At 52.4% G+C, this 215,142-nt stretch overlaps 76 protein-coding genes and 2 non-coding genes across 78 annotated transcripts; 37 read left to right on the top strand and 41 right to left on the bottom strand.

The window, feature by feature from the left end:
* Positions 1-7,173: 7,173 nt before the first annotated feature.
* BO70DRAFT_307080 (uncharacterized protein) lies at positions 7,174-9,577 on the bottom strand. The gene is made up of 3 exons (XM_025540062.1): positions 8,408-9,577; positions 7,920-8,356; positions 7,174-7,863 (listed from the first exon to the last, which is right to left on the bottom strand). The coding sequence occupies exons 1-3, from the start codon at positions 9,465-9,467 to the stop codon at positions 7,435-7,437; spliced, it is 1,926 nt and encodes a 641-aa protein (XP_025403253.1). The 5' UTR covers positions 9,468-9,577; the 3' UTR covers positions 7,174-7,434.
* A 591-nt stretch (positions 9,578-10,168) lies between these two features.
* On the bottom strand, positions 10,169-12,713 carry BO70DRAFT_358265 (Metallo-dependent phosphatase). Its single transcript, XM_025542254.1, has 5 exons — positions 12,409-12,713; positions 12,009-12,340; positions 11,695-11,952; positions 10,728-11,638; positions 10,169-10,675 (listed from the first exon to the last, which is right to left on the bottom strand). The coding sequence occupies exons 1-5, from the start codon at positions 12,524-12,526 to the stop codon at positions 10,612-10,614; spliced, it is 1,683 nt and encodes a 560-aa protein (XP_025403252.1). The 5' UTR covers positions 12,527-12,713; the 3' UTR covers positions 10,169-10,611.
* A 430-nt stretch (positions 12,714-13,143) lies between these two features.
* On the top strand, positions 13,144-14,295 carry BO70DRAFT_307074 (uncharacterized protein). The gene is made up of 2 exons (XM_025540061.1): positions 13,144-13,328; positions 13,385-14,295. The coding sequence occupies exons 1-2, from the start codon at positions 13,313-13,315 to the stop codon at positions 13,909-13,911; spliced, it is 543 nt and encodes a 180-aa protein (XP_025403251.1). The 5' UTR covers positions 13,144-13,312; the 3' UTR covers positions 13,912-14,295.
* Positions 14,296-14,299: 4 nt separating this feature from the next.
* On the top strand, positions 14,300-15,642 carry BO70DRAFT_307071 (Voldacs domain-containing protein; the record flags this gene model as incomplete). The annotated part of the gene is made up of 2 exons (XM_025540060.1): positions 14,300-14,812; positions 14,952-15,642. Exons 1-2 carry the CDS (start codon positions 14,532-14,534, stop codon positions 15,640-15,642), a joined length of 972 nt encoding a protein of 323 aa, XP_025403250.1. The 5' UTR covers positions 14,300-14,531.
* A 161-nt stretch (positions 15,643-15,803) lies between these two features.
* Positions 15,804-18,658, bottom strand: BO70DRAFT_376647 (uncharacterized protein). Its single transcript, XM_025545144.1, has one exon. The coding sequence runs from the start codon at positions 18,441-18,443 to the stop codon at positions 15,894-15,896; it is 2,550 nt and encodes an 849-aa protein (XP_025403249.1). The 5' UTR covers positions 18,444-18,658; the 3' UTR covers positions 15,804-15,893.
* A 960-nt stretch (positions 18,659-19,618) lies between these two features.
* BO70DRAFT_410234 (putative carbonyl reductase) lies at positions 19,619-20,967 on the top strand (the record flags this gene model as incomplete). The annotated part of the gene is made up of 3 exons (XM_025547249.1): positions 19,619-20,233; positions 20,287-20,670; positions 20,720-20,967. Exons 1-3 carry the CDS (start codon positions 19,984-19,986, stop codon positions 20,965-20,967), a joined length of 882 nt encoding a protein of 293 aa, XP_025403248.1. The 5' UTR covers positions 19,619-19,983.
* Positions 20,968-21,369: 402 nt separating this feature from the next.
* Positions 21,370-21,758, bottom strand: BO70DRAFT_349367 (uncharacterized protein; the record flags this gene model as incomplete). The annotated part of the gene is made up of 2 exons (XM_025541651.1): positions 21,370-21,571; positions 21,634-21,758. The coding sequence occupies 2 exons, from the start codon at positions 21,756-21,758 to the stop codon at positions 21,370-21,372; spliced, it is 327 nt and encodes a 108-aa protein (XP_025403247.1).
* A 2,682-nt stretch (positions 21,759-24,440) lies between these two features.
* Positions 24,441-25,923, top strand: BO70DRAFT_349366 (uncharacterized protein; the record flags this gene model as incomplete). Its single annotated transcript, XM_025541650.1, has 3 exons — positions 24,441-24,473; positions 24,707-24,878; positions 24,950-25,923. The coding sequence occupies 3 exons, from the start codon at positions 24,441-24,443 to the stop codon at positions 25,921-25,923; spliced, it is 1,179 nt and encodes a 392-aa protein (XP_025403246.1).
* Positions 25,924-26,451: 528 nt separating this feature from the next.
* Positions 26,452-27,849, bottom strand: BO70DRAFT_283103 (putative clock controled protein (Ccg-8); the record flags this gene model as incomplete). The annotated part of the gene is made up of 2 exons (XM_025539073.1): positions 26,452-27,650; positions 27,738-27,849. The coding sequence occupies 2 exons, from the start codon at positions 27,847-27,849 to the stop codon at positions 26,452-26,454; spliced, it is 1,311 nt and encodes a 436-aa protein (XP_025403245.1).
* Positions 27,850-28,705: 856 nt separating this feature from the next.
* BO70DRAFT_78746 (RNA dependent RNA polymerase) lies at positions 28,706-33,278 on the bottom strand. The gene has a single exon (XM_025548723.1). It carries the CDS (start codon positions 32,986-32,988, stop codon positions 29,032-29,034), a length of 3,957 nt encoding a protein of 1,318 aa, XP_025403244.1. The 5' UTR covers positions 32,989-33,278; the 3' UTR covers positions 28,706-29,031.
* Positions 33,279-33,740: 462 nt separating this feature from the next.
* Positions 33,741-35,193, bottom strand: BO70DRAFT_283162 (putative amino acid permease; the record flags this gene model as incomplete). The annotated part of the gene is made up of 2 exons (XM_025539076.1): positions 33,741-35,070; positions 35,135-35,193. 2 exons carry the CDS (start codon positions 35,191-35,193, stop codon positions 33,741-33,743), a joined length of 1,389 nt encoding a protein of 462 aa, XP_025403243.1.
* BO70DRAFT_358257 (uncharacterized protein) lies at positions 35,179-35,878 on the bottom strand. The gene has a single exon (XM_025542253.1). It carries the CDS (start codon positions 35,667-35,669, stop codon positions 35,433-35,435), a length of 237 nt encoding a protein of 78 aa, XP_025403242.1. The 5' UTR covers positions 35,670-35,878; the 3' UTR covers positions 35,179-35,432.
* A 345-nt stretch (positions 35,879-36,223) lies between these two features.
* BO70DRAFT_392475 (aromatic alcohol reductase) lies at positions 36,224-37,491 on the bottom strand (the record flags this gene model as incomplete). Its single annotated transcript, XM_025546289.1, has 4 exons — positions 36,224-36,601; positions 36,664-36,990; positions 37,049-37,333; positions 37,405-37,491. The coding sequence occupies 4 exons, from the start codon at positions 37,489-37,491 to the stop codon at positions 36,224-36,226; spliced, it is 1,077 nt and encodes a 358-aa protein (XP_025403241.1).
* Positions 37,492-42,374: 4,883 nt separating this feature from the next.
* BO70DRAFT_425738 (putative MFS allantoate transporter) lies at positions 42,375-44,253 on the top strand. Its single transcript, XM_025547711.1, has 9 exons — positions 42,375-42,798; positions 42,883-42,996; positions 43,043-43,076; positions 43,123-43,217; positions 43,273-43,320; positions 43,411-43,469; positions 43,516-43,745; positions 43,801-43,889; positions 43,933-44,253. The coding sequence occupies exons 1-9, from the start codon at positions 42,571-42,573 to the stop codon at positions 44,023-44,025; spliced, it is 990 nt and encodes a 329-aa protein (XP_025403240.1). The 5' UTR covers positions 42,375-42,570; the 3' UTR covers positions 44,026-44,253.
* Positions 44,254-44,570: 317 nt separating this feature from the next.
* On the bottom strand, positions 44,571-45,628 carry BO70DRAFT_384419 (mitochondrial 54S ribosomal protein bL19m). Its single transcript, XM_025545659.1, has 3 exons — positions 45,375-45,628; positions 44,915-45,299; positions 44,571-44,837 (listed from the first exon to the last, which is right to left on the bottom strand). The coding sequence occupies exons 1-3, from the start codon at positions 45,574-45,576 to the stop codon at positions 44,729-44,731; spliced, it is 696 nt and encodes a 231-aa protein (XP_025403239.1). The 5' UTR covers positions 45,577-45,628; the 3' UTR covers positions 44,571-44,728.
* Positions 45,629-45,736: 108 nt separating this feature from the next.
* BO70DRAFT_425736 (uncharacterized protein) lies at positions 45,737-47,128 on the top strand. The gene is made up of 2 exons (XM_025547710.1): positions 45,737-45,972; positions 46,043-47,128. The coding sequence occupies exons 1-2, from the start codon at positions 45,867-45,869 to the stop codon at positions 47,026-47,028; spliced, it is 1,092 nt and encodes a 363-aa protein (XP_025403238.1). The 5' UTR covers positions 45,737-45,866; the 3' UTR covers positions 47,029-47,128.
* BO70DRAFT_307047 (uncharacterized protein) lies at positions 47,098-49,251 on the bottom strand. The gene is made up of 4 exons (XM_025540059.1): positions 48,590-49,251; positions 48,151-48,539; positions 47,430-48,098; positions 47,098-47,378 (listed from the first exon to the last, which is right to left on the bottom strand). Exons 1-4 carry the CDS (start codon positions 49,128-49,130, stop codon positions 47,283-47,285), a joined length of 1,695 nt encoding a protein of 564 aa, XP_025403237.1. The 5' UTR covers positions 49,131-49,251; the 3' UTR covers positions 47,098-47,282.
* Positions 49,252-49,400: 149 nt separating this feature from the next.
* On the top strand, positions 49,401-50,776 carry BO70DRAFT_358248 (NPCC-domain-containing protein). The gene is made up of 3 exons (XM_025542252.1): positions 49,401-49,603; positions 49,680-49,941; positions 50,001-50,776. The coding sequence occupies exons 2-3, from the start codon at positions 49,721-49,723 to the stop codon at positions 50,731-50,733; spliced, it is 954 nt and encodes a 317-aa protein (XP_025403236.1). The 5' UTR covers positions 49,401-49,603; positions 49,680-49,720; the 3' UTR covers positions 50,734-50,776.
* Positions 50,777-51,076: 300 nt separating this feature from the next.
* On the top strand, positions 51,077-54,378 carry BO70DRAFT_358247 (Hid1 family protein). Its single transcript, XM_025542251.1, has 8 exons — positions 51,077-51,287; positions 51,366-51,981; positions 52,027-52,124; positions 52,173-52,415; positions 52,468-52,821; positions 52,871-53,114; positions 53,160-53,665; positions 53,716-54,378. The coding sequence occupies exons 1-8, from the start codon at positions 51,192-51,194 to the stop codon at positions 54,226-54,228; spliced, it is 2,670 nt and encodes an 889-aa protein (XP_025403235.1). The 5' UTR covers positions 51,077-51,191; the 3' UTR covers positions 54,229-54,378.
* Positions 54,379-54,581: 203 nt separating this feature from the next.
* Positions 54,582-56,041, top strand: BO70DRAFT_307038 (uncharacterized protein). The gene is made up of 6 exons (XM_025540058.1): positions 54,582-54,862; positions 54,938-54,957; positions 55,017-55,048; positions 55,105-55,166; positions 55,215-55,339; positions 55,392-56,041. Exons 1-6 carry the CDS (start codon positions 54,704-54,706, stop codon positions 55,927-55,929), a joined length of 936 nt encoding a protein of 311 aa, XP_025403234.1. The 5' UTR covers positions 54,582-54,703; the 3' UTR covers positions 55,930-56,041.
* A 250-nt stretch (positions 56,042-56,291) lies between these two features.
* BO70DRAFT_358245 (H3 histone acetyltransferase RTT109) lies at positions 56,292-58,272 on the top strand. The gene has a single exon (XM_025542250.1). It carries the CDS (start codon positions 56,370-56,372, stop codon positions 58,056-58,058), a length of 1,689 nt encoding a protein of 562 aa, XP_025403233.1. The 5' UTR covers positions 56,292-56,369; the 3' UTR covers positions 58,059-58,272.
* Positions 58,273-58,370: 98 nt separating this feature from the next.
* BO70DRAFT_384412 (putative ceramide glucosyltransferase) lies at positions 58,371-60,972 on the top strand (the record flags this gene model as incomplete). Its single annotated transcript, XM_025545658.1, has 3 exons — positions 58,371-58,766; positions 58,844-60,295; positions 60,690-60,972. Exons 1-3 carry the CDS (start codon positions 58,621-58,623, stop codon positions 60,970-60,972), a joined length of 1,881 nt encoding a protein of 626 aa, XP_025403232.1. The 5' UTR covers positions 58,371-58,620.
* Positions 60,973-62,123: 1,151 nt separating this feature from the next.
* Positions 62,124-63,574, bottom strand: BO70DRAFT_376634 (WW domain-containing protein; the record flags this gene model as incomplete). Its single annotated transcript, XM_025545143.1, has 3 exons — positions 62,578-63,574; positions 62,284-62,361; positions 62,124-62,239 (listed from the first exon to the last, which is right to left on the bottom strand). Exons 1-3 carry the CDS (start codon positions 63,413-63,415, stop codon positions 62,124-62,126), a joined length of 1,032 nt encoding a protein of 343 aa, XP_025403231.1. The 5' UTR covers positions 63,416-63,574.
* Positions 63,575-66,215: 2,641 nt separating this feature from the next.
* Positions 66,216-66,599, bottom strand: BO70DRAFT_392462 (uncharacterized protein; the record flags this gene model as incomplete). Its single annotated transcript, XM_025546288.1, has 1 exon — positions 66,216-66,599. One exon carries the CDS (start codon positions 66,597-66,599, stop codon positions 66,216-66,218), a length of 384 nt encoding a protein of 127 aa, XP_025403230.1.
* Positions 66,600-66,680: 81 nt separating this feature from the next.
* Positions 66,681-67,391, top strand: BO70DRAFT_384409 (hydrophobin family protein; the record flags this gene model as incomplete). The annotated part of the gene is made up of 3 exons (XM_025545657.1): positions 66,681-67,143; positions 67,193-67,281; positions 67,335-67,391. The coding sequence occupies exons 1-3, from the start codon at positions 66,825-66,827 to the stop codon at positions 67,389-67,391; spliced, it is 465 nt and encodes a 154-aa protein (XP_025403229.1). The 5' UTR covers positions 66,681-66,824.
* A 1,589-nt stretch (positions 67,392-68,980) lies between these two features.
* On the bottom strand, positions 68,981-70,408 carry BO70DRAFT_284044 (uncharacterized protein; the record flags this gene model as incomplete). Its single annotated transcript, XM_025539112.1, has 2 exons — positions 68,981-69,634; positions 69,692-70,408. The coding sequence occupies 2 exons, from the start codon at positions 70,406-70,408 to the stop codon at positions 68,981-68,983; spliced, it is 1,371 nt and encodes a 456-aa protein (XP_025403228.1).
* A 24-nt stretch (positions 70,409-70,432) lies between these two features.
* BO70DRAFT_392459 (uncharacterized protein) lies at positions 70,433-71,066 on the bottom strand (the record flags this gene model as incomplete). The annotated part of the gene is made up of 3 exons (XM_025546287.1): positions 70,433-70,697; positions 70,757-70,860; positions 70,884-71,066. The coding sequence occupies 3 exons, from the start codon at positions 71,064-71,066 to the stop codon at positions 70,433-70,435; spliced, it is 552 nt and encodes a 183-aa protein (XP_025403227.1).
* Positions 71,067-71,275: 209 nt separating this feature from the next.
* BO70DRAFT_284017 (NAD(P)H-dependent flavin oxidoreductase) lies at positions 71,276-72,419 on the bottom strand (the record flags this gene model as incomplete). The annotated part of the gene is made up of 4 exons (XM_025539109.1): positions 71,276-71,419; positions 71,468-72,196; positions 72,246-72,328; positions 72,377-72,419. The coding sequence occupies 4 exons, from the start codon at positions 72,417-72,419 to the stop codon at positions 71,276-71,278; spliced, it is 999 nt and encodes a 332-aa protein (XP_025403226.1).
* Positions 72,420-73,019: 600 nt separating this feature from the next.
* On the bottom strand, positions 73,020-74,134 carry BO70DRAFT_410194 (uncharacterized protein). Its single transcript, XM_025547248.1, has one exon. The coding sequence runs from the start codon at positions 73,980-73,982 to the stop codon at positions 73,476-73,478; it is 507 nt and encodes a 168-aa protein (XP_025403225.1). The 5' UTR covers positions 73,983-74,134; the 3' UTR covers positions 73,020-73,475.
* Positions 74,135-76,106: 1,972 nt separating this feature from the next.
* trm61 (tRNA 1-methyladenosine methyltransferase subunit GCD14) lies at positions 76,107-77,785 on the top strand. Its single transcript, XM_025540751.1, has one exon. The coding sequence runs from the start codon at positions 76,165-76,167 to the stop codon at positions 77,641-77,643; it is 1,479 nt and encodes a 492-aa protein (XP_025403224.1). The 5' UTR covers positions 76,107-76,164; the 3' UTR covers positions 77,644-77,785.
* A 189-nt stretch (positions 77,786-77,974) lies between these two features.
* Positions 77,975-81,403, bottom strand: BO70DRAFT_358241 (UBA/TS-N domain protein; the record flags this gene model as incomplete). Its single annotated transcript, XM_025542249.1, has 2 exons — positions 77,975-78,494; positions 78,559-81,403. Coding segments are annotated over 2 exons (2,691 nt in total), but the record flags the coding sequence as incomplete, so codon positions are not given.
* A 1,428-nt stretch (positions 81,404-82,831) lies between these two features.
* On the top strand, positions 82,832-83,247 carry BO70DRAFT_78107 (uncharacterized protein). Its single transcript, XM_025548720.1, has one exon. It carries the CDS (start codon positions 82,888-82,890, stop codon positions 83,137-83,139), a length of 252 nt encoding a protein of 83 aa, XP_025403222.1. The 5' UTR covers positions 82,832-82,887; the 3' UTR covers positions 83,140-83,247.
* A 59-nt stretch (positions 83,248-83,306) lies between these two features.
* BO70DRAFT_78100 (uncharacterized protein) lies at positions 83,307-83,904 on the top strand. The gene is made up of 3 exons (XM_025548719.1): positions 83,307-83,441; positions 83,523-83,748; positions 83,828-83,904. Exons 1-2 carry the CDS (start codon positions 83,388-83,390, stop codon positions 83,727-83,729), a joined length of 261 nt encoding a protein of 86 aa, XP_025403221.1. The 5' UTR covers positions 83,307-83,387; the 3' UTR covers positions 83,730-83,748; positions 83,828-83,904.
* A 3,818-nt stretch (positions 83,905-87,722) lies between these two features.
* BO70DRAFT_358234 (URC4/urg3 family protein) lies at positions 87,723-89,852 on the top strand. The gene is made up of 4 exons (XM_025542248.1): positions 87,723-88,082; positions 88,164-88,653; positions 88,700-89,292; positions 89,346-89,852. The coding sequence occupies exons 1-4, from the start codon at positions 87,744-87,746 to the stop codon at positions 89,427-89,429; spliced, it is 1,506 nt and encodes a 501-aa protein (XP_025403220.1). The 5' UTR covers positions 87,723-87,743; the 3' UTR covers positions 89,430-89,852.
* A 284-nt stretch (positions 89,853-90,136) lies between these two features.
* On the top strand, positions 90,137-91,550 carry BO70DRAFT_78023 (Rag GTPase GTR1). Its single transcript, XM_025548717.1, has 2 exons — positions 90,137-90,516; positions 90,576-91,550. The coding sequence occupies exons 1-2, from the start codon at positions 90,323-90,325 to the stop codon at positions 91,396-91,398; spliced, it is 1,017 nt and encodes a 338-aa protein (XP_025403219.1). The 5' UTR covers positions 90,137-90,322; the 3' UTR covers positions 91,399-91,550.
* Positions 91,551-92,401: 851 nt separating this feature from the next.
* On the bottom strand, positions 92,402-94,556 carry BO70DRAFT_78030 (AP-1 complex subunit mu). The gene is made up of 7 exons (XM_025548718.1): positions 94,506-94,556; positions 94,220-94,423; positions 94,012-94,140; positions 93,631-93,860; positions 93,083-93,572; positions 92,638-93,009; positions 92,402-92,504 (listed from the first exon to the last, which is right to left on the bottom strand). The coding sequence occupies exons 2-7, from the start codon at positions 94,256-94,258 to the stop codon at positions 92,424-92,426; spliced, it is 1,341 nt and encodes a 446-aa protein (XP_025403218.1). The 5' UTR covers positions 94,259-94,423; positions 94,506-94,556; the 3' UTR covers positions 92,402-92,423.
* Positions 94,557-95,141: 585 nt separating this feature from the next.
* On the bottom strand, positions 95,142-96,225 carry BO70DRAFT_358231 (mitochondrial 54S ribosomal protein mL57). Its single transcript, XM_025542247.1, has 3 exons — positions 95,887-96,225; positions 95,564-95,793; positions 95,142-95,480 (listed from the first exon to the last, which is right to left on the bottom strand). Exons 1-3 carry the CDS (start codon positions 96,164-96,166, stop codon positions 95,325-95,327), a joined length of 666 nt encoding a protein of 221 aa, XP_025403217.1. The 5' UTR covers positions 96,167-96,225; the 3' UTR covers positions 95,142-95,324.
* A 1,114-nt stretch (positions 96,226-97,339) lies between these two features.
* BO70DRAFT_78001 (uncharacterized protein) lies at positions 97,340-98,159 on the bottom strand. The gene has a single exon (XM_025548716.1). It carries the CDS (start codon positions 98,013-98,015, stop codon positions 97,566-97,568), a length of 450 nt encoding a protein of 149 aa, XP_025403216.1. The 5' UTR covers positions 98,016-98,159; the 3' UTR covers positions 97,340-97,565.
* Positions 98,160-99,416: 1,257 nt separating this feature from the next.
* BO70DRAFT_358226 (succinate dehydrogenase cytochrome b560 subunit) lies at positions 99,417-100,267 on the bottom strand. The gene is made up of 3 exons (XM_025542246.1): positions 100,219-100,267; positions 100,075-100,165; positions 99,417-99,947 (listed from the first exon to the last, which is right to left on the bottom strand). The coding sequence occupies exons 1-3, from the start codon at positions 100,256-100,258 to the stop codon at positions 99,512-99,514; spliced, it is 567 nt and encodes a 188-aa protein (XP_025403215.1). The 5' UTR covers positions 100,259-100,267; the 3' UTR covers positions 99,417-99,511.
* Positions 100,268-100,578: 311 nt separating this feature from the next.
* On the bottom strand, positions 100,579-102,299 carry BO70DRAFT_384399 (uncharacterized protein). Its single transcript, XM_025545656.1, has 4 exons — positions 101,988-102,299; positions 101,517-101,941; positions 101,351-101,465; positions 100,579-101,308 (listed from the first exon to the last, which is right to left on the bottom strand). Exons 1-4 carry the CDS (start codon positions 102,147-102,149, stop codon positions 100,970-100,972), a joined length of 1,041 nt encoding a protein of 346 aa, XP_025403214.1. The 5' UTR covers positions 102,150-102,299; the 3' UTR covers positions 100,579-100,969.
* A 226-nt stretch (positions 102,300-102,525) lies between these two features.
* Positions 102,526-103,505, top strand: BO70DRAFT_384398 (uncharacterized protein; the record flags this gene model as incomplete). The annotated part of the gene is made up of 3 exons (XM_025545655.1): positions 102,526-102,851; positions 102,908-103,145; positions 103,195-103,505. 3 exons carry the CDS (start codon positions 102,526-102,528, stop codon positions 103,375-103,377), a joined length of 747 nt encoding a protein of 248 aa, XP_025403213.1. The 3' UTR covers positions 103,378-103,505.
* Positions 103,506-103,952: 447 nt separating this feature from the next.
* BO70DRAFT_358224 (transaldolase family protein) lies at positions 103,953-105,747 on the top strand. Its single transcript, XM_025542245.1, has 7 exons — positions 103,953-104,068; positions 104,123-104,166; positions 104,233-104,361; positions 104,458-104,566; positions 104,638-104,869; positions 104,980-105,322; positions 105,401-105,747. Exons 1-7 carry the CDS (start codon positions 103,996-103,998, stop codon positions 105,488-105,490), a joined length of 1,020 nt encoding a protein of 339 aa, XP_025403212.1. The 5' UTR covers positions 103,953-103,995; the 3' UTR covers positions 105,491-105,747.
* On the bottom strand, positions 105,678-109,861 carry BO70DRAFT_358223 (Ran GTPase-binding protein LOS1). The gene is made up of 4 exons (XM_025542244.1): positions 109,771-109,861; positions 109,489-109,679; positions 106,706-109,304; positions 105,678-106,655 (listed from the first exon to the last, which is right to left on the bottom strand). The coding sequence occupies exons 2-4, from the start codon at positions 109,498-109,500 to the stop codon at positions 106,135-106,137; spliced, it is 3,132 nt and encodes a 1,043-aa protein (XP_025403211.1). The 5' UTR covers positions 109,501-109,679; positions 109,771-109,861; the 3' UTR covers positions 105,678-106,134.
* On the top strand, positions 109,669-110,426 carry BO70DRAFT_77922 (uncharacterized protein). Its single transcript, XM_025548715.1, has one exon. The coding sequence runs from the start codon at positions 109,788-109,790 to the stop codon at positions 110,319-110,321; it is 534 nt and encodes a 177-aa protein (XP_025403210.1). The 5' UTR covers positions 109,669-109,787; the 3' UTR covers positions 110,322-110,426.
* A 558-nt stretch (positions 110,427-110,984) lies between these two features.
* BO70DRAFT_t40 lies at positions 110,985-111,058 on the top strand. Its single transcript has one exon. It is a non-coding gene; the product is annotated as a tRNA-Ile (tRNA).
* Positions 111,059-114,242: 3,184 nt separating this feature from the next.
* Positions 114,243-117,906, bottom strand: BO70DRAFT_358220 (putative translation elongation factor eEF-3). The gene is made up of 4 exons (XM_025542243.1): positions 117,464-117,906; positions 114,510-117,402; positions 114,349-114,422; positions 114,243-114,289 (listed from the first exon to the last, which is right to left on the bottom strand). The coding sequence occupies exons 1-4, from the start codon at positions 117,649-117,651 to the stop codon at positions 114,250-114,252; spliced, it is 3,195 nt and encodes a 1,064-aa protein (XP_025403209.1). The 5' UTR covers positions 117,652-117,906; the 3' UTR covers positions 114,243-114,249.
* A 2,741-nt stretch (positions 117,907-120,647) lies between these two features.
* BO70DRAFT_t41 lies at positions 120,648-120,718 on the top strand. The gene has a single exon. It is a non-coding gene; the product is annotated as a tRNA-Gly (tRNA).
* Positions 120,719-121,124: 406 nt separating this feature from the next.
* Positions 121,125-121,984, bottom strand: BO70DRAFT_410169 (putative glutamine-serine rich protein MS8; the record flags this gene model as incomplete). The annotated part of the gene is made up of 3 exons (XM_025547247.1): positions 121,125-121,257; positions 121,324-121,721; positions 121,820-121,984. The coding sequence occupies 3 exons, from the start codon at positions 121,982-121,984 to the stop codon at positions 121,125-121,127; spliced, it is 696 nt and encodes a 231-aa protein (XP_025403208.1).
* A 2,783-nt stretch (positions 121,985-124,767) lies between these two features.
* Positions 124,768-126,612, top strand: BO70DRAFT_358216 (sugar transporter family protein). Its single transcript, XM_025542242.1, has 3 exons — positions 124,768-125,049; positions 125,110-125,784; positions 125,870-126,612. The coding sequence occupies exons 1-3, from the start codon at positions 124,846-124,848 to the stop codon at positions 126,515-126,517; spliced, it is 1,527 nt and encodes a 508-aa protein (XP_025403207.1). The 5' UTR covers positions 124,768-124,845; the 3' UTR covers positions 126,518-126,612.
* A 1,510-nt stretch (positions 126,613-128,122) lies between these two features.
* BO70DRAFT_328693 (GPI inositol-deacylase) lies at positions 128,123-132,068 on the top strand (the record flags this gene model as incomplete). The annotated part of the gene is made up of 6 exons (XM_025540750.1): positions 128,123-128,966; positions 129,040-129,889; positions 129,940-131,302; positions 131,348-131,513; positions 131,560-131,786; positions 131,834-132,068. The coding sequence occupies exons 1-6, from the start codon at positions 128,385-128,387 to the stop codon at positions 132,066-132,068; spliced, it is 3,423 nt and encodes a 1,140-aa protein (XP_025403206.1). The 5' UTR covers positions 128,123-128,384.
* Positions 132,069-133,021: 953 nt separating this feature from the next.
* BO70DRAFT_77593 (uncharacterized protein) lies at positions 133,022-133,871 on the bottom strand. The gene is made up of 2 exons (XM_025548712.1): positions 133,164-133,871; positions 133,022-133,113 (listed from the first exon to the last, which is right to left on the bottom strand). The coding sequence occupies exon 1, from the start codon at positions 133,785-133,787 to the stop codon at positions 133,425-133,427; it is 363 nt and encodes a 120-aa protein (XP_025403205.1). The 5' UTR covers positions 133,788-133,871; the 3' UTR covers positions 133,022-133,113; positions 133,164-133,424.
* A 2,638-nt stretch (positions 133,872-136,509) lies between these two features.
* Positions 136,510-139,772, top strand: BO70DRAFT_306976 (putative sister chromatid cohesion factor (Chl12)). The gene is made up of 2 exons (XM_025540057.1): positions 136,510-139,162; positions 139,237-139,772. The coding sequence occupies exons 1-2, from the start codon at positions 136,740-136,742 to the stop codon at positions 139,658-139,660; spliced, it is 2,847 nt and encodes a 948-aa protein (XP_025403204.1). The 5' UTR covers positions 136,510-136,739; the 3' UTR covers positions 139,661-139,772.
* A 170-nt stretch (positions 139,773-139,942) lies between these two features.
* Positions 139,943-141,493, bottom strand: BO70DRAFT_358210 (electron transfer flavoprotein subunit alpha/FixB family protein). The gene is made up of 3 exons (XM_025542241.1): positions 141,153-141,493; positions 140,846-141,014; positions 139,943-140,669 (listed from the first exon to the last, which is right to left on the bottom strand). Exons 1-3 carry the CDS (start codon positions 141,456-141,458, stop codon positions 140,092-140,094), a joined length of 1,053 nt encoding a protein of 350 aa, XP_025403203.1. The 5' UTR covers positions 141,459-141,493; the 3' UTR covers positions 139,943-140,091.
* A 2,862-nt stretch (positions 141,494-144,355) lies between these two features.
* On the bottom strand, positions 144,356-145,866 carry BO70DRAFT_376615 (uncharacterized protein). Its single transcript, XM_025545142.1, has 2 exons — positions 145,761-145,866; positions 144,356-145,688 (listed from the first exon to the last, which is right to left on the bottom strand). The coding sequence occupies exons 1-2, from the start codon at positions 145,827-145,829 to the stop codon at positions 144,546-144,548; spliced, it is 1,212 nt and encodes a 403-aa protein (XP_025403202.1). The 5' UTR covers positions 145,830-145,866; the 3' UTR covers positions 144,356-144,545.
* An 830-nt stretch (positions 145,867-146,696) lies between these two features.
* Positions 146,697-147,440, top strand: BO70DRAFT_77546 (uncharacterized protein). The gene has a single exon (XM_025548711.1). It carries the CDS (start codon positions 146,786-146,788, stop codon positions 147,284-147,286), a length of 501 nt encoding a protein of 166 aa, XP_025403201.1. The 5' UTR covers positions 146,697-146,785; the 3' UTR covers positions 147,287-147,440.
* Positions 147,441-147,594: 154 nt separating this feature from the next.
* On the bottom strand, positions 147,595-148,722 carry BO70DRAFT_392440 (uncharacterized protein; the record flags this gene model as incomplete). Its single annotated transcript, XM_025546286.1, has 3 exons — positions 147,595-147,963; positions 148,434-148,567; positions 148,614-148,722. 3 exons carry the CDS (start codon positions 148,720-148,722, stop codon positions 147,595-147,597), a joined length of 612 nt encoding a protein of 203 aa, XP_025403200.1.
* Positions 148,723-148,897: 175 nt separating this feature from the next.
* Positions 148,898-149,415, bottom strand: BO70DRAFT_77542 (uncharacterized protein). The gene has a single exon (XM_025548710.1). The coding sequence runs from the start codon at positions 149,267-149,269 to the stop codon at positions 149,006-149,008; it is 264 nt and encodes an 87-aa protein (XP_025403199.1). The 5' UTR covers positions 149,270-149,415; the 3' UTR covers positions 148,898-149,005.
* BO70DRAFT_77541 (uncharacterized protein) lies at positions 149,416-149,988 on the bottom strand. The gene has a single exon (XM_025548709.1). The coding sequence runs from the start codon at positions 149,884-149,886 to the stop codon at positions 149,563-149,565; it is 324 nt and encodes a 107-aa protein (XP_025403198.1). The 5' UTR covers positions 149,887-149,988; the 3' UTR covers positions 149,416-149,562.
* A 1,792-nt stretch (positions 149,989-151,780) lies between these two features.
* sun1 (SUN family protein UTH1) lies at positions 151,781-153,738 on the top strand. Its single transcript, XM_025548708.1, has 3 exons — positions 151,781-153,030; positions 153,081-153,460; positions 153,528-153,738. Exons 1-3 carry the CDS (start codon positions 152,172-152,174, stop codon positions 153,567-153,569), a joined length of 1,281 nt encoding a protein of 426 aa, XP_025403197.1. The 5' UTR covers positions 151,781-152,171; the 3' UTR covers positions 153,570-153,738.
* Positions 153,739-155,681: 1,943 nt separating this feature from the next.
* fhdA (putative transcription factor Tos4) lies at positions 155,682-157,816 on the top strand. The gene is made up of 2 exons (XM_025542240.1): positions 155,682-157,272; positions 157,321-157,816. Exons 1-2 carry the CDS (start codon positions 155,752-155,754, stop codon positions 157,345-157,347), a joined length of 1,548 nt encoding a protein of 515 aa, XP_025403196.1. The 5' UTR covers positions 155,682-155,751; the 3' UTR covers positions 157,348-157,816.
* A 174-nt stretch (positions 157,817-157,990) lies between these two features.
* Positions 157,991-159,242, top strand: BO70DRAFT_358204 (uncharacterized protein). Its single transcript, XM_025542239.1, has one exon. It carries the CDS (start codon positions 158,426-158,428, stop codon positions 158,777-158,779), a length of 354 nt encoding a protein of 117 aa, XP_025403195.1. The 5' UTR covers positions 157,991-158,425; the 3' UTR covers positions 158,780-159,242.
* A 388-nt stretch (positions 159,243-159,630) lies between these two features.
* On the top strand, positions 159,631-163,602 carry BO70DRAFT_283151 (ARM repeat-containing protein; the record flags this gene model as incomplete). Its single annotated transcript, XM_025539075.1, has 8 exons — positions 159,631-159,649; positions 159,882-162,001; positions 162,050-162,341; positions 162,388-162,545; positions 162,596-162,880; positions 162,929-163,237; positions 163,291-163,435; positions 163,496-163,602. 8 exons carry the CDS (start codon positions 159,631-159,633, stop codon positions 163,600-163,602), a joined length of 3,435 nt encoding a protein of 1,144 aa, XP_025403194.1.
* Positions 163,603-165,516: 1,914 nt separating this feature from the next.
* On the bottom strand, positions 165,517-166,817 carry BO70DRAFT_77451 (coiled-coil-helix-coiled-coil-helix domain-containing protein). The gene is made up of 3 exons (XM_025548706.1): positions 166,546-166,817; positions 166,062-166,419; positions 165,517-165,998 (listed from the first exon to the last, which is right to left on the bottom strand). The coding sequence occupies exons 1-3, from the start codon at positions 166,742-166,744 to the stop codon at positions 165,719-165,721; spliced, it is 837 nt and encodes a 278-aa protein (XP_025403193.1). The 5' UTR covers positions 166,745-166,817; the 3' UTR covers positions 165,517-165,718.
* Positions 166,818-167,338: 521 nt separating this feature from the next.
* BO70DRAFT_392434 (uncharacterized protein) lies at positions 167,339-167,945 on the top strand (the record flags this gene model as incomplete). The annotated part of the gene is made up of 2 exons (XM_025546285.1): positions 167,339-167,436; positions 167,558-167,945. The coding sequence occupies 2 exons, from the start codon at positions 167,339-167,341 to the stop codon at positions 167,943-167,945; spliced, it is 486 nt and encodes a 161-aa protein (XP_025403192.1).
* A 464-nt stretch (positions 167,946-168,409) lies between these two features.
* Positions 168,410-169,321, top strand: BO70DRAFT_283958 (uncharacterized protein; the record flags this gene model as incomplete). The annotated part of the gene is made up of 3 exons (XM_025539106.1): positions 168,410-168,617; positions 168,664-168,796; positions 168,844-169,321. The coding sequence occupies 3 exons, from the start codon at positions 168,410-168,412 to the stop codon at positions 169,319-169,321; spliced, it is 819 nt and encodes a 272-aa protein (XP_025403191.1).
* Positions 169,322-169,373: 52 nt separating this feature from the next.
* BO70DRAFT_392432 (Zn(II)2Cys6 transcription factor) lies at positions 169,374-170,867 on the bottom strand (the record flags this gene model as incomplete). Its single annotated transcript, XM_025546284.1, has 3 exons — positions 169,374-170,162; positions 170,214-170,753; positions 170,805-170,867. 3 exons carry the CDS (start codon positions 170,865-170,867, stop codon positions 169,374-169,376), a joined length of 1,392 nt encoding a protein of 463 aa, XP_025403190.1.
* Positions 170,868-171,367: 500 nt separating this feature from the next.
* On the top strand, positions 171,368-172,584 carry BO70DRAFT_358200 (thiamine diphosphokinase). Its single transcript, XM_025542238.1, has 2 exons — positions 171,368-171,641; positions 171,700-172,584. The coding sequence occupies exons 1-2, from the start codon at positions 171,441-171,443 to the stop codon at positions 172,486-172,488; spliced, it is 990 nt and encodes a 329-aa protein (XP_025403189.1). The 5' UTR covers positions 171,368-171,440; the 3' UTR covers positions 172,489-172,584.
* A 178-nt stretch (positions 172,585-172,762) lies between these two features.
* Positions 172,763-174,690, bottom strand: BO70DRAFT_328665 (uncharacterized protein). Its single transcript, XM_025540749.1, has 3 exons — positions 174,396-174,690; positions 174,031-174,321; positions 172,763-173,894 (listed from the first exon to the last, which is right to left on the bottom strand). The coding sequence occupies exons 1-3, from the start codon at positions 174,473-174,475 to the stop codon at positions 173,180-173,182; spliced, it is 1,086 nt and encodes a 361-aa protein (XP_025403188.1). The 5' UTR covers positions 174,476-174,690; the 3' UTR covers positions 172,763-173,179.
* Positions 174,691-174,934: 244 nt separating this feature from the next.
* BO70DRAFT_358199 (putative mitochondrial carrier protein) lies at positions 174,935-176,903 on the bottom strand. The gene is made up of 3 exons (XM_025542237.1): positions 176,518-176,903; positions 176,117-176,414; positions 174,935-176,051 (listed from the first exon to the last, which is right to left on the bottom strand). Exons 1-3 carry the CDS (start codon positions 176,695-176,697, stop codon positions 175,288-175,290), a joined length of 1,242 nt encoding a protein of 413 aa, XP_025403187.1. The 5' UTR covers positions 176,698-176,903; the 3' UTR covers positions 174,935-175,287.
* Positions 176,904-177,223: 320 nt separating this feature from the next.
* Positions 177,224-179,126, bottom strand: BO70DRAFT_358198 (uncharacterized protein). Its single transcript, XM_025542236.1, has 4 exons — positions 178,738-179,126; positions 178,658-178,675; positions 178,243-178,466; positions 177,224-178,182 (listed from the first exon to the last, which is right to left on the bottom strand). Exons 1-4 carry the CDS (start codon positions 178,803-178,805, stop codon positions 177,623-177,625), a joined length of 870 nt encoding a protein of 289 aa, XP_025403186.1. The 5' UTR covers positions 178,806-179,126; the 3' UTR covers positions 177,224-177,622.
* Positions 179,127-180,291: 1,165 nt separating this feature from the next.
* aspB (septin AspB) lies at positions 180,292-182,003 on the bottom strand (the record flags this gene model as incomplete). The annotated part of the gene is made up of 3 exons (XM_025539081.1): positions 180,292-180,927; positions 180,986-181,452; positions 181,526-182,003. The coding sequence occupies 3 exons, from the start codon at positions 182,001-182,003 to the stop codon at positions 180,292-180,294; spliced, it is 1,581 nt and encodes a 526-aa protein (XP_025403185.1).
* Positions 182,004-185,462: 3,459 nt separating this feature from the next.
* On the bottom strand, positions 185,463-188,507 carry BO70DRAFT_392426 (FACT complex subunit POB3; the record flags this gene model as incomplete). The annotated part of the gene is made up of 9 exons (XM_025546283.1): positions 185,463-185,759; positions 185,814-185,886; positions 185,935-186,168; positions 186,228-186,359; positions 186,460-186,660; positions 186,711-187,234; positions 187,316-187,538; positions 187,600-187,612; positions 188,483-188,507. The coding sequence occupies 9 exons, from the start codon at positions 188,505-188,507 to the stop codon at positions 185,463-185,465; spliced, it is 1,722 nt and encodes a 573-aa protein (XP_025403184.1).
* A 1,930-nt stretch (positions 188,508-190,437) lies between these two features.
* On the top strand, positions 190,438-194,711 carry BO70DRAFT_77000 (putative cellular morphogenesis protein (Rax2)). The gene is made up of 3 exons (XM_025548705.1): positions 190,438-191,768; positions 191,824-194,076; positions 194,135-194,711. The coding sequence occupies exons 1-3, from the start codon at positions 190,616-190,618 to the stop codon at positions 194,368-194,370; spliced, it is 3,642 nt and encodes a 1,213-aa protein (XP_025403183.1). The 5' UTR covers positions 190,438-190,615; the 3' UTR covers positions 194,371-194,711.
* Positions 194,712-195,425: 714 nt separating this feature from the next.
* On the top strand, positions 195,426-196,152 carry BO70DRAFT_328645 (uncharacterized protein; the record flags this gene model as incomplete). Its single annotated transcript, XM_025540748.1, has 2 exons — positions 195,426-195,816; positions 195,970-196,152. A coding segment is annotated over one exon (245 nt), but the record flags the coding sequence as incomplete, so codon positions are not given.
* On the top strand, positions 195,797-198,493 carry BO70DRAFT_367982 (uncharacterized protein; the record flags this gene model as incomplete). The annotated part of the gene is made up of 6 exons (XM_025544599.1): positions 195,797-195,816; positions 195,970-195,998; positions 196,076-196,285; positions 196,360-196,933; positions 196,988-197,616; positions 197,676-198,493. The coding sequence occupies 6 exons, from the start codon at positions 195,797-195,799 to the stop codon at positions 198,491-198,493; spliced, it is 2,280 nt and encodes a 759-aa protein (XP_025403181.1).
* A 2,915-nt stretch (positions 198,494-201,408) lies between these two features.
* On the bottom strand, positions 201,409-202,869 carry BO70DRAFT_306931 (8-oxoguanine glycosylase OGG1; the record flags this gene model as incomplete). Its single annotated transcript, XM_025540056.1, has 3 exons — positions 201,409-201,883; positions 201,935-202,701; positions 202,775-202,869. The coding sequence occupies 3 exons, from the start codon at positions 202,867-202,869 to the stop codon at positions 201,471-201,473; spliced, it is 1,275 nt and encodes a 424-aa protein (XP_025403180.1). The 3' UTR covers positions 201,409-201,470.
* A 244-nt stretch (positions 202,870-203,113) lies between these two features.
* On the top strand, positions 203,114-205,636 carry BO70DRAFT_358188 (splicing factor u2af large subunit). The gene is made up of 6 exons (XM_025542235.1): positions 203,114-203,325; positions 203,386-203,983; positions 204,042-204,655; positions 204,702-204,963; positions 205,018-205,229; positions 205,287-205,636. The coding sequence occupies exons 1-6, from the start codon at positions 203,218-203,220 to the stop codon at positions 205,311-205,313; spliced, it is 1,821 nt and encodes a 606-aa protein (XP_025403179.1). The 5' UTR covers positions 203,114-203,217; the 3' UTR covers positions 205,314-205,636.
* A 2,299-nt stretch (positions 205,637-207,935) lies between these two features.
* gprM lies at positions 207,936-209,642 on the bottom strand (the record flags this gene model as incomplete). The annotated part of the gene is made up of 5 exons (XM_025544598.1): positions 207,936-208,966; positions 209,013-209,151; positions 209,202-209,356; positions 209,412-209,507; positions 209,567-209,642. 5 exons carry the CDS (start codon positions 209,640-209,642, stop codon positions 207,936-207,938), a joined length of 1,497 nt encoding a protein of 498 aa, XP_025403178.1.
* Positions 209,643-215,142: the final 5,500 nt, after the last annotated feature.

The following is a 215,142-nucleotide window of genomic DNA, read 5'->3' as shown; positions in this document are numbered from 1 at the left end:
TATAATATTAATATTTTTTATTTATATATATTATTCTTTACTCTATTATATAAAATCTATTAATAATATATAATATTTCAGATATCTCTATTATTATATATAATATTTATATTAATATTTTTATAATATTTATTAATTATATAATTTTAGATATATTAATATATAATTAATTCTATACTTTCCCGCGGAGTTTTTTAATATCTTATTATTATAATTTTTTATAAATCTTGATTATTACTCTATTTTAAGAATATAATATTTATTTATTATATATATTTATATATATATTACTAATTTATTTCTTAGTTTTAATTTCTTTATCTTTTATTTCTTATTTTTCTTATTATTCTTTTTTTTTATTTTTATTTTAATATAGCTATTTCTAATATTATTTATTATAAGATCTTAGTTTTTCTACTGCTTAATAATATATCTGAAGATATTTATTATATTAAAATAATCTATTTTATTATCTATATTAATATACTTATTTATAAATCTCTAAGTAGACTTATTATATCAGAAGAGTTAATCTATTTTATTATCTATATTAATATACTTATTTATAAATCTCTAAGTAGACTTATTATATTAGAAGAGTTAATCTATTTTATTTAATTTTATAATTAAATAAATATATAATATATATCTGAAGCAGTAGTTTTTTTTAATAATTCTTTTATTATATTAAAAATATCTAATAGATTATTATAATTATATATTTAGATTAATTAGATTATTCTATATATTTTAATATCTATTTATATATTATTATTAATATACTAATTAATCTACTTCTCTTTAGTATATCTATAAAATTTTTAGATAAGAACTTTCTTAAGAAGATTTTCTCTAGCTATAATCCAAAGATCTATATAATTAATATTATTATAGATTATTATATTAATAAGAACAATAAGTATATATTTTAAATTAAAATAATTAATTATTATAAAAAAAATTTAAATAATATTTTAATTTATAAAATATATACTATTAGATATATTTTTCTAAAAAATTTAAAATTTATTAAATAAAGATTATTCTATATTAAAAAATAAGTATAAATAAAATTCTTTTTATAATTTATATACTTAGATTAATAATATTCTATAAATATTTAGATATTTTATTAATTTCTATTAATATAAAAAATATTAAGTTATATATATATCTATTATAAATATATCTAATATTTTAAAGTTTTTAGATAATATATAGAATAATATACTATTAATATTAAATAATTATTAAAAACTTTATTTTTTAAGAAATTTATTTATAAAATATATTTATATATTTAAAATTATTAAAGAAGATAAGATCTCTAGCTTATAAAATAATAATAATATTAATTTATTAATATATAATTAGCTTAGTTAGATATTATCTTTCTTAATTAATATAATAATATTTATTAAATATTAAATATTAGATTAAGATTTAATAAGATACTTCTATTATTTATAATTTATTATTTATTTAGATATTATCTTTTATTTATATATAGTCTAAATTTTTATATATTATTATTAAATATATTTAATATTATATTACTGCTAAATATACTTCTTTAATTTTAAATATTACTAATAAATAATAATATAATTTATATAATAATAATATACAGAGAAGAAGAAAGAAAAGATTATTAAAGATTAATTATACTTAGATTAGAATTATTTTTTAATAGTTATATATATAAATAAAAAAAGAAAATTATAAATAAAATATTTAGTACTGTCTATTTTTACTAAATTAAAATAATAAAAAATAATTTTAAAAAGCTTTAATATTTATTTATATTAATTTAAGAAAAATATATAGTTACTATTCTACTATTCTTTTAATATATTAATAACAACTAATCAGATACTCTGGACTGGATATCTGATTATTAAGTATTTATTGCAGCAGCGCCAAAGGCGCTGCGGAATACTTGTAAATTATATATAGATAAAATATTTAGAAGTCTTTATATTTTTAAGAACTCTATTTTATTAATTATAAATTTAATTTTATTAATTTATTAAATTATTTTAAAGTCTATATTTTATAAAATTTATATTAGCTTAATATTTAATATAGATTATTTAATCTTTTTTATCTATATATTTAATTTTTAAATTAATTCTGCAAATATTATTAATTAGTATATGTTTAATAAATAATCTTAAATTATTAAAATATCTTTATTATAGATTCAGAAGTAAAAATAATAAAATTAATTCTAAATCTTAATATCAGAAAAAGAAGTTTAAAATTAATATATTAATTAAGAAAAATACTTATTATTAATTTTATTTAATAATATTATAATTAAAGATATAATTTATATAATAAATTATTAAAAAATATAATAAAACTCTCAGAGAAATCTAAAAGAATTTTATTAATATTATAATTAAATAATATAAAATTAATATAAAAATAAGAATAATAATATAAATAGAACTAAATTAGAAAAGAACTTTATTAATTAAGAATTTTAAATATATAAAAAAATAATAAAAATATTTATAAAAAAGTTATTTAAAATTATCTAAAATTCTAAAATTATAATAACTGATATAGCTAGTTAATTAAAAGAAAAATCTTAATTATACTAAGATAAAAATATTCTTAAAAATAAAAAGTTCTTATTAATAACTAGTAAATATCTATAAAAAAAATAATAAAGATTAATAATCTAATAATTATATAATATCTAAATAGTCTATCTAAAAAATATATTAATTTTAGAAATATATTAATAAATTTAAATATACTTTTAATTTTAAAATATCTTATAAATTATATAAATAATTATAAGAATCTGATAAAATCTATAAATAAAAAAAAAATCCAGAGTAATAAAATCTAATAAGAAAAAGAATATAATTTATTTTTATTATAAAAAAAAAGATTATATAATAAGAGACTGCTATTAAAAAAAAAATTAAAAATCTTAAGACTTAAATAATAAAGCTAAAAAAAAAAATTTTATATAAGAAGTAGTTCTTTAAACAGAAAAAAAAATTTATTAAATATTAATTTAATAATAAATTAAATTAGAATAATTAAGAAACAGCTAGTAGAATAATTTAAGAAAAAAATTATTATTTTAAATAAGTATATTATTATATTAAATAAATCTATATTATTTCTAATAATATTAATATCAGAATAAGATTTACAGAGAATATTAATATAAAGTTTAATAATTAAATTATTATTAATTAATAATATTTAGATAGTAAAGCTATCTGTTATATAATTAATTAAAAAGATTTCTTTAATTTTTTAAACTTTTTATAAAAAGAAATATTCACAGTAATTAATAATAATAAAATATTAATAAAAAATTATAAAATAATTAGAATAAAGCTGCTTAATAATTCTAAAATAAAATTAAAAGATATTATATATATTTCTAGCTTAATAAGTAATTTTCTCTCTTTAGAAGTATTTTATATAAATAAATATAAATTATAAGAATTTAAGCAAGATTATTAGTTTTATAAAAATAATAAAATAATTATTAAAAATAAGAGAATAAAAAGAATAATCTATCTTAATATAATAAGATATTTTATAATCTTAATAATTAATTTATAAAAAATTAGATATTATATATATTTAATAATATCTTTAGATATTATTAAATCAGAGAAATAATATTTAATATATTAATATCTTAAATATTCTGATAAATATTTATTTAATAAATATTTAATTTATTTAAATATAAAAGTTCTATAGCTTAAAAAGAGAGATTGATTATTTAAAAATAAATATAAAATTTATATATATATTAAGCAGATTAAGAATTAGAGTTATATTTTTATTTTATATATTATCTAATTATTTAAGCAAGTTTATATAGACTTTTAAAATTCTAATTAAGAAAAAACTAAAGATAAGAAATATTATTTATCTTTAATTAATAATTATAACTAATACTTCTGAATATATAGTATAGAAATCTAAAAATCTAAAAATATTTAAGAATAATTAAAAATATAGCTTTATTATATAAAATATTAAGTAGAAAAGATGGTTATAATAATTTATATAGATAATATAAAGAAATTTATTATTTTAATTCTTTAAGATTAATCTAAAGATATTAAATTTAAATTTATAAAAATAAAGATATTAGTCTAAAATAAAATAGCTGAATAATATAATTAAGTTATTTTAAAAATTAAATATACTCTATTAATAAAGTTAAAAATTAGTTAAATATATTAAAAATAGATAATAAATATAGCTAATTATTTAAGAAATTAGATTATTATTATAAAAGATTTAAAAAAAATTTATAAAAAATTAAAGATATTATTTAAACTCTAATTTAAATATTTATTTAATATAAAATACTTTTAGATATAGAATTACAGAGTTTTATATTATTATAAAAATATAAATAAACTTAGAAGTCAAGTATCTGAAAAGATATTTCTAAGATATAAAAAGAATAATAAATAATATATAATTATATAAAAGAATAATAATATAATAAAATTAATTATAAATCCTAAATTTTATAAAAAAAGTTAGAATATTATTTTAATACTAGTTAGATATTTTATAATTTATCTAAAGATTAATAATTATTCTATACTTAATTAAATAATCTTATTTTTTAAAATAATCTCTAATTTATAAATATAAACTTAAAATTCATTATAAATTCTTTATTAATTATTATAGACTTATATAAAAGCTAATTAAAAAAAATAATTAAATTAATTAAAAAAAAAAATCTTTAATAATATTTTCTAAATATTTAGATTAATTAAATATTATAACTAATAAAAATAGCTTTATTATATTTAAAATATTTTTTACTTAGTAAAAGAATAAGATTAAGAATAAAAAAAAAATAATTCTTATAAATAAATTCTTTAAGAAATAATTTAAAGAATCAGAGATTATATTATTTTAATCTAGATAAAATAAATATCTAAGATAATTATTCTAGAGACTTTTAAAGAGTTAGAAATCTAATATAATAAAATAAAAAGATATAAAATATTTTATTATAAAAAGAAAAGATATAGATAATTATTTAGTATAATATATTAAGATTTTTCTTATATTTATATCAGAATTTTAAAAGAAAAATTATAAATATAAAATAATTAAAAAAATTATAATAAAATTAGATATATAAATATCTAGATTATATAATAAAATAATCAGTAATAAAATCTATAAATCTAAATAAATTAAAGCTATTCAGAAAAAACTTATAGTATTAATAAGCTTTAAAACTTAAAAAAAAAATTATTTAAAGAAAAAAAATTAAAAAAATTATATTCTTTATATACTAAGTTTTTAATATAAAGATAAATATTAATAAAAAAATTAATTAATTTAAAATAAGATTAATAATCAGAGAAAATAAATAATCAGAAAATAATTTTAATAAGATATTTATTTTAATATTTTATCTAAATAGTTTTAGAATTCTTATAATAATATTAATAAAGCTAGAATATAAAGTTTATTTTCTAAATATATTAAATATATTTATTAACTTAAAGCTAGATAAATCTAATTATATAAAAATATTTAAAAATTTTTAAGAATTTAATTTTAAAATAATTAAAAATATAATTCTTAAATTAAGAAAATCTTTATATAAATTTAGATAATTAATTAATCTATAAAATTATAAGATAATAAATTTTTTTAAAAAGATTAGATTTAAATTAATTATTATTAATCTTAGTATTTTTATTAATATTTAAAAAATAATTATTATTTTATATATTAATAATATTCTTATTCTTAATTATAAAAAAACAGAAATTTATAATATTAAGAAGAAATTAAAGAACTTTTATTTAATAATAGATTCTAGCTTAATCTAAAAGCTTCTAAAAATTAGATTTATTTAAAAAAAATAAATTAATTAAAATAGATTAAGAAGACTATATTAAACAGATTTTAAAAAAATTTAGAATAATAGATTATAAATTAACTAATATATTAATAAGATTAAATATTTAACTAGATATTAATAGCTTAAGATTAGATAGAAAAAATTATAAAATATTTAAAATAATAATTAATAAATTAATATTCTTAATATATAGAATAAGAGTAAATATTATATTTTTAATTAATTAATTATTTTAATATTTAATTAATTTATATCAGATTTATCTATCTACTATAAAATATATTTTAAGATATTTTAAATTTATAAAAAATTATAAGATAATATTTTTAATTAAAAAAAATAAGAAAAAAATCTTTAATATATATATTAATTTTATATATATTAATATAAGATTAAAAAGATTAATTATTAAATTTATAATAATAATTAATAATTTATCTATTTACTAGATTAGTAAGAAATAAATAATTATTATTTAAAATTTTATTAAAATAAAGTATATTATTATTATTAAAATAATTAAATAAATAATTTAATATAAATATTTTCTATATATTATTAAAAGAAATATTATATATTAAAATATTTTTATTATTTTATATAAAAATAATCAGAGAATTATTAAGATTATAAAAAACTTAGTAAATTATTAATAAATAAAAAGATTTAGATTATCTATTTATTTACAGAGAATATAATAATAAATAAATTAATTAAAATAATTATATAAATTAATTAGATATATTTAATTAATAATTTAAGACTTATCTAGATAAGCAGAAGAATTAGTTTTAATATATTAATATATTTAAATTTTTTAAATATTTAATATATTTGTAAGTTATTCTTATTTTTTTATTTTATTAATTATTTTAATTTAAAGAATTAATTATATATTAAATAAAAAAGAATAATATAATATAATTAGCTATTATAATTTATTAAAAATAAAATATAATTATTTTATCTTTAGCTGAGTAAGTATATATTCTGATAATTATTAAAAGAATCTGCTGAATAATTACTAGCTAGAAGAGATTAAGTACTTAATTTATTAATATAATAACTCTAAGAAGTATTATATCTACTGTTTACTAGTATTCTATTTCTGTGTCATAGGCTGTATACAGGTGAAGCGTCCGGAAGCCCCTACACCCCTGAGAACTCCACTTCATATATGCTTCCTCAGCCGGAGATGGAATAATCATGTTCCATCCTTAGTAAGCCGTAGTAGCCAATTGCATCATATCATGGATCTATCCCGTAACAAAATTATTTTTATTAATTTTTTTTTTATTCTAAGATATTCAGATCCCGCCCTCAGCAGAACACAAGAAAACAACTGAATAATAGTTGAGTAACAGAACAGAAAACATAAGAGCATCAGAAGAGCACGAAAAGAAAAAAAAAGACCAATTTAAACTTTTTTCAGCTAACGGCGCTGCATCAAGCAAGGACAGTCAGAGCCTCGATCATTCGTTTCTCCCTGCCTTTTTCCTCGTACTGCGTAGAGGTCGTAGGGTTTGTCAAGAGTGATAACATCAGTAGCTTCCACCTAGGAGTCGGATTTCCCTGATTCCCGTCTGGTTCTTTATGTCTTCAATGAGGTCGGAGATCTCCGTGAAATAGCCGGTGTCCTCATATGCGTTGCCCCCCCAGGCCATCCCAACCACAGCTCCGCTGTGGTCGAACACAAACGATCCCGAGTCACCGTGTTCAATGACGCTCCTCTTTCCTTTTGTGACCGACGGGTAAATGGAGTGTTCATGGGTGACCATGGGGGTCTCCTTTCCATCAACAATCCTAGTGGCGATCATTGCAGTGAGCAACTTGTTGTAGAAACCTGCGGTGGCCCCGCTTGCATGCCCGACTTTCATGAGCACACTGTTGGCTTTGATATCCCCCCCGTGTTTGAACCCAGTCAGCTTATCGAAGACGACCTGAAATTTCTGCTTCGCGTCGGGTGGTATCTAGAGCATCTGTTAGGTGCCTTAGGGTTCAGATGAAGCCTGGGAATATTACATACCGTGTTCTCACCGGGATGACGGTTTTCTCTCACCCGAACGAGGGCCCAGTCAAGAGTTGATGGAGAGGCCTTTGGGTCCATTCGCAGAACGCTGGCAAGGGGTCTCTCCACCAAACCCGATGCCGCCATAACGCTCCCCAACAGATACCCCTGCTTCTGGAAGAACAGCTTGACACCATCGCGTTTGGGTTTCAGGATATCCAGGACTCTCCTGTTGCTTTCCCACTGGGCCTGGTCGCGAGGGATCACAAAGTCCTCTTTCTCGTGGGCAGCCTGCACCCGTTTGTAAAGCGGATCATCCTCCAAGCTCTGTATCTGTCCCTTCCACGCGTCAAGGAGTGTCGTGATTTCGTCCCTGCTCGGGCTGTCAACGGTGAGCATTTTGCCCGCCGTTGAGTCACCGAACGGCACTCCTTGTTTCTCCCAAGTGTGAAGAACTACTTTCAAGTCAGCACCACTCCCATCAAGCAGACGGCTTAGAGACTCACCCTTCTCTTCTTCCACGGACTTGTGTCGACCCACGGGGAGCACACAGTGTGTGCATGTCAGAGCGAAAGGGATCCACTGGCCGGATCTAGGGTTCTGGAGCTCAACCCAGCCCCCCAAGGTTCCACGTGAGGCCTGCATCCTTCCTGGGGCCAGGCTAAATCCCATATTAGCCGGGGCACCCTCCAAGAAGTTTTCCATGGCTGGGCCCTCATATGACTCGACACTACGGGTGATGGAGTCCTTGCGGATAAGGACTCCAACACCGGTTAGTGCGTGCTTATCCAGGATCGTAACAACCCTCTCACGGGTTACTTTCCACTCCTGGATCTTTGGATTGACTCCCAATAGAACCGTGACCGGGCAATCATCGATATTTTCTGAACATCCAGCCCTACAACAGCTGATGTATCGGATATCTTTGAGCCGGATTGCGTGGATTATCTCATCGCGTACGACACTCCACTTGGAGTAAATGTCATCTTTGGGAGTGCATGGGCTCAGCTGGAGGGGCCGAAGAAGCGCGCGATCAATGATCTCGACATTGATATTCTCTATGCCCTTTTGGTGCAGCAGGCCTCGAACTGCACGTGCAGCCTTGATCCATTCTCCCGCCGAGTGGGGTTTCCTGCGGGTCAACAGAAGAACGGTCAAGTTCGGGATCTTCGTTGGCATGAAAGTGCAGCGACGACCACAGAAATCAACCTCCAGGATATCCAGGTCGTACTGTCGGCAAATCTTCAAGATATCCTCGCACAGACGCACGCGAGCTGAACCTGTCAAGCGTTCGTATTGAGAGTGAGTGTCGGGGATCGGTAGCTTTTCACAAGGAAGATCCGGTAGGTCTGGTCCCCCAGCACGGAGGTCTTCTTCAAGAAACCCGTCCCAACTTCGGACTGGGGCTTCGTCGCTGGATGATCTGTTCGATCTCCTCGAACGGGTTTCGCTTCCAGTTCCATGTCCAGTCTGAAATCCCGGGCTCTGCAGTTGGACCTGTCCAGACACATAACTGATTTCACCTGAGGTGATCGGAAACACCAATGGGTTTGCTACCAGCGCCATGTTATTAAGACAACTCTTGGTAACAGACAGCAGCAGTAAAGAGAGCAGGGTACGAATAGTTGGAAGTGAGAAAGGTAGAGGAGCAGAGTAACTTCAGAAGTAGAGAGAGTAGGCAGGGGGAGGCTGTAGTATTTAGAGTGGCCGAGGGGTATGGATGAATGCAAGAGGTGATTTTTTCTTCATTCTAGGAAGGAGCCTGCTGAGTCAACTCACTTGTCATAGTAACTGGATGTATTATTCCGCTGAATGAATTCAATATCTCGTCATATTACATCATTCTGATGAAGCAATTAAATAGGTTGCCCGCTAAGATGACTTCAATGTATTGTAATACCTATTAGCGATGAATATTATTATATATAAGGGTTAGTCATCATTCTTGACTTACAGTGAGTATTTCTATACATTCAAGTGCCAAGGACTTGTATTAGGAGTTCTGTTCCCAGAAAGGTGAGCACTTGGGTTTACTTTCTCAACCCATAATTATGCAATCACCGGGCAAGGTCACATGACTGCCTAATTAAAGTCAGTCGGACATATTCGACTATCCTACTAGGATATATGGAAATGCAGGTTGAATGGGCCACGCGCAGGCAGGTTGTCAGCGGGGATGCTGCCTGAGGTTACCGCCTGCAGTGACTGCCTCCGCAACCGGAAATATCCTGCATACCTTACTACTGCACATACGATCGTAGTTACAAATAACCATAGAGCTTGGGAACAATCCCCATTCCCAATCCATAATACGTCTCGTCTGTGGAAAAATAATATTTTTAAGAGGGGGAGAATCAAAAACCCAAACAAACAGACAAGGACGACAACGAGCAGAATTCATGGTGTATCGATTCATCAACTCATGGGCGAGACGTCACGGACGCCTCGCAAATGCTGCAGTGGGAAGGAATCACATCACATGACATGACAGCCTCCTGGTCCACGTTCTCTCCATTATGCAATACAGTAAGTAATCTCTTCCCTGGAGACAAGAATCATGATGAGACAAGTGGTCTAGGACCCCGGAGTTTGATTCGCTCTATACAGACAGAGTCGGGTGGCGGTCTGCTGCAGGGAAAACGTCTGCCAAATGCCGCTTCGAAGGAAATGCTGAATCGAGATGGAGCACCTCGCGTCACCGCCGGATGGATCATGCTTCTCGGGAATCCCGGTTGGCATCCCGTTGTCGTCGGGTCTTTCCCGATCCCGCCGACCTGGACGAGTTAGTGCGTGTTCTCCTGAGAAGGGCCGCTAGAAAGAACTTACATGCTGATCCGCCGAGCCACAGTCGCCAGACCCGCGTCGTTTTCGGCCTCGTGGTGAGCGCGCTCCATGGCAATCCGTCTGTCCTCTTCACTCCGCCGGATGACCTCCTCCTGGGACGGAGGCAGATGCTCGTTCTGCAAATCGACCTTGCGGGCATCCTCGAAGTTGGTGATAGCCTGCTTAATTCCCTCCGCGCCCAGCATCAGAGTACCCGCCGGCAGACGACCGCCAGCCGCGGTCTTGAGTTCGGTGACTCTCTCGGACTCTTCACGCAGCACCTGGAACACACGCGACAGACGACCAATGGCCAGAATTTTGTTCTTGATAGCCCGGCGCTTGAACTCGCTGCTCTCGACATCCATGGCCACAGGGGGAGAAGTGGGGGCGGTGGGCGAGACCGACGACGTCGGGGTGTCGTCTTCGAGCTCCTCTTTGGAGCAGGTGTTGAGAATGGCAATGAGCATGTCCGTGATTTTCTCACCAACGAAGGGAAGGGACCAGGTGAACACGTCCATGAAGTTCGGCAGCCAGTAGGGGTGAGGTGTGCAGTTGAATTGGCGGATGTTCATCACGTTGTTTTCGTATTTTAGGACGGCCGCTTTGTTGTTGTAGACGTCCAAGTAGTTGGGTGCGCTGAAGATCGTCATCACACTGGGGAAGCCTGTCGTCCGAGTCTTGCGGTACATGCGGTAGCCGGCGTCCTGGGCCTCGTGCGCCCGAATGATGGAGAGGAGGTTGTTCTTTTCGAGGAAAGCGCACGCCGCGGGGTATGAGAAGAAATACGAGCATCCACGAACGCTGTTGTGGATGAAGTAATCCCCTGTCTTCTCCTGTCCAAACTCCTCCAGGGGATCGGCCCAAAGGATGTCGCACATCAAGCCGTGAGTCGGGGGCTCCCGAAAGCGATCGATCTGTCGCACGTCAGCCTCTTGCCCGGCCTCAAAAACAGGCCCAACCAGCAACCTACCGCCTTGATATCTTCCAACGTGTGCAGTTCCGGGCTCAGACCGCCGTGGATACAGAGGAACTGCTTGTTCATGACCGCCGCCAGTGGCAGCGAGCAGAAGGACTCGATGCAAGCCTCGTAAATGCGCTCGCTGTATTTGTGTTTGCACTCGAGCTTGAAGGTGAAGTAATCCGTCAAGTGGCGACATTCGTGGTTGCCCCGCAGCAGCCACAGCGTGTTTGGATACCAGATCTTGAGAGCCCAGAGATACAGGACGCACTAGGGGTCGGGTTAGTGGCGAGAATTAGACTCGTGCAGCGCGCGACATCACGAACCTCAATACTGAAGTAACCTCTATCCACATAGTCACCGAGGAACAGGTACCGCGTCTCGGAGGGATCGCCGCCGACTTCGAAAAGCTTCATCAGATCGTAATATTGGCCGTGGACGTCACCGCACACGGTGATGGGCGCATCCATCTCCAGCAGGTTGGGCTCGGCCCGGAGCAGCTGCGTGCCGGCCTGTATGATCCATAGCGCCTGGTCCTCAGTGAGACGGCCTTCGCGGTAGAAGTGTTGCTTGAGGTACTGAAGATTGGGTTTGGACGGGTCTTCACGAGACCAGAACATGTCGTCGGGCGGGGTGTTCAACGCCGGCGCTTGCACCTCTGGAGAGTCGCCGGGGTGTCAGAAGAAGAGCTTCCAGTCTTGAAGACTGTCACAGGCGGATGATTACCTTTGATTACACGCTCCGTGGTGGACACCTGGGTGCCATCTTCCATCACATGTAGCGTGAAGTCGATCTCCGGGACCGGCTTTTTCTCCGTCACCGCACGCGCGATGGCCCGATCCATGGTGGCTCGAGATATCCTGGATCTGGGGGAATCGCAAGAAGGTCGTGCCCCGGGGGATGCGAGAGGGGGAGGAAAAGGGGAAGAGCGACGGTGCGGAGGCCGACGTTGGTGGGGGTTTAGCGGCGGCGGGATTGGATTTCACACACGGTCTGGAGGCTTGCCGACTGGAAAGAGAAGCACGATGGAGGGGTTGCCTGCGAGGTGGCGAGGGGAGGGGGGGGAGAGGGGGGAAGGAGAGAGGGTGATCGGGGGGCACAGTCAGGCGATAAGGGGACGCGAGGAGGGCTGGAAAAACGAGAAGCAAGACAAGCGTGGGTCAAGTCGAGGGGAGAAGAGGAGAAGAGGAGAGATGGAAGATGGGGAGATGGAGACTGGAGAGGCTAACTGGGCAGTGCAGCCCGAATAGGAGAGACTAGCTGCTATCGGGGATGGAGGAGGCTGAACGCCCTCGTGCTGGGCCCAGATGCTGCAGACACTCTGCGGGGGACGCGATGAGACGCCAACAATTGCCCGGGTATTTAACAATCCCCAGAAAATGACTCCAGCCTTCAAAAGCCGGCTTGTATCACCGATTCTTTGATTGCGACGTCAGAGCAACAACTCTCAAGGCCGTAATTGTGCTGCCACGGCCGATTACCGGGCGGTTACAGTCCCTGTAATCTAATACGCCCAATACGCCCGCGGGGGTTCAGGACAATCAATCAATCAATCAATCAATCATCCGTGATTACATCTCTCTTCAGACATCTCTCTCTCTCTCTCCTCTCATTTAACGCAACCACCACCATGTACGAGTCCTACCGTAAGTTCTATCCACTACCCCAAACGAAATACTCCTCCTCACCTTCCTCTCTGCAGGCCCGCCGCACCCCCTCCTCGCCCAGGTCCCCCTGACCGTCTCCCCCTTCATCAACCTCCCCGCCTCCGTCACTCTCCCCTACACCTACAAGTCCGTCCCCTCGACCATCCCCCCCTCCGTCACCGTCGACCCCAGTAACCCCGACGCCATCCCCCGCTATGTTGTCTCGGCCAGCGGCGAGCACGCCGCCTCCCCGGAGGAGATCCTCGCCTCCTGCAACTCGCTCGAGCAACACCTGAATAAGGCCCGCAGCGACGCCGAGAAGGCGATCCGCGACTGGGAGGGCTCTATCACCCAGCGCGAACTGGCAGAGAAGCGCCGGGTCGCACCGGGATGGCTCGATCGCGACGAGAAACTACTTCAGCCGAGCAATGCGGCATTGGGGTTTCAGGCATATGGCCAGGCGCAACCGAGTCTCCTGGACAGCGCATCTGCCGACCCTAGTGCGGCCGTTTTACCGTCGATGGTGCCGCGCGATGAGGGCGAGGAGCTAGATCGAGCGTTTGGAGGGCTGGACGTGAAATGAATGGCTTAAAACCCCGGAAATACCATCACCTCTTTACTCAGCTCTTCTCTATGAGTGCTCCGGATCGTGCCATAGCTGCTATCGCAGCGGATAGACACGAATTCCTTACAGTGGCTGGGCAAGCGGGCACTCAACATCCCAACACCGGCGTCACCGCAATCAAGTCCAACTGTCCGAAGTTGCGCGCACTGCATCTGCACCAGATCGCGGTGCAGGATGATTTGCATCCCGCGGTCCCCGCCAGCAGGTACCTCAATCCCTCGGCGGCCGCCGGCCGCAGTAGCGTCATCCCACCGGACGGGGCACCTACCACCTCGACCACATCTAAAGCCTCAAATTATCCTAACCAGATAGAAGCCATCAGAATACCACTCTCCAATTTCCACCTCTCCTTCCTAGTTCTCATTCCCAGTCCCAGCGGATATCGTACACGACGTAACGTAACCACTGCGCCCATTAAAACATACCCGCGCCCGCGTCCCGCAGCGCAACCGCGGAATCAAACACCCGCTAGCTCTCCGCCCGCCCAAGCTCTATCTTCTTCCCTCCGACCTCCCCTCTTCCCTCTTTCCACCTCAACCCTCACCTTCACCCTAACAGCCACACACCCAACCCCCAAAATGGAACCCCTCACCACCGCCCCCGACACGACGACGTTTGTCCCCATCGCCGAGCACCAATCCCGCACCCCGAGCTCCTTCTACTCCGGCCCCGCCGTCCTGCACTACCACCAGCAAAACTGCTCTCTGGTCGTGCTGGAGCGCGATCTCGCCGCCGTGCCAGCCCTGGCTGCTCTGCGCGACACCGCGACCACTCCCGCGACCGCGAACGGGCACACCACCGACGATGCAGAGGAAACGGAGGTCGTGATTCCCGGCGTTAGTGTCTGGGTTACTTCGGAGTGAGTTTTCCATTACATGCGCAACACAGCCATCCCAACATCACAACCCTAAAGAGGACCATGAACGCCCTCCATACACTATCCCATCCACCCCCCCTCCCCCAGAAAAGAAAGTCAACTAACCCCCAACCCAACCCAGCAAATTCCTCCTCTACAACCCGACTACCCCATCCCCAAGCGGCCTCTCAATCCCCTACCCGTCCATCTCCCTGCACGCCATCCAGCGGCTACACCTCCCCAACACGGAATCCCAAGTCCAAGGCCTCTACATGCAAATCGCCACCCCCACCCCCAACCCGGCCTCCATAATGTCCGACGACGAAGAAGAAAGCCTCACCCTCACCCTCGTCCCACCCCCGGCCTCCTCCCCCTCCCCCTCCAACTCCGCAACCTCCTCCGACCTCGACTCATCCACCCCCGCCGAACTACGCGAAACACCCACGCAAACCCTCTACGCCGCAGTCTCCGCATGCTCGAACCTGCACCCCGATCCCGTCGAGGATGGTGATGACGACGAGGAAGGAGATAATCTATTCCAGTCCGGGCTGGTGACTATGGGTGATGGAGCGGGTGGTCTGCCGCCGCCGGTGGAGGGCAGTGGAGGGTGGATTACGGCGGAGAATATGCATGAGTTTTTTGATGAGGAGGGGAATTGGATTGGTGGGGGAGAGGAGCCGAGTTTGGGGTTGAACTTGGGGCTTGGGCCGGGCGCGGGGACGGTGAGGGCGAGGGAGGATGAGGATGAGAATGAGATGGATGTGGAGGGAGGGGAGGAGGGGGTTGATGGGCAAGGGGAAGGGGGGGAGACGAAGTGGCGGAGGACGGATTAGGTTTATTGTGCGGTTGGTTACAGTAAGTTGTGGCTGGTGTAATAATAGATCGGTCAGACGAAAAAAAGGAATGAAAAGTTGAGTTGTTCATAAATGAATGTTGCTAGATGAGCAGACGAGAAAATTAGATGTATTTTGATTTCAAGCCTACCTACGCCTATCTTTACAGTGGATATCGGACACGCCCGCATGCTAACCAAGCTAAGGAACTGAAAGTAACAAATAAAAACGCCCTCACCAAACCCTTTAGTCTACTCTTTCAGAAATCCATCTCCATCATACAGACTGGCCGGGGTGGCCGCCCCGATTCCCAACCCTACTGTCTTCTTCGTCGGCGTCCGGAATTCCTGTCTGGCCCGGTGGCTCGATTTTGGCGGCGACCTCTGGCTCTTGGCCCGTTCCGTTCGGGTGGGGGATGAGTCGCCCTGGAGCTCGGCGGGTTCGCTGCCGACGGACGTCGATCGAGTTGGTGCCTTGCGGTCCATGGCCTTGTCTTCCCAGATGGGAACAATTATCCCGCTGTTTGCGTGAGGCGGTTTCGGGACACCGGCCGACGATGGTCGTTGCTGCTGTGGGCCCTTGCGGCTCGGCCGTCTGTTGGGGTGTGCGGCTGCCACTTCTTTGTCGTTCTTCGCTCGGAGCGGATCGGACGTTTTGCGTGTTGGCTCTCTCCTGGTGCTCTGAGGGCGCGAGAAACGAACGGGTGGACTGGAGGGCGACTTGGCGCTGTCCTCGAGCGGGTTCATGGAACGGTAGCTGCTGCGTGCTGCGGACTTTGCCGGTGGGTGGCGCGGTCCCTTGACTGCTGAGCGGCGTGGGCTGCCAGGGCTAGAAGCATTCTCGTGCGTGGTCGGCGAGCTGTTGTAATTGGGAATCATCCATACCGGGCTGTTCTGTTCGGAGGACGGGGTGCTCGACAGGCTCGTATCAATCTTGGGGGGCAGTAGCGTCGTCACGACCTCTGGCAACATCTTCTCAATGCTCAGAGTGCTGTCTTTGGAATCAGCAGGCGCGTGCCTTCGTTTCCTTGGTGGCGCTGTGTAAGAGTTGCGTGGCTCATCACTAGGAATCTCGGTGATTCGTGGTCGGTCTTTCAGCTGGTTCTGGTAGCTATTTCTACCCATAGAAAGATTGGATACGGTGGAGTCCAGTGACACATGAGGCGTCAACAATCCAGAACCCTGTGATCGACGCCGATCATTCTCTTCGAGTTCTGGCTCTTCAGCCGTAGGAGAAAAGACAGAGCCCCCGAACGTGATTGGCGGATGGATGGAGATCCGCACGCAGTTCTGCCGCCTGTGGCCCTTGCGAGAGCCACTGCCTCCCTTCAATGCAGACGGTAGAGGCGGCTTGGGATGGACGGTCGAGATCTGCATGGAAGTGTCCTGGATCAAGGCACTCGTGGCCCTCTTTCGCGGCTGACCATTGGGCGTAGTGAAATTGCCCGCGCCGCTGTAGAAAGGATCATGGTCTCTTCGCTGGTCGCCGTGCATTGTGTGCCGCTGCATCTGACTGAAATGCGGCAGCAAGCCTACATTGCGACCTACTGCACTAAGCGGAGGCGCGCGGTTCAGATCCAGGGGTTTCACCCATAGGGACGAATCCCGCTTGGTCCTGTTTTCGGACAAAGACTCGCTTCTCCGAGGAGGCGGGCTGATGCGTTCCATTGAATGAGTCGGGCTGCGTGCTGTGAGACTGCGGCGAGGAGATGTGCGGTCTGGAGAAGATTCTATTTTCTGTCCTTCCCACACAGCACAAGACGACGCAGGAAAGATGAAAGGGGCTGGTACGACTGAACTGGGTGTCACAAAGCTCCTGCGGTCATACTCCATCCGCCCAACATCGTTGGCATCAAACGGCGCGAACGTCGGACAAGGGGGCAGTGCTGGCGAGGTGAAGTCACTATCGATGTTGGTCGAGGTCCTTCTACTGTCGTCCAGGATGGAGCTGTCGGCGGTTTCGAGGCTGAGCGACGAGAGACAGATCGAGTCATTCTTCGAGAGACGGAAGCGGTTGGGCGGATACGCACACGGGGGCGGTGGTACTGGTTGCTCGGGTGCGCTTCCGGATGTCTGAGCAGTTATGCTCCCTCCTCGCACCCTGGTGTAAGGTGGGTGGAAGCCTTCCTGGTAATCTTCCATGAGCGGGTACAAGCTCCCGGAGCGCTCTCTGTGATGCATCAAGGGCCACCCTCCCGAAACGGGCCGAATGGAGAGTTCTGCCCTCGCCTGGTCCTCCTCTCGGTCTGGTGTATGTCTAGGCGTAGTCTCCGTTGGCAGCTCAAAGGCCCCCTCGACTGCGGAGCTCACCACGCCCTCATCGATTCCCGAGACGGTGGGTGAACCAGAGTATCGCTTCTCCGATCTCTCCGTCAGTGGGGACAGCGAACTGAGACGTTGAGGCCCCAGAAAGTTCCTTGAATGTCGCCCAGATCGGGCGGAAAGGGAGCGAGAGAGCGAGCGGCGGAGATCACGGGCCTTTTCGATCAAAGGAGAAGACATTTCCGAGTCCACTGGGGATTGTGCCAGACTCTCGCGAGAGGAGAGGACTCCCCATTCGGACGGCTTGCCATACGGGAGCTGTCCATACTGTCGTAGCGCGGTGCCCTCTTCCCGTGAAAGTTCGGTCAGCGTCTCTGCATGGTACTGCAAGGCTAAGCGGCCGTTCTTCGCGGATGCCACTGCCAGCGACAGGCGATCTCGACGGACTCTGATCCAGATGACGGTGGCCACTATGGCAGAGACGATGAAGATGACTGCGCAGCTGACAGCTATCGCAATAACCGTGGTCAGGGGCGGCATGGTCGTTCCCTGATGCGTATCGTGCGAGACCGACCAACCTGTTTGCTGAGATTAGAAGACGCGTTGACCCATCCACCGGGGTCGTTCCTATTCTTGCTTGATGAGTATCCAGCTTATGCCAGGTCCCCGGACACTCTGGACAACATCCAAGATGGTTGAAATCAGGCAAACAAGGAACCAGAAGCCACGAAACCACCAGCACAGGAGGGATGGAGCAAAGACAAGCGAGGCCATGAGGGAGATGCACCCGTGAGGTAGGTAACATTGCGTTTGTTGTGGCCAACCGAGGCAACGGAATGTGGTAGCATTACAGTCGGCTACGCGAGGAATGCTGCGACGACGGATGCCCCCCTTAGAGAGCAGTATCTCTCGAATGAGGATGCTCATTGGCATGGCTCTGGCCTGACGCCGGTGCCGTGACACTGTCGTGCTCATTCAGTGGATGATGGAGAAGGACGAGGCTGGTCGATCAGCAATATTGGAGACCTGATAGCTGGAGGAATGTTAGTTGAGAGATAGAGCACGCCAGTTGTTTTACCGGACACCGAGGAGCATGACACCCGCAGCTCCTGCACGGACTAGATTCTTAGAATATGGTCATGGTTGATGCGATGGAAATATACAGGCCGCTATCTTTGGGTCTGGGAAGTGAAGGTTAGCAATGCATCGTGTTGAATCTCAGAATCTGCCGGATGAGTTCTCGTGGATGCAGCAATTAACAGGCTAGGTCTTTCTTCCGCATTAAAACCGGATAGATTTGGATAGTCTAAATACTGTGGATACTGGTGGGATCCTCACTGTTTTCCGACAACGAAGAGAAGGACGAAGATGGCGTGGGGGTGCCTGGGGATGCGGCACTTTCCCATTCGGGAAGACGGGCAGCGGCCGGAAAATCAATAATACCCGCCAGCGTCGGAAATACCGCGGGGCCGATGCCGCCCGCTCCGGGGGGTTATGTGAGTAGGGTCGAGGTCTTTCCGTTGCAGTCCTTGTTGCAATCATCGTTTCATTTCTTGTATCCCTCCAGGTTGCATCACTGCAACTAGAGCAGACAGGAGGCAACTCGATGATGACAGTGATCGAGACGCCCCGATAAGAAGAGCGCAGAACAGGACCATGGCATGCATGTTGTCAACCAGCCGGGTACCCCAGTGCCTTCCGCGGGATTCTGGGGCGGCATAGCGTCATGAACCCACCCGCATCCACCACTGCCGACGCCGACAGCGAGAGGAGGCCCAGCCAGTGCAGCCACTCGAGGCAGCTAGCAGCAGGGATACAGTGTCAGCCAAACCCCGAGCATCGAATGCGAAAATGAAAGTCCAAAACGGTCAATGGATCCGCAACCCCTCAGCGGCATCTCCCAAGCGGGCTAGCTGCCTCTATGTTGCGTCGCCGATAGTGGTGTATATCTAGGCTCAGGCCCAGCATATAAAGACTGCCTGCCGGATACGAATCCCCTCCATCGTCCCTCACATCCATACACATCCTCTCTTCCCCTGAGCTCCGTCTATTGCTCTGATACATCCGCTGAATTCTCACAATGGCTGCCAATCCCGTTCACAACGGACTCTTCGTCCACGATAATACCGCCCCCCCTGCCCACCCCAGCTTGCTGAGCATGTTCTCCTTGAAGGGCAAGACCGCCATTGTCACGGGCTCTGCCGCGGGCATTGGTCTCGCTGTGGCCGCCGGACTGGCTGAAGCCGGTGCCAACGTTGCCTTTTGGTGGGGTTCGAACTCCAAGTGCCCCGAACGGGCCGCGGAGGTGGCCTCCAAGTACGGCGTTCAGAGTCAGTCACTCGGACCCCACCACACCAGAATATACTTTACTGACCTCCTGCAGCCAAGGCTTACCAGGTCGATGTCACCAATCCCGAAGCTGTACAGGCAGCCGTTGACCAGGTTGTGAAAGACTTCAATGGCCGACTGGATATCTTCATCGCCAATGCCGGTATTCCATGGACCAAAGGCCCCATGGTGGACGGCCCGCTGGACCACTACACGAGCGTGGTCGACATCGACCTGAACGGAACCTTCTACTGCGCTAGGGCCGCGGCCACCCACTGGAGGAGACAGAAAGAAGAGGGCACCGACATCAACGGGAACAGGCTGGAGAACTTCACGTACGGTAGCTTCGTGGCTACTGCGTCGATGAGTGGTCACATCGTGAACGTCCCCCAAATGCAGAGTGCTTACAACGCTGCCAAGGCAGCTGTCATCCACCTGAGTAAGTTTCTCTAGAATGCACCCGTGCACCGTTCTAACGCAGTCTCCAGGCAAGTCGCTGGCTGTCGAGTGGGTCAAGTTCGCCCGTTCCAACACCGTCTCCCCTGGATATATCGCGACGGAGATCTCCAACTTCGTATCACCGGAGGTCAAGGGCATCTGGAAGGACAAGATCCCGATGGGCCGCGAGGGCCGTCCGGAGGAGCTGAAGGGCGCATACCTGTACCTGGCGTCGGATGCGTCCAGCTACACGACGGGCGCTGACCTGGTCGTCGACGGCGGCTACTGCGCTCCATAAATTAAGATTTTGTTTGACGATATATATATATAATGACGCACACACCTGATTACACTTTGGAGGGTATCTACAAGAGCCATAATGAACGATAGACGAATTCCACGATTGCTTGAAACCTTCAAACCTCGCGATCCTAGCCCGGCTGGTCCAAACGCCTGGGAATCGGTGGCGCCCGCCCCCGGGCCTGCCACGAAGCCATGCAGACGTGGCTTGCAGGCCGCAGGGCTTAAAATCCGAGATTAGGCCGCAATCGCGTGAGGGGTATACCACTGGCCGGTATAGGTTGATTCGTCCCGCCTTCACACCGCTCATCAGACAACCCCTCCATCCATATTTCCGAGTGTAGACCCCTCCATAAAGCACCCACATATGTCATATGTAGCAGGAGGATGGATAGTGATATCAATGCACCCGGACAATAACCCATCCAACCACCCGATCCACCGCCCGATCCACCCATCCCTCTTCCTCGATATCCTCTTCCCAGAGAGGGAGACACGGAGACGGCGGTTCCAGGATATGGCTGCGTAGTAGGTCGGTAGTCGGATCGAAGTACTTTGCGAGCGGGGACGTGGGGTTTGATGGCTCGGAGGGGAATTCCTCGCTGCGGCATTGGTTGTTAGCACTTACAGCCAGCATTCAGCAGGGGTGCATGCACGTAATTACCTGTGGTGATCCAGACGGGTGTAGGGTGCGTGCTGCGGGGCAAAGTAGGATCGGATGGCGCGGTGGTGCAGACACGCGAGGAAGATGAGGGAGAGGAGCAGGCAGATTGTAGGGAAGATGGGCATTGGGGATATCTTCATGTCTGATGATCGGAGCATTTTTGGTGTTGGTTGGTGAAAAAAGTCGAGGATCGAGGAATAGAGGTGTCAAGGTAGGAGGGAGTGTAGAGGTAGATTGTTAGGATACTACCTGTGCAGACTCAGACCTCTCGACTGAATACTCAGAAAGAGCAGTATAGGACACATGAATATATCTTATCTAGGCCGAATAATCATAAGCTCTATTTACTGGTATCATACCCCACCGGGAAGAACACCGACGGTGTTGTGTTACTATAATTATAGATCCTTTATATGCATTGTTTGAAGGAACGCCTTTGCTGATATTCCATGGATTGCGGGGATATTGTTCTCTTCCTTTTGTTCTCCCATTCAGCCCTACTCCAATTGCGCAAAACCGGGCGTGTGTTAAGCGGTAGTGTCGATTATAGTAAATATACTAGTACCACACCTCGCATTTGACTCTCGGCTTGTTAACTACAACCGAGTCCCTTAGTCTGGCAAGGCCGATCTTCAACAAATATGGCTCGGCGGTGGACGCAGGGCAGACGGGGGTGGGGAGAAGAAGAAAGCGGGGAGATGGGTGACGATGGGCGAAACGGAGGGGGGGGGGTTTATACTCGCGATAAGCCCCTAAATTAGGAAGGAGGCAGCTGCGCCGCCAGATCGATCGCTCGACGGCGAAGCGCAATGCAAGCAGGCGATTAGTGTGAGATTCACTGCGCAAGACGCAGCCCAACCTCAGACAACTCTAGGTCCTTCTCATGTTTATCTCTTTAGCGAACATTAAAGTCTACCACGGAACTGTCTCGGACTCCATCATCGGATTGGATCCCTTCCGGAATGCTACAAAGTCTAATGCTGCACAGGCAGATATGCAGTCAACCCAACAAAGAATCCCGACCGGCCATCTCATACACACGCACCCTGCAGCACAGCCAGTCCTAAAGTAATCCCCCCTTACGCACCAGGAGGCTGACACTCAATCTCCCCATCACCTCCACCACCTCCCTGGCAATCCACCTCGTCCGCTGATCCAAAGCTATCACCCCAACAGTCTAGGCAAGCCTCTCCTTCCAGAACGCCCACCGATCCCTTGACCAGCACAGCCGTCCCATCCACTCTCGCCCCACGGTCCCCTCCTCATACATTTCTCGCTCTCGCCCACAATACGTGTACCACCCATTTAGAATCCTGATATCGATTTCCTCCATCAACTTATCCCGCTGTTTATTATACACCTCTTCATTCTCATCATTCTCTATAAAATCAAGATGATCCTCGATGTCCTTGTGGTGAAAGATCTCCCACAGCGCGATTTCGGGCGTCTTTCTCAGCACCCTGTTGCCGTGGGGGGGGGGGGGGGGGGATCTCTTTCCCGCTGATGGTGGGATAGATTCCCCGGGCGTATAGTCTGGCGGTGAAGATGTTGACGATAAGCCAGCTTTGATGCTGGGTGTCGCGCACGAGAGGGCTGAAGGGGTGGTCGCCGTCTGTCGTTCATCGGTTGGAACCGTCACCTATCACATACTAATCGATATCCATGATAGACATATATACAATCGACAACTTAATAACCTCCGTCAGATGCTGTCCTAGTCCGTCGAGCTTATGAAACGCCCCGTCGCAGTCGGCTAGCGCTTGCAAAAGTGAATACAAAATCGAACAGTCGGTCGTTTTGTTCGATCGCCGCGAAGAGCAGCGACAAGTCTAGATACCTGACGGAAAAGGGTAAGATTTAGCATTCCATAATGAGCTCTTATTATGACGAACTGCAACCCAGTAACGGTTTCTGTACAGAGTAAAAAACAATCAACCTCTACTAAAGATAATCCAAAAATGGACTGCTCATATGGTAAACAAAGAACCCGCGGTAGTCAAAAGGCTGGCTGGCAACTCCACAGTAAAGCATCATAGGGCTGATGCGATCGCGATCTATACCCGACAGACAACCAAAACATGTTCAAAAATCTAAAAGAAACAATATACACAATCTGATGGTTCAGAGCCAGCTTTAATCCCACCACCTGGAATAGCCAATCTATATCTGTAGTATCTACCCTATCTCCATACCTCGATGCATCCCATCCCAAACCATGACCTCATCGCGATCTACATGCCCCCATCCATCCCACCCTGACCCTCCCCCCTCATCTGACATCCCCTCCAACCAACCCACACCATCACTTGACACCACTCCCTCCCACCACCTTTCACATGAACCCATCATCTCCCAGCCCTACTTCCCCCGTTATCTCACCCATGACTTCCTGTCATGTCAGGCGCAGTATACGGGTGTGGTCACCACCACCGTCATTGTTATCATTCCTTCCCGAGCCCACCAAAGAAATATGTATACACAAAGAGTTCAAAGTTCCAACCAGAAACAAGAAAGCATTCACGCACGCCCTTATCATTCACTCGTGTAGGAAGTGAACCTTGTATTCTAGCACAAAGGGACAATGAGGGATGATGAGTAGAGTGGAGGGGGGGGGATATATATTTAGAACTTAATTCTCTCTGGGTTTGATTCTCTGATCTTGAACTAATCGCTCTCTGGTTTTATTTTTTCAATAGATGGTTGCTTGATGAGTGTATATCACTCTCCCCTCTCCTCTATGCTCCACTCTACGCCTCATACTGTGTAGTACTATACTATATCCACCCATACAGCCCTAAGCAGTCAATATGCCGCCGACACACCCGGAAGATATAGAGTTGGTACGTGCATGCATAGTTACACTTCCTGCACTGCAGCTTATAGTAATCTCTGCAATTACCCTAAATTCCCCTGTGTCAACATCTCTTACACTCAACCCCCTTACTTCCTCCCTACACCATCCCCCTATTCTACAGCCATAACTATAATCCCAACACTCACCACCCCCCCTTTCCCCCATCCATCCCCCACCCTACAACACTCTGTATACTAACCACAAAAAAAAAAAAAAAAGAACAACGCCCTCCACGCGGCCCTAACCTGCACAACATGCTCAATCACCCACATCCCCAAATTCATCTTCCACCTCGACTTAAAACGAGGAATCTACAATGCTTCCCGCAACCCTCCGTTCCGTATAGCCCGGCCTGAACCGGATGTCGCCCCGGATGAGATCCTACAGTCTAGTGATTCCCAATCCCTGCAATCACCACCACTATCGCCGACGTCGCTATCACCATCACCATCGGCTTTCCAGTCACCATTACCCTCACAGCCACCATCTCCGTCTTCGTATATAGCAGCATTCACAGGGACATCGATATCCACATTGACACTCACGCACCCCTCAACATCATCTACACCTGCAACTTCACCACCAACATCGCCATCACCACCAACACCAACACCACCCTCTCCCCATCCAAGAAACCCAACATTCCAATCCTTTCCCCCCCTTACAAAACACACCACCAGCGCCAGCGCCAGCGCCAGTACCACCACACCCCCCAAAACCCGCCTCTACCCCCTCACCCCTCCCAATCCACCGCCTACACCTCCCAAATAACCACTTACCTATCCCTCGACCCATCCCACGACGAGCCCTTCGCACAATACCTCGTGGACTATCACATCCACGTACACTACATGTTGCAGCGGGGGGTGCTGGGACTATGTCGCGACGTGAAGGACGTGTATGAGGTGAAGGGGTGGAGGGGAAGGGTTCACGAGATAGATTTGCGGGACAGGGAGCGGAATGAGAAGCATAACGGGAATGGAAATGGGGATGGGGATGGGGGTGGGAATTTGGCACCAGGAGGTGGGACTCTCTGCCCGGAAGGCCAGGAACAAGGACAAGGACCACGATCAGAATCAGAACAAGTGCAAGTGCAAGCGCAAGCGCAGTATAAATCCGTGGGAGCACGAACACGAAGCGGCTGGACCGACGACCCGAATCTGCAGATGGTATACCAGATGGCGCTATGGCGGAAACAAGGGACAGCGCGACAGCGGCGAATCGACGAGGTGAGGGTGCGATGGGCGGGGATTATGGAGGAGCGGCGACGGCAGCGCGAACGAGAGCTGCAGCTCCAAATGCAGAAGCAAATGCAGATGCACCGGCGCAAGGGCAATGTCAAGGTGCGGGTGTATTGCAAGCAGGCGGCGGGGGGGCGGAGTCTCTTACGGGAGGTGGAGCTGGATGAGGTGTCGTTTGGCGAGTTGATCAGATGAGATCGATCATGAGATCATGACACAGACACAGAAACAGGCAGAGACAGAAGCAGAATAGAAGACCTATGAATGAATGATGCAGAACTTTTCATAATCGCTAGTACAAACTAGAGTGAGCGCGAGGGTTCAGACATGACTTGCCAATTGCAATTGCCAAAGAAGCAGAAGCAGAAGCAGAACTCAAACCAAGTGGGAAATATGTACCAGTGGAATGAGAAAGAATCGAATCAAATCATCGAGGGAGGTATTCAGGCCCAGATCCAATTAGAACGCCATTTCAGACAAATAAAGTCAAGGTAAAGGCAGGGCAGGGCGGTAGCTGCAAGTAGTTAAATGCAATAGGTCGGGAACAAAGGGAAGTAAGGAATGAAGATCCGGGATCAGTCAGGGATTGGGTCTTGGTGATTGATCGGTATGTGTCCTAGGCATTGCTGTGCGTAGGAAACAGGGAAGGACAGTGTGGAGGCCATCACGAGCTCTCCAGTAATGGATGGTCTGCGCGAGGAAGATAAGCTACATGTCAGTTATTCATACCTTCTCCATTCCCGACATTGAGACATCCCCGGGGGACGGGGCGTGGATAGGCTCCTTGATATCCGCCGGATACGGCTCGTTGCGCTGCGCGGGTTGATCGGCCGTGTTCTTTCCATCCGAACGCTTGCGACCCAGCCGCTCACACCAGAGCTCCGCGCTGACCAGCGTATCGTTGACCACCCGGTTGACCTGCGACATCATATCCAGGCCCTCTTCAGCCAGGACAAGGATCCGATGGGCGCCGACCGTCGCATCAGAGGATGCGGCAGTAGAATCCGGCGGGGGGTTGGAGGTCGACGCGATCTGGAACCGATGCGGCAGCGACGTGAGATGCCGTCGGACCAGGTTCCGCGCATTCTCCGGCAGCGCGCCGCCGGCGTACTTGGACACGATATCCACGACCCGCTTCAACGTCGTCAGGACATCTTCTTTGACAGCCTGAATGCGCCGCGTGAGGAGGGTGGTGTTGGAGGCGTCGTGCGCAGCAGCCGAGTCCCCATTCTGCTGCGAGCTGTCCCATTCTTTCAGGGCTGACTTTAGCGTATCGATGGCCTTGTCCAGCCGTCCGTTGGCCCAGCGCAGCCAGGTCAAACAGTACTGCAGGCTGTGAAGCGACTCCTCGCTCATCGCGACACCAAGCCCCGACGTGGAGATCATCAATCGACTCTGCCACGTCGGCGGGGTCTTGCGGGAGGGGCTGTCGCGTCTGATTTCATCGTAGTTGGGGGATTTCTGGTCGTCGTAGGGCGGGAGACCCTCCGCCGGCGACAGGTCCGAGGAGCTGCGCCCCCGTGGATCATCCATTGTACCGTCGTCCGCGCCTCTCTCCACGTCAACGTCCGAGGGGTGGTGATCCCCGCTCACTTTGCGACGCTTCGAGCGGCCAGAATTGGCGGACGAGGAAGCTCGGCGCTGGAGGGCCCAGCGGAGACCGCTTTCCACGCCGGTCTTGCGGCCTACGGTGCCGACGGTGCTGGCGACGGGCGAGCCGATGTTGCGCTCGATGAACTCAACGCCGGACTTGAAGCGGGGGGAGTAGGACTTGGAGTTGGCGTATGCCGAGACGGAACCGTTGATGGCGGACTCCAGCAGCGGATGACGGGAGGTGAGGAGGGACAGGAGGGGTTCCGCTGATGGCTTCTCGGAGGAGTTCAGCGAGCTTGCTTGCGCTGTTCGAGGGGATTGACCGTATTCTAGAGAGGGTATGGTTATCATTATCGCCCGTCACAACCCAGGAGAGCTCTCATCGGGACGCCGAGACCGGCGGAAGCTGCATTTACCAGTGCGAAGACCCTCGAGCGCTTGGGCGGCTTCAATATCATCCATGGACAGCACGCTGGTGGCTCGGCGAGAACGGTCATCAGCGACGGAACCGTTATCAAGTTCCATCATGGGCGGGGGGACATGGTGGAACGGGGGATACGCGGTGGGAGGCGCCGAGTAGGGCGCGGGAGCGGTGGTGGTGGTGGTGGTGGTGATGGCAGTGGTAGCGGAGGGAGCGGTGGTAGAGGGAGTCGCGATGGAGGATGGCGTGGAAGAAGTATGGCGAGGGTGAGAGTGAGGGTGAGGGAGAGTGGCGTCACGGACAGCAGAGAGAGAGGCCTTCGGGACGGAAACGCCGTTCGGACGAGGGTCCATGGCTGCCCGGAGGCCAAAATAGGCGGAAAATTGGCTTTGGCGAGAGTTGGAGAGAAGGTTGGATGAGCTGGATGGGGTTAGATGGGGTGGGTTGGGGGATGTTGGAGTCGAGGAAGATCGGATTCGAGGTGGGCAGACCGACAGAGGCAGACTTTCACGTGAAGAACAAACGAGGAAGAAAAGAAACGAAACGAACGAAGCCACCCAGCGCGGGCCAACGAAGAGCCGGGCGCCGTCAGCAGTCACTCACTTCCACTCTCAACTCACTGAGCGACTGGCTGTAACTTGTCTCCAACACAATATGTCTGAGGCCCGTTTCATCGCCTCCTGTCTACAATCTACAGCCTACAGCCTAGATACAGCCTACAATAATCTACTACGAACAATCCCAAGTCTGGTCTGGCACATGCGGGCGCATCAGAAGCCCGGTACAAACTCTCGTCGCTTCCTTCACATGCGCCGACTCGGGGCCGGCCGGCCGTTCCATCTACCGGACAGGCCAGGAATCATGCAGTGCCGTCCAGTCTCTTCCAGGGCCGAGCAGTCCCATCCAGTGGCCTCCAGTCTCACCTCCAGTCTCACCATCGTGGAGGCTTCCGCATCCATCATCCACCATCCACCATCCATCGTGTCAATCCTGCCGAGCATGTGATGCCGCGTCATGATTCTGCGCCGCCCCACCGCCTGCTTCATAGGGGCCGTGCCACATGATCGCCGTTCCGGGCGTGGCTATTACTAAGCCCTCGTGACGAGGCCTGATTCGGTAACCACCTGGCCAATCAACGAGTAAGGTAAGAAAGTGTGCAGTATCCAACCCAGTTAAGGCATCTGCATGTCTCATCCCAATCATATACAGCACAAATGCTTCAATAGTTCCATCCGATAACATGTACCAATGTAGATCCCAAACCCAAACCCAATATCAATCCCAGTCCTTTATTCCACTGACATCCCATCATCCGGATCAAAGTATCCTGCGGACGGCCGCAGCCCAAACAGCATCGCTTCAATGGCCTCATGTCCCTCGTACTCATCCTCGCCATTCGTATCATCTTCCTCTTCGGCGTCCCGCGCTGTCAACTGCTTAATGACCTTCTGGTTGACGCGATAGCACGCCAGGATCTCGTTCGTCACCGACCGCGCCGGCCGGGTACTCGTCTTGATCTGGCACAGCGTCTCACCGAAAGCATGAATCACGAAACTGGAGTGGGGATGTTGCTGATATGTATACGACGCCAGCACGCGGAGCCACTCGTCGCGACAGTGCTGCCATGCGTGGATCAGGGGATGATCGCCCTCTGGGGGAGGGATGGCGCGGGCCTCCTCGGCGGCTTCCAGCGCCAACGGCGAGAAGGAAGCCTGTCCTCCTCCGATGGCGTTGGACCATTGGTCGTAAAATCTCTTGATCGCCGCCGCCATGCCTCGGAGGGCGACATATAACTGCCTGCTCTCCTGCTTGTCGGATTTGGCCTGATCTCGGGCATCTTTCCACGGCTGGACCAGATCCTCGTCGCGGCTGCGAGAGGTCTCTGCCTCAGGAAAGGCTTCTTCCATCTGTCGCAATGCCCTGTGTCTCTCCTCGCGCGCTACATCGAATCGGAGATAATCGATGATGTTGGTGCGCTTATGCTTGCGCTCGGGGTTCTTGTACGCGGGCAGTTCGCGAACCCGCGGGCTGATCCGCTTGCGGTATTGCTGCCATGCCTTCTCCGAGAGATGGACGCCCCCTTTGCGCCCATCTACCAAGTGGCTCAGGAGACAGGCGAGCTCCTTGGCCTTCTTGCAGTCGATCGACTCATCGTAGGCAATCTTCTCGTGCTCGACCGTGCAGCGTCCCAGATTGGACAGCGTCAGGTTGAACGTGAACGCGCTCTGGAGGAACTCATCCTTCGACTGGATGTCGCGCATGGGAACAGAATGCTTCGTGAGACCAAAGTGCTCCGGGGGAAACTCCACGCCCGGGAGATCCGTGTTGTAGAAGTTGCGGACTATATTCTGGTCCCAGCAGATCCAGGGAGTATCGCCGTCGTAATCGCCACCCGAGAGCATATGTGCCAACGGAACCTTGCCCACACTGGGGAACACGATAACGTCCTTGAAATGTCGAAGCTCGGGTTTCCACACGGCCCGTCGGCGTTGGATGTCGGACGGAAGATGTGCCGGAAGACGTCCAACAAGCACATCGATGCCATCTAGCAGATTATCTTCAAATTGACCCTCCCCATCACGCCAGTTGTTCGAAAAGCCAAAATGCACCTCATCCTCTTTCAGCACATGGTATGGATCCGCGATGCAGAAAGCGTAGGTCGAAAGGGGCACTTCAATATGCAATTCATCCACATACCGCTCCAGTAGATCTCGGAGACACCTCCCCAGTCGTTTGCGCAGGGGATAGAAGCTCCGGGGACTAAAGCCGGCTTCGGTGAGTCGAATTACGCATTCCGCGTCATTTGCCGTCCACTGTTCAAAGCGCCGGGCTTTCTGGGACATCAAGCCAAAGCCATCGTCTGCCGATGGCCGGATCTTCTGGATCAGACTGCGACAAAGCACCGGACTGTCCGACCTGAGGACCTCCTCAAAGTCTCGATAGACCCCTTGGATCCCCAATCGGGTTAGGTCTGCAATATGCTCTTTGACATGCCCACCGTGGTCCAGGATTGCCAACAGCTGGGTATTCAAATCTACGGGATGCAACGGTTTGGACCACTTGACAACCTCGAATGTGAGCTGCTCATCATCCACCAGGCCCCGCCACTCGTGCGGGTGCGGCTTGATCTTCAACTGCGAGTCGGATATCTGAATCCATATGTTATCCCCGCCAGCGGAGATGTGGGACTGATGTCGGTCGACCATCCACAACCCCTTGGCTCCCGCAATGCGGCCCTGGAAGGAGCTCGGGGTATTTCCCGTCAGCCCCAAAGAGTCGCAGATCTGGTTGGCCATGGCTCTGGACATCAGGGCGCACCCATCGTTCATAACCGGGGAGTCAGGATCATCGGGTAGCGGGAAGACTTGCCGTGGTTTCAACACCACCGTAGCAAAGGTCTTCGAAAGCCCCAAGGAGAAACGCTGGAACAATTTGCAGTTGGATTGGCCCCGGTTTGCCTCAGAAGGCATGTGCCAGTCAATAAGCGCGTCGAGGCTCATTGGCGTGTGATTTCCACTTTCCTGCCCATGAGGAGCGATAGGAGGCACCGGACGTACACCATGATCGAAATCAATCCCATCAATGGCGAAGAAGTCGACCCGGAATTTCGGCTCCGACTTGATCTTGCGCTTGGACTTGACCTCCTCCACAAAGAATGGCTTCCACATCCTTCCCAGGCACCGGTGCACATTCTGTGTCAGCCACAGAGCCAGACTCTCGCGCAGAAGGGTCGGCTGGGAAGTGAGTCGAAGATGCGGTGGCGGCCGCGCCGGGGCGGGTATAGTCAGGCTAAGAAAGCGATCGGATCCAAACCGACGGTGGAAGCGACAGGTGCGCTCGGTCTTCAGAGGGTTCAGCTTCATTTTCAAGATTCCCGGTTCGGACTCAGCGCACCACTCCAGCTCCCCCGTGAGAACCACCGCCTCGGAATGGTTGCTAGTCTTGAAGTTGCCAATAGCTGCGTCCCAGGCCTTGCGACTCGGCTTCTCGGGGAGTCGTTTCCCATCCCGTTGATTGTGGCCCGCGATCCACTGCCAGAAGTCATCGAGCGCCTTGAAGGAGATGGTGGTCCCGCGAAGTATGCGGTCCAAGGGGATATCCCAGGTCCGGGCCACCCTCTCCATCTCGTACCGGTACCGAAGAGGGACCGAGCTGGGGAATTCCTGGTCCAAGGTGAACGGTCCGTTGTGGAGAAGCTCGCCCATGATCTCTCCCTCGAGAGAGTAACGCGGCTCTTGTATGTACGACGGCAATGTCTGTTGATCGAAGGTCGTTCTCATCTCATCGCTCATCATATGTCCCACCACAGACTCCCCATACATCGACTCATTATCCATGATTGGATCGGTGACCGTCGAAGTAAAAGAGGTATTATATGGCCCATTTCGCGAACTGAGAAACCCAGAGGAGAAGGCAGGCACCGTGGTTGAGAAGCTGAAATTCGCACTGTCCTGAGCGGGCTGCACCGCGTCGAAAAGCCGGACATTATCCGGGGCAGTCAGTCGCTCCACGAACCTCGACGGCTTCTGCGCCGTGTCCGGCTTCTTGGGACTCTTGAAGATATGCACAGACGCCGCTGTAGTCGGCTGAAGATCCACCATGCCTCCATTAGGGCCCCTGATGCCCAGATCGTAGAACTGCTCCGGGCCTATCGCAATCGCAACGTTGTCGGGTCTATCCGGATCCTTGACTGGGGAATTTGGAGCGGTGTGGAATTCCTCCTCCTCTACCGAGAGTCGTCTCTTCAAAGACCTAGTTGTTGTAGCTGACGGCACCTCTGGATGTTCATCTTGAAGTTCATGTTCATCTTCTTCCCTGAAAGCCGTAAAAGAGCCCTTGTTTAGGAGATACACCTCGTCCTCGATCAATCGGACGAGATATCTCAGACGCTCCTCCTTCTCATACAACGACAAGATCGTATGTCCACGTTCATTTCTCCCCGACAAGCTTGCGAACGACCCGGGTACATGTCCCCAGTGATTGATGCCATGGCCCCGGGTTGTGGAATGGGACAATACCCACTCCTCGAGGTTGTTCAGGATTTGGTTCAGATCCACATTGCGATCGAAGTAGAGGCGCTGGATTCCGCGGTAACTGCGCCACGCGAGCGACTTGTCGTTCCGTCCGACCGAAGGCGAGTAGAGACGCGGATTGGGAATATCGAGGCCGAACTCGTCGTTGATGGAATCAATCAGCTGACTCAATTCCGGGCCGCTCCTGACGGGCGTCCGGGGGACGGCGACCATTGGCCCGATGTGGGTGTCCAGGAATGCTGGTGCCCCTGATGGCACGATGTAGGGCAAGGGATCGGTTTGTGTGCTGCGGTCGATCAATGAAATCGGTGATGCAGGCTAGTCTCGGAGGAGGCGCGGGGATGGCTCGACGACTCTGGATGGGATTGGAGGGCTGTGAACAAACAAGAGGTTTGCCGGACAACAACCCGAGTCTTGCCCCGAATACTGTTCAGATGACCACTTGGTGCAGCCGGGAGAGGACGCCCGAGGCCATGAAGAAAGGAACGGAGGCTGGAAGCAAACATGAGCGGTGGAGGAGGGGCGTCAAGTGATGGAGGGGATGCACTAACACGGCCATGACAGCTCCTCCCCACCCCGCCGAATCACGGCGACGATCTGGTCGAAGCACCACCCTCCCTCACCCATCTTCCTCACGTCCGCCTACAAGACTGCCCATCTGGTCAGCCAGGCCCCAGATAGTTGGTCCCTCTGTCGCATGTCTCGGTGCCAGAAGGTGACGGTTCCTTTCGATGGCTCACCTTGGCTTAGTTACGGCTCGCGGTTGCTGTGTAAACAAATCCGGGTTGCGCCGCTGGTGGTCCCCACCCCTTGCCAGCACAAAGACACAAGAAAAGAAAAGAAGCCAGTACGTTTGTTCTATGAAGGAGAGCATTTGGTATGTAACAATATGGACAACATCCTTTGAATCCTCCACGCTGCTGTGTCGGAGGACGCCAGGTCGCCAGGTCTGACCAACAGTGACATCACAGAAACCAAGCAAAGAGTCTTTGGCCGCTCCAGGCTGGTTTCTCTGGGATCGGGTTGCGCTCTTCCGGTCCCATGGAGATGGCATCGGCCCCGTTTGGCTCGACCGTGGGAGTCAACGATCCCATGTCGACGTCCTGCGGCTGCACGTGTTTGCTTTTGGTGCCGATTTTGTATCCAATGACCAAGGTGATGTAGAGCGGAATGCCGATATACGAGGTCACGAAGGCCGTGCGATCCACACCATTGGGGTAGGATGCGCGGTCAACCAGGTCAAACCCTCGGATGACAACGACCAGGACACACGCGATCAACGCGAGCCACGACCCGAACAACCCGAGCGGAGCCTTGAATGTTAGGAGCTCATCCGTGATTTTTTGGGCTCTCCGGGCACGGATGAAGGAGAAGTGGATGATAATGATTGAGACCCAGGTAAGAATGCTGAACATGGAGACGAGGTTGACCGAGTGCTCGAAGAGCTTCTTGGAACCACTAGAGATATTCAGGTACGCCAAGCATGCCAGGGCAGAGCATACGCCCACAGCATTAATCGGCACCCCCCTGCGGTTGGTCCGGGAGAGAAAGGAGGGAGCGTTTCTGTCCAGGGAGATACCGTAGAGCGTCCTGCTCGCCATGAGGAGCGCATGGTTCGCCGCCGATAGGACGAACAGAACAAGGCAGGCGTTGAGAAGGTGTGGTATAAAGGCGGGACCGGCGGACTGAGCGACTGCCACAAAGGCCGAAGCGGTGCGATGCTTGTCGGCCTGCTGGGATACCTGCCGATTAAATGCCAAGATGTGTGTGTCGTAGGGGACGAGCATACCCAAGAGTGTGAGATTGACAAGGTTGAAGACCAAAATCCGATAGAAGGTCACTTTGATCGCCCGGCCTGCAGCTTTGCGGGGATTCTGGGTCCGCAGGATCGTCATCCCCATGAGTTCGCTTCCAACGTAGGCGAGCGTCGCAGAGGGGACGGTTCTACAGATGGCGCGGAGGGTGCCAGCCACGGCACTTCCCGAGCCATTGGCAAAGGCCCCGGGGTCTCTCCAGTAGCGGAATCCCTTGATGTCGCGATCTGGCCCGCCCCCGAATGCTAGAACCACGCATAGACCCATCAGCCCGGACATCACCAGCACCTTGAAGAACGACAGGACGACATCCAACTTTCCCAGGTATCGACTACACAAGGAGTTCGCGGTGATGATCGCTCCCAAGAACGTGGTGATCCAAAAGACCGAATATTTCGCTTCGTCGTCCTGCCAATATGCGATCAACAACTCCCCAGCTGCCAGCTGATTCGGGATGATCAGCATGAATTTGATCCAGTATCTGCCATTACCCAGTCAATCCATCGCCCCGCTGTAAAGCATCACCGGGCAGGGAGGGAGCTTACATCCAGCCCAACGTGAAACCAAGCGCCGGATCACATAGTCGTGCAGCATGGTCTGTCATCGACGGCTCAGGAGACCACGACGCCACCTCGCCCAAGGCACAGAGAACCAGATACACAACGACCCCCACGCATGTATACGATATCAAGATGGATGCAGGCTAACGGCGTTGTTAAAGAGGAAGGTAACCCGCCAGTCTGGGACACTTACCCCGGCCCTGTTCCAACGGTTAACTCCAGCGGCCAACATCAGAAGATCATGCATGCTCTTACTTAGACAGTGCATTCCCCGCACAGATCGTCAAGCCCGTATTGATCGCTCCACCAATGGCTCGGGAGGAGTCAGTACCACCTCCTCCTCGACAGGGAGATCAACGGGAGACGAACCAACCATGGTCATCTGGCGTGGCTTCAACGCCCCGTAGGAAGTCACGGATTTGGAATCCTGACTGGGCGATTGAGTTGACCGGGCGTCATGATCGTTCGCCGTGGTGACGCCGCCCGAATCCGGCGGTGTCGGACGGCCTGCTTCAGGCATCTTCATTCGCAGGACACGATCCGGGATAGATAAGTCGCCATGGGTTCGGATTACTAGGTGATACTGGCATGGTTGTGTTGGGAGCATCACAACGGGAGACTTACCCACCGGATGCAAAGCACGGGGAAGGAGCGTGGGTGCTGGCAGGACGGCAGGGTACTTGCCTGTTCGAGACCGTGGGTTTACAGTACAGATGCAGCAGACAAATCATGGAGAACGGTTGATCTATTTGAAAGATATAGGTCTAGTCTCGCAGATATGAGCGTTGTCAAACGAAGGCCAAAAGGCTTTTGGATACACTGGTATAGTAAGAAAGGTGGAGTGGGGAGGGATGTTTCCCACTCAGACAAGCCATAAGCCATCAACAGGTACAGAACGCCGGTCTAGAGCCCCCAGGGAATGAAAAACCAAGTCCAAATGAAGGCAGAGAAAAAGAAGGGAACCATCGTTGCGTAGCGTGGTCCCCACAGGAGTCATATACACATCACGCGGAGATCCAGGAGGCACGTCTAGCGTCGCCTCAAATTCCCTTTTTAAAAATGCAAAGTCTATAATTACCGAGCGTAGAGTGAGTCGCTCGACTCGGTCCTCGGGAATATGCGGGTGTAGAGGGAGTCGCTCGACTCGGACCGGGGGAAGAATCGTTGCTGGGCCTTGGAGATGTACCGGTCTGTGTAGACGCCCTTGGCGGTGCCCCGGACCACGGTCTCCAGATATTCCTTGAAGTCGTGGGGACGGAAGTCGGGGTACAGGTCCTTGGAGGTCAGGTAACCCAGGTACTTGGCGTAGTCGGGGTGGTTATCGCCGCGGATACCCCATGACAGTTGGTTCTCGGCCAGGTATCGGGGAATGAATTTGACGGGATCGAAGGGGTACGTCTCGCTGGATTGCCGGGCTGCAAGCACTCTGGTGTAGATGCCTTCTTCGGGGATCTGGAGCGAAATGGTATCAGCCTATGTCCGGAGGTCACGGCAAAGCACTTGGCGGAACTTACGTAGTTTCTCTGGACCTTCTCCTCACTGATCTCCTCCAAGAGATCGTAAATCTCATTCTGCGACAGCACGGTGTTGTACGCGAAAACCATCTTGTTCAGCGTCCGGTCATCGACAATGATCTTGGCAACATAGCGACCGATGTCCCTCAAATCCGTCAATGCAACAGGTGTGTTGCCATCGCCGACAATCTCGTTGTTCGCTGTGGTCATCGCATAGTCGGTACGTCCGGATCCGAGACGAGGGTAGGAGAGTTGGTACCACCAGCCGACATCGATGATGGTGTAGGGGAGTCGGAGCTGCTTGATGTGGTTGTAGACAGTCTCTTTCTGCCGAGGGAGTAAGCCGATGATTCGGTCATGAGGCGTTCCCATCGCATTAACGTACCTCATCTCTCAACCACATGATCCCACCGGGTGGTGCCACAGTGATGAAGCCACAGGGAACAAACCGCTGAACTCCGGCACTCTTCGCGGCCTTCGCGAGGGGGATCTGATCCTGCTGCTCAGCAGGCCCGACGCAGCTAATGACGACATCGATTCCCGTCAACACATCAATAAGGGATTCCTCGGGACCCTTGAGATCACCCTTGCGAATCTGGACCCCACGATCTTGCAGGGCTGTGATAGCGGGCTTTTGGACCGACCGGGGGCGAACGAGAGCGTGCACTTCCTGCAATGCCAAGAAGATGTGCGGTTAGAACGGTGATCCAAGGAAGAGTAAGGATGGTAGGGGTCTCTTACAAAGTTGGGGTTCTCGAGGAGTCCGTTCGCAATAGAGCCGCCGGTCTCACCCGCGGCTCCGACCAACATAACTCTAGTTCGCGACATGATAGTGGCGAAAGGTGGCGATGGATGGAGAGGAATGCGAGGAAGGGATCGAAGAGGTGGTAGGCGTGGTTGGCGTGGTTGGAGGTGGTTTGGAGAGAGGGGGGAGGGAAAGGAATATATCAGGACGGACCAGGCAGGGGAAAGAAAATCAAGATCCTTGCCCTGAGGTGGGGTGTGTGTGTTGTGTACCTGTGTATGGAGTATCAAGGCGATGTATTTTTGACGTTGACGTTCGAGGCGTGGGAAGGGAGGGCGACAGGACGTTATAAAGGGCGGCGGCGTACCGGGCGGACCAGGCAGGACCAGGACCAGCGCAGGCTGTACCCGTGGAGGAGGGATGGCACTACCCACTTTTCTCTTATCCAGAAGTGGCCAGCGGTGGGTCGCGGTGGATGTTTGGCTCCCTCAGAAACAACGCCCCCCCTTAAAGCTGCGTGAGTCTGGTGGACGGTGGACAGCAGTGCTCCGGAGGGAGAACCCATCCTGCGTCATCGTATCATGGGGTTGCTACTTCGATCTCTCTGGTAGCCTTCTAGACCGCGACCGAGTGGGCAGCTCAATCATTTGATTCTGCCTTCTCTTGCAAAGTACTAGACCCTGTACCGTCCGTCCTACATGGCAGGGGGGATTCCGAACCAAGCCCTCTTTCCCTCTCGAGTCTTTCGTACCGGTGCTGGTAGCCTGGTACAAGTACTGTAAGCGTGACCGTCCGCAGTGCTGCGGCCCGGTGGCTCGGGAGTCAAAAACTCAGTGCCAAATTACGTCACTTGACTGGCCTTTGCGGCTTTCCGGGCAGGGGAATAGAATGAACTGACTGCAGAATCCCTCTGTATCTTCTCCTGCCACTTTGGCAAGTGACGAGACCATACGGCCCAAGGTCGACCACCGTCCGCGTTCCATGATCATTCCAATTCAATTCCTTGCCCCCCTGGTGGCCGTGTCTCAGCCCACACATCTCCTTTCCTTCAGCTTCCATCATCGTACCACTCGCCCACTTGCCCCCCTCCCCCCCGGTCATTTGGGTATCTTCTCAGGCTGCCGGAGCCTGGCTGATTCGGCATCGCCCATTCTCCTCTTCTGCGCCCTTTTTAGTTCTTGTTAGTTCCATTGCATAAAATGCGGGGTGGAGGGGAGATGACCCCCCTCAAATCCCGGCTGAGAGGGACGCAGAGGACAGCGTCCGGCGCATTGCTTCTCCCTCCCTCCCTCCCCCCCACGTCAGTGATCTTCGGATCGGCGTGGCGGGCTTCATATTCATGGCCATCTGCAACCCTGGGAGCATGACGACATGCCCAATGTTGGCATCGCGTCCTATGAAACATTCCTGCTATTGGTGGAACCGTCTTCGGGTTCCATGGTTGCATGCACTCGTCCCTTCAGAATAACTGGGTGAGAAGAACTTTCGCCCAGCGCTCTGGGAAAAGGTGCGTGGATCAGGTCTTGTTTGCAATTTGATCCAGCCTAGTCTTCTCATGCACATCCGGGTGAGCAACGACTCAACAGCGGTGGTTTCATGCCACCGATCAAGCCTCGAGCTGGCCTTCTCCGCAATATGCAAGCTTCCTCCTGGCGACTGATCAGGTGGTCAGTGTCACCGGAGAGATCGAAAGATCGGATGCGCATTTGCCTGCTTTCCATCTAATTACAAAGTACAAGCCCATCTTCGTAGACGGTTGGAGACTGATGTCTCTGGCCTTTTGCCCTGTATCTGTCATACCAGTGGAGCTGATAATAGCCATGCTGTACACAGTACTCTGTATTCGCGGAAGAAATTCTTGACTCGAGAATTGGCAACTTCTATACTCCTGACGGTCGGAGGCAATGCAACTACACTCATTTCTTTAGCATCTATCCCTCCTTAGGGAATGCGGGGTTATGAATCGGCCTTCACTGCTGTTCCTGGCCTCGGGTCGGATAGCACTTAGACTTTGTACTGTGAGCACCGGTTTGATCCTTTGCTGAGTTTATCTCCAGCTCAAAGCCAATGGCCTCTGGACGCCAGGAGGCTCGCGTCTGGCGTATCGGAAACTCAAATCCCATCTCGGTGATCGAGATGCATCTCTCATGTCCAGGCTTGGGGTGGTGGAACCAAACATCCCAAATCATCTGCATGTTCGACTTCCGGGCACTAAAGAAAGTACCGTACGGAGTACTCCGTATTCTCCATACCAAATGTGATTTAGGCCCAAGGCAAGTTCTCCGAAGTGAGGAAGCCGGCACCAGCATAATAATACCAACATCCTACGGGGTATCCATCTATCTAGATACTACTATAAGAAGTGCAGCCCGGTCGTCTACCTATTGGGCCGACCATACCTGTCTAGCCTTCGCGCTACTGCAGCCATCCAACGGCAACCAGCCAATGGCTTGAAACGAGGCGAACTGGATTGACAACTAGAAAGCAAACCGCGCTGGCAGGATCGCGACTATTTATTGGGGAGTGGTTTCTGGGGAATTCCAAGCGGCTGCCGGGGCATGTGAGAATTTCGACCTTCATCCGGTGCTCGATCTGCAGCTCCATCACGGCCGCCTCCGCCAATTGCACCCCGAGTCAGTCGCCCCCCGATGCAGGCTGCAGCCGAGACGTGGATAGTGTCATCCAACGCTGGGGGGGAAGAGGGGAAGTCGGTGTGCGAGCTGGAAAGGGAGTGTCCAGTGCACTCGCGATCCCCTTGGGGATTGGAGGGCGCGGGCAGGAGCGCTCCGAAGGCATGCAGCTAAACGGGAACGGCTTAGGGGCGCCGCCCTAGTCCCCTCTAGTGCCCTTTTCTCCAAAGTCCAAACGGTGGGGTTCGAACAATAATGCGGGCGGAAACGAAAAGAATGGGGGAACGCGGCACGGCAGGCGATCCTTCCATCAATCCCAATAATAATGACCAATGTAACCACCCCGTTCGACCTGACAGCCGCAAACCCCAACCCGGCAGGTTTCATTGATCCTCTGATACCGAACGGCTACTGCTGGGGCGAAGCGTCGGGTTGTCCTGATTTGGCTATATACATACCGATCTAGCTGGCAGTATGGCAATCAGCAAGTCAACGACATCCCGCTTATCCTGATGGCTCAAGCACATCTTATTTTTCTCCATGATTGGGCCCTGATCGGTGATATATCCATATCTGCAGATACGTGGAAAGGGTCTAGCGCTCTGACTATTCGGAAAAGGCATCCCGTGATCGCTTGGCATCATCGGGATACCCCATGCGATATAGCGTCCTGTCAAAGCGCTATGGCGATGATAAGCCTGATGAATCAGGGTGGCTGATGAGGTTGGTGCTTTGTTTAGGAACAGGATGGCCATGTGGCCGAAGATCCTTCAACAACCTCGCCTTCTGACTCTCCTTGTCTGTCCTTTCTCCTGGTCTTGCTATTATAGCCGAAGCATTACACCAAGGCCCTTCTAGGACTTTCTGCGCTTTGGCCTTGCAAATGGTATGACTAGTAGAGATACAGTGGTGTGGGATCATTCAAGACCAGATGGTGCTTTAGATACCATGAGACCTCGTGGATCACTTTGTGGTCGGCATTGACAGCTACGAGAGTTTAGCAATACCTGCGTGGCTCCTACATTCAACGCTGTCATTTGATGGGCTCTGAATGCCGGAACCTCAAATCATGTGTGATTGGCTTGCTTGAGGAAGGGGTATTTTTCCGCCATACGCCATCTTCTTCCGGTCAGCGTCCACTAGATATTGATTTGATTGTCAGCTTTAGCTGCTTTGTCTCATGCAAAATGGAGGAAGACTATACCACTACCTAAATCCAAGAAGGCTGTGAGATGCTTACATAGATGCCTCAGGCTCCGCATGAAGTCTATCAGACTTGCTATAAGCCATGCTTGAGGCTCTAGATAACGTCTTTTAGGGTTTGGGCTATCATGTTACCCAGGTCAGGTTTATTCTACCTGCCCTACGTGGGCCTTTTTTGCTTTACAGCGATTTTTGCCAATAAATCTGTGTAACCGTTGTGCTGCAGTGGTAGTGTGCGATCAACGTACTAAAAGCAATGCGAACTGATAAGATGGATTGCAGATGCTTGCTCCTTTATTTGCTTATGAATTAATGACAGGGTCATTCTTAATGAGATCGTGTCTGTTTGACTATATTTGCTAGTAAATGTTCGTTGGAGGATCCTTGTATCTTATCCCCCTCGCCTGAGGATGTTTTCTTTCTGGAAACGGCACATCCGCGCTACCCTTATTCAGGATTCTAATTCAACTCGAATACTCGTGGATACTCCCAACAGCGTCCTCGATCCTGCAAGACTCCAATACCTGTCTACGTCCTTCGCCTATCAAAGAGAACCGCTACTATGTATAGAATGGGAGCGTTAGATAAACATCTTGCTGAGATACTTGCAGATATCTATAATGGGCATGACCAGGACCCTCTGCCTTTCTTTGATGATTACAATGATTAAAATCTATAATACAGCAACCCGCGCAGCCTCCGGCGTGAAGATCTTTTGTATGCTCGCTCTACTTTAAGGATAATGTACTCGATGATATGATTGAAGGGAATACCTTATTATTGATGAATGGATAGTCAGTGACAGAAAGGGCTATCACTGTAAGCCTATTCGCCCTCAAGAATAAGTGGAAGGACGATGGTCGAGGCCCTTCACTAGGGCCTACCCTAGGGCCTACCCCGGACTGCACCCCCACGCGGGGTCCCCAGGCCCGCTCCCGCTCCACTTCGGCGCCTCTTTGTTCGAGTTGCTGCTTGAAGACACCCCAGTCCTTCCGCCTACCACGCTCAAAGCAGATCATGAAACATCCTCCCCTCGATCGGCATTTCTCCGAGACCTGCGATGTGATCTTGTGTCGTGCAATGAAGTTGTCCAGATATCAGTCCTGGTTTGGGCCACCAATGACTGATAGTCAACACGCCACTAGCCACCAGGCTGAACATGACAGATGCCCGCCGGGTTAAATGATAGCCTGAGGAAAGGTGCCGAATGGACTGCTATTATTGATAGACTTCCGCATCCTGGATTTGGAGCTGTCAAGCCTGGTAGTCACTTGACATATGAAGGTTAATATCTAGTTGCGTCCATTCATCATCCCTAACTTCATCAGAATGATGGGAATATACCAATCCAAAACCAACTCCATGCATCAGGAAAACATAGCTGACCTCTCTGCATACATTCACAATGAGAACACTCCAGTTGGGTTGGAATGGGATGGCAAGCAGCCAGCCGATGGCGATACTGCCATGGCTCTTTTTCCCCACAAAGAAGTCGACCCGGAAGGAGCCAGAAAGCTGCTCTGGAAGATTGACCTAATGACCTTGCCCTATCTCGCCGTTTGTTATGCATCTTTCTATATTGACAAGGAATGCTATACCTAGCTTTCGTTAGATGTTCCTCATAGCTGACTGCGGGCATAGACTACACTTGGCTATGCGGCTATCTTCGGTATAGAAGACGACATTCATCTGCATGGTACACAATATAGCTGGCTGTCAAGTGTATTTTATTTCGGATTTCTCGCTTGGGCTTTTGTAAGTTTAAGATGCTTAAGAGCTCTTCGCTTGGCTAATGGGATAGCCCACCAACTTTCTTCTTCAACGCTTGCCTATCGGTATGTCATGATCCTCGTGTCTGAGTTATAGACTAATCATCTTCAGGCAAGTATCTGCGAGCGGAAATGAAGCTTCATGTGGTTTGTGAGGCTCTACCGAAAACCTATAACATTACTGAATCTATAAGGGGAGTGTTCCTCGTAATTCAGGCAGCGTGTCATAATTTCGCCACTCTTGCTGCTATGCGAGCCCTAGGGGGTGCCGCAGAAGCTTGTTCAGACCCTGCTTTTACGCTCATCACCAGTATGTGGTACACAAGGCGTGAGCGGCCCGTACGCATCGGTCTGTGGTACACTGCCAATGGCCTAGGCATTGCACTTGGTGGCCTCCTAGGTTATGGGATTGGACAGATCCGAGGAGCACTTCCCTCGTGAATACGAATTCATTGTCATGTAGGGACCTTTGTCTTTATATCCTGTATACACTAATGGCTGTTAGCGGCTGTCTATGCGCTACATGGGGTATTGTCATGTTCATTTTTCTGCCCGACTCCCCGGTTACGGCACCTTTTCTCAGCCAAAGGGAGCGTCGAATTGCTGTCGAAAGAGTTAGAGAGAACCAGACCGGCATCGAGAATAAGCAGCATATCAAGCCGCATCAGATTGCGGAGGCATTCATGGATTATAAGCTCTATTTCTTCTTCTTCTTCTTCTTCCTGGGCTTAGTCTGTAATCTACCTGCATTGTCCAGCCAGAGTTAAGCTGACACTACATTTGAAAACAGGCAACATTCCAAACGGAGGAATCCCCAGCTTTGGAACCCTGATCATAAAAGGCTTTGGCTTCTCAACCCTAGTAATCACACTTATGCAGGTGCGTGCTGAATCCCAGTAGACGAATATCGCTGACTGAATAGATCCCCTACGGAGTTATCGTTGCGCTCTCCATTCTTATTTGCGTATGCCTCAACGACCGCTTTGAGAACTGGCATTGCACATGTTCGTCCTGATCTTTCTCCTCCCAAACATATCACTGCACATAACAGTATTTTGCAACTAATCCCCTTCATCATGCCATCTTAATCTAGCCCGTCAACTCAATCAGGAATTGCTACGGAGTACTAACTTGGTCATTAGCACTGAACCATCCCAATAGCCTGGCAACAAATCCAAATACTACCCTAGTCGTGTATCCGGGCTCCGTCCTTCAGAATTGATCCCATATGCACTACTACCACCTGATCCACCTATCAGCCCCCAATCTGCTCTACTATCTACATCCCAAACCTAAACCGACCCTGGAACGTATATAGACCCCACGTAAGCATTCATCCCAAGCACAGATGTAGATGGAAATAATAAGTTGGGCCCGCCGTATTCAATTTAAATTGGGGGTTTGAGAGGAGAGTTGGTTACTAGGGAGCTAAAGTCTGGGAGTTTGACGGTGTGTAGACTTGAGATAGAAGGTGGCAAAGATGGCGGGATAGATGTTGGGTGAGGTTAAGTTGATCTTCAGCGTGTGTTTGCTCTTCGATGAACCAAAACATCATCTTCTGTGAATTATAGACGATTTAAGAGTCCTGATACTGTTCGGACAGCATCTGATAACATCCCCAAACGTTGCGTCAATGGAAGACATTAACCCCAATAAATTCAATATACACGTGCTAGTAATAATACATTCGCCAAACCCAAGTCGATGCCCGCAGGAGTCTATTTCTTCGCCTTGACCGGGGCGCGCTTCTTCCCGGAAAGCATTCTCTTCTGCCGGATGTAGTTCGTGACGATGTTCTCGACGGTTCCCATGTCGTGCTTGGGGTTTCTGGAGCAGGTAAAAAACAGATACACATTAGCCAATTCCGTTCTTGTCTTGATAGTTGTGTCGTGATATATACGCACCTCATGTAGAACAACCGAGCTCTCCTCTTCCGCGACGCGGCTCTCTGGACAATCTCCACGCTCTCCACATTCGGACTGTACACCTTCACCGCCATCTCGACGCCGACTTTCGTCAGCTGGTTGCGCAGTAGGAACGAGGTATCCAGACCGCGCAGACGAATGCTCAGACAGACTCCGTTGAACGGGTCGCCGTTCTTAAACGTCACCCGCACGATGTCGCCGGGCTTGACACTGCGCTGACTCCGACGGTAGTCGAACAGCGCGCGACGCTCGCCGGTGGGATCCAGCACCGCTAGTTGGGCGTCGGCCACCGCGCCGACGGGGTCTTTGCACTTGTTGAACGCCGAGGGAGGCGGGGGAGGGATGGGCCGGCGCGCCTTGGGGTCTGTATACACAAATATCCACCGTCAGAATTGATCGTCGGAGATACAGACTCAAAAAAAAAAAAAAAAAGACATACCCTTCGGGCGCAGGTGCAACGGTAATTGGCGAATGAACTGCTCTGGCAGGTTCTCGGGAATAGGCTTCGGCGTGGGCTTCGCGGAATAGACGGTGCTGAGGGCGCGGCGGTTGAGACCCGTCTGCAGCAGGGACTGGGGCTGGGGCTTCAGGAGTGACCGGAAGCAGCCCAGCTGCCGCAGGATCGGAGAGGGAGAGGCCATGGCTGGAGGTCCTGGCGAAGATGTCGTTTGGGGGGGAGGACGGCGAGTGACGAGGAGATTCGGAGTTGGCGATAAATTCGGACCGGCAGAATTTCCGCCAAGCCGCGAGTTGCCTGTTTGGGCTCTCCGCCAGATTCGTTTTCTGCCGCCGCCCATCAGCATCCAAAGCAGCTTGCCCTCTTTGCTCCCTGTCGATTGTGATTGTCTCGAGGAGGCTGGCAGCATCGACTGTCTTATTTTACTACTCAACTCTGCCGAACATATATACCCCTCCTCCATTCCTGACCACCATGGCCCAGAACGCCGTGGGCAGGCTCTTCCGCAGCCACAATGCCACCACCACGCTGCGTCAATCTGTGGGCAGCTTCACCCAGCAGCGCAGTGCCTCCGGACGGGGTACGTACTGCCTGGAGATCAGGATTGGATAAGACGAGCAGAGCAGGTTATGGACTAACACGCCCTACAGCACTCCCTCACTTCCGCACCGCCGACACCATCGAAGTAGAGGAAGCCCTCGATCGGCTCCGCGAAGAGCTCTTCGTCCCCTTTGGCGTCGGCGTCCGCCAACGCCGCCTGATGTTCCGCCAGAAATACGCCGAAAAGCTCGCCCAGGAGCCCGTGACCGCCAGCGTCGGCGACGAAGAGGTCACGCTCCGTCCGATGAACCCGCACACGCTCCCCACCAAGAACGAAGCCTTCGAGGCCATCGCGCACATGAAGACCTACAACGACTGGCGGAACCTGTCCCCGCTACTGTCGGGCCTGAAGATGTCGAACCGGATCGTCAAGCCCTCGCGGATGGAGTGGATTGTGCGGAAGGCCGGCGAGGCCGATGCGCTGGGCGTGCTGCTCGGCTGTGCCCGCCGGGCCAAGATAACGGGGATGCGGCTCAACGATGTCGACCTGGTGCAGCGCATTTTCTTCGAGCTGCATCGCAAGGCCCAGCGTGCTGGGTTCCAGGGCGTGGAGGCGTCCAAGGCGTTGAGTTTCGCGCGCCAGTTCACCGAAATGATGGAGTCGCCGGACCATGTGGAGCACGACATCACGAGGGATCCCAAGCGGAGGCCGTTTGTGATCGGTACGCTGCTGGAGCTGGCGGCTGCGCGGGCGTTGAGCGAGTTTGAGGGCAAGGACCTGAAGGGTGAAGTCCGCGTCTACGCCCAGCGTCTGCTGGCTTGCTGGAAGCTGGGGAACTTTGACCGCGAGGAGAAGGACTGGGTCGCCATCGATCGTATGCTGCAGGAGAACGTTCCCATCCTGACCGGAATGAAGCTGGCTCTGCAGGTGAAGGGCGTTTCTTCGGACCGGACCGTCTCTTTGAGCTTGAAGTCCCATTCTGACAAGTTGGCGACGCTGGTTGCGAATCAGGCGAAGCTGGCGCCGGCGGACGTCCAAGCAAACCCCTCGCTGGGCCTCCAGCAGGCTCGGATTTTGCTGGAGGAGCAGAGTTGAAGTCGGCGTTTGATTTTCTAAAGTTGCTTATGAACTGTACATTACCACTTTGAATTGTCTGAGCAGTGTCTGTATTTGAAAATAGATGCCATTTCTTTTCATGTTGAACTGATAAAATACTAAGCTTGCTACGTCCAATGGCTGTGATGGGATGGGCAATCAAATGAGCTCCTGGGAACATCGACAGAAGATATCAGCAGAAAAAGGTAGATACGAAAGCCCGAAACGCTCAAACGCTCATGGTGCAAATGAATCTAATGACGCAGCTCAAAAGTGTTATCATTGCGGATGCGGATTCGCCCAGCCAGAGTGGTCTTCCCACAGATGACAGAGGGGCCAGACACCGCAATCTAGAAAGCGTTAGCGAACAGGATTGATACGTATGCATAATTACAACTTACCTCTCCCTCTTCGTGTTCGGCACCATCAGGCACGCCCTTCAGAACCACCTCCACACTGCTCAAAGGCGCACCGAAGTGGTTCGGGCCCGGAAAGCGTCGGTAATCGAAGACGTTGGTCTGGGAGACCGCGCCGGCAACACCGGGGCCAGTCAAGGCATACACGATACGGGCCCCAGTGAGGATGCGCAGGTCTGCCAGTTGCTCCGAGTCCAGCTGGACGTCAGGGTCTGCGTCAACCCGGTGAGAAATGCACAGCAGACGAAGCTTGTCCAGAGAGAGTTCTGAGGTGGGCCCGGCATTGGCCACCTGATTCAGCAAGCCGTGTGATGGCATGTATCCACCATCCAGGCTGCGCACTTGAACCCAGCGAGCAAATTTCGATACGGGGCCAGAGTGTGGCTGCATGAACTGGCTGTGGTATTCGGACATTGTGCGAGAAGAAGCGATAATGACAGTCGGGGACACACCCACAGTGGCGAGGGCGAAGTCGACATTTTCTCCGGCCACGGAGTTGACCGCAACGGAAGCGTTGGAGAACAAGGCAGCCATGATTTGGCATAGCGGATACGACCGTGACAGAGAGTCAATCGAAAGCACGACGTCACTGGGGCTGTACCGCTGAGGACGAGGCAGAGAGTACAAGAGGCCGGCAATTCCTGACACGATATTCTGCTCTACTGTTAGCATATAGGACAATTGAAGTCAATGGTAAAGCGCTTACCTCTGATTGATACTCGACGAACTCGCCTGCAGACGACTTCGACGGCCAGACAGTGGTGATAGAAGACGCGGGAGAGCTTGGGTCCCAGCTGGGAACTTCGAGTCCAGCCAGGTCCTTCTTCTCCTCCACCAGCTCATGCCAAACACCGACTTCCAAAGTGCCCTTGACGTCCTCGGGGACATCGTTCCAGTCCATGTGTCTACTTCCGAGCTTCGCGACCCAGATGACCTGGGAGAGCTGCTCGTTACTCTTGGCCACGAGAGACAGGTCAAGAGCACCAGCCTCGCCAATCAGAGCTTCCGCGCCTGACTTCTGGAGAAGAGTCGACAAAGCCTCTGCTTCAAGGTTGTGGGGGATCATGATCGTCTTGATTCCGTAGAAAGCACCAGCTAGAGATCGTCAGCAGAATAGAAACCAGTCAAGGTAAGAGATCCCGAACCGAAGATAGCAGCCAGAAGCTCCACCGAGTCTGTCAAACAGATCGCGACCGTGTTCACCTTGGCAGACTGCAGGCGAGTGCCAATGACATTGAAATCCTGGGTCACCTGGTCCAACGAATGCTCGATGGCTTTCCTTCCAAGAACTGTATAGATCTTGCCCTGTTTGCCAGAGACCTTGCCATCTTCTTCCATGGAACCGCGCACCGCAGCTTTCCAAATATCGCGCAAGTCACCCTTTCTGCCGCTGGTCCATCTCGGAGCTCCAGGGTCCTTGACGTTGAGGCCGGACCGGAGAGGGAAACCGTGTGGGGTCTCGAGGCTTCGGTATGGGGCGGATTCACCGGGCTGTCGGACGGGGAATGCAGTTGACTGACGTGCGAGAAGGAACGGATGGATATCGGTGTCCTTGGAGGTAACAAAGGAGAACACGACGAAGGCAGCAATGCCGCAGACAATCAACGTGCTGTATACATTCCAGTCGGCCAGAAGCTCTGCCGCGAAGGCATCCAGCTTGGCCACGATGGACGTGTTTGGGTCCATTTTGAGGTGTGTATCTCTCAGGAGCAGTGCGACATGAAGAGCCCGGAGATCGAATGGCTTGTGGGTGAAGAGAAAGGGAAGGGAAAGGGAAAAGAGGCAGAGTGAAGCGAGTGAGACCAAGTGAGACCGAGTGACGTGAGCGAGACTGGGCGATGAAGGCCGATGTGGGGAGGCGCTTACTTAGTCAGGCTGCTAGCAAAACTTGGCGGCAGTGGCGCCTGCGGTTGCCAATGAACCTGCGAACCTGCCCGCGCACTGTTCATCAAAACAATCAAGTCGAGTCCGTCGCTGCTCCGACCCTCACCCTTCCCCCTCCGCACGATTCTGCCTGCTGCTCCTACACCTCCTAGGATCCCGTCGGATCCCCCTGGTATTTCATCCTCAGCAAGCAGCTCCCCGATGTGGTAGCCCTCGTGTGTCTCGTTTGCAGCTCCTCCAGGTAAGTCCCCCCAGCAATTTCCCTTTCTTAGAAGGTAAGTGATCACCCCTCTTGACCCCCCCCCCCCCCTCCTCCCCCTGGCGACGAGCTCCTGGACTCACTTAGAATAGTCCTCTCTTTTCCCAGCGTTGTTTTCTCTTGAGCCACGTCAATGGCGTCTCCAGCCCCTCCATCCACTCCCAGAGTTGCATCGGCGCCCGCACCGACCCCCGATGGATCCCAGACGCCTGGAAAGTGGCGCCATCCGCATCTGAATGAGGTGGTCCGTCGACAGAATGCTGGCACATTCGGCGATCGCAATGTCAAGAGACTGGTGTGGAACATCGTGGCTCTGTTTGCGACCTGGGCGTTTGGAAATACCTTCAAGTCATAGTGAGTGCGACCAGTGGATGCAGTGCGGTTCGGCCCTCCTAACTGGCCCGGTGCTACAGTTCGCTTTGGCTTCAGAATATCAGCCAGCTTCCTACATATCCTGATATGTCGCTGCTTGTTCTGCGTCTCATCTTTGCCGTCAACGTCCTTGTTGCATTGTACCCGCTTTTTGGACCGAAGGACACTTTCGCCGATATCCCTCTGACCCCCACACAACGCTCGCTGCTTGGGCTCGATCCCTCCTCCAGCCACTCGTTCACCCCGGGCACGACATACGTCACCCCGCCGAGGTATCGACTTTCTGCGTCCCGTACGGCGAGCCCCGCGAGCAAATCCGGCTCTCCGTTTTCCGCGAGTGCCGGCGCTTCGGGTCGCAGGCTGTCATCGGGCGCCTCCTTTTCGCCGTCGCCCAGCCCGCTATTACAGAAGCTAGTGAGCGCGGGGAGAGAAACCGGACAGAGACCGAGCTTTGGGTCGTCCTCGCTTGGTCGCAGCTCTTCTTTCTCGCCATTCAAGGATTCGACTTCCACCTTCAAGGATTCGACTTCATCGTTCAGGGACTCAACTTCTTCGTTCAGAGATTCCACCTCCTCGTTCAGGGATTCGACTTCCTCTTTCAGAGATTCAACCTCCACTTTCCGGGAGACCACCATGTCCACCCTATCCACCATGTCCAGCGTTGCGCCCGCGACTCCCTCGCCGGTCGGAGGCAAGCGCGTGAGCCTGGGCTTGAGTAACAAGTGGTTGTACGAGAGGAGCCGGCGTCTATCCGCCAGCAACGGTAGTCTCTGAGACCGGACGGGGCAGAGCGGAGACGATTGATGTAAACTTGTGATTTTAGCGGGGTGCTTTGGGAAGTCCTTTAGAAACCGCATGTACCGATGAGCGGGTGTATTTTAGTTTTATTATCACTTTATTTACTTCGGGAAGATTTGAGCATAAGGTGGGATATCAGGAAGTAGAGAGTTGTCTAGTGTAGGTTCCCCAGGCGATCTCCGGGTCTCCGCGGGCCTAGTGCCTGGGTACCCGCTTTCCAAGGCATTGACCCCGAGAAACGCCAACATGCCACAAGTTCACCCACACGCGGCCACGGACTACTGGGCTTACGTCCCGAGCAACTCGCCTCGGGATCCCCTCGCTCCCGACTCACTTTCCCCGTTCCTACCGCTCCTGTAGCACCTTCTGCATGAGGTCACTCAGCGCCGAGGTCAATCAGCGCCGGATTTCGTGATCTTCGCTGAGGCTTCACGATGGGAGCTTCGGAGTCCAAGCTTGTCTTCAAGCAGGGCATCTTCCGTCTGTCAGAGGAGAAGGACATTCCTGCGGATGATCCCTACTGGGCCAGAGTCCGTTCCTTTCCCCCCTTCCCTTTCGCCCCTCCTTTTTGTTGTCGCGATGAGGTCTGTGTGCTGATTATCCTGTAGTTCTGGGAGCTCCCAGAGTCCACCGAGGATGTCTTCAGCCTGTTCACCCCCGCCGATATACGACGCACCCGCGATCATGCTTTATCGAACTTCGAAACGCTTCTTCTCTCTGTCACCTCTCGCCTCACCGTCCTGAAAAATCACCCATCGTTCCCCGACCCAGATCTCGCCCCCGACCGCGATGCGCTCAACTGCATCCGCATCCTCACCCGCATCCTCCCCTTCATTTACGAGGCGGAGCACCTGGAGGACTGGGAGGAGAAGTTCTTCTGGGCCCGCCGCAAGAAGCGGACAAGAGAGACCCAAGTGGCTGCGGAGATACTGTTCGATGAGGCGCAGACGGATGAACAAGAGAATGCCCCGCGGACCAGCGACTATGAGGACGTGAAACCCTTGGCCGAGGAGCTGATCGACAACCTGTTGGACCTGCTTTTCTACACCGGATTCACCATTCCTCAGCTATCAGCGGCGAAGAGCAAGATCTCGTACTCGATTTGGCAGAGTGGTGTGGGCTGCAACACCTCCATGGGTTCCACAAAAGAGCTCGAGAGCAACCGCTGCGAGGTCCTCCGGTTATTCCTCACGCTGACGGGGAAAGCCATGTACATGCCGTCCAGTGAGTATGGTATCTGATCTGAAGGAGCGCTTGCTGACAGCGTAGGTCTACTTCCCGTGCAGGGCGTCCGGGCAATCTCCTACATGACCACTTGCTCGGACAAGCAGGTGGTTCTGACTCTACTCTGCTCGCTACTTAACACTGTACGTGTATAGAATCAATAATGTGGGGAGAATGCTCACAGTTTACAGGCTGTCAAATACAACCCTGCCTCCTGGAGAGTGCCGTATGACCATGTCGTCTGGAAAGACCCCAAGCAGATACTGGTCATCTACTGCTTACAACTTCTCCTGGTGCTTCTGCTATATCCGGTCCCCGAGGACGGCCGCGGAACTCCACCCAAGAACTACTATCGGCACTACTTTGGAAGATTGCATCGGCCGCAGGATTTCCAATTTCTGACTGACGGCATGACCAGGATCTTAAACCAGCCGGTTGGTTTCCCTGGGAAGCAGCAGCAGCACGTCTTGCTGACTTTGTGAATAGATGCAAGCGACGAACGCGTATCTCCCCGGTAGTCAGAGATCGGTCAAATGGGCACCTGAAATGCTGGTCCTCTTCTGGGAGGCTTTGCAATGCAACAAACGGTTTAGGTCCTTTATTATCGATTCGAACCGCTCGCATGATTTTATGATCCTCTGTATCTTCTATGCCATCGAGTACAAATCCGATCCTGCTAAGCAGGGTGTAGTCAGGATGTGCATCTTTATCATGCAGACGATGAGCGTGGAGCCCAATTTCGGCAAGAGTCTGAACACAAAGTTCGAGGCACAGGAGACTCTTCCCCAGAGTATCCGCATCCCTGGCTTCAGGGGGTCGCATGCTGATTTTCTCATCATGGTTCGTCGCCTACGATTTACAAGATTGCAAGCTTGCTGACGCGAATCAGTCTGTCCATACCCTGATCACTGCGAGCAAGGGAAAGCTGAATGCTGTGTATCCCGCTCTCCTGGCGATCATCAACAACATAGCACCGCATGTCGAACATCTGTCTCCGGGCTCGTGCTCCAAGCTGCTGCAACTCTTCTCGTTTATGTCCGCCCCGAGCTTTCTCCTGGCTAACGAGACGAACCATGTCCTTCTTTCTTCGGTTCTTGAGTCTATCAACTCAATCCTGGAGCACCAATTCACCCGTATGTCTCAATCCCACTCCTCTAGACTTTACTAACGAGACACAGAAAACCCTTTCCTGGTGTATGCCATTCTGAAGTATAGAAAGCGTTTTGAAGCAGTGCGAGAATTTACACTCGAGAGTGGACAACAAGAGATAGAACGCCAGAACGAGAGGAGAAAGTCCGGGGGTGACTTTGTCTCTAGTCCTGTTCTTGCGCCGTCCGATGAAGACACTCGTGTTTCTTCCGAAACGCGGTCGCCATTGGGCCGCATCCCCGAAGAGAACAGTCCTTTTGCGATTGGCGGTGATGATGACTCGGACGACGAAAGAGAGGGACAGAGCACACCGGCGCAGGACTCGCCTTCCGTGCAGACCTCTCGACGACCCTCGATCTCCTCCGTCGTGGACGAGAGCGTCCCTTTGCAGCTGCGAGGCATGTCCGAAAAGGCCCGGGGCAAGATGCCTGCTGGACAGCCCTCTTTTTCTCGGCAGAATAGCATCACGAGTCAGAGTAGCATGTCGGCAGCGTTCTTTGCATCCTCCAGTGGTTTCACGCCGACCACGGCTTGGGTAAGTGTCGTAATTCCTTCATCTTCCGGTGTATACTAACAGATAGTTAGCTTGAATCCTGGTTGCCTGAGCTACCCCTTCACACCATCCTTACGATCATCTCGGCCATAGCACCTCACGTTCCCGAGTCCGCCTTCCAGTCGGCCTCTAGCCCTGAGGCCCGCACCCTTATCACGAACCTCCCCTCGTTTCTGGAGGACCCGGTGCTCAAGACCATCGTTTCAGAACCCTCGCCGGTTCGCGTCCACTCATTTGAATGGTCGGCGCTGTCATTGGGCTGGTACGAGTCGCTGCTCTGGGGCTTTATCTTCTCGAGCGAGATGGTCGTGGGGTCTGCATCGGGGGCCACGCCGGGTACTGTGGGTGTTTGGAACGGAACTGGGATCAAGCTGTTCAAGGTCCAGGAGGCCGCAGCTCAAGGTCCCACCCTGCTTGCCCCCAAGGGTGCCGTCGATGCTGTAGGCAGCAACCTGGTCCAGCGCATCGGCAACCTGAGTTTCCGGCGCAGTAGCACGCAGGACTCGCAGACCAGCTCCAGGCCACCGTCTATCCGGGAGGTTTAAGGTGACCACCTATCCATCCGTTCAGTTCCTGTAATTCCCGCCCGGCCAGGGATGATTCATGTCATTTAGTAAAGTAGCTTTTTTTCTAATGATCGTTATGGTTTCCATGATACCTCGCGGCGTTTGCGCGATGGCGGTTTTTGTATGCGCAGATTACCCGGAGGTTATTTAGCATATCCATAGAGTGTCATCCGTGCTTCAACGTAAATTCGGGAAAGAACTAGATATACTGTACTGTAGGGTATCCACGGTGTTGCTGGTGCTCTCAACGCCGATCAGGGCTGGCCACCACGTGAGGCCGCGATTGGCTCCTTTCGTTTCTCGGCGTTCTGCAGCTCCATCCATCGCTGTCCCTCCACCACTGCTCCTACTGTCTTCAGTCTCTTTGCTCGGTTGCTATCACTTGTATTCAGCGGTTAGCATCTTTTTAATTATTGTTATAGTCGCAAACGACTGCAAGCCTGTTGCCGCGACGATGGTTCTCGCGCGATCGCTCCTTGTTGCGGCATCCGCGTCGCTGGTCGTCCTTCCGTCGCAAGCCGTGGGGACGTCGGAGCTGCAGAGCGTCCTGAAGAACACCCACGGGGGCAATGAATATGGCTATCCGACCGATTTCACCAGGGGGATTATGCCGGTGAGTATCATTTTCTAACCACATCATGGAAGTTCATTGCATGGTTTATTTAGATCGGGGCTAATGGATCCTCAGATCCCGGTACATTCTCATAAGTCAGTCACTCTGTTGTTTCGAGAATTTTAGGCATGGTCAGATGTTGACAACGTAGCAGTGATTATTGGAGAGATATACCGTTCTACACAGGTATGGTGTATTATGTCCATTATTATATGGATCTGTGACTGACAAGCTTACCCCAGGGATTTCCAAAGGATGCATCTCGACGGAGGCAGATGTGTGGCTGTACAACGGCACGCTTTATGTGAGTGACTATCTGGCCATCTTGGTGATGATGGTGCTGACAGATTAGGTCGGTCACGACGAGTCCTCCTTGACGGAGCAGCGGACGTTTGAAACACTCTACGTCAACCCGATATTGGACGTGCTCAAGCGTCAGAACCCGACGAGTCGGTTCGTGACGTCTCCTACGAAGAAGTACGTTCCCTACCCATTGCTCTATAACTTGACCCCAACTGACAATTCCCAGCGGCGTCTTCGACACGGACACTTCCCAAACGCTGTACTTCTTCATTGATGTGAAGACCTCCGGCCCGGAAACCTTCCAGGCCGCGATTGATGCGTTGGAGCCGCTCCGGGAACGGGGCTACCTCACGACCCTCAAAGACAACAAGATCACCAAGGGCCCCGTCACGGTGATTGGAACGGGTAACACGCCGCTCGACATGGTCTCCCCCGTGACCAGCCGGGACTACTTCTTCGATGCGCCTCTAGAGTCCCTGGGCGATGCGAAGTATTCCGATCTCACGGGCCTCGTCTCCCCCATTGCGTCGACGAATTTCGAGGCGGCCGTGGGCAGGCTCGTCAGCGACGCGCTGAGTGAGAAGCAGCTGGATGCTCTCCGGTCGCAGATCCAGACGGCCAAGAGCAAGGGCATCGGGGCCCGGTACTGGGGGACGCCGTACTTCCCAATCCGGAAGCGTAATTTTGTGTGGAGGACGCTGCTGGAGGAGGGCGTGACGCTGTTGAATGCGGATGACCTGGATGCGGTGGCGATATACTTCTAAGGGTCGCAAGATGTAATTCAGTTATAGCGACGAGGTTATTCATATCTCATTCATAGGCATCTGTAGTATACCAACCAGCCGTGTGGATCGGTCAATGCATACAGTAGTCCCGACTCGCCATTGAGTTGTGTAACACCGTCCAGTGAGGTTCTATCTGTACTGAATGCTTCACACTTGCACGTCACCTTCACCTTCACTTGTTCGCACTGTGACCTGTTGTCCCTCCATTGTTCATGTTCTGCAAGGAGGCCAAAGGATGCCGACGGCACGTGATGGGGCCGGGGGTCAGCGAAGCCCTGCGAGGGACTGCGAAGGCTGAACCTCGAAGGACTGCGCCAGAATCGCATCGCATCGCATCACAGAAAGAGAGTATGCCGGAGCGCGTCGAGCGCGCCCTCGCACGAGCCCTCGCACGAGCCCTCAGCAGAGCCTAGCCCGCGATGTCTCAGGCGGATGTCGAACTGGGCGACCTGCTGGCCGAGTCGCTGCCGGCGGGCGTCCAGCTCACGATTCGCCATGTCTCGTCGACTCCCTCGCCGACAGCCGCCCTGTTCGCCGCGCCTCCCAACGAGACCCCCGAGCCCACCTTCTGCGAGACGCACTTCCTGAGCGCCTCCATCACCCTCGACGATCGCGATGGCGCCGAGATCATCATCTACGGCGTTGAAGTCCTGGTCTACAGCACCGCCCACCTGACCACCATCTTCGTCTCCAAGGCCGACTCCACCGGCCACCTGCATCGCCTCGCCCACGCCCCCAAAGTCTCCATCCTGCGCCGCGTCTCCCACACCTTCCTCTCCTTTCTGGTCCAAACCCACCAGCGCCCGGGCGTCCGTCTCGTCGTCTCCCTCTTCGCCCGCGCCCAGAACCAGTACCTCTTCCCGGGTAGCATCGAGAACCCCGAGAAACACGTCCTCGATGACCGCGGCCTGATCAAATGGTGGTGTCGCGTCGCCGACCCCATCCTGCGCGACTGCGAGCCCGAGTCCGGATCGCACGAGAAGGGCCTGCGCGACCACCAGACCGAGTCCGCCAAATGCTCCGCCACCGCGTTCCTTATCGTCCCCGGCTGTGACCGCTTCGAGACCAGGGGTTTCTTCCCCCCCACTGCCCGAGCAGACGATCCGGACCGCCCCCGCTGGGTGAACAGCTACCCCGTTCAGCAGCTGTGCGACAACCCTACGGCGCCACCGCGGTGTCTGGTGCCCCGGTTTCCGGACGATCCGAAGACGCGCTTCCTGGTGGACCTGGATGATGAGCTGCCGGGGCGGAGAGACAAGGATAAGGAGGGAGGGGAGGCAGAAGAGGGGAATAGCAAGAGTGAGAGCACGGGCCAGTGGCGGAGCGTGCGGTCTTTGGAGCAGTTCTGGGAGATGATGTCTTTTCGACAGGAGTGTTCGGCGGGCCGGCTAGTGGGCTTCTTGTGGCTGGTTATCAATCCCCCGGGCCTGGTCAACTCGGTGCAGATGACCAGCTCACGCTCGGTGCTGAGCGATGGCAAGGGTCTGGCAGACAACGTGGCCCAGACGACGTCGGGGGAGTGTGTGAAGATCCCGGAGCAGGCCGATGATACTACGTCTGCTGAATCCGAGAAGCCTACGGATCCTGCCCCTGCTGTGTCCCCGTCTCATGATCCGACGGAGGACTCTGCTCCTAATGAGGGTATCAAGTCACAACCCGCGGGTGCAAGTGCGTTCTTCTGGCCAGAGGCTGGTCGCGGACATGCGGTTCTGAGCGACGCGGACTACAAGACTGCGATCAATTTTCTGATTGACCAGGACTTCTACGATGAAGACGTCTCGATCGCCAGTACCAAAGCCTGGGGCGAGAAGGTGGCTTCCCTGGCGGACCAGCTCTGGGTTGGACAGCTTGTGGTAGGCAGAAAGACTTCGGACGAGTCGTCCCAGACGCCCGTGGAGGTCAACACCATGATCACCGGGCTTGTTCGGAAACGCAAGAAGGTCGACCCCGATGTCGAGCCAACAGGCAGCGCGATCAGCGACGAGGGCGACGGGAATATCAATGCATCGCCGGGGGATGCGGCCGCCACCTCGGGGTCGGAACCGCCGTCGGGGGTCAATGTTCTGCAAGCCAACTTGATCCGGAAGAAGAAGAAGAAGAAGACATAACCATAACAGCTGTATTCTCCTAGAGCCGACGGTGTTGCATATCGGAGTCGAACTTGGGCATGGCGATCAATGGGTTTGGCACATCGTGTACAATAGGATGGATAATTGGGGTTTGCTTTTTTTTTTTGGAAGGGGATATAAGGTCTCCTTACGTTAATTGGATGAAATGAATTCTGGGGGGAGGGTTCATGGGCCTGTAATCTCCTGGAATGGTAGACGCTATTTGTTGCCTGAGGCGCCGGCGGCTGTCCGATACGGACACGAAACGCTCTCCGAATCGAACCTGAAGCTGTTCCACTTCCTTCTCCGGAACCCACTGCTGCGCCCGACCAACCAACCATCCGGTGTATCCGACTGGCACGCGGCGACTAGTCCGTCGACTGGTTTCATTGTTGTTGATTGCTCGCCTCGACGGTTTGCGTGGCCGTCGCATCCCAAAAGCCACGGATCGTGCCCCCGACCGCAATTTCCCTCACCGGTCGACCCTGTCTCGTCTCCCTAGAATGTCCTGCTCGTTGCATCGCTCTGCTCGCTCTTACTCCGTCCCCCGCCGTGTCCGCCTATGTTAGAGCTTCAGTCGCGTTCGAATTCCCCGGAGGTTGGACCCGCCATTCATGGCGACGTCCCGTGGACGGTCCTGGTGGGCTGGGTTGGGCTGATCTGGTATACGACCGTGGTGGTAGTGTGCGTCCTGGGCTACTCGCAACTGTATGTTCCTCCGACTCTCTGGACCCTTCCTGGTTCGGTCATTCTCAGCCAGACCGACAGGCACTGACGACAAACAGCTGGAGACACTACTACCAGAAACCCCGGAAATCCTCATCCGCCGCGGCCTCAAACGCCCCTCACGTCACCGCCATCCGTCCGGTCAAGGGCCTCGAACCCAACCTCTACGAGTGTTTGGCTTCGACCTTCCGTCAGGACTACCCGGCCGACAAGCTGACCGTCTGCTTCTGCGTGTCCTCCCGACTGGACCCCGCGTATCCCACCCTCCAGAAACTGGTCTCCGACTTCCCGCACGCCGACGCCCGGCTCTATGTTGAGGATGATGACCCGTTGCTCCAGCCGGACAACCTCCCCGCCTACGACTTGGGTCCCAACCCAAAGATCCGGAACATGAGCCGGGCCTACCGCGAGGCCAAGGGCGATATCATCTGGATCATCGATTGCAATGCGTGGGTCGGCAAGGGCGTCTGCGGACGCATGGTGGACCGGCTTTGCGGGACGGGCTCTTCGGGGAAGAAGTACAAATTCGTGCATCACCTACCGGTGGCTGTGGACATGACGGGGACCGCTAGCCTGCGGGAGGAACAAGAGGCGCTACTGGAGTCTTATACGAACGGGGATGCCAACGCCCTTGAGAGCGACGCCCCCGCGATGCTGGGCCCCGGAGCCGGCGTCCTTGCAACCGGGGGCGGTCGTCTGGAAGAGCTGTTCTTGTCGTCCTCGCACGCGAAGATGTACACCGCCATCAACACCGTGTTGATCGCGCCGTGCATCGTCGGCAAGTCCAACATGTTCCGCCGGTCCCACCTCGACTACTTGACCGTGTCTCCGGACGCGCGTCGCCGCAACGCGGGGATCGACTTTTTCTCTGACAACATCTGTGAGGACCACCTAATCGGGGACCTGCTGTGGAAGAAGCAGATCCGCGAGGAGAAAGAGCTAGGTGAGCGCTGGGGCAAACACGCGCTGGTGTTCGGGGATCTGGCCTTCCAGCCGGTGGCGAACATGAGCGTGCAGGCATACGTCGCCCGGCGGGTGCGGTGGCTGCGTGTGCGCAAGTTCACCGTGATGCTGGCGACGCTCGTCGAGCCGGGCACGGAGTCAATCCTCTGTTCGTGTTACGGGGCGTGGGGCGTGACGACAGCCCTAGCACACTACCTCGGAGATCGAGGAGGATACGCCGTCGCGGAGACCCTATCCACATGGACTGCCTTCTGGGGAGTGTTCTTCCTTAGCATGGCGACCTGGATCCTGATCGACTGGACCGTGTACATCATGCTGCACTCCGGCAAGACAGTCGAGCTGGACGAGGACACGCCGTCCTTCGCCCGGGCCCCCCGAGGCATCACCCGCCGTGCCTTCCGGACGTGGCTCGCCGCCTGGCTGGGCCGGGAGATGCTGGCGTTTCCGATCTGGGCGTGGGCAGTGTACGGCGGAGTCACGGTGACCTGGCGGGATCGGCAGTTCCGCGTCGGTCTGGACATGAAGGTGCGCGAGATCGAGGACAGTTCGTCCGTCTCTACGGAGGGTGCTAGCTCGGCCTCGTCCCCGGACCACAAGGCCCGTCGGGACTAATCATGGACATAAATAACGCTTATAGATCATGCTGTACGATAGAGATCAAGAAAGACAAGAACGACAGGACAATGAACCAACTTTTGTAAATGCTCAATCTACCTAGCACTCTATGCAATATCCATCATAAGATCATCCTATCTCCCCGACCACCTCTAGTAGATCCATACCTAGGCAGCTTTACCTAACCTAGACCTAGCCACAGCCCTCCTCAGAGAGCGAAGCGAAGCGAGACCCATCTGACCAGCCAGTAAAGACTCGGAAATCTTTAATTCGCATCAACATCCATCTTCTCCCCCTCGTTCCCATCCTTATCCTTAGCCCCCACAGCCCCCAACTCCGCCTTCTCCGAGCTCAACAACCACTCCACCACCTGCCTTCCCCTCGACATCGTCCCCGCATCCTCACTCTGACCGTCAGCCCCAGCCTGCCCCTCCCCAATCTCAACCTCCACCTCCTCATCCTGCTCCTCCTCCTCTTCCGCCCCCGGCTCAGCAGCCTTCCAATCCGCCCTCTCGGCCAAGAACACGGCGTCCAGGCCCGCGGCGTTGGTGATGCTCACGTCCGCGCCCGCCTCGACGAGCGCTTTCACGCACTCGAGGTGCGTGTTTAGGGCTGCCCAGTGCAGGGGCGTGTTGCCGGAATGGTTGCGGTGGTTGAGGATTTGGGGAGCTGTGGCGTTGGAGGTGGAGGTGAGGGTCGTGAGGAGATAGGTGAGGATTTCTGGGGTTGATTAGTTATGGTTCTTTTGTGGGGGATGAGGGGGGGGGGGTAATGTGGTGGTAGAGGGAGGGTGGGGAAGAGGGATGGGAAGGGGATGGTGTTTTTTCTGGAATAGGACTAGGACTGGGGGTTGGGTTGGACGATTCCATCCCCAGATATCATATATCATATCATATGCGGAGGGAATACAACCCCTCCCACCCCCCCGTTGCACATCCACAAGAAACAGAAAACAATAGTTCTCAAGAACGTAAACAAAATGGGGAATAGACAATAGGCAATATGCGTGTGCAATAGGAAAGAAAAAATAAATTAAGGGTGAATACGGGGCAGACATACCCAAGTTCCCATTCGCAGCAGGGAAATGCAACAAGCATGAACCACTACCGCCCTCCTCCTCCGGGGCGGAGTCGATGGCCGCGGCGATGATGGCGGACTCCGGGCAAGACAGTTGCGCGCTCAGCGTCGCGAGGTCTTCCTTCAGGGCGGGCAGATCGCCAACCCGCGCGGAGTAGATCAGGTCGTCGATCGTGTCGGGGGTGAGGGTGATAGAAGACATTTTGGCGGTGGTGGGTGAAATAGGTGTATATGTGTGTGTGTGCGTCTCTTGTTTGCTTGTCTTGGTTGGAGACAAGTTGGCTGCCAATTTGCGTGTGAGGGTATCTGGAGTTTGTTAGTGGGGGTTCTTGATTGATTCTGTGGTGTTTTATGTATGCGTTTGGGGTGCTGGGAGTGGATGGATGGCAGGGGAGAAAATTTTTGAGGTTGATATGAATGATATCAAACCACACAATCATGAATCATGCAAATCAGATACAAAAGAGAGGGCTGAGTGGCTTGGAAGACAGGATCCATCTCCCGAGTACGATGCGATCAACATAGCTGCTCATCTGTACTCCGTAGTTGCCCTCGTCACATATAACTTTTTTTTTCCCTCTTTTTTTTCTGCCCCTCCCATGTGAAAGTGGGATGCCCCTCCAAACACCCCTCTTCAACCCCAAGACTACAAACAGAACACTCGCGGAAGGAAGATAGCTCACCTTATGTATATGCGTGACTCGTTAATGGCTGGTCCTCTTTGCCATCCGACTTGACGATGGAGAACTTTGATGCCCGGTCAGGTGACATCGGGTGGATCTCCCAATCCGGGGGGTTTCCTGCCATCTACATAGTATCTACATAGTATACAGCCAGATCTCACCACCACTACCAGTACCATCACTACCATCATATGTACCGTACGTTGTACTGTGACCAGTCAATAATTGCTGTAAACCAGCTAAATATACATTCTATCATGCAAGTTGTAGCTACACAACGCCATGCATCCGCAGTAACCATAGTACACAGAACTCAATAGGTATCTCAATCGGATAAAAAATAAAGAAAAAAAAAAAAAAGAAAAGAGCGATCCATCAATCCCTCAGCCAAGCCCGCCGCTTCTCCTCTTTCTTTTCACGCCGCTTCTCCTTGAACATCTTCAGCTCCTTCTTACTGAGCTTCTTGGCGCTGCGCTCCGCCCGCAGACTCCGCCCGTCGTGGCTATTGGCCGCCGCATCCACATCGAAAAACGCGTTCATCTGCCGCCGCGACTTGTTCTCATCATTGTGATAGTCCGGGTTCTGCGACTCCGCCTGCCACCGGCCCGTGAAGCGGTTGAACGCCCCAACCGCCTGATACGCCGTGCCCGGGTCCATCGCTGCGGCCCCAGACGGCTGCTGGTACTGCTGCTCGTACTGCTGCGCGTACGGTGCCGTCGGATCGTAATCCCCGTGAATGGCGGGGTTGTAGCCACCCACCACTGGCCCGGGCTGATCGGCCTCGTCTGCCTCCCCTTCCTCTGTCTCGGCCTCTCCTTCTCTCGCGTCAATGTCACCCTTGCGATCCGCCTCCACCGGCACCCGCGGGTTCTCCCACTGCGACACCCCCGTCAGCCGGTTGTAGAAGTAGTACGCCTGGGCGCCGGCATCCCAGACGGGTTCCCAGCCGTCGTCCTCGCGCGGCGGCGCCTCGTTGGGGAGCGGTGGGGGGACTTCATCGGGTAACGGCGGCGCTGATGTGGATTCCTCTCTTTCCTCCTCTTCCTCTTCGCCCTCTTCCTTTTCTTCTTCTTCTTCTTCTTCTTCTTCTTCTTTTTTCTCTTCTCCTTCTTCTTCTTCTTCTTCTTGTTCCCCCTCTTCTCTTTCTTCGGGTATTTCGTCGCGTGTGTCTATCCCCGACTCCTTCCCTTCCGCTTCAGCGTGATGTGTTGTGTCGTCTCTCGTCTCCTCAGCCGGTCGAGCAGATCCCGCCGCGGCGTCGGTCAGAGGACGCGGGCTCGGACTCGCGGACATCCTGGGATTAGCAATTCCTGGCTCCGGGATTGCGGGGGCGTGGTATGATGATGTGATAGTGTGTTCGGGGGGCGCAGAGGATTTCAGCAGTCCTCTGGAGGCATGAACGTATACAGCAGATAGGTTGGATGGTCGCTGTGCTGTGCTGTGTGGATGGTATGGGTATGAGTATGAGCATCGCAGGCAGGATGGAACCAAACTAACTAATGGGTGATGGATGACTCAGCGGGTAGATCGGGCTAGTTAGTTAGTTGTGGGTAGTCGGGTTGCAGCTAGCTTGGCTGGGTTAGTGAATGTTTGAGCCACAGGCGCCACAGGTCTTCGGGATGGGTGTGTGTGATTGGTTGGTTTGGGGGTATGGCTGAGTGAATGAAGTACTGAGGTGTATAGACACCAAATGGGTCGAAGGTGTGAGTGGATTGAAGCTTGGTTACTTGGTAAGTGGATCTGAAATATTAGTGTTGATTAAGGTGGAGTATTTTGGGTTTTTGACACGAGTGGTGGCTGAATGTAGGCTGAGTTATATATATCAACACCACACTAACAGGAATAAGATATTGAGCATCTATTTGATGTGAAATAGCTTCATCTTCACATGATCTAACCTACTGCATATCCTCTGACATGGGAGCTTTTAAGATACAAAAAGACCAAGGTGTCCTAATGTGACCTCAAACTAACCCCTCCCAGCCAAGAACCGCCCGCCTCTATAATAAATCAAGCCAAGTTATTCCTCAACCAGGAACCCAACATGAAGTTGAAATGACCTTATACGTCAACATGTGACCACTGACTCCAACATTACTATCAATATAATCATCATTCTATTGCAAAGGAAGTTCTCGGACTCTTTATATAGTCTCAATCTAACTGGGCAACAATCACTCCTCCCTCAACTCTGCCTTAGTGCTATATACATCACCCTAAACAAAACTAACTAGCCAACCAGACACAGAACTCTTAATCCCATACAGGTATCTTTCTAGCTTTTTATACTAAATGAAAAGCTAAGTATCCTTCATGAACACAGACCACAACCCAGTCTAATGACTTCAATATGTAACAGGATTTGAAACTCGGGATAGCAAAGTCCCAGTTACTCGTGAGTAAATGACTCATCATCCAAAGGTAAACAGTTTAAAAGTGCCGATCATGCCCCCTGAGGGAGGTAAGTAGGGCAGGGCAGGGCAGGGCCTTAGGGTTGAATCAAGGGATGGGATGAGGTATGGTCTTTAGTAGGATAGCAAGGTCTCTCACTCCGCCTGTTCTACACTTCAGTGTTCATTAGAGAAGATCATAGCGACCTTGCTCTTTATGATGGAAGTAGTGTTCTTGGAGGGATGTATCATTGGAATAGATGATAAATTAGAGCTGTGATGAAATATATGGTCTAGAATGACAGTGCAGATGTGTGCTGCTTGAAGGTGGTAGAATCTGGAGTGCATGAGATAAGCTACTTCTTAGCTTGTAACTGATGCAGGAGGGTAAGAAGTAGTAGTGATTGGCAACACTGATGAGGGGACTTGGGTATACACTTACCATACTATTTCTTGATATCGTGTCAATATGCATTGACGAAACAACTTTGTATACTTGAGATTTACCAATAGCTTTTAGACTGTAGATATGAGCTTTTTATGTCACTCCAAAGAGTTGGATAGATAATCAACACTGCTTGGGCTGTGTTCGGATGTACTTGGGGTTCAACTTGGGTTGAACTCGGTTTGGATATGATATGGTAAACCGACACCGGTGTCAACTATGGATATTAAGTAGTTCTGGTCAGAAATTGGAGGAGTCTGGAGTAGATAGATAGTCTTTTTTTTAAATCACGTTTTGAAGTCTTCTACTCTGTATCTTGAACTTTTTTGGATAATGGTTGGAGTTAGATCGGTGTCGTGCCAGCTCTATGTCAGTACTTCAGTTGTAGTAGGCTGTGCCCGGATATATTTCCACTGTCTGACACCACGCTTACTATTTCAATATTCCACCATCACTAGGAAATGATGACTCGAAATCAAGAAGCAAGCTGTTCTGGAACAAACTTTATCGATGCCATATCTGATGGGTCTACAACATCTGTACTAACCCGCGCTCTCACCATATATTTGAATACTGCTTTAACTATATACAAACTTCTATACAATTTCAACAAGACCAGTCCGTTCAGGCCACAAGGCCACGAGGCCACGAGGCAGCAAGGCAGTCGGGCGGCAAGTGTCCTGCCTGATGACTGCCTGATGTATCCCTCGTGCCTCCTTCTCTCCTTCTCTGCTTCCATCCATCCTCACATGCACGGTATGCTGAAATGGCTACAGGCCTGGAATGACCACGACTCCAAGCAAGATCCGGCCATATCGACACCGGTCTCGACGCCGGCCTCGTAAGATGTTTCGGATTGAGTGAAGAGAACCAAGTTCTGTTGGAACGATCCCAGCAAGGTGAATTCACTAGCACCTCCAGACCCCCATCCCATCTCCAAAACCTGCAGAGCCGTCCCCGCGGCGACCCCGGGAGCATGCGGCCGGAAGTGCCCGTGCTGCACTCGGAAATTAAATGGCAACTAGTGAGGCCCCCTTGCCTACCAGAAAGGAAGAATCTCCCTGGCCCACATGGGCTGGGGAGCAACCCTTGCAGCCCAAAGCATGCTATTGCATATGCCCTGCAACCTTACTCGCGGATCCAACGTTCCAGCAATCCTGCGCGCCACCCGCATACCACACGAGCGACGCGGATTAGAGGCACGAGCGTGTGCAATTGGTCAGGTGCTTGTCAAGGTGTCTATACACCTTATCAAAAGTCAGCCGTGGCTGATGCCGAAGGCGTTCTCAGTGATCGGTGATGTTGATTCAATTGTTGCACCGCAGAAGGCGTACTCAGTGTACAACTGCAACTGCAAATGCACATGCTGCAACCTAATCGTCTGAGTTGGCATTGCAGATACCAGGGTAATCTGCAAAGCCAGGAGACTGAGACATCCATCGCCTGCAATGCACCCCAGTTCTCCTGCAAAGGGTCGGATCAAGGCATGCGAGCGCAGATACCAGCAATCACAGCAAAAGCTGAGAGCGGATCCATACCGGTGGGGACCTGTGGGCGAGGGGCCGAACAGCAAAACATGGAGAGAAGGGACATCCTTGCGTGGTGCATTCCACAGGGGGAATGAGAGGCTGGCTACAGCCATTGCCAGCACGATTCCTATGCCTGGATATGTCTTAGCGAGTCGGTCAGAAGCCTCCACCCAAATGTATATAAGGAGGGTGAAAGTTGCCTCTCAATCGATTCTTCTCATCATCACAATCACTCTCGTTCTCTCTCATTCTCTAGCACAGTCTCTTCCAGACCAACCGCTCTTTCAAAAGCAACTCCGAGTTTCTATCTCTCGTTCAAATCCAAACCCACCGTCACAATGAAGTTCTCCATCGCCGCTGTCCTCGCCATCGCTGCCACCGTCACTGCCCTCCCCGGCGGTGTTGGTAACGGAGTTGGCAACAAGGGCAACAGCGACGTCAAGTTCCCCGTCCCCGACGACCTCACTGTCGAGCAGGCTGAGGCCAAGTGTGGTGACCAGGCTGAGCTTTCCTGCTGCAACAAGGCCACCTATGCTGGTGACTCTACCAACGTTGACAGCGGTATCCTCGCCGGTACCCTCGGCAACCTCATCAGCTCCGGCTCTGGCTCTGAGGGTCTTGGTCTCTTCGACCAGTGCTCCAAGCTGCCTCTGCAGGGTGAGTATCTTTCTGCATACCCATGGAATCTAGCTAACGATCCCAACAGTCCCCATCATTGCTGTCGCTCTGCAGGACTTTGTCAACCAGCAGTGCAAGCAAAACATTGCTTGTTGCCAGTCCTCTCCCTCCAGCGCCGTGAGTCTTCCACCACAATCTTCCTTCTCAACCACAACTAACCTATCCAACAGGATGGCGACCTTATCGGAGTCGGCCTTCCCTGCATTGCCCTCGGTTCCATCATCTAAGCGACTCTTCTGTTCGCTTATGGCCGCCGCTATTAGTCACGCCGTCCTCACGGCACGGACTGGGGCTGGGATCAAATCAGGGTCTGCTTTATTTCTTCGGGATGTCTAGCTTGATTCCTGTTTTGTTTTGACCGATCATGTACCATTAATGTGTCGTGTGGAACCTCGGAGAAAGACGACTGTGCTGATTTGCTTTTTCGAAACCTTGTGCTTTTATTAAAGTGTGCATCAACCGGTGCGAAGGTGCCGGTGTCTAGCATATTAGATTAATGCATTAGATTATCTATATCTCTCTCTATTTTCGAAAACCGTAGATGTTAATGATAACAAATTTCTGGTTCCTTCCGAACCAGAATCACATTCAACCTCATCATCATGGATATCTCTAATTTCCATACTCTCTCCTCGCACATTCTAGCTAGATATCATAGCACCAATGCGTATTTGAACTTTGTCACATTGTACTCCCAATTGTGATTTCAATCTTCCATCCACACCCTAGTTACTGGTGATATCTTCTCTTTTCCCAATCACATTTCCCCCTTCTATTGATTCCATCATTGTCAGTCCCTCTATCTGGTAGACCGCATTTTAACCCACTCCATTACACACACACACATACACCTACGCCATTCATGCAAAGTAAGAACTCACGGAGTAAGTAGTAAGTAAGTACTTAAACCTATGTACGTACCTACTACCTACTACACCCCCCACTCACACCCTCTCAGACATCCATGTCCGCACATGGCGAAATCACTCACTCACTCACTCCTTCTCCTATCTCTCACTCACTCTCTCATGTGGGTGATTGATTAGTCCTGAGTCATTCATTCATTCATTTATTCATTTATTCATACTCTCAGATTTAGTTAGCCCCCCTCCCTCTACCTATCCAGCTTTCTAGACATCTTTTTAGCCCGAGTGGGCTTTGTTTCATCCATACCCACCCACCCACCCAGTACTACCAGTAATCCCTATCAGACTAGTTAACTAACTTAACCGGCAACAAGCCAACCAACCATCCAGGACCTAATCTAATTACAATTACAATTTTTTGCCTTTTGCAGTCCAGGCAGGCATTGTTATCTTCACTTCATAGAAATTCATCCATTATCATTATGTATACCGCTTTGCGGATGTGTCTGTTTGTCCATCTGTATGTATCCCACTAATCCCTCCATACATCCCTCGCTGAGTCCCTCCAGCCATCCGATATCTCACTCCCCTTCCCACATACTAGCGTACACCATCACCGATACCATCCAACTCAATAATTATCCAACTACCCCCAATAAAGCACAGAGAAAGAAAGAAAAAAAAAGTGACAAAAGAAAGAAATCCAAAAGTCGGTCCCACACAAACAAAATCCCAAAGAAGCGAATAAAATAAAACCCAATCCATCAATCAGACTCAATCGGACTCAATCAGACCCAAGCCAAATCAATCAATCAAACCCAAGCGAGATCAAATCAAATCAAACCCAAAAAGCAATAATCCACCGTCTCAACACCCCCAGAAACCCCCCCGAGATAGACCAAACACACCAACAAAATACAACCCCCGTGCCTGTACCCCGAACTCCGTGGCTAGCGAAAAAGAGTCTGATTGATACTGTTACCTTTGTTTTCACCGTTGGTGGTGGTCTGGTGCTTCCCCGCGAAGGTGCCCAGAGTGGGATGGATCTCGGCCCATTTGCGCGTTGAGATGGGGAGGGGGAAGACGGCTGTTCCCATGCGGCGTTGCTTTTTGGTCGGGCTGGGGGTGGGCGTGCTTGGGTCGGGGTGGTCGTGGGGGTGGGGTGAGGGGAGGGGTTTGCTTGTTGTTGTTGTTGTTGTTGTTGTTGTTGTTGTTGATGATGATGATGCTGCTGCTGGTGTTGTTGTCGTGGCTGTGGCTGTGGCGGGGGCTGTGGTTGAGGTTGATGCTGCAGCTGCAGCTGCAGCATAGGGAGGTGATTTCGGGGGCGGAGTAGGGGGGACCGGGGAGGAAGGTTCATCGTAGGAGGACGAGGTCATTGACGCACGGAGAGGGGAGCGACCAGCCAGCGGCAGCTTGAGGTTGGAGAGCTTGGGGGCGGAGGCGACAGCAGCGGCGGTGGATTGGAGGAGGTTGAAGATCTCGATCATGGACTTGCGTTGGCTGAGACGCCAGGTGGATCTGCGTTTGGCGGACGCGGATTTCGTGGCCGAGTCGGGGTCTTCATCGGTCTCACTGTCTTGAGCGGCGGTTGATCCGGTCTGCTTGGTCGGGGTGTGATGGCCGGCGGTGGTGGTGAGGGTGCGGCGGAGAGGACGCACGGTCATGTCGTTGTCGTGCTTGCCTTCCTCTTCCACGTCCTCGGGGATGTCTTCGATGATCCGGCTTTTGATCTCGGGGAGCTTGGCGGCCGCGCTGGGGGGCACGTCCATGCTGGCTGGACGGGGCTTCTTGTCGGGGTTGCGGGGGATGCGGCGGGTGGAGAGCTCGAGGTCGAGGTCGTCTTTGCTGCGGGGAGTGGTGATCTCGTCGTCGTCCTGGGGGCGTTGAGGGGTCTGAGGCCCGACTTCCATGGAGATGGCCCGGTGGGGGTTCTCGGGGCTGGTGGACTCGACGTCGGTCTCTTCATCGGAGAGAGTGCCGGTTTGTTTGGCGGAGGAGTCTTCTTTGCCATGTGGATGGCCCTCCTCTGGGCCTAGGGTCGAGCACTCCGAGTCCCCGGAGCTGACGAGTCGGATGGACGCTGTTGTCTGCGGGCCTTTGGTGATAGCGTCTTTGGGTTGTTCGGGCAGACGCGATAGCTCGGTCGACTCGGGTGGGGAGTCGTATCGGTACTTGTGTTCGTGATGGTGGTGATCTGCCTGCTCAGGACCCTGCTCGAAGTCTGATATGCCCGCACAAGTCCAGGAGGTGTGGTATTCCTGTCGTCGTTGACGGCGGAGTTTCCGCGCCTGCAGGCAGGGGAGGAACAGCGAAGATAGGCTCTTCATGTTGCGTGGACGACGCATGAGGTCTGAGTTGAGAGCGGATTTGGTCATGATGGTGGTGTTGTCTTTCTCTCTTTATAGTAGTGAGGTGGTTGCCGTGACCGTTCGTGATGCCGGGCTCGTCGTCGGGGCGATGGAGGAGTTGCGATGGCGGTTGATGCGGGGGATTTTATTGATTCGTGAGATTACCGACGCGGGGGTGAAGCATAAAGACTGCAGCTCTCGGATTGGGATCGTGATGGCCAGTGCACATGAGGCGAAGTTGTTTGTGCGGGATGCTGCCGATGCGTCTGGAGACGATGGCGTCTCATCTCCCATCGCGCGCAGGTTCTTCAGGTACCTGAAATAGATCCTCGTTAGCAGAAGCCCTAGCGAGAGGCTCATTCGAGACTAACCAACAGCTTTGTCTCTGCAAGGAGACCGGCCCTCTCCTGATGCAAGGATGGCCGGCCATCTTGGTTACTCAGAGCAAAGGTTTCTGGGTCATCGACCTTGTCCATAGCCTAGAGATGGCAGATCAGATTACACGGTCCTCATGATGCAAGCCCTCGCGGATCCTAATAGTTGTGGCGAGGCCGAATCTGGAGGCTGCATTGAGGCGACCATCGGCATCACGACAGATGCATCCGAACGTCCGAACTCTACGGCCATATACGGTGTACGGAGTAAACGTCCGTGTACCCTCGTTCTTAGGAAATATCTGGCTCATCGTGCAAAACCCACGGGTATTCTTCCCCGAACGATCTTCTCCATCCCTGGTTACGGGGTCCCTGCAAGGGATGCTCATCACACTTGACGGATCGCTACGCTCGTTGCCAAATCTCCAGAATAGCCTCTATTCCTTGCTTAGTCTGTAATAAAAAAAAAGTCTCGAGTGCACGCTCCAATCAAACCGGATATCAAACCTCTACCCATCCTCTACAACTTGCTCGGCACCGTTGCCGTGAGCAACGACCGGGAGCGGTCCAGCGCCTCCACGGCCTCCTTCTCGATGCGTTGGAGCAGCTGAGCGCAGCTCGGGATATCGTGAATCAGGCCAATGACCTGACCGGCCGTCCAAACCTAAACTCATTAGCAAGGGTTCGACGTCACCAGCTGACCAGAACTTACCCCGAAGTCAACATCGCCGTTCAGGAAGACCTCCCGCCCTCGTTTGCCACTCACGAAGGGGGCAATCTCGCTGAACTCGCCCGTCTTGCTCTCCCTCTCCACCTTCAGGGCCTCCTGCGTCACCTTGTTGCCGAACAACCGGGTGGTGTTCTTCCACCGCCTCAGCACCAACGCCGTATCCGTCTCGTCCGCCTTGACAATCGCCTCCTTGACATTGTGGTGGATGGGCGCTTCGATCGTGCACATGAACCGCGTGCCCATGTTGATTCCCTCCGCCCCGAGAGCCAACGCTGCAGCGAGGCCTTGCCCGTCCGCAAAGCCACCCGACGCAATGAACGGCACTTTGAGTTCCTGGCGCGCCCGGCTGAGGAGAATGAAGTTGGTAATGTCAGTTTCGCCGACGTGACCGGCGCACTCGAACCCGTCGATCGACAGGAAGTCCACTCCCAGCTTGATGGCCGATTTCGCGTGCCGGATGGTGGTGCACTTGTGGAGGATGATTGTGTTGGCCTTCTTGAGCTGCTGGATCACGGGGCCGGGGTTGTTGCCTGCTGTCTCAACAATCTTGATGCCCTCATCGATAATCACCTGGGCGTAGGCACCGTAGTCGGGAGGGACGAGGGCGGGAAGGAGGGTCAGGTTGACGGCGAATGGCTTCTTGGTCATGGATCGACATCTGCGGATCTCCTTGCGGAGGTCTTCGGGGGTGGGTTGGGTGAGAGCCGTGAGCTAAACGGTCAGCCTCGGATCTGATTCTTGAGCCAGCGCATGCACGTACGATGCCCAGTCCACCAGCGTTGCTGACGGCCGCGGCGAGCTCCGCGTATCCTACCCACTGCATGCCCCCCTGCACCACTGGGACTGGGGACCGTTAGCAGAAGTGCCGAGCGCATCCAGGAGACTGGTTACCTGAGATGCCCAGCGCCCTTGTCAAGGCAGTGTTGAAAGGCATTCTGCCTATAGTTGTGTCGGCGATCGGAGGTAGTGCAACGTGTGAGTTGTACGGGTTGGGGGTTCGGGGGTTCGGGGGTTCTATAGATAGATAGTCGGACTGAGTTAGATAAGTGAGTGCAGATGAGAGGCTTCCCCTGGGTGGATCGAACTTAAGAGGGAGAATATTATGGGGAAGAGTAATCGAGGAACCCACGCTTTGCCGCGGTGGGGAGGCGGAGTTGCCGAGGTCCAGCCCGGTGGCCGAATCTGGGGGTGGATCAGGCTCAAGAGTGATGAGACGGACTCTTTCATCGGGGAGTTCCAGTTCCAGTTTAAGAATGGCCCCTCCCTTCTCATCGCCGTGTGACTTGTCCCTCCGGCTTTGCCAGGCCAGGGCCGCATGTGATCTCGAATCTCGGCAAGTTCGGTCACGCTGCCTCATTAGGCGCCCCATCGCCTGATGGCTACCAGCGAAATCAACGAGGAGTACTGAGAATTAACTCATCTATCCCGAGAGAGCCCACAGGCAGAACCGCCTTTGAGAAAAAAAAAAACAAATCCAAACTAATCAACAGCTACGCCAGTACTCCGTAATAATGCATCCGAGAGCGTGATCTTAGCCAATTCTCTGTACCACATCCGACATGTGTGAGTTCAAATTGGTCGCAAACTCTTTCGACTTGGTTTTAGCGTCATGAACAGTCCCATCAAGAATATCCTTCTTGACGTTTTCTCTTACAAACTCTGCAAATCGCAGGCGATACTCTCTTTCTCGCATCAAGTTATCTCGCTGCTCCTGGGTCCTGTTCATTAATTTCAACGTTGCGAAGAAACCCAGGTCTTGTGTTTCGGTGGAGTCGTAAGGCATAGGTTCCTGCAGATCTTGACGGGTTCTCTGCTCAATGTACCTATCGAACGGGGAGAGAGCCGATCGATATCCATATTGAAGGCCTGTCACGTCGATGATCCGTTTCTCTCCGACATCCGGCCGCTCAATCTTTATCACTTTATGAATCACGTCGGGATCACCTCGACTAGGAACAAGCACAGTTGGCCTCGGCCTGTTGGATGTCAATCAGCTTATCTCGGTGGATTCACTGCGAGGTCCTATGTTACCTTCAAAAAGCATTCGGGCTAATGGACTCAACAGCGCCATGGAGGTGGCGCCCTGTTTAAATGTGAGAGCTGCCCCCATGTGATAGGATCTATAACCTTGAAGACGACTACGAGGAAAGGGTCCACGTGGGCAATGTACAAAAGCGTCCCTTTCATTGTGATGGAGGTAAAGAGCCCCCTCCTGTTCTTGCATATCTGTGAGATCGAGATCGTACACAGTTTCTCTGTACGCCAGCAGGGCTCTCTTGAGGATGAGAGCTGCTCGGAGGAGCCTCGATCGCCCGTAGAGGAAGTCGCAATGATCTTTATGACTTCGCCGGTGGCTTTCTTGACAGCCAAAGCCACAGTAACACACACTGGTATCATCTGGCCCATATCTGGGAGCGTCCCCACATCTCTCGCATCCAGCCTGCTTGATTGTGTTCTCCCTACAATTTGCACATTGGACTGGCGGTAGTGGTGTCATGGCGAGTGACTGAGGAATAAATGACTGGGGTTACCTTCAAGTGAGGATGTAATATCTGTTTGAGAGGGCGCTCTGGTATCGTGTAAGAATGTACTATTATAAAGAGATAGTCAAGACAGAATAAATGAGAGAGAGAGAGAGAGAGAGAGAGAGGGAATCACCAAGTGCGTATTGGGGTATCTGACCAGGGGGAAGAGAAAAGGGATCAAGGTAGACAGAAGAAGGCGAGGAAGATAGATTCACTACCATCCAACTGAGAATAGGCCATAGTAGGCAGGCACGCTTCCCTTCACTGTCAGCCAGGAATCTTTCCACTTCTCACTCTTTCTTTCTCCTCCTCCTCCTTCTCATCTTCTTATCTTCCATCCCACTTTGACCTTTCTCCCTCCCTTCCTTTTTCTTACTTGCCAGGTTTTCTTCTCAGTCTTATTTCTTGCCGCGTACTGTTCACTGAACGTGCTTGATTATTCCTCCCGCTTCCTCTTGCCTCATCATCTCCGTAATGCCTTAACGGCATTTTTATCTTGCGCTGAATGTTACAATCAGTCCCCAAGTGCGCCATGACCAGTGTTACCACCGCTGGTACGTCCAACGCCTGCGCCCACTGCAATGCCCCAACAAAGAAACGGTGTACTGGATGCTGTGATGCTCCGATCTACAACAAAGATGAAAAGATTCAGCCCACGTTCTATTGTGGCCCATTATGTCAGAGAGCCGACTGGAGCCAACATAAACTCACTTGCGAAGTATTCAAGGACCGCAAAATCGTCCATCGAGCTGAATTGCTTCTCCAGCAAGCGATGTTTCGGATCTGTCGGCAGGTCTCCCCTTTGCAACTTCACTCGGTGCGAATTGACGGCTTAACCATACACATTCAGGGATTCCGTTCACTTGAATTGGTTCAGAGGTTACATTTAGGGCCTTTGTCACTCCCCATACACTGTGTGACCAAGACCACTTTGATGCGATGTCGGTATTCATGACTTGTACAGAAGGCTTTCTGTATCTCTCCGGTCTGGCAGGAGAGTTCCTGTCGGGTTAGCCCAACAGAATGTTCTACTGGGACAGATACTAACCATCGCGACAGGGGTTTGCTCGAAAATCGAAGAGATCAATGTCAGCATTATAAATCAACCGTTGGAAATACTTAGAGTTTTGCGGGATGGGCCACGGCAGTGGATAGACTGCATGCATAATATCTACAGAGTTACGCTGAAGAATGGGGAAATGTGGACGATCGATCCTACCGGAGCGCAGTATGGCTTTCGAACCGCGCTACGTCCCTGGCCCTTCTTCAAGAAACAGCACACATCCAAGACAAATGTGGAATGGAAACTCGGCTTCACCAGGGCTGACTACTTGGAATCTGGAACACTCCCTGTCCGGCCCGTTATAGCCATGAGATTTGAAAAATGGGGGTTAGCGACAAGGCTTGATACCTTTATCACTGTCTTCCTTCACCAGCATGGTAAACGTTTGGGCAGTATTCTAAAAGGCTGGAACTCCGATTTTGAAGAAAGAAAATACCATTTTTGCGAGAGTTCGAGGCCCATGTGACAAAGAGCATGGGTGAACTCTCAACCCCGCAAGAGAATCTGAGAAGAAACCGAGAGATCGAGCGTCAGCTGGTCCAGAATCTCCTGCATCCTGAACGACAGCGCGAAGTGGCCGATATGGCAGCATCTGTGGCAGCCGTGACAAAGTACAATACAAGCAGGCGAGTCTGGTGCTGAAAAAAAGTCTGCACGAGAAAAAAGGGAGCCGGTGACTTGGTGCAGGATTTGCAAGAGACAATTGTTGGAGAGTTGGATTGTATTCGTGGGCCTCTAGTTGTGGAATTTAGTGAGCAGATAACACCTTGTATCTCCATTGACCATTGTCTTTTCTTTCTGTGTCTTACGTAGTTAAAGTAGCGATCACCAGGTTCTATTATTGAATGAACAGAAGGAGTTCTTTCTCTGCTTGTCGTATAGTGGAAACCGTCCAATCATAGACGGCGCCAGAAGCAGGCCACGTGCCAACAGCCCTAAGCCCTATGCTGTGTCCCAGAAGGGTCTAGAGCGGAGCATCTTCTGCAAATGACGCCGCATCGAAAGAGTCTGGATGCAGAAGACTGCAGTTCGCATCGCGTCTCGCACTCTCCCTCGCTGTCGCAGGTAGTACAGCCCAACTACCACCGACGATGCCGTCCCCCTTCCTCACTCCCGGCTCCCACTCGAGCCTCGACCAGCTCGCCCTCCTCCACCTCCGCCGCGACCATGCCATCCCGACGGTCCTGTGCCTGCACGACGAGGACAACGCCGGCTACAAGGAGGGCAAGGTGACGACGACGCGCTTCGGTTCCTTCCCGCACAGTACCCTCACCGACCAGCCCTGGGGCTCGCAGATCGGTGCCTCCAAGGTCGACACGGGCTCGCGCCGTGGCCGCGGCCCCCAGAAGAAGAACCACAAGCTCAAGCGCAAAGCCGAGGAGCTCGACTCGGCCACCACCACGACGCCAGGCGACGGCGATGCTCCCCAGGCCGCTGTCGCCGCCTCCAGCGGCTTCCTACATCTCGTCTATCCCACCCCCGAACTCTGGACCACCTCCCTCCCCCACCGCACCCAGGTCGTCTACACCCCCGACTACAGCTACATCCTGCACCGTCTACGCGCCCGCCCCGGCACCACCATCATCGAAGCCGGCGCCGGCAGCGGCTCCTTCACCCACGCCTCCGTCCGCGCCGTCTTCAACGGCTACCCCTCCGACCCCTCCGCCTCCAACAACACCAAGAAGCGCCGCCTCGGCAAGGTCTGCAGCTTCGAGTTCCACGAGCAACGCGCCGCCAAAGTCCGTCAAGAGATCACCGAGCACGGCCTGGACGGCCTCGTCGAAGTCACCCACCGCGACGTGTACCGCGACGGATTCCTCCTCCAACAGCCCAAGACCGGGCCCTCCCCCAAAGCCAACGCCATCTTCCTCGACCTGCCCGCCCCCTGGCTCGCGCTCAAACACCTCGTCCGCCACCCCGCCGACGGCAGCGAATCGCCCCTCGACCCCTCCTCCCCCGTCTACCTGTGCACCTTCTCGCCCTGTCTCGAGCAAGTCCAACGCACCATCAGCACCCTCCGCCAGATGTCATGGCTCTCCATCTCCATGGTCGAAGTGAACCACCACCGCATCGAAGTGCGGCGCGAAAGGACCGGACTCGAGTATGAGCGCATCCGCGGTGCCGTCGTCTTCCCCAAGGATGTCGATGAGGCCGTCGTCAGGATGCGCCAGGTCGAGGACCATTCCCGCAAGTACCGCGAACTGATGCTCAAGATGGATGACGATGAGACCACGCCTATCCCCCCGTCTTTGGCCAAGAAGACCGGCCCCGAAGATAAAGATCTCGCTGCCTCCGATATCCCCACATACAAGCAAGGCCGTCTGGTCCATCGCTCCGAACAGGACCTGAAAACACATACCTCCTACCTCGTCTTCGCTGTGCTTCCCCGTGACTGGACGGAGGAGGACGAGCGGAAGTGTCGCGAGAAGTGGGCCCCTCATCAGGTCGACGTCGTCTCGAATGAGAAACCCAAGGGAAAGAGGCAGTTGAAGCGGGAGAAGAAGCAGGCCGAAGAGCAACAGGAGGGTCAGAAAGAGGAGACTGCCGATGCTGCTGCTGAAAACGCGTAATAGAGACATGCTCGCATGGCCGGGTAGATTATAAAAGGATTTCTGTCTTCTTTTTCTTTTTTTTAATTGTTTTTAAGTTGTACAGGTTGTATATCATACACTTTTTACTCTCGCTTGGTGTGAATTCATAGCGGAATTTGAAATATGGATAGATATTCGTGCCTTGACTTCTTGTCTGGCTGTCAAATACCAGTGTCAAACGCTCGATTTGTGAGTAACACCTACCTAGGTAAAAGGGGAGCATTTATTTTACTGTCCCCTCATGTAGCATGGTCTGAGGTATCTAATGGTAAACGCACCAGCTCTACAACACTACGAAAGCAAATAGCCCCAGAGCCAACCACCATGATGCATTCAGTCAGCCGTGAACCGCTCATCCCATCATATCAAAAGCAATGCGAAAAGAGAAAAAAAAAAAGAAGTCTATGTATGTACAGAGTTATAAGGCTCAGCGCAAATAAAATCATGAGCTGGTGTGCCCGCTTCACTGCGTGGAGTACAATAGAAGAAAGTGTTCCATTCCATGGTGTAGAGAGACTTTGGGTGGTAGGTAAGTAGGTAGGTAGGTTGGTTGGCTGGTTGATAATAAGGTTGTATGAAATCAACCCATCCCGGGAATCTAAGGGAACAGATATTTGGTTGAGATAATAGAGATGAAGAGAGTATAGACAGGCATATGTGTGATATCAATTCAGGGATATGGATGGATGGATGGATGATGGTGAGATATGAGGTAGGTAAGAGAGATGCTAGAGGTTGTTCTCCTTCTTGAACTTGTCCCAGGATTCGTTCAGGACACCGAATACGGCACCTGCGATCATGCGTTGTTCGGTCGTGGCGTCGGTGGAGATCTGGATAGATTATTAGCTATGATATTGTGACATGATGATTATGGGAGTAGATAAGGTAACATACCTTGTCGGGGTGAACCTTTGCAATCCCCTTCATGTACTGTATCTTCACCTTGTTTGGCATGATCAGCTCGGACATGTTCACCTTCTTCCATCCGGATTCCGGCCATAGGACAGTATCCAAGCTGCCTAGCAACGCTCGCAAGTTGTCTTGTTTCCCGTTCTTCCATGCAGCCAGTCGAGCATCGACGCTTTCGGAGAGAGCAAATTTCTCTTCGTCGGCGCGCTCGGCCGCTTGATTGGCTTCTCGCAGGCGGGTAACGGCCTCGAAAGAGGTTCCAGCCGGGGTTGAACGGCCCTGGAGGTCATCCAGAGCAGACACTTTCTTGGGAGCGGGAGCTGCAGCAGGAGGCCGTCGGGCCGGTGTCGAAGGCTTCGGGGCAGGCTTGCCAATGCCAGCTGCCTTTTCGCACCGGTTGCGGCCTTGGATACTGGTGCTGCCGCCATGGCCATTCTCAACCGCCAGTTTCCATATCTGGGCAGCCTCCGCCCATCGTTCGAGATTTTCCAGGGCTTCGGCTTTCCGCATCACTGCCTTGCCAAAGAAGTCCTTCATTGACTTATTGGGTTCGCCGTTGCCAAGCTCGATGCTCTCGTTTTCACCCTTCGCGGGGCCGATCAGTTCTAGGATAGTGTCCGCGTCACTGATGGCCACCTTGGGCTCTCCGATTTTCAGAGCGGTCATGGCACGGTTGCTGCGGATCATGATAGTAAGAGGGTGCTTATCTGGAAGTGGTGCAAGGGCCGCTGTAAAAGCCTCGTGGGCAGCTGCATAGTCGCCTCTCTTGTAGGCTTCTGCTGCGGCGCCACGCTGGCGATGCGTAGTGGCAAGAGCATCTTGAGATACTGGTGGTACAGCTCGAGGCGGAGCCTTGGGCCTTGTGGGTAAAGTGGAAGATGGGGGAGATGTCCACGACGACTGAGCCGGTGCGGGTGAAGGCCTCGGTCGCTGAACGGGCGTTGGTGCTGGACTCTCGAACAAATCGACCTGTGGCTCCGGAGCAGGCGACGGGGCAACGGGGCGTTTCCTTCGTGCAGGACTGACATATGCCTGTGCCGACTGCTCCTCCACGGCGGCTTTTGTTAACCGAGACCGGGGATCCTTCGTTTCTGTTCGGAGCTGCTGTTGCATGAAAGCCGGTTGTTGGACACGTCTTTCGCTCGCTGGGGACGGTTGATTCCGGAAACCATTACTGCTTGCACGGGGGGAAGGCCTGTCATTCGATCGCATAGTATTACGAGACGGGCGCATGGGCCCGCCTGATTCTAGCAGAAGTGCCTCGTCGGTCATGGTTTCAGGGCGAGCTTCGGACTTCTCGGAGACCCGAGTACGGTCACTGAATGACTCCTCACGCGCGGAAGGCTCTCTCAGCCACCGAGGCTGGTTTGGGTCATGTTCCGCATTGAACTCCTGGACCACCTGCTGTACCTTCTTGCTCCCAGACTTCCAGAGGGAGTTCGCTGTTTTGAGCAGATTGTTTCCAAACGCCGCCGCCACTTGCGACGGATCCTTGTCTGCGGACGAGGGAGTCCGGTTGTTGCTGCGTGACCGCTCTTGTTGCATCCACGACGGCACATCGCGCCCGTGTCTCTCACTGCGCTCTCTGCTTCCGCTCGGGTGTTCAGAGAGCCGTTCGTTCGGACTTGGTCGACTCCTGGACTTTTGGCGAGAGTCTTCATGCGCCTGCGTGAGGAGTAGACCAACAGCCGCCTGAACATCGGTGCCGGATGACGTCATCCTCAGGGCCTGGCTGGCTTTGTCTGCAGGGAATCCCATATCAACGAGCTCGGCAATCGCCCGATCAACTCCATTAGTCGGTTTGGGAGGCGGAGTGCGGTCTTCGCTTCGGGTCGGGGAAGGTGATTTAGCAGGGGGGTCTGGTCGAGGGATCTCCGATACAGGCTTGCCCAGCAAGCCGAGGAAGTCATCGTCATCGGCCTGAGAGGGCTGGGGCGGTTGCGCAGGCTTGGGCTTCAATTGATTCAGACCGAACGGATCGTCGTCGTCGGGAAATGTCATTGTGTCCTTCTGCCGGGAGGCGCCTGCATTGTTCGAGGCAAACGGCGACGAGCCTGTGTGTATTTGCGGAGACGGGCTGGGGCTGGGAACGGGGAAGTTTGTCGACGCGTCCACAGGCGCAGAGGCGTTGAAAGCAGCAAGTATATCATCCTCATCGGCAATTGTTGCGCTCTGCTGAGCAGGGGTACTTGACGAAGCAGTCCTGTTGCTCCCACCCGTTTCCAAGTTGTCCCAGAATTGAGAGTTTTGTCCCCCGTACTGTTTCTCGAAGCGGGATCTGTTCTCCGCCTCCTTTTTGGCTCGCTCCTGCTCCAGTCTCCTTTGCTGCTCGATCAGAGAAAGGTTCTTGTTGGCATTAGAGGAACCGAAGGACACCAGGTTCGCAAAGCTGTCTTTGTCGGGGATCGCGGACTTGGATTGAGCAGCAGTCGCGGGGCCCGAGGAGGCAGACAGGGGTGTAGAACGGCCAGAGGTGTTATTCGGCCTGGCGCTCGGGAAGAGGCCCGAACTCATCGGCGGGGGCTTGCGGGCGTCGTTGGACGAACTGGGGGTCCAGTTCAGACCGTTGAGGTCGTCCATGATGGTTATGTGAGGCGTATCAATGAGGATGGAGACGGGTCTGGAGGGGTTGGATTAGGATGGAGGCCGATGTGGATGTGAGGATGCCATGATCTTATCTCACCATCAAGCGGGATGAGTGGATCCAGTCGGGGAATTGAGGGCTGGAGCTCACAGATGATGCTGGATGTCTAGTCGCGATATGACCACGATTCGGTCAGAGACTCATTCCGGCGCTCAGGGCGGGGGACGGTTCGATGGTCCCGCCAACTGTTGTCTCGACTTGCCCCTGGCGATGCGGCGATGGAAGAATGGAGGGCCGCGACCGTCACCGTGGCTGAGGGAATGGGGCTGATCGGGGGCCGCTGTGGCGGTGTCATGCGTATTAGTCACGTGGTACGTTGACTGGCACGTGCTGCCGTGTCACGGTATCCTGCTGAATAATCATGCCCGAGCTCGCCCGTTTCTTTACATAACAACAACAACAACAACAACAATGACGACGGGAGCCGTAACAAATCTACCTGATGGACCTAGTCGGATCAATATCCACCACACAGTGGACCCCGAATCTAGACTGTTGGCCGGGTGAGATTAATATTGGACGGACGAAAGGGATTTCTGCAAGGTTAAACGACAGGGGTTCGACACTGGCATGTGAACGCTCAAAGTACATCGACGCCTACGCAATACGCGCATGCACTGCTAAAAGAATTGCCGTTTTGACGTGGACTGCGAACGCGCTCTAAAACCTAGATTTAAACGTCTCGTGAGGCTGCCTCTGCCATCTCTCTGCTCGGTTCTCCTTGCACGGCTGCACCTTGGGTTTGCTGTGTAGATCAGCGGCTGGCTCCAGTGGGGATAACCTCAAAGAGTCGAATAGGAGCACTGGTATCTGGAGGACTGTATCCGGATCCGTTCTGGACACACGGCAATTCGCTCTGGAGAAGTGGGAACTATGGCCAGGACCGCCGTACCACACGGTCAGGCTTAGCCATCCGAGGTTTGCCCACGGTAAGAACTGGACCGGGCGTCCTGAGTGGATGATGGAGGCTGGAGCCGTGGTCCTCCGGAACCCCAAGGAGAAATATTAAACGGGAGAGACGCCTAAGCGAGAGGGTCGTACGAGAGAGTGAAGCTCAAGAACAACTAGCGATCGCGCTTCGAAGAGGGGAACAAGTCCACAGGGCCGGTGTGACTGACAATTTCTGGAGCAGTTTCACGGTGAGAGCGTGTCTCGGAGAGCAAAAACCAACAGCGTCAGCCGGATCCCCCGCACAGAAGAGGCCTCGAAGGCTCGAACTCGAAGCAGCCATTATTTTTTTTTTCGCAACGTCGTTGCGGGTGATATCGAAAGGGTTCCTACAGTAGTGGGTGCATGGCAGCCACGGCTCACCAATTGGAGAAAAGACCTGCGCCAACCTGGCATGTCAGCACTCAGAGTCTCAAGGAATCCCGACGGGAGAAGTCCGCTCCCTGCCAATCATCGCGGATGACAGCCGTGGCGGACAGGGATGCGCGATAGCGTCGCAGGGAGCATCGGGAATTATTCCAATACCGACCAAGCGGGGGACTAGGCCACCACCTTGACAGGAAGCCTGACATGGTGTGCACGATCCCACGGGTAAACCGTCTGGATGTCTTACTACGGAGCACTCGACATGTCTTTTAAGCCCCCGACAGCCGAGACTGGCCCCGGCATGGTCATAGTGACGGATCACGGATGGATGGAGGGCCACCCGTCATCTCCACTGGATGCTGATGTTGGTGGCGGAATTTCGGGAAGCAAATGTCGCGATAAAACGCGTAGACAAGGATAATAATAATAACAATAACAACAACAACAACAATCGCACTAAAAACCCAGTCGGAGGATTGGCATCTGATCTCATCATCTTTGGGAGCCGCTGTGGATTACAGGCTCCGGGTAAGAGCTATCGACGTGCCTTGATCGCCATGAGTTTATCCAGGCGCCAGATGATGCCCAATACTAGCAGCAAACAGTAAACAGTAAACAGTAAACACCAGTACTGGTCGTTACTCTCCTCGAGAAGGAAACCTTAAACGTGAAACCCGCGCGACCCAGCAGTATGGCCAGGCCGCCAGGGCCGTGTTTTCCGCGTTAGCGGGTGCGCCGGTGCATTGACATTTCGAGGGGAGGAGGGGCTTGCGGGCTTGCAGTTGCAGCATCGCAAATCACATAGTACTTTGCTCTGCCTAAGAGATTTTCTTTATCGTATCGAAAAAGTACTGCGATGTACCTACTACCACTTCGTCCACTTACAGGTCCCGCGCGGAGTCCCTCGGACGTATCCCTCCCCCTCTCTCACGCAGTCACTTCCCTTGAAAGGGCTGTTGTCCCCTCATCATATGATTCTGACCTGCCTTAGGTACCTAAAAAGCCCCCCCGACTAGTAAAAATACGCCCATGGGGGACTGAAGTGCCCTTCCCTACTCGTTCCTGTCCAACGGCATGCAGGTCGATACCACTCCCGCTGCCCTGCAGTGGGTCCGCTCACGCAATAGAATTCATTATTATCAATAGCAATGTCAGTCCAGTCACCATGGCCAACCACCACACTGCCTGCCCACAATAGAATATTGTAATATCATCAGGTAATATACCTTGCCCTCTTCGACCAATCTTGAATCTAGGGTTCGCCTCCCTGCAGAGTTCCTCAGCTAATGAACCCAGGTTCTGTCTGTTGTGTGGTACGTGCCTGCTGCCTTCATGGGTCATGGATGGCCCCGGTTTCTGAAATTTCCTTCCCGTCCATACATACAGTACAGACTTTCATACGGTATATACGGTACTGCAGGTGATTTAGTACCGGACATTGTTGCCCGTCGTACAGACAATACCTGTAATGATCACTTGCAGCACACACACAGAGAGACTGGCTTCTCCCCGGCCGATCGTCTTGGACTACTGCATCTATCGTGACTCGAAAGGGACCTCAGACGCGCGACATCGGCGACGCGGATATCGCTGGAGGGGTAAGAAGTCAAACTTAATGTCAAAGACGATTCTTCCGGCCGAACTCAATTTAAAGACCAACATATCTATCTATCTACTAAGTAATTTACAGCTAGGGGCGACTTGATAAGATACTTCAGTCAATATGGTCTTCTGTAGATACCACCTACTGACTGTCTGATGTGAGCCTTCAAGCGCCAAAGCAGACGGATGTGATGAATCGTGCCATGACTGTGTATAGGAGCACCAAGTTCCAGCAAAGGTACAACTGAAGAGGGTTCCAGACTTTATGTATTATTCCTGCCTCGTGCCGAAGCGATTTGCTCCACAGGAGCTCGCTGGTCCAACTACTGCTACTTATATCCTTGGTTCGACCAGGGTATGCCCTCGAACCCATGATCTGGATTTCAGGCCCTGGCCCTGGAGAGGAAGCCGTAAAAATGAGTGACCTCGCAAGTTCCAAGTCTTTCGAAAATGAGCCCCTCGTCGAACCAAATGTCCACCATAAGTACGGTAGATTCGTCAGTATGCACCAACGGTGTAAATATATCAACTCTCAGGGGGCCTGATGTGATGTGTGGCATTTTCTCATCGCACTCCTGGTCTGCTAGCCAAAAGTACTAGACTTTCTGACACCTGAGGTTCATTTATATGAAGCAGCTGTCAGTGCGCCACATGCTCGGATGTAATTAACTTGGCGACCCCGCGAATGTACTCCGAACTCCAACTCAAATGCCAGTAAATTAGGTATGGAGTACTGGTCACAAGGGACAGGACGGGATTGACATGTTCTCTCGGCCCCTGTGTAGTATTCAGTTGTGTCAACTCTGGATATATATCCCGAGGGTACATCCCAGTACTCTGTACCCCCCAAAAACTGTCATCTCTTAAATATGCCGAAGTATCTGAAAGGAAACAAAAGACCCCGCTAGCTGTCCAGTACTAGTCGTTTGCTATGGAATATCTCGCGTCATTGAGATCGACGCCGCAAAACCTATGTGCCGAAGGACGATCTCCACTCGAGCCATAGCTGCGCGTATCGGCAAGCTCCCTTCGGGAGTCGAATCGCGTATCTACGAGATGGAAATAGAGTTGCCGATCTATATGCAAATTATCGTTTCTTCGTGTCGGTTGCTAAACTTGGATGCTGTGGTCGGCGGCGGTACTGGGTGTGCAACTCCGAGCATTTCGAGTTCGCTTGAAGCGCTGGGAGTTTGATCATTGAGTGTCTCGTGTTGGGAGGGAAAGGAGGGGGGGCTGGTCCCTGCTCCAATTGCGTACCACAATATGGCCAGCACCCATAATACTGAGGCTATTGTCGAGGTGTGCCCCCTGTCTTACCTACATGGCCTGGCCGTCGCTTGACATTGCTCGAGCCCAGCGTTGTGGCGCAGCAACGTACGGTAAATACTGACATTACCGCACTCAGTATACGTGGCATCAGACTATCATCCAAATATAGTCCACTGGGGAGTTCGTGACACTATTTCCGCTCCAATCGCCTTCCTGGGGGGGCAATTTGCCACCAGCGGTGGATCGGGGTTGGATTAGTATAGCAGAAACACCTTAGTGCGCGGAAGGCTCGAAGCTGCAGCAAGGCTCAGTGCTGCCGGACCACAACATTCGTCGTATGAGATAGTAATCATCTTTCTATGCTGGGGCGATATTCAGGGCGAGAGGACGCTGACGAGATAGGCTTGCGCTTCTCACCCAAAAACAAGCGCAGACCATATATCAATAGACCAGGGGATTTTCCTGATAGGCAAACTATAGCAGCTCACGTGGCATCTGAATAGGAACTATTCGTTCTGTCGAGTGTCGTTACTCGATAGATACCGATCAACGAGCCACCCGGGAAAGTGGTCAGGTGCTACCCCATATCCAGACATGTGTCGGTATCTAAGGGAAACAATGTCAAATCGGTGGAGAGCTTGACTGGCATCCACAAATGCTGTTCTCAGGTGACCAGATGAGGGGGTGGTAAGGTGAGGCTCATTGCGTATGCTATACACAATCTGTCCTCCGGTCGAGTCGGCTCCGGAGCTCCTAGCTCCCAGCTCCCCTCAGGGATTCAGGGAGAAAGAGACGCCAGAGCCAAGAATCATGACTCCAGTGTCAGGCAGCTATTGTGATTCGGTGGATTCCCTGGGTTGAGGCGCTGACTCGAACCCCTCTGACTAGCAGTCAGATCCGCCGCGCTGGGGCGAGGGGAAACAGCAGAGCCCGGTATAGCCTTGAGCGCACGCTTGTCTGTGCTCATGGCGGTCCTCTTTTTTTTCTGGTCCTCGCTAACTTAACCTACATTCCATTGGTTCCATCGATCTGGATATTGGCTGCCTTGGTCGGCCGTAGCACCGAGTAGTCAGTGCTAGAGTGCTAGGGGAGGTGCTAGCCGTCTAGGACCCGTTGGAACCGCTCCATCCTGGGAAATTTGCACTTTACCAGATACGGGCCGGTATAGGACCCCACCTCGGAATACCGCTCTGGTATGGTATGGTATGGTATGGTCGGCGTCATCGTATGGGGGCGTATGCGTGGTGGCGTGCAAGCACCACCATGCGGGCATGTACTAAGTACTGCACCTACTGCACCTACTTACTGCTAAGTACATCCTTAGGGCATATCGGCCATGCCTCAATGCAGACGCCCACTGGTCTGATAGATATCTGAGCTCACCTCATCTCCATTGCCACGGACTGGAGACTCCGCGGTAGTCCTGGTCCCTGTGCGGGTGTACTATCTACTATCAGTCAGATCCTCCCGGTGCCCCTCCCTTCTATACTGGTAAGTATCTACCAGTCTCATTGCACCGACTGCACTGCACTGTACCTACATCTTACAGTTTACATGTACAAGAATGTAAACGGTAACATCTATTACGATTCGGGCCAATTGTCCCTATCAAACGCTAAATCGGCCACTCCGCCATGCAACCCTTTTTAACAATTAACATCGACTGGAGCCTTTCCGACAAGGCCTCTGCCCCCCTCAAGCTCTCCACCTCCCGACTCCGAGGCTCGACTAGTTTACTGGTTATGCTCCGTGTAGGTACCAATGTGGCTACTGGCCACTCCTTTTTGCTCCAATGATGGCGTCCTAGTTTGGCTGCTAACCTCCCTAACCTTTCCTAACTGCCCCTAAGCTCACTCGTCTAGCCGCCCCGCTCCGTATTATTCTGGTTATTATTATTGTCCTTCTTATTATTAGTATTATTGTCCTTCCATGCCGGAAGGGAAAAAATAGACCCAAAGGGTGAAAAAAGGGAAAAAAGAGGACAGAGAGTAAAAAAAAAAAAAAAAAACAAGAGTCAGAGTGAGAGGCAAACCCAAGCACACCCATAAGGGCCTTCCTTTTCTTCTTCAGTCTCCCGCAACCGCTGCAGATTATCATCCATCCTTCTGTGTACTTCTTCCCCCCCCCTCTTTTCCCCTCCGGCGCCCATTTTTACGCCCTGCATTTCTGCTCGCAGGGAACTCCTGTGCAGCTCCATTCTTCTCTCTCTGAGTTCCACCTCCCGTCCAGACCCCGGGCTCGACCACATATTCTGTTTTCTAGGCGTCAGGGAGCGTTTACTGTGCTTCAACCCCCGTTCCCGAAACCCTCCCCCCCCCCCGGAACACCCGATCTTGTCACCATGGGTATCTTCAAGCGCAAAGACTCGAAGAACTCGATCCAGAGTGATCGGGATGACCAGGAATCCTTCGCCACCGTCAACAGTGCTCGTACCTCGAATGCGTCGTTGAGATCCCCCGGCTACAAAGGAAGCGGCCTGCCTGCCTCCATCCCAGAACTACCGATTGCCAAACCACCTGACCCGGCATTGGACCCCGCCGCCTACTTGCGAAGCATCCATGCCGTCCGCGAGAGATGTAGCTTGGTTCTGAACAAGGCGAAGAGGAACCGACTGAACCACTTCGATGTGGATATGGGCAAGTTCGAGGCCACCGCATCCTACATCGTATCGATCATCAAGGTATGCCATTCCTAGCGGTACTCTCCTGATCCTTTCATGTGAGTTCTTTCCTTCGGCTTGCTGACGCGAACCTCCCTCCAGAGAGACTACTCCCCCGACTACGATTCCATCCCTCCTCATGGCCGCTGGCAGCACTTCGACGTCGGTGGTCGACCCCGCGTGAACCAATTGCTTCAGTCGTGGCCCAGCACTATCGACGCGCAAGAGCGCACCCGGCGGTTGATCGATCTTTTTGTTGTCTCTGTCCTTCTCGATGCGGGTGCCGGTACCAGATGGTCATACAAGTCGAAGGAGTCGGGCAAGATCTACTCCCGGAGCGAAGGTCTGGCCGTGGCTACGCTGGAGATGTTCAAGAGTGGCCTGTTCAGCAGCGATCCTACGGAGCCTTGTCAAGTAGACGGCGCAGGGCTGAAGAAGATCACGGTTGATGTGCTGGCCAAGGGGATGCAGCATTCAGAAAGCAACGCGCTAGCGGGCATTGAAGGCCGCGCGGGGCTTCTTATCCGGCTCTCCGAGGCTCTCAACAACCAGGATTTCTTCGGAGTGGATGCTAGACCTGGCAATATGCTTGGTAAGGACATCTCGCTGGATGTCGTACCACTCGCTAACGTCATTAGACTACCTCCTTTCGCATCCCTCGACGCTTGCTTCTTCCGTTCCAATCGTCCCTATCACCACTCTATGGAGCATCCTCATGGATGGGTTTTCCCCCATCTGGCCCCCCTCTAGAACGCAGATCGATGGACTATCTATTGGAGACGCCTGGCCATGCTCGGATCTACCCAGGTCCCCTCCCGCGCAGCCCTGGGAAAATATCGTCCCGTTCCACAAACTTACGCAGTGGCTCTGCTACTCTATCATGGTGCCGATGTCGAAGTTGATGAAGATCCACTTTGCTGGGAGCGAACTGCTCACGGGTCTTCCCGAGTACCGGAACGGTGGTCTGCTGATCGACATGGGCCTGTTGAGTCTGAAGGAGAAGGACCTCGAGCGAGGCATTACGGCGTTCAAGGAGAATGCGCAGATCAAGGGCCAACCGAACATGGAGGTCGTGCCCCTCTTCTCCACGGACGACGACGTGGTCGTCGAATGGCGGGCGGCTACCGTGGGATTCCTGGACGACCTGCTGGACGCCGTGAACTCCCAGTTAGGACTGGTGGGAGAGGACCAGCTGACACTGGCGCAGATGCTTGAAGCTGGATCATGGAAGGTATGTAGAATTCCCGGCGACTTATGTGGATGTCCGTTAACATATGATGGCAGGGTGGACGTGAGATCGCGGAAGTCTCGAGGCCGAACACGAAAGAACCCCCGATCATGATTCGCTCCGACGGCACTGTTTTCTAATGATCGCATACCCTGTTGATGTTTTGGATACCTGACACCGCCAGTTCGGCACCCGTTCCACGGCTGGTGGTAGTGTTTACGACTTTGATGACCAGATGTTTATGCGTCTCATTCCTTACGGCCGCTGGGGCCCTTTTGAGCTTTGTACCATGCCTTGCTGCGTCACTTGGCACCTTTATACCTAATTGCTTCTGCTGTAGAATTGTCTCCGTGGGAGGTTTCATCTTTTCTTCCTGTACACATTTCCTTGGTTTCGTTCCACTTCTTGGCTATCTTGGATGAAAATGGGATAAAAAAAGTTTTGATGATCTTGGTTCTTTCTGTCTCCTTCATTCTTGACCCTGGTTGACTAGCTGAGCCTATAATCCCTGCAGTCCGCTGTGGGTACTTTCCGGATGATAATGCACTTGTCTTAAGAGCCACCAACTGCGAGCGGAGCTTCATGATTGGCAGCACCGGAGGGTTTGTAGCACGGCCCTGGAAGGGGGAAGTCAGCAGGGACTGTCAAGGAACGCCACTGACGTGCGTTCCAGAGGGTCAGTTGGGACCGTCTCTTGCCTCCGCTGCCAGCCGCGGCCAGCCCGGGCGCTTGGCCCGTGCCTCGGGCATCCCCACGTGACGGGGCCGGAACATTGTTGACCCCGGCGGAGCTCATGCAATGACGCCGGAAGGCTGGTCATCCGCTGGCTGCTCTCCGTCCAACCACCCTCAGCCCCCCATTGCTTGCGGATTCAGTAGCCTGCCTCGCCTGGAAAGGTCCCAAACCCCCATGGGCACGAGCTATCTAGGCAGCTTATGAATGTCACTCCTCTCCACTGCTGTCGTCCTCTGCAACGTCCACTACCCGTCAGTGCGGGGTACGGTTACCGGGTAGCACGAGGGAATCTGCCGCAATGGATATGCGCAAGAAGAAGAGAAAGGTCCTCTTGATGGGCAAGAGTGGCTCCGGGAAATCGTCCATGCGCTCCATTATCTTCAGCAACTACGTCGCCAAGGATGTCCGGCGGTTGGGTGCGACCATTGACGTCGAGCACAGTCATGTCAAATTCATGGGAAACCTCACGTTGAACCTGTGGGATTGCGGAGGGTAAGTCCACGAGCAATTGCGCGGCCTGCCACTGTCTAACCAATGCCCCTCGTGTCCAGGCAAGACGCATTCATGGAAACCTACCTCGCCTCCCAGCGAGGGAACATTTTCTCCGACGTTGCGGTCCTTATCTACGTCTTCGATATCGAATCACGGGAGGTCGAGCGGGATCTGGACACATACAACTCCATCATCAACGCCCTGAAGGAATACAGCCCCAATGCCTACGTGTTCTGTCTCGTGCACAAGCTGGATCTCATCCAGGCTGAGCACCGCCAGCGCATCTACGACGAACGGTCCGCCCTGATCCGCAACCGTTCGGAGCATTTCACCATCGACACCTTCGGCAGCAGCATCTGGGACCAATCGCTGTACAAAGCCTGGGCCGGCATCGTCCACAAGCTCATCCCCAACCTCACGGTCATCGAACGCTTCCTGCAAGCCTTTGCCAAGCGAATTGACGCCGAGGAAGTGATCCTGTTCGAACGCTCCACCTTCCTCACCGTGACATCCGTCTCTTCCGAAATCGGAGACATGAACCCCATCTACGACCGCCACGAACGACTCTCAAACATCATGAAGGCCTTCAAGCATTGCGCCGCCCGGAACACCCACACCACTCCCGCATCCGCCGGCTTCGTCGTCATGCATACCAAGACCCCGCAATTCAACGTCTTCCTCGGCCGCTTCACCGACAACACGTACATCTTCCTGGTCGTACCACCCGGCGAGGCCGCCTACAACTGCGCTGTCTTGAACACAATGCTCGCCCGTGAGGGGTTCTCCAAAGCCGCCACCACCGGCCACGGCGACGGATTCCCCCTCCTCGCCGCCGAATCCCCCGACAACTCCACCCACAACAATAACAACGGGATACACTGATTGTCAGGCCTAAAACTCCCCCCTTCCAAACAACCTCCAACACACCCACCACGTCTAGACACCCAAAAACCAAGGGTCCACAACCCCTACCCCCCAATCCGAACATCAATAACCAAACCAAACCTCTATGCGTTGCGATGTTCGACGCTCTGATCCGATCCGATCCGATCCGATCTGATCGGCTTGGTCTGGTCGGTCTGGTCTGGTCCGGCCTGGCCCAATCTGGCCATGGAGTGAGTACGTAATGCGACCTGTTTCTTTTTCGAGATACCCTATAGCATGCATGCATGGCATATTGTATGTATTCATTCATTACTTCCGACCAGTTCATCAACCCACTTACTATCTATCTATCTATCTATCTAACCACCCTCCTATCTGGTACCTTTATCATCCCGTGTTCCATCTAATGTAACATGCTGACGAATGAGAATTTAAAAGTTAATTTCATCCTTTTTTTTCCTTTTGCTTTTTTTTTGTGATTTTGTTCTTGTTATTACATTTACCTTTGTTATCTCGTGAATTACCGGGGAGGTTATATGTATGGTCTTCAAGACAGGATTGTGACGATGGTGATGACGGTGATGTGATGTAAGCGGGTCTGAGCCTTACGAGTATAAAAACCCGGGGGGAAGAGAGGGGGGGAAACAAAGAAACATCCATCACATATGTATCATAGCAGAAGAAAGAACGGAGAAGAGGGCAAATGGATCCGATGTTTATGATTACCTATCTATGTAGAGCGGACCCATGGATCGACGGTTGGAGTTTTCTGCAGCCTGATGGGGGAAGAGACAACAAAGCTACTTTAGCCACTACCTGGTGCTTAGTTACACCTAAGCCCTATCTAGTACTTCTAGGCGTCGGAAGGAATCTGTTTGTTTGCTACAGACTAGCCCAATACAAAGTATACAAGGAAATGAAGGAAGACCACCACAAAAACAAACCACCCCGCAAAAGATACGATATCTATTGGAACTAAGAAAAAAAAAAGGAAGGGGAAAAGAAAGAGAAAACGCTTTACATCATTGTACATCTGGCATGCGGACAGCAATGTCGCCTGATTGTGTTATATATCGGACCCATGGGAGGGAGGGGTATTGTAGCTGCAGTGGGAGGAAGAAACAGATCAGCACGGTCCTTCTGACATATTACGCCAAGGCAAGAAAGATAGGGATGGCTTTATCTGGGAAAGAAAGAAAGAAAGAAAGAAAGGAGAGGGGTGGGGTAGAGACATACCTTGGGTTCAGTAATCTTCAAGTAACGGACTTGAATACCACTGGTGGTGAAGTAAGGGATCTCGAACTTGACGCTGATGGGCCGCTTGGCCTTGCCCTGGCCGGTACCGCCCATGCTGCCTCCAAAGCCACCGGTCATGCCGCCGCCGTGCTCGTCATCGCCCTTGACAGAGGGGAGGCCCAGCTCGGCGCGCATGAGGAACTCCTTGCCGCCGCCGAACTGCTTGATCTTCCAGATGATGGCGGACTTCTCGGGCGCGTAGTGCACGGTGCCGATGTTGGTGCGGAAACGGGGCGAGTCAGCGTCTTCGGGGACGGGGACGAGAATTTCGACGTTGTTGGCCGTGCTGCGGCGCTTGAATTGGGCTTTGGCCTGTGGGGGTGTGGGTTAGTGGTGGGCGGATTTGGTTGTGAGAGAGAAGGCGGGAGGGGAGGGGGAGACGCACCTTCAGCATGTATTCCATGCGGGAACCGGAGTGCGACTCCACCAGACACTCCACCCAGATGAGAGGCTTCACTTGCGTGTTGAGACGGTAGCTCATCAGCTCGAACTCGCCGTCCGGGGGGATGAAGCTGATCGTGCGGTCGTTCTCGAACCGGGACAGTCGTACGCACTGGTGGAACTTGACGTCCTCCATCTCCACGGCCTTGCCTCTTGTCGCGCGACCCGTAGTCTCGAACATGACCTTGTCGTTCAGACCCAGACGCAGCTCCGGCATCCCACTCAGGTAGCACTTCATCTTTATGGCTCCCAGGATCTCCGATCGTAGCACGTTACCAGACGCAGATACGAGGAGGTTCAGGGACTCTACAACATCAAGGAACACTTCGTTCTTGCGGTACCGGATGCCCTCACTACGCCACGAGACAGCGTTGGTGACGGCGATGGGTGGTCGGGCTTGGACCTCCAGCTTGTGTGATTCTTGTGTGATGTATCTGCCAGGGGTTTGTTTCGTCAGCCGGGGGTGTGTCTGGTCTCCCGAGATCGCCTTACTCTTGCAATATCTTGCTCTCTGTTGTCTGTGGGTACCCGAAGTCCATCATCTCGTCGAGCAGTTCGTAGATGATGACGAAGTTATCGCGGATACTCTCCTCCTCCAGCACCTTGAAGTATTCCGTGAACACCTCCACGATCTTGTGTAGGAAAAGGAGGATCTCGGTGGCATTGGTGTTCTTCTTAGTCAGGGCGAGGATGTAGAGGTTGCTGTGACGGATGTAGAGGTACTGAACAGAGCGTATGTCAGCAATTGGTACTATCAGGTTACGTTCCATGCGCGGCATGCATATAGTAAGGGTGGGAGGCCAGCAGCGGGTTGCGGGGAACGGCGGGGGAAGTGCAGGAGCGCCGCAACGAGACCCGGACACGAATACGTACGTTGATGCCTTCATGGGAGAAGCACGGAGCCACGGCGGAGCTCTCTTCTTCGGCGTCACTGAGGAGGATGGGAAATTTCTCAACGGCGGACATGGGGATGTCTCCGCGGTAGTTTCGGGCTAGAAGGGTCTACTAGACGGTCAGGTTCCAGGGGAACACGGAGGCATTGGGGGGAGGGGGACAGCGCAAGGAGCCCGGGGAGACGCACCTTGCCCTTCAGGTCCAGGAAGAAGATGGCCGACGCCATCGCGGAGGATATGGGGGATAGGTCGTCGGGGGGAGAAGATGGAGGTCAAGAGCGCAAGCTGCGGGAAGGCAGTCGGGCAGGCAGTGGAGGAATGGCGGGAGGCTCTGGGCGAGATTAGATTCCACGGGAGAGGCCAGCGAATCCACTAGTCACCGGTGGAGGGAGCTTGGGTCGCGCATTAGCAGGAGGGGAGGGAGACGGAGCACGCGATGCTTCTCGGATGTGGCAGTGGGGCAGAAGAACTCACAGGCGCTGCAGAATGAGACGTCTTGGTCGGCGTCGCTGCGATGAAGCTGGAATGGCTCGAGTGGGCGATTGATGATGCGGCCTTCGGCGATGCGCTGGGGGTATGGCCCCGTACGCGATACCCCCGCCAAGAAGAGCTCTAAAGGTGGGTAAGTTACATGGGCCTGGTCATAGATTCGTTTAACGTGTATTGATGCCTCAGGGGCCAGAACCCTGAACGCTAAACCCGTTTCGAGCAGACAGATGTACTCGCTAGTCCCGATCAACGCTAGCGCGGGTCAGGTGCAGAGGATTTATTTCGCTCGCCGCGATTTTCGCTTCCTTCTCTTTTCTTTTCTTCTTTGTACCATACGCCCTTCCTAGACAGTGCATGGCAGTGCAAATTGCTTTTGTGATTTCTGCGTTCCGCATGGCATTCTGCTGTGCGGTCCTCGGTTTCCCATTGCTGCCATAGCGATACAAAGGAGCGAAGACTATGCATCGTTTTTCGAGGGTTCCATAAGAGCTGGCCGGGTATTTTGCTTACTGTTACCTGGGCGGCGTCAGAGGAACCGGACATTCCTTTTGCTATACCTGATAGTTTTGACCAGCATATATGCGTCTTATAAAAATGATATGATCTGATGGAGAGCAGAAGAACTTCCAGTGGTATTTGCAGTCACTATAAGACAAGTCGTAGATAAAAATACATAATATACGGTGGATGAAGTGTGCCCCCAACACATACAGAGAAGAACATCCAAGAAAAGGAAAAAAAGGAAAAGGAACAAACGCCTTGAAAATGCACCTGCGGCCATTTCCCGTAAATCAGCCTCCCAACTTAAGCCGAGATCTTGAATCCTAGCGGTTTCAGTATCCGCTCGCGGGTCACCTGGTTGGCAACCAGATTGCCCTTCTCCAGAGAGATGGCGCCGATAATGGCGTACATCGTGTGAGCGAGGACGAGCTCGATGCCGGAACTTTCGAGGTTGTTGGGCTGCGCACGAGCCATTGGTTAGCAAGGACATTGATTGACCATAGACCGAAACACAGAGCATCCATTGCAGGGATGAGACTCACCTTCCGAGGACTCCATCTCACCACTCTCTGCATATCATACTTGTAACCAAGCTCCGCCAGCCGCGTCTTGCTCGTAAGGAAGCTCTTCGTGTTGGGACTGAGGCTGGTCAGGGCATCCAATGCCGGGTGGGAAAAGGGCTTGCGGCCGTGGACATCGCGGCCAGCGGGGGGCATATTGTTGGGGCTCTGTACTAGAGCCAGAGAAGCCTGTAGGTGAACGATTTGTTTGCCTGTCCAAGGATCCGAATTAGCATCCTACCACCATCGTCATCATCATCATCACCATCACCATCACCACCGCTAATTGCACTCAATCCACATACCGACGAACGCCAATCGGTCGTTGAATCCTCTCCGACCCTGATCAAAACTCTTGTGCGTCAGTGCCAGCCACTTGGTTTCGTCCGAGAGCATCTTGTCGCCGCCACTGCCGAGCAGGAGGATGTAGAACCGGTCCACAACCTTGGGGTCGGTGTTGACGGGGAAATCAGGCCGCGTAGAGTCGAGCCCCCGCAGGGAGAAGGGGGCCTTGGTACGAGGGGGCGTGTACGACCACCGCGGCTTGTCTGTGTAGTCTACCGGTTCCTGGGTGGATGTCGACATGGCTCGCCGCGGAAGGAGAGCGGCCTCGACCGCGCCGGGGCGGATGAGGGAGCGGCATGCGGAGCAGGAGGCGGTCTTGACCGCGCGAGTCGAGAGGAGCGAAGCCATTGGGGGGGCAAGTGGCCGGAATTCGGGGTGGTGGGAGAGAGGGAGAAGGTCGCCAGGCCGGGTCTTTTCTCACGATCGATGGCGGCATCAATAATTCCCTCGACGGAGGAAGAATTCGGAGTCGACGCGCTAGCCCCGATCGGGATAGCGCCACCCGTCTCTTGGCCATACAGTAGAAACAGAGACATCAAACACTACATTCGACACGATCTGCGTCCGGATTGTCGTGATACGCAAATCATGCGATTTCGCCTCTCCAGTCAAACTGGACGCGTCTCGGTATCGGGAGCAGTGTCGTTGAGAGACACGGAACAGTACATGCCACACAAACTGCCAAACTTGGCGGATACGTGACTTCTACATGAGCGACGGGAACCAGTGCGAGCCACAGGCCAGGATCAGACCGATAGATCAGGCGAGGCTGGTGGCTAGCAAGCGGCATCTCGCGGGAAAGCGTCAGCTGGAAGCACCTTTGCCGTCTGGCCTCCGTTATACAGCCCGCACGAACAACGAGTCAGGCTAAACAGCCGAGCTGCACCTCCTCCGTCCCCCAGTTTCGCTGCGCGCGGGAGTCTACACCGCAACGTCGAGTGGCGACAAGTATATCTTCTGATCCCTGTCAGGATGTGAGACATGCCGGTTAGGAAGCGGGCAATGGTACGGAGTACTTTGTACTCGCAGTGACACTCGTGTCCCACATTCCCCGTGCGTTCTATACATCATGCTCCTCGAGCGGGTGAAGGCCCAGATGCCAATGGGGGAGATGGTATGGTTTCGTCGCCGTTTTCCATTGGACCATGTCGCTACCAGGAAGCATCGAGGCGACCTGCTGGACAGCATCGGAACCGGCGGTAAGCCTGCATGCCTCACATCCGACGGCACATAAACTTCAGGGTGACACAAGTCTAAGAGCCCAAACAATTATATGCGGATCATAGCAATAAGCATCATTACCGGCCGGCTATTTACGTCCGCCGAAAATTCCTGTCAACTCCTGTCGCACGGGAGAGTCGGGTTAGGGCTCAGGCATAGTAAATAGAGCAGATGCCCTCATGCATGAAGGCTCCCGGGACCGTTTCCCCCCACCTGCTTTTTCCTATTGAAGATTGCTCAGACCTCTCTGTTCTGGCCGTTGCTGACTTGCCTTGGAAAAGCAAAACTGGATCCCGACCGCGTCGACAGGGGCGCCGTGCAAGGATGCTGCGTGTAGATCACAACAGGAAACGCTGGCATTGGAGGAAGCATTCCGCCTCGATTTTTCCCTTCGCGGTCGCCGGCGGCTATCCAACTGTCAAGATTCCGATTCGACAGCAGCCGTGGAGAACGGTTCAATGCAGCCTCTGCAAGAAGAAGGAGCATTAGGTTTGCTGGCACTATTGTCCGGAGCTCTCCCCGCTTTCCTTAATTCTCGCCTTTCTTGGGTAACACCGAGGCCAGAAATAATCCACGTGTTCACATGCAGTGGACCTTGTACTCCAGATAATGGCCTGTACAGGGGACCCATTCGTACCTTTGCTGCCGTTGGAATCCCGTTTGGCTTGGGCGGACAATGAAGTCCTAGCCCTAAGGTATCTGGAGGCTTGGCTGGGCGATCTAGAACGGTACATATAAGGAAAGCAACAGCTGCGGACGAAGGGAGGATGGGCAAGAAATTGAACTGCTGCCAAGTTGTTGCTTTGCCGGTATATAGCAGTGAATTTGGTGGATTGGACGAAAATGTGAAGTTCGAGTCTGAAACCATGTTACGAAAGCAGAGTCGCGTATACACCAACGCTTCTCTGGGCTTCCAGGGAAATGCGAGTCACTGACGAATGTCTGCGACACGCCGACGCAGGAAACCATTCCGAAGCGAAGCCGGCAGATACTATAGCAGCCTAGATTAGACGAGTATAGGCGCAATCTCGGAGTTGAAGTTTGCCACAATTCGAGCGGCTGTAGTAAACCGTGAAGGAGCTTCTAGATTGTCAGTGATGCTAATCTTGTAATTCCCGGTGGCTGGGTGACTAGCCGGGCGAGGGAACAGACAGAGAAGAGACATACGGAGTACATAGCACGTAGATCATGATGCATCGAACCTTTGCAACGCTGGCTTCGTACTTTGAGGCGGATTTGACGATTGGTGGAGACAACGGCTGCAAGAACGCTGTTTAACATTTTATACCACCAAACATCCGCCGGGCCCTTGCAGGACTGGCGGAAATCGCATCAAGATCCGGCGACAGCCATGAAGATCACCGTTAGACCATCGGGAGGGTCATATCCACGCGGTTTCTTGCCGTTGATCGGATGTCGAACGGTATGGCGGTGTACGACTCAGCATCCTTCGGATCCAGAGCTGGGCTCAGGCTGGGTATTTAAGGCAGGTGGTAGCCGGGTCTAGAGGATAATTCGCATCCATCTTGCCTATCGTCATCTAACCGATTCATTGATCAGCAGATCCTATCAAAGTTCTTCCTTCGCGATATCACAATTCCCCTTCTTCTTGCCAAACGAACCGCCTAAAGTTTGTCGGTGACATTTGATGACCTTGACATTCAAACTCAGCTTCACGATGCAATCCTCCGCTTCAAGTTTCCCTTCGGTACATAACCTTCAGAGCATGGAGACTGCCGCATTAAGCCATTTTTCGGTGCACGATCCACCTTCGCCCCGACCTTTCCCTCCCAACCCACCGCCGAGTCCGGCCTGATTTCAGTCGATTGGTGCTTTTCAGGAACACAGAAAATAGGTGAGTCACTCCGTTTCAGTTACAAAGCCTCCAAGCACTAACAGGCCTGATAGAAAATGACCGAAGCAACGCTGCGATCAACTATAAACGATAATGATACCACCCAAAACGGACTTGAAGGGAAATGCACGCGTCTGCGAGCTGCTGGTTGTTGGATCGATGCACGCTTGAGAATGCACATAGACGCATGGAAGATTGTTTCGAGGGGTTGAAAGAGCAGAAAGAATGCACTTTAGACAATGACACGGCCATGTTTTATAACTAGGATCTGTAGATTGTAGTTTCTTTGCAGTGAAGCGTAAATGCCGATGACTTCGATGCCATATTTGTTTCCCCTCATTTGCAATACTTGGCCTCATCATTTCCTACACCTGTATTTTCAGCTAAAGACCTGTGATATTATATCAAGTTCGGGGAGGATAAAAGTGGTCCAAAAACAGTCAATTGACTGGTATAATATATTGCACGAAACATTTTAAACAAACAAGAAGCAGAGGTATGTCACAAAATCACAGGAAAGCAAGTAGAAGAGCGCTAATCGTACTCAAGCCCACCACAGTCCAGCCGGACTTGATGACCTGGGGGTTGGTAAGACCGGTGCCGAGATCCCAGATCAAGTGGCGCACTCCGTTCATGCAGTGGTAGGTGAAAGGCAGGGCCAGGGTAGCCTTCAGGGCGACCTTGGCGACGACGGGGAGAGCAGCGAAGGCGGCGACGGCGGAGGCAGATCCCAGATCCCAGCCCAGAACGGGGGAGGCGAGGTAGGCAGTGGCGTAGAGGTACAGACTTCCGGACAGCATCAGACCGGTGACACGGTGAATACTACTGCCGATCCATGTGATCTGGGGACGGTAGATGGTGAGGTGGGGGGAGACGGGGCGGTTCAGGCGCTGCTTCTCGAGAAGCTTGGTAGGGTCGGAGGAGTTCGTGGAGGAGGCAGCGTGTCTATCGTGTGTCAGTACTCATGTCCGACCAAAGCGTTGTTCCCCCCGCGATCCTGGTTCATAACGTCGAATCCATGTCGCGCCCAGAGACCGTCGCAACGCTGGATTGTGCCTAGGTAGCGATTCACCTAGTCTGAATGTTTCTTCCGAGGGCAACGGCGGCGGGAGAGGCGGAGTTCATCAGAGACCACCGCAGAGCGTAGGGCTGCTGGACGGCAACTGCAGCCAGTTAGTCGCGCGCAATTAGCTGAAGAGGAAGAGATCAGACGTACGCCGCCGCAGCGATTGCTGAGCAACCTTCTGGGAAAGCATGGTGAGAGTGGAGTGGTGACTTCGAAGATGGCGTCGAGGCTGGAAGCGAGGCAAGGAGCTGATTGTCGTCGTCGTCGTCGTCCAGGAAGAAAGTGCCTCGAATTGCCGACTCTCGTAACGCTTCGGAATCACGGGACGGACAACCTCGGGTTCACCTCCAGTCACGGGACTTCTCCCGAAGGCCGCCGGCCAGCCAATCAGTAGTGTTGCATTACCAGTCGGAAGATGGATCTTCCGTCCCCTGACCGCCCGGCTTTTCTATTTTGTGGGATTTTTCGCGCGGCTTCTCTCCTTCCCCTTCTTTTCTCTCCCAAGGGACTCCGCCCACGTTGTCTACCATCCGGGATGATGTTGACGTGCGTAGCAGGGCCTCACTGGTCCGGCATTCTGTCGTGACCGCCGAGGTCAATGAGATCCCCGAGAAGGAGCTGACCTGTCGTTAATCGCCCAGTCTTCCCTGTCGATGGGATTGAAGGGTTTCATATCAGGGTTACATGATGTAGCTTGTAAACTACGTACAACTAGTGGCTGGAGAGATGAGTCTCGTGTTTTGCACTTGATTCAACAGAATAAGCAAATGACTTGTTCGGACCAGTACTACAAACAAGTGGTCACTGGAGACATGTAAAACTGGACGGGCCCCAATGTGCCGAACCTGCTATGCTATGGCAATTTCCTTCCACATCTGCATCTTCCCTGGGGAAGTTCGAGCTACCGACCCTGAGTCCTTAGCTCCTCTTCACGGTCATGATCCGCACGAAGCACGAGAGCAAGTACAATAAGACCAAGATGATCCATATGCGGCTTCTTCATTGTGTCAAAGGGACCAACCTCGTGCATTGTGAGGAAGGACAAAGGGTCGGTTGCCTTGCACTTCCCCTCCAGATAATCTAGATACTTTCCATTGTATTCGGCAAATATCAGCCAGATCTCATGCCTGTTTTGCGACACATGGACGTATCGATGAGGCAGGTTTCCAGGAGTGTGCGGGTTCAACTTTATCCAAGCCACCATCTGAGCGCTCTCTTGCATCCGTACTCCTAAAGAGTTCTGGTCTCTGAGAGCAGCTTTGACTTCTATGAGAGCACGCACATCCCCGGCCTTACCGCGGAGATAACCATCTGTCCTTGCTTCGTACTGTGTATTGGTAAAGCGAGGCTTGAATGCTTTTCGGTGCGAGGTCCACTTGCTCGAAACAGAGGGGAAACTTTCAGTCAAAGCCTCGAGGAAACAAAGAAGAGCTGAGTTGACGAGTTACTCGTCTTCCGCATCTGGATACCTATCTTTCCAAAGTTCTGGGGGTCCACGAGAACCTATCGACAAAAGAGGACTGCTGTCTGAAGCACTGTCTTCGAATATTCCTTCCGGGGTGAATGGATCTATATCGCTCGGATCATCGTCTCCAAGTATCAAAGATTCCATTGCAGCTTGGGTTGTCTTTGACGGAGTGGATGCTAGTTCTTCGCGTCTCTGCCTAGCTCTTGGACACGTATGTTTGGAGACCGGGGAAACGATCACGTCGCTGGTTTCTTGGGTGTTACTCACATGATCGGCCTTGAACTGACTTCTTTTCGCGCTGAAAAAGTTCCCTTCGCCAATATGGTCTATATCGACATCGAAACTATCCAGATATGCCTTCCAGGAGTTATAGCCCCGTAACATCTCCTTCGCGGGCTGTAGCCACTGATCTAGATGGAATCTTTTGGGGGTCAAACTTGGTTATCTTGACTTGTGTCCATAGAACTCGCAGAAGGAGGAAGTGGCGTGCTTGAAATTTGGAGGCAGAAACAAGCCGTTCGTCGTGTATCGACTGGTCCGTTATACCTTCCTTCGCCGCCCATTGCGCCCAATCATGGGGCTTGGAGGGGGCTCGCTGCCCGGCTCTACTCATGGCCGACGTGAGAGAATAGCATCGAAGCTTTGACAGCGTTTGTCAGGGTGAACTGTCGTAGGCTGTCGTAGGCTGGCCCAAATTCGAGACCATTAAAGATTTTGAAAAGACATTGCATATGGAGGGGGCTCGAGCAGCAGGCTAAATTAGTACGCGCCTGAGCACTTTCACTGATATGAGGGGTAGGAGAGTGGCAGATGCTACAGAGTATGGATAGTATGTCTATAATTCACCGCAACTAAGTTGGCGGTTGAATTACCCGCCCGTCCAGTTGGCTTGCGAGGTCAGGGGAGGACCGAAGGGGACTAACGCGTCCAGATTATAGTTGCCCCCCTCCCGCAGTCGCCCCAGCAATTTGACGGCCCGCCGCCATGACATGAAAGCTATCGAGAAGTCAATATTCAAGCTGAAATCAGCGCAATACGTGCCGCAGGACCTTGAAAACATCCCAATCGAAATTCTTCCCCTGCCCCTGGATAGTGATGGAGAGCCTCTATTTGAGCCTTGCTTTTTTGATCCCTATCGGGTGCCTTTCCAGGACCCCGATCCTGAGGAGAACTATACATCGTATGGGGTGGTAGAAGGCTGGGAGCTGAGTCCGATGGATTGGGCACGCGATGTCTATTCCTATCTGGATCGGTATATCGCGGACGTCACTTTCAACGATAAAGACCTGTCATTTGGCCAACACCCCCCCCATGAGTATATCATATCTAACGACCGCGGACAGACAATGCACCAGTACTAAAAGTTCTTAGCCCACTCACTCACGGAACCGGGCAGCTCTGGGAGCATGAAACCTCCAAAGGTCACCATTTGGATTGGCGTGCTACGGCTGGATGCAGTATCCCAGATGGGCCTCAGTACAAATGTATGATGCTGGACGATGTTGATACTGATGATACCCGCATCACTCGTGGGGAGCTCTTGTGCGCCTGTCGACTTATGATCAAACGCCTCAGTCTCCGAGTTCATGCCAACCATATGATTGCTCCGGTGAGTCTTCTTCTTGGAGTTTAAAACGTTTACTGATTACTTATGCTAGGTTCTGCTACTTTCCTTCTTAGGACCAAGACATGCTCGCCTTCTCCTGGCACATTATGATGGAAATAACCTGGTCATACGCAAGAGCGAGCTGTTTGACTGTCGCGAGAAAAACATTCCAGCTTTCCGAGTCCCTCTACGCTGGTGGTGCTCATCTGCTGTTGGAGACACAATCACAGGATAGGATTCGTCTTTCTGACTTCTTTTAGGTCGGCGTTTTGGATAGGTTGGTTTGGCGTCCAGATATTTGGGAAACATAAGCGCGTCGGTATCGGTCAGGTCGGTGGAAAGGCCATGGGTTTTGGAGCCAAGGAAGGTGTTTTGGGTTTACCTACTATTATTTGATCACGTTGGATTATTGGCTATTGTGCTTCCTTTATACTCACTCATACTTGTCTCAGTTAAGCAGCCTTGGAACGCCGTAAGAGACCAGCTAAATGTTCTGACAATACATCGGCACTGGACCGATGAGAACGAGCCCGGAAACTTAGTTAATAGTCAAATGCTGTGAATTGCTGATAACACTTTGGGATTCTACATTCAACCCAAGACTTGCAAGCCCATGGATCAAGACAGACAATCAATCACCCGATGAGTGACCATACAAATCGGTCTTTCCCCGACCTGCTTTGCGGTCCGAGAAGTATAACCATTTAGGCTAAATGAATGGATGCATCGGATTGGCGTGAGGGGAACAGCTATACTCTCCTCGTGTTATTTCCCCTCTTCCACTTCTCTCTCCCCAGTCTACACTCTCACCCTCCAACATTCACACCATCACATCAACAAAGCAATCATCGAAATGGTCATCCAAACCGGACTCGACTACATCCGCTCCCGCTCCATCGTGGACTGCGACACAATGGACGAGCAAGGCGCGCATACATACCTCCTCATATCTACGAGCTGCATCCACTGACCAGAAGCAGTCGCCAGAACCCTCGGTCCCTTTGCGGACTGCACCTCCAACCAGGTATGCATCCAGCCCGTCCACATATACAGCGTTCCAGCAGAACTAACAATAACAAATCAACAACAGGCAATCGCCTACGGCGAACTCTCCAAGCCCAAACACGCGTCCATCCTACAAATCTCGCTCTCCAAATCCAAATCCCTCGTCAACAAATACCCCGGACTGGCCGTCGAAGAGCTCGCCATTGAAATTGCTGTGCGTCCCAATCCCATCCCACCCCAATACCAGAGACACACCTACGTGGACAAGAAAGAACATCCCCCCCCCCCCCCCCAAACTAATAATCAAAAGATGATCTCCCTCTCCCTGAAAATCGCCCCCTACATCACCGGCTACATCCACATCCAAATAAACCCCTACAACGCCTATTCAACAAAGAAGACCGTCGCCAACGCTCTACGTAAGCCTCCACTTTCCTCCCAACCCATCCCATCCCCCAATTCCACAACCTGCCTAACAAACCCAAACCAGGAATAATATCTCTAACCCAACACCTCAACCCTACATACCCATCCTCCCGCATCTGCATAAAAATCCCCAGCACGTGGGAAGGCCTCCAAGCATGCCAGATCCTAGAGCGCGCCGGCATACGCACCCTCGCCACAACCCTCTTCACGTTACCGCAGGCTGCACTCGCAGCTGAGATGGGGTGTATGTATGTAGCACCGTACGTGAATCAGCTGAAGGTGCATTTTGAGGATGGGTATTTCTCCCTGCTTGTTCATATTTACAATATAACTCAACGCAATACAACAGAACACACCATAAGACAAGGCTAATAATATGTATATGTATATACTTATCAACCCCCAGATTCACCGACCCAGCCCCCCTCCTCCCCCTCTGCGCCCAAATCCAGCAATACTACGCCTCAATTGGAACAAACACCCAAGTTCTGCCTGCGAGTCTGACATCCGTCGATGAGATCTATGCGCTGGCGGGCGTGCAACATATTACGATCTCTCCAGGTCTGCTGGAGGAGTTGGCGAAGCCATTGGCTAATGCTGCTGGGATGAAACCTTCGTTGTTTGATAACGAAAACCCTGCCGTCGTGGGGTCAGTACCGGAGCGTTTGTCGTTTTTGCATGATGAGGCTGGGTATCGGATTGCGTTTAGTAGGCATCAGGCTGGCGAGAGTGAGGGGAAACTTACTCAGGTATGTTCTAGCTGTCTGTCTGTCCTGGTTCCGTGGGAGAGGGGGGAGAGAGAGGATTGGGCTAATCATTACGTCTAGGCTGTTAATATTTTCTGCGATATGCAGGATAAACTCGTTCGGCTGTTTGAATGGTTGCAGCAGCCCTCGCGCTCGGCTTCACGGCTGTGAAGTTATAGGCGTTGGTTGGGTTGGTGGTATACGTGGTTGATATACTCAATCCTTGGACTGTGTAGTATTGGCTACGTAGTGTCAGAGCTACGCCAAGCGAAGGAGCGAGGCCAACCTCTCTGTTTCGCGTATGCAGAAGAATACAAGTCCATTCTCTTCTACCTACCTACCACCCTCATGGTGTCATTTATCTATCCAACGACCCGCCCACCCGCCAGCCAAGAAAACATGCCAAACTATCTATTGATTGACTATTCTAGCCCTCATCCATACCATAAACGCAAAAGCAAAAGAGCATACAGGCAAACGGTAGTGGTAAGACTGAAACGCCTGCTCATGCAATAGAATGCCAAACTATATACCCTTTTTTTTAATCCATATTTCCGGAACAATGACCGCGAGATAACCACAGACAGACAGAGTGAGTAAACGGGAAATGCCGCCGAGAGATCCAGTGCTTTAAGTTGTGTTGTGAGGATGAGTGTGGAAATGGTCACAGAAGAACATCAGTCATCAAACCAAACCGTGGGGGAATCTAGGACTGAAACAAATGATCGGGCGGAGAAAATATAATAAAGAAATCGATCAGATATGATCGTGAGATGCGACGAGACGAGAAAACACCACAATATTATATCAGGCGCTCAATCGCTGGATAAAGGACTTTGGAGGGTTAGTAAAACTTCAGAAAGCGTTATGGATAGACATACCGGGAAGAACATGCGGAATCCCTTCAGGTCCAGCCGGCTCAACGCTCCCACAAACTCTTCCACCAGGTCCGCTCCCATGCCCATGCCCGGCAATTCGCGGTCCCGTAGGTACTCGATGTACTCCATTCCTGTCTTACCGTATATCGTGCGCTGAAGACCACCCACCTCCATTAGGACCTGCTTGGCCTGCGCGTCCTTCGAGTTGAACGTGGGTGTCGCGGGGAGTGCCCAGCACAGCGGGGACAGTCGGGTGATCATGAACTGGCCAAAGCCGGGGAGGGCGGGCTGCTGAGGCGCCATGCCGTTTGCGCCCTCCGGGCCAATATCAGGTCCGCCCCATGAGCTGCCCATCTTGGTCAAAACCGAGAATGCCATCTTGGCGGTCGTGAAGTCCTCGACGTCTTTGGCGAAGTGCTCGATCGTGGTGATAACCGTGTCGAACATAGGTTGGTTCCCTGATATAGTTAGTTAAAATTGAAATTGAAATTGACCCGAAGATACTTACGCTCGCTGATAATCACAGCTCCGAGTTCGTTGTTCAGAACAGCCAGCAAGAAGTTCAGATACTCCCGCTTCAGCTCGGCCAGCTGCACCTCGTCGTCGGTGCCAGTTGGGGGATCCGCGATGCCAGAGAACACCCGCTGCAAGAAAGGAGTCAACAGGGTGTCCAGGATGGCGTAGATCTCCGACTTGAACCCGAAGATAACCTGGTCAAGCAGCCGCAGGAACAGTGCCATTTCGTCACGTGACGATGTCTGCGTGAGCAGGCCGTCGATCCACCGTGGCAACTGGGGAAGGATGCGCGATCCTAGGACTCCGATCAGGCGCGAAAAGGCAAACCGCGCCGCCGTCCTCACATTGAACGAGTTCTTCAGGGACTCCAGCGCCACCAGAGTGGCCTCTGACACCTGCATGAACGCCTCTGACACTTCCGCCGCGGGAAGAGCGGCGGGCGAGCTGGTCCCGGGCATCCAGTCGGAGAAGCCTCGGGCTAAGGTACCCAAGGCCATGATGTCGTGGTGTATTTGGAGTATGGCCCGTTCGTCGTTGGTCTTGGCCGCAGCCAGGTTCTTCTCCATATCCATAAAGACGGGGTTCAGGACAGACTGTGCGTAAAGAACCTGCTTGTCCGCGGGAACAGTGGGCGTAGAACAGATGATACCCACGGCCTCGTACAGGTACAGCTGGCTGTTGAAGACGGCATCGGCTGACCCCTCATGGTCCTCCGAGGACATCTCATCTCCATCCGATCCTTCGGAAGTGACCTCTGCGGTGATCACAAGCACATCGCCCAAAGCCTCGACGACTGTCTGCGCCACATTGCCGAGGTGGGCACGCAGCTGCCTCACCAAGCGCTGGAACAGGTACCACGACCGCGTCTTGACCTTCTTGACGGGATGGTGGACCAGCTGGAGGAAGCTCTCAAGCACACTTGGGATGAGGTGAGTGTGGTATTGAAAGAATGAACTGTAGCGGACGCAGATTTCCATGTACTGCAGTTGCGTGGCCGGGTGGGTGAATGACCGGATGTCCGACTCGACCATCTTCAACATCATCTCGACCAATCTCTCCGCGGCTTGGTTATTGGGGGAGCCCTTGGCGTACAGACTGCCGGCCCGGACGGCAATGTCACCGAACAGGAACATCTCGTGCAAGGCCAGGTCCAGGTCCCGCCAGTCCAACTGAGCCCCCGACTGCCGCAGGTTCTCGAATGTCGTGCCCACCACCTCCGACACGGCCTCCATGTAGAGCTGTTCGTTCACGGTCGCGACGATCTGCTGCAGCACAGCGAGGCGCTTCCGAAGCTCCTGGAACTCTGCCTCATCGGTCTGGTCATCCTCGTCGCCCCAGGACGAGGTCTCGTCGTAGCGCATCTTGGCGATGATGGCCTTCAGGATGGGCAACAGGATGGACGAGTGCTGGGCAGCCAGGACAGGATTGACCTTGGCGATCTTCCGCAGGTAGGACAGGAGGTCACTGACGCAGGGGATCACGGTCGAGCAGACCTCGTCGTACTCATCGGAAAAGTATCTCAGAATGTGCGGGAGGAAGGCCTGCAGCAGGCCGGTGGCCTTCTCCCTGCTCTCGGGCAGAACGGTGTCCTGCTCCAGAACCCGTACAATATCAATGACGGTAATATTGACTAACTTGGCCACGGTTTCCGCCAGGTCAGTATCGTACTTGAAGGTAAACCTATTCTCAAAAAGAGGAGGGCTATTGGACAGCTGGGTAACAATAGTGTCGAGATTCAAGAAAATAATCATATCAATCTTATCCTCAGGCTTCATCTTCTTGCCGATGATCTCCGTGAAGACATCGACCGCCGCATCGCGCACCTTCTCTTCCCCGGCTCTGAGATCCGCCTTTTGCGCCCGGCCCAGTTGCTGGAACAGAAGGTCCAGCATGGTCTGGTTGACGACCAAGCCGATGTCGATCCAGCTCACCCAGCTTCCGACCGCCTTGAGGGACATCTCCACGATCAGGTCGTTTCCGTCCCGCCACTCCGACAAGATCTCTTGCCACGAGCTGGCGATCTTCTGCATGTCGCGGGAGCGGATCAGGTCCTTGAGCAAGTTGGCCTTGTCCTGCTCGACGCGGGACCGTGACACGAGCACATCGCCGATCTCCTCGTGGATCGAGTTGACGACCCGCAGGTAGAAGACGATCCCGAGCGGATTGTCGCGCCCCGTGCTGGCCGGGCTCTTGTATGTGAGGCTGAGGAGGTCATCGAAGAAAGTTTCCCAGCCATTGCCGTAGAGTGCGGAGAAGAGGAAGGTGATAGTCTGAGCGATTTTGTTCTGGATGTTGGGCGGGTCGGGCGTGGCGTTCTCCTGGCCGTACACCTGGCGGAGGTAGGTCATCAAGCCATCCCGCACGTATGCCAGTGCCTGGGGATCAATGAGACCCGCCTGGGCGGCACTGTTGACCACTTCCAACGCCACATGCCGTATGATCTCGGAGTATTGGGGGGTCTTGGTGAAGAGGGCGAGGCAAACCTGCCATCCGGAGGGGTCGGTGCGGAGTTGGTTTAGGTAGTCGAAGGCCTGGGCCTTGAGGGCTTGGTCGGAGGACGGGTTCCAGGCGATTTCAATGGCATTTGCTACCTGGGAAGGGTCAACGTGAGCAGATCCGGTGGGGGGATCGAGTGAGTGTAATCAAGGGAGGGGGAAGGGGGGCACCGATGGAGGGGAAGCGATCGGTGGTGGGGGCCTATGAAAAAAGAAAAAAGAACGGGAAAAAAAGACAAAGCAAGCGTCAATGTGCCAGATGGTGGGGGGGGGTGCTAACCTGCTCTTCCATCTTCGACCAGCCGGGCTGCCTTCGGAGTCGGCGGACTCGAAAGCAATGAGGGGGTGAGGGGGAGTTCAAGGGACGATGGAGGTGGATGTTCGGTCAAAATGCAGACAGCGGCGGAGAGTCATAGCAGAACAGAACAGAAAGGAACTAGTCGCAGCGAGTGTCCGTCTATCGACCCATGACTAGCGCCACTAATTAGTCCAAGCCTCGGGGGTGGGTTCGTGTGGTAGACCCAGTTGGTCGGGGAAGTGAGATAGAGGGTGTTGTGCTCACGAAGGGGGGAGGGGGGGATGATGACTGTTGACACAGTGGCCAAGTGTTGTCAAGTCAAAGTGTTGTCAGGATGGAAGGTTCTTGCTGATGACGTGCCGCCTGAAGACGCAGAAGAAAGGGAATTCGTGCCTGAATTTGGCCGACTTTGTGTGGCCGCCGTTTGCTGCCGCCCGAAACGGCAAGGGGCGGCGTGCGTGGATGCCTGGTTTCCCAGGCCGCCACTTGATCGGCAGAAGACATGCACTGAGTCTATTGATCTACAGATGGCTGCCATCTTGCTATCTTCCTCCCTTTCTTCTTCTTCTTCTTCTTCTTCTTCCTCTTCTTCTTCTTCTCCCCCACAACCCCCACAGCTTCTTTCGCTCTCCAACCCCTGCCATAATTACTACCATTCATGGCACGGCTACGTCTCCCATGAATCTCAACCATCCTCAACCATCTCATCAATACCACAGTCAAAGCAGTTACTTCTCGATTTCCAACACCGACTGCCTCGTTTTTGTGATAACTCTGAAATGAAAACGCTGTTAAGACCGCTGCCCAAGTCCTAGCCGAGGAGCCAGAGAATATAAGTACTTGCCCTCTAGTATTATGATATGGCTGACTACGAAGGTTTGTGGGGAGTATCGTCTCATGGCGGGTACTATATCGACAGGCAGCGGTTAAGGTTTATTGACATGCTGTCCGCTGCCGTCCATGTACAGGTTACTATCATGATGCCTTTAAATCGAGTAAAGAATCAGACTGTCGCCGAAATATCATCAGTAGAAAGTGGCTGTCCTGATATAATATTCCCTTCTCTCTTGTTCAAACCAAGCAAAAAGCTTGTCTGCCAATAACTCGAATAACTTGAAGGCGCGGGGACTCGGGAGGCAAATTAGACAGCCAGAGCTGCTGGGGCGGGGCCACTGGGACCCGTCTATCCCAAGAACTGAAGGAAAGAAACCCGAGGAGTTGTCCCTGGCCCAGCTGCTCCGCAAAGTAGAGCTCGAAGTCGAAGTGCCATTGCTCGAGGTAGTTAGGCTCGGGGCTAAAATGGAAATAGAGCAGCAAGCCCGGGCGCTTTGGGACCAAGGGTGTACGAGACTCAGACTGGCCCTGTGGCTTCTGGAACTGGAGCTGGAACATATATAAGGCCAGAGAGGAGTCGAAGATGGCAGGGGAGATGAACAAAGAGACTCAGGTGGGACTGGAGACGGCAGAGATATCAACCGGGTCCCATAGCTCAGTTGGTTAGAGCGTAACGCTAATAACGTTAAAGTCGAGGGTTCGACCCCCTCTGGGACCATTTCTTTTTGACAAATTATGTTTTTTGGAGATGGAGGAGCAGCAATCTCACTTGCCAACCTCGTGCACGTCCTATGATGCTAAAGAGGCAGGGGGAAATAGTTCTGAAGACCCCTGATATCTTTCTTACGTGATCCGATTATACTGTATACTGCTCCTGGCTATATCCTTCTGGGCGGGGGTCTTCTATATGTGTTAGCAATGTATGATGAGCCTAGGACAGTGTACAGTATGTATATGTTACACTTGCGTTGGGCTTGGGGGCAGGGGGGTTGGCGGCGGCAGCGCGAAGACGGGTTTAAGATTTAAATTCGTCCATATCAAGAGCAATGCAATGGGCTTCGGCTGTAGGGGTTGTAATCGTTCTTAATCAAAGGATTGGGGACATCGACAATGGCAGCATTCCATTCACATCACACGGTGGTCATCATGGAAGGACCATGTCCATAAAGGACAAGGATGGGATTGGGATTGGGATTGCACCTCGGGAAGTGAATCTTCAACCGACTCAGAAAGGGCTCGCACTACTGCTTTCTCTGTGTGCACCCCCTCCGATCCCCAAGCAGGTCCTTCAAAGAGCCGTGCATTGGCTTTGCATAGATTTATACTCTTGGCTATGCTCAATAGTTGTGTCTGCTTGAAATGTGTTTATCTTTAACGGCCCAGACGTGCTGTGAAGCAGTAGTTGGCAGTGGGCTCCCAGAACGAATAAAACTGTGCTATTTCCCCAAAGTCCATTAATTGAGGTAAGAAGAAGAGGTTAGTCATGAGGAGACGGTCCTTGGTATAGGCATTGAGATGGAACGAACAAAGCATAGGGGCCTTTAATGAGACTTTCACGTCAATGGGCCACTCACGTCTCGGGTAAGCAGCAACAGGTGTAGGCTGAAATTGGCCATTGGACATTGTTCCTCTCTTGTATACTCCGACTGGAACTCTGTCTCAGCATTCTAGATTTTGATCTTTGATCGGAGGTCCTTACCGATAATGTTCTCTGTTTGATTAGCTTGAATGGCTTCAAAAGTAAAGCCACAGATACAACTAACCTTAATGTCATTGATCTTCTCATCACAGGAATTATTGCCCTTAATGAGCGAGTGATGGCCTCTAGGCTTGTGGGCTCGGGAACAGGAAGGAATTCTGCTTCTTCTCTGGCTCAAACTGAATCTTGCCGCTCTGTTTATTTTCTTTTTATAAAGCTTCCCGGGATTTTGTTTCTTTTTATTGACGATAGAGTTGGTTCAAGAGACCTAAGAAACGGGGCCGCAGAATCCCTCGACGCGACTGACTTTCATCCTTAAACTTTTTGTCATAGTCATAGTCCTCCTCCTTGCTCTAGGCGAGTATGTTCTGGAACCTTCACTGGAGTTTGGGGTTCTGGACCAGGAATTTTTTGTTTTACTTGTCTGACGAATACAAGAAAGGTATTCTCCTGAAGAATTTGTCTTCGAACACATTGACAACACTTTGGTCGTGGGTTTCCGGCACGCTTCCAGAAAGGGGAGTCTTTCGTCGCCTTTTATATCTGATCAATCAGCTTTGAAGCATCTGTAAACTAGATACGGATGACTACCAGAGACTGCATGGCTGTTTCTTGAAAAGCGACAGCCGTAGCATTAAAATAGGTGGTTTTGTTAGGACAAAGTGAGGAGGGGGCAAAAATGGTGAGATAAGGTGGAAATAAATGAAGGAACAATAATAACAGGGGAAGACACAACGCATGACTTTTGTCACAAGGCCGACGGACTGTCCCGAAGTGCGGATAATTTCTCGGAAGGCATGACGATGTTATAACTTTCTCCTAGAAGGGACTATTCGAAAAAACTTACAGTCCAGCGTTTAACCTGTGCCTTTTGTTTCTTGCGGACGTAGGCCTGGATTTGCCAACACGCCATGAATTGTCGAGCAAGGCCCACCGATAAGCCAGCATCTTCGTGTTGAATCTTGAAGAGAAGCTCCGAGGACTTGATGGTTAGGATCTGGAGATCTGACTCCAAAAGATCATCAATGCAATGAACACTCTTCCCAATGCTCTGTCTCCGCAGATAAATCTGAACCAATGTTGCCATTTACTGGTTCGCCCTAGACCACCTGATCAGTATCAGAGATCAAAGTCGACACAGAGATCACTCCCATCGACGTTCTCGTATTTCCCGATTCCCCCCTCCGATCAGGTCTTCCTTGCATCATTTATCTTTGATTCCTTGCATGCTGAAGTTATCGCTTCGAGGTGGACCAACTCCGTGGACTGTTTCGTAGGTTGTATGGGTTTGATGAAAGAGCCTGGTAGAGCACAGCAACAGTCGCGCTGTAACGGTAATAAGCTCGTCTCGTACACACAGGGATCGTTAGGAAGGATGTTAATTCAGTAGAAACTTCGAAGTCGTTTAGGATCGGGTACCTGGCACGTTGTCACTGTACCTCAGTCTCTAGAAGATCCAGATCAGAACGCGGTCTCCATACTCACGTATAAAACACGGTACTTCGATCGAGGACTTGAAGAACACGCGTCGAATTGATCAGGACAAAAGGAATATGGCAATGGACGACGAAGGCAACAAAGCTTTATCAGATCTGGCTCGTAGCTAGACCTCCGACTGCTCGGTTGGTGCAGGAAGCAGGAAAGAGGAAGGTGGTCGTCATTCAACTGATAGCCACGTCACGTGATATGTGGTTATACTGTGACTGGCAGCCTTCACAGCAACAAGATGTACTCACCGGATAATCCGGACATCAGGTTCCCCGAGGTGATGGGTATGTATGTTTGCATACAGAAAAGTAAGCTCCATCTACATAGAGGGAACGACCGGAGATGGTTGGGGGTCATCAAACTGGACGTGTATGAAACGATTGTTTTCGAGTTGACGTAAGACAATGGATACCGAGAGAATATCTGCAAGGTACATCATGAACCTGTAGGTCAGCTAGGTCTCAACGGGCTCGCTAGCAATACGGCGCATGCGATGATGGTTAAAAAAAGTTCGTGGTTGCCAAAAGTGGTGGTGAGTCTCCACGCTGAACCGCATCACGTGATATCGGGATAGTGAGGCTTAAGTACGGCATCAACCCTAACATCGCACACTACAGGCTACGAATGGCAACAATTCAAAGCATTTTGAAGTCATTAAAGCAAGTTTTGATTTCATACGACCGTAACTTCTAATAACGTAAAGAAAAGTAACCGCCTCGAGCTTAGAAGTCCTCATCCTCGGAAACCTCCTCACCACGCTTCCTATATCAAAAGTTAGCAATCCGGGCTTCATTTTAAACATATTTTTTAATGTGACTCACTTCCTCAGCATGCGCTCCTTTCTCTTCTTACGAAGCTCGGCAGAAGTAAGCTTCTTCTTCTTCTCGACGACAGTCTATCAAAAGTTAGCAGAAGTTCTGGGGACAGCTTCAGGAGGCGCCAGGAAGCTGGGAATGGCTTCAAAACGCGGGGGTCACGTTACCTTGTTGCCCATAGCATCAACAACCTCGCTCGGGCCGTCCTGTTCGGTCAAACGAGGTCCAGATCCTTGTCCTTGAACCCAGTTGTGGCCGGAGGGAGTCATCTTTCCGTCGACGACAGCCCAGACTTCCTCAGTCAGGTTCTCAGTGAACTCGCGGGAGTGAGTAATGATGATAACACCACCCTCGAAAGTCTTGATAGCCTTGGACAGAGCACCCAGGGAGTCACGGTCCAGGTAGTTGGTGGGCTCGTCCAGGACGATGACGTGGGGGCGCTGCCACGAGCAGGCGGCGAGAACGACCTTGACACGCTGACCACCGGAGAGACCGCGCATGCGGGAGTGAGAGACAAGCTCGGCGTCAAGACCGAACTGCTCGCAGTGGGCCTCGACTTCCTTGCGGACCAGGGGACGGAACTGACCGCTGGCCAGAGCCTCCTTCTGGTCAACATCGGCGACCATCTTGGCGTGGGACTGCATGATCTCGTTACGGGGAATCCAGGCGTTGTCCGAGGTCATCATGGGAGTCCACTTCTCGCTCTTCATGCCGATGTTGTCACCGAGCAGGAAGGAACATTCGTACTCGTAGCTGTTCTTGAACTTACGACGGGAGTGGATACCAATGACACGACGGGGGGTACCCTCGATCTTGTAGATCTTGTCCATGGCCTTCTCGTCCTCGTCGGTGACGATCTTGTTGGCACGGTCCATGGTCTCACGGTCCTCACCGGTCTGGAAACGCCACTGGATGTACTCGGAGGGAGTCTTGTCGAGGTGGTTATCGATGTGAGCGAAAGCGTGCTGCTTGATGTAGGCGATACGGATGTTCTCGTGCTGGTAGACCTCACCGGCGGTGGGGATCAGCTCACCGGTCAGGACGTTGACCAGGGTGGATTTTCCGGCACCGTTGGGACCGATGACGGCGATACGGGAACCCAGGGAGACCTGGAAGGAGATGTCGGTGATCTGGGGGCGGGGGGTACCGGGGTACTGGAAGGTCATGTCGCTGACACGGATGATGGCCTTGGCCTTAGTCTTGACACCCTCGAGGAAACCGGGCTCGGGGAACTTGAACTCAATCTCAGAGGCACCAAGCTCGTAGTAGGAGCGAGCGGAGGGGACACGCTTGACGAACTCGCTCAGGTTACCACGGTAACGCTTGAGCTTGAAGCGCTCGTAGTGGACGACGTGCTGGATGACGTTATCCAAGAACTTGCTGTCGTGGGAGACGATAATGGAAGTGCAGGGGGAGGTGCACAGGTAGTTCTCCAACCAGGCAACGTTCTTGACGTCCAAGTGGTTGGTGGGCTCGTCAAGCAGCAGAATATCGGGAGCCTCGAAGACGGCACGGGCAAGGGCCAGCTTCATCTTCCAACCACCGGACAGGGAGGTGATGAGACCCTCGAACTGCTCGCGGAGGAAACCGAACTCCTCGAGCTTGGCCTCGACGTCGGCCTGCTTGAGGTCCAGACCGACCTCGGCAAGCTTCTTCATGGTCCAGCCGATGACGGTCTGCTCAGTGTCGGCAGCGTCCAGGTCGTGCTCGACGTAGACAGTCTTGACCTCGCTCTTCTTGGGGAAACCCTCGAGCTGCTCGTTGTTGATGGCACGCATGAGGGTGGTCTTTCCGGTACCGTTAGGGCCCAGGAGACCGTAACGCTGGCCACGCTTCAGGCGGAGACCGGTCTGGTTCAGCAGGATCTTGGCACCGTAGGCCAGGGAGAAGGTGCAGTTGCACAGGTCCTCACCCTCCTCCTCGTCGGAGAGGACGGCGTCGGCCTCGGCGGCAAGGGGAGAGGCGCGCTTGCGGAGGTCCTCAACGACGGGCTTAGCAGCCTCCTCGCCAACGATAGCAGTGATGTAGGGGAGGGCGTTCTGGGTCCAGCTGGTGACGTCGGCGTCCTTCTCGTCAACGAGCTGACCGGAGATGGCAGCAACGTAGGTGATGACAGCCTCGGCCTTCTCAGCCTCGGCCTTGAACTTGGGGGCAAGGAGCTCCTTGAGGATAGCGGAAACGGTAGCGATGTCACCAGCGGTGGAGATCTCGGGGATCTTGCCGTCCTTGACATCACCAACACGGCAGAGAGTCTCCAGAGCCTGCTGGGTCTTGCCACGAGCCTCAGGGTCGGCCAGAGTCTCGAAGTTCTTCTCGATACGGGGCATCAACTTGGGCAAGAAGGGAGCGACAATCTGGGGGTCCTCCACAAGCTTACACATGTTGTCGACAATGACAGCGGACTTACGCTTGATGGCGGTCTCACGCTCGACCAGACCACGGTCAAGCAGGGGGACCATGATAGCGAGAGTAGGTCCGGTGACATCGGAAACGAAAGTGGTGGCACCGAGCAAGTGAACGGTCTCGGGGACGTTCTCAGGCTTGGCGATACACTTGATAAGCTCGGGAATGAAACGCTCGATATCCTTGTTGACGATCAGACCGCAGACCTTCTCCATGGTGCTGTAGGCAGCCTTCTTGATCTCGCCCTTGGTGTCCCACATGGCCTCGGAGACAACGGGGATCAGGTCAGGGACACGGAAAGACAGCTGAGCAGAAGAGGACTCGACCAGAGCGTTGATGCACTCCAGAGCGGCCATCTTCTCCTGCCACTTCTGGGCGTTCTGGAGGGACTCGAGGATGGGGGGGAGAACGGCCTTGACGGCGTTGCCGTTGATACCCTGGACGATAGCAAGGGCAGCAGCCTGGGCAGCGTTCTTGACGGGAACCATCTTGTCGCCGACGGCAGCGAGGACGGAGCTGAGGAGAGTGACGAGGTGGGGCTCGACACCGGGGGCGATTGTGGCATGGGAAGCAATAGCACGGATGGCCTCGCAGGCACGCTCACGAGCGTTGGCATCCTTCTTGTTGGCGAGCTGCTTCTGCAGAGCCTCGACGGCCCTAGATGATCCGGTTAGTCCACGTCCGTTAAGATTTGAGGTGGTGTATCAGGGTAACATACTTGAGAGGCAGAGTCTGCTCAGGGATAGGGCCGCTCAGGAGGTGAGCCAGGTTGTCGGTGGCAGCGTTGACCTCATCCTGGGTGGAAGAGACGCTGAGGTTCTTGAGGAGGTCCTCAAGGACAGCGACAGACTGAGCCGTCTCCTTGCTGGAGACAGCAGGAACGGAGGAGACATCAACAGCAGGCATTTTGGATCGTAAAAGCGCCGAAAGACGAAATCGTAAGGTCGGAGGAAAGGGGTGGTGGGGTGGAGGAGGAGGAGAAGGGCGTTCTATTAGGGTATCTCGAGAAGCGGGGCCCACGAAACTGCGTCTGAAAAAAACGCAGAAAACGCTCTAAAATGGCCTCAAGGCAAGTCTAATTTTTGTCTGGAAAGACGACAAAAACAACAAAAATTTTAAGAGAAAGAGAGGACCAAAACCCCTATGGAGAGATGAAGGATGGGAGGGAGAGAGAGGAAGAGGGGGGGGGGGAGGGAACGGGGGAGGATGATATTTATCGCTTTGTGGCCTACTTTTCGCCGCCCAACACCCGGAAATATCAGAAAAAAATTTTCTGTTCCTTACAATGGGCCCGCACTAGCCCCGAAAACGGCCTAGGCTGGCTAGCAGCGATGGCTGTCGAAGCAACCAACCCAATCAAGTCCGTGGCTCATCATGCAGCCTCTGATTGGCCGCCCAGCCCCCTCCATTCCCTGGTCGATGCTGAGTCAGCCTTTTTGCATGAGATTTCGTGGGAAATGATGGAAGAATTCGCCCTTTCAGCTCCCAGAATGAGTGAATCCTCTTGGTTTACCGTGTTACTCCTGCGAATTCATAGTATCAGCAGTAACACATCGGTCATTGCCCCCCTCCGTGCCGCCCGAGCCTGGAGACCGACCGAAATTATTCCGTCATACTAGATTGCCTCTGGCTTGGTTTCCCAGCCAATCTGGAGGCAAGCTACCAACACACACATCTTACATCTCTCTTACAAGGTTGATCAGAACCCCTTCCTTTTGACAGGGCTGTTCTCTTGTTACATATGACACTCCCTCCCCTCTGGTTGATTCGTCTGGATTCCCTGGCGGTTACAGAATTCCGGAGTCCGGGACGCCTAGCCCTAAGCCTCAAGCATCACCGCGTCTGGAGCGCTCCGTTCGGACAAAGAAGGAGAGTAAACGATCATCTATCTATCAAATGTGTTACGTCCCTTGATGGACAACAGTCCATGAATCCGGGGATGCCACTGCGGCCGGCTAGTTGGTTGCCGCCCCCCGTGTGGTGATGCGCGCCTGGTTGGCCCTGCAGATGATTCTACCTCGGTCGCCACCCCCGGTCATTCGCAGCTCAGGTGGCGCAGCCCACCTAGACTCTCATCTTCTTTGGCAGAGGAAAACTGGACAGAGTTCGAAAGGGGGGGGGGGGGGGGGGGGGGAAAGGCAGAAAAAGAAATAAAAATAAACACAAAAAGAAAAGTTTGCTCTTAGCTAGAGTTATCAGGAGCCACGGACCGCCCTAGAACCTTTTCCGTTTTTGCCCGTCAATCTGACTTGCTCAAGGGATGGGCTAGATATCCTTGGTGAGATAGGAAAGTCTTCATTGCTACGTTCGCTCGCACATTTGAAAGAAGAGAACAACTTCCCAACTCCCCAGCGATTTTGATTTTTCTACCTATGTACCCCACAAGCAATGACGCCCAACCTATCCCAGGATTGAGATCTGCATCACCATACAGTAAGACGGGAGACGTAACTACCCGAAACATGGCCGCGATGGCTGAAATGGCCATCAAGGGGAAGGAGTATTACGGTTATGCGCCCGGATATTGTTCCTCGGGGAGAAACAATCTCGAATACGAAGGAAGGAGCAATCTCAGTGATAAATCCGAGGTTCAAGCGTTAGAAATCAGGCCGTCACAACCCATCTCTGCCTGAAACGTCCGTTTATGCATCACCGCGATTTTCTTGGCTCAGGGGTCGTTCACCGCAATGAAAAATCTTTTTTCTCCCATCAACTATCCTATGATATCGCTGTGATCAGCACAAATTCAGAATCAGGTCTAGTTGGACTGACTTACATACATATGTATATCCAGCCCTGCACGAAGGACCGTGCCTAACGTCTAACGATGGGGACCTCCCTGCCTTATCGCGCTTATCGAAGCTTGGGAAGTCCGAATTCTCCGGATTCCCCCTCCAAGCCCTTATCCCCCGCGAAAACGCCGGTGGCAACCGCTGTACCACTATTGCCACCCCAGGTGGGTGGAAGTAAAGAACTTTCGCGAACCTGCTAGCATGACTGGACCGATCACTGGGTCAACCTCGTTGGGTTCGTAATCGCACTTCCAGAGTATATACATCCAGCAGCATCGGCTATCGCATGATGCATCGCAATATTACTCGAGAGACCTGCTCATTCTTGTAAATTGACCATCATGTTTGTATCATGGTGCGTCACTCTATAGCGGCCGCTCCGTCTCTGGCATACTTTCTTTTTCGTTGTTTTTGCTATTAATTTCGGTTCGGTAGGTTTACCCTTCCATGGTACTTTAGCTGCTTGACTCCGGCATACTCTAGGCAGCCTGTGCTTCCTCCTGGATTACCTATGTAACCAAATGACTCACTCGAGGTCTTTTGATCTAATAGTGACATTTTTGAGGACACTATTACGATTTAATGTTTACATCTTATACCACTCCCCTTCCACGAGTCCCATATTCATTCCAACGTTCTGTCATAACTAAACGATATACTAGTCCATCGGGTCTACCCAAGCGTCATAGCGACCTATTACGCGTACATCAACAACACTGAATCTGCGGTAAACAATAAGCGTTTGTTAAAGCCGTTGTTTCTCTCTAGTGCCTCATGCTGAACTCATAAGCCCGCGAAGCGGATGACAGGAACATGCATGACTTCGAGATGATCATTGATGACTACTAGGTACATAATGGATACTCCTCGTCGCGAAAAGGTTGCACGATACCATCAATTCTTCGTCGCGTCTTTGCTTTAAAGGCACTCTAGCTCTGTTATGGAGCGTTTGTATTCTTTCTAAAACTTTCATCCCATCTTTTATCCGATCATTCGGTGTTATTGATATCTACAAGGCCCAGGTGTGTTACCATCGCAGGGTGGGTCTCGAACATTCACCTATTAGTCGCCGTACCTATAGCACTAAAGTACCCACTTTTCCATGAACCAGCATCATTGGTCTAGTGGTAGAATTCATCGTTGCCATCGATGAGGCCCGTGTTCGATTCACGGATGATGCACAGCGATTTCCTTTTTGCTCTTCAGTTTTTTTTAGCGGACTGATCTGCTTTATGTTTTATTCGCGTTGGGGATAAGGAGTCGAGTCGCCAATTTAAGGTAGAATCTTATCATGATCTGATAGCGGCATAATCCGGGGGGCTTAACATACCCCAACCTGTCGACCAAGTCTTTGGTACAGGAGCTTACAGTCTCGCGGCATTTCGTAGAATCTCATTCGATTCTGTCCAGAATTTCATCGCTCGAGCGGAGAATATATAAATATCATTGCGCAAGGGTAAACGAAGCCACCATCACCACCCATTTATCAATAACCAACAGACGGCTGCAATGCAAGAGAAGGTAATAACCATGATCACAGACAAGACTAATTCGCGGGATAAGGCATAGGATAGTGTACGCTTTTCATCAATCACTATCACTGGAGGAGCTTGAACTCGAACTCGAACTCGAACTCGAGCTCGAGCTCGAACCCGAAGAACTGGAATATCCGCGCCTGCCGCTCCGTCTCCCATGATGCCTTTGCTTATGTCTTTTGCGCCTAGTGACGGCATAAGTCAGTGCATGAGACACATGTAGGATGGCACAGGCGTCTCAGGAAACCTACAATTTACTAGCGATATTCATCCCTGCAGCCCCGGCCAATGCACCTCCTGCAGCACCTAGCATCCCACCCCCGAATTTCTGGCCGAGCAAGCCACCACCAGCTGCACCGGCCACCGTCGATATCAATCCTCTTTCGCCCTCTGGCGCTTTGGTATCCGGTGCCAACGACTGTTTGGTATCCAGAGGAACCGACTGGGTGGCATAATATGAAGAACTCTCGCCCTGGCGATACTGAGGCTGTAGGGGATACGACGGATCATATCCGTAGTTCATATGCGCGGTTTTTCCATCTGGATATCCGCCTTGAGGTGTCTTTTCGTCGTAGTTTGGTGCGTAGCCCTGCTGCGCGTATGGAGGAACGTTGTTGACGAATTGGTTGGGATACTGAGTGTATGGAGACTGAGACCAGGGTAAAAATGTCAGTTAAAACTGCGTCTTGAGAAAAGTTGCATACTTTTCACGGCTTGAAAGGCTCGTAGAGTATTTGGCATACTTACAGTAGACTGGTTGTGTGTATATTGGGGAGGCTGACCATATTGGTCTTGCTGAGGAGGATAATAGCTGGAATAACCCGGATTATTGTGCCCACCGTTTTGCTGACCGTAGCCAGCTGGTGGTTGACCGTACTGGTTGTAGTAGTGGGTTTGGTATGGATCGGACATGATAGCTAAGAAAGACAAACGACGGATATCGATGGTGCTATTCTCTTGTTGTCTAAATGAGCTGCGAAGGAAACATGTAGTGTGAGTTACAGATGAGCTTTAGTAAATACTATCACAGTACCACCTGCCCAGACCTCCAAGAATACATGACAATCTCCATCACATTGGGAAAGAACTAACATCGCAGCTGCCTTAAATATCGAGCAGCCAGATCCAAAAGGAAACCATTCACATAGTTAACTACCCATCAATGACAAAGAAGCATTGACTGCAAAATGGCTGTATTTGATATTCACCTTTGCTAATTTATTTGGATCACCGTTCTTTGTTTCCCCTCCCCCATATCTGCATGTTTCTGGTGTTTCTGTTCCTAGATAACTAGATATTTTCAACCAAGTGGTTTCAGTCAGTTTTCATCAACCAGAGGTTAGCAAGTCCTGACCGGGGAGTTCTCTCTTTGCCTCAGTGCTCTTTCGCTGTAACATTATGTTTATTAAATGACCAAGGCTTACAAAGGCCCACAATAAACCACGAATCTCCGACATAATCTCGTCGCATCTTAAGGATCTGCAAGACCGAGCCCCAACAGCAAATGGATACCACCAGTTTCTTGGAGATGTTGCATTGGTTATTACCGCAGCTTCGAAGGCCAGTAAAGCACCGGGAGCTTCCCCGAACAAAAGACCCCATGTTCACAAGCGCAGCGACACCACAGCGGCTGCGTTGATTGCAATTATCTATAAGTTGGCCCGGCATCCGGCACAAGTGCAGAAGCCCTGTGTCGAACCCACCAACTTTACCCTGACTACATTGACGAGAAGATTGCAAGCCAGCCACATCTAAACGGGATCATCAACGAGGCGCTCCGTCTACACTCACCGATCCCAAACATCATTCCCAGGGAGACTCCTCCAGAAGAACTTGACATTAATGGCGTCTACATACCATGTAACATGACCGTGTCCTGCCTGCAGTGGGTAATAGACAGATGTGAGAACATGCCCCTTCCCCCCCACCCATCCCCAAATATTCGCTCGCATTACTCTGTTACGTCGAGGTTTTTTACTCAGACGCACAAGAAGTTGTCCCTGAAAGGTGGTACAAACACTCGGAGATGGCCATGCACAAATCCGCCTATGCACCCTTCTTGATTGGTCAGTTGATCTTCTTTGTTCACGCGTGTCACCCAAAATGGGCTATAACTGACAAATTCAGGTCCTTATGCCTCCATTAGAAAACCCCTCGCACTCATGAACATGCGAACAACTATCGCTTGGATTATTACAACCTTTGACATGCGACTTCCCGCAGATGATAACGGTACTTTTCAAGTGCATGCCGGAGCACTTTTCCAGTTTCATTGGAAGGCAATATATATGGAGTATTATAGTTACCAAGCAGAATTAGGCGCCTGTCCTGGAGCGGTTGGGTAGACTATGCTGGCACTCTCCTACTGCTGGACTAAATTTAGTATTGTGCTTGAAGCTAGGGTTGCCTACCAGGATCAGAATTAGGTCGGAATATTTGATGTCCTTCCGGACAAAGTTATACCCGTCGAACAACTTACACTTGTTTCTGTGACTAGGGCTGAAGGAGACTAGGGTTATAATCATACTCTGGCTGAGAGAAATGCATCCCTAGGTTTGACACTCCGGAGCTTGGGGCATCTCTATCCTGATCTGGAGACAAATGCAGATTAGTTAGTTGAACTATGAGTAAATGACAAAGACGCATGCATAAGCCCCCAAGCATACTAGTACAACCTAGTATAGCCCGACAACGCAGCCGGTGAGCAAGCGAGGAGGTTGGGAAAGTAAGCCCAGGCCGTAGTTCCGAAACAGGTATGACGGCTGATAGCGACCACGATCATGGCCACCATAACTCTGATCTACTCGCGTGGCACCACACCACCTGACCACCCCGGAGATTGAAGGCTCCCCGCGGAAGTGCCCCGGAAAGTATAATAGCAGGCCTCTCGGTCGGAGTCCGCGCAAGGTGACCTAGTGAGGGCTTGGACTGGGTCTCGTGTTCGGGCCGCGACCCGTTCATTCGCCGGGCAGAAGATGATGAGGGCGTCGGTGGCTGACTGGACCCAACACGCCAACCTGACGGTCAACTAGCTTCAGGTCGGGTTTACCCCGCGATGGAGAGAGTAGCGCTTGCTCACTCGCACGGTCGGGGATTCGAGTCACCGTTGTGCGTGCGGTCAGGGGGGAAGGGGGGGGGGGGGGGGAGGCCATTGGTGGCTGTGACTCTCGTGAAGGAGGGAGGGGAGAATGGTGAGGACAGTCTGAGGCATTTGCGAGTGTGGGAGCGGACGAGAAGGGTAGGAGATGCTGTCGACCTCGTCTAGACCGATGCTGGGCTGGAAGAGGGTCGAGGGAGAAACAAGAAAGTGTGGAGAGCGGCTTGGCAGTCTGGGGAAAGCTTGGCGGCCTGAGGGTTCAGGAGGGGGGATCAGATGCGCGGGACTGAATCATAACCACAGAATCAGGAATTACCACTCTGAGATCACCGAGTCCAGAGCCCGGAGCCCAGCCAGAACCCTGGGTTCGGCCTGAGTCAGATAATCCCCGAGCTGCTGCCCCGTTAGACTTTCCCTCCTGTCTCAACCTCGAGCCTCTTCCTCCCTCAGGTGAGCGATCGGCATCAAACCCGGGGAGATAAGGCTGCCTGCGGGGTCCCTGGTCCCCTCCATCGGCTGGCTGTCCGTCTGCCCGTCTGTCCGATCCCGGACTTTAAAAACCTCCGCGTTACCCCGTCATCTTCTGCTTTTCGAGTCGCTATCCTTTCCCCGTACCTCTTCTTCCTTCTACCTTCCTCTGTGCAAGGGATTGTCAACCCAGACTTGACCGTCCAGCATGGCTTCCTACGAGGATAAGAGCCCTACGGGTGTCCCCGTCCAGGCTGTGCCCGTCCAACCCTCCGAGGACGAGCACCCACGGATGGGCTGGGGTGAATACCTGCTCACTCGGATCCCAACCTTGGTGCCCCCCATGAACCCTGCCCCCAACCCTTTCAAAGCTCTTGCTCTCCTGACCCGGAAACAATGGCTCTTCTTCGGCGTATGTATATACTGCCCGCCCACCCCAATTCCATGCGCACGGCTAACCGAACTCACTCAGGTCGCCTTCTTCGGCTGGTCGTGGGATGCCTTCGATTTCTTCACCGTTTCCTTGACCACCACCCAGCTTGCGGCTGACTTCGACAAGTCGGTCACCGATATCACCTGGGGTATCACTCTCGTGCTCATGCTCCGGTCCGTGGGTGCCATCACCTTTGGAATCGCGTCCGATCGTTGGGGCCGCAAGTGGCCGTTCATCGTGAATAACATACTTTTTATTGTGCTGGAGCTGGGAACCGGTTTCTGCCAGACCTACAAACAGTTCCTGGGCTGTCGTGCCCTCTTTGGGATTGCCATGGGCGGTCTGTATGGGAATGCAGCGGCCACAGCACTCGAGGACTGCCCCATGGAGGCGCGCGGTATTGTGTCGGGTCTGCTCCAACAGGGCTATGCGTTTGGATACCTGCTGGCCACGGCGTTTGCCCGCGGATTGGTCGGGACCACTTCGCACGGATGGAGACCCCTGTACTGGTTCGGGGCTTGCCCTCCGGTCCTGATCATCATCTACCGGCTTTGTCTGCCCGAGACGGACACGTTCCTCCAGCGGCAGGCAACCCGGGCGGATGTTCGTGGAGGAGTGACTGGGACCTTCTTGTCAGAGGGCAAGACCGCCGTCCGCCGACACTGGCTGCTCCTGATTTATCTGGTCTTGCTGATGGCGGGTTTCAACTTCATGGTACGTCGCACTCTGTCTTTTCCCCTCGGGCAGATGCAGATCCCCAGAGCTCATCCCATATGTACATTTCACTGACTAGAACTAGTCTCATGGCTCACAAGACCTATACCCAACCATGCTGAAGAGCCAATTCGGGTTCTCTGAGAATGCCGTCACTGTCACCCAGGTTGTCGCCAATCTAGGTGCTTTGACGGGTGGCACACTATGCGGCTGGGCAAGTCAGATCTTTGGCCGACGATTCTCCATCATTGCGATCAGCATTGTGGGAGGCGCTCTGCTCTACCCGTATACTTTTGTCACCTCCACCAACGTCATGGCAGCGGCGTTCTTTGAGCAGTTTTGCGTGCAGGGCGCGTGGGGTGTCATCCCCATCCATCTGATGGAACTGTCTCCGGGAGCCATTCGCACGTTTGCCGTGGGTACCGCGTACCAGCTGGGCAATCTCGTGTCTTCGGCCAGCTCGACCATCGAGTCGACGATCGGAGAACGCTTTCCCTTGCCCCCCACCGACGCTGGCGCCATAAGGTACCAGTATGGCAAGGTGATTTGCATTTTCATGGGTTGTGTGTATGCCTACACCATTATCGTGACCTTTTTAGGCCCCGAGGCACTGGGCCGCCAGTTTGATGTGGCGCACGATGCGGACATGGCGGAGGTGGCCGCCCACCGCGGGACTGCGGAGAGGAGCGAAAGCGACCCGGAGAAGGGCACGGCGCGGACAGTGGAAGGATGATCAATCTAATCATAATAATTGCTTGGAACGATTTATGCAGCCTTTGTGAAGCGATGATTTGCTTGTATTTTGATATCACTAGTAGTACGATGAGCTGAATGGACTTGCTTTTGCTCCTGAAGTACACTCCGGATGGCGTGATTGACGCTGGCGATGAGTCCAGCCCGACCCGCCCATAACCCTAACAGGCTAACCCAGCATTTAACCTACGGGATGCGATAGAAAGTAGATTGCAGGCGGCAGGGACGCGAAAGACAAAAGAAATTAATCTGGATTGCAATCAACGCAACAATGGGGGAGAAGAATAGGTGACATCGGTAACCCACCATGCTAGAAAGTCAGCCACTGTATGTAACATCGGACGGAATCGGGTTGGTTCAGCACTTGAGAGAGAAACAAGGTTGCATCAGAATCTGCTTAATAAACGTGTCCATCACCCCCGTCGAGGGACGGGTCATCGGGTTGAAGGATCATCATCATCTGCGTGGGACATGGAGAGGGAAAGGAAATAAGGACCTACCCGTGTAATGATAACAACAATCAGCAGGGGCATCATTGGCGACGAGTAAATGTCCGACTGCGATTGCTCCCCAGGGACGCGGGCGGGTTTATAGGCTGGCGCTGCAACCCCGCACTGGACGCATCGCGTCAGGGACGAGGGATGGGATTAGAATTGAGGGTGGTGTGATGAGGAACCTCCATTGTTATTCGATGCGTGCGTGGCCAGAGCTGGCGGTCGGGGTGACCACCGCAAGGATACACACAGTCGCAGTCTCGCATTAGTTTAGTGTAGCTAGCGAGCGGTTACAGGACTCCTCCTTACTCCACTGTCGGACATTGGGACCTCGTGGAGCGGATCGCCCGCGATGCTCAGGGTCTCATGGCCCTAAATCCAAAGCCATCTGCTGTTCCAACGGGGAGGAATCAATCCCAGACTGCAACATTTTGACTTCCGAGTAGATGGTGGTTGGCTCCTGTGATCGTAGCTGTCAACCCAGTCGCATCCATGGTATGGATGAACCATGAACCCTGACGGACGAACAGGTCGTGCCTCGCTTTCTCCCCATCACGTTGTACCACCCTCGGATGCCTTCGAGCCCTCAGCTTCACAGCACTCCCAGCGCCAGAATCCACTCGGGCGCAACGCAACGCAACGCCATTGACCGCACTTAACTGGGGATATCGCGCGCGTGCTGGACGCCATTGAGCCCTTGAGGGTTGAGGCCGATCGCCGCCTGGGCAGAGAGCCGACAGCACCCGCCAAGCCTGTTCCGTCGAAACGACGTCTTGCTTCTTCTTTCGCCCTTCTCTCGCTCTTCTCTCTTCTCTCTCTCTCTTCCTCCCTCCCTCCCTCTCTCTTCTCCCCCCGTTGCTCTGCCTCCATCTCCCTCCCTTTCCCCTCGTCTTCCATTCCTGTCTTTTCGGATTCTTCCCTCTTCTCCACATTCCTCCCCGTCTCCTCTCCTCCATCCTCCTCCCCTTTCTCCGCCGCCGCCGCCGAAAAAAGAATCCCCTCCTTATCTCCCCCGGTCGGTCACTCGTTCGTCCGCAGTTCACCCGAAATCCACCCCCCCCCCCCCCTCAGGGTCCGATCTCACCGCAGAACGAAAGGGAGGAGAGGACTACCAAATACCACTCGAGAGAAACACCATCCTCCCCCGACCATATCTCTGCGCCGTTCGTTCGTCCACTCATTCGCCCCGATTCCCTGACTCCAGACTAGTGGGCGCATTCCAACCTTTTCTTCAGGGTCCAGCACTCCTAGTCGATCCCCTTGCCGCCTTCCCTCCATAAACCCTCCGACCCCGTTTGCCTCCGATCGATCCCCCTACGCGCTGGATGAGGATCACGATCGCTGCCTCTTCCAATGCACAGACGCTCGTCTGGCTCGCCGGTCGAGGACGACGCTGAAGATTCCGTGATCACCGTCTCTCGAACCCCGACGGAGCCCGCTCACGGTCCCAATGTTCTCGATCCGCCGGAAAAATCGCGTCCGCAGGCAGCCAGGACTGGCACCAGCTTCGATCTGCGTCGAGATAACGCGGGCGCCGCAACCCCTCGCTCCCGAAACTCGAGCCTCTGGCGCACCTCGTCCTCCAATGACACCCGTTCCTCCTCCGTCATGATGCCGCTGGCCTCCCAGCGACTGCCCATGGAAGTCTCCCCCGACGGGCAACACCGGTTTCGACCGTCGCGCCTCCGCAGTCCGTGGCCGATCTCCATCCTCTCGGCTCTCACCACACTCGTCGCGTCCATATTCCTCTTTTTCATCCTCCAATCCTTCTCCGCTCGTCAGACCGGCGGTGATGGCTGTGGCATCCCTGTCATGAGTCCCACGTTCATTCGCATGGATGGATTTGATACGGAACACACACGGTTTGCGAGCAAATACAATCTGTTTCTCTATCGGGAGGCAGGCGTGGACTCGTACCACCAGGACAATCTGGGTGTAAGTATCTGTGTTGTCTTTCGCGTGGCTCTGGCCTTTGTACGATCCCCGACTCATTGCCATTTCCCTCCAGATAAACGGCGCCCCTGTCCTCTTTCTTCCCGGAAACGCCGGCAGCTATAGACAAGTCCGATCCCTTGCCGCGGAAGCCTCGAGACACTACGCTGATGTGGTCCGACACGACGAAGAGCGCCGTAAGACGGGCACCCGCAGCCTGGACTTCTTTATGATCGACTTCAACGAGGATCTCGCCGCCTTCCACGGCCAGACACTGCTCGACCAAGCCGAATATGTCAACGAGGCGGTGGCATACATTCTGTCGTTGTACCATGACCCGCGACGGTCACGGAGGGATCCCGATCTTCCGGACCCCAGCTCCGTGATCGTTATTGGGCACTCCATGGGAGGAATTGTGGCACGGACAGCATTGACCATGACGAACTACCAAGCCAATTCGGTCAACACCATCGTGACCATGTCAGCACCCCACGCCAAGCCCCCCGTCTCTTTCGAATCAGATATCGTCCATACCTACAAGCAAATCAACGACTACTGGCGCGAAGCCTACTCCCAGACATGGGCGAACAATAACCCACTGTGGCATGTGACGTTGATCTCCATTGCGGGCGGTTCGCGCGACACGGTGGTTCCGTCCGACTACGCCAGTATCTCGTCGCTTGTTCCGGAGACCCACGGCTTCACCGTGTTTACCTCGACGATCCCTGATGTCTGGATCGGTATGGACCACCTGTCAATCACCTGGTGCGATCAATTCCGCAAGTCGATCATCAAGTCGTTGTTCGACATCGTGGACGTCCGCCGGGCCAGTCAAACAAAGCCCAGAGCTGAGCGTATGCGAATCTTCAAGAAATGGTATCTGACCGGATTGGAGCCGATAGCAGAGAGAACGCTTCCTCGGAAAGGTATTTGGAGACTGTTTCTCACTCGTGAGCAGCTACTGACTACTTTACAGAGCCCAGCACGTTACTGAAGCTGGAAGACAGCAGCAACACGATCTTACCGCAAGGCCAGCGACTGATTCTTCGCGAATTAGGCCACAACACTGGCCCAAATGTGCACCTTCTGCCCGTCCCACCGCAGGGTGTACCGGGAAAGAAGTTTACTCTCCTTTCGGACCAATCGTTTGACGACACCGGCGATCAGGGCTCACTGGAAGTTCTTTTCTGCAGTGTCACCCCCCTGCACAACAGCAAATTCGCCAGTGTCTTCTCGATGAACATAGACCTCTCCGGGGGAAGCGTGGGAACTACCCGACTTGCTTGCAAGAACGCCGCTGAGGACGGAATTCATCTCCCCGCGTCGACACGCACTTCCAAGCAAGCCTGGGACCGGACCACGCCCTTCTCTTACTTGCAGTACGACCTGGAGGACCTGGTCGAGCATCAGTTTGTGGCTGTTGTCGACAAAGCGCGCTCACCCACACGTGGCTGGGTCGTGGCGGAATTCTCCGACAGCTCCGACTCGGTCATCCGGGCCCGGGTGGGCTTGGGCGGCTTGCTCAGTGCCGGTCTGAACATGAGACTACCAGCGAATCGTCCCATGCTCACGGAGGTCAAGATCCCCGCGCTGCACTCGAGCTTGCTGAATTACAAGCTGAAGATTATCCGACGGAGCTACGCGCAGCAAGAGCTGTTTGCACCGTTGCTGCGACAGTCCATCCCGGACCCTCACGAATCCAAGTTTTTCGTCAACGTGAAGCAAGTCAATGTGAACTTGCACGGCCTCGCGCCCTTCATGCCTCCCCCGCTTCGCGATCAAGCCGCTCTTGGTGGGGTGTCTTTCCAGCTTTGGACGGACCCGAGCAGTGAGTCCACGGTCGATGTCTCTATATCGGTGGACATCCTAGGTAGTCTTGGGGAGCTTGTCATGCGGTACCGGACCATCTTTGCTACCTTCCCGATCTTGGTTATTGCTCTGGTTCTCCGAAAGCAGTTCCAAGTGTACGACGAGACTGGCTACTTCATCACCTTTGCAGAAGGACTGGATAGTACTTTACGGTCGTCCTTTCCCCTCTTGCTGGTCGCCATGTCCTTACTGGCGTCGTCTCTGGCCACGTCTAGCACCCTGCCCCCGAACGATGATCCGTTCCATTGGCGCACGAACGCCACCGAGTCTCCCATTGATTTTACGAAGAACGACCTCCTACTGGGCTCACAAGACGCATTCTTTTGGTTCCTAGTGCCTATATTCGGTCTGATCAGCGTGGGGGTGTGTGTCATCATCAACTACGTGTCGCTATCCCTTCTCTCTGTGATTTCTCTCGTCTATGGTCTTCTAAACAGCAAGTCTGGGTATATCAAGCGCGACGACAAAGGGTAAGTCATATTGTCAACGTTCAAGGCGTGTGCTAACCATGATAGAAATCTTCCCATCTTCTCGGCCCCCACGCCCAGGCGGCGCTTGATCAACACGGCTGCCCTCTTGGTTCTCGTCTCGACTGTTGTCCCGTATCAGTTTGCCTACATGGTGGCATGCATCGTGCAGCTGGCCACATGTGTGCGGGCCCAATGGCATGCCAAGGAGACAGTGCGTATCTGCTTTCTGATTTCTGGAGCTTGCTAACAGTGCATAGAAATCGACGACCCACTATAACTTCGCCAACTATACGTATTCGATCTTCCTCCTCATGTTGTGGATCCTCCCGATCAACATCCTGGTCCTGCTTGTCTGGGCCCACAACCTGGTTGTACACTGGTTCATGCCCTTTTCATCTCATCACAACGTTCTATCCATAATGCCGTTTTTACTGCTCGTCGAGGCCATGACCACGGGGACGATGATCCCTCGAATCAACTCACGGTATGTGCCATTGATCGCAATAAAGTACTCACACTGACACGAGCCAGGCTAAAAAACATCACCTCCCTTCTTCTCTTCGCCCTCGCCATATACTCGGCGGTGTACGGAGTCTCATACGCCTACCTCCTCCACCACCTCACTAATATCTTCGCCGCGTGGCTTGTCGGGGTATACCTGTTCAGCAGCGGCTTCTCCCTCCGACGCCTATGGCGGATCCTGGAAGGCAGCGACGAAGCGACGTCCACCCCGGAACCCGGGAGCCACACGAAGAAAAAGCCGTAATCGCGTTTTATTTTCTACCCATACATATATGTTTTTTTTATTCCCCTTACTTATACTTTCTGTCTTCTTCTTTTTCTTCTTCTTCTTCTTCTTCTTCTTCTTCTTCCTCCTCATTCTGCATTCGGCCGGTTTGCCGGACCATGACTATACGGAGTTCATTTTGCTTTGGAGCGGTATTTTGCTTTTATGCCAAGACACGGATCGTTGTACAGGATTGTTTGTTCTTTTATGCTCATACGAACGAATATCTGATTCGAGCCTTCGGTCTGCTGATACGTCTGTATATAACGCTTGTTGATCTGGATATAGACTTGGCCAGTCATAATATTATGTAGGCAGATCTGGGTTGCGTGTGCGTGATACAATTTCGTATGATGATTTTTTTTTTTTTTTTTTTTTTAGAACCTACCTTTCACCCAAGCGATGCAGCCTTCTCGCAATATTCTCCACTTCATCGAAATTTTCCTGCATCCTTTTGATGCCTTCGCTGATTTCACTTCGGGCGCGCCTCACCGTACGCCCTACCAGCATCTAGTGTAGTATCCTCAATAAGGTGTCAGTTCGAGGGGGGAGGACGAACATCATCACTGAAAAGAAAAGAAAACGCCAAAAATGAAAAGAAAGCCCCCAGAGAGAGGGAAAGGAGAAGAGATTCAGACTTACCGACACGCTCTCGACTTAGTATCCAGGGGAATGTGTCGTTGGGGGAAGGAGCGGGTGTGGTGTATAACACCGCCGATTCTCAATACAGCAAGCACACTCGACGGTGCAGTCCCACCGTAAGTTTTCATCTTCCGGGCCTGTAAAAGGTTCTGTGATTATTCGGAACATCTTATTTCAGTGGTGATTCGTGAGATAGACTTGAGATAGAGGTAAAATGAGAGTGAGATACAGGTAAGATGGATGTGAGGTGGATTTATGAAGGGAAAAAATTGAGGACGGTTTATAGATTGCTTTCAGCAGACTCTTTCGCCCCAAAAACGCCCCATCGATGGCTTGCATTTTTGAGGGTTGTTTTGTGTTTCTTGTCCTTCTTGTCAGACAACTATATGTATAATCAGCGTCAGTTGCTGTTGTTTTACCGTTGAATCCTACAAATCTCGTGGTCCCCCCCGAATATCCTTGCCGGATTCTGTCTGATTCTGGCCTATAGATCGCATTTTTATCCTACTTATGTCAGAACCAGATCTTCTTTTATTCTTCATACTAGTTTACACAATTTGCTTTACCTATGATACTTTCTCCGACCATCATAACTACCAGGCAGGTGAGGGGCAGGAAATTAATGAGTGCATTAAAGAAAATGATGCTCCAGACACGAACGCTGGGGGGTTTCACATTGGAAGACAGACTGATCTAATGCTGAGCATTTACCGACCCCATGTCAGCAAGCGAACAAAGGAATTGCCAGATTTGCAGCTCGTTATCCTCGTTATCTGGAGTTCTGTCTCGCAATTCCACCTGGCCCTCGCTGCCATCAGCCAACGCCGAAAGTGGATTCATGTTGCCAATACCGACCAAGAGGCGACACATATTTGAATCGCCAAGCTGCACGGCTGCCCGCAAGGGATTTTGCTTTCCATCCCAAGAATGGCTTTTCCAGTCGATGTCGCTTTGCAAGAGAAGGATTCTCGCTGACTCATATCGGTCTTGTGACGCCAAGGGACTTTTGATAACCCGCACCAGGGGTATATCCCCTTGTTTGTCCGCTTGATACATACCTCCTGGAAAACGATCAATTAGGAGGCGGAGTATGTCTGGATTGCAGTGCCTTGAAGCTAAATGCAGAATGTTTTCACCGCGGGTGTTTTGGTATTGTAGATGTGCCCCAGTGCCATTCTGTTCCAGTAAGTATTTTACCACGTCGACGTGATTTCCCCAAGCAGCTTCTCCAATCGATTGATGGACTGGTTTGGCAGGTAGGACTAATTGCTGTTCGAGTCTGAGCCCATGTAGCAGCTCACGACTAAGCTCTGTATTATGCTCAGAGCTAGCTATCGATCGCTGGATTATTGCAGCTTCTCCAGAAAGAGTGCACCGGCTTAAAGACGCTGGAGACTGTCATATATGGCCAAGATGCCAGCGGCTTGGAGCGGTTTGGATCTCCGTTCCCCCACTCAGGACGGGTTTCACTCCATCCACTGTTGCCTGGCATGGACCTTGGCGCTTGAGACCCCTTCTAGACCCCCAGCAAATCTACGTAGTGGTATGGATGATGTGGTCAGCTCAGAAACTTTATATGTATTAGCTTCAAGATTACCAGGACCAGTGAACGATCACACGGGCTAGTACGGGTTGCCCTTAGCCGGGGGTATGATTGAGACATGCATAACGGGGAACATGTAGTTGGAGCAACAGCTAGGATCTTCAGTTGAAACAAAACCCTGTCTGGTCAAGCCTCTAGTCGTGTTCAAAGGCTAGGTCATATGGGTCAGGGGCCAGAGAAACCTTCAGACCCTAAGGCTTCCCTTTGAGCATCGGATAATTTCTGGAATATAAGGGGATACAAACTCGGCGATGAGGTTCTGACGTAGATCTGCAGACAGAGGCTGACCAGCCAAATATCCGAAGAGGGATTTCGTGAGGAGAAAAACAGCAGAGCATGGGATCGAAATGAAAAGCAATGAATGGTCAAAATTTGATGAATAGTCTGCTCATCTTAGGGCTGCTGCCATGGCGGCGTGAGGTGTGATGCGTGATTGGTTCGGAGTGGGTGGATGACATCGGAGTGGATGGATCGGATTAGAATTCGGATTGGAAATCGGATCAGACTCGGACTGCCCTGCCCAACTGTTCTGCCTGCGCAGATATCCGATCGACGATTCTAGATTGCACTCCGCAGGCAAATATAATCAGACTTAGCCTTTGCCGGACTAGGCCACTGCTTGCCAACTCTCAGGATCGAAGGCCCTAGCCTCAGGCATGAGTCATCGGGACGGATCATCCGTCACAAGCCGTGGTTGAACCATTTGGAGACTCCGATCTCTCGGCCCAGCTCCATCAAAGCGTATCCAGACGACCATCATCAGCCACCGCCATATCGTCATTGGTGTTTCAGCGATGAGCCAGAAAGACTCATACACCTTGAGTCGAGTCAAGTAGGACCCCGATCGCGGAACTGCTGGCGTTAGCGCCTCGTGTTGACATTCAACCACGCCCTTCGCTCCTTGGTATGCGGACCAGCAGAACGCCGGTGGGCCACACACGCACAATGGCCCGTCCATAGCCGTCCATCGCATGTGAAGTCTAGTCCTCACCATCTGATTATGATGTCGTTGCACCGCTAAGCCTTGCTCTAGCAGTGGCTGCCTGGTGGGTCATGGCGTGGTGACGAGTTTGAGTTTTATTCCGTAGGCTTCGGAATAAACCATCGCTGGCGGAATGGATGAGGCCGCCGCGAAGTTACTCGGTATATAAGGGCCATGGAACCTCTACCAGACTGACCCCTTGCGATTGTACATTCCAGATCACCAGCCTCTATTAAAAGATTGAAATATTTGATATATCAACAACTCATCATCTCCTCTCTACACTCAGTGAACTATATAACCGCTGTGATCACCCCCCCAACAACAATCCTCTCCACCAAATCCTCCAACACAACCAAAACCATGTCTTCCCACTCCGTCAAGACCACTTCCACTTTCGACGACGCCTCGTCTACCTACAGCGTCTCCTCCTACGCATCCACACTGAAGGGCCTCAAAACCACAAGCAAGAAGTGGTTCTCCGGGGAAGAGAAGCCCGCCTCGAAGCCATCCAAGAAGGCGGCTCTGAACCCTCGCACCAACTACACCACCCTGGCGACCTACCTGTCTTTGAAATGATCGTCTAGTCGGCTGGGTGCTGGCCATACAACGATGGAATCGGGGCATAGTTCAACTGCTATAACGACGTCACGCGCATGTCCTTCAACCACAGATGTTTTCGACTTTGCTGCAGCTTTCCTAATGGGTAATCGGAGTTGGGGTAACGGGGTGAAAATGATTGATACCGCCTGTGGATATTCCGGGCTTTATTTTTGGTCTTGTGTTAAATAGTTGTTTCATCATCAATCAATTGGATTAGAAAAAGACACAAGACCTTTCCAGAGCACTCACTGCGGAGTAGTGTATAGTAGGACGGAGGACGGAGTACTCCGTACGGAGTAAAAATACTAAAAATACTGGGGGAAATCCACCGGACTGCTTAATCATGAACCAATCCGGACTAGCGCGTCACACGCGTCTTCACGCGTCGCATCCAAACCATCAATCCAAACCCACGGAGGGATCAGACTGAATCAATTGATGCTGTCCATCGGCATGACCGCTTAGACGCTTTGATGACGACGTCTCCCCCGTCCGTCCCTCCCTCCTTCGACCCAGCCCTCCACCTCCACTCCGAGGGCGATCCCCCCGAGCCCCCCTCCGACACCTTCTCCGACGACTTCGAGGCCCTGCACTTCCAGCGGGAAGAGAACGCGCGTAAGCGAGTGGTGATCCAGCACCGGGCGTGGAATCTATCGGATGTCTTTCGCAGCGACGAGGACATCAGGCCTGGTATACAACACCATCCCGGTCGCTGGGAACGAACACTGACTGGGCAGATACCCCGACAAAAACGCGCAAACACCCACTGCAGACCATCTACTCTCCAAATCTCCTCCCCTCCTCGCCGCCTACCATCAGAATGCCGTCCATCGCATCCCCCGCCCCCGCTCCCTTCCCGTCAGATGCTCCGTCACCGGAGGCGCAGAAGCGGAAGAACGATGAGCCATCGCAAACGGCAGAGCCCAAGCGGCAGAAGATCATGGGCGGTTTCTTGGACGATGGAGACGAGGACGAGTGGGACGCCTTCGACGATGCACAACTACGGAGTGACTTCCAGTTCCAGGAGGAATACATCCAGAAGGGGCCTGTTGAACTTCCCGAAATCCCGCGACCCTCTCAGACAACAATGGAGCTGCCCGTGATTGAAAAGCCCGCTGCCGATCCAACCCCGGCCCCAGAGCCAGCCCCAGAGCCAGAGCCAACCAGTACAGTAGCCACCCTCCCGGCCCGCGGCCCCTACAGATCCATCCGCATAAAGACCTGCTCAGGCAAGACCCACTACGTTCCGTTGAAGAAGACCGCAACCCGGGTCGCCTACGAGAAGCTTGTTGCTGGTCGGTCTGTCACTGCACCTGGAAGGGCCCAGAAGAGCTACTACGGTATCGAGATCCACAAGCTTATAGATGATGCCGCGAAAGAGGAAGAATCAAAGACCGTTGCGCCCCCACCTCCGCCCCCGGTACAGCCGTCCATTGAATCTTTCGGCAACCAGAAGAACTCGAAGTTGGCAGCGGCCATGTGGACGGAGAAGTACCGCGCGCGCAAGTTCACTGAGCTTATCGGAGACGAACGTACACATCGATCCGTATTACGCTGGCTGAAGGGCTGGGAGCCGATTGTCTTTCCCAATATCGCTAGGTCGAAGCCGAAGAAACCGATGCATGGCAAAGAAGAAGAAGAGCGGCCGCATCGAAAGGTTCTGTTGCTATGTGGCCCTCCGGGTCTCGGAAAAACTACGCTGGCGCATGTATGTGCTCGACAGGCTGGTTATGAAGTGCTAGAAATCAATGCGAGTGATGATCGGAGCAGAGATGTCGTGAAGGGGAGGATCAGAGATGCCCTCGCCACGGAAAACGTCAAAGGAATGAACGTGGAAGTGGGCGAGGAGAAAGTGAGGAAAGCGGGACGGCCTGTCTGTGTCGTTGTCGACGAAGTGGACGGAGTGGTCAGCGGTTCTGGAGGCGGAGGTGAAGGAGGTTTCATGAAGGCCTTGATTGATCTAGTGATGCTTGATCAGAGGAATTCGGCCGCATCTTCCGAACAGAACAAGGGCAAGAAGAAGGGTGATAAATTCCGCTTCTTGCGTCCACTCATCATGGTCTGCAACGATGTATACCATGCCAGTCTACGACCATTGCGGGCATCTTCCGTTGCTGAGATTATTCATGTCCGTCAAGCGCCGTTGGAAAATGTCGTCTCGCGCATGAAGAGAATCTTCACCATCGAAGGCATCCCGTCTGATAACGATGGTGTCCGGCGTCTCTGCGAAGCGTCCTGGGGCCTCGCCAGAAAGAAGCAAGGCGGTGTCAAGAGCAGCGGAACGGCCGAAGGCGATATCCGCAGTGTTCTCGTCGCAGCAGAGTGGGTGGCGCATAAGCTCAGGAATGAGTGCCCCTCTACTCTGCGGTTGACAAGAAGCTGGCTGGAGCAGAAGGTCCTCAGTGCAAGCACCGGAGGTGGAGCCTTCTTCAAAGGCCTGAATCGCGGCGGTGTACGCGATCTCGTGGAACGAGTGTTTACCGAGGGAGCCGGGTTTGCTGATGCGCCTGTCGGGGTTGAATCTTTCCGCGATCCCTTCGACGAGTCCGAACGAGTGCCGGTTGGTGTGGCGGAGCTCAGAAAACGCCATGCTATCAACAGACTACGCGAGATGATCGATGCCAGTGGTGAACATGACCGCTGCGTCACCGAGTGCTTTGCGTCGTATCCTCTGCAGACGTTCCAGGACGACACATTGCTCTCCAAGCCGAACTCCGCCTACGACTGGCTTCACTTCCACGACACCATGTCGTCGAAAGTCTTTACGGCTCAAGACTGGGAACTCAGCGCGTATCTCAGCCAGTCCATCGTTGCTTTCCACCATCTCTTTGCCACCGCCCAAGGCAAAGCCAAGCCCGTCGAAGTCGACGATGAAGAGGAGCAGCATCCTTTCTCCGGCCCCAGGGCCGACTTTGCCGCCTACGAAGCTCAGAAGCAGAACCGGGCCATTCTCGCGGAGTTTCAGACCGGCTTCACAGCCCCATTAACCAGACTCTTCCGTTCGACAGACTCACTAGTCATCGATCTCATTCCGAACCTCATCCCGATGCTATCCCCAGATGTGAAACCGGTCGTTGTGCGCGGGGGCGGCGACCAGCGAAGCGTAGCCAGTGTCCGCAAGGAGAGTGAACGGTCTCTCGTCCAGGTCGCAGTCCGAGTGATGGCCGGTCTGGGCGTGCGATTCGACAAAGTGCGCATCGAAAATGCAGGTGCTCACGGCGGCTGGGCCTATCGAATGGAACCGTACGTTTCCCTCCCCCCCCCTTCCATAACCAACCCCCATATACCCGCCAACTAACAACCCCACCCCACCCCAGACCCCTCGACACCCTCACCACCTTCTCCAAAATGACCGGAGCCGCCAATACCAGCAGCTCCGCCCCCGTCCGCTACGCCGTCCGCCAAGTCCTAGACCAAGAATACCGCAAGGAGAACATCCGCAAGCGCTCGGAACCTGTGAGCTCAGCCACCATCAGCCAGAAATTTTCGTCCCGGAAATCCACCGACGGGACCGGCGACGACGGGAAGAAGAAATCCCCCCGCATCGGCACGAACGTCAAACGCGACTTCTTTGGTAGGATCATCGCGGAGCCCACCTCGAAGCCGGATGACTCGCCTGAGAACATCGCGCAGAATGAGACGCTGAAGGCCGGACGGAGAGTCTGGGTTACGTATCATGATGGGTTCTCGAATGCGGTGCGCAAGCCGATTTCTATGGTCGAGTTGTTGGCGGAGTTGTAGTGTTGGGTTGGCGGGCGGGCTGGGGTGGCTTGTCCGGCTGGGCTTATGATTGTATGATAGAACTTGTATATAGATAGGGCTTTTGATATCCAGGTATTTAGTTAGATTCGTCCATATGAAATATAATGCATTATACGCATTTCTATCTAACAGTCAAGGTAGCAGCAGCAGGAGGAGGAGGAGGAGGAGGAGGAGGAGGAGTAGTAGTAGTAGTAGTAGTAGTAGTAGTAGTAGTAGTAGTAGTAGTAGTAGTAGTAGTAGTAGTAGTAGTAGTAGTAGTAGTAGTAGTAGTAGTAGTATGGTATTGGTATATGTGATCCCCTACCAGCTCATAAACAAAAAAAAAAAAACAATCAAACACAATCATGTTACATACAGCTGAACCCAACCCAAAACAAACCTCAAATCTAGATAGGTAAGTAAGTAAGCATCTACTGACCCTTCAACTTCTCCGTCAACTCGGGCACCTTCTCAAACAAGTCCCCGACCAACCCCACATCCGCAACCTGGAAGATCGGCGCATCGGGATCCTTGTTAATCGCCGCGATGACCTTACTGTCCTTCATACCCGCCAGATGCTGGATGGCGCCGGAGATACCCGCACACAGATACAGCTGCGGCGCGACGTTCTTGCCCGTCTGTCCGACCTGCAGACTGTTATCGGCGAACCCGCTGTCCACGGCCGCGCGCGACGCCCCGATCGCCGCCCCCAGTGTATCCGCCAACGGCACGATCACCCGGTCGAACTCCTCCTTGGACTTGAGTCCACGACCGCCGGAGACGACCCGCTCAGCGGTGCCGAGGTCCGGGCGCTCGGATTTCGCCAGCTCTTCGGATACCCATTCGGTTTGGGCGGGGACGTTGGGGTCGGCGCCGTCGACGATCGAGGCCGAGCCGCCTTCGGTCTGCACGCCTTGGAAGGAGGTGCCGCGCACGGTCAGGACCTTGATTGCGTCGGTCGATTGGACGGTGAGGATCGCGTTGCCGGCGTAGATCGGGCGGACGAAGGCTGTGTTATGCTGGTTAGTATTCTGTTCTTTTCTTTCCTAAGCTGTTATTGGGTGGTGGTGGTTGGTGTTGGGTGTTGATGCTGGGATTGGTATTGTAGCTCCGACACCGGCGCGGGAAAAGGCGAAAAAATAAAAAGAAAAGAAAGAGAGGGTCTGGAATGGTTGGTGAACGTACTATCCTCGCTCTCGATCCCCGTTACGTCCGACACCTGCTGCACGTCCAGCAGCGCCGCGACCCGAGGCAGAAGACTCTTGCCGAAGGCCGAGTGGCCCGCCACCACGTGCGTGTACTCGCCCTTCTGGATGTTTTCGACCAACAGCGGAGCGTAGTTTTCGGGGAGACCCTGTTCGGAGCGATCTGTCAGCTTTTTTTCCTTTATCGATTTTGTTTCTTTCTTTTTCTTTTTGTGCTTGTTGAAGTATGGTATCTGTCTGCTGGACCGGACCAGGAAGAGGTGCGTGGTGGGTAGGTAGGTAGGTACCTTCTCGTAAGCCTCATTCTCCACGGCCACGACCTTCTCCAAACCCTGGATCTTGGCCGCCTCGGCCGCGGAGGAAGCCTTCACACCAGCACCGGCTACAAAGGCCGTCACGGGCCCGCCGAGCTTCTGGGCGGCGGCGATGGCGGACAGCGAGGAGTTCTGGAGCTTGCCGTCGCGCTGCTCGAGGACGGCGAGGGTGGAGAGGAGGCGGGCGAGCGCGGAGGTGGAGGAGGTTGTCGTACGGAGGGGGGACTGCTGGGCGCGCAGGGCGCGCAGGGCGGAGTGTCGAATCTGAGGGAGGAGCATTTTGAGGCGGTTGTGCTGTCGAGTTGGGATTGCTGGGGAGGGGAGAAGAAAGGCGGAGGGGAGAAGAAAGTCGAGTGGATGGTTATCGTCGGGATTCCCGCCAAGCTGCCCAGCGCCGATCCGTCGGAGTCTTCGGCTTAACGCTGCCTCGGTGCAGCTGGCGGGTATGTCTGGCCCGGCTGGCTTCGGTGTGAGGCATACGTCATTGGAGTGGGCATTCTAGTTTATCGCCGTCACTGGGTTGGATTAGGGGACGGTGAATGCAGCGCGTGAAAGCAGTGTGGTTTTGGCTGGTAAGGTTCGTGAATTGGTGGTTGTTAGTTCGTAGATATATGGCTGACCTTCACATGCTGCGGCTTCACTCGGGGTGACTGATATTGAAGGTAGGGATGATGTTCTCGAATGACTTAGTTATATGCTGGTCCTTTTACTCTAATTTATCTCTCTCCTCCATCTCCCCTCCACCTCGCCATCATCAACTGGGGGCATCATCTCGAATATACACTTCCTAGCTGATCATACTTAACTCCCTGAGACTAAGTCTTCCTGCTATACTTCTCACTGTATTCTTTTAGATTTTACTATACATCGTGGTTGCTGGCTGTGCTGTGCTCACTACCAAGAATAACTGATCTAGATTATCTATGGGACAGTTCCGGTGACATACTTTCTTTGCAAGCAACCTTCACTCGGACTTTTGATTCTTACCTGGATACAAATACCTACCCTTCTTGACCACGTCTCGCATGAGAGCTGCGGTCTTCGCAGGTCGAAGAGCGACCTCGCTCTGACATGCCATCTGAAAGTCATTCTAGCCCAGCATCACACTGGCTGTCTTTGAAAAACACGGAAATATCATAGTCTCAATCCTCGGGCCGCGGGATCTGCAGTCCTATCATGTCTTCACCCTTACCAGCTCCGATGGAATTGTTGGCTGAAACTGCCTCAGCCATCCGACGGTCATCACGTCAAATGCCCGGTCAATGAGGTAGGCACCCAACGATGCTGCGAAGACGGTCCAAAATGGCTCGAGATACTATTTATTTATTTTTTTTGCCATTAAATTGAATTACTTCCACTCCTCCGTCCCACGCGCGTCAGTATTGCCTGAAAAGCGCAAGAAAACGCGAAACGCGCGGCTATATCTCATGACGGATTCCTACTGTATATCGCCAACACGCCTATATGCTCCCAACACCGGCTACAAAGCGTTCATGGCCAGATTGTTCAGACGATTGCAGTCCTACAAGCATGAGGGCGCATCTCCCGGGTGGTTTTAGTCTCTCGAGACTGATCAATTCATGCTCTTTGCCAGCCTGCGATGTGCTTGCAGCAATCATAGTCAGGAAAGGGTGCTGGCGCTTCATGTCGGATGTCGTCGCTATTCCATGGCATCAAGCCCACCCTAGTGCCCCTGCGAATAATGTGCCGTGCTAGGAGCAACCAACCAACCATACTGATCTTAACTCTGAACGGATCGAGGATCCTCCTGCATTTGAATGGTGGCCGATACTATACTGTCTTTACCAGTGGTCGTGCAACCAACTCATCTCCATGGTGCTGGCAGCGATGCGTTTTTACATATCATCGACCACAACGGGAAACATAGAAAGGCATACTTCAACCCAAAGTATCCCTCTACCCTAGTGCAACTTCTACAGCGCCAACAAGACACTCTCCGCTATGTCAGTTTAGGTTCATTAGGGAATAGTCATGAATCCCACTCCACGTTTGTTCTGGGCGTATGTAGGCGAACGGACTCTTGGGTATTGAGATTAAGGTAATAGAACACTGGGTGGCATGTAGTATCAAGGACTACTTTGGCGAGAAAATGAAGATTAAAAGCTGTAAATAGCTGTAGATATGATATGATAAACCTCTCATATTTATCCATGTCCCTCTCGATAGCTACGAAGCCGTATCTGTCGACGTTGATGAATGAGGCTGGCGATGGCGTGAGCGACGATGGCAACGATGGCAACGAAGCAGACGATCCCGATGTTCCTATGGCTTCCCCGTCGTCTAGTACACACGAACAGACTGTTGGGCGTCGGCCAGCTGCTCCATTGCTAACCGGGAGAAGGAGGGCGGGGGGGGGGGGGGGGGGGAAAGGGGCGATGGCCACCTTCCTGGGAGGCCCCGACGGGGAGTTCTCCTCTCTTTCCCCAGCGGTCGTCCGTCCTGTCACATCCAACCCTCGGAATGCTATCGAACCTAAGGCCGTCGTCGTCGTCGACGCCAAGTCTCGCGGGTGCAGGCGTGACCCGCCACCCCAATCAACTCGCGTCCGACATGGAGAACCTGGATCCTGGATACTGACCACAGGCCACACAAGAAGACAAGTCGTACTCGACGGTGGGGGGTGGAGGACGCCCCATCCTTGTCTCGTCATCGGGGTCTCTCGGACGAAGGATCAATCTACAGGCCTCGCGTTGACTGCGAGTGAGTACGAATTGCGATTTGCTGTCTCTGTCGTCGGGTCCAACAGCCTAAGGATCGAAGGATGCATATGCACGTGGCGAGCCTGAATTCTATGCAGGGATTACGGTTGCTGCTGATTCTCCTGGTCAATCCGACGCAGAGAACATCGAGCATCGAGCGGAGGTGGAGGGAGCGCCGTGAAGTTGGAGGGGAGACAGCTGGTGGGGGATTGCGGGGGAGGGGGGGGGGTTTATACTTCCTCGAAGGCGTACGCCTGAGGCCACGCCCGAAGCCGAAGCGGGCTTTGCAAGTTGGGTAGTAGTATCCATCAGCGCACCTTCTACTTCGGCATCATCGGCCAGCCGCATCGAACGGCGTGGAGTGAACCCGGGCGTTATTGGCTAACTTGTACGTCGTGCTTCAACGAACCAAACAACTTGGATAAAGATGCGACGAAAGATATCGTACGACGAGCAGTGCAAAATGTCTAAACTTTTATTCGTCCCAGGGTATTATTGCCCTGATGTATAAACGATCAAATCAATCGACAGGCGCCGCCAGAAACAGACCCATTGCTATTCAGTATACAAAGCCGTAAAGAAAGTAAAAAGAAGAAACAGCAACACCGATGGTATATCAATGATATTTGACGATGGACCGACCCGATTATGAAGTCGACTTTCTCTTCTTCTTGGTGGCGGCGGCCTTGACGACGGGGGTGGTGGTGGTGGCACCGTCTTCCAGGGCCTTGGCCTTCTGCTTCTGCAGCTTCTCTTTCCTTGCGGCCAGCGACAAGGCGTCCTCGTCGTCCGCGGCCGGCTTGGCCTTCTTGGACTTCTTCGGCGCCTCGATCAGCTTCTCGCCCTCCTCCTCCTCGCCGGCGCTCTGCTTGCGCTTCTTGCTGCCCTCCAGCACCTTGGCCTCCTCGGCGCCTTCCTCCACCACGTCCGCATCCTCAACCCACAGCTCGCTGGCCAGCCAGATCGGCATGGCCATGGTGTTGGCGCCCTTAATGTGAAGCGCCTTGATATTCCTCCACCCCTTCGTGATGAACTTCTCCGTCAGACCCTGGACCACGGCGTCGACGTTCTCGTCGAGCTGCTTCGCAGAGAACTTCGAAGAGCCGACGCGGATAGCAGCGGTGGTAGCGGGGGCCAGGTGCACGGGGGCGCAGTTGAGGGCCTTCTCGATCTCCTTGGCCACGATGGCGGGGGCAGCAAAGGCGCTGTCATCGTCCTTGTTCTTGGTCTTGGGGTCCTTCTTGACCTTCTTGCCATCGACCTTCTCGATCTCGGCGATGCGGACGGGGATGGGCCGCTTGCTGGACTTGTAGAAGATCTTGCCGAGGGTGTTGACGAGGCGCATGATGATGCGGTCATCGGCCAGGAAGACATCGTGTTCGGCGAGCAGTTGTCTCCGGCTCTCGAAGCTCTTGTAGCGGTCCTTCAGTTTCGAGTATCCGATGACCTTGTCGATGCGGGAGCTGAGGTGTTGCGGGAACGCGGCGTCGGCGACGATGTTCTTGACGGACCGCTGGGGGTCCGCGGTGATGAGGCAGATGCTGAGGGAGGGGGAGGCGTTCAGGGAATGCGGGATGGCGATCTTGCCGGGCTTGAGGCGGTTCTTGTCGACGACGTGCTTCTTCGTCGTCAGGACCAGCCAGACGGCCTCGTTGTGCAGAGGCGAGTTCTCTTCCGCGTCCGAGTCGTCATCGTTGTCGCCGATCAGCGTCTTCTTCGTCGCACTCTTCTCCTTCTCCTCCTGCTTCGATTTGATGTGTTTGAGGAGCGCGCTGGAAGCCCGAGACACCTGTGCGACGAGACTGCGGTTAGCGGTGATCGGAGAATTTCAGATTTTAGATTTGGAGGGTACTGCACGCACCTGGGTCTTGTCGAGCTGGTAGGGCGTGCCCGAGGTCACCTTGGTTGTCAGCGCCGTTGAAGACACCATTTTTGCGGAATGCGGTGGATTGTTGCAGAGTTCGAGGTCTCGAATTCCGCGATAGTCTATCATTCGAAAAAAAATTCATGGGAAGGCGGTCGCCGCTTCTGCCGGTCTTGGCGTCCGCTTCGATAACTCATCACGTGGGGGGGGGGTGGCTGTGGTCATGTGACCGCGTGGTATCGAGATGCTAGAGGCCGAGACTTGATTGATTTATACGATTCGTCTTACTCTGGTTACTGTGTTCTTGTTCAAAGATGGTGTCCTGAAAGGATGTTACAAGGGAGACAAATATCCGGATTTATCCGGCATTCCGACCAGACACTGCTAGCAAGTGCCGTACTGCATAAGACTGATAGTAGTAACTGTTCGACAGCCAGCAAGCGAGTAAAGCTGCAACAGTCTTCAAAAACGAGTAGTGTCCTTAAACAACGAGTAGTGAATGCATCGCACAAACAGTCGAGACCGACCTGCTTATACTCCCCCTTGAACGGCAAGCGTCGGTAACGCTCCTTGCTGCAACCATGGTACGGATTGATTCAACGTCTTCGCAATTTCCAGCCCTCGCATATCTCGATACCGCAGACGCAGACCGCATCTTTGCAGATAGGATGGGGAACGGCAAGCATCGTGCACGAGTGCCGGAATTAATGTCCCTCGCCGTAAAATGGCTAGCCTGCCACCTCTGGCTCTTTATTCGTCTGGCCTCTGGTCAGGGATATGAGGTGTTTCATCTTTGCATGAAAGAGATGCAGTATCTTATCCAATCATCGCCCAAGTTGAATTAACGAACAAGTCGAATCATCGGACAATCCGGAGCTTAAGAATCTAGGGCGTGATTGTCAGCTGGATTGGAGTTCGACGGTGGACTCGGAGCCATTGATGGTCCAGAAATAGATCCAAAGGTTATGTAGTGTATATGGGCACCGTTTGCTCCAAGCCCTGCCCTGCCACCGTCTTTGTCAATGACAGAACATTCCTGCCAAGCCTCCTGTGAAGAATCAGATCCCGAGGCCCGCGTGCATGGCAAACCTAATTTTCACGGGTCCAGTTCCGCGAGCACTCCTTGCATGTCCCATGAACGAGAACATTGTAGAATCGCCAAGGGTTCCAGAATCTCTTTGTTGCAGGTAGCAGGCTCTACCCAGACCGCAATGATCATCCAACCTCGAGTTCAAGCAGATCACCTCATTGTGGCTGTTGCAAGGCTTTCTTTGTTTGCGCGTAAGGCTGCCGAGGCAGTGACATGGCAGCTTTGTGGGTTTCAGGTTCAAATGATGTGGAAAGTCGCAGGCTGGCTGTTTCCCTCTCCTGTGCATTATGGAATATTGACAAAGCATGGCAACGTGGAGCCTGTGCACGGTACATTTACCATATTGGCAGCCCGAGGCACAGAGTATTTCCAGGAGATATGGCACGATTCAACAGAAATTGTTCGAACTAGTGAAGTTCACAGACTAGAGTGACGCAATATCAACACATAGTCAATCCCATATTGCTATAGCTATATCAATGCAAGATAACAAGCCTTCCGAGACCCTCGAGATAGCCCGACAGGTGGATCTCGGTCATATCATGCTCAAAGAACCTCGGGGAACCCCTTTTCCGGCATAAGGGGCAGCAGGAGGCGGCGGTCCGGCAGTGAGGAATTAATCACGCCAAGCAGGCCTGAAGCCCCCAGTATTGTCGCGATGGTTCCGTCGGTGCCAACTAGTCTACCAGACTCAGGCCGTGCGTGACTCCTTGACCGGACCCAGCGCTCACTGCTCACTCTTCAGGATGGGGCCAATTCCCAGACAAACCATGAACCAGCGGTCTTCGGAGTCCGGAGAGGCAGCGGAACAGCGGAGAGCCAACGGATAAAGGAACGGTTCAGGTACGCGTCGACAGTGATAGGGCCGAGGGAGCGTAGATGAAACAGTCGCGGGTTTCCCATTCTTCCCATGGCACCTCCGTACGGAGGACACCGCGCAGACGCAGGCATTCTGACTGCGACAGTGACTAATCGGAATGCGAGTATAGCTATAGCCTCGTAGAGCGGTTCATATTGGGGAGGGTCGACAGCATGCCCGTACCGCTTCTTGGTCCGGGACACGTCAATAGCTGATGTGTTGGGATCAATAGTCGCAAGGGTAAACGGCAACTATTTGGCCACGGCAGGATATCTGGGAGGGGATCAATCATGGCGGGCGAGGATGCGTGGAAATACGGAGCCCGTCGTCAGTCTACCCGCTGCGACGGGGCTAGTCTCCGAGGTAAGGAAGGTAAAAAAGCTTCGGATCCCCACTATAGGCCACCAGATATTTTTGGCCGTCATTGAATGAATCGTTGAATACGGACGGTGGTCACGGTCGAGCTTGAAGAACGCACCACCCACCACAATCCACTCCACCTAATCAATCAAACTGTCGGCTCCCACTCCGTAGATTAGTTCTGCGGAGAAGGAACTATCAGATAGGACGCGAAGATAAACATGCCTGGTAACCTTATCCAGCCACTTGGCATCGTATGAGTACGTAACTGACGGGACTGACGGGCTGAAGCCGCGCAAGCAGCGAGCGACTATTGAGCGTCTGTCTGTTAGATGGGTTCTATGGCGATGGGATGGGCGACCCCGTGTTGCTGCTTGCTAGTGCTAATTGACTCGGTCTTGGCCGCTTGGGGGTTGGAGTCTCCAGTTGCCAAGCTTTGGGCCTGGGACGCCGACTGCGAGATCAGGCAGGCCCGATAAGCATGGGGCGCGGCCCCTCAGGCGGTTAGTCCTCCTTACCAGTCCTCCGTACCTGCCCGTACGGTACGGCGCGTATCGCCTTGTACACACTATGGCACTTAGTCGGACCTGGTAGAGGTCGTGCAGCTCAGGGGTCCACGAGCAATATGCAAAGGGTCCAAATGACTCCATCTGCCTCTCTAGTTGTGAACGCAATGGCCAGGCGAATTGGCCCGGGGGCAGGGGGGAGGGGGGCGGAAATAGAAGCTGGCTGTGTTAGAATCATATACGAGTAAGACACCTGGGCCGCTTGTGTTTGGCTGGCCAAGCAATTCACCGACTTAGCCCGTCGATGGTCATCTTATACTCCGTACCTACACTGCGGCTAGTTTGATGACTGTCTTGGTCTGGGTCAGGTGAACCTAGAAGTCAAGGCAGAAGTCACGGGAGCAATGAAACAGTCTGACTAGGTTATCTAATAGTCTTGGTCTCTCCAGTCCAGCAAAATTGAAGCGAAGCTTGTGCGGTTACTGCGGATCTCCGTGGCAACTGCTGGCACCATGAGGCTGTGAGACGGGACGAGCGCTAGTACGAGGAGGCGTTGTGGCACAGGTCGCCATAGCCATCCAAATGCTGCCCGTAGCTCGATATCGGATATCCCCATGCCAAACCGGCACTCAAGCTCGATGAGATGAGATGAAAGTCTGCAGCCAGGACGATCTCTTGATGTGGGTGACATCACGCAATCAAACCAAGATCTGCCGGGTAATTACGGTGCGGTGGATCGGATTCGCGATGATTCTATAAGGCTGGGATGGCCACTAGTTGTTCGGAGTCATATTGTTGGGTGTTGGATCAGTTGCTAGGACTATCTAGAGTTGCAATGTTCGCTGTACGGAGGGGCCATCCGATATGACTCCAGCAAATGGTTGCGCTCGTTAGTAGTCGGGCACTCATTGTTGATCCAAAGGTATCCGCTATCACACCGTGGAGTTGAAAAGCATCAGGCATGGTTGGGAGTACTGTGTATAACTATCTTCTGTACTCTGTACTCCGTACTCCGTAGATCAAGAGAATTAAAGGGGGGGGGGGGGGGGGGGAGGCCATGATAATACTAGATTGGACTCCTGACACCATCCCAGCTCCGCCCAGGACATCCCTGCCACGTACATGGCTGCATGGATACTGAGTACGGAGTACTACTGTAGTATACTGTCCGGACCAAATTGAGTACCTGCATATGTACCCAGGGGAACAACGGTGAAAACACCGCCAGAAAGCCACGACATAAGCCGAAAGAGCGGGCAGATCGATCAGCCAATAGACCATGGGATTCTCAACGTGACGCTGCACCATTCGATGGAAGGGATCCTACTGTGTATGACACAATAGGCAACAATCCAAGGCGCGGTCACTGGCAGCCAGTGAGAGGCTGACAGCCACCACATGTAAATGATGTGTGCGACTGATCAAAAATATTTTATCCGACGCGTCTAGGATTCTGCCTCGATACCTAGGTACACTGCGGTGCACTCACACACTGGCCGGGGTCTAGATAATCATGCCTGATAAACGGCTGCATGCTCCGCAACGGGCCTTAGTCTCGAGAAAATCACCTGCGCATGGCTATATGATAGGTAGAACAATCTATTCCATCACTCGCGGGACGTGTGCACTGTCTCGGTCAAAAGTGGATTCTCCATCCTTGGGGGGAGTACTTTATATGTAACCGTATGTGTATGGCGGGGTAGATAGCGGTAGGTAAGAGAAGGGTTACATCAACGTAGGACATACAGTGCGAGATTTGAGGATGACCCAAACGCTGGGATCTGGGATGGCTTGAACCTGAGGGGAAGTCAGAGATAACATCTACTCCGGCTGAAAAAACCTTTACCGCCCGTCAGACTCAGGACACCCTCCTGCAGACCAACATTATTGAGATCGGACATGAGACATTCCCTGGTAGGCCAAAATGGTGGCAATGGTTCGGCAGGGCTGTGCAGCCGCTGATTGGTGTGCCTGGCCGGGGGGGGAAGGTTTGAAGCCCACCGGTTGGTGCCCGAGGGCACCCGCTGATTGGCGCGCCCGGCCCCAGAGCAATTTCGGTAAACGCCAAGCTCACTTTCAGGAACAGGAAAGCCCCAAACACAAAAAAAAAAGTAAGGGTTTCAAAGGGGAAAATCACTGAATGAGCGGCCAGCAGCCCCTCCTCAAGGCCCAGCGTTCCAGACAGCCGGCGGTTCTTGCCCTTGAAGAGGTACCCAGAAGTACCCAGACAGCACCCCCACTTCCAGCTGCAATTCTGAGAGGCGCTCACGTTGCGCCGTGGACGTCGATTTTTTTTTTTTTTAATTCAACGCTGGCGGATTTCTTGGCTTTCTTACCAACGCCCCCTGTTTGTTGTCTGACCACCTCGAAGCCTCCCAACAAGCTGTCTGGGGTCGAAGTCCCTAAGGACCACACAACGGAGGCCTCCGAATGCGATAGACCGCGATACGTATTATGCTCCTCTCCTTTCCCGGCCGCCAGCCCTTGTAGATCGGAGGCATGTACGATGTACCTTTTTTATATCCCGAGCCTCGACATAAAAATAGGCTTTCACCCCCCGAGTACCATTACATACATACAGTGACCGCCACTGTACCAGGCTAATTTCCAGCACTAAATCCTAACAGTCGACACTAACTTAAACCAATGTCTTGAGCGGTTGAGCCTGCTGGCTGGTGGGCCCCCCTGATTCTATTAGTGCGATTAGTGTTGTTATAATTACTCCGACTCGTACTAGTATTACTGCCAGCGACAACTAAACCAGTAGCCACTCGAGCCAGAATATTGCCGCGCTTTGTCTGTCCACTCATCTGGTCCAAGTGCCACTTGCTTTCTTTTGGTTCCTTGGGCTCACCCCCTGGAAAAGGTCAGCGCACGCCTTCCCTGTCCCTCCTGCCCACATTCACTCTCTTTACCCCCCCCCTGGAAGTCTGGTCCGAACCAAGTCTTACTCCTCCTTCATCTCCTTTTGATTCCCTTTTCTCGCTCGCGATCCTCCACATTTCCTTCCTCCCCTCCCCTCCCCCCCCCAGAGCGTTTCATCTCCGGCCTTCGCCTGCTATCCTTTGCGAGATTTCCTATCCGACCAGAGGGACTAGTTTCTCTCTCGCACGCTCTTTTGGGAACCTCCTTTACTTCTTGCCTTCACTCACTCCTTGTCCTCTCATATCCAATTCTCGGCAACTTGCTTCTTTCTCTAGAGACTTGGAGCAACCACTGCCTTCCCTGGACTTTCGTTCGTGTACAGACTTGTTTGCGAAGCGCGCGACTGGTTTGCTGTGACGTTTGTGTAGGTGCCCCCCATTCTGACTCTATCCGGTGTCTGGGTGTTGCCTGCTATAGTACCACCGCAGACCCCTGGCACCCACCAGGCAATTGGGTTTTAAGTGTTGCTCTGGTTGGCCCTCACGGGTCGCACACGTTTGTTGGGACAAAGAATCAACACAGGCCAAGCTCTGCGGTTAATCAGGCTTCCCGTTCAATAACTGAATAGTCCAGCGCATGCTAATATGTTGGCCGGCGCCTGCCATTGATTAGATCCACATTTTGACGCAATACCCAAAACCTCGCGCAACGTGCTTTGAATCAACACAATGAAGTTCAACACCGTTGCTCTCACCTTGGCTACGGCCGGCTCGTTGGTGTCTGCTCAGCACAACCACCAGCACCGCCACCACCACAAGCGCACCCCCGACACCGAGGTCGTCACTGTTGCGGGTCCCACTGTGACCACCTACATCCTCGACGGCAAGGTCATCTCTCTCGAGGAGGTCTGCGCAGGCATTGCCAGCAAGACCCTGCAGTGGGCCGGCGACGCTCCTCTTGACGCTTGCTCGAGCTCCACCACCTCCGCTTCTACATCTGCTACTAGCGCGACCGCCACGCCCTCTCTCGAGGCCGCTGCCGAATTCATCGAGGTCGCTTCCGTCAAGCACTCGTCGAGCAGCACCAGCACCAGCTGGAGCAGCGCCTGGACCAGCAGTGCGTCCGTTTACGCCTCCTCCACCGCTTCCGCCACCAGCTCTTCCAGCTCCTCTACTGCCACCGGCATCGATGAGGACTTCCCCGATGGCGAGCTCTCCTGCGACACTTTCCCCTCCGCGTACGGTGCCGTGGCTCTCGACTACCTTGGAATCGGCGGTTGGTCTGGTATCCAGTATGTGACTATCGTCGACGACGTCGTGGACACCATTGTCACCGCTGTGACCGGCGACTACTGCACGGATGGAGCCATGTGCTCTTACGCCTGCCCCGCGGGCTACCAGAAGTCCCAGTGGCCCAGTGCTCAGGGCTCCACTGGACAGTCGGTTGGTGGTATTGAGTGCAAGAACGGCAAGCTTTACCTCACCAACAGCGCCTTGTCGAAGAAGCTTTGCATTGAGGGTACTGGAGGTGTTTACGCCAAGAACTCCCTAAGCGACTATGTTGCCGTTTGTCGTACTGACTACCCTGGTAAGCTTCTCCTCCAATATAATCCTGATGCACGGCATTAACAGTTCCAGGTACCGAATCTGAGACTATCCCTCTCGGCCTCGAGGCGGACAGCGACTCCCAGCCCCTGACTTGCCCCGATGGCGACACCTACTACAAGTGGGAGGGAAAGACCACCTCCGCTCAGTACTACGTTAACCCCAAGGGTGTTTCCACCGAGACTGGTTGCCAGTGGGGTAACGGAAGCGAGGCTGTTGGCAACTGGGCTCCTATCAACCTTGGTGTTGGTGCGGACGACGGTGTGTGGCTCTCTATCTTCCAGAACAGCCCTACCACCACCGAGAAGCTTGACTTCAACGTTAAGATCGAGGGTGACGACCTCAGCGGAAGCTGCAAGTACGAGGACGGTACCTTCTACTCCGAGTCCGGCTCCAACGACTCCGGATGCACTGTAAGCCCCCTTGCTTCCTTCCTCTCTCCCATTCGAAGTCTCTCGCTTACCATCATTTTCCGTACAGGTCGAGGTTCTCTCCGGTGACGCCACCTATGTCTTCTACTAAAGCAGTCGATGACCCGGCCCAATCAGCCGCCACTTGCTCGGGCTTGGGCAAGCCCGCTTTCCTGACCCTAGCAAGGGCGACTTGCAAATAGAAGAACTTTTTACGCCTCTGTTCACCCTGTTCATGATTCTCTGGCCAGTGCGCTTGTTTTCTTCTGTGTATCTTACTATATTGTCTTACGTGACTTGGAGAATATAGCCTGTCACATTTGTAAAGTCACCATTCGTTTGATGGGGACGACTGTGGTTAGACCTTACCTTCTCTACTGCAAAGTAACACTGACTTCCGTCTTTCTAACCGCAGTCTCTCCTGTTCTTATTCCCCATAGGCAGCCTGGTCTGCTCAGCATGTCATAACCCCGCAGTTACTTGTACAGTAGTATGTTTCGTTTTTTTTTCAATTGAAATGTTGCCATGTTCTTCTCGTTCCCAGCTCTCCGGATTCTAGTATAGTCTGTAGTGAAGATTGCGGGACATTGACATGGACATGGATATTGACAGTGGCGTCGAACTCAGGGCTGGGACGTAATAAAGTATTCGGGAGGCGGTGGACACATTCCAGTGCGGCAACCACATGCGTCATGCACGGTCTACCGTATCTGATATCACCGGCCTTGGGAATGTGCATAAGTGGAGCCATCGATCGGTCGGTGAGTGACTGGCTGACGGGCTGGCTGGCGGGCTGGGCTGGGCTGCTGTCAGTGTGATGTGTGGCATGCCATTGTGCCTGAAGCGGATGCGGACACGGATCCTCTTGGTTCCATCCCTAAATGCGTTCATACATACCGTACACTCTATCTTGATTGGGTATTTGGGGGTGAGGCTGGAGGAGGTTGGATATGGGGCGTGTTTTATTGGTTGTTCCTCTGTATTCAATTTCTAATTCAAAGTCCGCCCCTCAGTGTATGCCTTGGTGGATATATGAGGTGGCGGACATGACATCGTGTGTTCACTGTTTAGGCGGGCGGGATATATATTGGAAACATTGAATGGCATGGGGTGTACTGCGTACTCCGTGTAAGAGTTGAAACCGAAAGCCTGCGTGTAGATGTCAAGTCTCATAAGAACAACCAGTTTTTCTTTATTAAATTATTGGTAACGCCAGAGAAAGTCTTCTTTGGAGATTTCCTGGGAATAATTGCATTATTAACTGGTCAACATGAATGACAGTATAAAAAACAGTCTCTGTCACAGTCCAGTTGAGGTCATCCCGCGGTGACAGTCCGCCCGACACGCGCTAGTCCAAAGGGGGATGGCGAGTCACGATCTGTACGAAATCCCTGCAACGTGCACATGGCCTTGCTTATTTCGGGCCAGGCGCAGAGCGCTCATTGGTCGAGGCCGGGCGCCCCGACAGCACGTGACCAGGCGCGCAGTCACGGGTCCCGAACCAGAAAACGCGGAGCACCTGACTCCTAGACGCGGAGACGCGCCGGGCGGCCTGCCTGCCTGGGGTGTCCGTCGACCGCCCGAGGCATCCATACATACATACAGCAGGGCTCGTATACCGAAGCAAAACAGGGCCACAGGGACTCAGGGACTCAAGGAGCCGCCAGGATTGGACCACCCTCCCAGCAAACCTCAAGGTCTGGAATCTCCCAGCTTCACAGATACTTTTATGCGGTGGACTGCATATTTTCGGACGGTCAAACCGAGAATCTGCGCGAGCTCAGTGGTGGAGCACAACGAACCCTCGCCCGGCGCCTATCGAACGCGTCTCGGACTGTAAGCGTGCATTTCCGCGCTGGAAGGACGAGACGCTCCGGTCCGCCAGGCATTCCACCACACACCATCCTTTCACCCTTTTCTTCAATGTTTCTTGTCCTTCCCATTAGACGAATTTTCCTGCTTCCCAACCTCCTGGCCCTCGTCTTGGGGGGTGAAGCCCACTCAAAGTTCCTTCCCTTTCTTCCTTGACTCGCTTCATCTCGTCTTTCTCTCCTTCCCTGCTGCCCTGCTCACGCGATTTGCTCTGCTCCCCCCATAGACAGACAGACAACCCATAGACTCCCTCCCTCCTCCCCCCCCCTCCTCCTCCACCCACCCCCAAACCTGTTTTCGACGCGACGGAAGCCCAATTGATCTATTTTAATACCCCCCCCCCCACCCCTCTGGCACTTCTTCGTGTGGCATCGGAGCCTCTAGGGTCTATGCTTGAGGCACACGGCCCGTCGAATTGCAGCATGGAGTCTTCGCCTCCTAGGAGCAGTTCTACTGCTTCTGTGGCAGGCGTGAAGCGTCCGGCGGCCCTGTTGCCTGCCTTCGAGCCATTGAGTTCATCTCCCTCCCTCCCTCGTCCGCAGAAGCGTGTAGCACGCGAAGATCATGGAATCATCTCGACCTATCCGACTCCCGTGCCGACCTCGTCGACTCATATCATGTCCTCCTCCCCCCCTCGAATGGCTCTGCCCCGGACCGCCTCGCGACGTACCTTCACCTCGACCAGTTCCGAAAGAACCCCGCTGTCCGCTGTCCCGACCCTGATGCTCTCTGAGAGTGGGGAGGCAGTCCTGATGGGGAGATCGAGTGCCTCGTGCCACCACCAGCTCGCGGCCAACCGCATGATATCAAGGGTGCACGTCAAGGCCACCTTTAAGCCAGCACCCAACCCGTTCGACCGCGACAGAGTGGAGATCATGTGCTTGGGGTGGAATGGAATAAAGCTGCACTGCCAGGGGAAGACCTATGACTTGGCTAAGGGGAAGACGTTCACGTCTGATATCAAGGATGCTGATATTATGATCGACGTCCACGACGCCCGTGTGCTGGTCCAATGGCCGCAGCATGACAGAAAGGACTACGCCTCGACCGACTCGGAACAGACCTGGGAGGAGACCACCCCCAAACGTGCAGCTCATGCCCGCCGGAGCCTCCATGAAAGCCCCAACGTGGAGCGCCAACGCTTGGCTTCTCCTGTCTCCCCGTCCCCGGCGGTTAAGTCTCTGGTTGCTCCGTCATCACCCCTGTATACCCCAACACGTTCACGTAATGCAGTCGTTGTGTACGAGGACGAGGCTTCACCTGTCCGTCGCAACAAAGCCGAGGATGAATCGGCTGAAGCCACTCAAATCATCGAGGATATTCTAGAGAGCTCGCAGTCAAGTGACCTGAGTGATCTGAGCAAGCACGACGATTTCTCTGACCATGATGAGGAGAACGACCCCATTATTCACTCTTTCGGACCTTTTGGCGACAACCTGCTCCCTCGGATGGCCTCCTTCAATGCTGATGAGTCACCGCTCCAGCCCGCACGTCCTCGCAATCAGGCCCCGGCCCAGCCACTCCAGCCCGCCAAGTCCCCGAGACAGCTGTCTAATACCACCGAGTCGACTGATAATGTGCCCACCAGGCTGGAGCCGCTCGATGAGAGCTCCGAACGCGTTCAGAACCATGCTGTCAACCAGCTAGCATTCTCGCGTCTTTCGTCTACCCCATTCTCGACTATCCTGCAGAATCTCCCCCCCGCCCTGTGGAAGCGGGAAAGAGATTCCAAGAAAGGCCCCTCGAAGGATGAGATTCGTACCATCCTGGACACGACCAAGTGCATCGGAAAGGTCGCGCGGGAAGGGAAGGACGCCGCTGGAAAAGCACTCGAAGCCGAATATTACTATATCCCCGACTTCGATGAAGACGATATGCGTCGAGAGGCGGTTGTTCATGACCTCAGAAAGCCAGGCCTCCGCAATTGCCGCAAACAACATAAGGTAAGCACCGTCAATGATGATCCCTGATATACCGCTGACCGTCCACAGCAATACTTCTGGCGCAAACCGAAATAAAAGAAAACCTGTATCCAACGCCCTGATAATATTTGACACGACTTTTCTTGATTCTGAGTACATATTTGCAATGTTCCCCTCTTCTTTTAAGGACTCGCATAGCGTGGCGTGGGCATACCCTGTCGATTTTATGTTGTTGTTGTTGTATGAAGGTGTATGATGACGGAGATTCTCCTTTCTTGCGTTCTATTAACGGCCCCCAAGCCAGATGTATTGTTTTTGTCCACGTGCGATGTCTATTGTGTTTCCTGACGGCCCCAGGCCACATTGACCATGAAGCGTCCCGGGTTTCTACTGGTGATGGTGTAGACCGGGCCTTTGTGGGTGCCAAAAACCCCTCCCTGCCTTGTGTGACGTCCGCCAACGACCTTGATCCTTGAAATTTCCCTGAGTTTTGTCCGCCAGTGAGTTGTTGGTAACCTCCATCAGCATCAGCCTTGGACCAATCATGACCTGTATGTTATCAAAACAAAAGCGTTTAGTTTCATGTCTCGGTCCGAATCTTTCATAGTGCTACTCTTAGTATTTGGTCAGTAGTAATTGGCGGGGAAAGTAGGGTTCGTGAAAGTCAAAGCTGCAGCATCACGTGTGGCCCCGGGATGATGATGGATGATGATGTCTGGATGACTTCAGGCCCAGCATTCCATTGTTGATGCTGGAGGGACAGCATTGCTGTCTTATCCAATACGAGCCAACTCCAGGGTCCTACTGTGTATGACATGTTCTCACCCTGCAGGACGGAGGCATATTAAAGCGACCTCATCTGCGGCTTCTCTTTTTGATCCTCATCTCAATACAGGCTCGATATCACCATACTACATCTACAAACAATCAAGAGTGATTATCAAAGCGATCACTCTCTCAGTTACTCAGTTGCCTTTATTATAATCCCCGCTTCGCTCCATCTACACCTACGATCCCAACCGCCAACAACCAACATTCAGAACCAATCCACTATCCTCCATCCTCCATCCATTCATCCATTCATCCATTCATCCATCCATCCATCCATCCACTCTCCCTACCGGTATACCACCTTTTGCCTCCACCACACCCCAAGGGAAAAGAGAAGAAGAAAATGTCCTCCGTTGACTGGTCAATCCCCTTCCTCAAGTCCCGCCACACCGACGACCAAAACCCCGACGCCCACGCCAACACCGACAGCCCCGTCCCCGACGCAAGCGGACTACGCAGCGCCCCCAGCACTTCTACTTCCACTTCTACTGCTGTTCCTGAAGACCCCAGCACCCGCATCCTAGGCGAGACGGCGAAGCCTCCCGTTGTGCGACATTATAGTTGGAGCGAGGAGGACCGCAAGCATGAGCTCCAGGCGAGGTTGTTGGATATGGAGGAGGCGAGGAGAATGGGGTTCTCGGAGAGGGAGGGAGGGAGAGGGGAGGGAGAGGGGGAGGGGGACTTTGCGGTGGAATAGATGTGGGTGTTTGTGGGTTTTGTGATGTGTGATGTGGTGCTTGCCGTGGTGGTGATTAGGTAGGTATATTGGGTGGGATGGGATGGGACGGACGGACGAGGTTGTACTTGTGGTGAGCTGGACTGGACTGGACTGGGCTGGGATAGGGTTATTGGGGGGGGGTTTCTTTTTACTTGATGATTGATGATGATGACGATGATGCTGCTTTTGATGATGACGATGCTGACGATGGATGGGTATGGATTATGCGATGCGGCTGTCTAGTAGTAATTTGTTTGTTTTCCTGGGATTAGGATTGCGTGGAGGGATAGGAGGATGGTGGCGATGGGAGATTTAAATATTGCAGTTAGTGATTGGGGGATTTGTGATATAGTTGGTTGGTGGGGATGGGATGGGAGATTGTAATACGATGCGATGCGCATAATGGATTGCTTCTGATGATGCGGTTCTGAGAATGGGGTTCGTAGTGTTGATGCACTGATTTGAGTTGCAGGTACCCCGTAGAAGAGAAAGTAAGAGGATGATATTTGATGGTGGTGGTGGTGGTAGTGGTGGAGAGAAGCCGGGCGGAGCTGCAAGCATTGCTTGTCCCCCTCCGCCTTCGGCCCACTTGTGCTGCTTGCTCTTCTTCACTTCCACTTCCACTTCACTTCCACTCCGCCAGCCACTTCAAGGCTTGCATCTTCTCCGACGAGACATTGCGCGTCACTCCCTGCCACGTCTCTCCCCAATGTGGCGTCCCAGTCACCCATGCGCTCTCCTTTCCCACTCTTTGAAAGGACCCCTTGACAGTTGAAATCTCCCCCTCACGCGCGCAATTGCTGTGACACCACACCGCACGGCGGCAAGCAATGGATCGCCAGAGAAAGCGTACGTTCTTCGGCCAACACCCCCCCACCCTCGACTCACGTCTCCGGAATACGCATCGCTAACGATTCTTTCTGCTGACAGGGGAGCTCCGCCTTCTCAATGAGAGAGTCTGGGCCGGCGAGAATGGTAAGCGCCCCTCCCCTCCCCGATAACGACGACGGCGACCACGACGATGATACCTCTACTACTGCATTCACTTGCCCGAACTAACAACTCAACTTCCCCGGAACAGACGTCTTCCCCGTCAGCAAATCCCTCGACTCCGCCCTGAAGAAGAACACCGCCTTCATCAAGCGTCTCCGCACCGGCGTCAACGCCGCTGCCCAACAAACCTTCCTGGCCGACATTCGCACCCTATCGCTCCACAAGTATCTCTCGGAAATTATCTCCGCCTGCTACGAAGGTCTCTGCAAACTCAAGTCGCCCGGAGAGATCGCCACCGGCGTCGAGATCACCAGCGCACTGCACCAGCGGTTCGGACCTGCGGAATTCACCAGGCAGATCGGATGGCTATTGGGACGCGGCTTGAGTACGCCGGATAAGGGACAGTTGAAGGCCCTCACGCAGGAGGTGCGCGAGCGCGAGGAGAAGGAACGCTTATCTCGTCACCGAGTGTTGCTGAGGGTGGTTACGGAGCTTTGGCTAGTGGGCGTTCTCAAGACTCTCGACGATATTGAAAAGCCGGACGATGTGGGCGCGAAGGGCAAGGATGGTGTCGTTGGCCTGGGTGGCAAGGCAACCGATGGCCTGCCTAAGAGTAGAGTTCCCCCGTCGGCTGGAAAAGATGGCGATAGGGAGCCGGAACCGTTTCCTTTGGAAGTGCTGAAGGATCTCCTTGGGCATGATCGCGATCACTCGAATTTGCCACTCGCCGTTTTGTTCGTTAAGAGCTTTAGTTGGGATGTGCTCGGTGTGAAGACGGTTGAGGAGGGCAGGAAGACTGTTGAAGCGGATGGTGCTACGACGAGTGCCCCCGCAGAGACGACGAATGGTGGCGGCGAGGGCGTGGAACAGGCGGAAAACGACCCCCCGCTTGCTCCGGAGAAGGTTCAGCTTCGGTTCAAGCATATCCTGAATAGGTATCTTGAGGACGTCAAGGCTCATGTTGTCCGCGATCAGAGAGCCTTGACCGCCCAAAGTCGCCGCAATGCCGAGGCTTATGTGAAGAGTGGTGAGATCTTCGAAGATCGCCAGGCCAATTTTGAAAGACAGACGAAATCGCTGGAGAGACTGGTTGCGAATACTCAGGTCTTGTGTGAGGCTCTGGGTGCCGAAATGCCTGCCTTGGCTGAGAAGGAGACCGCTGATTCCGGGGCGGGTGGAGGAATCGGCTTGGTGAAAGCGAGCGAATACCTACGTGGTCAAGGCGAGGGTGCTGGCATCTGGGAAGACGAGGAGGAAAGACGCTTCTACGAGAACCTGGTCGACCTCAAAGGCAAGGTGCCGGCTGTACTGTTGGAGGATGCCAAGAAGAAAAAGACCGAGACCGATGAAGCAGGGAAGAAGAAGGCAGACGGCGAAGCCGGCTCCGATGCAGAGAAGCCCGAACCTACCGGCCAAGCTCAACAATCCGAGGAAAAGACTGCCGCGGACGCCGATGACCAGTCTACAGCCATCGCAAGCAAGACTGTCGGAGCCCAGGTCGACGCACTTCTCGCCAAACTGCCGGACTTGCAGACCAAAGATCATGTCGACCAGCTAGCACTCGACTTCTGCTTCCTTAACTCAAAGGCGTCGCGGAACAGGCTCATCAAGGCGGTCTCAGACGTCCCCAAAGGTCGCATTGACCTTTTACCCTTGTACTCGCGTCTGGTTGCAACCCTTGGGCAGTACATGCCCGATATCCCGCAAGGTATCACCACGTATTTGGATGAAGAGTTCCGAAGCCTTCAGCGCCGGAAGTCGAAGGAGTTCCTGGGCCAGGTCCGGATGAGCAATGTTCGCTATCTCGCGGAATTGACCAAGTTTGGCGTGGTTCCGGAACATATCATCTTCCATTGCTTCAAGGTCTCGCTGGACGAGTTCTCCCGCATGAACATTGAAATCATCGGTCATCTCCTGGAAAACTGCGGACGGTATCTGCTTCGAAACCCAGATACCTCCCCAAGAATGGCCTCCTTCTTGGAGACTCTCAGCAGGAAAAAAGCTGTCCAGCACCTGGGTCAGCAGGAACGGATGATCATCGAGAATGCGGTTTACTACGTCGACCCGCCACCGCGACCTGCCATCCAGCAGAAGGAGCGCACACCCATGGAATCTTACATTCGCAGACTGGTCTACTTGGATATGAACAAGCGCAACTACACCAAAGTCCTCAAATCGATCCGAAAACTGCACTGGGAAGAACAGGATGTGAGTATTCAACCTGGTTTACAGAGGATCCGCTAATTGGGTGATTAGGTGGTCGACATCTTGGAGCGTGTCTTCAGCAAACCTGTGAAGGTCAAATACGGCAACATCCACCTTCTCGCTATTCTTGTCAGCGCTCTGTACAGATACCATCAGGACTTCGTCATCGGTGTTGTGGACAACATCCTCGAGCAGATCACTCTAGGTCTAGAGCAAAACGACTTCAAGTTCAACCAGAAGCGTGTCGCTGAAGTCAAGTACCTTGGAGAGCTCTACAACTACAAGATGATCGATTCGCCTGTGATCTTCGACACCCTGTATCGCATTGTTACTTACGGTCATGGTAAGTCTGCCGATGCCAGCCTTTAACAATCACTAACATCGTCTAGAGGGCGGTACGCCGATGCCCGGAAAGATTAACCCGCTTGATATGTACGATGATTTCTTTCGCGTCCGCCTGGTCTGCACGCTTCTTGACACCTGCGGTCACTGTTTCGATCGGGGTTCTGCGAAGAAGAAGCTCGATTTCTTCCTGACTTTCTTCCAGGTACGATCTTTTCTTCGTTTTACTACTGAATCCCGGCTAACACAGACTAGTACTACATGAACACCAAGGACCCATTGCCGATGGACGTCGATTTCCTTGTCCAGGACACCTTCTCGATGACTCGTCCCCAGTGGAAATTGGCAACTGATCTGGAAGAGGCCACGCAGATCTTCAGCGAAGCTGTTGCGCAGAACTTCAAAACGCAAAACGCCGAGAGACCCACAGACCCGGAGGAGGATGACTCTGAAAGCAGCTCTTCGGATGAGGGCTTGGAGGAAGATGCTATCCCCGAAGCGGAAGACGACCAGGAATCGAGCGATGAGGCCGAGGCTGAAGTAAGTGTCTCATGATCCAACGGATTCAGTGTATTAACGAACCATCAGGGATCCGGACCCAATGGCGAGAAGAACGACGACAGTGAGTCCGAAGATGAAGAGATCTTTGTGACTCGTCAAGAAGAGGAGCGTGACCCCGAGGCGGAAGCCGACTTTGATCGCGAGTTCGAGAAGATGATGGCAGAGAGCATGGAGTCGCGGAAATTCGAGCGCAAGGGTGTCTTCGACATTCCCCTGCCGATGAAGCGGTCAGGTCGCGAGGCTACGGCCGAGATCCCCATGCCCCAGGAGGTGCCTAAGCCGATTGTGAACACGATGGCCTTCTCTCTGATGACCAAGAAAGGAAACAAGCAACAGGTGCGTCCATACTATTCCTACCAAGGCAGCACTTACCAACCATAATCATTTAGACTCGCACGATCGACCTGCCCTCTGATTCCAGCTTCGCAGTCGCCATGAGAAGCCAGCAACAAGCCGACCGCGAGGAACAGCAGCGGATCAAGAACCTGGTTCTCAACTACGAAAAGACCACCGAGACCGAAACAACCGCCGAGGGTGAGAACCAGCCCTCAAGCTCTTCCTCCCTCCCACGCACCATACTGACCAAGCCCCCAGCCGCGGAGAAGCGTTCCCCGCACCGTGACACCAGAATGGACAAGTCTAGCGCCAACCGCCTGGCCTTCCGCTCCAGAAAGCTCCAGCTGAGCGACGTGAACTGGTAGATGAACCCCGGACTTCTATTCCATCTTCAGTACCTTCGCAAGAGCAACAGGGTACATACACACACACACATACCTTTCAGACTAAATCCGGAGAAGAACCAACCACCCTACCCTACGCTTTTCCAACATCAGCGTCTGTCTTCCATCGGATTGGTGGAGTTCGATCGTCGGTCGGCTTGCCACAGTTACTGTTTACATCTACAACATGATACCAAGGAGGGAGTCTGATACATCCAGAGATTCTTTATTAGCTATCAATAAGTTGTGGGTCTGCTGTCGTGCAGGCTGTTGGCTAGGCTATGGTGCGATGCGAGGTATTGATTGATTGATATTGTCTCCGTCCTCGCTGTCATTCATGTGATGTGATCCGGGTGCGTGTGAGCAGAGCAGAGCATATCACCTGTTCAACACAGTGATATGATCATATCGTGATCGTTATCCCCCCGTACGTCCGAACAACGCATGGTTAGGTGGGTAAGGTACAGACGGTACAGACGGTACGGGTGAAGGTGAAGGTGAAGGTGACAGTGACAGGTTGGTTGGCTCACTTGTTTGCACAGACAAGACAAAGCAATACAAGAAGAGAAAGGAAAAACAGATCATGTCTCACTGCCGCTCAGCCAACTTGCGACCTGGGCATTGCGACATTCAGAGGTACTGCAGGTACAGGTGCAGGGGTACACAAGTGCTTGACTGGGTCAGGTGACAGTCACTCTCATCATCATGATTATAGTTTCTGTAGCCTAGCTACGGACAGGCAGATAGACAGACAGACAGACAGACAGACTCGACCCATCATCTCGTGACCGACTTACTTACTACCTACTCTACCTACATGGAATGAATGTATCTATCTATCTATCTTTTTACCAAAACTATCCACCCATCCACCCGTCCACCAAGAGTACAAAGCACAAGGACATGATCAATCTTAGTATGAAAGTATAGTACCTACATCATCACACAGAGGTGGTTGGTTTCCTTCCTTTTTTATAGAAAAGAGAAGCAAAAAAAAAATAAAACGAAAGAAAGAAAGAAAGAAAGAAAGAAAGAAAGAAAGAAAGAAAGAAAGAAAGAAAGAAAGAAAGAAAGAAAGAAAGAAAGAAAGAAAGAAAGAAAGAAAGAAAGAAAGAAAGAAAGAAAGAAAGAAAGAAAGAAAGAAAGAAAGAAAGAAAGAAAGAAAGAAAGAAAGAAAGAAAGAAAGAAAGAAAGAAAGAAAGAAAGAATACATTTATGTTCTATTCTGCTGCGCTGACATCTTTTTTTGGGGGGGGCGGGGGGGCGAAATGCTAAATGTAACATCCACCCAAGGAGACAAAGGTGAAGAATAGAGAAATGGAAAATAGGAGACAGGAGACAGGAGACAGGAGACAGGAAATTAAAGATAGGAAAGAAAACATACAAGTACAAGTACAGGTAGGTAGGTAGGTAGGTGGAAGGCTACTTACTTATATAGATACAGGTACAGAACCCGGCAGACATCTAGACAACAGGCAGGCAAGCAGACTGCAGAAGAGGAGGGTGAGTTGCGGGGAAAGCTGGAGATGGAGACAGGGATTGAGCCGCAGCCGGAATTCCAACACAATGGAAGGTCGGATGAGAGACGAAGACGAAGGCGAAACCAGAACGAGATACCACGCCCCTACTCTATCTATATCGATTGCAGCTTCGTGACCAGGGACGGACGGAGAGACGGGGAGAGAGAGAAATAGAGGGAGACAAAGGGAGCTGGGATTCGGCAAAAACAGCGGCTGGTGTATGGTGTATGGTGTATGGGGGTATAAAAGATCAGAATTTGAAAGGCCCAATCAATCCAAATCACAATGATAGTAGTACATAGTACACACAGCCCGATCTCCACGATCCGGCCCGACTGTCCTCTCTCTCTCCCCCTTACTCTTACTCTTCCTCTTCTTACTCTCTGCGGTATGCATGCACGTTCTTTTGACTCCGACTCCGACTCCGCTTCACACTGAACCAATCCACCGAACAACCCCGTTTGTATGTATGTCTCACAGTATGGTATCGGATCATAGCTCCACCGCATCCACAGGGTACCGAGTTCTAAGCAGATAGGTTGAAAAGAATTGAATTTGGAAGAAAGAGGCTAGATTATTTATTTCTGGTTCTGCTCCTCGGCATCGTGGGCAGCCTTGGGGATCAGGGCCTCGCTCTCGGCGAGTTCACCCGCCTCGGCGAGGGCCTGTTTCGTCTCAGCGTTGACGGCCTGTGCGCGGGCGTGCTTCTCGTCTGGGTGGGAGGCGGCGTCAATTTCCGCGGCCGACAGGGGCAGCTCGTCGCTGGATTCGGGGGCGGGGGCAGCGGGAGCGGCCTCATCGTCCTCGAGCTCGGCGCCGTAGACGTCGGGGTGTTCTCTGAAGCAGTTTTGCATGGCCCTGTGAGGTTACACGTTAAATTGGCTCGAATCGGGGAATAAGGGAGCTTTGGAGGAGACGTACTGGAACTTGTCGATGCAGTCAATGCCCTTCGGCTCCTCAGGCGAGTACACGAAGCAGCTGAACGCAGCCCGGAAGTCCTCTCCGCAAGGGCCGTGGGCCATACCGCCCAGACAAGGGCAGTCCCAGTTGATCTCGCCGGTCTCGGGGTTGAAGGCGCCTTGCTCATCGGCTTCCTGTTGGAGCTCTTCAGGGGACTTCACGGGGGCATCGTCGGTGGCGGGTTGCGCATCTTGGGGGACGGGGGTGGGAGCGGGAGCGGGCGCCTTCTTCTGTTCACGGATCTTGGGCTTGATGGACTCGAGGGTGAGGGGGGATTCTCCGTCGAGGGAGTCGGTTTGGGGTTGCGAGCGGAGGGAGACTGTAGAAGGTTAGTGGTTGGTTGGTTGGGGGTTTTTTTTTTCGCGAGCGGTTTCGTCATATTGGCCGCGGAGGCCAGTGTGGAATCTTCCAGACGCAAGCATTGTCGACAGCGGGATTCACGTACAGGTCGGTCTTTGAGCGAAGTAGGGGCTCGTGTTGTAGTAGTAGACGGCACCGGCGGCCAGACCCAGGCGGACAGCGGTGTTCTTCCAACTCCTCGGCTTGGACTCTGCGGGTGCGGTGCTTATCAATCGTCTGCTGGCCGGGCCACGGACTGCGACGGCCGGGGACCGGAGGAGGGCTCTAGAGGCGGGACGGAACATGGCGGGCGGAAGAGGGGGGAGGTGCGATTGAGGTCACAGCGGGGGAAGAGACATGAATGGGACGACGGAGAAGCGGCGGAGGATGAACAGGATGGGATGGGATGAAGATGGAGGAAGGCGGAAGCCGGACGGCGGTCACGTGCCGCGCTGCAGTCCAGCAACTGTTGCTCCGATCTGATATCCAGATCCAACCCTTCTACAGAGCAAAAACCAGATGGATTCCTGTTTGGAACCCAGGATGGCTCCTGGTAAGCGCCTACTGCCATCTCTCATGTCTCTGGTCTTCTCAGGAGAGGTGCTCGATTTCTCGCATAGCGCATAACATCTTGGCCAAGGAAGCCGACAAGTCAATTACCGAGCCTCTTTTCTTACACAATGAATTAGATATGAATGTTCAAAGTAACGAATATGAAACTCCTCTGATATCTGTGTGGAAATGTGGGAATTTGTGGCTGGTTAAGCTCCTACTTGAACGGGGCGATTTCAATCCTTGACATCCGGACCGAATTCTACTTCGACCCGGTATACTGGGCCCTGGAGAGTCGGAATATGTCATGTTTGCTCTGCACCAGACAGATACTTAACTAGCCCGAGATGATTAGTCGCCATGTTCGAGAGTACTTTATATCGTTCGAGAGGATGAACGGGACGTCGCTCCAAGGTCACGTTGCCATTGGCCAATCAGCGCGCCGGTTGGCCCTGCTGCAGGCTCGGCGGTGGTTCCGGCCTCTCCATTGGATCGACTATATCTTGCTCCAATCTACATCCTATCATTTTCGCGGTTCAAACGCGGGACTTATTATCACTGGCTAGGTCCCTGATATCCCGCCCTTTCAACAGTCCGTTTAAGACGGATTCCGATGGGCGATCGCCACTGTCATATGCGGCCCAATATGGAGACGAGGTCGTGGAGTTGTTGCTGAGAGACGATCGGTTGTTGGCAGGACAATTCGACGAAAATTTCCGATCACCACTCTCCTATGCAGCCGAATCGGGACATCTGGGGGTGGTCAAAATGCTGTTGGAATATGAGACGGCCCACTCGATCTTTAACGAGGATGATCGGAAGATGGACCCATTTGCTTACGCAGAGGCTAATGGTCATGATGAAGTTATGATATACATGGAGGAGTGGATGTGTGACAAATATTCCGCCGTTAAACCCGTTGGACTTTCTAGACGACCCTTTCGATGCTTCTGACGTTTCTGACGCTTCTGATGCTTCTGATGCGGAATCCGAGCACCCTTCATCATGAAAAAAAAAAAAAAAACATTGGGATAACACCGTCCAGCCAGAAAGCATCTTATGTACAATAATGCCGTTGACATACTCCATGAAATCAGAAAGATACCCCTATAGATTAGTGCTTGTTGGAAACTAGCACCCATATAGATATAGATCCACACTGATTGGCTAGTTCCGTCAAGATGACGCTAAACCCGAAATGGTCATTCATCGCGATGTCTCCACCGGCCCTAAGAAGTCTTCCATGGCGATGCCATAGTCCTCAATGAAAGGAGGCGCAAGAAAAAGAGATCAATGGCAAGATTTCTGGTATTTAAAGGTCCGGTGGGCTCCTGGCTTTTCATCCATACCCCGTTTCTCGATTTGAACATCCAAGACCCTTCCTAGTCTCAGTTCATTAGTATTGCTTGGTATCCAACATGGCAAAACTGCAGTCTGTTTTCACTATTCCTCGCGAGAGGCGTTACATTGCTATCGCTGAGATTGTCATTTTCTCTGTCATTCAGACTGTCCAATTCATCATGAAATTTATGCAGGAATGGCGGTATTGGCACCACAACAAACGCAAGAGCTATGCGCGCTGCTTTCTATACTCCTGGTTTGGATTGCTGGGCATATTGGCACAGCGTATGTAAACCACACTTTACAATTTTGCAAAACTGACATGGACCAGTTCGCATCGCCGGATCTGCTATGGTGATCGCCAACTCCAGGCCAGGCCAGTCGTTGCTGATTGCCGAATCCGTCTTACAAAGCGTTGGTCTTTCGCCTCTCTTGTTTGAGGTGAGCCTTGTGCTTTTGCGAAGGTATGTCTGAATCTCTCCAGGACAAGACAGAGCTGACAGCCGTGTAGTGGCCAGTCTGGTCGATCCGGTCCTGGGAACTCCCGTTATCCCAAGCATATCCGCATCCTGCTCCACGCCTTCCGCTTTCCGGTCATCATATCTATAATCCTGGTAGTGGTGGGTGGGATCATTGGCATTCGTGCATGCCGGGACACAGGAGCAGCCGTTTTCGTGGCCACTTTTGCTTTTGTATGCAGCCTTATTGGGTGGCTCGCAGTGAGGTTTCGTCCTGTTCTCCCTGCTGGCGGATACCATTGTGTATTGGTGGTGCTGATGACGCTTCCTTTCTTCGCTGTCAGGATTGCTTACTTCCTGCTGGGTCACTATGGCTCGCAGAAGTTCAGCCCTGTCACTGGAAGCAGAGGTGTCATGGTGGGGATGAGTCTGGTGATGGAGATATTTATCGTTATCCTTCTGTTGCTGGCCCGTGCGGTGGCAGAGCCGTTTTTGCCTGCGGGTGAGATTGAAAACGATTCGGTGGCCTAAAGTATACAGGGAGAAAGAGTCTGTCTTCTGGCGGCATGTAATGGGTGTAGCTTCACACCAAGTTCTGTGGGCGTATTGCAGCGTAAACCTTCGACAGTCTTTCCGAGCAACTTTCAATCCACAACTTCGTTATATAATCCGCAACCTCGTAGGCTACTCTCAAGGAAAATGCCATTCGATAGGGGCCTAGGAGACCACGGGCGTTGAATTCAACCGATCTGCAGATCTGGTCTCGGAAGTAGACAACCGTGGCCGCGTGCTCCCCAGGGTGACCGCAAACCCTCAATATCTCGTGCAGTATCAGCATATAGGTGTAGTAGCCGCAAAAGATCGTCGCAGCGTTCTCATCCGAGTACCACAGAACGACCGGGTGGAGATTGTCACCGGATGGCGATGGGACCTCATGAGGAGCAGGCATGGCGCGAGAAAATCGACCATACCATGCAAGCAACCTCGCCTGCATGTCGAGCGCCCGGGTTATCAGATCGGCGACTCGCACGATAGTACTCTGGCTGGCATGGTCTGCTTCCTTGAGATCATAGAGTTCATGCACCAGACTCGGTGTAAAGGTGAAGAGGGCAAAAAACTGCTCCACCAGGTCGACGTCTGCAGAAAAGCTCCCGCTGAACTGCTGTTTCATGGCAGATTGCCAGTCACTCGAGGTCAAAAAGCAGCTTTCACCGGAGAACAGAGAATGCATGACTATCAAGCCACGAGATGCCTTGAGCAAAGCCTGGTCAAACGCGTTCAGATAACGGTGAGATCCTCTGATCTGTACCAACTGACTCAACGCCTCGGCATGCTTCATCCAGGCATCTGCTTGATCCATGTTTGCGAAAAGCTATTCCAGATGAGACCACGCATCATGAGTCTATCCCGGTCAAGAACTCACCTCGTATAAGCACAGCAGCAAGACTGCGCAGAACACTTCCGATGAAAAGCATTCATGCGGGTCATCTAAAGAGGCCCGGAGTCTATACAACGCCTGTCCGTACACGGACTTGGCATATTGCACCGCGTACTCGTTGCCATTGATTCTGCCTATATGGTGCGCTGCAAAGGATTTAATTGTGGAGTCTAACGTTCTATTGCGCCCGTATACCGACGGGAGGAACGCGAAACAGTGCGAGATGACATGCGCCGACGTTGCAGGGAACGGACGAGAGAGCTCGGTTACCAGGATGTCGAGACTCTGCATCACGTTGAGATCAGCACACTCCATAGACAACGGCCGCTGGACCAAAGCCTGAGACACAGCTGTGGAATGCCCTGAGGGATGTCCGGCGTCCTGCGGACTATTCCCTCTGTCGCTTGACTTGTGGCGACGGGTCCGATGTGGCTTCCCAGTGACGAACTTGAATCCCCGGTCGTACCCCGGACAAGGTCTCCCGTACGTCTCGCATCTCAAGCAACCAGGGACTCGTTCATCGCACTGCAAGGTATCAGCAGCTGTCAGTTGGCCATTCAAGCATCAAGCATCAACGTGGAAGACAACCTTGACTCGACGTTGCACGCACAGGGTGCAGCCATTACTCCGGGCCACCATCGCCTAGACTGATTGGTTGCCGAACCCAGTGAATCCCAAGCATGGTGGTTGTTGGAAGTTGTCAAAAAAGCGAAGAATACGAAGCACGAGAACCAATGGAGCGTGTTGGATTTAGTCAGCCGTCATTTCACCTAACCAACTAACCTCAGGCTCCGAGGCTTGCACTTGCCTGACATGCATGGAGGGAATATGAACATTGTATCCGTCCATTCCTGATTCCCACCAGAATCTCCTAACCGATAGGCAGCGTCTTATCACGGGATCGAACCCCAGTCGTCCCCCCACCAGCTGACATCACCCCTCCATGCAATATCTAAATATCTAAAAGACCATACATATCCGATCCCGCGACAATTTCTCCCTCATCCCGGCTCGCGGATATAACCACCCCTGCCCACCCTTACCTCAGCCCTACCGGTACATCCAAACCTCTCAAGATGGAATGGGATCCCACGCAATTCTTCCGCGGTGGCGAGAAACCCACGCCATTCGCCCTGCTAGTTCTCAACCATCCAATCAACCATAAAGCATACGATGTTCTCCAGAAACACGGTACGATGCGATTCATCTCAGATGTCTCTACCTTCAAATACCTCCTTTATATTACATTTTACATTTTACAACCTACATCCTGCATCCTGCATCCTGCCTCCTACACTATATTTGCGAAAAACCCAGCTAACGCCCCACACAGCCCTCATCACCGTCTGCGCCGACGGCGGCGCAAACCATTTCTACGACATGATGCGAAGCCGCGGCCGGGAATCAACTGATGTATGCATCCCATCATCTCACTCAACACAATTTACTCACCAAAACTAACCAACCTCAGCACCCAACCCTCATAATCGGCGACCTGGACTCCATCCGCCCCTCCGTTCGCAGCCACTACGAAGCGCACGACATCCCCGTCATCTACCACCACGACGACTACTCGACGGACTTCCAAAAAGCCCTAAATTACATCCGCGCCCACACGGACGAGATCCTCTCCAAGACCTCACCCTCACCCTCACCTTCATCCTCGCCCTTACCCTCACCCTCATCCAGCAAACTCTCCCCATCCCCTCCCACAGGCGAACCCCAACCCCAACAGCACCAGCACCAGCACCAACATCAACAAGACCAACCCCCCCTCTCAATCCTCATCCTCGGCGGCCTCGGCGGACGCGTCGACCAAGCCTTCTCGCAAATCCACCACCTATACACCCAAACCCAACGCCACCGACACCTGCAATCCGCATCTCAAACCAAGCCCGGAAACCTGTACCTGATCTCCGAGGAAAGCATCACGTTTATCCTCCACAGTGGGAAGAATATCATCCACACGCCGCGGGCGAATCGGGCCGCCCCGAAGCCCGATGACGAGAAAGATGGGAATGGGAATGGGAATGAGAGTGGGAGCGAAGGCTATCTCCTGGAAGAGAACGTCGGCATCATCCCGCTCTCTGGGATGACGCGGATCACGACGAAGGGGTTCCAGTGGGACGTGGAGGAGTGGGAGACGGAGATCGGGGGCCAGATTAGTACGAGTAATCATGTGCAGGCGGATGTGGTGGAGGTCAGTGCCCCCGTGCCGGTTTTGTTGACGTTGGAGTTGGCGGGGAGGTTTAAGAGGTGATTATCGTTGTTATTTTATTATTATTATTATTTTTTTTATTATTTTTATTATTATTATTATTATTATTATTATTGATCCTTCTTGTGGGGTTGGATGGGGTTGCAATGGGAGGAGGATTACATTTTGTTTGTTTGTTTGTTGGTTGGTTGGTTAATTGATTGGTTTGGGAAATGAGGATGTTTGTATCTATTGCATCTGCATTGGGCCGACTATTCGCATGCTAGAAATCACATAGACTTCGCTATTTATTCGCTGGAACCGATGAGAGAATAACCTATCAGACAATAAATTCATTCCTAACCGACTAAACAGTTACTAAACCAAGCGCCATCCCTTCGCCATTGCCATTGCCATTGCCATTGCAATCAAACCACAATAGAATTGTGAATCCAATCAATCACGACAATCAACAAGAACGCAAAGTATCACCGATCCCTCGCTGATTACGCCTTCATGGACCTGAAAAGACAGAAAGAAAGAAAGAAGACATAACTACACAGCAAAAGATAAGCACCAGACAACCCAAAATAAAGCACCAGAAACAAACACCTATCCAGAGGCCCCGCCAATTTCCTGAGGTCCAGTTGTTCTGTGCTCTGTTCCCTCTCTTTGCAAAACAACGTATCCAAACACAACATAGCACTGATTGAAGCGGCTCCGCCACCAGGTCACATTTACACATGTACAGAAATCACTTCTGGAGAATGGCCTCATACAGAGTCGCAATCACGCCGATCGTCGAGCCGGTGAGCGTCCCAGTCCAGTGGCCCAGGATGGCCTTGTCCACCATCTCGACCGTGTAGGGCGCGTAGACGTCCCAGAAGGTGAACCCGCTCCCAAACACGAGATACGTGAGCAGAGCCTTGGCGATGTGGAAGCTCAGAGGATCGAAGCTGGCGTGGGTGGGCCGACTCCGACGCGTCGGGCTGCTGGGCCGCGTGCTCTGCAGGCTGAGGTTGAAGAAGTACGCGACCGTCAGGGGGAGGAGCAGATTGGTGAGCAGCCACAGGGAGAACGGCGCCCAGAACGAACTCTCAACCAGCACGAAGACGTCGGGGACCTTGAGCGAGAGCGCGAAAGGCACACCGATCGAGTGCAGGCTGGCCGTGGTCACGAAACGCAGCGGGAAGAGGATCCGAGAGAGGCTGAGCGCTTCTAGAGAGAAGAGCAGCACGCTGACGGCCTTGACGCTGCTCAGGTTCGAGCGGAGCGAATCGGCGCGCTCTTGTACTCCGGACCCGGACCAGGTGTCGCTAATGGCCTTGCCCCACACGGCTGTCTGACGATCAATCGCGTCGGTAACCACAGCCGGCGACGGTGGCAGCGCTGCGGAGAGCGACGGCACAGCGGGCGGCTGCACGCTCAACAAGGGCTGTGCGGGTGTCTCAGGCACATCGGAATCCGGCCTGCAATGGGGCGCTGGTCAGTAAAGATGAGCGACATGGGAAGCGCGTCGCGCGCATGGTGGTGGTGGTAGTAGTAAGACAATGCGCGATCGACCGACCGTGGTGGGGGCAGGGGAGGGGAACGGGAGAGACATACGACGGGGTGCGCTCCAGCTTGGGCTTGGGCGTGGGCTTGGGCGTGGGCGTGGCCGCGGCCGCGGCCGCTGGCCGTCGGCGCACGGATTTGGGAGCTTCATCAGCAGAAGGGGTCTCCTCAACCTTGAGACCTCGCTTGGCGGGCGAGGCGACGCGTGCGGCAGTGCGCGGAGATTGCGCCAGACGCCTGTAGTAGTCTGACAGTCGCGTGTCCGAGTGGAAGATGGAGCGATTCTTCTGAAGATGGCTGTCTAGAGCGGCAGCGAGCTCGGGTTTGGTGAAGTCCTCATACCTATCGGCAGTTAAGTAGGCGGGTCCCAGGACATAATAATGGAGAGAACCAAAGATCCAGGAGGTCCAACTCACTCGTTAAGATCGGTGAACTCCGCCCATTCCGTGAGTTGCGGCTTGCGCAGTTTCTGCAAATAAGGCAATGCGGTAGACATGACGAGATGATGCGCGCGGTTCACGACCCACGTAGACCATGCGACAGCTGACGGGGAGCAAGGGGGATGGGATGGGTGTGACGAGGGGATCGACGCAAATGGGAGTGGAAGTCAAGAGGTAGACAGATACCACAAGAGCAGTGATATACTTGACGATGAGGGGAAGGATGTAGATAGAGAGATAGTAATGGGCGCAGGGGAAGTCGCAGGAGAGCATGTCTCCAGGGAACGGTGAGGTCACGGCCGAGGGGGCCAATCGAGGCATCCCGTGGGGCTGACCGCATCCGGCTTTGTTTACATTCGCCCGTCATGCCCCTCTTCAGTAAGTGGACAACAACAACAACACCACCCACAACAACACCACTAGTCCTGTACCCTCGGTTCTGGTACGCTCGAACTTTATTCGTTTGTTTCCATGCGTCTATCGTCGTCACGTCTGTCTGGTCCTAGTGTACAATGCCGTAATTAGCTAGCCCTGTCTAATGTCTGTCTGTCTATATGTAACCGTACATGATCCTCTCCAAATGAAATTGTATAAACAAAACCCACGCCATGATTGGAGATGCGGACGACCGTGAGAGGGGAATGGGGAATCCAATAATTAGAAACACACGAGAGAAACGAAAAGGAGAAACCATGCCACACCCCTGAGACGCCGCTCCAATCCAGCCGTCTATGATGCAGATGCTCCGTGGTGGTGAGTTGTTTTTTTTATCTACAACGGACACTGTTTTTGTCCAAGGCTGTCTTTAGCCTGTCATCCTCGGTTCTGATGCCAGTTGATCAGGAACCCGGGTCGCACAGACGCACCTTCAGAGTGAGTCCCCCTCCTCACCCTGGTAGGCGTCAAACTTCTTCAACAGATACTGATACATGACCAGCATTGTCCCGCTCTGGATACTAGTCCACACACCTCGGGGCCCGACACCGCGGAACCACCCTGCCAGGCCTTCGGTCTGATAGATCATCTTCAGCCCTGTGAGGAACGATGACGTATCCAGGCGGGGAGCTCCGGGCGGCGCTACCGATGTCGAAGCCCCGGATGTCGAGATGGGTCGTGAGTGGGCGCGCAAGTTGGACGTGGTATGGGACGGCGCATGATGCCGGGGTCCCTCCTTGGTCGATGCAGGGTCGCCCGCGGCCTTCGTTGAACCCAACGTGCGATTCGAGCTCGAGGCCTCCGGATTTTTCTGTGTCTGAATTCGGGTTTTGACGACATCCATGGGGCACGTCATAACGCCAGCCATTCCACCGGCCGTGACCGCCGTGAGGATCTCCAGGCCCAGTCCAATATCGCGAGAGCCGACCCATTCCTTAGCCAGTCGGTGTTCTTGTTCGTAAAAGGCGAATTGCAAAGCCGAGAAGGGAAGGTCGCGGTAAATGGTAGCCCTATACCCATAGAACAGCGCCCTGAAACCTTCCTGTCGAACGATCGTGCGCAGCGCATCCGTAGTTGAGCGGTAGTTATATCCCGAGTTGAAATGAGGATTGTCGTACCGGCCTTGAAGCTGTAGGCGCGTTTTCAGGACCTCGGACGGGACATATACAATGGAGGCGGCCAAGTCGGCGAAGAAACCTATCAAGCAACCGGCTTAGCATCTCGAACCAGCGGGAGACGAACAACAACATGGACATTCTTACCTCCCGAAAGATAGGCCAAGCTCGGATTGATGCCCATGTCAATCATCTGTCGCTTGGTGAATTCATACACTCCGAAGAATATCACGGTGCCTGGGAAGGAGCCGAACAGCGCAGGCGTAACTCCGCCGTAGAGGCCGCGGAACAGCCCCTCCTGTCGGAAGATGGTCGCATAGGACGAGGTCATCGATGCGTACTTGGGGGGGAAGTTTGGATCGCCTTGTTGTCTCGTTTTGACTGTATCTAATGAATGCATGAGCATGTCACCGCATGTGCCTCCTATCCCTCCAGCGAACATGGCCTGTATACCGAGGCGTTAGCCAGCGCGTCGGAACATCTTGAAGCTATGCAGTCCCTGTAGGTCGCAATGGGACTGCAAGTTGCCCGGATAAAATGAAACATACGTGGATGTACGGAGGGCGAGGCTCCTCCTCGTCGAGCAATGACGCAGCATCATGGTCAGCCGCAGGGCGGGCATGGTCGCTGCCGTGGATGTTCGGGAGATGGGAGGCCAACGCGGGCGAATCCGAAGACGGCGTCTCTGTCGTCGTAAACAGGCCCAGGACGCGCGAGGTCAAGCTCATTGCAATAATACCGCAACCCACCGGATCGTGGTGCGGGCCAGACCACGGGGGTTGGGATGCGGCGGCTTTGGATTACCGGAAGGACGCCACCCCGGACGGAAAGGGGATGACGGGGATGAGGAACGGAAAGGCGTAGGAGACGGGTGGACGGAGCGCGATCAGACAAACTCCAACGAAGGTTGGGGGATGGGAGTCGTGAACATCGCAGCGCTCGATAATAAAAGATCGTTCGGGCATCATGGCGTCCGGACGCCGGAGGGCCCAAAATTTCGGTCGGTTTCCTGCTTTCTCCGCCGCCCGAGGCCGAGCAGCGGCCTCGCGGCCTCAGGCACACAAGGGCCTGCGCCCCTTGGTTGGACTTCAACCCCGTCTTGCCACTGGGTTGCTTTGCCTGGATCGCTAGGGGGGAAGTCTAACCGGACCCGCAAGCCACTACTGTGTAGTGTATGGACTACGGAGAACTGTCCGAGTACAGCAGTCCAGTCGGACAGCTGTAAATACTACGGGCCAATGGACGAACAGAACGGGACGGTCAATAGCATTATACTGTCGCATTGATAGTATATAAACAATGAGACGTATTCAAGGACAAGAATGTTGTTGAGACATCGCGCATACACTTCCCCCCACACTTGACGTACTCCCGAGCAATTAAAAATACCTGGATCGAAGCTACTTCCTCGCATTTGCGCTCCCCCATCCCCACGATTCTCCATCCCCGGCGTTCATAAAATGGCCACGCGTCTCACCAAACGATGATACAGGAGGCCGTTAATTCATTAGATGCTCATCAGTCATAGTAGCCAACTTCCAGAACACACGGCTCCCGTCAGACCCAACCAGGCCCATGCCCGGCTGGTCACGGGGTGATTCGTCCAATTCCGGCACACATCCTGGAGTCGCCACTACCCATACTAGCGGTCCTTTATTGAGGCTTCTTGGCACCCGCTCCGGAGGCCATGCGGTTGAGATCCGTAGCCTCGTAGGCCTGGCGCACGAAACCCTTGAACGACTCCCATATCTGACGCACAACGGGCGGGGTGCTCTGGTGGGAGATCCACGAATCGATTCTCGCAATGGCGTAGCGGACAGACTGCTGAACGAAAGAGCTCTGGGCGTACCGCGCGCGGAAGAAAGCCAGGTAGAAGGCCAGCAGAAGGAAGCTACCCTTGCTGAAGGTGAGGATCCCCACGACCAAGCGGACCAGCAGTGCGACCTCCAGCTGCGCGACGACGTGCATGCTAAAGTCATAGTACTGCTTGACGAACCGCCCAATGCTATCAGCCAAAGGAGACGGTCTCGCGGCAGGCCGGGGCGCGCTGGGAGAAGCGGGGGATCCCGGAACGGCAGCGCCTTGGGCGGGGCCCTGGATGGTAGGAATCAGGTGGGCACGGGTGTAGGTCGCGACGTGAAAGAGGGAGTAGACGCTGAAGGGAAGCAAAGCCAACGAAATCTGGCGCGAGTACAGCCAAACCAAAGCCATGGCTGGTATCTAGTCAGCCACGAGAATCCCAACTAGTCGTCCACCACCGGGCTGCTACTTACCAAGGTACTGAACATTCTCGTCACCAGCCAGCTTCAGCGCAATGTTAGGCACGCTGCCCTGGAGGCGGCCGCGGGCAATGTGTCCCTTGTACACCACGATTCCGTATGTTGCAGCAGCCGAGACAAACGCAAGGCGGTAGGCCGCCTGCGCGGAGGAAGAGTAGTAGTTGAAGGTGATGTAGGACAGGAGATAACGGATGACCGACAGCAGCAACGTCACATGTCTGTGGCTCATTAGCGAACAGGTCCGGTCCGACAGCTCAAACGCGAAGCCCGGGCGGGGGGGAGGGATACGCAGGACACGGTAACCATGTCCTGCAGGGCTGGGAACCGCAATGGGATGGGGAGGAGTTATGATAGCTAGCCCATACGGGCGACAGCTCGACGGCTACAAGGCAAAATCGTGGAGACCTACCCAACGAACCACGCAAACCTGCAGTAGAGTCATTCTGTTAGTACAGCACCTAGCAGGTCGCGAAAACACGCGGCACATACTGCAACGTCTGGGCCAGAGCCTTCAGCCTCTCGGTCAGAGGCAAGTTCGAGGGAGGAGGAGGAGCCATGGCGGGTAGGTCGGACAGTCGACGGCTCTTGGTTGGTGGTATGGATGAGCGCGAAGGGGTAGGGGTAGGGGAAGATCGAGACAGAAGCTGGAACTGCTGCTGTTGCTGAACGGCCAGCAACGAGGAGATGAGGTGAGGTGTAGGGAAAGGGGGGGGAGGGTCGAAGAAAGAATGGAAGAAAGGAAGAATGGAAGAAAGAATCGGGGAGACTAATTGAGCGGTGGAAGGCTATGGATATCCACTTCGGGAGAAGGCTGGGCGGGGACAGTGGTGGGCTAGGAGGGAGGATGGCGCTTCGGTTTAAAGATGGACGGACGGTGGGCGACAGAGAGGGAGTAGAGCTGAAGTACGGTGGTCACTACGGACTACTGACTGTTAACGCCGGAGGTCTCCAGGCCAAGGCTCCCAGGCTGCCAGTCACTGCCCGTCGCAGCTCAGCCCCGTGACGTCGCCCGCCCGCCAAATGATGCAACACAACCGTCCAGCTTAAAGCTTATCTTCAAGCTTTCTTCGTGTCTTCGTCTTCCGGGTCCTACTACTGCTACTTTTCCATACAAAGTACTCAGTACTGATGAATGGTCTATTTTCTTCCGCTCATCATCCGATAATCCTGACGTACATGTGTGGCGCGGCCTGCCTGCCTACGTCCCCACCGCTCTCTGCACCGCAGGTAAACATCCCGTTCTATCATACTAGTAGGCATGGCTGGCTGAGGTTGCTTTTCCGGCTCGCTCTTCAATAACACTTCAGATTGACAACTAACAAAACAGGAACTGCAGAGAGAAAAACAGGAGAAAACGTCCAGGACAAAAAGAGAAAGAAAAAAAAAAAAAAAAAGGATGGTCAGGGGTGGGTGATCTCACTAAAATGTGTAGAAGAGGCAAAAGTGTACCGAAGATAAATAGAAGTAATAGTACCAGGCCACAACGGGGAATAGGAAATCGGCGGGAACAAGGTATAGCGTCGGCAAAAGTACATAACAAGAAGCGAAAGGTGGACATGAAGCAGTGAATTCCGAACCCAAAGCGGTCTTCCAGGCCGTCACCCCGTGCGTCATCTTGCGAACCCAGGACCAGACCACTCAGAGCATCCAAGCAGATAACCGAGCCGGATGTAGCTCTTGTGTTCCTGCACATCTCCTAGTCAAGCCCCAATTGGTGATTAAGTCGGCTGAAAAGCGAAAAGAAAAAAAGAGGTATTCTTTTTCTGCGGTCCACCCGGTCAAAAAAAAGAGGATAATAGAGTCATTACTGGAAGCAGATACGAGAAAGTAGAGGTTGTTCAGGGAGTGTGGGGGAGAGGGAGCAAATAAACACAAGAGAAAAAAGGTGGAGGGTTAGAAAGAGCGTGCGGCCGATCGGGAGTCGTGGGGAAATCAACGTAAAGCCACCAGAGTGCCTCCAACGATGACCATACATAACCTCGGTGGTCCTTTGCAGAGGCCCCTGGGCAGAGGCATCGGGGTGCCGGTCATGCGGGCGTTCGTCTAACGAAGAGAGAATCCCTTTCGCTTCCCCTTTTCTTCGATCGGTCTCCCACTCTCGAGGCGGGACTTCTTCTCGTCCAGTTCCAGGCGTTGCCGTTCCAGTTGGTCCTTCATCTCGCGATGTCGGGCGTATAGTTCGTCTTCGCTCTGTTTCAGCTTGCTCTCCTTCTCCGCTACCTTTTGCTGGAAGACCATCTTCATCTCCGTCTCCATCTTGGCGAGCTTCTGCTCGTGGAGCGCACGTTCCTCCTCCTGCTTGACGGCCGGGTTGACCTCCTTGAAGACGCTGGGGTCCTGGGCCACACCCATCTGGGTGAGCTTGTCGGAGCGGTAGTTCTCGTACAGGGAGTTGTTGGTGTGTTCCTTCAGCTCTTCCATGTGAGTGCGGATCAACATCTGACGCAGCTTCACGAAGTCACAGTGCTCCTCGTTGTCGACTTCGATGATACCCCAGGGGTAGCTTCTGCCGCGCACCTTGCGGCCATCGGGGGCGGTAACCTCGGAGTTGGCACCTACAACGGCGAAGGGGACCTTGGACATGATTTCCTGGTTCTCGGCGATGGTTTCTTCGTCGTCAAGTTCATAGCGGGGGCCTTCGAAGATTTGGATGGAGTGGTGCTGGATATCGGCGAGGATCTAAGGAGAACGTATGTTAGCATTGGAAAATGGAGTTGTCAAAATTGCATCGTCTTACTCTCTGCTTGAAAAGCGCAATCTCCTCGTCCGTCAGAGTGTCGGCCTTGGCGATGACGGGAATCAAGTTGACCTTGGTGTGCAACCTGCGCATCACCTCGATATCAAGAGGCTTCAGAGAGTGGCCGGTGGGCTGGATAAAGTAAACGCAGGCGTGGATGCGGTTGTCGACAATGTTGGTTCTGTTGACCTTGTTCTCGGCCTCGAGGTAGGCGTCGTATCTCTGTTCGATGTTCTCGACGATCGGGCGCCACGAATCATCGTTGTTAACGAAATCACCGAAGCCGGGGGTGTCGACTACAGTCAGACGAAGACGGACGCCGTTCTCTTCAATGTCGGCGCTGATCGATTGGATCGACACGGTCTTGGGAATGATGTCGTGGCTGGGGCCGGTGCGCTCCTTGGGAGGGTAGAGGGAGGTGTTGAAGAGTGTGTTCACGAGAGTCGACTTTCCGAGACCGGACTCACCTGAAAGCCAAGGTCAGTTCAACTGGGGCTCCCAGCTGGAAGACCCGCATCTTCGGCGGGTATGGATACGTACCAACGACCATGACATTGAAGTTGAAACCCTTCCGGACACTCTTGCGGTGCCATTGGTTGGGCAGGTTGGCAAAGCCAACGTAGCCAGTCAACTTGCGGCGGACGACGTTCTTCATATCCGTGGCAGCCTGAGCAGCAGCCTTGGGGTCCTTCGAGCTCACGGTCTGAATGTTTCCGGAGCCCATTGGGTTGCTGCGTTCAACGAAGGGCGAGCTGGGCTTGCTGCTGGGGGGAGAGGCAGAGACGGGGGAGCCATTGGCAGCCGGTGCGGGCGGTGGTGTAGCTACATTGGCGGGAGCAGTGTCAGCAGCGGGTTCAGCATCTTCGTCTTGGCCCTCGCTTTCGGAAGACAGGCGTTCCAGGACAGGTGAGTACGAATGACGCTTGGGTTTCTGAGAGCCCTTCAGAGGGGACACGGCCAGAGTTTCAGAATCCCCTTGCGAGCGACCATCCGCACTCCGGTTCCTGGAACGTGACATGGTGATATCACGATGCGCTAGTATTCCGTATCGCAGACAAGAGGCTGGATAGCAGGTGGGCAGGGAGGGTTTCAAGATCGCAGGTGGTGGTGTAGTAGTGGATGGGAGGAAGAGAGCTGTAGGCAAGAAGCTTACCCATTGTGGAAGTGAGGATGTGCAGGTGGTATTAGAAGCGAGCGTAAAAGGGACAGGAGGTAGCGAGCGTCGATGAGGAAGTTCCCCTGAACCGGTAGCACCTTCTCCGTTAGCGACAAGTCCTTGCAGGATGGAATCAAGGGGAGGGTCTCGAAGAAGCAAGAGCAGAGGAAGGAGCAACGTGGAAGAGGATATCACTCGGACGTATGGTCCGTGAGACACCGGGGCAGGGCAGGGCAGGGCACGGCAGGGCAGGTGAGGGAGGAAGTCGGGTTCCAGAAAGGTGCCATAATCATCATCACCATACCTGCGATACTGTTCACCGGGAAAAGGGTGAGGCTTCAATCAATCAATCCAGCAATCACGAGCAAAAGGGATGAACGGAAATCCAAGGAGGCTGTCGAGGCACAGCAGCGACGAGGCAGAGTGCAGGGCAGGGCGGAGGGGCGAAACAAGACCGGAAAATGAAACAAAAAAGAAGCAGCGATGAACGAGAGAAGAGAATACGTACTGAAGAACAGGGGAGGAGGAAAGCGATTGGGAGCTGCGGAGTGGATGGGGGGTGTTTAGTGGTTGTTGGAGCCAGACTGCAGACTGTTTGGTTTGGTGGCCCTGTCCGAGAAAGAAAGGGGGGGCTCCAATCTTAGTCCTGAGTCCTTGGTGGTCCTTAGTGTTCCCCCCGTTCAGTTCACCTTTCACTTTTCCCTTGCCCACCACGGACCGATCGATTGGGATGCCCGACCTGTCTATCGGACGGAAAATTGCCAATTGTTGGTTACAGGGCTACTCTTCCCTCTCCTTTCTGATCTCCGGTGTCTTCCCCCCCTCCCCCCCCTCTCTCTCCCCTTCCGGGCTTGGTGTGGTTTGGCACGGCACGTCATGAATATTTCATCAGGTCCAGGAACTGATCTGAATTGAATTGAACTCAACTGTCACCACTACTGCTACAGTAACTACTACCTTCTCGCCGATGTTTGACTGCTGGCCACGGAACCAGTCCTTTTAGTGCATACATGCATACATGGTACATACATGCAACCCGATACGTCAAAATCCAAACAAAAATGTTTGTTCAAGAAAAAAAAAATAATAATAAGAGATCCTCAAAAAAAGCAAGTTCAGGGCCCCTCGAGCCCTGTGGACACTGGATAGACACACTTCTAGCTTAATAAGAAGCACCACGGCCCCCAACAGAGGGATCCTGAAATCGTGGGGAAACCTGGAACCATAGAAGGCTATCGAGGATTTCGATTACCACATTGGGAAGACGGGTTGGAGCAGTACAAGGACCACCGTACGGGGTAGTTAATTGAGGCCTAGGGGATGGATTGATTGAACTCCTGACCCGTGTACTCGGGCCCTGCAGCAGCCAGCAACTGCGACCATCGACTGGCTCTCCAGTCTGGTTTGGTTTGGTTTTGATTTAATTTGCTTTACTTTGCCTTCCAAGTCCAAGACAGACAGACACACAGATCTGCCGGATACCCAAGAGGGGGGGAAGACGACTCACCTATTCTTAGCTTCCATCCAGTCAGGTGAGGATCATCTGGAACTGGCAGCAGCACTGCAACCATCATCCGATACTACTACTGCTAGCCATCCACCCACCACCCATCCATCTATCCATTAACCAGCAGCCATCCATCCAGCCATATCCACGCCAGACATACATACATGGGGAATACCTGGCCTCCCATTTGGTCCCAGCGCCGGTATGGTCTGCGTCACCGCGTAACTGCCGGTACGTTAGTAGCAGTAGCAGTAGTGCTCAGGGGGGGGATTGGCCCAAGCCGCGCTGGAACGGAAAAACCCGGACCCCCGTCCGTAAGAAAAGAGCCAAGCCGCATGTCGCCCGCCAATCAGGGGTGGCAGCCAACGGTCTGGAGCGCGCGTCACACCATGGGAAACCTGCCGGGGGTTCCAGCAAGTGCAAGTGCAACTAAACTAACTACGGGGTAGGAATTCCCTTCCGTCTCTAAACCAACGGGAGCCAGGGCCGATCTGTATTTACCTACCCTTACCCTTTACCCAACCCCCAAATTTAAGACAGTTTCCTGTTAGGGGCGCCGCCAGCTGGCCGGTGCTGGCTGGGCATGACCGCCAGAATAAACAATAATAACAATGGATCGATCCGGGAGTGCGGATTAAATACCTCTTTTCTCTTTGGTGGTGGTGGTGCTGGTGGTTGTATGTAGAGCGATACTGTTCTGTCCAGGTATCTATCTATATATGGAACATGCATCTGCGATAACGATGCATGGGAAAAAGGTGGCATTACACAGCAAGGGAGACACCACCGGATGCAATGCTCGCTTACTCGGAGTAATGCTACACCACCCAAACAAAGGGCCCGTAGCCCTTCTGGTCTTGTGTCTGTCTGTCTTGCTCTCGGGATCTGGACCCGACGGGGGAACCACCTTCTGTCCATCCAGCATTCACCCCCTACACCGCACTTCATTGCCCGAGGGGGGAGGGGGGCACGGTAAGTAATCTCCCAAATGCAAGACAGGCCGGCCTCACCCATGCTGTGGTCGCATCGTGCAGGAGTGAGTGACGGACACGCCGCCGTATGTAGGTAGAGTAAGTAACCCAGCAACCCAGCAAGTATCTAGTAGGTAAGTAGGCCGTAGTTGCACTTGCACCCTCCTAACCTACCTGGGTTGCACTATCCTAGTGCCGTATGATCTGTCCGCAATTGCCATTTATTGATGCATCGGATACGAGGTGGACAGTGTGGGAGGAGGGAAAATATGGAAATGTTCCAGAGACAAATAATCTTTTTATGATCTACAACACATGGAGCCCCCCCCCCAATTCCCCCCCGAACTCGGATGGGTCTTACTTACTACGAGGAGGGTGCAGTATGACATATATGTACATGCAGGAGCTCGTCAATAGTGTTATCAATAGCAAAGTCAATTGAGAAGCTGGCTTGTCTGATCGGCCAACCTGACATATCATTTTTCCGCAACGCCTGAACTGACAACGGGACTAAGGGGGAGGGTACTGGGTGGTGGGTGGTGATGGGATGCTAAGTATGCTACATTTGCAGATCGGAACCAATTCGATGTCCTTGGAGCGACGCCCGTGAAACCGAAAATGCCGACATGCAGTGTTCCAGAGTACGATTAAGCTGAGCTTCATGGGATCCCCAGGGCCCTATCGGCAACTCCCCGGCCGGGGAGGGAGAGTGGCGGGGAGCATCCCCGTTCCAAAGCGGTGGCTTTTTGGGCTCCAGCGGACGAAGACATGGTACTGAAAGTCATTTTGCTCTTGTTCATTATGCAACAGTCATCAATGGAGTCGGTCAGTCCGGCGATTCGCTCACTTTCCAACCTTGGTCTTCTTCTTCGGCCGCTTTTCGTCCGCGTCAGACATCGGCTGGTCCTGGTCATCGTCACCGCCGTCGGAAGCATCTCCCATCTCGGCGTCACTTCCGCTTCCACTGCTCTCGTGGTCTGAATCGAACTCCTCTGCGACATCCGAGTCAGACTCGGTCTGGAAGTCCTCATCAATGGATTCTTCGTCTTCGTCGGCCGAGCCGCGGTCAGCCCGGACGTTGTCATCGTCGCTGGAGCCCATGTCTTCGTTGTTCAGGGCAGCAGCGATCATCGCGGAAGCCTGTTGAGCGGGTCAGCCATGGTGGACATATCACTGGATCCAGGTCACACATACCTCGTCGGACATTTCATTCTTGAATCTGATGTTCTTGGCCTTGAAGAATTCCTCGAGCGGTTGTTGTTCCTCACTGCGAGCTGTCAGCGTCGACCTAGTGAAATGCCGGAAATCCACCTACCGGTTAATGTTGCTGAACTGGTGTTCTCCCAGACCAGCCTTCAGGCTGACCGTGATATCGAACGTTCTGCTAGCCGAGATGGCACCACCCACACGAGACATGGTGATGATAGCAATGTTCTCGATCTGAATGTAGGTGGCGGGCTTGGGAACGAAGATCAAACTCTTGTCCAAGAAGTACAAAAGGCCTTCGTTGGCCTTGATGGAGCACTTGACTCCGCTGTGGCCGTGATGGCTGTATAACACGTCAGTCAGTCGGAGATGCGCTTTCATACGGGGTATCCGTTTACTGACCTCACAAAGTCCTTCGACGGCATGATGACCTTCTTTCCTGACAGACCACGGAAGACCTTCGTGACCACCTGGTGGATGGGTTCTTCATAGCGGGTCTCCAACTTGTCCTTGTAGCGGGATTCCAAGAGCTCACTAGGAAGACGTCAAAAGGTTGCAACCAGCATAAAAAAAAGCTCGTCGGCGAAGTACTCACTCAGTCATATTCAGCTCCAGACTGATTTCTTCGTCCAACTTCAGCTGCATAACCAAGAATGGATAGCGGGTCTGGCCTTGACGTAGAGGGGGGTCAAGGCCCAGAACAACCAGGGTATGTGTGTCGTCGTTCTTCGGAAGCAGGAAGAATTTCTTGATGGCCGCATATTGAATCTTGTAGTCGTAGGTCTTACCGCGTAACCGGAAGGACGCTTCGTACATATCGATATCGAACCGACCTCTGCCAAAACTGTTATCACACTGCGACTGGACTTTTTGGGCAATACGCACCTGGGAGTAAGATGCAGGACATCCAAGAAAGTAGCGAAGGTGTCACCGGCCACATCTCCAATCTCCGCCTTGTCCATGAGCGTATCATAGAACAGGTTCGCGGCATTCTGTTCTTCAACCTCTTCTTCCTCGCCATTTTCTTCGTCCCCGTTCTCGTTCTCTTCCTTGACGCCCTTGTCTCCCTTCACGGCAGTTCCCGGAATATAGAATCGCATTTCGACCAGTTCGTCCGGACCAGAGGCGGCTTTCCGACCACGATTCTTTGTGCTACCGGCTGGTTTTGAAGGGTCGCTACCCTCTCCCCCGAGGGCGAACTCGACGGCGACTTCATTCTTTCCGGCCAAGTTTGTGTTGGAGATCTCGCTGTAGGGAATTTCGAACGCAGGTCGATTTTGCACGTTGAAGGCGAGCTCGGCTTTCGCAAACTCCGCCTTACCCCAGTTCCACCCACGGAGGGCATGTTCTCGAGTCTCCACGTTGATTCCGTACCAGATCTTGAAAGCCTTGCTCAACCGCTCGAAGTCCTGATAAATTTTGACGGTCAAACGTTAGCTCGACAGATCCTAAACCCTTCAGATCCTTCTCAGCCCGATCCCATGACATACCTCTTGGTCAAAACCATCCAACTGGATAACACCGGAGGTGCGCGACAGGATTTTCAGCTCGTGTCCCTTCGCGGCTCGGCTCCATTGGGCTGCGCCGATGTTGCTGCTGTCGAGCGTAAATGTGTCGCCTCCTCCAGACGGCTTCCATCCCAAGCCAGATTCTGCGAGCTTGCACTTTCCGTGCTGCTTCGAGAGATCGAGATAGATGTTATCGAAGCTCTCCCTACAAGAGCGATTAGCATGGTAGACACCAACCAACGGCCGCAAGTGCGGAAGGAGCTCACATGTTGGAGGAGCCTTCAGTTGGGTCACGATGAGGCGGAAGGGGTATTAGGGGTGTTGAGAGGATCGGGTTGACGGGTGGTTGAAAAGATGACAGGTGCCAGAAAAACAATGAGTGAGTAGTGGTGCTTTATTGAGTGAATGGTGATTCCAGGTTATCTGATAATGAGCTCCGCTATCCTTTTTCCTGAGGCTCGCGTTGCGCGCGGCTATGCCTTTTACGCGGCAGGTGATCTTGGCGCCACTTCTGCAGGTTCGGACTAGCGTGGCTTTGATGCCTCAGGCATAAAGTGTTTACGAACAGGGCTTGCTCGAAGAAAGAAGTACTTACTCGCTCTGGTTTGGGTTGGGTATGGGGTTCAGCATGGGCAATAACCTCCAGGTAATCTAGATGTAGAAACTGGATAATGAAGGATACCATGGTTTTCTAGCATGTTGATCTGTCAAGTGATCACTTTGATCTATCTTGATTGCTATCTACATAGTATATGTATTGATGTAGTGAATGATCCAGTCAAGCAAGAAGCAAGAAGCCAGTCAGATATGTGCTAATTTGAAGTCTTACAAAGATATGAAATTGATATGTGCAAATTCTCAGAACTTTCACCAAGACACATTATCCCTCTTCTTTTCAAAGTCCCGTTTGTGTCTCTCACAGCTTGATATGTGGCAAAATGCATTTGTACTCTTTGACTGCCATCATCTACACATCTGTCTACCTCAGGATCTGCAACAAGAATGAAACTGAAAATGAAGTAACACTGTACCTGAGAACTAGATCAAGGCCCTCTCGGAACTCTCCAGTCTACCGGCTAGCCCAGAAATTAGTTGACCAAGATCCAATTATGCATCCCATGAGTCTCGCCCAACTTGACACGAATATACCTTTGATGAGCACATGTCCACTCATACTGAAACAACGCAAAGAGCCCTTTTGAAATGAATACCACAATGCGGAATATCATGCATGGGATAAGGCATCTAGAGGGGTCAGATATTCTCTGCTCACTCTACTATATCACGCTCAAAACTATTAGATCCGCTTTATTTGCAAGGGTAACCCGCTTCCTAGATGATGACCAACCACTGCGTATCCAGCACATACTCTCGCAAAGACTAACCGTTTGTTTAGACCATTCAAGAGCCCACTGCCAGGGAAACCCAGGAATTAACCAGCTTCCCCGCCTCTGCAAAATTGGCGTTGTGTTACAGATTCTGCATCATGTAGGGAGCTTCGTGAGAGCTAAATGCCGTGACAGGCGAGGATGAGGAGTGGAGGTAGGTAGCGTGCTTGAAACTAGAACTTTAATGGCTCATGCAGGCGAGCAAATATCTGGACGATGGCTGGGTGATAGAGAGGTATGATGAGGTTGAGAGAGCTGTTTCATGATCTGCGAGTCTTTCGGCAATGCCATTGATTTGAAAACCAAGCCAGTAGTGGTTGTTTTGTCTTGCTTCGGAGCGCAAAAGAACATGACTATATCAATGTTCTAGACGTCTTTCGGCCAGCATATACTTTCACTGAGCTACCTAGAATACTGAGTTAGAGCGAAAACCCCAATGACCAACGTGATGAGGAGCTAAGAGATTAGCGAGTAGGGTAGCAAGAATTGGGATAGATACCCCAGCATCGAAAATTGCTCCTGTGATATCGAATATGCGGTAAGCTTCTTGCCCATGTCATTATCGCCTCATACAGATCCCGATGAGGGCTGAAGATGACGAGTCAGATACAGCTTGGTATTAATCACTCGCTGCTCGAGGGCTGGCGATCTTCCCTCAGCTCCATCGGTGGCTGAAAATTTCTGGGGTCTAGTACAGAGCAGATCGAAATAAACATGATGTGGCTGTATGTAGGTAGCTGTAGGTAAACTTAATGTACCTCAGCAGTGGGCATATTAAGTTAGGCTTCTGTAACCCGTTCATGCGAGTCCAGCTTGCAGGGCACACCGCCAGTAGAAACCGGCTCAATGAGGTGGAAATGCACGGGTCCTGCGATGCTGGTCAGACAGTCAGGCCATCAGGACCGTGACGGAGCTTCCTGGAAGCAGTCCAGTCCGTCGCTGCGAGGCCGTCAAATATCAGGGGTTGGTGTCGTTATCAGAGAAGATCGCCTAATAATAGGAAACCCACCGGCTGCAAGGTGTCTCCCTCAGGCCAGCCTCTTGTTCCTACCAAGTAGTGCGACTGCAGGTTCTTCTACCTACATGGTACATGCTGATGCTGAAGAGGTATGCAATGATGTGACCACTCCGGTTGAGCTGAGGGCGTGGAATGGGCCCCTACTCCACCCGGAGCGGCACCGGCAGCACCAAGCAGCGGCGCCAGCATCGCCGGGTGGACACGGCTCCATTCCACGGCCAGACAACAGGGCCAGACGGGACCAGACGGGCGAGTAATAGGACGTATCGCCGTACCGGGGCGCAGGTTAATCCGGGCCGCCCCTCCCGCGGGTTCGCTTACTACGCAGCCTTCCCACTAACTAATAACAGCAGCAGTGGAACCGGGCCCGCGGCGGTGCTCAATGACCGGGCGGGAAATGATGGTACCTGAAAACCACCGCCATCCAGAGCCCAGCAGAACCTTGAACCTGAACAAACCAAAGCCCCTGCTGGCCATGTCACTCTTTCGGTCCATCCAACTTCTTTCAGTCATTCGTTAATTAATTGCTTTCACCGGGCTGCCCGTCAGTCTCGCCAGTCCGTCTATCTATCTATCGGGCCTCTCTGCCTGAGATCACACTCGTTCCTTATCTTTCTTCTGCCATTCCTTTTGCTTTCCCTGCGTCTGCCCACTATTAATTAATGTTCCTGGCTCGACCACTCCTTTTCTCGCGTCCACCGTGCCGATAGCTCCCCCCCCCATCCCAATTCAAGCACATTCATTTATTGTCTTTCTTTACGGCCTTACTACCCCATTTTCCCTACACGTTTTCTCCGATCAAGGCCCTTGGAGATCCCTCCCCCACCCCCTTCTGGGCTTCACCGTCTCGCTAGCCTGTCGTCGCGCACCTAGACAATGAGGGCACCCTCACTGTTTGGGCCTGCGACGGCTGGCTTGTCAACCGTCCTCCGCCTTTGGCCTTTGCTCCAACTGACCCCCGCTTACGGATTGACCTTTCAGTCGGTTACAGAGCCAGACTTGGACCTGTCGCCATTGGGCCAGGTCGCCTTCGCGGGAGACTTCGATGCGATCGCGCTCTACCAGTACACCGAACAGGCGGACACAGCGACCGACAATAACGATGCGCAATCCATTCTCACCCCTCTCCCGAACGGCATCCTCACGTCGCTCTCGACATCCGATGCGCAGATCAATGCCATGTGCCCCTTCACGAAAAAGGACGGAACGTTCGAGGGAATTTTCGTTGGGGGCAATTTCACCAGCCTGGGTGGGGTCGAAACGGAAGGCGTTGCGTTGTATAATCCCGACTCCAACAAGGTGACGGCCTTGTCGGGTCTTTCGGGCTCGGTTTCGGCCTTGCTGTGCGACCAAGATACCAACAGCGTATATGTTGGGGGAAACTTCACATATTACAACATCTCGAACGCCGTCGCTTGGGTCGGAAGTGAGGGCTGGTCGAACTTGACTTTTGGTGGCTTTAACGGACCCGTCAGTTCCATCCTCAAGGAAAGCAATGGCAAAATTATTTGGGGTGGATCGTTCGACGGTATTGGCAACTCGACCTCGTCTGAAAAAGGCCAGCAGATCATCAACCTCCAAAATGCTACGATCACCTCGGACGCAAATTCATCAACCAGTGGCTATATCAGTCCCAGCAACATTGTCTGCCAGACAAGCGGCGACGATGGCGAAGGAAAGACATGGCTGCTAGCGAACAACTCCCCGGGCTACTGGCGTGCAGAGATGGAATTCGAGTACTACCCCAGCATGTTCAAGCTGTGGAACACCCATTACGAGGGAAGAGGAACGAAAACATTCCTGTTCAGGAGACTACCGGACAATGGAATCATGAACTTGACTTACACCGATCCCGACACTGGCAGCCATGCTTACTGCGACCAATCCTGTCCGCTTTCCAACAGCACCACCGAAGAGTATCGCGAGTTCAAATTTGTCAACAGCGTTGGCATGAGTGGATTCCAAATCGAGGTCTTGAGCTGGTACGGTGATGGTGGCGGTCTGAACGGGATTGAAGTCTTCGAGAACAGTGAGTTTACCTATAATCATTTCTTGGTGGCAGCCTATGCTCACTGGCCGTCAAGATATCTATGCCTATGCCATCAATGCCTTCAACGAGCCAACATGTGGAAACATAAGTTATCCATCCACTGCGACACACACAGGATCATGGGCTGTGGCACCGTCGGGCCAAAGCTCCTCCCAATACTTGACGACGCAGGTTACCGACTCCAATGCGACCAGCGCCTCGGTCATCTTCGAGCCCGATATCAAGCTGTCAGGGAACTACTCCATCAAACTTTACACCCCCGGATGCGAACAGGATGACACCTGTGACTCACGCGGTATCGTCAATGTTACTGTCACTCCTACAAGCGATACTGCCGAACCTGCTCAGACGACTCTCTATCAGACCAACTTGTATGAGAAATACGACACGATTTACACAGGCCATGTGGATGTCAGCGATGGTTCGTTTCGCCCTCGTGTGGAGCTGAAGCCGATAACCAACCAAGGGAACAATATCACTGTGGTGGCCTCCTACGTCCAGTTTGTGGCGAACTCGGTGTCAGGAAACTCCAGTGATGACTTGAATGGTTTATACGAGTTCAACCCATCAGGCGCGAGCCCAAATGTTACCAGTTCTGGTGTCGACGAAGCCGGACTGGCCCTTGACGAGGATGCTAATATCATGAGCTTGGCCACTTATGAGAATGTCATATACGTCGGCGGAAATTTCTCGGGCTCCGACATCGAAAACATCATGTACTTTGAAAAGGACAGCAACGCGACAGCAATGCCCAAAGGCGGCCTGAACTCCGAAGTGACAAGCATGGCGGTGCTGGACGACTACCTTTATGTAGGTGGAAATTTCACGGATACCTCTGACGGTGGCAACGACGGTCTCAGCTATATCGCGGCGTATTCCTTTGATTCGAAGACCTGGTCGGCACTTGGAGCAGGTGTCAACGGCCCTGTCAACAGTGTCCTTGCTCTTTCGCTTAATGTTTCCATGGAACTTAACGAGACCATTATCGGTATAAGCGGTGATTTCGATCACTTGCTCCCCTTTGACGAAAGTCCGTCAACAAATGTCTCCGGGTTTGCTATCTGGGTACCCTCGCGCAACAACTGGCTGCAGAATCTCAACATCAGCCAGCTGGAGTTCGCCGGGCAACTGTCAGCCTATGCAGTGGGAAACAACACCACTATCCTTGCTGGTAGTCTTTCGACAGGCGGAATTGCTGCCGCTGGCGCTGTTGCTCTTCTGTATGACGATGATCTGGGTCTGGAGCCCCTGTTAACCGACTTCAATACAAGCGGTCAAACCTACACAGGTCTTTACGACACAAGCTCTGGCAGCAATCTTACGATTCTTGGAGGCCACTTCACTACCAATGCGAGTAACGGGTCTGTGATAGAGAACCTTGCTATCATTGACGGCAACGCCGGTACCGTCAGCGGTCTTGGAGCAGGAGTGGACAGTAACTCTACGTTTTTGACCCTGTCAATTGCGGACAAGGTGCTCTACGCAGGTGGAATGGTCTCTGGAACCGTAAGTGGCGCGACTTTGAATGGACTTGTAGCGTTCAGCATGGAAAACGAAACATTCGTCCCATATCAGCCGCCCCATTTCTTCGGCGACAACGTGACGGTCAACGCTATTGCTGCTCGCCCCAACAAGAACGAAATCTACGTCGGAGGACGGTTCCAGACGGCTGGTGCTCTTCCGTGTCCAGGCGTCTGTTTCTGGGACACGTCGGAGCAGCAATGGAATAGACCAGGCGCAAATCTGAACGGCACAGTGATGGCGCTCAAGTGGATGAGCAGTAATGAATTGCTCGCTGTGGGCGATTTTACTATCGATGGAAACAATTCAGTGGTTGCTACCTATGTCAGCAAAAAGCAGAGTTGGCAGACTTTTGAGGGTGCATCCTCGTCCGACATTCCTGGAACCATCACAGCCTTTACCCCCGCTAACACCGCCGTGACTAAGTTCTGGCTTGCGGGAGTCTACACCAACGGCTCCAGCTTCCTTGCCGCCTATGACGGTTCCAGCTTCACGTTTCTCCGGAACGTTTTCGACGAGGGAACCGATATCCGTGGCCTCGAGGTGCTTCCTATCTCCCGGAACCACGATGATGTTAGCGTTCTCAACGACGACCAAATGCTTTTGGTCACCGGCCAGCTTCTGATCCCTGATTTTGGAAACGCTTCTGCAGCCCTGTACAACGGGACGGCGATGGTGCCTTTCATTCTCTCCTCGACATCCGATGGTCAGCCGGGCAGCATATCCCACATGTTTTTCCAGAACCAGAACCCCTATACCAGCGGAGGTGCGTATTAATATTTACAAGCCATAACTGAATATACCTGAATACTAACAGTTCGCAGGCAAACACCTCTCCAACGGTATCGTCGTGTTGATCTCTTTCTGTTGCGCGCTCGGCTGCGTCTTCCTGATCGTTATTGCCGGCATCATCTTTAACAAGATCCAGCGCCGTCGGCAGGGTTACATGCGGGCCCCGCAGGGAGTGGGAACCGACCGACCCTCCAACATGCGAAGACTTCCCCCGGAGTACCTATTCAACTCGATCAAGCAACCCAACCCCGGCGCGCCCGCCATATGAGTAGAAAGGGGGTTCCGCATACCCCGCTGAATGACATTTCACCGCACCATCTAAGGAGCAAAAACGACATCTAAACTGACATCTCGTTGATTCAATCTCATCTGATACCTCAGAACGGCGTTCTTGGGCAACAATCCATCATATACCCGATTCTTTATTTTTAATTATTTGTTCTGATCCTGTCCTCCTCGTTTCGGAAGGAGGCCCCCGTGCTTTCATGCCTTCAATTCTTGTGTATTGGCCTTGTGCCTCTTGTTTGTGCTATTTGGCCTGGGGCCCTCTCAGTGGAACCCCCCCCCAGCTCGAAGTCCAATCGTTGTGAATTTTGTGTGTTTGTCTTGATCTTGTACCATAGTCTTCACTGGCGTGACTTGTCCGCGTCTTCTGATCCCTTGGGCGGTGGATGTCATGTTACGGGGTGGATATGTACATAGCCCGCGCGAGATCGCGGTAATGACAATAGTAACTACTAGTACCTGCCAGTACCTAGCTACATACTATATATAGATCGGTATACACGTTGATTGACTCCATTTTGCCCGCAGGATGGGGGCCGTGAACACTCCGCGTGTCTACCAGTGTCACGTGGGATGAGGTGAGATGGCGATGATTGGCAAGGGATGTTGCCTAGCGACCTACTCTGGGCTACTATGTATCCCAGCCGCTGCCATCATTCGTGTAGATGGGCTCTCAGGGTGGCGATCTTGGGGGTGGTGATGCGTATGTGGGAGGGCCGGTGTCAGCTGAGGAAGGGGAAGGGGACTCCGGGGGTCGGTCTGTCTTAGAGTGGGCTGGTCCCGACTCCAGCGGCCCTGCAGCTGCGCAGCTGCCAGCCTGTTGCCTTCCCCGCAAGGCCAACAATCCCCGGGCGGGACAACGATAGTGCGGACCGCCGGGGCGGCAAACTGGCCAAACTCCCAAGGCCGCAAAGGCTAGACCGATGCTAGTGTCAACCCCAATTGGAGTCTCCAGTTCCCACTAGCGCTAGCCAGTCAACACTAAACCCCCCCCCCGCTTTCTTTTTCGCTGCTGCTTCTCACCCACCCAGCCCGTCTGCTGCTCTGTTTTCCCCCGAAGGAAGGAAAGGCTGAACGCCCGCTGGTCGCTGGTGAAAGCCTGGCCCTCTCGCTCTCGCTCCCTCTCAGTCCCTCTCCTTTTTGGGCCTCTTCTTGCCCTCCTCCTCGGCCTCCCTTCCTTTCCCTCCCCTTCCCTTCCCTTCCCCTCTCCCTCAGTCCCTCTCCCTTTCTTCCCCAGATATCGGTCTTCGGCCCTAGTCGATTTTAGCTCGCTTCGGGGCTAGTCTCACTGGCCGACCTTCGACTGCCTTCGCACTTGCTTCCTCCACCCTTCCCAGTGTCTATTATTATTGGTTCCCTACAAAGTCCTTTCGGATGCTGCAGCTCAACCGTCTACGGTACCCTCCGGTATGCGATCCCGCACAGGCTGGTACGTTCAAAAATCAACCCCCCCCCCTTACAAATTATCGTCAACCCGTCTACAATCCCTGTCTCCAACCTTCTCGCGATCCTGCTTTTCATCCTTGCTGTGCCCAAGAGATCGAGAGGCTGACTTCCCGCCTCCGTGGCCCAACCACCGCAGCCTGACGTGTCGCACTCGTAAACTCAAATGTAAGTCCACTACAACCTTGGCTTACGATGCCCTCCGCTGCGATGGCGCAGAAGGCTAAACAAAGTGACCGGGCTAGGTGACGAGCAAAAGCCGGAGTGTTCTCAGTGTCGCAAGGGTGGGAGAGAGTGCCGTCCCAGCGAGGGGATCGTATTCCGCCACCAGCAGAATGCCTCGATGAACAAGGACCTGGAGGGTGCCTCCACTGGGCGCGGCAGCTTGAAAGGCTTTTACTCGTATAAAAACACCTTCGACAAGGATAGTGTGTGGTTGGATATTCCCAAACATGGTACGGACCAGGGGATGCTTTCGGTTCGAGGTTTTCGGCAGATGGTCTGACAGGTCTCCCTGCCTTTGTTCTAGTCATCTTCGTCGACAACTCCGATCCCTACGCGGAAGACCTAGAAGCCGCCCTAGGAGAGTCAGAAGCAGCCATTCTGGCCGCAAATTCCCAAACTCGCGCCTGGAGTGCCCATCGCACATTGTCTGCTGACGGGGAAACGCATGGCTTAGAAGCTCTCTCAACCGTGGCTGCTCACGATCGCCTTTCCTACCCTTCCGTGAGCATCGACCACCCATCCATCTCACCGACAGATAACAGCGCACCGTTCAGCAACGTCCCGCCCCCGTTATCGTCCGGTTCCTCTCCGACTCAGATCCGCGGCACTATCGCACCGCTGGTCTCTCCTCCTCTTTCGATTACTTCCACCAATAACCATAATAATAATATCAACTTCCTTCTCAATCCTTCTCAATCTCGGTCACCGCCCGTGGACCCCCATATTCAACACGCCCCACAACGTAGGAGCTCCTCCTTGACTTCCAGGACAGCAGCGCCGCGAACGACATCCTCGGATGCAAAGCCGGATGTGTCGCCCGAAACAGACCGTGAGGTTGCGTACCTCCTGAGGCATTTCTCCGAGGTTCCAGGGCTCTGGTAAGTTATGGAAGCGCATCGCATTATCCTTCAGCTCACAGTTGACCCTGGTAGGATGGATCTCTTCGATCTGGGGACATATTTCGCCTCATACGTCCCTGTCCGGGCGCTCCGGAATCCGTTGTTGAAGTATGCCGCCTGTGCATACGCTGCGAAGCAGCTGGGTCGCGTTCGAGGGGGGAAGGTATCTACCGGCGGGGTCTATACAAGACAAGATGCAAACAACGTAGACTGGAGCTGGCGTGGCGCCAAGTATTATGAAAAGGCGATCCAGCTTCTGATGAAAGAGCTGCAGCCGGATAAAGGGCCTCCGCCATTAAGTACTCCCGAGGCATTTGGCCAATGGCAGGCCGCTGAACTCTGCGAGGATAACGAGAACCCACGCAAACGGAGGAGGCGCTATTCCGATAGTCGATTCTCGAAGGGGCTCCATTCGGATGAAATCCTTGCCGCAACGGCCATATTGTCTGTATATGAGTTCCTGGATGCCACCGGACCGGCGTGGAATCGGCATTTGAGCGGGGTGAAATCTTTGTTGGACGTTGCTGAGGTGGGGATGATGCCAGTTGAGCAACGCCCGTCTCCGGGAGGAACCTCGCTCCAACAGCCGAAACTGTCGGGACTGTCGAAAGCGAGAAGGGCGACCTTTTGGAACTTTGCCCGACAAGACTACCTGGCGGCCTGTAAGTTGATACCGGTAAAGAGATCATCATCTCGGCCATATTGCTAACACGGGCTGCAGTTATCAATGAGAGCCAAACGAGATTGAATACCGACGACCTGGTGTTGTGGACTGAGGCCGGACTTCATATTGACAATATGGGCTTCCCTAGCAGTACGGGCACAGCTGGGTACCTTGACAGCGAAGAAGCCCCTAAGGAAGACCTGATATCGAATGCCCTGGTCTGGATCCTGTCAAAGATCGTCAATTTTATCAGCGCTGGGGATAACATCCAGCTGGGCCATCCAGGGTCTATGGATGCGAGTACCTTGGGCCTGTCACAGCAGGTGTTACTGGAGCGGTGGTACCGGCTGGAGGCTGAGCTTGATGTGTGGCATAACGGGCTTCCCATGACGTTCCAGCCCTGTGCACGAGTGGAACTGTGCAAACTGCCGCACAATAAGGACAGCAAGACCTTTGACGCTGGCACGCTGTCCGAGATCTGGTTTAGCCTACCTATGTGCTCGTCCGCCATGCAACATTATCACATGGCTCGTATCCTTCTCCTGATAAATAAGCCACATGAGTCGACTAGCAGACGAAGTACCATCACGGACCGCCTCAATTCGTATCGCTCGATTGAGAGCGATATCCGGTCCCATAGCCGGGAGATCGTGGGGATCGCCCTGGCCTGTCCGAACGGCTCCGTCCGCATCAACTCTCTCCAGCCGCTGTTTGTCAGCGGCCAGTGCCTGAACGAGCCGGGGGAGCGACGGACCGTTCTGCAGCTGTTGCGAGGAATAGAGGCCGATTTGGGCTGGGCGACGGAGTACCGCGTAAATCAATTGCTCCGAGAATGGGGCTGGAACGAGAACCCTGTGGAGATGGGCGTCTCGTGATTCCGCGATATAGGCAGCACCAATGATTTTGCATACTGGTCTCTTCATGCCCGCTGAGGGTCTTGGAGCGCACCCAGACATCTTTGCTCCTGGCCTTGCGATGCTCGCTTGACTTCCGCGGACGCCATTGAGGATCGATCCATTTTCCAGATCAGGAACGGCACCGATACTCCCTGCCGCCTCGACCAGCGTCCTCGGCGTCTGAAGCAAATCCTCACTGACGACCATCTTGTCGGACCCGTGTCGGTCAACATCGACTTGAATGGTTCATACACACGTGCATCTGCCTGAGAGTCAGCTTGTCGCTTACTGAATGATACCAATCTGTTCATGCTTGTTTTTCAAAAACCGCAGGAGGGGGGAGGGGAAAAGTCACGAAGGGGACGGCGAGCGGGGAGGATCTAGGATCGATTTCGATCATACCTTGGGTCGGTTTTCTTCAGTCCATGCATGTAGTGGGCGATAGGCGATGTTCCTGACTTCCTTTTCCGTATGTTTCCGCATAGGCGACGGCGCACAATAGCAAATGCATTGAGGGCGATGTCCCAACGAGACCATAGACCACCGCACAGGCGTACAGTCGGGCAGGAAGACGAGGAGGAGATCCAGCCCCTTAGATAGTGGGCAGCCTCGAAAATTGCGCCCTGAACCGGATTGATTCGTCCTCAGGCACTCGGCTGAGTTGCCTGGCGGTTCTGCAAGTTCGGGATGCACGTGCCGCCATGACGATCTACTTCAGACTAAGTCAAGGACCACTGCAAATATTTAATTAAGGATGTGCTTACTGCTACTAACTAGTTACCTATCTAACAGTTAGGTAAGTTGTTCCCTTCCCCGGCCTAGTCCCCGTCCATCTGCATCCCAGCCTAAATGCTTGCTAACTGTATCTAACGCTTGCTTGCTACTGTGGTCCTAAAGCAGCACCGTCTTTCCTGTTGCACTGTTGCCCTCTAATGATCGCCGCCGTGGATACTGGATGGGATCCTGGATAAGTGGATACTTACACCTAACTGAACGGAAGGTTATCCGACCAACCAATTCAATTCAATCCAATCCCATCCCATCCCATCCCATCTGCCTGACTGCCCCGCGCTGCTGCGATCGATGCAATTCCACCAGCCTTTCTTCAATCTCCAGCCTGTCTGCAGAGTTTGGACTTCGGAGTGCAGACATCATCGTTGTTAGATTGGGATCTTCGGCCTTTTTTCCCTGCTTTTTCTTCACTTCACTTCCCCGTTTTTGTCTGCGCCCAGTGCCCACTGCTGCCTTGGACTTGCCCTGTGCTTCCTCTGTGGGATGTGATGATTGATTGATTGACTGACTGACCGACCGGATTACTGTTCTCCATGGGGAAGGGAAGTAGTTAGGTTGGTTGCTTACCTGCCTACCTATGTACTCACTTGGTTAGGCTGGTTTCTACTTATCACTAAGGGAGTTTCTGGTCTGGGATCTCTATCTTTATGTATCTACCTATGCTTTGGAGATGCTCTACTGTAGTTGTTATATGGGGTGGGTAGTACGGAGTACTTACTGTGTGGTATGGTATATTGTGGATTCTGGATTGTAAATTGTGGAGTATAACCACCCCATAATAATATATGTCCGCCGTGCTCAGTATGTATAGTATGTATGGATGCAGGCAAGTGTTCCGATTATTCGCTTGGTGGGTTGGTTTTGGTTTCGATTTTCATTTGACATGTCTCGATTCTTCAGGCCTCAAAACTTGGCTGCCTTGGCTTGCTTGTCTTGTTTAGTTTGTGTTGTAGTTCGGACTGTCTGCATGCTGACACACCTGCTGTAGTTAGTTAGTCTGTGCGGTTATAGCTTATATTAATTATATGATGATGACGATGATGATGATGTGATAAGGTGACAATAGCTGCAATCTGCAAATAAACAAATAAATGAATGAACGATTAACCCTGGACGGATGGTCGGACGGATGCATCAGATATATCTACTAGGTACTGTGGTATCCCTGGATTCTGGATTCTGGATTCTGGATTCTGGATATCTAACTCTGCCTGTTTACTCTGGTCTGGGCTAATCTAAATCCGATATTCCTACCTTAAAATATCAGCTAGCAAGTTCAGTTCTGTACCTTATTTTTAATTTAGAATGGAAGAACAGTGCAGCAGTGGGAACGGCGAACGGGGAACAGGGAACAGGATGGCGAGTACAACTTTGCACATCGGGTACGTCGTTGTCTGAGATAATGAAAGACATGGATTAGCATGGGTGAGGCGTGTGGGAGGTGAATCTGCGGGGCGTCCGTACCTGCCTAGCTTGTAAACAGGTAGGTAAGTACTAACTAGTTACGGAGTACGGAGTACCTGCTTAATACTTATCTAGGTCCTGAGACGCGGGATGGAACTGCATATGATGTGATATATCAGTGAACAGGTTCGGTCTGGTTGGCTCTGTTGGGTGTTGGGCTGTGGGGAATGAGAGTGGATGGGGTACCTAACTACCTACTATGGGGTTCGTGACTGTGGCCGGAGTGGACCGATGGTGCCTTGCTTTATCGAGTCGATAGATGACGTTCTGACGTTCTGACTGATTGACTGACTGGTCTGATGGGTTGGTTGCACTTCATTTGGGTTTGAGATCGCGTCTGGAGTGTTGTGTGATGGTCTTGTTTGGGAATTGGGGTAGAGGATATCCGTCTTTTCTTGGGTTGAGGTGTATTTCTTGCTTGCTTAATTATGGACTAGTTGCTTTTTTTCTCCCCCGAACTTGGAGAAGACTTGGAATTGCCTACTACAGACTGTGTGCTGGGGTTGCTCGGTGGGGGTGGTGGTGGTGGGACTAGCTGTGTGAACTCGTACATTGCATCGCGACACGAATGATATATGAAGCTAATTTGGGTTACTGTCTACGCCGGAGGGTGCCTGGAGTGTCGAGTCGAAGTACCGATAAGTTCTCTGGTCTAATATATACAAGAATATGAATATAAGATGCAGTAGGGGGTTGTGGTTCAGCGGTTCCGAAGCCGCTTCGACATCCTCCTCGTGCTTGAGGCCTGCACAACAGTAGGCTTCGTATCCACTTTCTCCTCATCATCCTCGGTCTTCACCTCGTCCTCCGTAAAGGATCTCTTCAAGGGCACTGCCATCGTGACCTTCGTTTCGACTTCGACATCCTCCTCCTTGACCCGAATATCCTCCCCCTTGACTTCGACATCCTCCTTCACCTTGACTTTCACCTTCGTAGCAGCCAACCGATCCGAAAACGTCTTCAAATCCGCCGTGAAAAGCACACTATGCGCCCACCCCGCCTCCTTCCCCCAAAGCTTGCGGAAATGGTTCCCTACCGCATCATACGTAGCCTTTGTAAGGGACTTGTGCGAGCCTTTCCCGAACTTATAATCCCGTTGAGCGATTTGCCAAACTAGAACCCGGTCAGCCACCAAACAGCAAACAGAGGAGAAATCAAACCAACCATGCGTATCAACCGGCACCGCCTCCCCCCAACCCAGCCCCATCAAACACACACAATCCGCAACCTTAGGCCCGACCCCCTGCAGCTCCAGCAACTTCTCATGCGCCTCGCGATACCCCTCCCTCCCCTCGGGCCTCATCTCTCCACCGCCCGCCGCCTCCGTCCCCCAAGCCGGACTCTCCGGATTCCGCAGCGAATCCAACCACCCCTGCTCCCGCTCCTTGGCCACCATCACCGCCGTCTGGTAGATATACTTTGCGCGGTACCCGAACCCCAAGCTCCGCAGCTTCCCTTCCACGTCATCCGCCGTGAGGGCCTCCGGGGCCGGGAAACCGTGGTAGGCGCGCCCGCCAATGGAGGCGACATGCGGGCCGTAGTTGAGACACAGCTTCTCGACCATCTGCGAGATGCGCGCGATGTTGTTGTTGCTGCTGCAGATGAAGGAGACCAGGGCCTCCCAGGCATCCTGGCGCAGGATGCGGATGCCCGTGAACTGGGGGGCTTTTTTACGGAAATTGGGGTCGTTGGCGGACCATTCGGTGTAGAGGGTTGTGAGGTTGGCGGAGAGGTTGAAGTAATTGGTTAGGAGGGAGGTGATGGTTGTGGTGGTGGTGTCATCTTCATTCTTATTGTTGCCATTAGGGGAGGAGGGCGATTTTGATGGGCGATAGGTACGGTAGTAGAGATCATTGGGGTCTTGTCGGAGGGAGAGAAGACGACCGTGAATTACACAACGCCATTCATCACTGTCTGGGACATTGTGCCATCTGGGTGGTAAAGCACTGGTTAGATTGGTGGGTGTCCTGGATAGAGAGTATCGGGGTGGGTACGTGCGGTTACCGGAAGGATTGACCACAGCGTAACGTGGTGTTGATGCACAACTCATTGAGGCTCACGGGCAGCTTGCGCCATTCGGAGAAGGCGCCGACGGTCATGATTTCAACGGAATCTCAGGCAGCCTGGTCTGGTGCGACTGGGGTGAGTGGCGTCACTGGGAAGAGCGAGCGACAAGCACCAAAAGATTCTGCCGGGTCCCGGCCCGACACAGCAGGCGGTCAGGACGGCTGCTGCTCTCGCCGATCGTCACCTGCGAGTTTTCCCTCCAGCGCAGCTCCAACTTTCTCCCCAGTCCACCCTGCCTCCATCGTGACGGTGTCATCGCGGTTGCCCTACGGAGAGTCTGATCGTACTGGATCTCGCTCCCATTTTTGTCTGCTACCCTTCCGTTTCACCCGTCGAAACGGCTTACATCGAGCAAACGCTGCCCTGCCGGAGCTCTCACAATGAACGGCGATACCTACTCGTCCAGAGGTGAACCTTCCTCCCGCCTGTCGTCGGATCGGATGTCTAACAGGCGCGGCGCAGATGGTGGTCGCTCCCGGGACTACTACGTGAGTGATACGTGAAACAGTGCCTTACTGATCTGCTTCTAACGGTCTTTCAACGTACAGCGCGAGGAGCGCCGCGAGCGCGCAGACCGCGGAGATCGCGGTGACAGAGGTGACAGAGCCGACAGAGGCGAGAGGAGACGGTCGAGGTCTCCCCACTTTAGCTCCAGAGGTTCCCGGCGTGATTTCGAGGTAGATTCGTACTCCACTAGCCGCGACTACCGTGCCAGAGAACGGGAGGACCGCTATTCCAGCCGCAGAGACGACCGGGAATGGGACCGGGATCGTGGCGACCGCCGACGCAGAGACTTTGAGGACCGACCCGCGCGTCGCGAGAGAGGAGACAGAGATTTGTTTGAAGAGAGACCCCGGCGGGAAGGCAGAGGAGACCGCGGCGAGCGCCCCGAGCGACCTGAGCGGGCTGAACGTGGTGAACGCCCTGAGCGCGGCGAGCGTGGTGGTGAGCGCGGAGGTGATCGCGGTGGTGACCGTGGCGAGAGAAGGGAGCGGAGACGGAGCGCGTCGCCTCCTCGCAAGAGAGAGCCCACCCCCGATCTGACAGATATTCCTTCGGTGTTGACTCGGAAACGTCGCCTGACGCAGTGGGATATCAAGCCCCCGGGCTACGAGAATGTCACTGCTGAGCAGGCCAAGCTGTCAGGTGAGAATTTGTGATTGACTATTGTTATTGACATGCGTGGACTAATGCAGTTATGCAGGCATGTTCCCCCTCCCCGGAGCGCCCCGACAGCAGCCCATGGACCCCAGTCGCCTCCAGGCTTTCATGAACCAGCCCGCTGGCGGGAACGCGGACACCTCCACCCTCAAGCCTGCCAACTCTCGCCAGTCCAAGCGCCTGTTCGTCTACAACATCCCCCAGAGTGTCACGGGAGACGCTCTCCAGGCCTTCTTCAACATCCAGATTAACGGCCTCAATGTCGTTGAGAATGTGGACTCCTGTATCTCGGCCCAGGTGTCCGACGACCACTCCTTCGCGCTCCTCGAGTTCAAGTCGCCCAACGATGCCACGGTGGCGCTTGCGTTTGATGGAATTACAATGGATGAGCATGAGGCCACCGCTGACGCCGCCGCCAATGGTGCGGCCCAGGGCTTGGAAGTGCGGCGACCCAAGGATTACATCGTGCCTGGCGCTGTGGAGCAGGAATACCAGGAGGGTGTGTTGCTGAACGAGGTTCCCGATTCCCCCAACAAGATCTGCGTGTCGAATATCCCGCACTACATCCCGGAGGAGCCCGTCACCATGCTTCTGAAGTCGTTCGGAGAACTGAAGTCGTTTGTCTTGGTGAAGGACGGTTCCACGGAGGAGTCGAGGGTAAGTGGTCGATGTTTTGTGCATGGCATGCGCTAACATGGTCCAGGGTATTGCGTTCTGCGAGTATGCGGATCCCTCGGCCACGAGCATCGCTGTGGAGGGACTGAACGGCATGGAGCTGGGCGACCGACACCTGAAGGTTGTGCGCGCCAGTATCGGCATGACGCAGGCGTCCGGCCTGGACATGGGCGTCAATGCGATGTCGATGTTCGCCAAGACAACGTCCCAGGACTTGGAGACCAGCCGCGTGCTGCAGTTGCTGAACATGGTGACGCCCGAGGAGCTGATGGACGGGGAGGACTACGAGGGTATGTCTTATACTAGATGAACCAGCTGATATGAACACATACTGACGATGACAGAAATCTGCGACGACGTGCACGAGGAGTGCTCCAAGTACGGCAAGGTGGTGGAGGTGAAGGTGCCTCGCCCGTCAGGCGGCAGCCGCCAGTCGCCGGGTGTGGGCAAGATCTTCGTCAAGTTCGACACGGTGGAATCGGCGACGAATGCACTGAAGGCGCTTGCGGGCAGAAAATTTTCGGACCGCACTGTGGTGACGACCTACTTTTCGGAGGTGAGTTCTCTTTCTTTTTTCCACCAATCTTTCTGGCGGCATTCTAACCAGTGGTAGGAAAACTTCGACGTCAGCGCCTGGTAGTGTAGGACGGACATAAAACAAACCTTTTCCTATCTGTTGCTGTTTTGTTCAATACTTCACGATGCGTAATTGATTCCGTGGTCTAGCCCGGGGCAGGCGATGCACAATCTGTAACGGGGAAGAGTTGGGATTCTAAGATCCGAGGAATGAGGATTGAGGTTTTGAGGAAGGTTGAGAAATCTTTCGACTGGGTTACGATGTATCATAGCGAGAAATTTTGCTTGGATCAGATTGAGTAGATTACCCCGATTACCCTAGATTTGCTAGCGCTCTGGGTTAGAAGTGATAGAGGAGTACGAGTACCGCAGCTGGTCTGTCTCGTAGATTAGACAGACACCCACATGCAAGTAACCTGCCTCGGGGACTCTCGGGGACTCCGATGGGATGGGATCTTCAATCAACATGTCGATCTAGAATCTACATCGCCTCGGTATCACACACCATCACACCACCACCACCCTCCACTCCCCTCCACAACAAGGGTGTTGCTCAAACGGCCAAGTCGACCCCACAGAAACCCCGCAGGTTTATACCCCGAACTGTGATTGTGTATCACTCACTGTATTCTCATGTACTGTTATATAGTAGTAGTTATTGGGAACTCACGGGTTGGTGGCTCTTGACTAATATGATCCTGCTCTTGAGGGATCGTGGATGGTGAGTTGGCGAGTTAATTGTACGACATTGACATAATGAAAGAGAGATAGTTAGACGGATCAAGGAGGCAGGGGCATGCCGTCGGTGCGTGTCTCTTGTACGACCTTCAACCTTCAGCACTAAACATCTAAGTTACGGAGTACTCCGTAGATATCTGCCTTCAAATCTCCAGGTGGTATGTTGTAGATAGTACTCCGTCATTGGTGGTGGTAGTCTTATAATGATGATGATGATGCAATTGTACTACCTACCTACCTGTAGTAGTACGCCCTGTATCTGAAAGAATCCATTACCAACTGTCTCGATAGGTCTACTACCCACTCCCTAGCAAGTACAGGTAGGTATATAGGTAGGTAGCACAACCCCTCAACCCATCCCACATATACTAAACAGAATATCTCTGCGCCCCTGTCCCCCGCCGTAATTATCTATCCACATGGGTAAGCAAGTCCTTAGGCGGAATCATATAGTCCGGTCTAGCCCTAAGCCTCTTTCTTCCCTTCCCTTCGCTTCCTTCCCCTTCCCAATCTAGGTACCCTACCGAGGACCGGACCGACGTGCAGCTGCGTGCCGGTGCAGGTGCATGCTTACCACTAAGTACTACTACTACTACTACTACTACTACTACTACTACTACTACTACTACTACTACTACTACTACTACTTTACTGACGTAGTACCACTTACAGAGTACATTTACCTACTAGTACATACCTACCTACCTATCTACCTATTTGCCCATCCAAACACAGAATACAAGCGAAAGAAAACCCGTCGCGGAGCTAAAGAAATTAGTGTCCGTGCGCGCCGAAATGCCATGCGATGCGATGCGATGCGATGGTACTCTGTAGTGCTAGTGGCAGTGGCAGTGGCATTGGTACCATTACCCCGGTCCCCACCTATAATAGGTGGACTGGACTGGACTGGTCTCTGGTCTCTGGTCTCTGGTCTCGACGGAGTAATCCCCTCCAACCGAACCGACAGTATGTAGATTGTGTCCGTCTGTGTGTCTGTCTGTCTATAGCTTGGCTTGGGATGTGATGTTAGATGCTTAGCTGTAGCTGTAGCTATACCCACACCCACACCCACCTATCTGAGTATTTATTTTGGATTCTATGGGGGATTTATTATTCTATTTATCAGGGAGAGTGGGAGAAAGAGGAAGGAGAAGAAGAAAGCGAAGAAGGAAGACAAGGATGGAGAGGAGAGGAGAGGAGAGAGAGAAGAGGACGGCGCAGATTACCCCTTTTCGGGTAGAAGAAGGAAGGAAGGAAGATATGGGACGGGGGACCCCGATGTGTGTAGTTATGTAAGAAAGTGTCTAGATCGATCTGAAGATCAGATGTGATATTGTAACTACTAACTCCGTACTCCGTACACAGCCTACCTAACATAACCTACCTAGACTAGATTATTTGCTACATAGGTTATATACGTATGTATAGTAGGTACCCCGTAGATGTAGCTTCTCTACATTCTAGACCAAGGGGGGAAAAAAAAGCCATGGGGTAAAACAAAACAAAATGAGTTCAATGTAACATGGAACTAGCAAGTACCTAAGCAAGCAGCTAGATCGTAAGCGAGAGCAAGTGTCGTGCCACTAGAATAAGTATTTAAGCGTCAGATCATAGCATGCGGGGATGTCGCTGTTTACAGTTTGGGGGTCCGCCGTTGTGGGCTTTGTTTAACTTATTAAGGTTTGCTGGTAGTAAGCACTTGTTCGACTACTGTATGTATTTCCCACAAGGAAATACACCTACTTACACACACACACACACACACACACACACTTTCCGATGGGATCATTGAAGATATTCATTCTATTGAATCAAATACATGGAGGGGTATATAGTAGTGTAGTAGAATCCGTACAGCCGTAACAAAACCATCGCTCTTGCGCCGAAGAAACCCCACCCGAAACACCAAGCCAGTAATCCAAGCCCAATCCCGCCCAGCCCGGCTGGGTTATTGCGATCCCGACGAGGAATGCCCCCTGGCGAACGTCGCCTCCGGATCCCATTCGCGTGCCGCGCCTTGCGACACATTGGGTGGCGGCTGTGGCGAGGAGAAACTCATCGATGGGCGCACGTAGCGAGCCTCGCGGCCGTAGCCCCCGTCGGGGGTCTTAGTTCCCAGGGTCCGTGCGGCGCTGGGGGTCCGGACTATCGGTTCCGGCTCCTTCATGTTGTAGGGGGGTAGCCCGCCGTTGTTGCTGAGCATTTCGTATGCGCGCGAGTCGGGGGTTCGTCGCGCGTCCACAGAAACGAATTCGCTGGGCTTACCCATGCGGGATTTGAAGAATTCCGCCCAGCCGATGAAGATGGATGGGCGTGCGAAGAGGACGAAGTTCCAGAAGCCGACCAGCGCGAGGAGGATGAGTACGGCGAGGAGGGTGGCTCGGTTGGGCACGATGGATTTGGCGAAGGTCAGGCACTCTTTTCGCTCGCCTTGTGTCAGAACGAGGCAGGCTAGCCACGGGGCGGCCCGGTCTGCGTTCGCGGTCGTGGGGGCCAGCTGGTTGTCCATGTTGATGAAGACAACGGCGAAGAAGATGACATTCCCGATTATGATCAGGACCAGGCTGACTCCGCGCCACTGGAGCTGGAGAACACGGCGGACCCGACGGTATGCTTGACGGGCGGTCATGGTTTTGACGCTGGAAGAGTAAGAGGGAATGCCCGAGCTGTTGGTCGTTGCCGCCTGGTCGAAGACAGATTTGACGTAGATGTAAATGCAGTACGCCATGGTGACCAGCTGCAGGATCAATGCGACGACGGCAAAAGCCATGACGGGGGCCCAGTAGTCATGGTTACTCTCGTGGATGTTGATATGACACACAGTACCGAACCGGTAGGACACCCCTGTGAGGATCAGCATCACGGCCAGCCCAATGACCGGGATGCCCCATCCGAGGACCAAAGCTGCCCACATGAATTTCTGACCAAGCACGACCTCCCAGCAGACTTGGAGGTGGAAAGCCAAGGTGCGGATGAAACCTGGGACGGTTAGCAATTACATGTCGCTATGCATGGGCAAACGTACTGAATACCACCGTCACCCAGCCTCCGAATAGAAGCATGGACCCGGTAAAGGCACAGGATAAGTCAGTGTGCATATCATTGGGTGTGATCTGGTTGTAGCATTGCTTAGGCTCTACCCCGAGAGGGATAATAAAAGCGACCTGGAACACGTTAGAAGGGTCAATTGATTCGTCATGGCCAGCCATCTCACCTCCATAAACAGGATCCCCAGCGTGAAGCAGATGCTCAGGTAATGACGATGCGTCCACTTCGCGGGAAGAACGGCGTATGATACAAGGAGGAATATACACAGAGGTAGTACTGCGACCCCGAGCCAGCTCGCGACCTTGGTTTGGGAGATCAACTCTATATGCGACAAAGCCATTAGCCTGTGTGGTTCCCACCAATGCGGCCGACATACCATCACCATACGTCCATGCTGCCAGCGGGCATGGTAGACAGCAGGAGACGTTCCCATGGGTGGTGGAAATGGCCTGGCAAAATCTTCCGTCGATGACTGCAAAGAAGCACGCGATCAGCCCCGTCAACGGCAACAAGCAGCGGAGGATAGCTTACATCCACCGTGAGATGGGAACAGGGTCTCCTGGAGAAACGGGGAGGGACAGAGCCCGGTCATTGTCTGGTTGGTCATGATTCTAGCTCACTGGCGTCCAGAGTCTTTGTGAATGCGCGGAGGGTGCGATTGGGAGAGCGGGAGGGTCATGTCCTTCGGAGAGGACGGATGGTAAGGGTTATCAGAAAACCGATCCCGGGTGGTACCCCGCGCAAGAGGCTGGTCGTGCGCGACGGAGAGACGGACCGAATATAGCCTGGATGGGAGGGGAGCGAAAAGCAGGTGGACGCGAGCGACATGGGGGGCAGGGAGATCAGATATAGTAGTACTAGATGCGATGTACCCTGGGAGGGCCACTCCGTTACTGTCTGGGTACTGATAGGCATTGGTTGGGGCAGCTCTGATCGAGTGATAGGAGGCCCGTCCACGCCATGCAGCAGAAACGCCATTGTTCGCGAGTCCGCCAGCGTGATTGGATTCTGGGACGAAACCTAGGAACCTGGGAACCTCGATGCTAAGGTTGGCACCAGGGGCACGCCGCGATGGTGGAGTCGCGCAACCCACCGAGTGGTTTCGTGCGACAAGGCCATTCTGGGAGAAGGTTCCATGCTCCGTCGGGGTTCCAATCGACTGGAGCTAGCAGTAGCACCGGGGACCAGGCGGAATTAGGAGAAGGCGAACGAGAGGAGGAGGAGTGGGAGTGGAAGTGTATGGAGACAGAGACTAGAGTACGAGGGCAGGAGAGGCGGCGGGGAATCAGATGCCAACGTCGCTGACTATGGGTCGCGCTAACCCGTTCGGGCCCATTGGCACAGCTGGGGGTTCGGCTGGATCGGGCAGTCCGGCCTGCTGATTGGCCACCGAAGTACCGATATTTACACACGCCGTATTGTCTCGGGGTGAAACTTACCAGAACCAGGCACACTGCAGGCCGTCCATCTTTTGGGAGGATCCCAAACAGACTGTCCCTTTGCCTTCCTACTCCGTACTATCTTTCGGCCTCGTGACCTTCGCATGCAGATTGCAGCCTCCCTGCACCGCCTAAGGCTCAGCGATTACAATCCTATTATGGCCGGCTAGTCGAATTCTCAATCTCGGGGGTCTCCCTGTTAATTACAGCCATTCTCCGGGGGCAATGGCACGGAGAAATCGAGCACCTATCGCCGTGTGATTCCGTGTTCCCAGGGGCCCCTAGTAAAGGCTTACCCGGCGCTGCAGTGCCAATCAACAGCACGAAGGGGATTTTCCTTTCGGATGGAAAAGGTCTGACGACTCGTGACGGGGCAAGTGACAGTAACCCCGTGCCTTACAGCCTCGGGTCCAGCCCGGCGTCGTATGCCTGCAGGGGAGACAATAGCGGACATGTACTAAACTGTACAGTGAGCGCACTGTACAGTGCACAGTATGATTGTATCGTGGCGATAGACTTTGCGCGGGGCCTGCCCTGGCCACTAAGCCCGAGAGGAAAGCGTCTCCAGCGACTAGATGGCTGATCCCTGTCGCTTTGATTTCGACGGGCTTCGCACGAGTGTCGCGCCGATTCCCCCGTGTTGTTGCTCAACTGCCATTATTCGGCTCCAAACGGACGATGGCCGCGGTGCGCGTCTCCTGACTCATGATTGGGACTTGTCTGTTTGTTGATTTTCCAATCCGCAGCCAGACTATGATTCTTCCAAAGTTCCAATGCTGATCGACCCCCCTGCGCGGTTGCTTCCAGAATCGGTGTGACCACTGGTCAGCTATGATGGTAACCTAAGTGTACACTGTACATTGACCAGACGCTAGTCGACCATATGTGCGCCGCAATAATAATATCGCAATGGCCACCGATTCGAAATCCACCACGCTCAAATCGAGATCCATTGCCCCGTTCGCCGTGCATGGACCATCGATGACCACACCGTCGTACCGTCCTACCGTCCCCCGTAATGCCCCTCCAGGCTCCATGTGCAGTTGCCTCCGAGTACGCATACGAAGCTGGACTGTCACTACTGACAGTAGTGCTCCTGTGTATCTAGACTATAGCCGCATGTCAGACCTAGCCAGGCCAAAGTTTACGACTCCCGGTATCCGTTGTGCCTGCATTTGCCGCGACGCCGATCGACATCGCAGTCGTCAACACCATCCATGGTTGACAATTGAGCCACGGGGAGTCTTGCTCCGGCTAGATAGCTCTAGGGCTCCCGCGCCGGCAACGGACTGCATCCACCAGGCTTAGTTCAAGGAGCTTTTGCGTGATTCAGTATGGATTGTCGGCTGCTAGCACGCTTCTTGTTGATATAGTGGGTGCAAATAAAAGGCCGATCCCTCGGCGGGAATACTATTATGCCATTGATGGTGAACCGTGAAGAATTGCGGGAAGTTGTTGAGAAGGAAAGTCCCATTCAAGCTTTGGGTAGGAACTCTGATCTGCCTCATCAGGCTATGTGGGCTGGGTAGGCTAGGTCTGCATTAACCCACAGAGGTTGCGACGCCATTTTGCTTCTTCCCACAATCCTATTGTGCAATGTCTCGAGCCTGGGCTGCAGTCGTCAGTGCAGAGCACGCAGATATAGACCGATAAGGACTGCATGCGAATGGGCGACGTAAACACACGTGGAGCCCTGCTATAAATGGCGACGACAGCTTGGAGATACACAGTCCCGAGTCGGTGTCGGCGACTGACCTTCCTGGTAGGGCCGGCGCGTCCTCCTCGGCTCTTCACGCCGTATTTAGTTTTTAGGTTGGCTTTTAGTCCAGGTCCGAGATTAAACGTCTCAACCGCACCTCTTCCGTGATTCCGTCATCCTCACAATTGCGCCGTGGATCCTCAGCAAATACGGGCGACCTTAACTTTGATTTTCTGGCCTACGTCAGTTCTGATACACGACAGACTCCATTGACGCCCGTCGTAGAACGTTCCATCAAAGTATATCTCGCCCTGCTCACCCTTTCCCCCTTTTACCCCTCTACCCCTGGACTGGACCCTGATTGGAACGCCCCTTTGCCTCTGCCGTGGCATCAACACCGCTGGTGCGGGACAGAGCACGGCTGGCAAGTCATGCGGAGGCTGCAGCCTGTACCAAGAATTGGATGCACTACTGGATCTGCACAGATGAGACAGAAGGAATTATGTATCTCGTCAAGTACCTTGGACGAAAACTCTGCATCCCAATCACCAGCGGTGATAACTTGCGATTGAGCATCTTCCTACTCGGGTATGACGGAGGACGGGTCAGAACAAGGCACGAGGATGCAAGCAAGAGTAAACTCCGTCCCGCTGCCGGCGGAGGTTTGCTTTTTCATGTCTGCTCTGCCTTGGAGGATCGATGGTACTTTTTATCTACCGACCCCCCCTCCACCCCTAGCCATACTTGGCTTCATGCAATCCCAAGCAGTAGGCTTACCTCCGACCCAGCCAAACAAAAGCTTAAGGGGAAAGGAGAGGAAACACAGGCCAGCTGCCAACTACATTCCCATCTGGATTTCCTTTGTCTCTGCAACTCGACAATTGTTGGTCGCCCGTATCGAAATCCCATGTCACCTGGTCGTATCAGTGCGGGTCAAGATACCCCTGGACCCATGAAGATGTGGTGGACTGGGACATTGCTGCACGGTCAATGCGCCACTGGACTGAATGGTGGGGGAATCAGCTTGCAGGGACTTCAACGTGCAACAACCCTCACGATGATGCGATAGCTGATGGCAGTCGGAAAACGCGCATCTGCAACCTGACAGGGCCGCTGCGTGCTCAGTCCCAGGATCCTTCTAGCTGCCGATCCTGTAGCGAGGGAGTATACTGTGCGGTCTGGACAATGACAGTCTTGCAAAAGGCAAACCCCAACACTAACAGCGCCGCGGGGTGGATGGAAGACCGGCCAATCAGTCCCCAGCAGGCGGCGCTGACAGTGACGAGCAGTGCCTGGAGTGCCTGGCGGGCGGCGGGATGGCGACCCGTGGAGATCATAGGCTCGTCGCGCCCTCGCCAACCTTGACCGGTCACTCGGCCTCCTCGATCGCACCTCGCTATCGGTCCCCTCTCCTGCCCTGCTATTGATCGGGGGTCGAATCGGACCGGATACGGGTTCAGCTTGCCCCTCTTTCCGCTCGCTCGTCGTCCATCTGATTTGGCGACTGCTGAGCTCAGACGCTACCCCGTCGCTGGAGGGTGTCAAATCACAGCCTGATAATCGCTTGTGTCGTCTAATTGCGGGCACAGGATGTCGCTCTGGTCTGGATTCCTGGCGTCGATACCACGGTTGGTCAGTCTAGACTCGCCCAGGCTCCATTTCTGTCTCACTCAGTTTACACGGTACGATGGGACAGGGAGCATGCCCGTACGAGGTACGAGAGCTTCTGGCTCGTTCTCCTCGTTTCTCTATCCTATAGAATGTGCGTCTTATGCCCAGGCAATAGGCTTACCCACTCACGATCCACAACTGGCGGCCACATCGAGACGAAGGCTTTCATCAACGGTTTATCCCTCGTCCTCAGCCCACAACTAGTTACATACTGGGATATGACACATCGCAACCCCACGTCCGCGAACACACCAATGATCCCCCGCCCGGCCATACGGCTGGGAAAAAGACGCAGATTAGGGCTCACATTGGGCATTTCCGTTGTTTCAAATTGGCATATGGCATGCTAGTCTAATTGCCGCAGCACGAGGCAAACCGCCCAGCACAGCTTGTTCGCATCAAACACCGAGTCTGTCGGCTGTGGTTCTCCTGCACGTCCATGCAGCTAGGAGTTGAAAATTTTGGACGAGTAGAGATGATTTCCGAGTTTCGGATAAGGTCCTGCAGACTCCATCGATCCTTCATATGTTGGTACCTGGGGCTGACGGCCATCATGAAGATGCATCTCTAGGTGCATTTCTGTCAAAATGCTTGTGTTTGAGGAGCGGTGTGATGTGCCTGCATTGCCTGACCAATGTCATTTTCCAGAGGGTATTGTTGTTATCGCTGCCTGCGAGTGACTCATCGCGAGCTGAAGGCTGTGGTTGATGCTGCATAGGCTGTGGATTTGTTTTGCAGGCTGTCTTCCGGCCGAGTTTGCGGGTTGGGGGTTGCAAGCATGTCCTGTCAGGAGTTGGCTGGAAAGGCTGATGAGCTCCTCAGACAGAAGCGTAGCATTGTACATCCGTAGCATGTAATTGGCACCAGCCTTCAGGTTGCGCCTAGAGGACGAGGATAGTGATCATATACGAAGTACGCGAGGATAACTCCTGGCGACATGGAGCAGTCACGCAATCGAGAACGGTATACAGCAACACTACGTCGTAGACAAAGAATCGTATAGCATATCGGGCATAAAATCTTCTTCATTTGTTTCTATAATCAAATCCGGGAACCCCATTTCGGAAACCATTTCCAGCGCAGGACTCAGCGGTATCCTCGTTCGCAGTGCGAATCAAAAGCCTATCCAGAATGCGAGTCAGTATCACATGCCACACTCCCATGAATAACAACAGATGTATGTGAAGTTGGTATCAGAAGTCCATTTAGATCATCGAGACGGACCGAAGCCCGGCTCTGACATAAGAGGTACCAGAAAATAAAGTAAAGAAAGGTGTGTTTCATCATTTAAACCAGGG

Source organism: Aspergillus heteromorphus (genome assembly GCF_003184545.1).
Source record: "Aspergillus heteromorphus CBS 117.55 chromosome Unknown BO70scaffold_2, whole genome shotgun sequence".
NCBI classification, from domain to species: domain Eukaryota; kingdom Fungi; phylum Ascomycota; class Eurotiomycetes; order Eurotiales; family Aspergillaceae; genus Aspergillus; species Aspergillus heteromorphus.
This window is presented reverse-complemented; position numbering and strand designations above follow the sequence as displayed.

Bases quoted from the DNA above. Each gene is read 5' to 3' on its own strand.
- BO70DRAFT_307080 (XM_025540062.1), bottom strand. From the start codon at position 9,467: ATGGCGCTGGTAGCAAACCCATTGGTGTTTCCGATCACCTCAGGTGAA. The intron at 8,357-8,407 runs GTGAGTCTCTAA...ACTTGAAAGTAG, and splicing joins GTCCGTGGAAGAAGAGAAGG to TTCTTCACACTTGGGAGAAA. The intron at 7,864-7,919 runs GTATGTAATATT...CAGATGCTCTAG, and splicing joins GTCATCCCGGTGAGAACACG to ATACCACCCGACGCGAAGCA.
- BO70DRAFT_358265 (XM_025542254.1), bottom strand. From the start codon at position 12,526: ATGGATCGGGCCATCGCGCGTGCGGTGACGGAGAAAAAGCCGGTCCCG. The intron at 12,341-12,408 runs GTAATCATCCGC...GCGACTCTCCAG, and splicing joins CACGGAGCGTGTAATCAAAG to AGGTGCAAGCGCCGGCGTTG. The intron at 10,676-10,727 runs GTAAGTTCTTTC...TAACTCGTCCAG, and splicing joins GTGGCTCGGCGGATCAGCAT to GTCGGCGGGATCGGGAAAGA.
- BO70DRAFT_376647 (XM_025545144.1), bottom strand. From the start codon at position 18,443: ATGCCGCCCCTGACCACGGTTATTGCGATAGCTGTCAGCTGCGCAGTC.
- BO70DRAFT_78746 (XM_025548723.1), bottom strand. From the start codon at position 32,988: ATGGTCGCCGTCCCCCGGACGCCCGTCAGGAGCGGCCCGGAATTGAGT.
- BO70DRAFT_358257 (XM_025542253.1), bottom strand. From the start codon at position 35,669: ATGCCTGAAGCAGGCCGTCCGACACCGCCGGATTCGGGCGGCGTCACC.
- BO70DRAFT_425738 (XM_025547711.1), top strand. From the start codon at position 42,571: ATGATGGGAATATACCAATCCAAAACCAACTCCATGCATCAGGAAAAC. The intron at 43,218-43,272 runs GTAATTCAGGCA...TGCGAGCCCTAG, and splicing joins CTATAAGGGGAGTGTTCCTC to GGGGTGCCGCAGAAGCTTGT. The intron at 43,470-43,515 runs GTAGGGACCTTT...AATGGCTGTTAG, and splicing joins GAATACGAATTCATTGTCAT to CGGCTGTCTATGCGCTACAT.
- BO70DRAFT_384419 (XM_025545659.1), bottom strand. From the start codon at position 45,576: ATGGCCTCTCCCTCTCCGATCCTGCGGCAGCTGGGCTGCTTCCGGTCA. The intron at 45,300-45,374 runs GTATGTCTTTTT...TTGTGTATACAG, and splicing joins GTTGCACCTGCGCCCGAAGG to ACCCCAAGGCGCGCCGGCCC. The intron at 44,838-44,914 runs GTGCGTATATAT...TACCTGCTCCAG, and splicing joins GCTCGGTTGTTCTACATGAG to AAACCCCAAGCACGACATGG.
- BO70DRAFT_425736 (XM_025547710.1), top strand. From the start codon at position 45,867: ATGGCCCAGAACGCCGTGGGCAGGCTCTTCCGCAGCCACAATGCCACC. The intron at 45,973-46,042 runs GTACGTACTGCC...CACGCCCTACAG, and splicing joins GCGCAGTGCCTCCGGACGGG to CACTCCCTCACTTCCGCACC.
- BO70DRAFT_307047 (XM_025540059.1), bottom strand. From the start codon at position 49,130: ATGGACCCAAACACGTCCATCGTGGCCAAGCTGGATGCCTTCGCGGCA. The intron at 48,540-48,589 runs GTTCGGGATCTC...GACGATCTCTAG, and splicing joins GCTTCTGGCTGCTATCTTCG to CTGGTGCTTTCTACGGAATC. The intron at 47,379-47,429 runs GTAAGTTGTAAT...AACGCTTTCTAG, and splicing joins CCGAACACGAAGAGGGAGAG to ATTGCGGTGTCTGGCCCCTC.
- BO70DRAFT_358248 (XM_025542252.1), top strand. From the start codon at position 49,721: ATGGCGTCTCCAGCCCCTCCATCCACTCCCAGAGTTGCATCGGCGCCC. The intron at 49,942-50,000 runs GTGAGTGCGACC...CCGGTGCTACAG, and splicing joins GGAAATACCTTCAAGTCATA to TTCGCTTTGGCTTCAGAATA.
- BO70DRAFT_358247 (XM_025542251.1), top strand. From the start codon at position 51,192: ATGGGAGCTTCGGAGTCCAAGCTTGTCTTCAAGCAGGGCATCTTCCGT. The intron at 51,288-51,365 runs GTCCGTTCCTTT...ATTATCCTGTAG, and splicing joins ATGATCCCTACTGGGCCAGA to TTCTGGGAGCTCCCAGAGTC. The intron at 52,822-52,870 runs GTTCGTCGCCTA...GACGCGAATCAG, and splicing joins ATGCTGATTTTCTCATCATG to TCTGTCCATACCCTGATCAC.
- BO70DRAFT_307038 (XM_025540058.1), top strand. From the start codon at position 54,704: ATGGTTCTCGCGCGATCGCTCCTTGTTGCGGCATCCGCGTCGCTGGTC. The intron at 54,863-54,937 runs GTGAGTATCATT...ATGGATCCTCAG, and splicing joins TCACCAGGGGGATTATGCCG to ATCCCGGTACATTCTCATAA. The intron at 55,340-55,391 runs GTACGTTCCCTA...GACAATTCCCAG, and splicing joins GTGACGTCTCCTACGAAGAA to CGGCGTCTTCGACACGGACA.
- BO70DRAFT_358245 (XM_025542250.1), top strand. From the start codon at position 56,370: ATGTCTCAGGCGGATGTCGAACTGGGCGACCTGCTGGCCGAGTCGCTG.
- BO70DRAFT_410194 (XM_025547248.1), bottom strand. From the start codon at position 73,982: ATGACACCACTACCGCCAGTCCAATGTGCAAATTGTAGGGAGAACACA.
- trm61 (XM_025540751.1), top strand. From the start codon at position 76,165: ATGCCGTCCCCCTTCCTCACTCCCGGCTCCCACTCGAGCCTCGACCAG.
- BO70DRAFT_78107 (XM_025548720.1), top strand. From the start codon at position 82,888: ATGCTGATGTTGGTGGCGGAATTTCGGGAAGCAAATGTCGCGATAAAA.
- BO70DRAFT_78100 (XM_025548719.1), top strand. From the start codon at position 83,388: ATGTACCTACTACCACTTCGTCCACTTACAGGTCCCGCGCGGAGTCCC. The intron at 83,442-83,522 runs GTATCCCTCCCC...GACCTGCCTTAG, and splicing joins CCGCGCGGAGTCCCTCGGAC to GTACCTAAAAAGCCCCCCCG.
- BO70DRAFT_358234 (XM_025542248.1), top strand. From the start codon at position 87,744: ATGGGTATCTTCAAGCGCAAAGACTCGAAGAACTCGATCCAGAGTGAT. The intron at 88,083-88,163 runs GTATGCCATTCC...ACCTCCCTCCAG, and splicing joins ACATCGTATCGATCATCAAG to AGAGACTACTCCCCCGACTA. The intron at 89,293-89,345 runs GTATGTAGAATT...ATATGATGGCAG, and splicing joins TTGAAGCTGGATCATGGAAG to GGTGGACGTGAGATCGCGGA.
- BO70DRAFT_78023 (XM_025548717.1), top strand. From the start codon at position 90,323: ATGGATATGCGCAAGAAGAAGAGAAAGGTCCTCTTGATGGGCAAGAGT. The intron at 90,517-90,575 runs GTAAGTCCACGA...CCTCGTGTCCAG, and splicing joins AACCTGTGGGATTGCGGAGG to GCAAGACGCATTCATGGAAA.
- BO70DRAFT_78030 (XM_025548718.1), bottom strand. From the start codon at position 94,258: ATGGCGTCGGCCATCTTCTTCCTGGACCTGAAGGGCAAG. The intron at 93,861-94,011 runs GTACGTATTCGT...CGCTCTGTTCAG, and splicing joins TCTCCCATGAAGGCATCAAC to TACCTCTACATCCGTCACAG. The intron at 93,573-93,630 runs GTAAGGCGATCT...AACCCCTGGCAG, and splicing joins GAGAGCAAGATATTGCAAGA to ATACATCACACAAGAATCAC.
- BO70DRAFT_358231 (XM_025542247.1), bottom strand. From the start codon at position 96,166: ATGTCGACATCCACCCAGGAACCGGTAGACTACACAGACAAGCCGCGG. The intron at 95,794-95,886 runs GTATGTGGATTG...ATCCTTGGACAG, and splicing joins CGACCGATTGGCGTTCGTCG to GCAAACAAATCGTTCACCTA. The intron at 95,481-95,563 runs GTGAGTCTCATC...GCTCGTGCGCAG, and splicing joins TGAGATGGAGTCCTCGGAAG to CCCAACAACCTCGAAAGTTC.
- BO70DRAFT_78001 (XM_025548716.1), bottom strand. From the start codon at position 98,015: ATGGTTTCAGACTCGAACTTCACATTTTCGTCCAATCCACCAAATTCA.
- BO70DRAFT_358226 (XM_025542246.1), bottom strand. From the start codon at position 100,258: ATGCTTTCCCAGAAGGTTGCTCAGCAATCGCTGCGGCGGC. The intron at 100,166-100,218 runs GTACGTCTGATC...AACTGGCTGCAG, and splicing joins TCAGCAATCGCTGCGGCGGC to TTGCCGTCCAGCAGCCCTAC. The intron at 99,948-100,074 runs GTGAATCGCTAC...GACACACGATAG, and splicing joins GGAAGAAACATTCAGACTAG to ACACGCTGCCTCCTCCACGA.
- BO70DRAFT_384399 (XM_025545656.1), bottom strand. From the start codon at position 102,149: ATGAGTAGAGCCGGGCAGCGAGCCCCCTCCAAGCCCCATGATTGGGCG. The intron at 101,466-101,516 runs GTAACTCGTCAA...TTTGACTGAAAG, and splicing joins TATCCAGATGCGGAAGACGA to TTTCCCCTCTGTTTCGAGCA. The intron at 101,309-101,350 runs GTGCGTGCTCTC...CTCAGAGACCAG, and splicing joins TCCGCGGTAAGGCCGGGGAT to AACTCTTTAGGAGTACGGAT.
- BO70DRAFT_358224 (XM_025542245.1), top strand. From the start codon at position 103,996: ATGGTCATCCAAACCGGACTCGACTACATCCGCTCCCGCTCCATCGTG. The intron at 104,167-104,232 runs GTATGCATCCAG...AATCAACAACAG, and splicing joins CGGACTGCACCTCCAACCAG to GCAATCGCCTACGGCGAACT. The intron at 104,870-104,979 runs GTATTTCTCCCT...ATCAACCCCCAG, and splicing joins AAGGTGCATTTTGAGGATGG to ATTCACCGACCCAGCCCCCC.
- BO70DRAFT_358223 (XM_025542244.1), bottom strand. The intron at 106,656-106,705 runs GTAAGTATCTTC...TAACTATATCAG, and splicing joins AGCTGTGATTATCAGCGAGC to GGAACCAACCTATGTTCGAC.
- BO70DRAFT_77922 (XM_025548715.1), top strand. From the start codon at position 109,788: ATGATGACTGTTGACACAGTGGCCAAGTGTTGTCAAGTCAAAGTGTTG.
- BO70DRAFT_358220 (XM_025542243.1), bottom strand. From the start codon at position 117,651: ATGCCTGCTGTTGATGTCTCCTCCGTTCCTGCTGTCTCCAGCAAGGAG. The intron at 117,403-117,463 runs GTATGTTACCCT...CGGATCATCTAG, and splicing joins GAGCAGACTCTGCCTCTCAA to GGCCGTCGAGGCTCTGCAGA. The intron at 114,423-114,509 runs GTAACGTGACCC...AACTTTTGATAG, and splicing joins TTGATGCTATGGGCAACAAG to ACTGTCGTCGAGAAGAAGAA.
- BO70DRAFT_358216 (XM_025542242.1), top strand. From the start codon at position 124,846: ATGGCTTCCTACGAGGATAAGAGCCCTACGGGTGTCCCCGTCCAGGCT. The intron at 125,050-125,109 runs GTATGTATATAC...GAACTCACTCAG, and splicing joins AACAATGGCTCTTCTTCGGC to GTCGCCTTCTTCGGCTGGTC. The intron at 125,785-125,869 runs GTACGTCGCACT...GACTAGAACTAG, and splicing joins TGGCGGGTTTCAACTTCATG to TCTCATGGCTCACAAGACCT.
- BO70DRAFT_77593 (XM_025548712.1), bottom strand. From the start codon at position 133,787: ATGTATCAAGCGGACAAACAAGGGGATATACCCCTGGTGCGGGTTATC.
- BO70DRAFT_306976 (XM_025540057.1), top strand. From the start codon at position 136,740: ATGCCGTCCATCGCATCCCCCGCCCCCGCTCCCTTCCCGTCAGATGCT. The intron at 139,163-139,236 runs GTACGTTTCCCT...ACCCCACCCCAG, and splicing joins TGGGCCTATCGAATGGAACC to ACCCCTCGACACCCTCACCA.
- BO70DRAFT_358210 (XM_025542241.1), bottom strand. From the start codon at position 141,458: ATGCTCCTCCCTCAGATTCGACACTCCGCCCTGCGCGCCCTGCGCGCC. The intron at 141,015-141,152 runs GTACCTACCTAC...CGCTCCGAACAG, and splicing joins AGAATGAGGCTTACGAGAAG to GGTCTCCCCGAAAACTACGC. The intron at 140,670-140,845 runs GTACGTTCACCA...AGCATAACACAG, and splicing joins GGGGATCGAGAGCGAGGATA to CCTTCGTCCGCCCGATCTAC.
- BO70DRAFT_376615 (XM_025545142.1), bottom strand. From the start codon at position 145,829: ATGGTGTCTTCAACGGCGCTGACAACCAAGGTGACCTCGGGCACGCCC. The intron at 145,689-145,760 runs GTGCGTGCAGTA...CTCGTCGCACAG, and splicing joins ACCAGCTCGACAAGACCCAG to GTGTCTCGGGCTTCCAGCGC.
- BO70DRAFT_77546 (XM_025548711.1), top strand. From the start codon at position 146,786: ATGACAGAACATTCCTGCCAAGCCTCCTGTGAAGAATCAGATCCCGAG.
- BO70DRAFT_77542 (XM_025548710.1), bottom strand. From the start codon at position 149,269: ATGTCACCCACATCAAGAGATCGTCCTGGCTGCAGACTTTCATCTCAT.
- BO70DRAFT_77541 (XM_025548709.1), bottom strand. From the start codon at position 149,886: ATGGTGCAGCGTCACGTTGAGAATCCCATGGTCTATTGGCTGATCGAT.
- sun1 (XM_025548708.1), top strand. From the start codon at position 152,172: ATGAAGTTCAACACCGTTGCTCTCACCTTGGCTACGGCCGGCTCGTTG. The intron at 153,031-153,080 runs GTAAGCTTCTCC...TAACAGTTCCAG, and splicing joins TTGTCGTACTGACTACCCTG to GTACCGAATCTGAGACTATC. The intron at 153,461-153,527 runs GTAAGCCCCCTT...TTTTCCGTACAG, and splicing joins CCAACGACTCCGGATGCACT to GTCGAGGTTCTCTCCGGTGA.
- fhdA (XM_025542240.1), top strand. From the start codon at position 155,752: ATGGAGTCTTCGCCTCCTAGGAGCAGTTCTACTGCTTCTGTGGCAGGC. The intron at 157,273-157,320 runs GTAAGCACCGTC...GACCGTCCACAG, and splicing joins ATTGCCGCAAACAACATAAG to CAATACTTCTGGCGCAAACC.
- BO70DRAFT_358204 (XM_025542239.1), top strand. From the start codon at position 158,426: ATGTCCTCCGTTGACTGGTCAATCCCCTTCCTCAAGTCCCGCCACACC.
- BO70DRAFT_77451 (XM_025548706.1), bottom strand. From the start codon at position 166,744: ATGTTCCGTCCCGCCTCTAGAGCCCTCCTCCGGTCCCCGGCCGTCGCA. The intron at 166,420-166,545 runs GTACGTGAATCC...AACCTTCTACAG, and splicing joins CTTCGCTCAAAGACCGACCT to TCTCCCTCCGCTCGCAACCC. The intron at 165,999-166,061 runs GTACGTCTCCTC...GTAACCTCACAG, and splicing joins GACTGCATCGACAAGTTCCA to GGCCATGCAAAACTGCTTCA.
- BO70DRAFT_358200 (XM_025542238.1), top strand. From the start codon at position 171,441: ATGTCTCTACCTTCAAATACCTCCTTTATATTACATTTTACATTTTAC. The intron at 171,642-171,699 runs GTATGCATCCCA...AACCAACCTCAG, and splicing joins GCGGCCGGGAATCAACTGAT to CACCCAACCCTCATAATCGG.
- BO70DRAFT_328665 (XM_025540749.1), bottom strand. From the start codon at position 174,475: ATGTCTACCGCATTGCCTTATTTGCAGAAACTGCGCAAGCCGCAACTC. The intron at 174,322-174,395 runs GTGAGTTGGACC...AACTGCCGATAG, and splicing joins GAGTTCACCGATCTTAACGA to GTATGAGGACTTCACCAAAC. The intron at 173,895-174,030 runs GTATGTCTCTCC...GCCCCATTGCAG, and splicing joins AAGCTGGAGCGCACCCCGTC to GCCGGATTCCGATGTGCCTG.
- BO70DRAFT_358199 (XM_025542237.1), bottom strand. From the start codon at position 176,697: ATGAGCTTGACCTCGCGCGTCCTGGGCCTGTTTACGACGACAGAGACG. The intron at 176,415-176,517 runs GTATGTTTCATT...CTCGGTATACAG, and splicing joins CTCGCCCTCCGTACATCCAC to GCCATGTTCGCTGGAGGGAT. The intron at 176,052-176,116 runs GTAAGAATGTCC...GTTGCTTGATAG, and splicing joins CTTGGCCTATCTTTCGGGAG to GTTTCTTCGCCGACTTGGCC.
- BO70DRAFT_358198 (XM_025542236.1), bottom strand. From the start codon at position 178,805: ATGGCTCCTCCTCCTCCCTCGAACTTGCCTCTGACCGAGAGGCTGAAG. The intron at 178,183-178,242 runs GTAAGTAGCAGC...ACTAGATACCAG, and splicing joins CGAGAATGTTCAGTACCTTG to CCATGGCTTTGGTTTGGCTG.
- BO70DRAFT_77000 (XM_025548705.1), top strand. From the start codon at position 190,616: ATGAGGGCACCCTCACTGTTTGGGCCTGCGACGGCTGGCTTGTCAACC. The intron at 191,769-191,823 runs GTGAGTTTACCT...CTGGCCGTCAAG, and splicing joins GATTGAAGTCTTCGAGAACA to ATATCTATGCCTATGCCATC. The intron at 194,077-194,134 runs GTGCGTATTAAT...AACAGTTCGCAG, and splicing joins GAACCCCTATACCAGCGGAG to GCAAACACCTCTCCAACGGT.
- BO70DRAFT_358188 (XM_025542235.1), top strand. From the start codon at position 203,218: ATGAACGGCGATACCTACTCGTCCAGAGGTGAACCTTCCTCCCGCCTG. The intron at 204,656-204,701 runs GTAAGTGGTCGA...AACATGGTCCAG, and splicing joins GTTCCACGGAGGAGTCGAGG to GGTATTGCGTTCTGCGAGTA. The intron at 204,964-205,017 runs GTATGTCTTATA...TGACGATGACAG, and splicing joins GGACGGGGAGGACTACGAGG to AAATCTGCGACGACGTGCAC.